At 41.1% G+C, this 288,358-nt stretch overlaps 3 protein-coding genes and 2 pseudogenes across 3 annotated transcripts; 4 read left to right on the forward strand and 1 right to left on the reverse strand.

Moving 5' to 3' along the window:
- Positions 1-716: 716 nt before the first annotated feature.
- On the forward strand, positions 717-6,211 carry LOC117028844 (protein dpy-30 homolog; annotated as a pseudogene).
- A 1,202-nt stretch (positions 6,212-7,413) lies between these two features.
- LOC117028916 (ras association domain-containing protein 3) lies at positions 7,414-75,521 on the forward strand. Its single transcript, XM_033117752.1, has 5 exons — positions 7,414-7,672; positions 65,549-65,656; positions 67,715-67,952; positions 70,067-70,176; positions 73,237-75,521. The coding sequence occupies exons 1-5, from the start codon at positions 7,562-7,564 to the stop codon at positions 73,384-73,386; spliced, it is 717 nt and encodes a 238-aa protein (XP_032973643.1). The 5' UTR covers positions 7,414-7,561; the 3' UTR covers positions 73,387-75,521.
- Positions 75,522-83,888: 8,367 nt separating this feature from the next.
- Positions 83,889-123,475, reverse strand: GNS (glucosamine (N-acetyl)-6-sulfatase). The gene is made up of 14 exons (XM_033117080.1): positions 123,121-123,475; positions 117,716-117,775; positions 113,977-114,183; positions 112,175-112,240; positions 111,637-111,735; positions 109,909-110,076; positions 108,188-108,270; positions 106,880-106,998; positions 105,023-105,126; positions 97,231-97,332; positions 92,820-92,927; positions 91,722-91,832; positions 90,228-90,388; positions 83,889-86,469 (listed from the first exon to the last, which is right to left on the reverse strand). Exons 1-14 carry the CDS (start codon positions 123,310-123,312, stop codon positions 86,394-86,396), a joined length of 1,656 nt encoding a protein of 551 aa, XP_032972971.1. The 5' UTR covers positions 123,313-123,475; the 3' UTR covers positions 83,889-86,393.
- A 14,626-nt stretch (positions 123,476-138,101) lies between these two features.
- Positions 138,102-208,186, forward strand: TBC1D30 (TBC1 domain family member 30). The gene is given in 17 exon segments (XM_033116935.1): positions 138,102-139,308; positions 143,678-143,842; positions 173,070-173,131; positions 173,745-173,810; positions 175,720-175,845; positions 177,525-177,710; positions 181,678-181,846; positions 183,764-183,932; positions 187,804-187,909; positions 197,026-197,138; positions 198,763-198,782; positions 198,785-198,901; positions 201,150-201,181; positions 201,183-201,275; positions 201,277-201,358; positions 204,628-205,053; positions 205,056-208,186. Coding segments are annotated over 17 exon segments (3,012 nt in total). The 5' UTR covers positions 138,102-138,581; the 3' UTR covers positions 205,409-208,186.
- Positions 208,187-272,146: 63,960 nt separating this feature from the next.
- Positions 272,147-272,990, forward strand: LOC117028845 (ATPase family AAA domain-containing protein 1-like; annotated as a pseudogene).
- Positions 272,991-288,358: the final 15,368 nt, after the last annotated feature.

Consider the following 288,358-nt stretch of genomic DNA (forward strand, 5'->3'; position numbering starts at 1 on the left):
CTTAAATACAAGTTTTATTGTTATTATATTTGGTTTTTCAATCTAAAACTGATTTTTGATCATTGTCTGTTTAGATTTCCATGAAAAACAAATTTTTAGACATAGAAGTGCTAAGTTTTTTTCCTCCTGTCTTCACAATCTTCTTTTAATACCATTGCAACCCCCCATAGTGCCTAAAGGATCACATTAGATTTTTATCCATCTCGATCTTATTAAAACTATTCTAGAAGTTATTGCTATTGTAAAATACAACATTTAAAAAAATTGTTAGTGAGAGAGTCTGTTTTACTATCACAACTTAGGTTTCAAATGTTTTAGGGTTGCGGCTTCCTATTCTTATTCCATAATCTATGAAGTTCATTGTGGTGTTAAGATCGAATTGTTAAAAAAAAAAAAAAAACTGCAGTTATTATGTGTCCTTTTGTTTCCTTTTAATTTTATAAAATTAAGAAACATTCTTGGCATACAAAAAATACAGAAATTACAATTTAAAAATTCTGCAACACCCAGATAAAATACACATTAACATTTTGCCATATTGGCTTTCATCTTTTTAATAAAATGCCATTCTTCGTCTACCCTTCACTCTCCCACATTTGGGGTGTAGCCTTCCCATCTCTTTTATTTCTTTATCTTTTAAAGGAGATAAGTAATTACTGTGTGATGAGAGTTAATGCTAATGTCAAGGGCTTTGAGGGTCTGAGATAGAAGGCGACATGATTAAGTATCATAATGACGAAGAACTTTTTCATCAGATTATGTGCTTTCTGTTGGCCAGTTCTCATCAGAGTAATGAGGACATGCAGAAGCTTAAGATGAAATCTACTTGGACACAGACACGAAACTATGGGGTTCGTGTAATTCTCACACCAGGTAGCATCCCCTGCCTGAACTATTTCGGCTCATTCCAGTAGGTCCTAGATATGTTGGATCGAGAAATCTAGTGATGGGAAAGACCATTTGTTTTTCTCCTCCACCTTATCCTATACACCTGGGTAACCTCCGGGCTCATAAGTAGCATATGACTGAGGATGTGCTCCAACATGGAAATATTATCCTTATATGTAATCATATCATTTTATTTGATTTAATCCCTGTAAGCACCCTTCAAAGTAAGCACTATTATCCCCCATTTTTTCCAGATGTGAAACTGAGACTTAACTAGATGAGACAATTTGCTATGGGTCACACCATTTTACCTGCATTTCAACACCGGCAGTCTGATTTCCAAGCCCACCTACCTAACCACCAAATACACTGCCTCTAGTGATATTGTTTATTTCTGTTGTTATCATGAACGAAATGACCAGAGTGATGAACGAAGTGACCAGAGTCAATGCCACAGGCACTGTTTCTGTCAAAACAGAAAAGGCAGATTGTACCAGTGTAGCATCCTCTAAGTACAGTTCCGAAGTGACCAACTTTTATCATCTCTGAGTCAAAATTTTTCAGAGAAATTTTAGCACATCTTTTTTCTTTTCTAAAGTCGTTTTAAAGACCAACCCTTTGGGATAGGTTCTGTTTGTTTAAATGTGAGAGAATGCCCTTTCTAAATTATTTTCAGGGGAAACAATTCAGTTATTTTGAAAATCTTATTTCTGATTTTCTCTGTGTCTTTGTTGATTCTACCCGATGTTGATGGAGGAGAAGAGAACATGGCAGAAATATGAGGAGAGGGAGTTTTCCAGCAGAAAAATGAATGAATGAATGAAGAATGAATGAATGGAATATATCAGTTAGGATGATATGGGCTGACTGAACTGGCTTAAACAATAAAGAAAATACGTCACATGACAAGGAGTCCTAGTTAGGGCTGCTCCAAAGTTGGTTAATTCAAGGACCCAGGCCTGTTCTTTGTTTGCATTATCATGCTTTGCCATCTTTAGCCTGTTAGTTTTGTCCATAAAATGGCTACAGAATTCCCAGGTACCACATTCAGGCATGACAAGGTCCAGTGGAAAAGAAAAGTTTTTTTTTGTGAGTCTCTTCAAGGTGAGGAAATTTTCCCCAAAAGCCACGCAGCAGACTCTCCCTTAGGTCTCACTGTCTCAGCAGCCAGGTCTGTGACACCTCTTCACGCCGAAAGCAATGCCGGGCAAAGGTCATGGGACCGCTGCAACCTACTGAAAATCAGGCCTTACTGCCGGGATTGGACTCCTTCCCCGAGAGGGGGGATTCCCGAACAATGTCCTTGTTTGGTTAACAAGGAAGTGGGTGATGGATGTTGAGTATGCAACACAGTCTAATATTTTGGGCAATAAAACCTAATATTTCCTTGGTCCTAATTTACACTAAGGGCTTTACATGGACTCTCTTCCTTAATTCTTGAAATAATGAGGGTAAAATGGGACATTATTATTTCCATCTTACTCATGATGAACCTGAGGCACAGAGAAGCTGATTAAATTGTTAAAGGTCACAAAAAAAATAAGTGACAGTGTTATCATTCAAACTCAGGTCTGCCTCACTTCCAAAGCCATTTTTTTCCCATATGACATAGATATTAAAGTAACAGTTGCTGTTAATGTGACCTTTTTTAAAAAGTAAATCTCCCTGATAAATTGTCTTATTTCCTAGCACATCTTAAGACTATTACCTATGATTATAGTTACACAAATGTAATCATAGTATGCATGTTGTTTTATGACGTGCTTTAAAAAATACTTGCCAATCTCATGAGTGAAAAATGTACCTTGTTTTCACTTGCTACAGTTTTCATAAGCCTTAATAGTCTATTCTCTACTGAGCAACCAAGGAGGTCCTTTAAAAATGTAAGTCAAATCATGTCATTCCTCTGCTCAAAATTTCCAGTGGTTTCTCATCTCAGAGTAAAAACCAAAATCAAAGCCCCTATAATTGCTTTTGAGGCATTGTAAGAACAGTAACCTCTCTGTCCCTGTTACCTTTCTGATAACTCCTACTACTCTCTTTTCCACTTATCTACTTCAGACACGCTGGCTTCTTTGTTCTTATTTTAATGTAATAGCACACTCCTGCCTCAGGGCCTTTGCACTTGCTATTCTCTCTGCCTGAAATGCTTTTCCCAAGGATATCTGTGTGGTCAGCACCCTTACTTTCTACACATCTTTGCTGAAAAGTGACCTTCTCAGTGAGAGCTTCAATAACCAATCTATATAAAAGCTTTTTATCTTTCTCCCATGATTTATGTGAGAGTATTTATTACCTTCTAACATACTATATAATTAATTCTTTTATTCATTTTGCCTGTCTCCCTCCAACCCACACTAATATGTATGCTCTACTAGAACAAGGATTTTTGCCTGTTTTGTCCAGTTGATGTATCCTTTGTGCTAAGATCAGCGTCTGACAGATAGTATATGCTCATTTTGTTGACTGCGTGAATGTTTTAATATATAAACGACTGCTAAGTTATTTATATTTCTCCTTTTATGAACTGATTGTCATAACCTTTGGTTACCTTTCTATCAGGTGTTCAAAGTTGTTATTGATTTGTAAGAACTTTTTACATTTTAAGGATATCGATTATATGGCAAATGTTTCCCCCAGCTTTCCCCCCATCTTTTATTATTGTGTGTAGGTGTGTGAGTGTGTTAAAAATATTTAAACTTTTGCAGTCAAATCTAGAAATATTTTCCTTTGTCATATTGTGTTTTATTAGGACAAATTAACAAAAGGAAAATTTTACTTCTAAATATATTTAGTCAAAGGGTGAGCAGTACCAATTTTTTTTCTACATTTATTAGAGTTTCTACTACTTGTGGACACATATAGTACTTAAAGAATACGACTAATGATTTAACTTTTTGATATATAATCGCATTTATACAATTATTTTTCTCCTGAGTGGTTTCTCTGGTGAGCAAGAAGGGTAATCTGTTACTACAGCCTCTCCTTCTACATTAATTTAAGGGAAACGATTTGATGTACAGGATGATTAATTAAACTTACAAAACATTAGTGTTTATAATATTTGCATATATTTATTAAGTTTTAAATATTTCCCCATTTAAATAAAAAGTTACTAGGCTGTAAATCTAAATCATTAGGCTCTCGTGTCATTGGAACATTTATGATAATAGAGCCACTTCTAAATTCTATTCTGTATTTGACAATAAGTCCTTTCAAAGCTGAACTTGGTTGCATACATTTATTTATTCCACCCCCTTCCCTGAATTTTAAATGTTAAAAATGTTTAGTTGCTGAATGTGACATTTTGAATTTTTACAGACAAATACTAATTTCATGAACCAAATTTTAAATTCATATTTTAAAATCAAGAATACTATCATAAAAATATAGAAATATGATTATGATCCTTCTTTTAGAAAACAGAATGCCAATTCTTCCTTTCTTCAGTTTTTGTTTTTTGTTGTTTAACGGCAGTGCTTCTTCTTCATTATTCAATTATGCCTTTTTGTTATAAACAATTCTGATGGTGTGCTGATAGATATGAAAATTAATTCTGCCTTTGGAACCTAAAAATAATACCATGAAAAATACTTTTTGTGGTATGGTGGATCATAAAGCACTTTAATGTATTTTTCTTTCTAATATTTTTCTTCAGAGTATTCAGAAACTGTTCGAAATAATTCTACATGTACAATAAAACAAGTTACTTAAATTCTTTAACCTATGCATGGCTCTTAAATTGGAGTCTTTAATAAGGATTATGTTAATTAATGACAACCAAATAACAAAACTCTGTCATGAAGTAAATAAATTGTCTTATACCCTTACATTAGGTTATGTGCATGGCACACATAGCAATTTGACTGGGCAATTATTCAGTAGCTCTGTGGCTAGTGTGGGGGAGGGAAAATAATTTTCCTTTACCCTTCTAAATTCTTCTGGCTGGACTAATAATCAAATTAACATGAGACAGATTAACAGGAGTGTATGACCAAATTTATTACATAGGTACATACGGAGGTTCCATGAGAATATGGGAACCCAGAACAGACTGGGCAGTTTATATGTCATCTTGAGCTAAGGAGAAGGGGGAATTGTGGTTTGGGACTTCAAAGGGGAGGAAGGCACTTCACATGGAGATGGAAAAGCAAATGTTTGGTAAAATAGTGTTTACTGGGGCATCTTTAACAATGGGACACAGAGAAGACCTTGCTCAAAGGGGCCTTGAATATTTTTAGGCAGTTGGGGGGAAGGTCGAAAGTTTTTCCCAGTCATTTTTTAAAATTACCAGCTTAAAATAGTATCTAAAAAAGAGCTATTTTGGGGTGGCAAACCTTGCTTCCCCTCACTAGGAAGAAGGCTTTAATTTTGCAGGATCTTTAAAATGGGCTGCAATTGCCATGCCTGCCTCATGGAGTTGTGAATCACTTGTGATTAAGAGAAGTTTACAAACTGGACGTGTGAGTAAGCCTGAAGGAAGGGAGAGCAGGTTTGCAAGCCTTCTTTCTGCTGGGGATCGGATGACTTCTGAGTCAATTCCCTCCTTCCCATCATCTCCGGTCCAGCTCTCCCTCCCACTAGTCCACAAAGAACCATGTGACCAGGGACGAAGCAGAGGACCTAGAAGGGTATCTGAAGAACTTTATGTAAGAATGGGCCCAGGCCTGCCACCTCCAGCTACCAATGAGCACCAAATAGTACTATCTACCTATCTACCAGAGTTGTTTTGAGGATTAGAGATAATGCAAGAAACTTTAGGTTATAAAGGATGAAAATTCTGTTTCCTAATCCCTCTTCCCTTCCTAATGAAACCTCTCCTGAAGTCTGCTTACCATAGCAGTGCTGAAGCTTCAAAACAACCACCCTTCCACGGCGGACGCGGTTTGTGTGGGAGTTGGTGATGCGGGGCGAAAGCTCTTAGGAATGGACGGCTGGGGAGTGGACTGGTATCCAGAAACTGTGACTAGCAGGGTCTGCCGTGGAGCCAGAGCAGATGCAAGCAGGACAGACGCAGGTTGTAGAAAGTCCTCATTCTGAGGACCGTCTCAGGCCTCACAGATAATGTCGAGAGAATAGTAGAAAATGAGATCAATGCAGAAAAGTTATCAAAACAGAAAGTGTATCTCCAGTCTGCCAACTCGTGCCTACCTGGATCACAGTTGTGCCTATCTTATTACAGGGACTTGCTGTGCTTGCGAAGGAAAGACCACCAAATCCCATTGAATTCCTAGCAGCATACCGTTTGAAACACAAGACACAGTTTGACTTATTGGGAAGAACAGAAACATTTGGTTTCTACATGATTAAGTGGCAGCTTTAATTGCCGCGATTCCTCCCTCCCGTCCCCCCTTGAAGTACAAAAACCTTCAGGACAAGAACTCATTACTGGAGTTGCAGAAGAAAACAAATTTCCTTATTTTGATTTAATCACCATATTTATTTAATTAGTGCATTCTGTGCAATTTTTTTCTCATATTGTCTTTAACTTTGTTTTTAAAATGAACTTCAAAATAAAGTTAAAACGTCCAAAAAACAAAAACACAACCTCCTTTCAGTCAGGATCTCCGCAAGGAAATTAGTGTGATTTAAATAAATTGAATAACAGCAAGGTATAAATGACTGGTACCCATAGGTGGCTTGGAGGAAAAATTTGCCTTCTTTATTTATTTTTTTTGGTAGGCGATAAAAAGAATTCCCTGAACCCTTCACCCCGTCACTGAAACCTTGCCTTGTCGGTTTAAAGCAGATTGTGGAAGAGGGCATTTAAAAAGCACGTTTAATAAGTACTCGAATTATAGATCTAGTTCACCCCCGCCCCCTCTTTGAACCAAGTGGCCTCTACGATCATAATGACCTTGGCTGTCCTTATCTGGGAATGAAGCCTCGCTAGAGAGAAGGGCGATAGCGAAAGACCGAAGCGCAACAGAATTAACAGGATGTTTTCATTTGAATAAACTCAACACAGTTGTTACCTCCCCAATCGTCTCCGCTAACTTTTAACCCTCCTGGAGGGGCGAGCTGCCGGGGTTCTGTACGCGGCGATACCGCTGCAGGACGCCGGAGGATCTGGGGACCCCTTGGCCAGGCGTTCTCCATAGCCACCCGCTGGATCCCGGGAAGGGGCGAGCAGTGTGGTGACAACGGAGAAAGTTCCCTGCTGTACTCCGGCCCTCCCCCAAACCCGAGCTATCAGAACAGGGGGCGGGTGGACTAATCACAGAAGAATTGGCAGTTTCCGGGAGGTTGGGGAAGCCACCCCCGGTGAACACAAGCCCCACCAGACGCAGTCATTGAACCCGGCTTTCCCGGTTCGACCAGCGCTGTAACCCAAGAGCAGCGCGCCAGGAGCGGCGGGTGGCCCGCCCCCACCTGCGGCCGCGCGGGGGCGTGTCCGGAGCCCCACCAGGAGGGGCGGGGGCGGGGCGGGGGCGGGGCCCGGGAGGCGGGGTCGCTAGCTTCTCCGAGGCTCCAGACGCGCCCGGAGCCCGACGGGGAGGCGGCGGGAGGGGTCGGGATCGCTGGATTGACCGGCGGTCGCAGCTGCAGCAGGACGGCCCGCAGGCGGCTCGGGGCCGCGCGCCGGGAACCTCGCGGGGCTGGCGGGCGTGGCACCCCCTGCCTGGCCGCCTGCGCCCCGGGGAGGCGGCCCGCGCGTGACGGGACCAGCAGCATGAGCAGCGGCTACAGCAGCCTGGAGGAGGACTCTGAGGACTTCTTCTTCACCGCCAGGACCTCCTTCTTTAGGAGAGCGCCCCAGGGCAAGCCCCGTGCCGGCCAGCAAGTGAGTGGTGCGCGCGGCAGGACCCCCGACGCCACGTGTCTCGGTGGGGAGAGGATGCTCGCCGGGAAGAAGTGGCTTCTCTGCCTTTGTGGATCCCAGGGTCGTGCCTTGAGCTTGTGCCTCTGGGCGTGCAGGAGTGCAGTGGGGGCGTCCCGGGCGAGGGAAGGAGAAGGAAGGGCGGGGAGGCTGAGGGCTGGCTCCTGCCTTCCGCGCCAGATGGCCTCTGCGGCTCCGCCTCGGGCAGCCGACTGCGGGGGAGCTGTTCTGGGCGAGGAGGCGTCCCCGGGCCACTCCCGGCGTTTCCCCTGCGCCCCGGAACGCCCTTCATGCCCCCGCAGAGTCAACGGTTGGGTGCTCGCGCTGGCTGTCTCTTGGCCTCAGTGGCCTGTGGCCCTCTTAGCGGCTTGGTGGGCTGTGTGATAGCCAGGGGTGGCGGTGGTGACCCGGCCTCTCCTACCTTCCTGGTCCAGGCACCGGGTGTGTGTGTGTGTGTGTGTGTGTGTGCGCGCGCGCGCGTATGTGTATGTGTGTGTGGCGCCGAGAGAAACTCGGGGCCTGACAATAGTAGGCGCTCACTAAAGTCTTTGTTGAGGGAGTCCAAGTTGTGCGTTTCCTGTAAAGTCAAGTTTATAGGTACCTCTAAGGTTTTGCAAACAAGTTCCGGTACTAGGTAAATACTAGCAGGCGAGAACCGAGCCTTAGGCCGGTTTTTTTCCTTTTTTGGAGGAAGCATGCCGTGAGAAGCGTGACTTTGGAAAAGATGGGAAGGGAAGTTGGGCCAGTTTCACCGGCCATAACCGTGTTTTTCTGAGAGGCTTTCCCCAAACGGGGCACTTGGGCTGGCGGCCTCCTGATCCTGGAGCCACACCAGGAAGTCCTGCCAACCCAGCCAGGCTCACATCAGATTAGAGGAGGCTGTAATGGAACACATTGGTTGCTCTTAAAAAAAAGAAAAAGAAAAAACCGAGGCGTGCACCAAACATTACTGTCAGACTTAGTGCTGGAGACTCGAAGCAAGGAAAATCGTTCATGGCCGGATGATGAGTTATGGGCGGGAACGGGACAGAGTAATGTGCTAGGGTTTCCTTGCCAGACCTCTTAAGTTTCTTTAACCACTTTCTGAGGTCAAATTTCTTTTTATGATTCGGAAGTTCTAGTTTTTTAAATCTCCTAACTCCCAAACCAGAAGAAGGGGGAGGGGCTGGTAAAGGGCAAGAGTGAAGTCAGGTACCCTTAATCAGTAGCAGGTGATCCTGAGTGAAGTCGTTCCTCTCTTTATTGTTTCCAAGTTTTAAGACCACGCTGTTTACTAGTCACTTTGAGTGATGTCCTTAGTCGTCTGGGGCTGCTGTAATAAATACCATGGATTAGGTGACTTAAATATTTATCTCTCACAGTTCTGGAGAATGGCAGTGGGAGATCTGGGTGCCTTCATGGTTGGGTTCTGGTGAGGACCCCTTCCTGGACTTCTTGGCCTGTCGAAAGCTGACTTCTTGCAGTTCCCTCACATGGAGTGAGGGCTGCCTCTCTTCCTCTTATGATAACACTAATCCCATCATGGGGGCCACCCTCATGACCTAATTACCTCCCAAAGTTCTCCTCTCCAAATACTATCACATTAGAAATTCACCATATGAATTTTGAGGGGTCACAAGCATTCAGTCTGTAGCAAGTGAGCTCTTATTATTTTCAGTAGAGGGCATTCTAATGGTCAGAGTTTGCTGTGAAGTTTGGAAATCAGAGATACCCACCTTCTCCCATCCGTTATGGAAGAAGTGCATTTCCCTATGCTTTTTTCACTTTGCTTTTCTCTTTCTTTCTTGGCCCCTCCTTTTTTCCCCTTCTCTACTTTGTATTTTCTCCTTCCACTTACGTTTGCTCTCACCATTTGACACTTTACTAGAGGTTGTTAGAGACGGTTGTGCTGGTTTGAAGTCTATTCCAGAGGTGGCTAGTAATCTCCAGAAAACTTGTTGGTTCTTGGATTCTCTAGGTGTGAAATGCTCCATGAAAAGGACCAAGTATCCAGGTTGGAATGGTAGGAGAATGCTTTAGTGCTTTAAAACGTAAAAACATCCTTTTTTTTTTTTTGGGTTTATACACATACAGTGTTTGTGTTATACTCATGAATTTATGTAACATTTATCTAGAATATATATTATACTCATAATGTTACTTATTTAACATTTAGAATTCCTCCAACATTAATATGGGTATGTGCTGAAAATCAGGATAGTAAGACCTAGTTCTTTGCTTGAAGAGCTTAATAGGTGTCTTCTGAAGTTTTATTGCCTCTGTATTTCCTTTTCTAACATAACACATGCAGAGTGCTGAGTTATAGGATTTATTTGCCAGGTGGAGAGAATGTTCTAAACTCTGAATTTTAGTGGGTATTTTAGTTTGTTTAAAAGAATTGATTGAATCTATTAAATTCCTGATAAGATTTGTGAGTTAAGTAAAATTTATAAATATAAAGCAAGACACTCTTAATATAGAACATTTTCAACCTAAGGTTATATAAACCTTTTTCATTTTAGTATGCTGGTGATTATAAGAATAAGGTAAGCTCTCTGACATAAAGTGTAGTAGTGAAATTTAGCTTTAGAGCGGTGGAAAGAGAGGTGTTGCCATAAGGATCTATTATTGATAATAGTGATTTTTTTTTTTTTTTTTTTTGCTGCTGAACCACCTGGTGGAAAAGCCAGGAAAATGTAGTTTCTAGAACTCTTGAAAATACCCAGAGAAAGCTAGATGTTTGTGGTAAATGCAGGATGGGGACAAAGGGGAAAGGGGAGAGCAATGTCTTTTCTTCTCTTGCCAGGCAAAGGAACGTATGTAGCCCAACCTTTTCTATCTCCAACAATAACAAAAATTTTACAGATATAAAGCAACTTGTTATCGTGTTGTTATTTTATGTTAGTACCCTCTTTTTTTAAGAAACAAAAAGGGTTAAAAACTTGTGTGGAGGTTACAAAGGGAATGAACACATGGCCTGTTTGTGGCAGTTTGAATGTCTTGTTCATTGCTATATCCGAAGGGCTCAGGTCAGTATTACCAGTCAGTCACACAGGGGTTGGTCCTTGAATAAATACAGTATTAGTTGAATGAATGAATGAATGAACGCTTTCCTTGTTTGATGCTAGTTGGCTCTTTACAGGGTATTAAATTGTACCCTATCTTATGATTCTCCCAAGAACCCTCTGGAGCATTAACCTAATGAAAGGTTAAGTGATGCGACTTGGGCCACACTTGGGAAAGGCTGGAACTCCAGTTTTCTGACACAAATTCTACTTTCCTTTTTGTTACTTCTTGGCTATAACATAATTTAAAAATTTGATTTTCCATTCGCAAATGTGGACATCTATAATTTAGGAGATTCTTAAAATGTTGATCCTCCCCTTTTCTGCATATGTCTTCATCACAGTGTTCATAATTTCATATTTATGGGTTCACTATATTGTTATTTCAAGCAGAACCAAGAATGTGGGCAGTTCTGTGACTCATAATTCTCCTTTACTGATTTTCCAACAAAATCAAACTACCTGTAAATACAGGACACACCATTTAGATTTCCAAGAGTAGAAATTGGCTCAAATTATTAATCTGTCGGAGCACATCTTGTCCCACATCTAAAGTGATCACTTTTTTCCCTGAGCCTTAGGTAGTTAATAGGAATTAGGAAATGAGACACTTGTTTTTGCTTTAGAAGTAGAATAGTCAAGAGGTCTTGAAAAACCTGAAATTGTCTTCTGAACCACTCATACTTTTTGAAAACTTATACTGAAGAATTGTTCAATAAGGCAAGTCTGTGTGAGACTCCACATAATAGGCCTGAAGTTTGCCCTGTGAGTTCTCTCCTTATTATAATTTAAATATTTTTATGACTCTTTATTTGGTACTGTCTTATTGCTAGAATCAACAGCAGTAATGAGTTACACTACTCTATTCATTGTTTCCATTAGAAGTTTTGGTGATAGAGCCCTGGGGGCAAAAGAATAACAGTTTACAACATCAAAAGCATTTTGCCTATACTAACATTTTACACTAACTTTTTAATCCCTATATTGTTATTATCATTTTTAAATTTCTGATTTTATTTTTTTGGGTCCTCTCTCTTTTTTCTTACTGAGTCTGGTTAAAGGTTTATCAATTTTGTTTATCTTTTCGAAGAACCAGCTCTTGGTTTCATTGATCTTTTGTGTTGTTTTTGAAACTTGTTTATTTCCACTCTGATATTTATTATTTACTTCCATCTACTCATTGTGGGCTCTGTTTGTTCTTTTTCTAGTTCCTTTAGATGTAACGATAGATTGTTTGAGATTTTTCTTGTTTCTTGTTTCTTTCGTTGTTTCTTGTATTGCTATAAATTTCCCTCCTAGAGTTGCTTTGGCTGTGTCCCATAGATTTTGGGTCATTGTGTTTTCATTTTCATGTGTCTCAAGGTATCTTTTGATTTCTTCCTTAATCTCATTGTTAACCCATTCATCGTTAACCCATTCATGTTATTTAGCCTCCATGTGTTTGTGTGTTTTTCAGTTTTCTTCTTGTAATTGATTTCTAGTTTTCACACCACTGTGATTAGAGAAGATGCTTGATATGATTTCAGTCTTCTTAAATTTGATGAGACTTGTTTTGTGGACTAACATGTGGTCTATCCAGGAAAAAGTTCCATGTGCACTTGAGAAGAATGTATATTCTGCTGTTTTGGGGGTGAAATGTTCTAAAAATATCAATTAAGTCCATCTGGTTTAATGTGTCATTTATTTATTTATTTATTTATTTATTTATTTATTTATTTATTACTTTTTTTTTAAATGAAAATTTATTGGGGTGAAAATTGTTAGTAAAGTTACATAGATTTCAGGTGTACAATTCTGTAATACATCATCTATATTTCACATTATGTGTTCACCACCCAGAGTCAGTTCTCCTTCCATCACCATATATATTTGACCCCATTTATCCTCTTTTAGATAATGTGTCATTTAAGGCCACTGTTTCCTTGTTCATCTTCTGTCTGGATGATCTATCCATTGATGTCAATGGGGTGTTAAAGTCCCCTGCTATTACTGTATTACTGTTGCTCTCTCCCTTTATGTCCGTCAGTATTTGCTTTATATATTTAGGTCCTCCTATGTTGGGTGCATAAATGTTTACAAGGTTTATATCCTCTTGTTGGGTTGATTCCTTTATTATTATGAAATGTCTTTCTTTGTGTTTTGTTACAGCCTTTGTTTTAAAGTCTATTTTGTCTGATTTAAGTATTGCTACGCCAGCTTTTTTTGTTTGCATGAAATATCTTTTGCATGAAATATCTGTGCGTGTCTTTCAGCCTGAAGTGGGTTAATCCCTATATTATTGAACGTAAACATTCCCCCCCAGTCCTTTTGCCTGATGCACGGTGATTTGCACATCTCGTCTCCGTGTCTGATATATTTTGCTCTTACACAGTATTAATCCATTGGAATTTTGTGTTTGTGTGAGCAGGACTCACAAAGACTCATTCCATTAACTGAATTTCAAAAGAAAATTAGTCACCAGTGTCATATATGCTCCTGTATGAACAATATACTCTTTACTCCATTTTTTCTTCTGGGTAACTTGGAAGATTTGAAATTATTTGGAAAGCAGTGACAGAAAGCATTTATGAAAAGAAAAGCTAAAAATATCCAGTAATGTGGTTATTCTTTTTAGACTTCCTTTGGCGGTCAGTGCATGTCATAACTGTAAACATTCATTTTCTGGAAGAAAAAAACGAGGCTGACCAAATGCTTTGTACTGTGACGGGATCATCAACTCTTAGCCTTGAGCAGCAGCTCGTGCTTACCCCCAACTTCCCACATAAGTGGCTGTCATTTGATAAAGTCCCCAGTTTGAGGCTTGCTTTTCACTTCGAATTTGTCCCAGGGCCATTAGCTGGTCAGCCCCTCTTCGGAAGGGATGGTGAAGAGACCTTATAGGATATATGGTAAATACATGCAGAGGAGCTGCTCTTATGTGACATGTCTTAGCTAACTTAGCCTGTTGTGTCCTTGTCTCATTGAAGAGCTAACATACATTGCCTAGTACTAGGTTTTATTCTGGCTAAGCCAACATTGCCTGTATTAACAAGGCCCAGCTCTCTGATGCAACTACTTTTAAATAACAGTATGTAATTAGGTCTCTAGTCAGCCTTCTCTTGGTTCCTTTCAAGATCCAAATTATTCCTTGTTTTAAAACCTGGGCCTGAAATTGCTTCCCTCAGTCACATGTCAACTTCCATGACACCTTCTCAGAGAAGTCTTCCAAAGTAGGTACCCCTTGCCTCTGAATGCCCTCTGCTCTTTTCCTTCATAGCAATAATTACAGTTTGTTGTTATATTTTCTTTAATGAGGATTGAGACTAGCATGTTTACCAACACATAAAATAAATGCTTTCACTTAGTAGGCAAATGAAAGACTACTTTTTATGGATGGCTATCTCAGTACTCTTTAATTTCCCTTTATAGTGCACAAGTGTACATAATTTTTTGCCCTCTCCCAACTAGACCGTAAACTACACTATCGTAAAAGTGGACAATATTGGTGATGTCTATTATTACTAGTTAGATATAAGTCACTTTACATATTTTCCCCTTATTTTAAGAAAGCTCGTCATTCATTAATGCATTCAATAATTTATCGAGTGCTTACTATGTGCTGCTCACATGTAGGCTTGGCTCTGGGATAGAGCAGTGAACAAAATTAAGTTCGTAGCCTCATTTAGTAATATGGTTTAAAAGGTTATCAAATAGACAAATTAAAACCTCTCTCCAATTTTCCTGTAAAGAGCTGTTCCTTTAGTATAAAGGAAGCTTTTAACCATTCACAGTTTTTCAGGAGCACGTCTGTTGTGTAAAGTGTGGTATGGAAATGTTGACTGAGAAGTGTATCCCTGAAAAACTAGTCACGTTTCCCTGTTGATACTTGTCCTGAAATTGTGGGTGACGGTGTTCCAACAGAAACATAATCGTGTTCAGGATATAAAATGCATTACACAGAGTTAATGACTCTAACCAGAGTTCGCCAACTTCTTGAATGAGGTTAATTTTCCAGGTTTCTCTTAATAGTTCAGTTGCTTCTGGTTTGGCTATCAGTGGCTAGTTAAATGGTTGTTGTTTATGTGTTAATTTTTTTTCTTTTCTCATTTCTAAATGGAGAAGGCTAGAGATGCACTAAGAAGTATGTCAAATCTCATAAAACATGATTAAAATGTGAAATACATGTAAAAATGTTACAGGTGACTCTGAAATAGAAGTGAGTATCATTCTAAAACTGTACTGTCCAGTACGGTACCGTGTTTCCCCGAGAATACGACCTAGCTGGACCATCAGCTCTAATGTGTCTTTTGGAGCAAAAATTAATATAATACCGATATTATGTTGTGTTATGTTATGTTATACCCGGTCTTATATTAATTTTGCTCCAAAAGACGCATTAGAGCTGATGGTCCAGCTAGGTCTTATTTTGGGGGAAGCACAGTAGCCACCAGCCACACACGGTGACCGCACACTTGAGGTGTGACCCGCCAGAATGGACTAGTGTGCTGTTAGTCTGAAATGCACACTGGATTTCCAAGACAAAGGAAAGAGAATATACAATGTATCATGGTGATTTTTAATATTATATGTTGAAATGGTAATATTTTGAATATATTGTGTTAAATAAAACTAATTTTTACCTGTTTATTTTTTAACATGGCTATTGGAAAGTTTTAAATTACATATGAGGCTCATATTCTATTTCTGTTGGACAATGCTGTTTGCTAAAGCAGAACTACCAGCTCTTGCTGGAGGTTTGAATCTCCAGTAGCTGGATGGCTGTAGGTAGATGGGTGGCTGGGTGGGTGGATGGATGGATGGATGGATGGATGGATGGATTGCCAGCCTGGAGTGCTGGGGAGGTTTTTCTTTGTGAATGGGGAACTTGCCCTTTATGTTGGAAATAGCTTCTCTTGGGTCAAACATACCAGCATTTTGGGGTTGTGAAACCTTTGTGTGGGGAACTTCCCTTTTTTTCACAGTGAGCAGATAGGATAAAACTGTCCTACATTCAAACTGCAACTTCGCCCTCAGTTTATAGAGACTAGGGCTCATTATGTCATAGAGTATTAGAACAGAAAGAATAATATGCATTTTATGGAGTGTAATTGCTTACTGCTGCTACATGATTGAGTCGGCTAAGAATAATTTACTGATTATATATTGCAGCACTCAGTTCTTTTTCCAGATGCTAAACAAAGTGAGATAATTAGAGGAGGAAAAAGGATGAATTTGGAAATTGGAGACCAGAAGAATAGATTTAGAAGATCTTGGATTTAAGAGATTTAGAATGTAATCAGCAAAGTGTTTTCATGAAATTAATGCAGGTTGGGCAGTGTGTGTGTGTGTGTGTGTGTGTGTGTGTGTGTGTGTGTGTGTTGTGTTAAGATTGTGAAGGTAATTTTCTAAATTTATTTCCCAAGTGTCTAGTGAATATTCACAATGTGCTAGACTGGTTCTAGGGATTCAGTGAACAAAACAGATTGAAACCTTCTCTCGTGGAGTGTAGTTAGTAGTCTATATAGATCATCTCTCATCTGTTGTAACGAGTAAGATCTTAGTTAAAAATACGGCTCCATCTTTTTTGTATATGCTAAAAAAAACTGAGTAATTTCTCATAAGCATGCTATTTTTTTCCCCTGGAAGGTCATTAAGCTTTTGGTTTTTATGGGTAGGTCGAACAATATGTTCTTAAATTCTTTTTAATAATGAGTACTATAAAAATCACATCATAGAGTTTGGGGGGAAATGGTCCATTATCTTGCTATCCTAATCCAGGTATGTCCCTAAATTGTTTCCGAGTTTTTTTCATTTGTCTGTTTTACATATGTATAATCGTACTGTACTGACATTTTAAAAAGTTATGGTTTATACATGACAAAATTTGCCATCCTAACCATTTTTAAGGATACAGTTCATTAGTTTAAGTATACTTACATTGTTGTATGTCCAATATCCAGAACTTTTTCATCTTGGAAGACCAAAAGCCCATTAAACAATTCCCCATTTCTCTTCCCCCAGCTCCTGGCAACCAACATTCTACCGTTTCTATGAGTTTGACTATTCTAGATAATCATATAAGTTGAAATCATACAGTATTGGTCTTTTTGTGCTTGGTTTATTTTACTCCGTGTTCATCCATGGTGTAGTATATGCAGAATTGCCTTCCTTTAAGTCTGAATAATATTCCGTCGTATGTGTATAACGCATTTTATTTATCCATTTGTCAACCCATGGGCATTTGTGTGGCTTCCACCTTTTGGCTACTGTGAATAATGCTGCTTTGAGCATGGGTTTACAGATATCTTTCAGAGTCTCTGCCTTCAATTCTTTCAGACGTATGCCCAGAAGTGGCATTGGCCAGTCATATGGTAATGCTATTAATAGTTTTTGAGGAATACTGTACTGACAAATTTGAATCCTGCTACTTAGAATGATGAGGTGTTGCTGCATGATTTCAGCTGTCGTTTTGAGGTCTACATTGTATTTTCTTGAATAGGCGTTATTCCCCAAATATTGGAAAACTTGGATAACGCTATAGTGAACATCTTGAGCAAGAAACCTTTTCCATTATGGATTCGTTTTTTTAGGATACAAGTACAAAATGGAATTTTACTGAGCACTGAGTATATGACCCTTTTTATGGCTCTAGTTATATATTGCCACTTTAAGGCTAGATTTTTGACTAGTTTTCTGCACCCTTAGCTCCACTGGATATAGTCATTAAAACAGAGGGGAAAACCTTGTAAAGCCACCTCCTTGTTATTTAATTTGTGTTCCTTTAATTAACATTGAAGTTAATATTTTTCGGTACTTCTGAGTGGCTCTTCCTCTTGGCGTGAGCGTTGTTCATGCATGGCTGTGACCATGAGTCTGATAGGTAGGCGGAAATCTTGAGAGAGCACTGCCCCTGAGTTCTGTGCGGACGTATTTAGCTTAGTAGATGCTTCCCCTTTTTTTTTTTTTGCGGTCAGCTGAACTTCAGGTTATTTTTTTGACCTACCCTGTTTGTACCAAAGGAACATTACATATTCTGGCATTTTGAAATACCTCAGAGTGTGTTTCAGGCTGACATCACTGAATCAGGGAGCAAAATAGTTGTTATTCCTATAATTATGACACAGGAATGGCATTCCTAAGAAAGCATCAGCGTCCTGTGAATACACCAGAGGGTGGGGAACTGGATGATGCATCTCTTACTAAGCATGTAAAAAAGAGTGACTGGAAGTGCCTGTTTATCTTTGCATTTCAATACATTTAGTGCCAGTTTTCCAACCACCGTGGTAAAATGAAGAGGAACCTAAGTTATCTTATAAAATAGACGAGAATGGTAGGACAGAGGACTAAAAACCCCACCTACTGAAGAGGGTTTTTATACTGTTTACTTATAAGCTTATTGGTTGTTTTTTTTGAAAATTGAAAGTAGATAGAATCTGGCATCGCTGTCTACTTTATGGCCAGCCTCTGACGAAAATTATTGCTTAATCTCTCATACTCTGATTAACTCCTAGTTTGCCCTGATTTACTTTGTTCCTTCTCGCAGAGTAGTTTAATGAAGTGCATCTTTTCAAAAGATGTGAAGAGTTATTTCTGACTTTAGTTGATTGTGAACCCTCCTCAGTTCTCCTATTCTCAGATAACTCAAGCTGACTCTGAATATTTCCCACAAATGCTTGTTGCGAGGAATATTTTTTGATATTTTGTCAGTTGTCATAGAAATTTAAGTGTCTATGGTATAGTTCTCACACAGCAAAACAAACAGAAACCAAAAATCTTCTTTGAAATCAGAAAACAACATAGCAGCGTGTATCACGTAGGAGGAAAAATACCAACACTAAATGGAGTTCACTTCCCTAGTTCTGTTGTACAGTTCATAGAGCGTTCCAAGGGAATTAAAATTCGCCTGGCTTCTTGGACTCGGATTTCAGTGGAACGTTGAGATGGGCAATTAAACTAACAGAATTTTTACCGGTTTAGGCCCTAAGCAGATCCTTAAGGTGAATTCAGGGGTACACTTGACTGTAGTCAGTGCTTTCCCAGCTCTGGGAAAGTATAAATATTATGTAGGTAGTGTAAAGAAACAATAATATTACGTTTGTCCGTTTAAGGTCTGTTTCTGTTTGTTTAAACAGGCTTGTGGATTGCTTTTTCTTGCCAGGTTTCCTTTGAGGGGAAGATGCTACCCTTTCAGCTCTTTGTGAAGTTTAAAAGTTGCTTCCTTGCTTTGCCTGAGGACTAGCGGTGGTGATGGTGACAGCTTGGGGGCACCGTGGTGCGGTGGGTTGGAAGGAATGTGGTAGTGTGAGGTGGGGTTTGATCTATGGCTGTCCCGTTGGTCCCCCAAAGCACAATTATTCCTGCCATTTGGTGGAGAGGATCTGGAGGTAGGTCATGTAGGAAGCGTACCTTTCAAAACAAGGCAAACCCAGCACCAATATCAGCAAATCAACTTAAAATCCATCCCCACCCCTGTAATTTCAGTACAGTTTCGAAATTAACATTACATTGGATCTTTATCTTTTGAAGTGAGGGTGAAAAACTCTCTTACTATTGAGAAAAGGAAAGGGGGACTGGATTTTGTTACGGGCTAAAAGGATGTGCATTCTTAAATAATTGATGATTGATTGCAAGTAGCTGTATCAGGCAGCTTGAGTTAAATCAGTGCTGTGCTATCTTGGGCAAGTTACTGCCGCTCAATGTCCTCATCTGTAAAGTAACAGCATGGCTGGCAAATAATAAGCAGTAATATACATCAGCAATTGTTATTTTTAAAAGGTTCTACTAGATATGATCTTGTACCTCTCATCTGAGGGTGCTAGGCTGCATAGAGAATTGACAATGGTTGAGAGAATTGAAGTGAACGAATAATCCAGCCAGAGACTAAAAGATGGCAGGAAATTAGGTTTTATCTCTTTGGCTTAATTGACCAAAATGAATTGGAAATCTGTGTAATGGATCAGGAAGGAATTTCAGTCTTTCCTGGATGCTTCATTTCTTTTTTCCTTTCTTTTTTCAAATCTCTTTCAGTATCTCTGTGGTGCCTTTGTTTTCTGGTGAAGGGGCTGTTTCCTCCTGAGAAGCCTAGGCCACCTATGAAAGTCGTCACCAACTTCTTTGTCCTTTAAAAAGCAAGCCACCCCAGTACAAAGAGAGTGAGCAGGCACATGAGAGGGTGGTTCTTTTGCCCAGTAGTTTCTGTATAAGTTTACACATTGTATGAAAGTTTTTTGTTTTTTTTTCCTTCTGTTCAGCTTCTATTTTCCCTCACTTATTTGCCTCTGGCTGCAGTTTTGCTCCAGGCTGTTGTCTTGACCCGTGACAAATTCTGCTGCTTCCTGGAGGCTTTCCTCTTTCCTCCATAAAGAAGGTCTAGATTGCCTTGTGCTCATTGTTTCTGGTTTTCATAAGATGAAATCAAATGAGGTAATTTCTGTGAACTGTGTAACGCACTGCAAGCGGACATGCTGCGGCTGTCATCAGAGTTGAGTTCCCCACGCCACCCACATCTCAGCATCCTGGACATAGACACAGTTCACAAACAAGCTTGCTTGTGCAAAATTTGAATGCAGGCATTAGAGACGCTCAGTGAGTCATGTGATCTGTTTGGCTGACTCTTCAGAGTTCATTTATGCTCTGTAAAGCTGGTATGAGTGTTGGAATCTGGTGGGAAACCTCTTCCTTTGGGCCATATGAGCCCCCTGGGGTTTGCTATTCCCTTTCTACTCCCAGCCTCCTTTTCTTTGCTTGTGTGTCTCCCAGTAAATTGGTTGCCTAAAACTGGCTGTATATTCCGAATGCCAGTGTGAATATTTTTAGTCACTTAAAATTATTTTTTAATTTGACTGAGTTGTATTACTGATGTACTCTTATGTAAATGGTTATCATTAATTCATATAAAGGACTTGGAACATTATCTAGCATATGAGTAAATGTTCAGTAAAGGTTAACTATTATTTCTAGTGGTATTAGCATTATTCATTAAAACAGTTTGGTAGGAGCTTTGACTAAGGCTGTCGTTGAGTAGAAAAGTCTAGGGACCTAGGATTGGGAGACTGTCTTGGTTTTGGGTCTGTCATTTACCAGTTTTGGGAGTTTGAGCAGGTTCCTTCTTTGAGTATCCATTTGTGAGTCTTTAAAACAGATATAGGGGATTAAATGAGATAATGAATGTGGAAAGTATTCGTAGGTTATAAATTGTTACACAGTTGCATGTGTGACAGCATAACAGGTGTGTTTACAGACTATACTATCAAATTATTTTCTCTGACTTTTAACATGTATCTCATCTTTTGTAAATTGATTATAGATTCTCAGCCTCCAGTCGTATTGGAGGTGACACTTATTTGATAATTAGTTGTTGAAAAATGAATTTATTATCCCATCTCATTCATGTTTTTCTATTTTTATCTGCATTAGTGGTGATTTGTGTTTGGGGACCTGAACAGTTAGTTATACCTAAGCAGCAAGTTTAAATTACTTTATGAATCGATTCTGGTGTTTATGAAGCACCAGATGCTTTGGAGAAAGAGGACAGTGTACTTCATTGTTGGACGGGTCAGGGGCCTCGAGCAAATTTAGTTTTAAGCCCAGATTATCCTGTCTGTGAGTGTCACGAGGGCAGACCATGTCTGTGTTGTGCACCGCTCTCTTCATTGTCAGCGTGGGGCCTGGTGCCGGGCACAGAGGCAGCTGTCAATGTTTGTCAATTGACAACCTGATTTCCATTTGCTCAGACTTGGGTCGCAATTATAATCAAGATAAAGAAATTGGGTGAGGGCAGTGAAGCAGCTTTCTTTTGGTTTCGGGGGGAGTAATAATAAAACAAACAATGGTAGTAGATTCTGTATCATGTGAAAGTGAGACATTTTGGTGAAATGATCAGGTACATTGGGCTGGCGACGTGGAGTGTTGGGTTCCTAGGCCTGGCCCTTCATTCACTAGCAGAGGTAATGTTGAGAGAGCTAACCGCTTTGGGCTTCAGATTCTCCCTCAAATGCTTTGTCCAGTTCTGTGACAAGCAAATAATGCATTCTAGAGCTGAATTCCTGATTGGAGGAAAAGGAACAGCGATAAGGTTTAAAAGGGATCCCATGAAATGTATTGCAATGCCAAGTGAAATAGTTTGGAAACAGCTATCTTAGGTTATATCTGTTTGGGTGAGGTTGAACTTAATTGAGTTGATCAGTCGTCGGTGTTTGAGAAATGAGTAGAACATATGGAATTATTTCTTTTCCTAAAGTGGGAATGTCTTGGGAAAGAAATTGGGGCGGGGTGTGTGTCTCATAAGTGGTGTGTTTAATTCATCCACATATAGTGCCAATAAGAATGGCTTTTATGCAAGCCAGAGGGGGACTTATTAATAGTGTCAGGAAGTGTGTAAGAAAGAGCCCACCAGCATTGCCACCATTACCCAGACTCAGGGCAGGATGAACGAGAGTCATCTGCTGACTGAAAATTCTAAGACAGTGGGGGGTAGTTTAGTCACTGTGCTTCCTGGAAGGATAAGTGCTTGTGCCTTGGTGTGCAGCATTTGGGAGGGAGGAACTAAATATTCATTTTGGGGGGGAAGATTTAATTTGTTGTTTTTAGTGTCTCCTTTATTTCAGCCGGTCTGTACATACCCTTGCCAGGCAAATGTTCCTAGAAAACTTCCTTTAGCAAGTTAAATCCTATTGTAAAACATCAGAGGCTATTGTCTAATACAGTATATCCAAATGTGCCGCTTACTTAGTTTTAAATCAAACTACCCGCCTTGCCCATACTCTGCAAGTGCCTTGCTCAGCCTCTCCATCCTAGAATACCCAGTTCAAGGCTCATTTCTGATAATGTCTTGTCCTCTGATTGCTACAGGTATGTTTAAGTATTGCGTTCCTGACAAGAATGAACATCTTAAGGGCTTGGGACCTTTGATTTACAGAGGCCATGTTGAATGAGTCATGAGTGTGATAATTGATCTGATTCATTATTGAGACATTGTCTTTCCCAAGAAGGATTAATTTTAATCTGAGCCATTCATTTAGAATTTTCATCTGTTTTGAATTTCATGTATACTTCAGGGGTTATTTCAGTAAGACCCTGTGGGGAAAGATATTTCTTTAAAATTGGACTCTGAAATATTTGAGGGATTATTGATAATTCAGAATGACATAAGTGAAAGTCCAGACATATGGACTAGTTGAAATAGTTCCTTTTCACCTGAAGAGTCGGAGGTTTTCTGCTATTCTGTTAGCTAGATGGAACATGCTTAAATGCATAATTGTACAAAATTTTGTTTTCAGCCATGGGAATCATAAAAAATCATTCTTTTCATTAAGTACTTCTTAGTAGCCCTGTGATCTGTGGTGCATTTTAGATTTGGGAAATGTGTGATGTGATGATATAGAGACGCCTGATTTAGCTAGCTTATTAGATTTTGTGTTCATCTGAATTTGAAATGTTGGCCATATGAAAATGAGTGTCGTGTCAAAATGGTTTATGTGAACTAAAGTGTCGTGTTAGTTTTTTTGTGGCAAGTAAAGCACTGAGTCTCCAGATCCTAAATGTCACAGTTATTAAACAGTGTTTGAATTATCTCTGAAGGTACCCATAGGCATTCCATTCATTTAGGCACTTACTGATTTTAACAATTTTAGTGATCAGAAGGGAAAATGTGGGCTGAACCTTAAACTAACAGATTCCCCCAGATGTATAATTTGTCACTAAAAAAAGATAGAAATATAAAGTTAAAAACCTGCTTGGAAATTTTGAATCATTCTTTGTGGCTGTCAGAACATGTTATATCCAGTCATGTCCACCTCAGGAGTAAGTTCTAGCCAGGATTCAGTTGCTTTTGAGTTACTGAGATGGGGAATGAAGGCAGCGACCGCGGGGACAGAGTGGGAGAGAGGCCAGGTTGCAGATATTGGTGAATTGGGAGGGTTTGGTAGTGTTGAATGTGGGTGTTGGGGTGGTGAGAGAGAGGAGTCAGGGATGAACTGTGGGTTTCTGGCTTGGATGACAGGAAGGATGATGCTGTCACCACGAAAGGGAATGTAGAAGGAGGAGCAGATTTGGGAGGGAGGGTAAGTTCAGACAGTGTGTTGATTTCAAGCAGTCAATAAATACTGAATGAAGGAATCTGGCTGTGTGTATTATTTGAGATGTCTGTAGGGTATCAAAGTTGCCCGGGCTTGTCGCTCAGAAGGTAGAGAAGGTAGACCTGATCCGGGGAGAGAGCTGTGGGATTTGTTGAAGCCATGCTTCAGACAGAAGCATAGAGGATCGCAGCATTGAAGGCGTAGGCAAAGAAGAAGGCTGTGTCCCTGGGGATAACCAAGAGACGGAGAAGGCTGTCGTCCCGTGAAAGGGATGGTATTTGGACCACAAGTGGAAGAGGACTGCCTAGAAAGAAGATGACTTCTTCTTGGAGAATGTGGGCGGGGAGGGTTAAATCTGGAAACACGTATAGGATATGGGGGTGAGTTAGTTAAAGTTAGTGGCAGGTGGACATTGATGGGGGAGGTGGCTATGCGTGTGTGTGTGTGTGTGTGTGTGTGTGTGTGTGGAGAGAAACCCGCAGAGGCAGACGAGGGAGGGCTGGCATATCTGCAGGGCCAGCTGGTGGTGTGGGTGGATGGAGCCAATGGTGTCACCCTGTGGGTGGGGTCTGGGTAGGGAGGAGTCATTCAGGGAGAGGTGATGTGCTAAGAGCTATGGTTTGGAAACCGAGAGCTGTTTGTGGCAGAGTTTAGAGAGAGAGAGACAGGCAGGGATATTGTTTGGGAGGCTATTGCTGTAACCTGGGTGAAGGTCATTTTGGCTAGAAATGGAGCAGTTTCCGTGGGAGAGATGAGGATTCCAGAAGTTGAGTGGGCAGATTGGCACCCGATTGACCAGCGGGCGTAGTGAGAGGAAGGAGAGGAGGGAAAGGAAGGAGAAGGAGGTGTGGAAGTTGCCAGAGAGGACTTTATTGCGGAAATATAGAGAAAACAGGAGAAAGACAAGCAGGTCTAGTGAGGTGGTGCGGCAGTTAGTTTTAGGCCCATTTCAGAATATTTATGTAGCATTCATTTGGCAACCAGAACCTGGCTGAAGCTCAGGAGAGGGGGCATGGCAAGAGACAAAGCATGTGAGATCATCACCCATGAATTGAAAGTAGTTAAAATTTATTTGAAGGAACCAGAGAAAAATAAATCTACGGACTGGAAAAGTAAACCTCTCAGACCATGTCAGTATATTCTTAATTTTCTTAGAAGAAAGCCTTTGATGACCACAATAGGGACATGCCCCCCAAATAGCTGAAAATTAATGTGACAAGAAGATGTTAGGGGATACATTCGAAAAGTTTCAATAGAAATGCTGTCATCATAATAGTTTTTTCCTCTGGGGTTAAATTCTGTTTCTTCAGTCCTTTTGTTTATTATTTTTGATAAGCGACTTCAGAAGACTGGTGGGGACGAACTAGCTGGTTGTGTTTTTCAGAAGTCTTTGAAGATGATATATACCGTGTTGACAGTGATAGCATTGCATTTTATTCCCTGACTTTGGCACCAGTGGTTACCTAATAATCAGATGCACTACTGAATGTCCAGAGATGAATTAAAAATCCACAGTGGTTTGTATCTCTTTTTGGGAAATAGGTTGATTACAATTTATATTTAGCTAAATACTGATTTGTAGAACCTTGCTTTGGAATTTCCCATAAAATCTGCAGTTCTTTCCTTCCTAAAATGTGTAAGCAGGTAATAGTTTTGTTCTGTGGAAATGTTAATTAGAACAGAAGTGAATTCGTTAAATCTGTGGGATTTCCAGCAGTTTGGTGGGTGTTGTAGTTTGTGTAGGGTTTTGTGTGTTTCTGAGTGTCCTTTCCGACCCCCATTACTCTCTGTTGAACTGTCTGTGCTACCATTTTTATTTAAGGCTGTAGAAGAGAGATTACTATTCCTGCTTTTCAACAAACGTTTATTGAGTACCTGCTGTATACCCAGTGTTTGGCTCTGGGGATTCAAAGAATACTAAGCCAGTATCCCTGCCCTCAAGAGCACGCTGTCTAGTGGAAAGTCATAAAGTCGCTGTGATACCAAGATTTATAAGAAGACATGTATTTGTTCCTGGTACAAAACCCCTCAAACCTCTGGAATTTCCTAAGTGGTTAGGGCTATAAAAGTTGAAAGCATGTCTTTTGTTATTCATAACAAGCCCCTTTCAGACACACTTGAGTTTATGTTAATGAGGTGACTTGAAAACCCCTAAGGATTGGGAGGCTGTTTGCCAGGGGAACCAACCATTGATTGAAGGGTCTGGGAAAAGGATAGGGACCAGAGATTGGATTGGCCAATGATTTAATCGATCATGCGTGCATAAAGAAGCCTCCATAAAGATCCTTACTGACGGGGTTTGGAGAGCTTCCTGATTGGTTAACATGTGGAGGGGCCAGGAGGTGGCACCATGGAGAGGGCCCGAACCTCGGAGCCCTTTCCCGTGTGCCTTACCTTATGCAGCCTTCCTTTGGCTCTTTCTGAGTTGTGTCCTTTTTATAATAAGCAGGTAATAGAAAGTAAAGCACTTTCCTGAATTCTGTGGGCTGTTGTACCATGTTTCCCCGAAAATAAGACCTAGCTGGACAATCAGCTCTAATGCGTCTTTTGGAGCAAAAATTAATATAAGACCCGGTCTTATTTTACTATAAGTAAACTTATCTAACATAACATAAGACTGGGTCTTATATTTTATATTATGTGTTATATTATAATATAAGACCCGGTCTTATATTGTAGTAAAATAAGACCAGGTCTTATATTAATTTTTGATCCAAAAGACACATTAGAGCTGATGATCCAGCTAGGTCTTATTTTCAGGGAAACCTGGTAGCAAATTGTAGAACCCGAATTGGGGGTCTTGGGAACAGTCAGAAGCACAGGTGATAAGCTGAGCTTGCCATTGGCATCTGAAGTGGGATGGCAGTCTTGTGGGACTGAGCCCTTAACCTTTGGGGTTTGCGCTAACCCCAGATAGATAGTGCCAGAACTGAATTAAATTGTAAGAACCACCCAGGTGGTGTCTGCAGAAATTACTTGGTGTGGGGGAAAACCCCACATACCTGGTGTCAGAGGTGAGTTGTAGAGCAGAGTACAGAAAAAGAGGCTTTTGTGTTTTTTTTTGTTTTTTTTTTTTTAAGCTATAAAGAAACCATTGTCAACACACGTGGAAGAGCCGTACTGATTGTTGATAACAATGACGGCTCCCGGTAATGGTGCACAAACAATGCATTTTACCTTTATAGGCTCAGTTTATCCTCGTTCCAACTCAGTGAAGTAGTTAGGCAAGGTTTTATTCTCTTTGCACAGAAGAGGCACAGAGGGATTAAATAGTAGCTGGTAAATAGAGGAACCAGGATTAGAAACTGAGCGGTCTGGTGTGAGAGCCCACACTTTGAAAGAGGGGGGGAAGTAGCAGTCTAGTCAGGGTGATTGCCACGTTAGCAAAAATCGGATGAGGACTGAATTACTGAGTGCGCGGAGCTTGGGCTGAGAGTTGGGGGACAGTGGGAGGGGAAATCACAGGGTTAAGGTTACATTAAGCCTGGGTGGACTAGTCTGAAAACAAGTGGTGGAGGGTGATGAGGGAGACCAGATTATGAAATAGGCAGTGTCTCCTTTTATAGCAAGGTTTACCATGATATCCCTAAAAATATAGTTTTGCATCTATTGCACATTTACTGTGGATGTTCAGTAGAAGCCTGGGACCTTTTAGTTTCTACCATTCATTTTCATACCGGTTACATTCATTGTCATCTAAAAAAATGTATCACATGGGTGGAAATGATGATTATAATAGGAGTGGTTCACAGTTTGGAAAAAGTTGGGGATTTCTGCATGGCTTATTGTAATTTAAAGAGCGGTCTGTAATTAGTAGGCTTTGGAAATTTGTTTCAAGGAGTGCTAAATGAAGGAGTTCTAGAAGCTGATTGTATATTGCTGCATTTTTGTTTTCTTCTCAGATCAGAAAGAAAATTTAAGGGACCTGGGTGTTTTCCAAAAATTAAAGTAAGTCACTCACACCCTTATTAGCACCCCAAGATTGCGCAGATGTTTGCAGTAAGTATTACTGAGCAGAGACCATGTGCAGAGCTTAGTACTACATACAGTTGGGTTTATTACAAGAGTCCTACTCCTTCCATATAAGGAACTCTCCGGGATTATATGGGGAGACCAACATAATATGATGCCACTTATGAACAGTGACAGCTGTGGAAATGAGCATAGAGCAACTCAGAAGGGATTAAGATGGATACATGTAGGAGACCCATAAAAATACCCTTGAGTTATTCATTTGGGTTATTCATTTGTGCAACTGCTGACCATTGGGCACATTGAGACAGAGGCAGACCTAATTAGGAACACCTCCCGAAGGTGGTAGCTCAAACAGTAACTGGGTGAGTGTATTTTTTTTTATTGGGGAATATTGGGGAAGAGTATGTTTCTCCAGGGCCCATCAGCTCCAAGTTGTTGTCCTTCAATCTGGTTGTGGAGGGCGCAGCTAGTTGTAGGGGACGCAGCCCACCATCCCATGCGGGAATTGAACCGGCAACCTTGTTGTTGAGAGCTCGCGCTCTAACCAGCTGAAATATCCGGCCGTCCCTCCAGCAGCTCAGCGGCAGCTCGTTGTCTGCAGTCTCCTTGTGAAGGGTGCAGCTCACTGGCCCATATGGGAATCGAACCGGCAACCCTCTTGTTCAGAGCTTGCGCTGTAACCAACTGAGCCAACCGGCTGCCCGGAGTGAGTGGCATCTCTTATTTTTCTGTAGAAAAAGCACTAGTGTGTGTTTTGAAAAGGTATAGCTTGCCTCAAAAACATAGTGAGTTTTATGTAAAGACTTAGTTTCAGAAACGCCACATGCGTCTCTAATAGGGATTATCTCCATGGAAAGGTAGGTGGTGTGAGTAGTTACTTTCTAGAAACACTGCAAAACATATCTATGAAATTGGGACGGCTCTTAACTTAGGATGATTCCTTCCATTCTTTCTCCGTTGTTACCAAATCAGATATTTCTGTGAGAGAGTCCAAGATTGTACTAGAAAGGAAATTAAAGGAAATGATTTTTTGAACTATTATTATATTGTCAAAGTAAATATGAATTTCTTGAAGCAGGTCAAAATGTTAGGAAAGAATATTTTTTCTTTTTACTATTATAAAGTAATTCAGAATATAGTAATTACATAAAAGTAGTATGAATACTTCTTTTGTTGCCATCTGATTTAAAACAAAACATTGCAGGTAGCTCTTGAAGTCCCTGGAATCACTTCCTGGCCCCATTTTCTCTCTCCTTCCCTTTCTTCGTAGTTCTGTTTTTATTATTGTCGTCCATTTAATACTTTTGCTACAGTGTGTATAAATATTCATCGTCGATAATTAGTGTTATTCTACTGCTGTTTAAAACTTGTAGGAGTGGTAGATTGCATGTTTTCTTCTGTAGGTCACTTCTGTTGCTCAACCTTGTTTTTGACATTGATCCTTGTTGCTCTAGTTCATTCTTTTTAACTGCTGAACACACTATAGCGTATTGATTTTCCTGTTGTTAAACGTTTAATTGTTTTTTCCTCCCATTTTTCTCTGTAACAAATGCTTTGCAGTAAACGTCTTTATGTGTCTCCTTTTGCGAGCGTGTGAGACTTCCTGTAGGTTATGATCCCAGGAGTGGAATTGCTTAGTCACAGGGAAGGAAGGGAATGTATCTTCGTGTTCATTGGCCTTAGTAGCACTTGTCTTAGGTAGGTGCTTCAGCTCCATCTTTAAAATGGAAAGCTTGAGGATTAAGAAATTATTTCTTTTTAAATTGTGTGCTACTATTTTCTTGAACCTATAATGGAACTATGAAAACTCATGGTTTGGGGAAAAATGCGATACAGAATAATTATAATGTGTTAATGGTTTGTGATGTCAAACGATGGTTGGTGGTTGGCACCAATTTAACGCCGACAAGAATCCCCAAGTTGGTGTGCAGTGAAGAAGGAAACTTTATTTAGTGTAAACAGCTCAATTGTGATATATCATGGCCATGGAACAGCTCAAGTATGGAACAGCATGGCTGTGAGGTGGCCCTGGGGTGAGGGGGCCCTGGGGTGAGGGGCCCTGGGGTGAGGGGGCCCTGGGGTGAGGGGCCCTGGGGTGAGGGGGCCCTGGGGTGAGGGGGGGCCCTGGGGTGAGGGGGCCCTGGGGTGAGGGGGCCCTGGGGTGAGGGGCCCTGGGGTGAGGGGGCCCTCGGGCGAGGCCTTACTCCGCTATGGCTGCTAGGCTCTGGTTTTTAAAAATTGAGCCCAGTTAGCCACCAGAAGCCCTTCTTGCTAGTTATCTTCTTTCTCAGGGCCCACAGTAACTTATGTGATTTATGTGAACTTCTATTTAATTGAAAAATATATGGTTGCATATCTTCTCTTAGAACCACAATGAAAAATTGGATAAAAAAGAAAATTTTAAATTATATTTCTTGGGTTCTCAGTGCTCAGTTGAGTGAGGGCGGCTTAGTGGGGCAGGGGAGACTCGTGAATAGATAACATTTTTGTGGCGTTTAAATTTTTCTGTAATTTATTTGAAAATCTCTTTAAACTCTCATTATGTCTCATGGTGATCAAGTAGAAGGGAATAGGTAGGTGTCTGAATTATGAAGAATGACATATCCCAGCAGGATCTTTTTGAAAGAATCTGGTGTGTCCCCTTTGAGTGAAAGAGGGTTCTGGACCTTACTGTAGTCTTCCTGCTCAAGCTGCCCAGGTGTAGTTTGCGGTTTCCAAGACACCCGTTGGACTGGCTTTAGGCTGACCGTATCAGCGCCTTCATATTTCTTCCACATCTTTTTTTTTTTAGAACTTTTATGTGACTCTCTTCAATAAGTTCCTAAAACCATTTGCTAGTAGGGTTTTAGTTGCTTTTCCAAACATTTATTTCCTTCTGGCAGGAATTATTAAGAGAGAGCTACTTCTCATGGGTCCTGGCCTCAAGTTCTGTGATGTGTTATTGCAGAGACCTTTTGAGGGAATGCGACGTGAACGATCTCCTTGCCATCTATGATGAAGAAATGAGGGGTGAACTTTGCATTTATGTGGATTGAATGTCACTGACTGGTTCATCTGAGGCTTCTCAAGAGCCTTTTTATATTCTCCGCCATTCATCCTTCCACTAGTTTGGACGTAGAATTTTAAAGCAGGGGATCGTTAAAGTTGAGGAGAAATGGGAAATCCTGTGGATGTGGATTCCTGTGCATCTATACAGTTGTCGAGACTGGGTTTGAGACGTAACTGACATTTAAGCCGTTAATCTGTTGGTGAATACCAGCATTTCTTCAGTCATGTGTAGCCAGCCTCCTTTGTGACTCTGTAGTACCTAGTGATTTTTTTCTCCCCCTACTTGAAGCCATCTAATTACAATTATTTGTTGCAAATTATCTTTTCTACTGCATTAGGCTTCCTTGTAAAGTGACCATAATGAGCTCTGGTTGACAGCTTGCCTGGTTGTTTCAATTATTGGCTTTCTCCTCAGATCTAGCAATTCTGTTTCTAAAAATGTACCCTAAACCCAACTAGGATGCACAAAAAGGTCTTTTACAGGAAGATGCACCAAAGCATTGTTTTTAAACGAAAGTGGGAAATTTGGAAACAGTTTAAAGGCTCAACATTAAACCTGTCAGATATATACATGTAGAACTACTTAAAATTATTCGGAGAATGGTTAAAAGTACAGTTTCAGAGGCAGCCTGTTGGCTCAGTTGGTTAGAGCACAGTGCTCATAACATCCAGGTCGCAGGTTCGATTCCCACATGGGCCAGGGAGCTAGCCCTCCACAACTAGAGTGAAAACAAGGACTTGACTTGGAGCTGATGGGTCCTGGAAAAGCACACTGTTCCCCAATATTCCCTAATAAAAATTAAAAAAAAAAAAATACAGGTCTGGATCTGGGCTATGAATTTTAATTCTGGTGCTGCTACTTAGAGCTGTGTGACCTTGGGCAAGTTTCTTTTTTTAATTTTTTAATGTGGTAAAATATGCATAAGGTAAAATTCATCATTTTTACCCCTTTAAGTATATAATTAAGTGGTATTAAATGCATTCATATTGTATGGGCAAGTTCCTTAATAAAGTTGATAATTATAACTAACAGCCATCTTTGGGTTATTTTGGATATCAAAGAAGTTACTACATGTAAAAAGCTTAGAATGTGCCTGGTCTATAGTAAATACTCAAACATTAGCAATATTTTATATATATAATATAATATAATATAATACATAATATATATAATATATATAGACACACACACACTTAAAAAAATAAAAATCATGTATATTTAAGATACACAACATGATGATTTGATATACGTATACATTGTGAAATGATTACTAGTCAAGCTAATTAACACGACATCTAACATAGTTACCATTTTTCTTGTGATGGTAGTCCGTGGATTCTACTCGTTCAGCATATTTCCAGTATTTAGTACAGTATTACTTATAGTCATAATGCTATACAGTGGATCTCTAGACTTATCCTACATAACTGCAGCTTTTTACCCTTGGCCAACAAACATTAGCTATTGTTAAAGTATTCAATACAGATAGATATTCATGAAATTTTTAAAGGAAAAGATTTAAAAGCAGGGATAGTTTATCATTAAATGTAAAAATAGAAAAAAAAACCTGGAAGGATCTATCTCTGGTTGATAATTTCTTTTTGCGTCTGTGTTCTTTTTCTTTCCTATAATTGTCCTGTTTTACTTTTGCAATTGAAAAAAAATTTTTTTTGGCATACAAATATTATTCTGGGGTCTTTGGGTAAAAACACCCAGAGGTTACTGGCAGGTTAATCCTAAAAAGAACAATTTGATTTTTCACTTTATCTCAGAGTTCCATTTGCTCTCTGTGACTAATTATTTAAATAAAATTAAGATTCATGGTGGCATGCATGCAGCTGTGTCAAAAATACACTTTCATACAAATGCAGCTTCCTAAGGGTATCCTTAAAATTGTATATAGTTTGTTCATCTTATTGTGGTATTTTGTTTTTCTTAACTATAGTTTCCTGTTCATTCAATTTTGCATGTTAACATTGCTGAAAATAAATATTTTGCTCGGCAGGGTTAGTAAGCCAGATGGAGTAGTGTTTATAATTCAAGGAAATAGCCTAAACTGTCATCAGTTAAAATTGCATAGAAAGCCAGCAGTACTTTGATTAGAGTTTTATAAGGTAGAGAGACAGGAAGTCTACATTTCCTGTGCACATACTGTTAAAACTGTTCCTGAAATAAAGGTGGAGGGGGTTGGGGGTGGGGTAAGAGGGAGGGACCGTGAGTGAAGCTTGACGTGACTGGCAGATGACAGCTCAAGATGTCTCAGTGGCATCACGTGTTAGCAAATATTGTTTTCTTAGTATCTGTTTAAATATAAATATATTTTCTTCTAAATTTTCAGTAAGATTGCCTCAGGTATATGTGCCATATTTATCCCGACCTCTAGTATAACCTTGGAGTGCCCAGAGGTTTGTGAATATGCTGGTGTAAGAAACAAGGCCTAGACAGCTTGGTGTTATGACTTCAGGTGGGAATTGTTTATGGTTCGCATGCTTTGAGAGAGTGTCTGAGTTTATTCAACAAATACTGAATGTCTGTTGGGTTGAGAATTTTTGTGGATTGGGCTGAAAGGGAGTGAGGAAATGGACAGATAAGTCAAACAATTATTAAGTGATGAATAGGGACTGGAGTGCTTAATTATCTTAGTTAATTATCATCACGGCAACCCTATGAGATAGGCACGTATTATTACGTACTATTATTACCCTCATTTACAGGAGACAGTACATTAGAGGTGAATTTATCCTTTCTTAAAAATTTTCATTTTGAAAGTCTTTGTATGCTTTATAGGTGGGTATTGTTTTATTAAGTGAAACTTTTTATCACTAGGCTTCTATCTTGCCATCTCTTACCAAAAAAAAAAAAAAAAATTTTATTCCTGAGGTTAAGAATGGAGCATGTTGTACCTTCAGACACAAAATCTTCATTTTTATTTGTATAGATATTTACATTTTGAAAATTTACACTAGTGTAAACTAAAATGAACAAATTTTAATTGTACAGCTTAATGCTTGTATCTCTCCTCTTCTAACTGCCACCGAGATCAAAATACAGTATGTTCTGTTACCTCAGAAGGTTGCTTTGTGTCCATTCCTAATCAGTAATCTCCTCACCCCTTGGCTAGAACCACCATTCTGACTTATTAACCATAAATTAACCAATCTCTTCTTGAACGTTATATAAGTGAAATCATGCACATGTAGTTTTTTTGCCGCTGACGTCTTATGCCCTCTGATTCATACACATTATTGCATGTGTCAGTAATTCTTTATTGTGTGGTATTCCATTGTATGAATATGCCAGAATTGATCCATTTTCTTGATGAACATTTGGATTGTTTTTAGCTGATTGGAACATTCTTGTAGTACATGCCTTTTGGTGGACATATGCCCTTATTTCTTTTGAGTATATCCTCGTATCTTGGAGTGGCTTGCTGCATCGTAGGGTGGGCATATGCTTGGCTTTAGTAGATACAGTAGTCTCCCTTTATCTGTGGTTTTGCTTTCCAAACTTTTAGTTACCCATGGTCAACCGTGGTCCAAAAATAATAAAAAATTAGAGAAATAAACAATTCATAAGTTTGCAATTGTGCACCATTCTGTGAACCTCACTTCATTTCATCGTGGAGGTATTGTATCATCTCACAACACAAGAAGGGTGAGAACAGTACAATAAGATATTTTGAGAGAGAGACCACATTCACATAACTTGTGTTGTAGTATATTGTTACAATTTTTTAGTTTATTATTAATAATTGTCAATCTCTTTGCTGTCAATCTCTAAACTTAATTTATAAGTTTAACTTACAAATTAAACTTTATCATAGGTATGTATGTATGCATAGGAAAAAGCAAAGTATATATATGGTTCAGTCCTATCTGTAGTTTCAGGCATCCACTGAGGGTCTTGGATGTATCCCCCCCATAAGGGGCACAACTGTATTATATTTTCCAACCTGGTTAGACCAGCGTGCATGCCCACCAGCAATGTATGAGTTCATTTGCTCCCCATCCTTGCCAACAGTATTTTTCAGGTGTTTGAATTTTAATTGCATCTTCAAATAGGGAGCTTGGGAGGTTGTTGGTTGGCGTGACTTGGATGCGATGAATTACCGGTACACAACTGGCCGGAAGGCTTTGCTCGGTGACTTACTCAGATGTAGCGGTTGTTTCATTGACAACCCAAAACAATGGAATGGACCCTGCCCATGCACTTTTACTTTCAGCCTACTGTGTCAAAGTTCTATTCCAGTTATATTTGTATTTTTCCAGGATAAGAAACTCATCATTTTCATGTTAAAATATTTTTTAAAGAATCACTTCAGATTCCTATAGGAAACCTCATACTGCAGAAGAAATCAGTGTTTGCGTTCTCCTCTTCATTTCCTTTTGTGTTGAAATGGAGTAAAAAATGCCTGTGATCCAGTAACAATTTGACGATCCAGTAATACTTATTACAGCGTTAGTTAGGGGCCTTTTCTTGATCAGGCTCTGTGATAAGCGATTTGTATTCCTTAGCTCATGTACTCTCCATCACAACCCAATGAGGAATAGTTACTGTTATTATTCCCATTTTACAGATAAGGAAACCAAAGCCCTGGTTAAAAATCTGCCCAAGTTTATCCAGTAGGAAGTGCAGAGGCTGGAATTTTAATTTAAGTCTATCTAATTACAAAGGAAAAAATTAGACTCCCTCCTTATGATCACTAGTTTGTCAATAATTAGCTAAATGATAGATCTCTATATAGTTATGATTTACTAACACCATTTCTCTTTTACTGAGCTTTCCCTTCCTTCACCCCCATCCTGCCAAAAGATAAATGAAGCCCATATTTGTTTCATTCCCAAGGTTAATTGTTTTCAGTCCCTTCGAGGAGTATCAAACAGAATGAACGGGAAATAGGTACAGTCTTTAAGCCTGCTGTCTGGAATACCTAAAATTAGAAAGGCAAATGGGGACCATGAATAAACAGTGCCGAGGAAAGATCCTGATGGAGTGCTGTGGCTGTCGAGGTGTACCAGGCTTTTTTGGTAGGAGGTGTTTGACCTGTGCCTTGAAAAGTGGCTGGACCTCAGTCAGACATGTGGGCACTGGAGGTTGGGCCTCAGGTTAGGGGGTGGAATCTGTGCCCCAAATTTCAGGTACTTGTATTGGATGGGGGCGTGAAAAGTGTGACAGGCATGAACTTGGTGGGTAGGTACCTCCCAGCTCCCAGCCAGGTCACAGGCTCACTCTTGAATGTGGCCACGCAGCCTTTGGGACAATTAGGTGCGCAGTAGTGTGGCGTTGCAATAGGGTATCTGCCACGTGGGACTAAAGGTTAGGAGGGAATCTGGGGCTGGGGAAGTAGACAGAAAACTGGTTGTAGGAGCAGTGGGAGTGGATGGAGGCTCCGGCTAGAGCTCTTGAGTAATTGGGGTTGGGGGGTGTTGCTAATCAAGGATGGTGTCAGAACGCTCAGAAAACTCCTGAAAATAACACTGACCTGGGCCAGCCTCAGAGCTTCCGATTGGTGGTCCTGGTGGTTCTGGGGTCGCAGCCACTATCTGGATTTTAAAAATTGCCTCGGTTTATTCTAATGTGCTTCCCGTCCCTGCCCTGCAGGAGAGAGTCAGGCTAAAATGGGTCTAGGGTACCCATTTTAGGGTACTCTCAGGACACAGTCACATCTCTGGGGCAGGAGAATCAGAAGACAGATTCCGTCTGGATAGCCAAGGGAGGGGGCAGTGTTAAATGTCCCCAAAAGGTCTTGTTTCCAAAGTGGTCATGCTGTCCCTGCTTAAACCCTGCCAGAACCAAGAGCTTGCCAACTTCCCAGGCAGACATTTTTGAACAGTTTTGAGGATCCGAGAAGCTTGTTGGTGAAATAAGCCAACGGTCTTCTTGTATAGCTTTCAAAGAGTGGGCCTTGCCGGGAGCAAAAGGCGAGTCCCCCTTATGTAATACTCTCTATGGTAACAAAGACAGTTCTCACACCTCCCAGTGGTCCTTTTCCCCACACTACACACCCTCCCTGTACTCCGTGTAATTTTCAGAGCCTTCATTCTGATCCCCTTTAAACTGTTCCTCCTTGCCACTATTGCTCTTCAAAGAAGGAATCCCCAAATTTAGGCATTTGATCAGCACAAAATAGAGTGGGACCATTTAGTCCTCGTTAGGTAGATAATACACTTCTACATTTTTATTTTATTTTATTTTTTTTGAGGGAAAGTGGAGGGATCCCAAGTATAGATCTTAAGTATATCTTTAGTTCATCTTGGATTTTTCCTACTCTTTCAGCCTGTGGATCTTAACTGTGTTAGCTGGCCCACCTGCCCAGGTGTCTGTCGTTTTGCCAAGTCGCTAAGCAAATTTTATCCTCTCCAAGAAGGGGAAGCAGTGCCTGAAAGCCAGGCTGAGGCAGCTCTATCTCCTGACTCCCATAATGTGTTCAGTTATGAGCTGACAGATAAGACCAGATTCTAACATTTACTCAGTGCCTGGCTAATGAGCTGTCCTTGGCGTGCTAAACAACAACAACAACAACAACAACAACAACAACAACAACAACAAAAATTGCCTTTTCACTCCAGGAGATGTTTACTAGGAAAGGAAATTTTCCTGGGAAAGGGGTCTTGCCTTATCCTGCACCTCACAGAAGCAGTTGCACTAAAATGATTTGTTGTGTTGGGTGTTTCGTATTGCTTCTTACACGTTTTTGCTTAGAATACATCACAGTCATTGGAAAGTCCCGGTACTGAGTATTTACTTTTAGTCATACTGTTCTGTAAAGCTTAGGATTGGGTAGGTAAGACTGTTTGCATGGCTGGTGCCTTGCCTTTTGCCTCTACTGCCGCTCACACTTGCGTATCAAGTAGCTTCCAAGAGGTATTTGCTATATGTGCTTTGCTGCATTTGATATAAATAGATCTGGCGTTGGTGTTTGAAAGTGCCATATAACCATATACAGAGCTAACTTCTTAAGGACATGTTACTGCATTTCAGACACTGAAGTCTAATAATAGAACAAGCAGTCTCTCACAGGCTGTGCCTCTCTGGTGCCCCCTCTTTTTTTTTTTTTTTTTGAAGGGCTGACTAAATGTTAGGAACTTGGGAAGCTTACCTGATTTAAGGCCCAGGATATTTGGAGAGGCAATAGAAAAGATAATGACCAAGGTGCCTTGAGATGAATATATTAAGAAGCTATTTTTAAGGAAGGTACCATTTTGTAGACTTGGTGATAGGTATAAATTGTTAGAACATTCTTATTTTGAATTATTGGAAGTGCTAAGGCAGTACTTTTAAAATTGACAGCAGCAGACCTGGGGGTTAGATACTAGATGACACTGCTTTCCCACATATCAGCAATCTCCTTTACTTATGAACAGGGATGAGGAAGGTGGTATCTTAGCTATAAAATAGAGGGCGGAGGTTCTAAGGGCAGAATAAACATTGCAACTTCTGGTTTCTTGAATGATGTCATTTTCTGAACAGATGATGTATTTTTATTTCCCTTTATAGTACCAGATCTGTGATTTCTTTAAAGACACTGTCCAGTTTTAAACTTTCTGTATCTTTCGGTGTGTGCTGTATGCCACAGTGCTTTCTTCATGGCAGGAACTCAGACGTCTTTAAAACACATCCTTGGACCACGGTTTTACAGGCATTATGTCCATTTTATAGAGGAGACAGCTTATTTTCGCGGCTGGTATCTGAGCATCCCTCCAACTGAGGGAGCATCCGATATTGAGATGAACGAGGACTTCTTACTCTTCACTTAGTGTTGTCTTTGCTTCTTCTGACCTCTAAGAGAGTTCCTTGAACATATGATGGAATTATGTCAGGGTTACCACAGTAATCACGTACTTGTATTTCCTGATTGTGTGGTATTGGGAAAACTGACTCAGTATACAATTCTCAGTGTAATTATCTTGCTATCTTCGGCAACCAGCTGGTAGCATATCTACAGAATGGTGTCTGAGGATGGTAACCGTGGACCCCAGCTCAGGTTCGACCTCAAGGATCTCTAGGTTGCCTTCTCTGGATCACGAGCAAGTTTATTTTGGAAAAGGATATTGTTGCCCTAGTGTCAAATTGTCAGTTCTCCCGACTTCAGTCCCATTGAAATCAGTTCAGTAGCATCGGGAGGAGTCATTTCTACCCTGGCACAACAATCTTGTCAATAGTCTAATTTCTAATGAAAATTCTATATTCCTCCTGGAATTAATTCACTTGTTTCCAAGTGAACAATTTCAGTCATGTTTTCCCTTGCTATTGCATTGACTTCTGTGAGTATTATTTAAAAAACTACTTATGCTATGATTTACTGTCAAGAACTAATGACACCAGTACCTGTCCCAGGGAAAATCCACTCCAAGGTGAAATGAGAGCAAGGCAAGATCTTTAATTCAAAACTGGTTTATGAATGAAGCACATGTTTTTCTCTCAGCAACACTCGTCTAGATCTGTAGAGGCTTCCAAATCTACATAATGCTCAAAGTTTTCCATTTAGTATTTAGCTCTCTGTGGTAAGTAAGTAAGTTATGGCCCCCCTTTTTTTAGAAAAAGCTTGTGATATTCTTTCTTTGCGATTGCTTCATTTAAGAGGACTCAGCATTAGAATTAAAACAAAACACACACACACACACACACACACACACACACAGAGCCTGTACATGTCGTGTTGATGTGAGAGAGGCAGGAATCACTACAGAACAGGTGGGCAGATCTTGTCCCCATGGGGGTGGGGAGGCTGGGGACAGAGAAGAGCCCTGGACATTCTGGAGAGGAGTCCCCTCCTGAAATGCATATCTTAGCCACTGTTACTTTAAAAACTTTCAATTGTAAACAGAACAAAAACAAAACAAAACAAATGTTGCTGTTTTAGGAACATGCAACTACTTTTGGAAAAAACCCATAAATTATTTTAATCTGAATCGGAATCTCAAGTTATTGGAGGAGAAAAAGTCTTGGGATATGCCTAGTAACAAAATTTCTGAACACACGTTTACTGGAAAGAATTATTTTCGAGGTTATTTTGTGGTACATGTATATCTGGGGTGCCATTTGGGGGTGCCAAAAATGTATACAAGTGGACATTTTGGTCAGTGCTGCTCAAGCTGTAGTTCACTGTAATCAGAAGTGTCTGGACGCTGATGGTAACCACTTTGAGCACCTCTTGTAATTGCAGAAGTCAAACGTGACGTATTCATCTTTTGGTATCGGTATATATTGAGTATTACAATTTTAATAGTTTTTTTCTTAATTAAAATGTGTATACGCTTTTTTGGCACCCTCTGTATATGCGTTCGATGGTACTGGACAAGTAATTATCAGACTTTTAAGTACTTACTAAGCACTTTGGGAGATATAGAAAGAGTATACGACTATTTATCAATTAGATATAAACGTTAAGATTGAAATTAATGGGAAGGAGAGGGGTGTAACACTAACGGGTATGCAGGGTTTCTTTGTGGGTTGATGAAAATGTAAACTTACCTAGATGGTAGTGATGGTTGTACAACTTGCTGAAACACGAAAACCATTGAATTATAAACTTCAAATGGGTGAGTTTTATGGTATGTGAGTTACATCTCAATAATGATGTTTAAAAAAGAGATCTTACTAATAAAATTTGCGTTGCAGAGAAGATTCCATAATTGTGATTCCTGTGTTCCTTTTTCCATTCTCCAGATCTCCCAAAGTAGTTGAAATGAAAGATAAGGAATGCCAAACACTCTTATCTCCCGGTGGTGGGGAAATGCTGAGTGGTCCCGAATTTGTGGGGTGAAAGTTGTGTCTAAAAGCCTGAGTCTGTAAGCCCAGAGATAAGAAAAATCACGCTAAAGGCCCACTCAGGCAAAACTGACCAGAAAGGGGCCTGTCTGCCTGCCTGATGGAAAGTGTGGGATTTCCTGATAGTGGACCATTCTAGGCTGTGGTCCATTAGTAGCTTACTACCCTGTTGACATTCTAGGCTGTCAACAGAGTAGTAAGCTAAATAAAATAAAAAAGTAAAATTCTGACACATGCTACAAATGGATGAACCTTGAAGACATTATGTTAAGTGAAATAAGCCAGCTACAAAAGGACAAATATTGTATGATTCCACTTATGTGACCTACCTAGAGGAGTCAGACTCATTGACAGGGTAGAATGGTGGTTGCCAGGGGCTGGGGTGGGGGGTGCGGTGTGAGCAGGGAAATGGAGTCTCATTCTTTTTTTTTTTTTTTAACTTTTATTTATTTTAAGTGTGTTTTTCCAGGACCCATCAGCTCCAAATCAAATAGTTGTTTCAATCTAGTTGTGGAGGGCGCAGCTCACAGTGGCCCATGTGGGGATCGAACTGGTGACCTGTTGTTAAGAGCACCGCGCTCTAACCAGCTGAGCTAGCCGGCCGCCCAAGCCATTCTTTAATGAACACAGAGTTTTAGTAAGGGAAGATGAAAAAGTTCTGGAGATAGATGGTGGTGATGGTTGCATAACTATGTGAACCTACTTAATACCACTGAACTGGACCCTTAAACATGGTTTGAATGGTAAATACTATGTTATGTATGATTAACCACAATTAAAGTAAAATCGCTTAGAGGAAAAGAGGATGGGGCAGACAGAATAGTTGGTTTCTCTACCAGACTGGGCACCTTTTTTGATGGCCTCACCCCTGCTGCTGTCCTGAGTGTGTGGGAAGGATACAGGATGCTTACTGAGGCCCCTACCTGCCCACCCTTGTTCTAGGCCAGCAGTCACTCAGGGTGAATTTCCTGTGGAGCTTGCCACTGAGAGAGGATGCAAGTGTGCCCTCAGGGCATTTATAATTCAGAGGGAGGTTGGGAGAGATGCATTTGCTTAAAAAAAAAAGGGTCACATTGCATTGTGCTTATCTATGGTAGGAAGTGTGGGTGGCATTATTTAGGTAGTATTTGGTGGGCGACAGTGACATGTCTGGAAACCTAATTCAAAGTAGTAAAATCAACATGTGGCTGAAATTTGATACCCGCAGACGTACTCTTGAAAAAGGGAATGTCACTAGAAGAAGATGACTTGTTATAGCCTAAAAATTCTTCGTGGACAAAAGGAATCCTGGTGGTGCCAGCAGAGCTGTGCGCTCTTGGTGAGGAGTCCGCAGGAGGAGGGGTGGTACACTGATGGCTACCGGTTCCTGAGGCAGCAGAAGAAAGCCACGTCTAGTTCCTTAAGGAGCTGATGGCTATCAGTGGTCGAATCTATAATACAAGCCTGTGTTTTGTCTGTAAACAAAACATGTTTACAGCCTCAGTCCGTAGGGGCTGCCATAACATGCTGCTGTAGACTGAGTGGCATGGAAACCACAGAAAGGTATTTCTCACAGTTCTGGAGGTTTGGAAGCCCAAGAGAAATGGTGCTGGCAGATTCGGTGTCTGGTGGGGTCCCCCTTCTTTGTTCATAACAGCGTTGTGCTGTGTCCTCACATGGCAGAAGGTCTCTGGGCCCTCTTTCCTGAGGGCACGAAACTCTCATGACCTAATCACTTCCCAAAGGCCACACCTCCTAATGCCATCACATGGGGGTTAGGACTTCCACATACGAATTTTGGGAGGACACAAATGTCTATAATAGAGCAGTACGTAAATAAGTGAGAATTAGTTTATTAAAAACAAATGGTGGAAAAGAAGCATTGAACGTCATGTCAGTGAGTGACCGTGAGCTTGGAGACCCCATTTTCAAAACACATGTCATACGTAGTCCTGTTAATGTTTTTACAGCGAGATCGTTCTCAGAGACATCTTCATCTGTTCAGTAAATTCTTTACTGGGGAGGCGGAGGCGAGAGAGGTGGAGGAGAGGTGAAGTGTGGGCAAGGATGTGGTATTTTTGGAACCGTTTGAAACATAAAAATAATTTCCTGGTAAGATTAGTTTTCTCCAAAATTAAACCTGAACCATGGACATTCTCTTACTAATGAAAAAGGCAGAAAGCAAACTGGACAAGCTTGGAAGAACTGGGTTTCTAGCTCTCGTGCAGAATTCCCAGTTGTGTCCTGAGCACATTCAAAAAAGTTGGCTTTGATCGGTTTTTGTGGAGTAACTTTTTTGATGTGAGGTTTGTGAATTTCAGAATAGAAGTAGATCAGTCTTTCTTATTTTTCTTCCCCAGAAAAGGAAAACTAGAAAATGTAATTACACGAAAAGTGACATTTCTTTCTTTCTCCACTTATTCACATTATCATTAACCAGTTTCGTTTAGAAGCCAGTGTAATTGGCATTTTAAAGGAAACTATTAAAGAGCTATCATTGCGTTGAAGGATTTTGAATACTGAGGAATTTGTGTTGGTCAGTATTGTGAGAAAACTGCTGTCTTCACCTGGCTTGGGATATTAGGGGCAAATACAACTTCACGTTTCGTAAGTAAGGTTAATACTTTGTCCATTCATCTAATTTCTCGACTTTTAAAGAGTAGGTCATGAATCAGAATTTTCTTTTTCTTTTTTAAATAAGTGGTGACACTGTCATTTGTTTTTTTTTCTTGTAAAAGCAGGGAAATTTCTTTTTAAGATGTATTTTTCTCAGTGACTAAATTAATACTCAATTCTGAAATCTTGGCAATTAGAAGAAATGGAGACGTTTTTGGAAAACCTTCCTTTCAGGCAGTCTTTCTCAGGATAGCTGTTGGTTTTGTTCCAAGCAAACTTTGTCCCTGTGACTTGCCTTCAGCCATCATACTGAGTCCTTTCTGGTCTGGGGACGTGTTTGTGGAGGGCTTTTCTGCGCCAGTTGGGGCAGACCTTTCCCTGCCTTCTCTCTAGTATTTTGAATTTACAGGATTTGGGAGGCCTTTCTCAGCCCATATACTTCCTGTCTTTCACAGGGAGATCAAGGAGCTTTGCTTTGAGTTTGTTAAACATTAAATGCCATAGTTCTGGTTAACTGAACATACTGCAGCAGCCCTTACTTGTGAAGGTGTGTTTTCCAGGTTTGTTTCTCAGGCAGGGGCTTGACAATCAGAACACTTTGGAGCCCTTGTGTGGGAGGCATTGGGTTCAGATTCTTGCACCTCTCACTACTCAGTGGAATTGCAGCCGTGACAAGTTTAACTCGGTTTACGCGTGTGTACTTGGTAATAACATTTCTTAGATGAAGTGGTTTGATTTACCTGGTTCATAGTAGCCTCTCAGAAAGAGTTCTCTCTATAGATACTATGCACACAAACACCTGTTTGTTTCCTTCATTCAGAAGTGTGCTTGAGCACCACCTGTGTGGCAGGCCTTGCTCTAGGTACTGGAACCAAAACAGAAAAATCCCGGCCCTCGGAGTTCAGATTCTTGTGGCGGAGACAGTAATAAAAAAGATAAATGCCCAAATATATGATATCATAAATAGTGGTTACGTACTAAAGGGGAAAGAAGTAAAACATGGAAGGTAGGATGTGTGTGTGTGTGTGTGTGTGTGTGTTGGGGAAGAGGGAACATAGAGTTATTCAACCTGCTTTGTAGCTGTATGTTGTTGCCATGTGTGACGGGTCTTTACTGCTGCACCCGGAGGCCAGAATTCACCCTCTGCTGATGTGGGATGTCCTTGCTGTCCCTGGCATGGGTTTCCAGGATGAGGTGGGTGCCTGGGAATAAGGGCTCCAGCAACACAGTTTAGGGTTTGAGAGAGGGCTGTGAGTGTGAGTGAGTGAGTGAGTGATTGTGTGTGTGTGTGTGTGTGTGTGTGTGTGTGGTCTTTGGCTTATACAAGGAGAGTGTTTAGAATAACGTCAAAATTCAATAAATTTTAGCTATTATATATTAACACTTTAGCTGTTATTTATATCTTCTGTTATAAAACTTAAAGCTTTAAATAGAAACTGGAGGGGCCACTTTCTTGGAAAAAGTGCCCAGGGCTAGAAGCATTAATTACATAAACGCTAGATTCTGAGCACAGACTTAAAGTTGCCCACTCTTTCCCCAGTCTTTCCCAGACTGGCACTTCTTTCTTCAAATTTCCCATTCTCTCCTCCTCCCCTTTCATCTTCTGGGGCCATTTTGGAGGAATAGGTTTTAAGGCAGGAACCAAAGTAATGTGCGTAAGAAAGGCTGTCTTGTGTTATTAACTAGTAGTAACTCAGGCAAAAGGAAGAAACACATTCTCAGAGCATAGTCAGATTTCTAAAAAATGCACATGGGTAAAGGGAAGAGGGTGAGAAGTCTAATAAAGGTGTGGTATATGTTGTGTGTGATTAATAGGGGGAAAATGCAGTGTTTTCCTAAATTCTAGCCATATCTTGTTTAGTGACTAAATATGGGTTTTGGAAAATCCACAGGTTCATTCAGGGATGCATGCAAACTTATTCTATGTGGCTGACACCTGCAATTTCTCATTACTTCCTCGTGATGCTTTTTAGTTTAAGGATTATGGATTTAATTGCTGGTATCAAAAATTAGACTTCAGAAACTTTACTGACGCTACTGCTAATTATTTAATTTCCCTATGTAGTGTGTATACCTCAGTTTAACAGTGGTCACTAAGTCATTTTAATAGGAGGTTTCCATTGAAAATATTAGAATTTTCTCCCCTCCCTAAAAAAAAGTCAGAAGACCAGAATTAAAAGGTACATGGTTCCCTCTTGGTTATGGTATTTTGTGAGCTAAATCATCTAAAATCAGAAAAGCAATGAAGTCTAGTGGAAAGTTTTAGCATGGATCTGGGCTAGAATGTCAGCCTCTCTGTCAATCAGTTGTATAAAATTTGGGCAGATTAGTCTCTCCATCTCAGTTTTCTCACATGTGAAATAATTGTTATCTCATAAGGTTGTGATGGTTAAATGAATTAATATATGTGTATCTGGCAGAAGGTAGATGCTAAAATTAAATCTGATTTGGCTTCTGTCAGAAATAGTTTGTACACTCCTAATACTGATTTTGAGCCCACAGTCAGATTGCCCAATTGATAAACATTAATTTTTAATTTAATGTTATTACTAAACAACTTTATTTACTATTAACTACTATTACTAGTAGTAAGAATGATGATGGTAGCCAGCCAGACATTGTAAAGTGCTTTATGCGTGTTATTTTTGTTACTGTTAGGAGGGGAGAATTCCCCCTTCTTCCCTTCTGAGTTTTGTGGCTGGATTAATAATAAAATTGACACAAAACAGATTAACAGGAGAAAAACCAATTTAATACAGATGCACGTGAGACCATAAAATAATGTTCAGAGAGCGCCCCAAAGCAGGAAGCTTTTACATCTTTTACAGAAAGAAACAATAAATTTGTGAAGAATTGACAGAACAAAGAAATTTAGGTTTGGGTGCTCACGAGTGAGGAATCTAAGCCAAGTTTGGGCTTGAGTATTAAATTAGTAAAAGGGACACAAGTTTTCTTTATATAAGCTTCACGGCCCGGAATTCCCTAACTCTGCTGAAAAGGATGTGTCTCTCGTTAGCTTCCAGGTACGAGGAGGGCACCTTTCACATGGGAGATTTATGTCCCGCTTTCAGGTGGACAGAGAGAGGTCAGAGTGTTCTTACACTGGCAGTTTCTGAAGTAACTTGAATTAAAAAGAATATGTCATTGTAGAATGTTTTGGGGTGGTCTGCCCTGGGCCCCGTCATTGCTCTGAACAAGGACCGTCTGAGGGCATGTGTTTTTTTAATGTTCATTTTGCTGACAAGAAACTGAATCTTAAGTGAGATGAAGAGATTTAGAAAGTAATGAAAGAAAAATGTTATGTTAAAAGATCACTTTCTGTTGGTCAAGATAACCTGATTTGAAAGGTCATGGGAGGTTGCTTATAAAAGATAGCAGTAAGAGCTTGCATTTTGAACCAATCCAACATTTTGCAGGACAGAAGCCAAGTCTCTTGTTGACCTTAAACAAAGGGACAACCAGATATTTCTCCAGCCAAATGGGTTTATTTGAGAACAATGAAGAATTGCAGTTGGGCACATCCAGTCTAATGGCAAACCATGCCAAGTCCAGAGAACAAAGGAGAGGAATTTTCTTTTATAGAGGGAAGGGGAAGCTCAGAGGGGCTGTTGCAAACAAAGAGTCCATTGGAGGAAACTGGGAGTTTGAAGTGTAGTGGCTCTTCATTGGCTGAGTTGAAATAGTCTTTCATTGGCTGAATGGTTGCCGGGTGAGGAGAAGATCTCCTTTTTCCTGCTGCTGTAGTAGAAAAACATCTTCCTATTGGAGATGGAAAGTACATGTCTTCCTGTTTGGGGTAATTGACATTGAGGGGTAGGGTGTGAGAGCTTCCCCTATAGGCCCTCTCAACTCGAATTTGAATGAGGTTTCTGTATTACTCTTCACACTCATCCTCCAGTCATTACAGCACCTTAACCATGTTTCATGCATACAGTAATGGACCCTTTGAATCCTGATTGATGGACTCCTAATGGTCTGGTGTAGAGCCATGCACCGCATAATGACATTTCGGCCAAGGACCACATATATGAAGGTTGTCGTCCTATAAGATTATAGAAGGTAATGTAGAGAAACGCATCACTCATGTGTTTTTGGCGATGCTGCTATAAACAAAACCTACTGCACTGCCAGTCGTATAAAAGTATAGCACATATAATTATGTACACAGAATAATTGATAATAAACAACTGTTACTGGCTTATGTATTTACTATACTTTTTGTCATTGTTTTAGAGTGTACTGTTTCTACTTATTAAAAAAAAAGTTTGCTGTAAAACATTATGCCCTGGTATGCCAGCAGTCTCATACATCTTGTGTTTACGTGTTTCTTGATTGCATCATGTATGTTTTCTTGTACTTGATTTAATCTTGTGTTGTTTTGTACAGTAACATGCTATATAGGTTGGTAGCCTAGGAACAGTAGACTATACCATCTAGTCTAGGTGTAACAGGCTGTACCACCGAGTCTAGGTGTGTAACAGGCTGTACCACTGAGTCAAGGTGTGTAACAGGCTGTACCATCGAGTCTAGGTGTGTAACAGGCTGTACCACCGAGTCTAGGTGTGTAACAGGCTGTACCACTGAGTCAAGGTGTGTAATAGCCTGTACCATCGAGTCTAGTGTGTAACAGGCTGTACCAATAGGTTTGTGTAAGTGCACTCTGTCATGTTCGCTCAAGGACGAATTTGCCTAACAACGCATTTCTCAGAACACATCCCGTTGTTAAATGGCACATGACTGTGTTTGCATAGTCTTCTTGAAAAGTCCTGGAAGTTTCTAACTTTGCGTTCTTCTAAGTTGATCTGTTCACCTGGCTTATTGCTGATTGATTATTCTTAGTTCCCGTAGGAATGAGAGTCCAGCCTCTAAGCTCTTTTGCAGGGAACGAAATAGGCTGGAAAACCCTAACAGATAGTTTGGTCATCGACTCCCTGGGGAGGCAAAGACTTTTGTGATTTGTATCACATTCACCTTCCCTTCCCCTTCCCCTTCCCCTTCCCCTTCCCCTTCCCCTTCCCTTCCCTTTTCCTGATTTTGAGTTTCTCCAGGCAGCTGGGAACTTGTGGTGAATCAGTAATTGACCACCTTTGCACTTAGCACTTTAGAACTTTTGATACTCCCACTAAATACTCCAGTTACCTGGAAATGAAATCTTTAAGTTCTAGAATATATTACTTCCCCATCCTTATATTTATGCTTATTTCCTATCTTTGAATATTGACATTTTAGTGAATATGGAGTGAAGTTATGTTGATTTCAGTGTTTTAAAATAAGACCAAAGAGACAGAGCAAACCAACATGAGAACATTGGTTGACTCAAAAACGAGAGATATTTTTGGGCCAGATACGGAACTCAGAATATGGGATGGATATTGGATGTTGTTAAGAAATTGTTATTGATTTTATTAGGTATGATAAGGGTGTTTTGATTATGTAGGAGACAGTCCTCATTGTTCAGAGATTAATGCCCAAGGATGGAGGGGTAGAGTGTTATGTCTGCAATTTAGAAATGGTTCTGCAAAAATAAATGAAGCTCACTTCCTCCACAGGGATGGGATTAAACCCACGGCGGCCAGGAACCAGGTCTGCACTAGTGCCTGACACATAGTAACAGACACACAGTAAGTGTTTGCTGAGTGGAGCTCATGCCAAAGGAATCGGCCAGCACTGTTATCCTCTGTTCTGAGCTCCTTAACCAGGGTCTGTGTTTGCATCTTCCTGGAGCACCTTGCACAGAGCCAGGCGCTCATTGGTTTCTATTGAACGAATGGGGAAAAGGTGAACGCACAAGTGTGATAGCAAGGAGCATTTCAAAGTGGGTTTGGTTTTCTTGCAGATTTGCCGACTGTCAGAAATCCAGGAATCGAAGGATGAGAGGAATCTGGTTCCTTGTGGGCGTTTTCAGGAAAATGAGGCACATCTTAATCTAAATTAGGCACATCTTAAAAAGGAGTGGCAGGGCATTGGGTGTTGCAGTCAAGATCTCCAAGACTGACCTATTTTTGCAGAAAATAAGCAGGTGCCATTGTGCATAGTGAAAGCTGAGCTCTTTGGAACTTCCCACCACAAACTTTGGCATTTGATTTGGTCTTAGGCTGGGCCAGTCAGAGGGTTTTTAGGAGGCTAAGGTAGGCTTGGGTTGCTCTTGGGCTAGGCAGTGTTGGAGCCCATTCTTGAGTGGTGTTGGAAAAGGAAGGAAGCTTATCATTTTGTGCTAATTCACTGCCTACTGCTCATATATACTTTACATTGTTCAATGTTTTATAATGTTTTCTCGAGAAACATGAAAAAACAGCTGCAGGCAACTTTCTTCCCCAAGTACTAAGCAAAAGTGATGTTTAGGCATAGAATGGAATTAGTTACAGAATGTCAGTTTATTTTTTGTTTTAGGATGAAAGAAATGAGGCAAAATGTAGGAAAACTATTTTTTCTCCTGTAATAAATTTCAAATAGTTTCCTTCTTGCCTGCCTTCCTCCCTCCCTCCCTCCCTTCTTTCCTACTGAGAAGTTCAGAGTGGTTAACTGAAACACTCTAAAAATACCCTTTAGCAGCATGCTACAGTATTTTCTCTTTGTCTAAAATTAGCTGATTTGAGCCGTGTACTCTGGTTTTTTAAAGCCTTCCATTAGGTGCTCTAGCTACTTCTGTCTATGGTTTTTTGAGCTCCAGATAAAATGTTTGATGGGGAAGCAAAGTAGGCATGACTTGATCTTTTTAAGGAGAATTTGCAACTATCTGAGGCAGTTCCAGCTTGGACCTCACCTCCTCTAGGGCGCCTTCCTGAGGGTTTTCTCTGCTGCTCCCTCGGGACCACCTGTCACTGTATCCTTCGTTGTTGACTGTATCCTTTGTTAGCATTGCTTTTTGTGTCCCACTGCTGTCGCGAAGGGTGGAACCTGCGCTCTGTCCATCGTTCTAGGGCCTCACACAGCTATTTGCTAAATATTTAAGTGCTTGACAAATGCTTGTCACATGCCAAAATGGGTCCATATACTAGGCAGAAACCAAAGCAAATATTGTTTGTTGGGGGTGTACGCAAAGAGACTTATCTTTTCATGTGAAAATCAAGGAAGTCTGGGACAGGAAAGAAAGTGGGAGAGAAACTGGTTGAGCTGGGAGTGGCTGGAGGGAAGTGTTGACAAGGTCAGGGTGTGGTGGTATAAGCCCTTTGCCAGAGGTGACTGGGGGGGGGGCGGGGGGGCGAAGGGCAACCACTGCCATCCTTCCCCTGCTTGAGCCCTAGCTGGCATTGGACATGTCGACGGCCTGTTGATGTTTTTAAAACAGTATCTGTGCTTTCAGAAATGTGGTGTGTCTGCCTCAGTTGAGGAACAATGATTTTATCTGTTATTATGGGGTGTGTGTGTGTTCTATTACAAGTTCTTGTGAGAAGGGAGTCATTGCTTCTGTTTTAGACTATAGAATTTGCCTTAGAAATGTTCCCATTTTACAGGTACTGGGTTTTCAAGGAGGACCAAATTGCGTCTTTTTCCCTGAGTTCTGAATCAGTTGAGGTGGAAGACAGGAATGAGGAAGGTAGAGACCAAAGTTTCCCTTTATTGCTGATAACAGGTAAAGCTGATATGGAGAATGGGGCTCATTCCTGTGGGCCAGTGGCCTTCCTGAGGCCAATCTCCAGTGCTGTCCTAGGCACAGCCCCTCCTGCAGGGTCAGGGCAGAATGTTGCCCCCCACCCTACCCCCCAAGTGAGGACAGAAGGAGGGGCTGGCTGTGCATACTGTCCTTGAAGCGGAGGGAGATTCATAGGGTGGAGAGAGGAAGCCTTCCTTCCTTATTAAGAAGTAAAAAAATGAAAAATGAAAAAACAGAAAGATACCAGGAGAGGATATATGCTTTCCTGAGATCCCGAGTTCAACAGCTAGTTGACAACAGATTTTTCTCCTAAGCTTTGGAGGCCATTCAGTATGACTAGAAAGGGCATGGTTTTGCAGGTAGCCAGCCCTTGTGTTCACTACTTCGTGAACTTGATATCAGTATATGCATCAGTAGAGTAGTTTTGAAAGTTCTACCTGGAGGGCTCTTGGGAAGGTTACATTAAATCTAACTGTTGTTGAATAACCTGGGCCAGTACTTGGCGTCTACTTCCTCATCTTCAGTAATGCCGACAGCACTGCGGCCTGGGGCCTTTACCCATCCCTTTGCTCTTCTTTCTTCCTTCCTTCCTTCCTTCCTCTCCCTCCCTCCCTCTCTTTCTTTCTTTCTCTCTCTTTCTCTCTCACTCTCCCTCCCTCTCTCCCTTCTTTTCTTTCTTATTAAAGTTTATTGGGGTGACAATGGTTAGTTAAGTTACATAGATTTCAGGTGTACAATTCTGTACTACATCATCTATATGTCACATTGTGTGTTCACCACCCAGAGTCAGTTCTCCTTCCATCACCATATATTTGATCCTGTCTACCCTCATCTACCACCTCCTTCCCCCCTTACCCTGGTAACCCCTAAACTATTGTCTGTGTCTATGAGTTTTTGTTTCTTCATTTGTTCTTTCTTTTTAATCTAGGCTTGGAGCCTCAGAAAACTTGGGGATTAGGGGTCAGTTCTCAGCAGAGTGAGACTTGGAAGTGGACTATTTTAACTTTGATCTTTTGGGAAGATAAAAAGAAAAAATTGTTCCCAAGGAAGTGAAGTCCTAAACTGAAAGAATTTTAAACGTCACACGCACCCCAGAAAACCTTGTGTTTTACCTGGAATTGATCTTGGAATTAGGAGTCAACCATGGGGCCTGTGTCACCTTGGGGAACAAATACCTTTCAATTCGAAACATTCTCAATTCTTTCCTAGGACATTCTTTCAGCGGCTGTTTTAAAAGTTGTTTTGTTATACATGTTAGAGGACTTGATGCAAAAGTTCCTGGGCGTGGGGAAGTGGTGGTCTAAGTGAAGGGGTGCAAAAGGTGCTGTGGCCACATCCTTGTGTGAGGGGTCTGGACCAGAACGTGTCGCGTGTGCTGCGGTCCTGCTCTTCCTTATGTTACGGGAAGGTGGGCCCTCCTCTGCCTGGTGTCCAGGTTCTCGGCGTCTCGAGCAAAGAATTGAACGAAATGTCCAGGTAAAGTAGTGAAAAAGCAGTTTATTAGAAGAGATCAAAGAAATAGGAGTGGGCCCAAGCAGAAAGCAGTAGCTCAAGGGCCGCTATGAAAAGGGATGGTACACTCCAAAAGAGTTTGCAGCGGGCTGAAGAGGCTCAAAAGTCAAAAAGGCCCAAAGGGCCAATGGCCTGGCTGGCGAGGACTTGGGAGTTTTTATCCTTTTTTCTCTAGAATGGGCTGTTCCTTTCCGGGCAGGACCACTTGATTGACACCTGGATTGACAAGAGGCTATTACCTCATCTTTTTAAACTGTAGGTATGAGTGGCCGGTTTAATCTAGTTGGATATTTTGAAGTTTTGGACAGAGAGGGGAGGTCTTTTAGGCAGTTGAATACTACGGGTTATGCAGGAATGCAGAGACCCGGCGCCTATCTCTAACTGCCTGCCTTGTTTTCCCCTTGAGAGAGCGATCCCCATAAAATCTCTATGGGAAGTTGAGGGACAGAAGGTCTGTTTTTCTGTATCTGCTTCCTGCTGGACAGGGGCATAGAGCCGTCCCTACCTATTGGGGGATTCATGAACTCTCGCCCTGTCTGATCTCAGACGACAGGGAGGGGTCTCGGGATCCGCCTGGAGGAATGCATTGGCCTCCTTGGTTGTGACTGGCAATCTTGCTGGGGTATCCTCTGTATCCCCAAAGCCCCTGAATGAGGAAAAGTATATTTTAATTAATAAATCCACTAGTTCTATAGAGCCTGTGGCCATTCAACCAAGTCATTTAAGTGGTGTCAGTTGTCGGGGAGCTGGGCCCAGAATGGGTTGGAAAGAACATTGGGCTTCAATGATTCCAATCAACAAGTAGACTGGCCTGGGGGGGTCGGAATGGCTTGGGGGATGTTGGGAAGTCACAGGCTTTTAAGTAGTTATCTGAGAGGCATTCAGTGATGCAGGCTAGGAGCAATCTTTAGGATTCAGAAACTGATGGGAAGAGTAATCAAAGCCAGGGGCTAAGGAGCTAAGAAACTAGGGAAAAGGAGACTTAAAGTTTCCATAGTGAGGGAGCTCCCACATGCCTTAGAAGCCCTGGATGCTGCCACTCCCCGTGCCCTCAGGGACACTGGTTTCGGGGGCTGAGGACGCAGCCCTAAGCCGGCGCACATCCTGTGTGTCACCCCTGTGACCCTCCTCTTCCATGGCCTGCTACTGGCTTCCTGTCCAGAGCGTTAGTGAGGTACAGCTGGGAAGCCGTGTCCCCGCAGCGGGGATCCGCACGTGTCTGTCTGTCAGACCCCTGATGCTAATTCGTTCATTAATGAAATTCAGTTCGTCTTCTTTCTCGGCAAATCAAATTTTACTTTTAGCAGGTTTTCCGTCCACACTTCCCCGCTGAGCTGCCCCTCTCCGTGTCCCCCCACCCCCACCTGGGCCGGGTTGTGGGGGTAGTGCTGGCCGGGTCGGTGACCCCCAGCACTGAGGAAAGGTGGGGCGGGAGGGCACTTCCTCTGGGCCTTGGACTTCCTGTGCACACCAGGAGGAAAACAGAGCTGCAGGGTGTGTGAACCCACTTCTGCAAGCCACACAAACACTTCTGCACAACCACAAAAAAAAGGTAAATTGCAGTAAATTACCAAAAAAAAAAAAAAAAAAAAAATTCCTGGCAGGTCAACTTCCAGGGCAAGTGGAGGGGTAGCTTTTATCTATAAATTGGTGAACTGATAGGGTGATGTTAAAAAAAAACAACCTACCTTTTCTCTCGGCACTTGTTGGCAATAGCAGTCTGTTTTCTTTTTTTAATAGCTAGAGAAGCTGTTTTTAGGATCTCCGGGTTTGCTCTGTAGCAACCTCCACGCGTTGATCCCTGTAAGCGCTGTTGGCTGTCAGCCGTAAGGACAATGGATGGCTTCGCCACACTGGTGCTTCTGTTCTTAGGGTTGTTTATCTGAGGGTGGCTCCCCCCACGAGGCCCCGAGGGCCCTGTAGACACATCAAAGGGGGTTCTGGCCAAGTGTTGAATTGCTTTGTGTTTACTGTTGTTTCCAAGGCTGTTTTTAAATTTTATTTATTTTTTATATATGAAAGTTTTTTTTCCCCCCTCCCTAGATTTTACTCTCCCCACTCCACCTCCCGCCCAACTAAGTTATACAGACTTTGGAGAAGATCTTGAGAATTTTATGAAAGTTTTGTACAGAAAGAAAAACACTGTCTCAAACCTCACCCGTCAGGAGTAAACACTTAACATTTTGGAATATTTCCTTGTAGTCTTTAGGCACATAGTTTGTCATACTTGTTACAGTTTTTCCTCAGATTTTTTTTTTTTTTCCAGTTAAACTTTTCTCTAGGTTTCATGTTAACAGCTCCTGGTTCCTCTTAAGATCTGAAGGTATTTATTTAGCTATCTTGTTAATGCTGGGCATATATTTTCTAATTTTTAAATTAAGTCTCTGTGGTCCTGGTGAGATTAGTAATTCTCTAACAAATTGCTATTTGTATTCACCCTCCAAAATTCAGGTTGAATACTGTTTATCAAAACAACTAAGTTTCCAGAAGCCAATGATGTGCAAGCCTGAGGGTCCCAGCCTGCGTTCACTGTCCCCCACTGCAGTGTGTTTCCCTTCTTTCTTGGTTGAATCGGCTTGGAATCAGACAGACCTGAGTGCGAGCCTTGCTCAGCCCCTGCACTAACTAACCGCTGCCTCGGGGGCACATTAACCCACGTAAGCCTCTGCTTTCCTATTAGCAAAATATAGATAATAACGATAATAGCAGTACCCAAACACGGGGTTATTGTGAGAATTCTGAGTCAGGCTGTGTGGGCTGTGGCTCTGTGCCCGGACCTGGGTAAAGGTGAGATTCAGTGCGGGCAGCTGCCACCACGCTGCGCTCTCCTCCATCGTCCCAGGGATTTGGGCTGGCTAGTTCTGCTGGTCCGGGGGTTTGGACGAGGGACCAGAAAGGGAAGGGAAGCAGAATCGGGGAGGAGGGGTGTCTAGACACCCTCCGTCTCCCCACCCCTCACCCCCACACACAAATATAAAGTTCAAGTGTTTGTTTTGGGCACTGCCTGAACCCTCAGGTCTGGGCTGGGAGTGAGCCCCTGGCTGGGTGAAGTGTGGTGGGAGTGGTGGGCCAGGGGTTCCAGGTCCTGGGCATTCTTCTTGCAGGAGGTCTGCCTTCCTGGGCTCTCCCCTGCTGGTCTTTTTTTGGGTGTTGCCTGACTCACCCCAAGCCTCTGACTAACGAACCTTGTGTCCCTGACATTCTCCCCGGGACTTTTGTGTTTCTCGCCCCATCTACCTACCACTCAGGTGGAGCTCTGGAGAGGGGTTCTGTAGAAACAGTAACTTCAGAAATTGTTGCTGTGGAAGCTCTTCAGGGTACTAAACCACCTGATTTTTATTTGAATTGCTCTAACATATCTTTTGATGACTCCAGAGTACTTTGACCTCTTTGGTAGGAAGGAGGAAGGTGATTCCTCAGATAAAACCAACACCTTGGGCTGCACTTGTGATAGAAATAGCTGCTGAGGTGGAGCTGGGTATGTAAGTGTGCTTCACGCGCCTGTTTGCTGCACGTATCATTGTCCTGAGAATGGACCACAGCAGACAGGGGTCTTTCTTTGTTCTTCATCACACATTGCCTGTGGCAGAAGAGCCAGTCCTTGTACGCTTGGTACTTCAGCCATGCCTTTTAAGGGCTAGGAACAGACTTAATCAAAAGAGCTATTTTGGAGGAGTGTAAGATGGAGGGGAGGAAAATTCAGGAAGACGGAGTGGACTGAATTAATGGGACAAGAGTGATTTAAAACAGTTTAACTTGTTGTGGTCCCCTCAGACTTTCAAGTTTCTCTATTTAAAAAAAAAAAAAAAAGAAAGAAAAGAAATTCATGGTCTGGACATCTGGCTTAGAAGGACTGCCTGTTCTCTCCTTACTTCTGTGGTGCTGTCCCTGTACCTCAGGTGGTACGAGAGAGAGAGCGCTACAGATGTGTTTGGACTAGTGCATCAGGGAGGCTTCATGGAGTTAAGAACTGAGGACTTACAAATCCAGGCTTTCAAGGAGTTAATGTGATTGTCACCCTGGACATTGTCACCCGGAACAAGTCAGTTGTTGTCATCTACACTCTAACTCTGTGTTGCCTGCAAACATAGAACCTAAGTTGCTTTTAAATCTCCTTTTATTAGATGGTGGCAACTCAGACTCCATATTATAATTTGCAAGGAAGGAGTTACCACGTAGTATTTGGATACGCTTGCTTCTGATCGTTTTTTCTTGGAGTGCTGGTCTACAGACATTTTTAATTTTCTTGAGACTCTCTGTCCTCAGTTCAAATTAGATTTCAGCTGGCAAGGCAACAGCTCCATTTATTTACAAGACCCTTGATTTTCAGATTCCTGCCGTGGGTGGAGCCGGAGCAACCCGGAGCAACCCGGAGCTGCTGACTTGCCCAGATGGGTTCCACCTGACTCCTCCTTGGTTGCTGCAGAATTCCTTTATGCTTCCTGTGCCTGGCTCACCTCCAGATGAGCCTGCCCATTTCCCTTTTCTGAAGCCGCCCCATATCGCCAAGGTTCAAAGGTCCCCGTAAAGCGTAGAGTGGTCGTGACGCCTGACCTCCAAACTCTAAACTCTGACATTCGTAAGAGCCTCTAATCTCCCTGGCCTAATCTGAATTAGTGGGCTGTGGCTCCAGAGCCACGATTGTAATTGCTGTTAGCCGAAGGAAATGGATGGCTGCTGGATGACCCTTAGAGCCTTGCGCACCCAGATGTTTTAATGTAGAATTTAGGGTGGGCATTGTGTCAACCACGTGGCCTTGTAGTGTCAGTCTTATTTCTCTCCTAGGTTCTGTGCGGTTGCTTATATTTATTTTTCCAGTTAATTTTCATAATACCCAGTGGACTTATTTTGTAGGACTTGGTCAGGGTAGTGTTGTAGCTGGTATAGAGTGTTAGAAAAATTACTGCTGCAAGGGACCATAGTGCAATGCTCTTTTAATAATCAGGGAAACCCAGTCCCTTGAGGACATGCCCTCCTTGGAAAACAGAAGCACCCTCTGCTTCTTGCATTCCGATGGAGACCTCAAAAGAGGTGGGCCAGGCAAGAGTGCTGACTCACCTCCAGCCATTCTTTTTCTAATGATCAAAGCTGATTGGCTGGATGTGAATGTACTTGGCGCTGAGGCCTCTAATAATCTCTCCTTTCTTTGTTACCTAGCTCACCTAGAATTTGAAGAAAGTTAAGCCAGTTGTGAAATGTATCACCTTTCAGAAATGAATAGCATCTTAATTGAGTCCCTTTGAAAACATGTCAAACTGGGATTTCTAAGTCTGAGTGTAACCTGGTATGCCTTGAGGTTGGGACCTCAAGCTGGGGCGCTCCGGGGAGACTGGTCCACCTCCAAGTTTGTTTTCTGGCTCCACACAAATGAGTGGCTGTTTGACTATTGGCACGCGACCCGGTTTTCAAAGTACAACCATATAGGGTATGGCGGATTGGTATCCAGGGGGTTTGAAAAGTGAGGTCATGGAAGGCCCAGATGAAACTCTTTGAATGTGTATCACAACTGCAATTAATCTTATTAACATGCTGGGCCTGTGCCTGTTCTCCCTGCCCCGGGTGTGCGAGGGTATTTAAGGGGCATGCTTTGAAGGACTCTCTTCTTTGATGGTGCAGATGGATAACAGAAGCGTATAAAACTTTGTGTCTGGTATTATAAAGGCCTTTTGTGTGCCCTTGCAGATTCATTCAGTTTTGAGAAGCAAGCAGAAAGCCTCATGCAGATTGATAAGATGTACAGAAGGGGATTGATTGTAAAGGCAGGCTTGTAGCCCCGCTCTGGGACCTGGTAGCATCGGTTCCGAAGGGATGGAGCCCCTCCTCTGGGCCCAGCGTCAGGCTAGTTCCGGGGTTCAGGAACGAGAGAGTTAAAACAGTGTTGATTTGTTGGGAGGCAAGAGTAAACAGCAAACCCTAGAAGGTGCTGTGGAGGCTACCCCTGCATTGATGTGGTAGCATAGGGGTTCCTAAGACAGAGAGGTGAGGGCTGTTGAGGTTAGCTTCCTGGGTGGGGTGGGCCTTGGGTAGGAGGATGGGGGGGCGGGGGGGCGGGGTGTGCTCTTAGGGGAGAGTTAAGCAGGCTGAGTGGTAGGGGCTAAGCCTGGAAGAATTTAAAGGTAATAGATGGCACACTTTGATCTCTCTCTCTCTCTCTCTCTCTCTCTCTCTCTCTCTCTCTCTCTCTCGCATTTGAGAGAAGGCTAGTACAGTGTTGCATCCTTATAAGGTTGCTGCCTAGTTCTATTTTTGAAGCCCTTTTTTTTTTTTTTTTTAGAAGTTATCTAAAATACCCACCTAGACTCCTTTCTGCTGTTCTCTTTGTTTAACAAGTAGCCTTGGGAACAAAGAGGTTGTTTAAAATTGTCAAGTTCAACCGATATGGTTCGGGTGTGCGAATATCCCCTAATGAATACAGCATCCACTCACTAAGTGAATAATTAATAAGAGAAAAGAAATACCTTTTCTTGTGTAATGTCCCCATTTGCTCATAATTAATGAATGCCACACTTACAACCTTATTAAGCCTGTTCTCTTATTAAAGTTTCCTTGCTGTGTGCTTACACAGGTTTCTTACCTGCAGGACTTCTCAGAGCCTTTAGCATGCTAAAGCACTTTGGGAATCTCCAAGGGGGGTGGGAGAGGAGGAGGAGGAGTGCCCTTTCTGTCTGCAGAACATCTTGGAGCATTAGTATGGGAGGTGGGAGTCTTGGGGAACCTGGTGCCCAGTGTTCGGCAGCCGCTCTCCGTTTTCCCATTTACTTTCCTACCCGGCGATAAGTGATGCATCTCTTGATACAGGAGCATGAGGGGCTGTTACATCCCTTCCTTCCTTTTTATTTGCTTTTGGAAACATGAGCAGCAAACATCGTATGTGGCCGCAGAGGACCGTTGCCCGCAAGCTGAACTGGGACAAGATGTGTTCCTGAATCCTCATAAATGGAAAAGGGGCTCCAAGTCTGTATCCTGTGATTTAGAGAAACTCTTCCCATCTGGCAGGGGGACAAAACCCCGGACTGGCCAGCATGAGTCAGCATGCCATGGCCAGACACCAAGATAAGCGTGGGTCTCTGGACGTGGCACCCGGCCGATGGCCAGTACTGATGGTGCCGTGAGAACACAGCAGCAAGCAGCGCGCTGTGCTTTTAAGGTCAAGAGCAGCAGCGCCACGCACCTCAGAAGCAACTGTTCTGATTCTTTCCTCCAGGAAGAGACTCCTGTTGGCTCTTGAACAGTTAGCTGTCCTTTTACTTTAACGTATTATTTCTATGTTGCTTTCTTCTGGTCTTTTCCTTCCTCGTTCTTCCTTTACACCTGTGCACGTTACCGTCTCGGTTCCCACTGTCCAGTAGGGCACCCGAGCCACCTGTGGCTCTTGACATTTATGTTATTGAACATTAACATTTGAAAATTCAGCTCCACATGTCAAATGCTGCACTGCCACGCGTGGCTGGTGGCTCCTCTTTGGACAGCACAGATACGGGACGTTTCCATCACTGGATGCAGTAATGCTGTCGGATGCACTGATGTGTAGCAGCGATGCTGATCCTTATTTGGGAAAACTTTCTGGGCCCCCTCAGAACCTCTACCTACTCTAGCCTCTTATGGTACCGAAAGTGAAGGATGTCTGACAAAGATCATTGACTATAAATGCTGTCCCCCATGGTCCTTCTCATACACAGTCACGAAGGTCAAGCAGGACAAGCTCCCAAAAGGCTCTGTGTGACAGCCCTTCCTGTGTTATCACAGGGCTTCCACTTCACACGCCTAACAGACATCTCAGGACAGTTTTTTTCTGCTAATCATACTTTAAAATCGAGTGCCGGAGTACCTAACTTGACTTGTTGAAAGTTTCTGTTCAGCCCCTAAACAGTTTGTTCTCTAGCTCCTGGAAATCACTTGTCAGCACCGTGCTATGGTGCAAATCTGGGTTGGTTTGCTTACAGGGCCCTCCCTTGACTGCAATGGAAAGATCTCTCCCAGAGAAGATTTTCTGTTTTGGTTTGGTCCATGATACTTCATTTGATGTCTTTGTTGGAACAAAGAGCCTGGAAGGAAGATGTCTAAATGACTTCGTTCTGCTTGAACTATCCCTGAATTCCATTTGCAATGAGGGGGTCCCCCTGCTCCAAGGAAGTGTGGTCTTAGAATGAAAGGTGCTTGATGTTTTATTCTGTACACAATGCAAGACTGGCACGTGTTCTGTCTGTATTGCGCTGGGTACCCCATTCTGTTTGGGACATTTCCACACTTGGAAATGAGATGAAAAGTAGGAATCCATGAGTTTGGAATCCAGCCTCAGTTAGAGAAAGCACCTGTTGGCCTAGTAAGTTTACCCTTCTCTCCTGACACAGGCTGGACCCCAAACCTGGCCAGGAGTCAGAGCAGCTTCACATGAGAGCTGTGGGACCACCCGTGGAGAGAATGATGACACCTCTACTGAGTGTGTGCCATGCCCCTGTCATGGAACACTGTGTGTGTATTGTTCCCATTCAGAGAATCTGTGCTATTTGCATTTTTTTTTAAAAAAAGGGTCAGTAGTTTTATTTCTTAAGTCTGTGATGCAAAAAAAAAAAAACCACAAAAAAACAAAAAAGCACTCCCGAACCAAAGAAAAAGGAAAAAAGAACAAAAACTCAAGAAGCAAGGGGCTGGGGTGAGGGGAGTCAGACAAACTTGAGCAGGCTGTTAGCCAAGAAAAGGCAGAAAGGCAGGAACCACAACTGTTTTTCCCAGCTTTAAGTGCTTGGCACGGAGCCGGGCACCAGTTGGCAGTCAATAAGTAGTTGTTGAATAGTGGGTTGTATTGTGTTTTCAGAACAGTCCTATAAAGTATGTATTGCTTTGCACATTTTAATGAGATGAGACAGCTGAGACTCAGAGAGGTTAAATAACTTGCCTTTGGTCACACAGCCAGAATATGGCCGAGCTGTCATTCAGACCTAAGTGTGTGTAAACTGTGGCCTGCAGGCCTTCCTTCACTAGGCTAAAACAGAGGAAGTGGTAGGGATGTGTCCACCCTCTCGTTCGCTCTCTTGAATGTAGCTTTATATTTGTTTAGGGTTTTTTGTTCTTATATTTTTAACTTTGGAATAATTTCTTAGGTGTTGACATCATTTCACAATGACAGAAAAGTTAGCAAGAAGAGTATAAATAATTCTCAGACCCTTTGCCCATGTCTGTAGAGGTATATTCTTGGGAGGCCTTGATTTGTGCGCCGTTGTAAGCTGAGATCGGCTCCGTTCCTGCAGCTCAGTCTGGGCCGCGCTGCCCGAGGAGTCCTGTGTGGCTGTGGGGTTGGGCGTGTCCCTTACATGAGAAAGTTCACCAGTGAGAAAACAGCGATGTGACCCCACCCAGGAACTGCAGCGAACCCAACAACAGCCCGCAGGGTTTGCTGGATGAAAACGTGAGACAGGAGGAGCCCAGGGTTTGTCATTTTGTGTGGAAGAACTCTCTCCTTCCAAGGAACTGGAGGGTTTGGGGGAATGTAAAAGAGAAGGGGCTTATGAAAAAAGAGGACGTGGCACTTCCCAAACGGACGCTCAGCCGTGGCATCATACCCTTCCCGCTGCCAAGAACAATCACGATGTGTTCTCAGACGGCTGCACCCTCTGAGGCCATTTCCTCTCCTCACCATCCAAATGAAAGATGCCTGTTTATCTTCTGTTTTATCTGTTCCACGCCTGCCACATGGCTTTCTTTTTTAACCCTCTCCTTGCTTTCACCCTCTGTCCCCATGGTACCTACTTCTCCTGGCTTCCATCTTTTCCTCCTCTTTCCTGCTAAGACAGCTGTATTCCCAAGGGCACTGTATTTGAAGGAAGGGTAGGAGGGTTCTTCCCTATGCGAGAGGAGAGGGGGTCGGTCTCTGTTAAAGGGGTAAACAGTTTGGAAGTTTTCCAAATCTGGAGACTTTCTCCAATTCTGACACTAAAAGAAACCAGTGTCATTTGCTCTGGGTCCTGAGCAAATGACTCCTGTCATTGCCCTGCAGCCGGACCCCTCCACTTGGAGAAACCAGGCTCAGTTACCATTTGGGAAGCCTTTTTTCTTTGACATTTCTCCCTCTTACTTGACTTGTCCATGAGGCTGGAGGTGACCTCCCCACCCCCAGGGAAGTGCCTGGTGCACAGCAGGAGCTCAGCAAGGACTTGGTCCGTGGCCTTGGTGTACAAATGCTACATCAGCTGACTTAAAAATACAGGATCGCATAAGAGAGTAGATCTTAAAGTTGCTTATCACCAGAAAAAAAGTTGTAACTGTGAGGTGATGGATGTTATTAACTAGAGTTATTGTGGTGATCATTTTGTAATATATGTGTGTATCAAATCCTTATGTTGTACACCGAAAATGAATACAATGTTATAGGTCATTTATATCTCACAGAAACCAGAAAATCAGTAAAACACAGAAACCAGAAAACCCAACACAGGAGCACAGCCTTTTAGATGTTAGCTGCTTCTCTGGGATTTACTTTCTTTCAGTACTGAGGGTTCAGCCTTGGAAGGATTCTTGGAGACCGTTGGGTCCAACTCTTTTCTGTTATTGCTTCCTACAGTGTCCTGGGTTTTTAATGTCTGAGAAGGCAGGGGAGTTGTTACACAAGCATGTCTCAGCTGTCCCTGTGTGGGTGATCCAGGGAAAGCTGCTCTTCCCAGACTGGCTTGCTCCTTTGGTTTTCCTCCGGCTTCTGGGAATGCAGGTGTGAGGGGTCTAAGGACAGGTGGTAAGTTCAGTAAGCATCAGCCAAACCTATAATTAAGAACTGACCAAGTGAAATAACAAGGGGAAGGGACAAGAACTGTATGATTTCATTCCTATGTGGGATATAGAACGCAATGAACAAACTCATAGATACACACGACAGAATAATGGTTATGAGAGGGCAGGGGGGTAGGGGGAGGAAGAAGAGGGTAAAGGGCGTCAAATATGTGGTGATGGAGGAAGCCTAGACTTTGGGTGGTGGCACACAATAGAGTATACAGATGTTGTAGTATACAGGGTACACTTGGAATTTATATAATGTTATTAACCAATGTCCCCCCAATACATTTAATAAAAGAAAACACAGAACTCACCAAACTGACTCAACTGCTCTTTGCTCTTAATCACTCCCCTCACCCCATCTCCTCTTCATGTGTAGACTTCTGCTGCTTACTTGAGCGGGAAGCTGCTAGGGTGTGCGCATGCTACAGTATTCATGCAGTCAGCTGTTTCGTAAGGTTTTAATAGTGAGCCTTTGGTTTCCTTGATTCATTCCTCAAATGGACACATCTTGCCAGTTGGTTACACCCAGTGAGAACAGCATTAGATCTTTTCAAAATGATCCCAGTAGGCCAGGAAGTGCCTTGGAGATGATCTGCTTTTGGTCCTTTTTTTTTTGCTAGGAAATGAGGCAGCAGGCTAAGAAAAGTTAAAAAACCTCAGGCATGGGATTCGTTGGCGCCTGACTCAGGATTAGAGCCCAGGTCGTACCCTCTGCCCTCCCAGTGTTGCATCCCACACCCATGAAGTGAATTGCAAGCGGAGAGATGCAATACGTGTTTTAAATATCCTTGGAAATAGTCATCGAAGCTTCTGAAAAGTTACTTTACAGTTTTGTGGGTTTTTTTCAACTAACCAGTGACACTAAAAATAGGATTGCTTTGGGATTTTACATTGGCAGACAGAGTGCTCCCAAGGGAGTGGAGGCTGGCTCCTGCTCAGGAAGGACCGTACCACCTTGAGCTGGTAGTTCTCCAGTCTGATCCAATGCTGACCTGCCCGACTTCATCAGGGCGGTGCTGAAATTGAAAAGTTACCGAGATAATTATAGTGAGCACACCCCTCTCGTGGTCTTAAGACCAAAGAACTTGAGACCTGAATGGATCAAGAGCCATTTTATACTCTTCAAGTGTTCATGCACGTTCTGCAGTAGCCATTCTGTGTAACACTAGCTTGCAGTGAGTAGATGGGAACAAATGCTTGCTTGGATAATCTCCAGCTGTGAGGATGGTGCGACGTATCTGGCTGGGAAAGTGGCACCTGTTCAGAGGTTTTATTTGGGGGATAAATCAATATAACTGTTCTTCCTCTCTTTGTCTTAAAGATCGTTAGGTCCCGCCATCTTTTCTGAGTTGCTACTCAGGTTCGAATCTCATTATGCAGTCTTTCTTTCTTTAAGTTTTCACACACCCACACAGGAACGGTGGCCACCTATTCGATTTAGTGGACACAAATGAGGACACACAGCCATGTGGCAGTACTTAGTGGTTTCAGTCAACGGTTGGAGTTCCTTTGGGATCTGGCTTCAGATAAGTTCCATCACTTCTACAGAGCAGTTAAGTTCCTATTGGCCGGTTAATTTACTTCGTAGCGCTTGATCTCATCTGGAAACTGGAGTCATAGTGCCTACTTGGTTAAGTTGTTGGGAGAATGAAATGCGATACAAGTCAGGCGCCTGACATACCTGGCTTCATGCGGTCACATACAGTAGCGTGGCCGTCTGTGATCACATATTAGCCATTGCATGTTGTCATACGCCGGTGGAGCTCTTTTAGACCATGAGTGAATTCTTCATAGTGTTAAGAGCTTAAGATTACTTAACTCATATTGGAGAGGCAGGGGTGAGGTGAGACCTGAGGGATGAGGAGTAAGAGGGGGTGGGTGGGGGAAGTCTGGCTACTTGTATCTTGACATGAGGATGTGTTTGGTCGTTGGGTATAATTTGACAGGTCAGTGATTCGTGCCAGTGAACATTTATTAACTACTGTACGGTATTTTAAAGCTATAATCATAAAGGTTGTAAGATTTGCTAACGAGAAGCTTTTGGTATATGTCTTTAAATATTGTTTACAATGGAAATAGCCAATCTAGCAGGTACTCTTAGGGAATGGTGTTTTTGCAGAAGGGAAAGTGAGCAAAGAAAATTTTGCAAAATAATAGTTAATGAAGTATTGCTTTACGCCACTGACAAATTAGTTTTATTTGATATATTTCTCAGGAACACTGTAGTCTGAAGGAATGAAAATCAGAATTGGTGGATGTGACTGGAGAATTTGAAAGTGAGGGGGTGAATTTGTTACTCTGTGTGTGTGTGTGTGTGTGTGTGTGTGTGTGTGTGTGTGTGAGAGAGAGAGAGAGAGAGAATGTTTCAAGGTAAAGTGCTCCATAGTTGGGCATAGTGGTCTTGGGTGTCAAGAATTCTGCATTATCTGCATTTTTCCTATGATTGCTTACATGTGGCATGGCTTGTTTTTCTTCTAGGATGTGGAGAAAGAGAAGGAAACCCACAATTACCTCAGCAAAGAGGAAATCAAAGAGAAAGTTCATAAATATAATTTAGCAGTCACAGACAAGTTGAAGATGACCTTGGTAAGCACCCATAACACTCTTTAAGTTGACAGATGTCAAAAGAAAAATATAAGTTGTTGGTACTACACTCTATCTGTATGTTTTAAAAATCTCTGAATCACACTTTTAGAAGTTTAATGAACAAGACATGTAGGACAGGAAAATGGCATGTTTCTGCATCTTTCAGATTAAAGCTGTATTTTGAACTAGCTTTATCTCAACATCAGTTAAATGAAGTTAAATTTTATTTTAAACGGATATTTTGTGGAACCCTGGCCTCCCACAAAGGATTTTTAGCATTGAGGGTAATCATTGCTGGTTTAACATATAAGCGGTACCTCAGATTCTAGCAAGGCCTCAGATACGTTTTATCTTGTGTAACTAATTTCGAAGTGTCAGGAAGGGGATTTTGTGCCAATGGATGGGAATAGAACTGAGCTAGGACTTTTGTCAGAGTCGGACAAGTACATACTATTCAGCTTCCTACACATTGTTGATTCAGGCTTCTGCAGCGCTGTACCAACACTGTGTGCAGCTCAGTGGGGAGTGAAGGGTACAAAAGGAGAGCTGACAACAAAGCTAGAGGATTCATGTTCCTTTAAACTGGGCTGGCATCTGCCTCGCCCACCCATTTGGTGACTTTCCTCCAGGCACCTGCCATCCCTTGGTGCCACTTTTCAGGGCCCTTGGACCCCTGCCTCTCCGTCTATTGACTGTGAACTGACAGAGTTCAGCAAAGGACAGGGTGACCTGTTTAGAACAGGCCCTGCTGAATTCTGTGACCCTGGAGGAGGAGCTTTTAAATATAAACCCTTGTGATAAAGGATCCCTCCTTAGCGGGACTGCCAAAAAGGGGAGAGGGGCAGATGAATGCCAAGATTATTCTTCGTTATTCCAGCAGTGATATTTCTCCTTTTTAAGCAGTTTTCATCAAAGAAAAATGCCACTCCCGCCCCCCCCCCCACAACCGTGGAGATGAAAACAGATGCAAGTTTCCATGTTTCAAAGATAAAACATTTGAAGTGTTCCACAAGACTGAACAAGTGAATTAGTGTTGTAAACTGATCTTGTGGAAAGGAAGAAATATAAGGGACCATAAAGGAGGTTTCGAATGTCCCACTTTAACTGTGTCATTTATATATAACACCTTAGGATTTATTGAAATAAAGCGTTGCAATAATTTTCTTTCGAAATATACTACTGAATGTAGAAAGAAAAATTGAAGACAGGACCATTGTTACTGTTTTTGGCAACTAAGAAGTAGTAATTCTACCATACATTAAGTGCTAAAATTCATCAAATGGTGTCTATTAAATATGTGCGGGGTTTTTTTTTGTATAAAAATTATACCTCACTAAAGCTGGTAAAAATATATGTATATATAGAAGGAGACATAAATACCATGTTAAAACAAAAGGACAGGAAGTGCTTATAATATCTGTACTTCACACTGTAGCTTGAATTTGTTTTGAAAATACTGCATTGCTGTTTGAGGTGGCTGAAATGCATTGTCACGTGTCCCGTGCTGTATGGGATTTGTGTTTTATAAAGGAATTTTGTAAAGCAAAATTGGTCATCTGCGACATATCATAATAGGCAGCAGGATCGAAAATAGCTTGTTTTCTTTCCACTGCTTGTTGACTTAGGTATTTCAAAGTCCTAATTGTGACCTTTTTTGTGTGCGGGGAGTAGCTGGTCATCGGTTGCAGATGTCATTTCCTTTGAGCAGTGAGCCTAGACCCACCCCCGAGCTTTAATAAGCTGCAAGTTGGCCTAGCATCGGCTCCAGTGGGCCCTGACCTTTCACGTGCAGCTTCAGAGGCAGGAGTCGGGGACTTCAGTCACCCACAGTTTCTGTGGCCACATCTGCCCTACAGACTTGGCCTCTGGAAGCACTTTGCTGCGGTACGTTGACCTCCCTCTGAGGTCATTCCCTTGGGGGCCATCTCGAGTGAAGTTGAGCCACAGAGCTGTAAAAGGCACGAACAAGACAAAGAGGGTCTCCCTTCCTTGGTTTGTTTTGCTGTGCTGCCCCCGCTCCATCGCCCCAGCTAAGTGTGCGCTTTCTTCCCGCTCCAGAATTCCAATGGGATTTACACTGGCTTCATTAAAGTACAGATGGAACTCTGCAGGTCTCCACAGACGTCCCTGAACTCCGGGAAACTTGCTCCCAGTAGCAGTGGCTGTATGAACACTCTTCACATCAGTAGCACCAACACTGTCGGGGAGGTGATCGAGGCCCTGCTCAAAAAGTTCCTCGTGACCGAGAGCCCTGCCAAGTTTGCACTTTACAAGCGTTGTTACAGGGAAGATCAAGGTACACTGCCATGCTAAGACTGAGAACGAGCTCTGCTCTTACTAAGGGTTTTTTTTGTCCTCATTAGCAGAAGGAAGACTACTGCGTGTATCTGTTAGTTACGTCAGAGCAGGGACAGATGCTGGAAACCAGGGTGACCATGGCATGCACTTCATGCGTCCTGGCTGCCCTTATTTTCGAGTCGAGCAATTGTGCACCTGGGGGCATCCACGTGTGAGGGGGATTTACAGAGCATTTTGTGATGTGTGTGCACAAAATGCTTTGACTTTTTTTTTTTTTTTTGGTATCTTTGACGTTAATGTTCTTTAAAACAAAAAAGAATGCCTCTGTGCTTGAAGTTTTCAGTAGTACCATGTTTCCCCGAAAATAAGACCTAGCCAGACCATCGGCTCTAATGTGTCTTTTGGAGCAAACATTACTATAAGACCCGGTCTTATTTTACTATAATATAATATATATAACATAACATAATATAATATAGTATAGTATAATATTATATAATAATAATATAATATAATACTATACTATAATACTGGGTATAATATAATGTAATATAATATAAGACTAGGTATAATATAATATAGTGTAGCATAATAATATAATATATAATAATATATAATACCGGGTCTTATATTAATTTTTGCTCCAAAAAACGCATTAGAGCTGATGGTCCGGCTGGGTCTTATTTTTGGGGAAACACGGTACAGCCCACGTTTGATGTACATCTGAACTAGGAGTGGCCTGGTGGACGTGTGTTCTCTGCAGCCTTGAGGGTGGAGAGGCCCGTGTGTTAGCACACACTTCAGACTTAGTGATGTAAATGGCCCAGCTCCAGGCTGTTCTGGTTCCTTAGCTTGTCTCACCGGCCGTTACACGGGGGCATTTTGGCACCGAGCACCCCCCCCCACCCCAGGCACATACAGTGGGTGAATAATGTTGTGATCTGGGGGCTCCCTATCTGAACTTAATACCCATATTCAGCTGACAGGAAGAGAATATTAAATGACTGCGTGAAACAGAGTGAGATACTTCAGGTTAGGTACTCGAGCAGAAATTGAGACCAGTGGTAGACCACAGTGATTCACTAAGCGCTAAGTTGAAAGTGGGGTGTGTGTGTGTGTGTGTGTGTGTGTCTGTGTGTGTGTGAACAATCAACGATTTAGACTTCTCTCTGGTTTTTATGAGTAAAGCCTTCAAGCAGCTCTAGAAGAGCACAGACTAACCTGACACGATAGGAACGCCCTCGGTTGTGTGCGGAGGAAACCCAGCTCCTTGCTGAGTACGTACATGGTCTAGCACATGCCGTGGGCTGGGCCCTGCAGAATGCAGAGGTGAGCAGGCTGAGGGTTCCTACCGTTGAGGCCACCAGCTCAGCAATGGAGGCCACTTTATAGCTGTAGGGAAATGAGCACCTTTAATGCAGCTGTACCCAGAAGTGCCAAAATAATGCAGATAAGCTCCGGCGGCATTTTTATCTTATCAGCTTCTTTGCCTGCTCACCTGGACTTCAGCTGTACAATCTGACAGTAATAGCATCCTATCGAAATAGTGCCCTCACGGCTGGCAGATCTTTCAACACGACAGGCAATGGCAGTACCGTGTGTGTGTGTGTGTGTGTGTGTGGCACGAGACACATAGAGCTGTGCTTGTAGCACCAGAACTTGTACTCTGATGGCTGAGTTTGTCTGTGGCTGCTAATTCTAAATTAACCTGCAGAGAGGTTTGCTCCTAGAGCTCTGATTTCGTGTTCTTTGGATGGTGTATTTTTATTGTTTTTAAGGGGGTTGCAGATCCTTTTTGAAGTTTGTAATCTTGCTTTCTAAAAGGAGGCGCAGAATTAATTATAAGCCCATTTGGGGACTAATACCCATTTCAGTTACTTCCTGGAAGCTATTTCCTTTTGGATCAAGGCACAGTTGATATTCTGCAGCTAGAATGAGGATAGTATAGACTTTATGCCCCTCTGGGCTACTGGTAATAAGATGAGGAGGGTGGTGACCCGTGGGCTGGCCTAACATGGACTGTTGGCTGATCTGAAGGAGGACGGAAAGGGGGGAGTGTGGCCCGGGAGAGGCGCAGTCCTCTGTCTGATGTGCTCCTTGTTCCTTTCCCAGTCTACGCCTGCAAGCTCTCTGACCGGGAACATCCACTCTACCTGCGTTTGGTAGCAGGGCCTAGAACAGACACGCTGAGTTTTGTTCTCCGGGAACATGAAATTGGAGAGGTAAGTGATGGTACATCATTGCTTTAAACTATACAGAGCAGCTGGCCCTGTTTTATTGCTCTAATCTAGTGACTTTACCACTGGAAAGGAAGGGGCGGGGAGAGTCTCTCTCCCTCTCTCTCTCTCTCTCTCTCTCTCTCTCTCTCTCTCTCTCTCCCTCCCTCTTCCTCCTTCCCTCCCTCCCTCCCTCTCCCTCCCTCCCTCTCCCTCCTGCTTCCCCCCCACCCCCACCCCCATCATGGAAGGAGGAGAGGTGGGCCTGTGGAGGGCGCTTTATGCGTGTTTTTGAATTGTTAGAAATGAACCCAAAGTTAGTCTACAATATAATTATTTTACAGCACTCATTATATTGGTCTTTAATTTTCATAGGGGGAGGAAATAAATTTTTTTACTTGATCTCCACGCAGAGAGTCATTTTCATCCCTTCTACCTCCAAATTCCTCTAATCCAGCTGAACTTTGAAAGTTGACACTCTCCATATGTTTGCTACTAACAAGTCTCCAGGCTAATTCGCTCTAAAGTGGAATAAAAGGGAATTCAGTCTCTTTACCAGGAGAGACGTTTAACTTTGTAGAATCTTTTTTCTTGTTTCCCAGATGATTAAGAAATTGTGTTTATGTATGTAGTATCATTTGCTACTTTCTCTGCAGGGAGCATTGTATTTAGGCCAGTTCAGGTGAAGGAGAAAGCACTTTATTTAGACTGTCCTCCTAGATCAAGTATCAACTTTAAAAGACACTTAAGTAAACTTCTCAAACTCTGGGTCTCAGTCTTTTGTCTGGAACAGGAAAAGGTATGAATTGTCCATTTTGTGATGTAGTGAGAATAGGGTTTCTAGGTTAAAAATGAGGAAACCGGGACTCTGCTTCCTACTTATCCTCTTGTTGGATTAGGAGTGTGACCTTGGGTAAATCCAATGTTTGCAGTCCTCAGTTTTAAAATCTGTGAAGTGGGACTAAGGATTTTAAAAGGTGGTTTTAAGTCACAAATTAGAAATGTATATGTAAACGTGCTTTGTATTAATGTTCCAAATGGCTTTATTAGACCTCTGTATGGTGTTCTTGTTTCTCAGTTTTTTAAGGTTAACTGAATGGAAGGAAGAAACTTTCCATAGATGTCAGGGAGTGGGAGGAACTTACTTTATTTTGGGGAATATATGTGAAAAGTAAAATGTTAATTTTTGAAAATTAACAGAATATCCTAATGTAGAAAGTTTTGCTCTCCTATTCCATATTTCTCATTTTCTTTAATAACGAGCTCAAAATTCACCTCTGGAAGCTTTCTTCTGTCCCTGAGCCCACTTGGTGGTTTTACTCCGTCGCTTGTCTCTTCACTTATATTAGATTATCTCCAAGTTTTCCCCGACCCGACCCCTGGGAATTCTCCATCAGACTAGTTCCCGGCGGTGGCAGTAATTCTCAGCCAGGACCCAGGGCTCCCTTTTGGGAGGAGAGGACATATAGGCAGAGTGATGCCAAATACCCTTCTTGACATCTACTGCTCTTATATTAAAAAAAAAAAAACCCAAGCCCCAAACAAACAAGCCCCCCCAACCCAAAAAAAACCCAACACCAACGAAAACCCACACACATTTATTTTGTGCCTGCTAAGTACCAGGTGCTTTTAGGGAAACAGAACTCAGTCTCAAGGGCAAGAGACAAAGCTCAAATAGTGAGAAGTATGCAGTGTAGGTAAGGTGGAGGCAGGAGAGAGAGCAAATCCTTAGAAAAATTTTGATACCTTTTGTGCTCAGGGTTACCAGTGCCCAGTGAGGGCTTTCCAACAGACTTAACCCTTCCTAACAGGCTTACCTGGGAAGGGAGGGGAGGAAGTCACAAAAGCCTTCTTAAGTTGAGACTTGAAGCTGGAGGAGTTCGCCAGGCCAAGTGGAGGAGGGGGAACGTGTGCATGGCCGCTTGAGGTTGTCCGTGAGGGGAAGACGGGGCTGGGAGAGACGAGAGGGTCTTTCACACTTGGCAGAAACAGCCAAGGGAAGCCATTGAAGGGACCGAAGCAGGGGAGGGGCATGACCAGATTTGCATTTTACGAAGAGTACAGCAGTCCCTCCTGATCCGTGGGGGATACGTTCTAAGATCCCCAGTGGGTGCCTGAAACCATGGATGGTACTGAACCCTACGTATACTGTTTCTTCCTATACATACGTACCTTTTCACTGAAAGGATGCACTTTGCAGGTGCTTCGGCGCCATTATGAAGTAAAATAAGAATGACTTGAACACAAGCATGTGATACAGGGAGAGTCATTCTGAAAATCGAGATGTCTACTAAGTGACCAATGGGCGGGGAGCCTCTGCAGCAGGGAGACCTGGGCAAAGTGGGCGACTCCTGTCCTGGGCAGGGTAGAGTGGACGGCTCAAGACTGCACCTTACTCAAAATGGTGCACCGTTTAAAACTTAGGAATTGTTTATCTCTGGAATTTTCCATTTAATGTTTTTGGACCACGGTTGACAGTGGGTACCTGAAACCCTGGAGAGTGCAATCGTGGCTAGCGGGAGGGGCATCTGTGTTCAGGGTGGCTGTTTGGGGAATAGCTTGGGGAGCATAAGAGTGGAGCAAGGAGGCCATCCCAGGGGAGGAGATGATGGTGGCTGGCACTAGGGGCAGGAGAGATGGAGAAAAGCAGGCAGACTGGAGAACTATTTAGGATGTGATGAAATTTATAGTGGGAAGTGAGAAAGAAAACGAGCGATAATGAGGACTCCAAGGAAAGGGAAGAGAGTGTTTTAAGATGGAGTGTTTCTAATGCTTCTGGGGGTCAGTCAGCAGTGAATGTGTCTACTTGGAAGGCCTTGACCTTCGTGAGGGCCAGTGCGAGGACAGGAGCCGAAGGGCAATTGGAGGGAGCCGCGGTCGGAGTGGGAGTGAAGGGGGTGGTAGAGCTGGTAACACAGCTCAGCTCTTACACACCATGGCTTCTGAGGCACTGGGCTGCCAGTGCCCCAGGGGAGGGCAGCCACACCTCCACGTGCTCATGGCTGGCATTCCTGAGTCTTGAGGGCATTAAACACCTGGCATTCTTCTTCCTGCATCCTCTCACAGTGGGAAGCCTTCAGCCTTCCAGAACTCCAGAATTTCTTGCGTATCTTGGACAAAGAAGAAGATGAGCAGCTGCAGAACCTGAAGGAGCGTTACGCGGCCTACAAGAAGAAGCTGGAAGAAGCCCTCAGCGAGGTGTGGAAACCGGATTAAAGCGGGGCTCCCTGTCACTGAGGGACGGTGCAGGACCTGTGTACAGACCAGCAGCAAGGGTCACTTCCCGGAGGGCTGTTCTCTGGCCCTGTGATGCGAGGGTCTTCCCCTTTTTGTCTCTAGATTTAGTTCCCCAAACGTGGTCACGCAGCATCCTGTACCTTTGACACCCTCTGTAAGGGGTGGTGCAAGCTTGTTCTGTTACAGCACCGCGGTGTTACCTCCCAGCAAGCTGTGAATCTGTCGTCGCATCGCGAGCATTGGAGAGGGCTTTGAAGCATGGACTCTGGGTTTTTACAAATTTCCTTTGGTTATTTTAATTATGTGATGATGTTAAGCTTTAGGGATGTGCAAATTACTTTTTGTTTTTTACAGTTTAACAAGGAATCTATCTGAATATTTGTCCTATGTTGAAACTACCTGTTTTTTATGTCTTTTTTTTTATATATATATCAGAGGAAACATCCATGTAAATTGAAAGGCACAGGAAGCTAGGAACTCTGAGGAATTTGTGAAGGATTTTGGAGGAGCTTGACAAAGAAAGTACAGAGCAAGTTTGGAAGAAGGCTTGAGTGGGGGTAGGAGCTGAGGGAGGGTGGTTTGGGCCAAGAGTTGATAACTGAAAGAGAAAGGTGTATTAGCTTGTAAAGGAGTTAAAAGCATTCAGTTTTGAGATGTTAAAACCATTGTAGGATTGTTTATTTTCTTGGTGAGTCAAGTATGGGAACAGAGCCAAAGAAAGTAGGAGCTAGACCAAAAAGGGGGACTTGTAACTGCAGCTGACCTGAAATCAGCACTCAGGCAGGTGGGTCTTCCAGACCTCGGCAGAGAGCTGGAGCTGCCTTGCGTGGATCAGCCCCCGGATCTCTTCTTCCCACAGTGGAAGGTCAATTAGTGCAGCTTCTCTGGTGGAGCAGTGACCATTTGCTAACTCCTGTTAAATTACAGCTTTACCCCAGGTTGTTTTCAAAGCTGAAAAGGAGCTTGTGTCGGGGAGCTGTTTCCCCGATTGTTAGCTGGGAGATTGGTCAAGTAAAGCGCACACAGTACACCTTTGTGACAATCACTCCCTCCTTTTCCCTCCTTTTTCCTTCCATTTCCCTCCCTTCTTCCTGCTTCCCTCTCCCTTCACTTTTAAATTGAAGTCTGTTCTTACATAATGGAGAACAGGAGTATCGATTAAAGACCTAATACTGTCAGGTCCTCAGTTCCAAAGAGGACGCGACTGAGAGGCAAAGGGCAGCAAGAAAGGGAGGGAAGCCTGCCCCCGAGCTGACCGCCTTCAAGGGGCTCTTTATGGAAATAGTTTAACAAAAGTGCATCTTCTACCAACCAAAGAAATGCAGGTGCAATAGAAAGCCTTAAAGCAGGTGGAAGAACCTCATTTTATGCAGCAATTAATCTGGAAACAGTGGGAAAGGTGTGCTGTGGTTCTAGAGGGGGATTTACAGTCTATTTTTAGTCTAGGTATGGTTTCTTTTTGGTTTTGTTTAAATTCCCAAAGAATTGTTAACACTTTGGTGACACCTAATGGATTCTTTGTGAAATTCTAAGGTGCTTCAGTTCTTTGCCTTTTAAGTGAACTGTGCCTTTTATTGCATTTATTTCTCTTGATGGCTCTTCTGACTTGTCAGAGAACACCCATCTTGCTGGAGGCAGACGTAGTGTTGGTTGTGCTGTGCCACACACGTGACTGAGACAATCCTATCTTCCTGAGCTTTTTAAGGAAAGTTGGAAAAAAAAAAAAGTAAAACTAGCTATAAAATATGTATGGCACATCTTGTTTAATTTTGCATGTAACTTCTTTTTAGTGCATTGATGAGGTTTTAGTGTCATTGTCATTCAACACTTTACCTTTATTGTTCAGGGAATGCCTTCATGGTTTTTATACTGGTTTTACTATTCATACTATGGCTTGGGTTTGAGTAGACTGTTTATCAACCACCTGGTGTTTTCATTACCCATCCCAGTGAGCTTACATTTTGTGAAGCGTTTGTTTCTCAGATTAAGACACTGTTAGAACCTAAAGTAGTAGCTGATGGGTATCTGTGAATTTTTTTTTTTTTTTTTTACTTGAAATAGATTGTCTGAAATAGGCATGCTCACCTGTGTTATTCAGAACCTTGCTCAGTGTCGTGCGCACTACAAGTTGCAATTTGGAAAACTTACTGTACTGAAATTCTGTCAGCTCGTGGTTCTTGAAGACTGATGTTCTCTCCCAAACACTGGTTACTGCAGCAGCATTGTTAATGTATAAAAGAAGAAGGGCCACTCAGGCTGCAGATTTTTAAAAATCATTGTACAAATTGTTATGTTAAATTAAACTATCTAAGCTTTGCTGTAATACTGTTTTCTCTTCAATATATGATGGTACAGGAACGATGTTAAATGAAGGGGTAAGTAAGTATTGCAGGGGAGCATTTTGAATCGCAGGCATAAAAAGTTATAATATTTATAATTTTGATGAATTTAAGTTTATTTTTATAGGGAAGATTTTCCTCCCTAAAATTGTTTTTGGAATGGCAATTTGTTTCCATTATTAAAAGTTAATGTTGTTAGTTGATGTTTGTGTGTTTTTATTTGTGATAATATGCCATATCACAGGAGTGGGGTAAGCTTTTGCAGATACATGGGGACACACGCCAGAATGTGACAACTTTTACAAGGTTCAAGTGGGCCCATTTTTTTCCTACTAAATGTCATTTTTCCTTTGCCTTATCCTCTGGGGAAAATAACCCTAGCTGAATGTCTGCCCAATCAATACATTCCTAAATCAATCGTTTTAATTGTGAAATATGCAGACATTCAGAAGTGTATAAAGCATGTGAACAGTTTAAAGAATTATTACATAGTGGACGCCCTGTGGCTACCACCAAGATAGAACGTTGTAGGTTCCTTAGAAATCCTCTCCCTCCACCCCCATTCTTGCCCCTGAGGTCTCCCATCCTTAGAACAGACCACTTTCAACATCAAAGTATTTGTAGTTTTTGGTCAGTGTGCCTGTCTCACTTGGCTGGGGAATGTTGGGTGGGCAGCAGTGGTGTCGGTTCACCTGCTGTGTGTGCACCACCTTCATCACTTAGGCCTCAGAACCTGCTTTAGGCAAATGTTTTTACGCTGCACTGCCCCCTAGAGGCGCTGATGAACTAGGAGCAAGGCTGTGTCCATTGGGGGAAGCATTTCAAGTACAGTAGCTGCTCACAAGTGAAAACATGAAAGAAAATGATGGCTCTCTCTCTCTCTGTGGAGCTCCTTTCTCACTGAAATAGTCAGAGGTTCTAATTTGGGAGTTCAACCTGGGTTATTATCACCCAAGGTGCAGGGGGATGTTTTGGAATTTTTATTCCTTAAAGGGAATTAGTTTCCTGCCCTAGGCTTCAGAATGTGTCACACATTGATAACTCATTTAGATGAATATTCTTATGTTGCAAAATGAGTTCTTAAGAATTGTACACTGTGCTTGGGACTCTTGTCAGATGATCCCATTTAGGAGTTTTGTTCTTTTTGAAAGAAGAGGGAAAGTCTATATGATAGCAAATTCATACAAAGTGCTTACCGTGTGACAGGCATTACTCTAAAAAGCTTAATATATGTTAACTCATTTCTTCCCCCTCATCCCCGTTTTGCTGGGGAGAAAACAGACATGCACTGAGGTCCAGCAGCTTGGCCCATGGCCACCCCCCCGCCCCCCCCCCCCCCCGCCAGTTCCTCTCCCTCCCCACCCCCGCCATGAGGGAGTGGCAGAGCCAGTCCCAGCAGCCAAGCTGCCCTGCCTCTCCAGTCTTTTCCTGTGAGTGCTACCCAATTTTTCAGTTAAATGGCTTATTCAAAGCCTGTTAGGTGGCCTCTAACAGGCAGTTCGAAATCAGGTCTCTTTTGGTGCAGTTGGGATTTGTGGGAAATCAAATTCTTGATGTCAGAATGCTTTATCATCCATTATTTTTGTTTGTTGCTGCTGTTCATTTAGCATTCCTGTTAAGTGATTATACTAAGTTACGTACGCGTAGAGTGAAACACCTACCTGTGTTTTTGTTTGCAGTTTCTGTTGCATGGGAGAAACTGACAGGGCAGGTAACTGAACCCGGTGTTCTCACCGCAATTAGCCAGGTGATTCCTTGGAACCACCAGAATAGCTTCAGAGTTCAAAGTTCCAGAGGAGCCACCACATACTTGCAGGCAGGAGTTTTACTCTCCTATCAAGGGTGATCCGCTCCAAAGTCACACAGGAAACTAAGTCTTTAAGGTCTTTAAAGTGTACACTTGTCTGGTGTGAATCAGTACTTGCATAAGTAAGTGCAAGAAAGCAGCTTTGTGTAAGGACTGGGGGAGGACGGGGCAGCGGAGTGGGCAGCGATCATTAACAACTGCAGAGTTTTGGGTTTTGTTGTCTTTGGTTAGGGGTTTTGTTTAGTTTTGTTTTCTGGCAAATCTTTCCCTTGAATTGTACAAGGTAAGAATGGCAGGGTGTAGAAGACAGACCCTTTTGATCTTATAGTTTCCAAAGATAGTTGTGATCCTTGGGATTGGCTGAGGTCGTACTTGGCAGCAGCTGAACTCCAAAAGCTCCTCTCTTCCCATTTCTAAGAAAAGTATCAGAATTTCTATTAGGTTGATGCAAAAAATAATTGCAGTTTAAGAGGTTAAAAATAATTGCAAAAACTGCAATTACTTTTGCACCAACCTAATAAATGTTTACACACAAACAGCAAAATATCAGCGCTTTTTCAAAAGAAGTTGGGGTTTCTGTCCCGTGTCACCCTCGTGCTCCCCTCTTCCAGTTTGCTTTTTAAAATTTTGTTCTTTTGCAAGTAAGGCAATAGAGCCAGACGCACAGTAGGTCTTGGGAAAAGTTGTTAGGAAACCGGTAGTTGGGAAACGGCAGTGTTTAAGATCTATTGGAAGAGATTTCAAGACAAAACAAGGTCTTTGAATGGAAATGTTTTAAAAATGAATTAATTTGTGTTGAAAAAGGGATGAGTGTTACATATTCCTAGTTTTGCCTAGTTTCTGAAAAGCTTGCCAGAGGATAAGCACTGATGTTGCTGCTGCTGCTACCGACTTCTTGGTTCCCTCAGCAATTCACAGTTTACAGTTATCTGCAGTGTGTGGCTTTCTGTGTGTGGTTAGTAATACTCGAACAACATTTAAGCTTACTTTCATATTATTGGAAAAACAGTGGAGTTTATGCTTATTAAAACGAGAATTATTGTTATATCTCTATTCTTATAACCATTCCTTTTTAAAAAACCTTTCACTTTAGTTTGTTCTGTTCTGTGCACAAAAAGAAACTTGAGTACAACACCAAGTTCTTTCATTCATCAAATATTTCTAAATCGCCCTGAGGATGTCATTAGGTTCTGGGTAAGTGAACGTTGAGAAAGAATATCATGCCCTGGTCTTTATGGAAACCGGTGTCCACATGTTAACACAAACTGGCAAGTGTCATGAAGATAAAGGACAGTGTTATGAGAGTTTATTTAGGAGGTGAGAAAAGTCTTCCTGGAGGAAGTGATTTAGAGCTGAGCTCTTAAGGACGAGTAGGAGTTCCCAAGCAGAATTCATAACTTAACATGAACATTTCTTACAGGGTGGGGACAGGCTTCTGAGGTCTTTCTTTTGGCCGCATGTTACATCAGTGTCACTCTTGCTGTTTTCCCTCTATTACGAGAAAAGGACTAACTAGGGCTCAGTAATTCTCCCTAGGATGAGTTCATCTCTGGCAAGGGCAGAGGTAAAAATGTATAAAGGCAGTTCCTGTGGATCCTCCAGTTTTTCCCCCCTGTAAAGTGTTTGCTTACCTCAAGGGCTGATGTGAGGACCAAATGAGATGGTAAATGTGAAGGTACTTTGTACACTATAAAGCTTGACGTTGTTAGTGCAAGGTGGTATTTTTCAAGTTGTTTTTCCTACAATGGTGTTAATGGCTGCTCTACCTTGGGCCAAGATGCTTACCTATCACTAAAATGCATCTGGAAGCATCACCTAGGATGCAATATCCAAGAGGGACATTTTTCCAAGCAGAAACTTTTTTGTTTTTTAAACTCATGCTTAATGCAGTTATAAGCACAACACTCAAGATTCTAGAGCAATTGGTAGGTGAAGAAATCCGTATTCAGTGCCTTCCCTTGGGCTCCCCATAAGTACAGTGGCAGAGTGTTACCTTGTCTGACAAGTTACAGCCAAAATGCTCAGCCGCTGGGAGTGGGGACGCCCATTCTGTCATGGTCACCGTAAAGCGAGAGTGATGCTGAGACACTCAGACGAGAGGGCCGCGCGTGTCGGTGCGTCTGGGGGTGCCGTCTGGGGGCCTTCACCCGTTTCTAGTCAGTGTTACGCATGTGAATTCTGCACCCAGGTAGTAATCTCCTGGGGGATGGGACCATGTCTTCAGCTCACTTTGTACCTCTCCCAGCTGCAGGCACAATGTCTGTGGGACTAACAGTTCAGAGAGGTGACTGGAAACAGCCACCTGGGCCGCTGTGAGATGGGAAGCCTGACCTGCACGCCGTCAGTGCCCACCCCTGGCTGAACTCTTAACTGGGCCCTTCCGAGGCATTACAGGAGGGAGAAGGGGGCACGATGACCGAGGACCCCGGTGTTTTTCCTGCTGTGTAGGGACCGGAGTTGGCACCGGACTTCGTTGTCTGGGGGAGCCTCTGGAAAAGCACAGTCAGAAGCTGAAGGCTGCCCTGAGAGCGGACTCCTTGCAGACTGCTGAAAGAATCCAGGTCGTCAGATTGATCTCAGACCTAATGCAGTTGCTGCTCACCTACTCTGGGAGGTGCTGGGAGACAGGCACTGGGGAAGAAAAGGACACAAAGCAGCCGTTTTCTCAGGGACTTCCGCAGAACAGAATCAACTGCGCTTCTGAGCGACTTGCTGAGCTTTGGGACGAGGCAAGGGAGTGGTGACTGATGTTCTTGATTTGGATGACAGGTGCCTCTGCCACCCAGCCAGAATCCTGGCAGGCTGCAGCTGCTCAGGGCTGCTCCACCCCTGTTCCCTGCTCTCCCACAGCGCTTCTGTGAGCTACGGAGACACATGGAGAGAAGGCTTGGATTGTGACTGGAGCCTGCCAGCCAAGAGAGTCCATTAAAATATTTTCCGGCATGTGCTGAGAACTGCATTTTAGCAACCATTTCAACAAAGCAGCTTCTACTTGGTTTTAGTAGTGTTTATTTATATTCTTAAAGTATGTCGTGAACATAAGCCTTTTTTTCCCCTTTGGAGAGAAGTTGCGTCTTTCACTAGACGGCTCTGCCCTGTACCTACAATTGGATAGGTTTTGACAAAAGGCTTGCCCCAGCTTTTCTCTTGGTAAACCAGCTTCAGTCGTATTAGACACCTACTGGTGCATACGTTTACTTCCAAATCAGCAGCTGAAAACAGCATTAAACATTGTTTCACGTGGTTTCTGTGGGTCAGGAGTTTGGAAGTTTAGCTGGATGGTTCTGGCTTGGGGAGGGTGGTGGTCTCATGAGGTTGCAGTTCAGATGTTGTCTGGGGCTGGATGTAGTCACATGAACTTGACCGGGGCTGGAGGATCTTCTTTTGAGATGGCTGGCAAATTGGGGCTGGTCATTTGCAAGGGACCTCAGAGCCTCACCACAGGGCTGCGTGGGTGTCTTCATGCTGTGATGGCAGGTTTTCCCCCAGAGTAATCTAAGAGACAGCAAGGTGGAAGTGTCCATGTCTTCTAGGATCTAGCCTCAGAAGTCACACCATTAACTATGCATTACATGCGACAGATCACATATACAGCCGTGTCATTGGTCGCATGGACCAGTGCTGATGCATTGTGGGAGGTGACTACACAAGATTATTAGGAGCCATGCTGGACACTGGCTTTCCACAGCCATGCTGGAAATAGTTCAATGAGGTGTGAAGAGATGAGCTCTGTGTTGACTTCTTTTCCAATAGCTGTGCTGTGGAGTGGGACAAACAGCAACCTGAATGGTAGTGGCAGCTCCCCTATAGTCTGCAACTATAGTTTCCCTGTAAATACAGGTGTCAGGGACAAATTCTACTTTCTTTTTTCCCCAGTCTGTTAATATTTGCTTTATATATTTAGATGGTCCTATTTTGGGTGTATGAATATTTACAAATGTTAATACCCATTTGTTGGGCTGATCCCATTATGTAATGCACTTGTCTCTGATTAGTCTGTTTAACATTTATGTTGTCTGATATAAGCATAGCTACTGCCACTTTCGATTTCATTTGCCTGAAGTATCTTTTGCTATTCCTTCACTTTCATTCTGTGCGTTTCCTTACATCTGAAGTGTCTTACAGGCAGCATATAAATGGGGGTTGGTTTTTTTAGCTCATGCAGCCATTCTGTCTTTTGATTGGAGAATTTAGTACATTTACATTTAATTATTGATAGGTATGTATTATTGCCATTCTGTTCATTGTTTTATGACTGTCTTGTAGTTCCTGTTTCTTCTCTCTCCCTGTTCCTTTGTGGCTTGATATCTCTTTAGTGGTATGCTTCTTTTTTTTGTGTACATACTGTAGGATTTTCTTTGTGGGAGGCTTACACATAACATATTTCTAAGTTTATGTCGATAACAACTTAAGTTTGAATGTATTCTAAACCTCTACATTTTTTACTCCCCCGACTTTTGTTTTTGATGTCACATTTTACATCTTTTATCTTGTGTATCCCTTAATTATTGTAGTTAGTTATTTTACTATTTTTGTCTTTAAACCTTCATACTAACTTTGATTAATTTACTACTGTTAGTAAATTAATTTACTAATTTACTGTTACTATTAGGTTGGTGCAAAAGTAATCACAGTTCAGAAGGTTAAAAACAATTGCAAAAACCACAGTTACTTTTGCACCAACCTAATATATATTTACGTTTACTAGTGGGAGTTATACTTTCATGTCTTGTTACTAATTGATGTCCTTTCTTTTCAGCTAAGTCCCTTTAACATTTCTTGTAAGGCTAATCTAGTGGTGATGCTAAGGCTGATTTTCTTGCCTGGAAAACTCTTTCTCTCTCCTTTAATTCTGAGTAACTTTGCAAATAAGAGTATTTTTGGTTAGACATGTTTTTCCTCAAGTTCTCTTTTTAATCTATTCCTGGAGGTCAGGAATACAATTCCTGTTCGTAACTAAGCTCACTACCAGGTAGAGTAGGCACTCAGAGATGTATGATGGAGGGGAAAATCCTTAGATCAGAGACAGCAGTTTAACAAAAAGATGGCTTGGAAGCCAGCTCTTCCTTGAAATTCTGACTCTAATGAGCTGGGTGAGCTTTGATAAATTAAGCTGAGGAAAAAAACCTATCCTACAGAGCTATTTTGATCATATTTGTATCTTTTTACCCTTTGAGGACATATCCGCATCGGTCAGAGCTGCAGGTTAAGAGGACATCTGTGGATCTCAGTCAGTATTCTGGGCAGAGATGGTCATGCAAGCTTTCTCTCAAAGCACAAGCTTTAGAACTCTTCTTGAATCTACTCTGCAGGACTGTAGGAAATTTCCCATGTCCCACGTTTGAATCTTGTCTTACATCATAATTCCTAGGCCAGCAGTAGTGGTCTCAGCACAGTGCTTCCAGCTGGAGGGCTTTGAGTTCTCTGGTTGGCAGTTCTTGCCTCAACAAGGTATGCATATGACTGGCCCTTTAAACCCCTTACTTGTAGAGAAAGAAAATGAAACAGAGACTAATTCTGCAGGGAATTTGCTTCAGCAGTGCTGGGTAGAGTCTCAGTGGGAACAGATGGGATAAATTAGAAAATTGGATCTGGTAGAGCCTGTACTTAGTCACACTTTGTGAGTCTATGCAAATAAATATTCTTTTTCTTGCTGATGGCTTGACATCGTGATATACTCAAATTACCTGTTTTTTCTGACTGTAATCTGTCAACTTTGTGGGAGTCCTCTGACATCTTGTTTCTCTACTTGGCCTTCACAATTTGTAAGATATGTGGGAACCTACTAGGTCTGGGGTTGGCAAGTCATGGCATACCTGTTTTGGAAATAAAAGTTTTGTTGGAATATAGCCACTCACTGGCTAAGTATCGACTAGGGCTACTTTTGTGCTACAAACAGCAGAGTTAAATAGTTGTAACAGAGATCACATGGTCTGCAAGCCTAAAATATTAACTATTCCTTTTAAAAAGGTTTTTCAACTCCCACGTGAAGTCATTCCTCACTGGGGGCAATGGATCACACGGCTGGACTTCAAGGCAAAGCAACTTCGAAGGTGAGCTTAGTTTATCTAATGTAAAGCTGCCCAAGGTAAGATGATTTTTCTCCAAAGCTGTAAGTATATAAAGAGGTATCAGGAAGGACTTTTTCTATGTGGTACTCATTCAGGGATCTGTCAGCGGGACCACGTATAGAAGAGCTTGCCAAGTTGAGATCACAGCACCTACTGTGGAAACGGCCCGTCCTCCAGCACCAGGTGAGTGATTAAAATATTAAACAGTATCAAGAAAGAACATCTTGTCAAAATTACGACTTGTGGACTAAAACAAAAGACACATTTCCACTAGAACAGAAATAAATTTTAATTTGTTGAAAAGTGCAGCAGTGAACAGGGTCCTTTGAAGGGCACTTTCTAAGTCAAATGATTGAAGTGACAGAGCCAGGGCAAAACAACTTCAGGAACAGATGATGCAAACATAGGAATTCACAAAATTCAGGGGGACCTAAGTGGTAGTGAAACTAAAGAACCCAAATATTCCCATCTAATTCCGCTGGTGGATCAGTTGAAATACTCTTTGCTTTCTCATAATAAGGATCCTGGGACAATTCATCTTTTTTTGTTAAAAAAGTACTAATCTTTAATTTAGGCATTTAAAAATAAATTTAAGAACATCTCACAGATTAAGGTATAACTTCCATGGCTATCATTAATTACTATTTTGTACAAAACCCCAAGTGTTGTCAATTTGTATTGACAAAAAAAGTATTGACCAAAAAAAAGACAAAAAAAAATGTATTTTGCAACAGCAGCACCATTGGTCGAATTCAAAGATGTTCAAAAGGTGTTTCCTACTTTGTATTTGAGGAAGAGCTTTGTAATAGGAAATGTTAAAAGGCAAAATCTATTGATTCCTATGGCCTTTGTTCATTACTAACGGGGTATACAGTTGTCTACTCTGAAGGGCATGGATATGGACCTGGCCTTCTTAAAAGGGAAAATAATCAAAATTTAAATCAGTATAGAAACACGGCAGGCCTTTTGCAGTGGGTCCCTTGTACATAGCCATTCTGAAAAGTTCAGTGCGTTTTGTAGTCTGCTAGGCTATCTAAACTGACGCCTCTTAGTGAAAGATGATTTTAGCACAGATCCAGAATGATGCCAGTCCCAAAGAAAGTTTTTCATCAAATTAGAGGCAATTCAAAAGTTATGTAGGAAATGTACCAAATGTAGTGGAAGTACAGAGAGGGCCTCACCGCATCCCACCACCCAAACAGAAGTCGGCCGAGCGAAAGGGCAGAGTGGCATGGATGTTATGAAAGCAGCCGATCTGACATGCTTTCAGGAACCAGGATCATAAAATGAATTAATTGAATAATATGACATCACAGTACAAGACCTAGTAAGAGTTGGTTTCTTTTTATTCGGGAATAACTACGGTCAACTTGTATTAATGTGGAAGTTGACTGATTAATGTTAATCAAAGTGTAGAATAAAGCTGATACCCATATTCAACATTGCATTTTGCTTTTAGTTACAAAACTTTAAGAATTCTTTCCCTAAAACATTCACAGCAGAGGTGTTCATTTCATTTGCCTATTTCGTCTCTAAATACCACCCCAGTTAATGGGATTGCATGAGGTAAAGGAATAAACCCAACGGCTGTCAACCCACCACAGCTCTCTGGCATTCTGATAGAAAGTTCTTTACGGCCATGTCACACCTGTGCTTAAAGCTCCACCTAAGACCTTGGAGCTAACATCACTGCTGCCTGGGCTGAACACGTTACACACCACAGCTCCTCCTCCCCTGCTGTCCGACCACTGATTAGCCTTGTGAAGAAAATGGTGGAAACGGGACTGGTCTGAGCCAAGAAACATAAAAATGTAGGCGTTCTAAACCACGAGGAAACCTCAACAAGATCTGGTTTTGACCAGGGAATTAGTCAATGGGGCTCAAATTACACAAGCCTCCAAAATCTCAGGCAGAACTTATCTGAAAGGGAAGTCAAGTAGTTGGTACATTGCATCAACTTTTATCTTAACAAATGAACAGAATGTCAGCAAAATGCAGAGTCCAACAACTTCACCGGTGGGACTGAAACCCAGACTCCCTGCTGGACAGGCACTTATCCCATCACAGGCCTTCAGAAAACACAACCTTCACCAAGCCCGGGAACTTCTTTTTCTCTGCTGAGATACCTAAGCTAAGCCACTTTATTTTTCAGAGCTCAGGGGGGAAAGTATTGGGCAGGGACATTTCCTCAGTTCCGTTTTGAATTTGCAACCTCATCACATTGTGACGGATGTTATAAACAATGTATTTCTACTAATCTAAAACCAATGGTACTCGTTCTTAATCGGATGATTCAGCGCTAATGGTTATTCTTTAAGCCATGTGATGTTAGTATTTTTTGATCGTGAAGTGCTCAATCTGAAATGCTATGCAGGTTCTTTGATTTTTATGTCAAAGCTGTATACCAAAAACATTTCCCCCCCCAAAGTATTGCTATTTATCCGAATAGATTTACAGGTTTGGACGCTGACCACCCGGGGAATCATCGGGAACTGCAGCCCCACAACAGAAAGGGCACAGAGAGAACAGAGACCTCAGGAGCACTCCTCACCAGGTGAGTGAAGGGGCCGGGACAGCCACTCCTGACATATGGGCGGAGTTCACAGTTTAACACATTGCACGAGGAAGTCAGCCGATTGGGTTGCTTTTAAAAACAGGACTTAAAGCCAGTCCAGAAACTCTTCCAGCTGTGGTCTTGAAGACGAGCTACAGACACTTAGTATAATCACTTCATCAGAAAGGCGTGCAGGGGTCCAACAGCAGAGGTCGCTACAGATGTTTCGAAAACCTTCTAGTCCGGACACTGCCGTGATTGTTGAACATGAGACGAGGGTCAAACCTGTACCTGGGGAAGCAAAATGCAAGGATGGCACATGAACTGTTGTTAGCCATTGCGTACTTCATCCCGAATGTTGAGTGGAAAGGATGGCAGGAAGAAATAGATATAAAGGGGACAATTAAATCGCCAGAAGGGAATCTAGTGGCAAAGTTCGGAGTACAAAATGGGAGTTCTCAATGGGGCATTTCCGACACAAGTCGGCACGCAGAAAACAATGTAGTAGAAGTAGAGAGGAGAAAAGACACGGAGGGAGGTTAATCCTGAAAGGCACTATAGGAGGAGCCAGATTTGAGCTGTTTTTCTTTGAGGGGAAAAAGGCTGATCTCTAAGATACAAAGCAGTCTGATGGAAGAAGAATCGAGCCCTTGCTGAAAGCCCTACCAGCAGTTTCAAACCCTTTCTGTTTTTTAAGACCCAGATAGTTACGACCCAGATTGTGGCGGGTAAGAGTACAGGTGTGCAGCTCAGGCATGAGTTTGAATCTCACTCATTAGGAATTCAGGTAAGTCATTGATTCCTTTGGCCACCAATAAAACAGTAAGGCAATTCAAGTACAATGTCTGGCACATAAAAGAACTTATTTTACCACCCAAGGGAAAGTTAGAGTAAATGCTGAATGGTAACTTGAGTTGAGACTTAGCAGATGGAAAGAATACAGATTGGGTGGAAAGAGATTTTACACATGCAGCTAGAAATATATTTTGCTTTTATCTCCTATCTCTTGGGACAAACTCTTAGTATTACTTTAGAGCAAGGGCTGGCCAATTTTTGTGTGTGTAAAGGGCCAGATATTTTAGGGTTTGTGGGCCATACCATCTGTCCCAACTACTCAACTTTGTTGCAAGTGTAAAAGCAGCCACACACAGTATGTAAATGAATGTGTGTGGCTGTGTTCCAATAGTGGGTGGCTGGATTGGCTGGGTGTTGGGATTCTGTAGGCCTAAATATTTGGGAGGAAAGAATAAGCTATAGCTAAGGAATTTAAAAGAAAAAAATCAGTTCTAAAACTCTAATCCAGCTTCTTTACTCATTCACATACATTCTTCTCTAATTTGGACTGAGGACATTATTTCACAGGAAGATGGCCAAGTAAGTTATTACTTTCCATTAGTTTAGGGCATCACTTCTTCTATAATCTGACTTCAAACAGCTCAGGCTAACACCAGCAGAGGCAGCATCTAGAATCCTAGTTATAAGCTTCTAGAATGTATGCGACGCAATTATATAGTTTAAAGAAACCAAACAAAGTTTGCCTGGGAGTCAGGAGGTCTTCCTCTATCAGTTCCTAACAGAGTGAGCCTTGGGAAAAATCACAATTCCAAGCTCGGCTTCTGCATTTGAAACTTACCGTATTTTGCTGTGTATAATGTGCACGCTTTTGTCCAAATTTGTGAGGGAAAAATAAGGATGCACATGATACATGTGTAGTACCAATTCCGTATCTATATAAATGCTTTTATTCTTTTATTTATGCTTATGAGTTAAAAGTGTAAGTCTAGAAATCAATAACGGTATCTGTATACAAAATAGTACCCTGGGACGATAATTGGTTTTGCTGAACTTAGCACGAGTTTGCTTACAAAGAGTTCTTGGCCTTCTATGATGAGTAAATATCATAAATTTGTTACTGGTACATAAAATTTCTTGTACCCTAATATGTTAAAAAAGAAATGCTAAAATTCCTTTATAACACAAAAAATAAGCAGCTAAATGTAAACAAATAAAAATTTGAATTAAAAAATGAAAACAAAAGATTTTTTCCTCCTGAAAGTTTGGGCCAAACACGTGGGAGTGCATTATACACAACAAAATCTGGGATGTGTTTAGGCTCTAAGGGCGGTATGGAAGTTCTGGGGTTGAGTCCTAACACTTAAGGCCAGAAGCTCAGAAGAAACACGGCAGCTGCTGCCCTGCCCCGGCCCCATGGATGCCTGTGCGGCAGGTTCATGCTGTCACAGCAGCTGCTCGGGGCTCAGGGTCCACATAACATAATGCAAGGGGTGCGAGGCCCCTGACCCTTTAGGACTTAATCAGATGTGGGCCTTGAGTCCCGAGTCAGCCAGAGACTGCTGCAGACGTCTAATTGATTTGGGTTGATAAAACATTCCGAGCAAAAGGAGCTGTTGGAAACTGCGCAGTCAGCATGTGTCCACTAGGAGTCTTGTTTTTCACCTTAGAGACTGAGCCAAGCGAGGACCCACTTCTCACTAACATGGAGGAACGACCAAAGCTGGGTGGTCAGAATGCCTGATCAATTAGTTCACTAACACGATCATCCATGTAAAAAGGTTTAGATTAAACGATAGAAAATTATGGGAACTACTGTCTTTTTATACTGTTACCTAGTTTTAGTTTACTGGCGTCTATGGCTCTGGCTCTGTATACACTCCAGTTGACTCTTGAACCACATGTGGGTTGGGGGTGCCAAGCCCCACACAGCTGAAAACCGAGTGTAACTTTTGACTTTACAGTCGGCCTTTCGCACCCACAGATTCAATCAACCACATATTGAAAACAGGACATATTTTCTTTTTTTAATTTTCATTGGGGAATATTGGGGAACAGTGTGTTTTTCCAGGATTCATCAGCTCCAAGTCAAGTCGTTTTCAATCTAGTTGTGGAGGGCGCAGCTCCCTGGCCCATGTGGGAATCGAACTGGCGACCTTGGTGTTAGGAGCACTGCGCTCTAACCAAGTGAGCCAACCGGCCACCCCCCAAAATACAGTACATATTTTTGATCAGTGATTGGGAATGCAAAAATACTTTTTGATTTGTGGTTGGTTGAATCTGCTGATACGAAACCAACAGATACGAAGGGCCAACAGTATTTATTGAAAAAAAATCCACATATAAGTAGACCCATGCAGTTCAAATCCATGTTGTTCAAGGGTCGACTGTATTTAAAAGTATTACATTTCTTTATGAAGTAGTCTCTACTCCAGTTTCTCTGCTCATTCACCTACTACCTCTCTGATTTGGACTGAAGATATCACTTACGAAGGTGGCTAATCAAGTTACTGCTTTCCATCAGTTTAGGACATCATTCTTCCCTCTCCCCTACGGAGTATAAGAACTGACATAATCCTTTCCCAAGGCAAGTTTGATGTTTAATTCCGTAATTTTCAAGGCAAAAGATGACTGGCTTCTTGCCATAGGCAGCTCAACTGCATGGTGTGCTGAGCCGTGTTACTGGTGAAAAGTTACTGTGTAAGAGAAATGAGATTGGAAGGAACAGAGCTGCCTTAGTAGGTCTGATAAACATCTTTTCTACCTTCATATATTGAAGTGGGCTTATATATTTCAACATTCAAGTGTTTATACCTTCTATTCCATTGTCTGTGTTTAACAAATGTACTGGCAAGCATTCACGTTTTTATAATTGGGGTTTCTGGGTAATGAAAGCATATGCTCTCAGAAGTGCTAGGGGACAGGGTAGCCCTTCGTCAGTTACTTTTCAAAAGCCCCAGGTGGCAGCAGTACAATCAAATGGTACCAGGACAAGAATGCCAGCCAGGCGGGGAGGCACAAGAGCCCAGTGGTGAAGGGTTATGCCTCTACTGGCACCAAAACGCGGAAGTTTCTCACAGTACTGCTCCCAGCACCGCAGGCTGAGGCACTAAGTCCCAGTACCCCACTCTAAAGCCAAGGAAGGAGAAACAGCTCCACTCCAGGCGAAAAGGACCCGTCAGGCCCCCTCTGCCTTCAAGAACAGCATGACTGCTAGAGACACCTTGGCAAAGGCAGTGAAGAAAATGGAAACTTACCCGGGGTCAAACACCCCTGGAGTACGGCAGGTCGCTCCGGAGCAGGACTGTAACATCATCAGCCGATAGTTCATCTTCCCTAAAAGCTCTGGGTCTATACTTTTCGCAATGTTTGTGATTTGGTGTGGGTCTGCAGTCAGATTATAGACTTCTACAAACACCTACAGGAAATGAAAGGATGGGCGAGAGAAAAGAGCAAGGGTTACACTGAACGAAATACTCCTCGTGATTTCTAAATGGAGAGGGAGGAGGGAGACCACAACGAGGGCCCAGGACAGTATCATCTGGTCTCAAGCTCCTCCCAGAGCTCCAGGGTTTATAATATGAGACAATGGAGCATCTGTTCTGGGGTTCAGTTACTTTGGGTCTCTGGCCTACGTGCTAGAATGGGGCCTGTTCCAGGCAGAGTCAGGAGGGGATTTATTACTTTCTGAAATTAGAGCAGAGAGCAGAAGGCAGGACCCTCATATAGCAAGGTCTCAGAAACTAGACATAGCAATAAAGTTACTGAGTGAGAGTTGACATTTGAAGGTTTGTTTTTGTCTTAGAATTGTGAAGATTCACATGAGAATAAACATGGAAGTATTCTAGCTTATGTTATACAAATGTTAAATTCTCCTATTATAAAAAAACCGTTTTGGACATAGTTGACCGAAGGATACAATACTATTATTTCTATATACTGTTTCCCCCCCGTCTGTACTTTGTCCTCCAAAGTGGAGTCAACGGACAGGCTAGGAGGATGGGAGGTACATTTGGCCTGTAATGGCTTCAAGCGGCTACCCTCAGACCACCACTTAGTGACCAGACTGATAAAAACATTATGGGGAAAGGGGAACAGGAGTTGAGTTTGAGGGGAGCTCTCCTGCCTGTTGTTCAAAGTGCTTATAAGCTACAAGAGAATGGCGAGTGAGCCGATGTCTGAGAAACACGGCGGGCGTCGGCTGCAGAGGGCAAGGTGTGGATTGCTGGATGGGGCAGCTCAGCACCGGCTGATACACAGTATGAAACCACAAGGGACTGGGTCCCTGTGATCCTTCAGATAATCCACACTGATCTGCACTGGCTAAAAGCCACCTTCTTCCAAGGATGGAGCTCCTAGTCCTGCCTCTGACCCCCACTTCTAATCTATTTGAGCAGCACTGGACTCGGCTGTGCACAGAAGTTTCTGAACAACTTGAGGTGTCTTACTCGCAACCCAAACTAGCAGGGAAGCAATCAGACTAGTCTGCAGCATTCGGAAAAAGTGACCCGTGCATTTAAAGCGGTTGTTTGGGTGGTGGTGGGAGTGGAGAAAGCCCCATCCAGAAAGGGCCCAGAGAAGTGAAGGATGGCCTTTCCTTTTCTTAAGGGAACCTAAGTGGAAATACAGATGAGAAACACAGCTTCCCTAGAGAGTATTCTTGGAATTGCTCTTCTGCCACCAAGTCCAGCCAACAAAGCAGTGGCCACAGACACAGACGCCTGGGTGGGGGAGGCAGCAGGGCCTCTTACCTCCTGGTCATCAAACTCGCAGTACTGTAAGTCCCACAGTGCTGACACGGTCCTCACACAAGCATAGGTGTTGTTATAAGAGTCTTCACACACACAGTCTGGGAAACATTGCTGTAGGGATATTGAAAACGTTAAACAAAGACACTTCTTCTATAGTAACAAGTACTACCTGCCTACAGGGGCAACCAAGGTGGCTCAAACCAGACTTACAGTATGGAGAGAAATTAGAAAGCCTTCCAGAGAATCAAAAATAGATGCGAGGCTTTGTTCCTTACTGACAGCAAACTTGACTAAGGACCACGTGGCTGTGGTGTGTGTTTGTGGACAGCTGCCATCCCTGTCAATCTCTTGACAAGAATTAGTTGTAATGGGCATCTGTAAAATGTATGGCTGGGAAGGAGAAGGAATCAATACGCGAATGAGTCACTTCTAAAGTATGTGAGGAACTGCCATCCTAAAGCGTTGGAGAAAAAGGCGAAAACGAGCTTTGTGCAATCATCTGTGGTTACTAATGAGTGTTCTTATCACTAAATAGGACCTCACTCTTATTTCTTCATGTCTTCCATACCAACTGATGGTTGGTTTTTAACAATATCATAACACTGTCCAAATGGAAGCCCGTTTTCCATTCTCCAAAGCGAGGCCAATGTCGCTGCTACCACCTCCGTGACCAGCCTGGCTGCCACCAACGTAAGACACTCGCGAAGGCGCAGCTCCAGGTGGGAGCCCCATCTCTCTACTGGATCCCACAGATAACATCCCTGATAAAAACAAGGTACCACTATCGGGAAGGGTAGAAAAACGTGACGGGGTACTGATAAGGAGAGAAGATGGACAGATACATGCACTTGTCAGAAAAACTGGAAGAATGCAAAGGGTACATTCTGACAATAGGTCAGCAGCATCATTTCCAGGATTATTATTATTTTTATTTTCAGGATTATTGAATTTAACCTTTGTGCATCGACTAATCTCCCATAGTCAAGTGACAGAGGAGTAGCACTCAGAGTAAAGGTTTCAATACTTGCCACACCTATACTAATGTCTTACTGTGCAGCAGTGAGGACGCTGTCTAAGCCAACTCAAGCTACTACTCACAGATACTCCAGGACTCAGGGACGGACACGTCGGGTCGGTGACGTTACGACCTTCTCCTTGATATTCCACCAGGACATCTGATCGCCAAGTCACATTACTGGCACCTTTCTAGAAAGAAGAGCAAAGATGGTTTCTGTGAGGCATACAGACTGTGAAAAGGATCACAAAGTTATTTATTGTGCTAAAGGGGAGTCACAACTAATGGGAGTCACAACTAATTAGACTGTTCATTTAGTAACTAAAGGGAATGACTCAAATCGATGCATGTGAAAGCTTCTGAGAATCATGATTGGTATTTAGAGCCCTTACAAGTGATGGTCAAATGCTTTGAGCATTGAATCGTTACTCCCCAAGACGACTTCTGTGAGGCTGGTCAGGAAGGTAAACCGACAAGGTAACCGAGCAAGAATCAGTCACAGTGCCAGGTGCCAGAAATCCAGATTACAGTAACAATACTGTCCGTAAACTCTGGGGAAGAGCTGTTCTAAGCGCATACTAAGATACTTATAGCTTAATACACACAGGGACAAGAACTAACAAATATTAAACAGGGCCGGTGTGCTAAGGACTAGGTTCAAAGTACTAAGTAATAGGTTCAAAATACTCCTTGAAGGTCAGAATGAAGACACCATATACATACATGAACTTGTTGGGGAGGGGGAGAATTTCCCCCGCCACCCTCCTTTAGTGCTTATGGCTGGACTAGTAAAATAGTAAAACTGACACAAGACTAAGTTAAGAGAAAAACCAACTTAATACGTGCGCACGGGAGAATCACAATATGATGCTCAGATCATAAAATGAGGCTCAAAGTAATGATGGAACCAGGCACCCTTTTATACTTTTTAGACAAAGAAACAATCAATTTGCGAGAAACTCACAGGACAAATAAAATTCGTGGTCACTATAAAGGAATGGAAGCCAGGTTGGAATATTCATCAGTGAGGAATCTAAAAGTTTGGGCTAGGAAATTACTAAAGGAAATTTGGGTAGGAAAATACTAAAGGTGGTAGGAGGCTTGTTTATACAAACTTTTGACTCTGGAACCTTTTAGCTCTGTGATAAGGTCGTCTTTCAACCCTCAGAAGCAGGGAGGGCATGTCTTACATGGGAGATTCATCTGCTTTTAAGGGGATAGAAAGGTCAGGATTTTCTTCTTGCACGGGCAGTTTCTTAAGTAACTTTAATTCAAAATAATCAATGTGCCACTGTGGGATATCTTGGGGCGGCTTGCCCATGCCCTGACAGTATGCAGTATAAGACTTGTAGAGAGAAAGCTAAAAGATACAACTTTTCAATTCCAACCAAAAGCCCAACATGATTTTTCAGGTAATCTGAAAAGCTGTTTTTAAAGTTTATATAAAAGAGGTAGCTAGGATCCTCATAAGAACAATGAGAGAGGGGTGTCTATACAGAGATTTAATTATACAGCTTTATAACAAGATGAGATACTGGTACAGAGATAGATCTATGGAATGGAAAAGACAATTGAATATTTATAGAGAAAAAATTGAAATTGGATCCCTGACTCATACCGTACAAGAAAATCAATGGTAGATATATTGAGGACTTGACTGTAAGCAAAAACTTTTAGAAGATAATTTGGAGAATTGTTTTCTGACCTCAAGGTTCAGAAGCATTTTTGTAAACAAGACACAAAGAACACTAACCATAAAAGAGACGATTTATATATTCAACTCCTGTGTTCTCATATCTTAGCATAAGGAAAAGACAAGTCACAAATAGGAAGAATATGATGGTCAAAAGAGGCATTTCACAGGGAAGAAACACAAAAGGCATAAATAAAACATGATTCACTGATCAAAAACCCAGTTAGAAATGGGCAAAGAATCTGAACAGACATTTCTTCAAAGATATACAAATAAGCACACGCTAAGATGTTCAACATCATTAGTCACTAGGGAAATGCAAATCAAAACCGCAATGAGATGCCACTTCATATCCCCTATAATTAAAAGGTAACAGCAAGTGTTGGCAAGGATGTGGAGAAACTGGAACCCCAGTATACCGCTGGTGGGAATATATAAAATGGTGTAGTTGCTTTAGAAACTATATAGCAGTTCCTCAAAAGGTTAAACATAAAGTCACCACCTAACCCAGTAATTCTATTCCTAGGTATGTATCCAGGACAACAGAAAACATCTGTCCACCAAAAACTTATACACAAATGTTCATAGCAGCATTAATAACAGCCAAAAAGGGCGAACAACCCAAATGTCTATCAAGTGACAAATGAATATATAAATGTGGTATATCCGTAAAATGGAATAGTGTTCAGCAACAAAAAGGAATGAAGTACCGATGTACATGTTACAATGTGGGTGACTCTTGAAAACATTATGCTCAGTGAAAGAAGCCAGTCACAAGAGGCCACATATCGTATGATTCTATTTATACGAAATGTCCACAACAGACAAATCTAGAGACAGAAGGTAGATTAGTGCTGAGAGAGGGGGCAATGGGAGAGTGACTGCTAATGTTTTGGGGGTGATGAAAATGTTCTAAAATTAGATTAAGGTGTGGTTACACAACCCTGAGTATACAAAAACTAGTGAATTACAAACTTTACATTAGTGAAATGATTTAAATTAGTGTAAACTTTAAATTAGTGAAATTAAACTAATAAGTGATTAAGCTATTAAAAAATTCATCTCATAAAGAAAGAAATGCACAGTAGGACCAAATATAATTTTGGCCATTTTCACCCATTAGATTTAAGTTGTCTGCCAGCCTCATACAGAGCAAAGGGAATTCACAGGCATTGCTGGTGAGAATATAAACTGATGACCATTTTGTAAACTAACTCGGTATTATTTGTAGAAATGAATGCGTGCACTTCCTATAACCTGGGTATACACACACACACACACACACACACACACACACACACACACACACACACACACACACATTCACTGCGAGACATGTGTAAGAATGCTAGAGCAGCACTGTTCCTAAAACAAAATGAGAACACAAATGCCACGCTGACAAGAACACAGGTAGTGAGTTGTGATGCATTTGTACAATGGCATATTAAGCATCTGTGACCAACATGGATCAATTTGGAAACAATGTTGCATTGAAAAAAGTCCCAGATGGCATCCAGTAGGATGTCATTTTTTAGAGTGCAAAGCAAGATCAAAGTTGTTTAGGGATATGTACATGATAATGACTGAAAAATAAAAGCCAGAGAATGATAAGCATGAAATTCAGGCAAGTGGTCAGTCCCATGGGGCAGTGCGGGGCAGGAAGGGGAGGGGCACACAGGAAGGGGCACCAGTACGCGGGTATCTGAGTTCTTAAATTGGAAGATGGACTCATGGGTGTTTCTTATGTTTCATAACTAATGTGAATTACTTGGGTTCTCTTGTATGAATCATAGACTCCCTAATATTAATAAACTGTAATAGATTCAGACAAATCAGTGAGTAAGATCCCTTTAGTACCGATACTTCCAAACTTCTCTATGCTTAAACGTACTCAAATACATTTTTAATGGAGAAGAGATGCCGCTGCAAAACCTTTTTCTCCCCATAGTGTGTACCAGGCATTTTCCTACGTCAGTGTATACAGATCTGTATCACTGAATGTTGGTTTAATATTCTATTGTTTAATTGAGCAACAATTTAACCAATTCCCTATTGGATATTTAGGTTTTCCATTTTCTTCTATTAATGCTACATGTACATTTTTTATAATGAGCTCTCTGCAGTGCCACGCACATAGTGGGTACTCAGATACTTCTTGAGTGAATATTGTTTTCTTAGAATAAATTCCCAGATGGAACTGCTTGATGTGTGTGTTCTGAAGTGATATGCCTTGTCAAAGTAGCCTCCTGACAGCATATACTGATTATACTTTTAGGAACGGAGTCCAAGCAGTTTCCATTTTCTCAAGACTTCTGCAAATACTGGGTATTAATCTTTTTAACCTTTGCCAGTTCTGCAGGCGATAAAGGCCTCGTTCAGTTAAGCATTTCTTTGATCAGTACTCATGCAATCTTTGCACTTACTCTGGCCATTTTTAATTCCTCTGTGAGTTGAAAAGTTACTTCTTTTGCCCATTTTTCTACTGGGATATTAATCGTTGCTAAGAACTCATCTATTAGAGGATTTATTACCCTTTTTCACATATGTAGCAAATATTTGCCCAGTTTGTCACCTGTCTTAACTCTGTGATGATTTTTTGCGGGGGAGAGGGGATGAAAGGAGGATAATAGAACTCTGTTCATATGTGGTTCAATCTTTTTTAAAAGAAAACTCCTTTCCACCCCAGATAAGAGAAAAATTCTATTCTCTGCTCCCCAAATTTAATCGTTTTAAGATTTAAATTCTTATACAACCTGGAATTTATTTCAGTGTTGGCTCAGGCCTGAGAGCCTTATACTCACCAAAATGGGCAGTAAAGACATCCCATCCATCTGCGTCTTATTCAGGTCATAGCCAGCAATGTCCAGAATCGTGGGGCCCAAGTCAATGTTGGACACGAGCATCTGTGAGAAAGAGAAAAAGATAAGCAATCTACAAAAGTTGGTTCCCTGTTCCTTTTTGATCTGTGCTCTTCCCCTCACCCCACCCGCGAGACAAACAGCATTTACTATTATCTTTTGCACAGCCCACACTTAGGTCTTACTAATTTATATATTCAAATATAACTATAACAATTAAAAAAACAAAAGAATACAACATTTGTAATATATGCCCCTGGGATATTCTCCCCACACTCTTATTGATCAAAACATTTTTTTTTTTAAACTCCTTTGGGATTGCCTGCAGTCTGCTATGAATCATGGAAAAAATGTTGGTCTAATTATTTTATACCAAGTGTTTTCCAACTTGATTATTCTTATTCAAGAATAATCTGACTTCAAGTGGGCTGACATTTTTTGAATGCCTCAAAGGTTGAATGCTTACTACCAAGGAGATTAGCCCTTTCCATAGTTTTTCAAAGGAACAACATTGCTAAAAAACAAATGTTTGCAGAAGGCTTTGAAGTCTGCAGAAAACTTATTCCAACAGTGCATCAATAAAAGTTTCCTTAAAGAGCACAAAACTTAGAAATTTTAAACAGACATTCTAGAAATTAAAGATAACTGTCTTGCATTTATACCTTGCCTTATTTCCTTGGTTTATTAGACTATTTTCCTTCTGTATGCAATGCCTCTTCAGGACCTAAACCAGCACACAGTCAAACAGAAACATAATAGGACCACAGACGCATATGTAACTTAAAATTATCTCGTGACCACTTTAAAGGAAAAAGGAAAAGGGGAAATCCATTGTATATATGTAACCTGATATATAAACATATTACTATTTCAACATGTAGGCAATACAAAAAACTTACTGAGATTTTTACTTTTCTATTTTTAAACGAAGTCTTTGAAATCTGGTATTTTACAACTACAACACATCTCGATGTGGACTATCTCATACCGTGTTTCCCTGAAAATAAGACCTAGCTGGACAATCAGCTTTAATGCGTCTTTTGGAGCAAAAATTAATATAAGACCCGGTCTTATTTTACTATAATTTAAGACTGGGACGATATGATATATGATATGATATAATATTGGGTCTTAAATTAATTTTTGCTCCAAAAGACGCATTAGAGCGCATGGTCCAGCTAGGTTGTAGTTTTGGGGAAACACAGTGTATGTTTTGGCTCAACAGCAACATGTGGCCAGTGGCTATTGGAGTAGAACGTGCAGGCCTACACACAACTTAAGCGTACACCTAGAAGTCACTTTGGTCATAGGTGAGGGAAAACTTCAGAGCGGTGAAGACAACCCACCGGGGAAACAAGCGGGACTAATGTTTACCGAGCAGCTACTCTGCACCAGTTCTTAGCATTTATCCTCATTCAATCCTCACCACAATCCTATGATGCAGTATTTCCCCCATTTTACAGATGAGGAAATGAAAGAGGTAAACTGAAACAAAATCAACAGCTTGTAACTGGAAAAGCTAGTCTTTACTCAAAGGAAATGACAGCCTTCAAAACTGTTAAGAAAACGTGGATCATTTTAGGAGAGGCCAAATGTGGATTAAAAAAAAAAAAAAAAGCCCCACGGCCAGAAAACATCTTCAGATCTTCCTGGTAGCTAGGAAGGCAGAGTGATACACATATCGTGGCTCTCAATTAGTGTAACTCGGCAGCTGTCAGAAATGACCACTCAGTGACAGGCAGCTCCGGGGAAAGGCAATCCATATGTTACTGAGGAAACATCCCCCCCCCAATGTCTCTAGGGATTATATGAGAGCCGGGTTAGATACCTTGCCTAGTTCCAAGCCCCCAGGCAAGCTGAGCAGCTTGGTGGGTATGAATACCGAAGAGATCATGTTGGGAAAGAAGAGACAAGCAGAAATATGACCTCCAGAATCAGATCAAGGCAACAAGACCCTGACATGTGACTAACAGAGCTTCATGATGTCCAGAACGTGAACAAAATGAAGCCAAGTCCACAGGTATTACTAACATATCAAGGCAGTTTTATAAGAAAAGAAAAAGAGTAAATACTAACATAATAAAGCCCAGAGAGATATAAAATGTCGATTGCCAGTCTCACCAGGAATTAAGAGCCGTCAGCTGCATGATGGATGGGAGGCTCTCCTGAATAGTGGTTTGCTCTCTGGGGAGAAAGGTCTGCAAGTTCTGGTATAAATCAAGAGGCACTAAGATTCTGCACAAGTACCATAAACACCATCCCAGGACTCTTTCTTCCCAGATAGCTACATGATCACACCTTCCGCAAGCAATGGACAAATTCTCTTGCCTTCTAGGGTACTGACTAAGAAGTAGAATCTCAAAATTAGCATACTACATCAGGAGATGGGAGACTTCAAGTGGATACTGAGTATGAAGTATTCAACAGAGAATTACACCTATCTCTGGTTTTTATACAACCAAACATTAGAATAGATACTATAGGTCCATCACCATAATGACCTCTAGAAACATTACCATTTAAGTTTCTAAAGTGGTACAGACACTCCTTGACTTAACGATGCGCTTACATCCTATCCTGATAAACCCCTCGTAAGTTGAAAATATCAAACGTTGGAAATGCGTTTAATGGGCCTAACCTACCACGCATCACAGCCCAGCCTAGATGGTTTCTATTGACTGTGTGTCGCTTCTGCACCATCATGAAGTCGAAAAATGGTTAAGCCAGAACATTGTCAGAACATGATACCGCTTTTATCACTAACCATAAACTCAAAGATTCACCTATGGATTGGAACCGAAAAAGCTTTGACAAGACCAAAACTAGGTTAGTTCGTAAGTCATAGCCTCACAGTTGGTTTAGGAATGTTCTTGGGATTTAAACATATTGACGTTCTGATCAAATGAAAGCTCCTAGAAAACTCTGGGGCATGAAATCAAGGGATATTATGCGTTGAACCTGCTTATTTCTCCCCCCACCCCCGGAAGAAAAACAGTCCTGCAGAATTACTGAAAAGAACAAGAGGGATCTCAGGAGGATACATCAGGTTTCCAAACAGACTTTGAAGCCCTCATGTTAAAGAATTCATGTAAGGCTATCAAAGAAAAGACACAAAGCACATCAGAGAGCACCAGATCCACTTAGCGGAAAGCACTGGAACTGCGTAAGAAAGCAGAGAGCCACCGCATCTTGGGCTGCTTCATCTAGATTTGCTCCTCAGCCCCAGCTTCTCGAACGGGAAGAAGCAGGGCACCCCCGAGTCACACCTGAGAATCTGTATTTAACACCCTCCCAACTTCATACAGGCAAACCGATGCTTATTTTGTTCCAAGTCTGAAAGCGAATAATGTGATCGTCTGTCTCCTCTGGATCATGCTGTGCCGTTTTAGTTTTCCTACTAACTTTTTCCTTTCTTAAAGCCCTTCTGAAGAACTTCTACCACCAAATCTAAAGCTAGATTAATTTCTAGCCAGAGGAGAAAACCTCGACAGCCAATCTTTGGCAAGCACACATCCCACCTGCCCCTGTGCTCTCCCGAACAGCCGACACAAAGTTAAATCCACTGGTCAAATGTGCCCTGTTTTTGCCATCAGGCTGTTGACAGCTCAGCTCATTATGCTCAACTCATAACCCTGTGCCACTCATGGGGAACTGGCACTGAGACAACTGTGCTGCCAACAGATGATGAATCACCCCCAGCTCTGACATTCTTTGTGCTAGATGAAAGCCAGGGCTTTTCATACTTCTCAAACTACATCTGTCAGCACAGCAGTGTAAAAAAGTCATGGATTCTGAGAACACACATAATTCATTTTCAGTCCTGTTTCTGCCACGTAACTCTGTGACCTTGGTACTATCCATTCAACGAACGTGGCTGTCCCCAGTGCATGTTCAGGGCCGGGTACTCTAAATTTAGACAGCACCTCTCTTCTCAGAGCTCCTACAGCAAAACAGACAAACTCAGTGGGGAGTGATCAGTATGAGGCAAACAGGGAACATGGGAAGGGCACCCACCCCGGGTAGGGGAGGGGTCTGCAGTGACTTCCCAGAGGTGACCTCGAAGACGAAGCTCTAGAGGACAATTAACATAGCCTGCTGAAAGGGGCATCAGATAGCATTCCAGACAGAAGGAACAGTCGGTCACAGACAGGTAAGGAGGTGAGACAGGTGTCTCACTTAGGAAATGAAGGTAGTTTGGTACAAATGCCACCTTCCATCCCTTGAATAAGCCAAGCTCATTCTCACGTTTGTGCCATCACATTTACTGTTCTGCTCAGAACACCCGCCCACAGATCTCTATGACTAAATTCTTAACACCCAGGTCTCTGCTCAAATGCCTGAGGCTTTCACTGACAATTGTAGCGAAAGTATCTGTCTCTCCCTGACACAGTGGGTTAAGAACTGATCTTCCCGGAATGCTCACTGCTATGTAGCCAAGGCTCCTGGCATATTGTGCCGGAGCAAGTATATTTAATGAATACTTGTTGTTTGAGCTACAGTGTAATGGTTAAGTGTATAGACTCTGGAGCCAGACTGACCAAGTTCAAATACAGGGCTCTGATACTTTTCAGCTACACGATCTTGGGCAAAACATTTAATTTCTGTACTTCATTCTGTATCTGTTTCCTCACATGTAAAATGGAGCTAATAGTATCTATATCTGATAAGGCTGTGAAGGTTAAATGAGTTGATATAGGTAATACATTTAGCAGTTGTCACATACAAAGCATTCAATAAACATTAATTATTGCTGGAATGGCTTCCTAGGAACCAGGCTTCACTTAAGATTGCTTACAGAAGGTGAAGTTTCTAATTTTAACATTTACATATCACTGTTAACTTGATTACAAAAAGGGCCAGTTTGTCCCACTGGTATCTGGCTGACACACACACTGCACTGTTCTCACTCAGCCTCCTTCCTCTCTGGTTAGAAGTGGCCCTGGCAGCCCTGAGCCTCAGAAATGCACACAGCTGCTGGCAGTCTCCTCAATCAGCTTCCAGCACCAAGATCAATAAACTGCTTTTAAGATGCAGTGGTCTTCCAAACTTGCCTATCTCCTTTGCAGGGAGAAGCCCGTTTAGAGGGTACTGAATTTGTAGTGGAAAGTGATTGACTTTAGGAATGCAGGTATTAAGAGAAAAAAAAAAAGAGAGAGAGAGAAAAAGAACACTCAAAGGCAATTATAAAGGCCATTGAATCTTTCTGAGAAAATTTTAACAGAATTCCATCAAGAGTATTGTAAAAGAACATAAGCGAATGGCAGAAATTTAAACAAAGTAAACATTAAATCCCAAAATTAAACTAACCCACAGTGACATCATACTCAATGATGAAAAGCTGAAAGCTTTTTCTCTAAGATCAGAAACAAGACAAGGATACCCACTCACACAACTTTTTTTTCAATATGGTATTGAAGTCCTAGCCGCAACCAAACAAGAAATGAAAGGCATCCAAATTGAAAAGGAAGTAGTAAAACTATCGCTATTTGTTGATGACATGATACTCTATATAGAAAAGTCTAAAGATTCCACCAAAAAACTATTAGAACTAATGAATTAATTCAGTAAAGTTGCAGATACAAAATTAATATTCAGAAATCTGTTGTGTTTTTATACACTAATAATGAACTATCAGAAAGAGAAATTAAGAAAACAATCTCATTTACAATTGTATCACAAAGAATAAAATATCTAGGAATAAATTTGACCACAGAGGTAAAAGACTTGTACTCTGAAAACTATAAGACATTGATGAAAGAAATTAAAGATGACATAAATAAATGGAAGGATATACCATTCTCATGGATTGAAAGAATATCATTACAATGTCCATATCACCCAAAGCAATGTACAGATTCAGTGCAATCCCTATCAAAATACCAATGGCATTTTTCACTGAACTAGAACGAATAATCCTAAAATTTGCATGGAACCACAAAAGACCCCGAATAGCCAAAGCAATCTGGAGAAAGAAGAATAGAGTTGGAGGTGTCATGCTACCTGATATCGAACTATACTACAAGGTTATTGTAATCAAAACAGTTTGGCACTGGCACAAATACAGACATATAGATCAATGGAACAGAATAGAGGGCCCAGAAATAAACCCACACTCATGGCCAATTAGTGTATGACAATGGAGGCAAGACTATACAATGAGGTAAAGACAGTTTCTTCAGTAAGTGATGCTGGGAAAACTGAACAGAAACATGCAAAACTAGACCATTTTCTTACACCATATAAAAAAATAAACTCAAAATGGATTGAAATCTTGTATCTAAGATCTAAAACCATAAAACTCCTCAAGAGAATATAGACAATAAACTCTCTGACACTGATTTTAGCTTTATCTTTTTGGATACGTGTCCTAGGCAAATGGCAACAAAAGCAAAAAATAAACAAATGGGACTACATCAAACTAAAAAGCTTTTTCACACAGTGAAGGAAACCATCAACAAAACAAAAAGGCAACCTTCTGAGTGGGAAAAAAAACTTGCAAATGATATAGCTGATAAAGGGTTATCATCCAAAATATATAAAGAACTCATAGAACTCAGCATCAAAAAAACAAACAATCCAATTAAAAAAGGGCAGAGGACCTGAATAGACATTTCTCCAAAGAGGACATACAGATGAGTAACAGACACATGTAAAGATGCTCAACATAACTAATCCTCAGGGACATACAAATTACAAATTAAAACTACAGTGAGATATCACTTCATATTTTTTAGAAAGGCTATTATCAGTAAATCAACAAACAAGTGTTGGCGAGGATGTGGAGAAAAGAGAACCTTCATACACTGCTGGTGAGATAGTAAACTGGAGCAGCCACTATGGAAAACAGTATGGAGGTTCCTCAAAAAATTAAAAATAGAGCTACCATGTGACCCAGGAATCCCACTTCTGGGTATTTATCCAAAGAAATCCAAAACACTAATTCAGGAAGATATATGCACCTGTATATTCACTGCAGCATTATTTATCATAGCCTAGATATGGAAGCAACCTAAGTGTCCACTGATACATGAATAAAGAAGAGGTGGTACATACATACAATGGAATATTACTCAGCCATAAAAAAAAAAAAGAATTGCAACAACATGGATGGACCTACAGGGCATTAGGATAAGTGAAATAAATCAAAGACAAATATTGTGTGATTTCAGTTATATATGGAATCTAAAAAACAAAATAAATGAACAAAAAAACCAAAGCAGAAACAAATTCATAAATATGGAGAACCAACTGATGGTAAAGGGAGGGGCAAAAAAGGTGAAGGGGATTAAGAAATACAAACTGCCACTTGCAAACTTGGTCACCAGGATATAAACTATAGCAAGGAACATAGTCAGTAAGACCGTAACTATGTACAGTGTCAGAGGGGTACTAGACGTATTGTGGTGATCACTTCATAAGGTTCATAAATGGCTAATCACTATGTTGCACATCTGAAACTAATACATATTATATGTCAACTATAATTTAAAATAAAGACAAACGAAAGCTATTCGTTTTTATATGATACACATACACAGAAGAAGGGGTACAGTTAATAGGGGGTAGCCAGGAATTTTTAAAAGTCACTGTTTCCAAGGCTTCTAAATGACTTACATGATCTTATGCCAATCAGCCTTCATCCTATGGAAGAAATGTAATCGGCCTCCTCTTGGGAGGAACAGCCTTCCCAGGCCAGTGCTCACCTATAAACAGTATTATCTTGTCAGGCACCTACCTTGCTTGTCTGATTTGGTTTGATCCCGGGCCCTCGAATCAACAGTGGAACTTTGATATCAAACTCATACAGCTGCCTTTTGTCTATTGGCAAAGAAAACTGTCCTGGAAACAAAATGCATAGGGTGAAGATGGAGCCAAGATGGAAGTGTCACTCAGACGCATTCATTTCATCAACAGTAAAAACAAAACAACTTTGTTCTACTAATTATGGCGTTTTAACAGGAAGCTTAAAAATTTGTTGGGGTGTCTTATTACTAACAAGGCAGGAAACAATGGCTTCATCTTCTTTAAATAAATGCCTAGGTGGACTCCCTGGTCTAAGCACAAATTCAGCAAAAAGAATGAGAGAAAGTACTGAAATACAAATGTATAATTTATGTATGATCTTCAATCTGATCATAATTGAATGAGGTTATTCTAAAAACTGCTAAATAAAGGGACAAAAATATTTATCCAGCCTTTCCCGAATAAACTGCATTTTAAGATAACCAAAAAGTTGATGAGGGGAAGTTCTTCTCTAAGGAATTCCAGCTAATTAATGCAAAAGGAAAGACAGGGTTATGAAGTCAACATTTTGCAATTTCTGAGGGAATAATGGATTTTTAAGCAACAATCACCAATGGAACCTTTAGCCACAGAAGGTTCACAGGATGGGCTCAGGCTGATACCACACACGCCATCAATCAACATCCCGAAAGTGAGGCGACCCGACCCCATGAAGTGATGCAACACGAGGTACACAGCAGCATCACCACGAAAGCATTCTTGCTGAAAACATACATTTCTATTACGCCTCTAGACCTAACCACCAACCTATAGGCAATGCTGAGTATAAATAAACACATTAAGACATCACGAGGCAGCAATGAGCCAAATCCAGAATGTGAGATATTCTAAAGGACAAAAGACCATTTCCCCCCCCCCAATAAATCAGTGGCGAATGACAACTTTAGGACCCATAAAAACTAAGGCCGTGTGTGGACGTCGTCTAGATCACCATACAAAATAAACTAATGAAGATGCCCAATCAAGTATGGATGTGTGGAATCACAATGTCTGGAGTTTCTTCAAAACGTTCTTGCTAAAAAACAAAACAAAACACGGGGAGGTAGGAAAAATTCAAAAGACCGGCCACATGCAGCTGAAAAATTGAAGCTGGATAATGGAGGTTATTTAACTAGTCTCTACCTTGAGTGCCTTAAAATATTCACGAAAATACATTAAATGCCCATTCAATCTGCTCTGATGTAAGCAAGCCTCAGGTTACTTCCACTGAAGTTTATGAAACTTATAGGTGGGGAATGAAGAAAACACTGGAGTATAACTACAGAAGGTTCAAGGAGAAAAGATGACAGTCAAGGACATGGGGCTGACTCATACTGCAGTTTGAAAACCACAAAAAAGAAAACAAGGACACCCCCCACCCCACATACACATCAAAAAAAAACACAATTTCACAAGAAAAGAGTTTTTTTTTACCCAAGACCACCTACTTTTGGTCTTCCTGTGTAAAAGGGCTTCCCCTATTGTCTATGGTCTACTTGTCCTTGAAATCTAGTTCAATTTCTTACCTCCTTCATAAATCCTGCCTCCAATCCATCAAGCTCACGCCCTATTCCTGACTCCTACAATACCATGTAGTTTAGCATGTGATATAGCAAATAATAAAACGTGGTCTCTCCATGTGGGCATGAGTTGGCCCTCCAAACAGAGGGGTCCTTAGGGCAAGGCCCTTCCCCTGACCTCTCCGCTGCTATAAAAGGACTAGAGCTCCCTGCCAGTGCTACTGGATGGGTGAAAAAGGAAAAGCACCTCATCAAGGTCACAGGAACACCTAACCGGCAGTGCCCCTTACCTGTGTGATAGCCATTGTCTGAGGTGTAAAAGATGTAAGTGTTGTTGAGCTCTCCATTGAACTCCAATCTCTTGACCAATTTCTCCACAAGGTCATCAACTGAGAGTAGAGTTTGCCACCTGGATGTGAACAGAGGGTGGCAATGGGACCTCAGAGACAACAGCAGAGGGAAACCCGCAAAACCTCAAAACCACTCTCCCCGAAAGCTCAAATCCCAAATTTACTTTCCTCAGACCACTCACTGCAAACAGACAAATTAGAAAAATTTAGAACATAGCTCATTCCAAATTTAACTATTTCCAAAAAATAAATAAGGCTTTTTATAACCAGTTAACTTTATTTCTTTTTATCACTGTGATGAGAGTAGAGACAATTGGAAGGTTAAAGTTGGCAATTCAGTACTGATTAATACAGATTAATTCAGATAGACTTGTGCCACAACAGTGTTTAATGGTCTAATCTAGGGAGCGGCAAACTATAGCCACGGGCCAAAGCTTGCTTACTGCCTTTTTGTTTCTAAATTGTGGTAAAAAACCACATAACAGAAAATTTGCCATCTTAATTTTTAAGCACACAGGTCAGTAGTATTAAGTATATTCACATAGTGAAACAGATTTGCAGAACTTTTGCAAATCTGAAACTCTGTACCCATTAAATGACAACTCACTGTCTGTTTTTACATACACATAAAGTTTTACTGGAACAGAGCCATGCTCATTCATTCACGTATTGCCTAGAGCTGCTTTTGCGTTCCAATAGCAGAGCTGAGCAGCTGCAACAGACCGTATGGTCTGGAAACCTGCAATTATTTACTATCTGGCCTTTTACAGAAAAAGTTTGCCAACACTTGGTCTAAACTATATACACCTTAAGAGAAAGTAATGGATTTTAAAAAGTTGTCTTAAAAGAATTTCTTGAAAAATCCAATCAGCAGAGGTAAATATTTTGCTCTAGTCTAAGCCTTTGAGTCTTATGCACATATGGGAAGTACAATCTCCAACAAAGCCACCTTTTCTTTAGCTATAGGAAATTTATTTTTAATCAAATGGCTCCAGTTTGCAATATGTTTTAACAAGTCATACAAATGGATTGTTTAATTAGTCCTGGGGCCCAATCCACTTCATACACCTTCATTCAAGGAATCTGTCGGCTCCTGAGGCAGCAGACCCACCATGAAAGAGTCTCTCTCATCAACTTGCAACCCTCCAATTTTGTCTCGAGAATAACTACATGGTACAGTTCCCTGTTCACAGGCTGACGTGGAGGGTCCTCAAAGACCACCCAAACTGAGAAAGTAGCAGCTCTTACCTTTTCCTAAATGCATTATCTAAAAACTGTATTGAAGAATTAGTCATTGGGGTCTTGGCTTGCCTAATTAACCAGTGCTTGTTCTAAAATTTAAAAGAAAAAAAATGTTAACACCAAGTCACTCAAGTCAAATAAACTACCAGAATAAATAATGAAAAGGATCATTTTATACTTTAGTAAAAGGAAACTAACCGGAACTTGTTTAAGCAACTTCAGACTTTCCCTCCTCCCTATTTCCCTCCCATGTTTCCCAAAAAAACTTCCTGTAGGTTATCACTCGTTCTTTAGTCTTCCTACCACCTCCCTAATGGCAAAAGGCCTGGGCTCCTTTAACAGCAGCATTAATAAGCATTAGATTTAGTGAAAGATACTGGGACACTAGTGAGTAAAAGGAGATTAGATTTATAACTGAGTCTATGCTTTGGGTCTACCACCCAAGCTACAAGAGAGTAAATATTAACTTTACTTTCCTATAAGTTTTGCCTAATAACATTTTATTGCCCTCTATTTTCTTCCCCAAGATATTGATCATCCTAAACCGTGGGAAAAAAATCTCATAGCAATTTCCTAAAACTTCAAGTCCAAATCTGGAGGGTTCTTCTCATTTAAATAAAAAAGTCACAGTTTAAAAAAAGAGAATTTCCATGCAGCAGTAATTTTCTCCTTCTTCTCTATTCTTAAAACCCTTAAGCTGCTCTCTCCCAAACTCTGACCCTTAAAGTGTTCTTTAGTTAGTATGTTTGAGAAATGCTATATAGCATATCCTCCCACTGGAAATTCATGTTAGAACATGAATAATTCTGAGAAATCCTGTAGCATCACTAACCTAAAGTTCGTAAGGTTACTTGGTTCACCTGAACTTCTTTCAATATCTTTAGGAACACAATTTGAGATGGCCCTCTAGTTTAAAACTCAGTTCACTCAGCTTTAAAATCATGCTTAACAAGCACATGCTTACAATATTCCAGGCAATACGCTAGATGTTTCTATGTACTTTAATTCTTACAGCAGTTGCATGGGGGATTAGAATCTCCACTTTATATAGAAAAATGGAAGTTATCATCTTGCTCATGGTTGAGTCACTTAGCTAGAAAGTGGTAGTGGTGAATCTAACTCCAAAATTCATTCTTTCCACCGCCTCATAAGCAATTAAGATTTCTGGGTAACAGGCCTGAGGCAGTAGAGGCCTTCTGCATTTGGACCAGTGAACCGCCAGCCCCCTGTGCCAAGGGAAGGAAAAGTAACTGGCATGTGAGACAAATATTCAGGTTGTGGCCCTTAATTATATGTCCTCATTTCTCCATTCAACATCCCTTCCCAGTCATCTCGCACTGCATCACCCCTCTTCTTATGCCTCAGGCCTGATGAAGGCCACCCAGAGGCGGCTGCTGCAGGCCCAGTTCAGGCCCAGGGGACACGTGTCAGGCACTGCCAGGCAGAGGTGAGCCAGCACGGAGGTTATCAGGAGAGCCTGTAGTCAAGAAAGATGGCATCTCTTTGACATTCCCTGTGGACTCTCCAGCTGCTCACTGGCTATGTGGTAGGAACCTTATCTGTACTTCTGAAGCAAGTTTACACCATTTATTGTACCAGAGACAGGTGTAATTACCTTTAAAAGATCTGGAAGGAAAACCAACCACATGGCTCAACGGCTCCCTGACAAGAATATTACATAGTTCACTATATTGAGTATGGCTTAATTCAAGCATTAGGGAAGCTACCGTTCCATGAATGTTGAAGTTCTTGTTCCTTGGTGCAAAGACGTTCTGGAAGGTCTTCTGGTACTGAGGTGCAGCTATCCAAGGTGAATGAGGCGCTGGAGTGGAGATCATCATGAAGAACGGTTCAGAGTTGGACTTGTAATCCAGGAAGTCCAAGGAGACATTGGCCTGACACATACAAAGATTTGTCATCTCCTACCCTACCCAATAGTTGAGGACTTGATACATACATGTTTTCTGGTGAACAGAAGGTACAGGGTCACATTAGCTTTTAACCAATCTTAGCATGCAAACGTGCTGTTGGGACAAATATTTAGCTTTTAGGCAATACTTGCGATAAAAAAATTGAAAAGCACACCATCTTAAGAAAGCAATTAAGATTGTGATGATTTTACACGATCTAAAAAGTGTTATGCCTCCCATAGGAAAGAAATAGTAACTTGGCCAAGTTACATTAATGCAACTTAGAGTACATACATTTGATGCTTTAAAAATATAAAAAGAGTCAATCTAATTCATAACGGGAAAGATGGATTCAGTTATCTTAACCTTACAAAAATATGTAGAGAGTAGGTATCATAAGTTATGCCAGCTAAAGAGGCTAAGCTAAATCAGTAACACTAAATCTAAATAAATCACACCAGGGCTTTAATTTATATGGATTTATATCTTTCATTTGCTTGTCTGCAGATACTATCTGAAAATAGTATCTGCAGATAAGCAGACACATGTAATGTTTTTAACTGTTCTAGTTGATTTAGTATATGTGCTGCCAAAACGAACACTGTTCTAGTTGATTGATATCTTCAGTTATTGAAGATATATGAAAGATATTGACTGTATCCGTTTCCTGTCACCACCCTGCCCACCAATTTCCTTTAGCCTTGTCAGAAACCTGTGGCTTCTCCAACGTGCCAGGACACTCCTGTCTCAGTGCCCTCACACCTTCCGTTCCCTCTGTCTGTGGCACTCTTTCCCCTGATCTGTACAGCTAACTTGCACCTCCTTCAGGAGTTTGCTTAAATGTTACCTAAATAAACCCCCAGCCTGCCTCATTTCTCTAATTGATCACCATCTAGTAAGACAACAAATGAATGTGTAGGTACATACACACATATGTGTAAATAAAACCAGCCACTAAAAAAAGTTACCTCCCACAGAATCAAAGACTTTGCTTCATTTACTGCTGAACACTTGCTATAATGAGTGCTGAAACATTTGGTGAATAAATGCTCTAAGGAGGGCTGTCATTAGAAACACCTTAGACAGAAAGGGAAGTCCCAAATTGACCGAATTTCAGTATTTTTATATATAAACGTATATATATGTATGTTTTATATATACAATGCCTGCGGAACTCCCACATCCCTGCGCCCCCTCCCCCATGATGAAGCTGCCCCCTTGTAGCTTGTGAGTAAAACTGGGGTCAAGAATAGGAACACTTACAAAGTAAAACCTCTTCAAAGTAATATCCATAGTCTTAGAGATTAGTCTTTGGAAATGGATTTGTTGCTGGAATTTCAAAAACATTAGATCTGAGCCTGGCTTATCTACAAAGAAAAATACTCTCAGGAGTTTTTAATCAGTTGGAAATATTCTTTGTCAGTTAGGTCAAGTTATTATTCATTCACATTACCCAACATGAACAAATACAACTAAAGGATTCCTGGGCAGAGTCTTTAATCCAATGTGAGCCAAACCTGCAAGGACAGAGCTTCAGTAACTCACCAAAACATCTGTCAGGTAATCCACACTGTAGTTTTCACCATGTTTCCGTGCCTTCCCATTGATAGACAGGGTATAATTATAGTATTTAGAATTCTTTTCCTATTAAAGAGAGGAAAGTAAAATCTGTTACGAGGTCAGCACACAAAATGAAAGTCAGAAACCATATTAGGCTAACCTATACTCTGTTTAAATAATGATAAGAATGGTAACTACTCAAGTCAATATTGAATTAGATTTTTGACAAGGGTTTTATTAACTACTAACATAGTTTCAATAATATGTCCCCCTTGTTTAAAAAAAAACAAAACAGAAGTGGACCGGGTAGAATAGAAAAATGTTGCTAAACCTTGTGTAATGCAGGAAAAACATCCCCCAACGAAGTGACTCATAACCCAAAAGACCCTTGAAGGAGACAGAGATAAACAACCAATCTTAAAAGCAAACAAGTTATGTCAGTGTCAGAGCTAAATGAGAACGTAAACATACGTTGCTTCTTCAAGACCAGGTATACCTGTCACTGACTTCAACCATCACTCACCAAGGCGTACCAGTAACTCCACCCCAGAGGAATGTGCTCCAGTCCTCCTGCGTCTGGTGCTCCATACTGAAAAGCAAGACACGCAGAGCGTCAGAAGTCCTTCAACACGACCGGACCACAAAGAAACAGGAGACTTTTAGGATCTTTTTAGATCAGTCTGTGAAACATGGTAGCTGCTCACTTTTTCTAAACACATAAACCGGCAAAAAGTAAAGAACACTATAATCTTAGAAACTTCTGAAGCAGGAGTCGGCAAACTATAGCCAGTGGGCCAAATCTAGCCGGCCAACTGTTTTGTATGGCCAGCATGCTAAGAACTTTTTTCCATTACAAAAAGATAAACACCAATTAAAGGGAGACTATTTTGTGACACGTGACAGTCACATACAATTGAAATTTCTGGAATGATAAAGTTTTAATGGAACACAGCCACCTCATTAGTTTGTTTATGTCATGGCTATGGCTGCTTTCATGCTACAATGGCAGAGTCGAATAGCAAAGACATATGGTCTGCAAAGCCTAAACTATTTCCTTCTGGCCCTTTAAAGTCCACATGCCTTAGGCCACAGGGCTCATTTACTGAGCTACTGATGGCATAGACTGAACTGTCCAACTGACTTGTGGTTAACAATAGCGAAAACAATCCAACTATGAGCTTTCAGCCTATAACTTCAGTTGTCCTGCTGATAAAATCTACTTTTGGAGCTCAAATTACCTGATGAGATGAATAAGTGGAGAGACCACAGCATCATCCCATTTTATCTCGACAAGGTTTAATACTGAGTATTTAAGGCAGAATTTAATCCCTGAGAACTAAATCTTTGGTAGTTTAAAGAATTTCTCCTAATTTTGTATACACGTTAGATGATCTTTAATATGCAAAATAGTATCAGTTCTTTTTATGACCCATAGCCTTAACTCAGTAACCTAGTGTCCCCACTTACTTCTCATGATTCTTTTCAAATGGACTCATTTAAACCCACAAGATTGTAAATTCCCCTAATTATTGTGGAGAGAGGGAGAAGAGAAAAAGAAATTTCAGATCAGAGGAATTAAGAACTCTAGCAGCCACAGATAAAGTATAAGAAAATGTACATCTTCTCTTTGTTCTGCATCCCCAGTTTTACTATGAGAGATAACCCCAAACACCCTCAAATATGCTATTTCCTTTAAGATCGAAATCTGACTAAGAGCTAAGGCCAATGTGGTTAACGTGAGGCCAGGAAATCTGGCCATAGCAGGTGACAGTGAGGTATCTCTCCATGAAGGCTCGCACTCCAGCCACTCGGCCATATGCTGTAACTGCCCGAATGGCCAGTGCTCTGTGTGTTTTCTCTTTATCACTGATCTCTCCACATTCTGTTCCCACTTTTCAGATTAGAAAATGGGTTAAGCATTACTTGTTATAATTCAGGAACGATACAAAGAGGAAAAAATTCTTCACTCTGATCCTAATAAAGGGGAAATGGAAACAAAGATACCGTGACAGTCACATGACAAGCAGAATTCTTGAGGAAAAGGGGAAGATGCATCAGACAGCAGCAGTCCTAAGATAGTTTTTAAATAAATACTCCCAAGACCATTTACAAGAAGAATAACTACAGTACCCGAATCATGTAAATACGTTTATGTAAGTAAGTCCTTATTTAACAGGCCGATTAGGAGAAAAAACATACCAAAAACCCTTAAACATGGCTTCATGGATACTAACTAAAAAACAATTAACGTGAATTATATTAATTCACATTTTAAAAGCTGTTATTTATTTTTTTTTAAAGGAATAATCAGACCATTCAACATACCTCATTTAAGTATTTCCCTGCAAAAAAGGTTTGATAACCACACATTGATCTGAGGATTGCTGGGAAAGTATTTGGTTCTTGGATCTTCTGCCAAGACTTACTACTGCAGTTCCCCTCTAAAGTGTTGTTAACAACGTGATGATTATGTGGGTACTTCCCTGTCAGGATACTGGCTCGGCTTGGGCAGCAAAGAGCGCTTGGCACATACTACAAAGGAAACAGAAGCAAAAAGGACAAAGTTACACAAGAAAGATGGATTTCTCATCATTTCTAATGAGAATAAAGAAAGCTGCTCAATACTCTTAACTTCAAATTTCTAGTTTCCCATGGAATAAATTTTCTTTACACACAACACACTTCTGAGCTGCTTTAACTCCCCCAGTGGAGATAGTAAAGCAGATAAAACAAATCAAGAGAACAGATTTCTTTTTCAGGTGGTTTCTTTCTGCAGGATAACATAACAGTTACTCCAATCTCACCTGCCAAAGAAATATTTACAGGCAAGGAGCACAGCGTGGTGGGAGCTAGGTCTTACCCAAAGCTAAAGACTACTACTTGAATGTAATGTAGCTGAGAAGTAGAGGGTCATTTTCAGACTGATCTGTGACTTTATACATTTCCTATATCACCTTCTACATGGGACACAAATTTTTTTTTCTACTCTAATTATGTTTCCATTAGCTACTGTCATTAATAGATTTACCCCATTCTACCCAACAGTATTTGTATAACCCTTAATACACATCGCCACATCCCTTTACAGAAGGGTAGGACTAGTTTATACCTGCACCACCAAGGAAGGAATGCTCACTTGAGCACACCCTTGCCAAAATTACATATCATCCCTTATAAATACTGAGCATTTTTTTGGCCTTTCAAATTGGAGTTGACATGTTTAAACACTGGGGATGATGAACCTCCTCCATAAGCATACCGACCAACTGTGTCTATGTGAGTGGTTTGTTCATGTGCTTTGCACATTTTTTCCTCCCGGGCTGTTGGCCTCTTATTACATAAAATTTGAGTTAAGGAAGGATTCAGTCATGTTACAAATAATTCCCATTTTTTACGTTGGCCCTTTAATTTTGTTAGATGTTTGACTTTTATAATTTTTACATTGGCAATTCTTTTAATTCTTTCTCTTTTTTGTTTCCTGAACTATTTTTTGGCCAATACCACACTGTTTACTGTACTTCCATGTTACAGTTTAGTATCCAGGAGAGCAATTTCTTCCCAATTTTTTTAACCTACTTATTATTCCAGAAAACTCTGGAATCACTTAATTAGGCATAAAAAAATCTTACTGGGGTGCTGATGAAACATTTTATAATCATTTTCTGTCGTCCCACAGAAAATGATGTGTATATCTTCATATTAAGTATTTTTATTATATCACTAAGTTCTGTAACTTTATTTACATAGGTCTTAAATAACCATTACTGGCCACACCAGCTAGTCTTAGTCTGTATTTTCTCGCTATACGAATGGGATCTTTTCTCCCCCCATATTTCTCTAACTGGTTATACGGAAGCAAGTTTTATTTTTTCATTTCTACCTTACTAAATTCTATTCAAATTTTTTCCAACAACTCTCCTATGTTTTCTAGGTAGAAAATCCAAACAAGAAGAAATAATAATTTTGTTTTTTTCCAATAGTTTTACCTCTTAATTTCGTATGACTTATGCCAACAACTAGACAGTTGAGAACAACATTGACAAGTATTATGCCCTTGTTTTGTCCCTAACAGCAGTGACCCAAATCTTTCACCTTAACTATAAGGTGTGCTATTTGTTTGAAGTCTTCATTATTAGGATGTATTCTTCCAACCATTTACGTTTCCCCAAAAATAAGACCTAGCCGGACCATCAGCTCTAATGCGTCTTTTGGAGCAAAAACTAATATAAGACTCGGTTATATTATATTATTATTATAATATAGTGTAGTATACTATACAATACCCAGTAAGACTGGGTCTTATATTAATTTTTGCTCCAAAAGACACATTAGAGCTCATGGTCCGGCTAGGTCTTGTTTTCAGGGAAACACGGTAATAAACTGCCAGGAAAGGATGCTAATTTCAGAGGACTTTCAAGCCTCTATTGAGATGAATATATAATTAGCTTTCTTTCTTTCTGTTTTTTAAATTTTATTGGGGAACAGTGTGTTTCTCCAGGGCCCAGCAGCTCCAAGTCGTTGTCCTTCAGTCTAGTTGTGGAGGGCGCAGCTCAGCTCCAAGTCTAGTCGCTATTTTCAATCTTTAGTTGCAGAGGGTGCAGCCCACCATCCCATGCGGGAACTGAACCAGCAACCCTGTTGTTCAGAGCTCACGCTCTAACCAACTGAGCCATCTGGCCGCCTCCATAATTATCTTTCTTTCAACTACTCATACCATGTTGGTGGACAACGTAACCACCATTATGTAGTACAGTCGGCCCTCTGTATCTGTGGGTTCCATATCCATAGATTAACAACCATGAATTGAAAATATTCGGAAAAAAGGTTACATTGTGGCTAATATGAACTACAGAGTTAAGTCTAGGATATGGCTGCCTCTGTAGTGAACATGTAGAAACTTTTTTTCTTGTCATTATTTCCTAAACAATACAGTGTAACAACTGCTTCCACAGCATTTATACTGTATTAGGTATTATAAGTAACCTGGAGATGATTTAAAGTATACAGGAGGACGTGCATAGGTTACATGCAAATACTGTGCCATTTTATTGAAGAGACTTGAGTGTCCACGGACTTCGTATCTGCGGGGATGGAGGTGGTCCTGGAACCAATCCCTCACAGATACCAAGGGATGACTGTACTTACTGTAAGTAGGGCACCGATGTAAGTGCTTGCTTTACATGTATCAATTCACTTAACCTCACTCACCAAAACCCTGAGATAGGTTTTAGTAGACCCACTGACAAATGTGGAAAAGAAGGGCCAGAAAGGTTAATAACTTGCCCAAGGTCACACAGCTAGAAAAGAGGCAGAGAGCACTCAAAACTAGGCGATCCAGCTTCAGTCAGCGCTCATAAGCATAATACTATGCTGCTGTTAAGTGATTTCCTCATATTAAGCTAGGCTTATCACTGACTTGGGTATGTGCATGGTTCTTGGATTTGGTAGTATTCTCTTTGCATTTGCTTCATATATACATACACCGGGGGTGCCAAATAAAATGTACACACAACTTGTATTCATTTTTTGCTATCGGTATATAGTATTACAATTTTAATAGTTTTCCTTTTCTTAAAATGCGTATACTGTTTCTGGCACCCTCTGTATACGCATACACACATATACACACACATATATACAGTTATTGTTAGTTTTGTTTCGTTGCTATTATCTTTGTCAGGTTTGGCTATCAGGGTTAATGGGGCTTTGTAAAGTGGCCTGCAAGCTTTTACCATGGAACAGTTTACATAGCATGAATGTTATTTGGTTCTTACAACCCATTTGCAAACCTCGAAGAGTCAGGTTTGAAATAAAATTCTCTTGTTCTGAGTTGTAGATCAGACTGGCTTAGAAAATACTTGCAGTTAATCTTCAATTGATACGGAGTAATATTTCAATTAATAGAATTTATATCACATTAAATAAAGACCTTCCTTCAGATCAGGCGTTTAACTAGGGAAAAAAAAGCACACAAATAACACTAGACTACCCCAAAGAGAGTGTTTCTTCTTAGGACATAAACACAACTGAAGTCTGATAAAATTGCATTAGCTTCAAAACTTACAGCACTGGAGAAAGTCATCCCCATCTCTCCGATGAGAGCCTTGGTTTTCTTCAGTGGTGTCTGCAAAATAAGTAATTATCTGTTAAACAATTTCTTCCAATAAACTATATAACACACAGACCAAATCCATGGTTTTTGCATCTTATCTCAATCTTTTATTCCCAACTGATCAGCTCCATCTGACACTAAGAAACAGCCAAGAAAGTGATCCTGGAGATGAAGCAAACAGGTTTTGCTAGTCAGTTCTTTCTTATGCAAAAGTTCAAGGGATTGTAATGTTTGCAGGAAGGTAAAGTTCACAGCTGATGGCATTGTTCTAGCAATGCTGATTTCAACGTAATGAAATTTTGTGCCACTTTCTCATTTATCGCCAGCTGCTTATGAGATAAGGCAGAAAGAACTACCTCCATTAATTCATCTCTAGAAGCAGGATGTGGGAAATCATATAAAAGGGGCTGAACTTTATCATGAAAAAGAGAACTGATTCAAATATCAGACATGCAGTGGTAGAGCCCAGATGCACACTTTTCCACTATCAGTTCACAGCCCTCTACACTAGACAAATCAGCTTAGGTAAGGACTTGAACCAGGTGGCAAACAGCTGTACATACAACCCTGTCAAGCAAAAGACTAGTCAGAAATTACTTTGTTATATCCTCGCTTTTTCTCCTTTGTTTAAAATCCAAGGCCATGACAAATATAGGGAACAATTAATATCAAATCCTAGAGTGAGGACAAAAGCATGAAGATGTTCATTTACATACAAATAAAAGGAACATTAATAATCTTTATTCAGATGCCAGACAGCAAGAAAGAACCACTGAAGAGGCTCATTTTAGTTGTATTGAGTGTTTGTGATGGTTATCAAGTACCTGTGAAATCTAAGACCACACTGAATGAAGCTTTAAGTGTATTTTGTTGTATAATAATCCTTAAAGATAATCCAAATATATACCGTGTTTCCCGAAAATAAGACCTAGCTGGACAATCAGCTCTAATGCGTCTTTTGGAGCAAAAATTAATATAAGACCCGGTCTTATTTTACTACAAGACTGGGTATAATATAATACCAGGTATAATATAATATAATATGATATGATATGATATGATATGATATAATAAATATAATACCGAGTATAATAAAATATAAATACTAGGTCTTATATTAATTTTTGCTCCAAAAGACGCATTAGAGCTGATTGTCAGGCTAGGTCTTATTTTTGGGGAAACACGGTATTTATATTAACAAGAGCCTCATTTACAGTAATTTAGATGACTTTACCCCATTGTTTTATTTAGATCACAGAAAACCTAAGGAACCCATAAGCTCAAAAGGACAAGAATTCTAACTTACGAAGAGCTTTGATAAATTTCATGAGTAGGTCCGTAACAGGTTCCCAGGAAATGCTAGAGATACATTAGGTCTTTGCTTCAGAAGCAATATGACCAGCCATGACCTCCCACAAAACATCACTGGCTGCTATCCACAGGTAAAGAACAGTGGGCTGAATAAAACTTTGGTTGAAGAATCTGAGTTACAGTGAAGACAGGGAGGGGAAGTGAGGGAAAGGACCACGTGAGTTGATTGTAAGAGACTTAATCTTTAAATGGTGGGGTAAATATGCAAAACTCCTGAAGAGTACCTAATTTACAGAAGACTATACTTGCAATTATAACACATTTGTTAAACACTTAATTTGTGCCACGCACTGATCTAGGCAATGGTGGACAAAAGAAGGTCTTTGACATGATGATCCTTGTCCTCTTTGGACTTAAACAACTAACAGGTTAAATACAATCATTTTGAGCAGCGAGAATCGCTACGAATGGAATAAACCAGGACAATATGGTGGGAGAAAAGGGGGAAATGACTTTAAAAAGGTGGTCAGGAATGGTCTCTTTCAAGTCACTTCAGTACTGAGAGTCACATGATGAGGAGTCAGCCATGCAAAGGTCCAGCAGAAGATGCTTAGAGGCTGAGTGAGTAACAAGTACAAAGGCTGCCAGAGAAGGGAAGAGGCACGTGTGAGGGGCAGAAAGGCAGCCAGTGCGGCAGAAGCAGTGCAGTAATAAAGGGGAAAGTCGGATAAGACAAGGTCAGTGGGTTAGGCGGAAACCAGAGGATGACGCAGGACTGCACAGGAAGCTAGATTTTTAGTGTAAGAAATTTATATTAAGAACCATAATCTCTAGACTGCTAATAGTACAAGTGATAACCATAATCTGTGCTTAATCAAACAAGTCCCAAACAAGAAACCACACTGTACTGAAAATGTGTACATGGGTCCACACTAATCTGAATGCTAACGTGGATCCTTAAGATCTAAGCAAAAATGGTGGCTGGCGAGGTTAAGGCCATACAACATTCTTTAAGAAGCAGCCAATCTTATACTTATATAGGGGTAAATACGTTACTATTCAAAGCCAAATTCCTTCCATAAAAATCCTAAGGAGTCATTTATTATACTTTCCTGGATCTCATGTATAGCTGCTCTGAAAAAAAGTTTTGACAATTCTGATAATTCTATAGTTAACTTTTCTTTTAACAATGGAAAATCATTTTGCTTTAAACAAAGTAAAGACATGATGTATTTATTCATCCCCTACATTTCAGTATGGTTTCTTCCCTGACTTCCTTAAAATGTTGACCACATGTCACTTTTTCTGGAATGAACGATTTTAAAAAGAGCAACCTGTGCTTCTGTGAAGAACTGTGTGTCTGTCTGTCCATCACACCATAATGACATTCAAGTAAAATCAAGAAATAGATAGGAACAGTGTCATGAGCAAAAAAAATGAAAAACGGAATATCACAGATGATATCTACAACAAATATACTGAAATGTTACAGACTAAAAACATAAAAGACTGTTTCAAAGAGGAAAGATTCCACATTAAACCACAATCATACAAATGCTATAATCCTTTCACCTGAGTTAGTCTGGGGGATGGACTACTGCTTATTTTGCCAACTACGGCAGCAATTAATCATGTTTTGGGGGTGGGGGTCAGAGACCTCCCTCTTTCCACAAAAATGAAGATAATATATGCAAAACATTACATGTAAATTAAGGAGTTCCATGACCCCACTGGTGCCCCTGAATGTCCCCTGGAGACTTCTGATCTATAAGTAACTATGCTCAGGTGGGTACGTGGAATGACACCTGGTAAGTCAGTATGATCAGTCTTCTCGAATGGGAGAAAAAGAGCCTGGGGTTCTGAGACCATAAGACACCAGTCTTTGGCCCTCATTAGCTCGCTGAACCTTGGCCAAGTCTTTAAAGCCCTCTAAATTTTTACTTTTCTCTTATTTAAGACAAGGACAATACCTACAGCAGAGGACTCTGTGATCACGGAAGCACACGTATAAAACACCTCACACTCTGGTTCCAAGTAGAATCTCAAATACTGTTATTGTCTTAGCATTTCCCCTTCAAGTCAGCTGACAACTAGTCATAGAATATTCTCAAAAAGGCTACGAGCGAGTTGGGAGCACTGAATTTGACGTATTCCCTCCATTCAACGTGAGCTCTCTAGTAAAAACAACTATAAAAAAGACTGTTATGGTCTAAGAAGCAAATAGGATTAACATGCTAAGGGGAAGAGACCTCAAATATGTATACACAGACCACACCTGGAGTCTACAAGAACTGAAGAAACTGAATTCTGAACACCACACCTTCTATTTAAGTGATGAATTCTGTTTTCAACAGAGATGTGAAAGCTTTACCTTTTAATTACGCTTGTGTCACTAAACAATTATTAATTTTTGATAGAGCTTGCTTTTCTGGGTAAAATACTTTTCAAGGACACAAAAGATATTTTCTTTTTTATAAAAACGAGTTTTGTGAAGGAGTGTAGCTGTTGGAATGCTGGAAAAGACAAAAGTAAAATCCAGGAAGCCAAAGAAGTCAAGACTCTTCAATGTCAATGTGGCTGAGTAGAAACTAAAAGGCAATGAGGCAGATGTGGCAGAAGTGTGGAGTCAAAACACAAGCATTTTAAACATCAGCTAGAAAAGACTCCTATTCTGAACACAGCCCCGAGTAAGAAATACATTTTAATTCACACCCCAGAAATATATATGTGTGGATATGCTTACCTTTATACCACATGTACCACACAGACAATTTCTGTTCTAGTCTATTCCACATGAAAGTGAAAATCCTGGTCGCTACTCACTAAAGCAACTTCACAACTCACGGTGGAAATCAGCAGGATAAAGGACGCTGAGATAGGGCGTTAGTTACCACCCAGTATAAGCTAGGCGCCGCTTGCCTGAAGTGTTTTCATAATCTCAGCATTTAGCTGAAAGCAAAAAGAGAACTGAAAGGAAGAAAGCAACAAAACACTCGCTCTTAAAAAAAAAAAAAAAGGAGTATCATACCCAAGATCAGAGCACCAGTCCAGATTTTGTCCTGACTGCCTCAACTATTCATGTGCCCTGGGTAAGCCAGCCACTGTCTCGCCCTCCACGAATAAGGGGGTTGACTGATATTCCTGAGGGTCATGAATTTCAAAACTCTAAGATACGATTAACTCTGGGAAAGAAGGAAGTCTCATGACAACACCCACTCGATATAAAATGGAACGATAGTAGCGAATGCATCGGCCAGGTGTTCGATTAAGCTAATTGGGTTTTCTTTTTTTTTTTAATTTTATTGGGGAATAGTGGGGAACGGTGTGTTTCTGCAGGGCCCATCAGCTCCAAGTCATGGTCCTTCAATCTAGTAGTGGAGGGCGCAGCTCAGCTCCAAGTCCAGCCGTTTCTTATCTTTAGTTGCAGGGGGCGCAGCCCACCATCCCCTGCGGGAATTGAACCAGCGACCTTGTTGTTGAGAGCTCACTCTAACCAACTGAGACATCTGGCCACCGCCCCCCCAACTGGATTTTCTTGATTCTTTTAAAGCAAAGCACAGTCGGAATAGTTGGACAACCTACCTACCAGATTAGTTCATTTCTGCACTTATTGTCTATATATCAGCCACAGGCATTGTACCAAGGACAAAGGCAGAGGTGGCCTAGGTCCTTACAGAAGGGGCTTGACAACCAAGCCTGGCCTGTTAGCCAGCACCGGCTCCGTGTTAGGTTAACCCGTCCCTAACTGGCGTCCACCTGTTTATCTCGAGATAGGAACGCAAACTCCACAGCAGTAAGGTCCAGACTAGAAGCTCTGTGTGGTGCGTGTACGTGTGTCAATCCTGAAGAGCAGCGAAGAAACAAGAGGAAACCGGCTCCGGCGCCCCGCGGACCTGCGTGCAGGGCGTGGCTGGGTAAAAGCAACGCTGCCCGGGGTCAAGGCAGCCAGTTCAGGGAGTCCGTGTGGGGACAGGAAGAGAGGACAAGACGCCAGGGAGTCAGCCCGAGAGATGGAGGGGCGGGGCAGAAAGAGAGAGAAGAGTTACCATGCCGCCGAGCACTTCGTCCTGGTCGTCGGTGAGGAGCAGCACCACATTGGGCCTCCGAGAGCCCGCCGCCACCGGGGAGACCCCCAGGCAGCAGCCCAGCGGAAGCAGCAGCAGCGCCAGGCTGCAGGAGGGCAGGTGGCGGGGGCCGCGCCGCCGGGGCCCATCAGGGGCCAGACGCAGGAGCCGCATGGTGGACAGGGCTCCGGGGGGGACCCCGGGACTGTGTGGAGGGACGCGCAAGTGGCTGAAGGTCGAGAAGCCGACGAGCCGCAGGAAGAAATGGCTGTACCGTGAAGGCCGGGGGCTGGGGTCAGGCGTTTTTCTCCCCAGGCGCGATCACATGAGCCGGGGACGGGGGCGGAGCACGCCGCGCGGACACGTGACGGGCGGCCGCGGCGGGTGGGGCTGCGGACCACAAGGGAGGGCGGCCGGCCGGGAAACCCGGAAGTGGCCCCCACAGGGCGGTGTGGCCGGCGGAAAGCGGAGCCGCGGGTACCTCGGGCTCGGGCTCCGGCTGGGTTGTGGGGAGACCTGTGCCTGAGCACTTGGTGCAAAAATTAAAATGGAGGGAACATAAGATGAAAAGGAGGAGAGAATCTGGCCACAGGACGCGATTAAGGGAAAGGAGGACTATACCTAGCAGGTAGTGAGATCAGCTGCTGGCCAAAGTCTGGGCTCTGCCGTGTTTAATTCCCCCGAGTCAACGAACGCTAATTGAGGGCCCTTACATGTAATCGTTTTAAAATTTCTCTACAATTTAGCAATTAAATCGGGAGCTGGATTACCAGTCAGGTCTCCACTCCAACCCTGGTTATGTTGTTCCTCAGCCGTGACAATGGTTTCCAGCAAACCAACAACTTCGGGATATCCTGACAGCCTAATATTCCCTGGGGAAGCCTTGAAAGCCCTCTTGGAAGATATTGGACTATGTGCACATTGAACGAAAACAAAGCCCCTGAAACAGGGTCACCCAACCGCATTATTAAGTAATCTCTAGGGGAAAAATTACATGAAACTAGGCCTCCAAAAATTTGTGGTAGTGCTAGCGCAGCTCTACCATGCCCCTCCGCTGAAGTCTATGAAAACAAATATCCTTGGCAAGGTGAACTGTCAAGCCTTATTTCCAACTCGGAACGACAGGCTGTACCTCCTGGCTCCTAACAAAGTGTGTTTTCTCTAAGCTGGCCCATCCAACACAAAAACACTTGCGAAAGCACGATACTATAAGGTAAAAGTAATTGTGGAAGTACTTCGAAATGCCATGTAAGAAAGGTCGGACGATCAAGTTCCCGAATTTTCCACCGTGTAAGTGCACTCTAAGTCACACACAATTCCAAGCCTCAGGCAAAAGGATGTGTTGCTCCAGTTCTCTACCTGGAGGTACATTCTGAACGAGGGAGCCCATGTAGAAAAAAGTTGAGTTGAGGGGACAGAAATGAAGTTTAGGGGAGGCTAAGGCAGCTGGAAGTTGTGGGGCAAACTTCCAAAGAGGAGACAGCGATGGAGATGAAAAGCTCCATGGATCTGCATAGATGATCCTTTTCAGACTTTGTTGATCACTAAGGTGTGCGTGCATAGGGTGAAGGCACCGTAAGGTAAGACAATGAATCAGATGCAATAATTCTCAGGGAGTTGGAGATGTTTGACAACAGTCAGAAGGGAAAGTCTTTCTTAATCACAAGGCATTCAGTCAAGACCCCAGAAAGATTATACCTTAGTAGTAGAGCTAAACTACAAGTGAAAAGTGCTGTACATCTGTGATAACAACGTTTAAATACAAATCTCAAAATATCAAACGGAGCTGCAAGAAACATAACTTGTCTGCCAAAACAAGGCCCCCACTCTCTATGAAAGACTACAAAATCTAAATATTCACAATATGAAATTCACAATGTCCTGCATCCAATAAAAACAACTACACAGGCCCCCAAACAGGAAAATCTGACCAATAACCAGGAGAGAATCAGTCAATAGAAACATAATAAATGACAGAGATGAAATAATTAACAAATTAGTGTGTTAAAACACCCACTGTAATTACCGTGTTTCCCTGAAAATAAAACCTAGTCAGACAATCAGCTCTAATGCGTCTTTTGGAGCAAAATTAATATAAGACCGGGTCTTATTTTACTGTAATGTAAGACCAGGTCTTTAATATAAAACCCGGTTTTATATTACTATAATGTTAGACCGGGTCTTATATTAATGTTTGCTTCGAAAGACACATTAGAGCTGATTGTCTGGCCAGGTCTTGTTTTCAGGGAAACATGGTATGTGTCGTAATGTAGGTTCAACAAATCTAAACTGGGCATCCCACAGAGCATCATATCCATTCGTTACATTGATGACATAATACTGATCAGGCAGGATGAACAAGAGGCAGCTGACATGCTGGAATCTGATCTGACATGTGCTCCGGACGGTGGGAGATAGACCTTATGAAAATTCAGGGACTTGAGACTTTAGTAAAGGATTTTAGGGGTTTAGGGACCTGCCAGGACTTTGCCTTCAGAGTCAAAACAAACTGTTGCATCTTGCATTTTTTATTGCAAGGAAATAAGCACAGTGCTTGATAGACATTTTTGTATTCTGTATGCAACCCATTCTGCCTAGGAATACAGCCCCAACCCATACAGAGTGTTACCTCTTTTCCACGGTTTCACTTTCTGGAGTTTCAGTTACCCATAGTCAACCACGGTCAGAAAATATTAAATGGAGAATTCCAGAAATAAACAGTTCATAAGTTTTAAATTGCGTGCCATTATGAGTAGCTTGATGAAATCTTGCACCAGACCCCCTCCGGCCCAAACGGGGTGTGAACCATCCCTTTGTCCAGCATATCCATGCTGTATACGCTCTCTGCCTGTTAGTGACTTAGTGGATATTTTGGTTATCAGATCGACTGTCGAGATTTTGTAGTGCTTGTGTTCAAGTCACCCTTATTTTACTTAATAACAGCCCCAAAGTACAAGAGTAAGGGTGCTGGCAGTTCGGATATGCCAAAGAGAAGCTGTAAAGTGCGTCATTTAAGTGAAAAGGTGTGTATGTATAGGGAAAAAACCCAGTATATATAGGGTTTGGTACTATTCTCGGTTTCAGGCATCCACTGGGCGTCTCGAAACATCTCTACCCCACAGATAAGGAGGGACTACTGGACTGAGTAACATGAAAGGCTGCCAACTTTGAGTGGGGCTTGGCGCTGAAAAGCACTTTGTAGCAGACAGGGCTGGCTACATAATCTGTGGGGCCTAGTGTGAAATAAAACTGCAGGGCCCTTTGTTTCAAAGAAACAGGAAAAAAGTGCCACTGAAGGTACTAAAATATAAAGCCTTTTCTTTTAAAAATATAATATTACTTACAAAATGCAGTAGGGTTATAGTTAGACATAAGTAACACCATCATTTTACAAACTGCAAAAAATAAAAAATATTTTTGGTGTTAAAATTTATATAATACAATAAATAATAATACCTTATTAATGTGATACCTTGGTTAATTGTATGATTTTTCTGGCTTGCTTTCCTGCAAATCTATTTTTTAGACCATCTAAATGTATACTTTTAGCAACTTCATTTTTAATTGATATAATTGAAAGCAATGTCAGTTGCTCTTCACAAATGCATGATCGCCAATAATTTTTGATAATATTTAATTTTGAGAAGGCTCATTCTTCTAATGTAATTGTTACTAGAGCCGTTAATTGTTACTAGGCTGTATCACAATGTATAACAAAATTTTGACAGATTATTTCAAAATAAAGATTTTAACACATGTATAACTGGTAATTCTTGTGGAACAATTTTTCATTTAAAAAAATTTTTTTTATTGGGGAACATTGGGGAACAGTGTGTTTTTCCAGGGCCCATCAGCTCCAAGTAATTGTCCTTCGATCTAGTTGTGAAGGGTGTAGCTCAGCTCCAAGTGCAGTCGCCATTTGCGGGAAATTGAACCCGGCAACCTTGTTAATAATGTTAAGGGCTCATGATCCAACCAACTGAGCCATCCGGCCGCCCTCTTCAGGATCAATTTTTCTAAAAATAATTCTTCCTACAGATCAGTGTTATTTAGATACGAATTTAATTTTAAATGTAAATCATAAATTATTTTAATTTTGCAATGATAAAATTATAACTGGTGTAACAGTTACATTGTAATATTTCCTCTGACATTTGCTGTACTTTGTGAAAGGTGTATAAGAAACTTCAAGTGGCTTCAAGCTTTTGTATAATTCAAAGTGCCTGTTTATGCATTCTGTCACTGTATCTTCAATTATAGGGAAACATTCATTTTAAATTGCTTTCATCCTTAATGATTGGTTCATCTGGAGCTTCAGATGAAAATAGTGTTCTTTTTCATCAAATGCGACAATCTTTAATGTCCATTTCTAAGCTTGTGGATATTTGATGTGCCAAGTTGCAGAAGCTTTTAAAAACCAGAGACTCAACTCTTTGAAGAATTCTAATAATTCTCTGATATGCTTTATTACAATGCCCATATGTGTATTTTTATTTTGTAATAATTTACTGACAAAGTGTATTGCCTAAAAACTGGCAGTTGGCAGTTCCTGTTCCAGCTCTCAAAAATTTGTGCAAACTTAGCAAAGGTGGGATTTGGGGAACAGACAATCTAGACCACTCCAGAGGTCCCAGCCCTGGCCTTATGTAGAGACCCTTTTCTTTCCTAATGCTGTTGCCATCACTGCTGCTGCTTCACTGCTCCCGCTTCACTGCTCCCTCCGCTGTTGCTGCCTTTGACCTGGGCTCTGGTCTTTGCCTTGGGGCCCTGAGGCATGTGCATGTGACAGTTGCTTGGTGTCTGGCTGCTGCCCGCTGTATCCCCTGGCCTGGCTTATCTCCTCTGCTCATGCATATGTTCCATGCCATTGGACTGCACTCACAAAACACAAGTTCAAAGACAAAATTGTTAGTAAGTTCAAGGGCATAATTTTAAGTCAAATGTGGGGAACTTCTGAGAGTGAGGCTCTGAGCGACTGCAGAGCTTAATTCTTGAAGTCCATCCAGGGGGCAGATCTGACCTGTGACACAAGTAACTCTCCTGCATGGGCCATACACTCTGGCAGACCCTATGGTATTCTAGATGTCAGTGTTGGGAAAAGATGCAATGGGGAGCAAACAACAGGAAAATCACAATGCAAGCCCCTGCGGTTTTGGAACAGGGTCATGCTATCTACAGCAGGAATCACACATTTTTGGAAAAACAGCTCCTAGTGTACAGATCCCTGTAGAGATGGAACTCTTGTTCATGAAGTACCAAATAACTATGCTTATCCATCATGAGTTGGGCCCTCTTGAATTCACCAAGTCATAAAGTTGGTCAGGATCAGCAGTAATCCTACATAAGATGAAACTGTATATCCAGAATGAAGCATGAGCAAGACCAGAGGGCACAAACAAGTGCATGAAGAGGTAGCCCAGACTTCTGTATTGCTCACCATGGTTACCCCCGTACGCCCTCTCTCAGCTCACACCTAGGATAGGAATCACCAGCTGAAGGAAGAGGAGCAAGTCTGAGACGGGTTTATGCCTGGAGAGCTTGGTATATGGGTGCAAGGAGGAAGTGGACAGTAGTTGCATTACAGCCTCACTCAGGGTTGGTCTTGAACAACAGTGATGAGAGAAAGGCATTCTGATGGGCACAGCTTTGCTCATCGGGGGGTGCGTCTGACTATTCAGTTTGTGTAGAAAGAGAGGTGGTCTGAGGTTAGAATACATGTGGACTCATTGGCGGTGGTGAATGGCCTTGGAATGACTGGTCATGAGCCAGGAAGGTAAACAACTGGCAGACTGGAACTAGGCAAGTGTGGGGTAGAGGCACAGGAATGGACGTATAGGCACAAAGTGTGAAGATCTTTATACCCACCAGAAAGCACCATGGAAGAGGCACTAAACAACAAACTAGACAAAATAGCTTAGTCAATTGTTAGCCAGCCTTTGTCAGTGGCTACCTAGGTGCTGGCACGGCAGGCACCTCACTTTCTCTCAAAAAAATGTCACTTGAGTTCAGGTAAGAGATCAGCATTTTATTTCCCTGTTGATATACATTGAGCAATCACAACTTTTCTTTTTACTATTGTCACTTTGAAATCTAGCGTAAAATTAATGATTAATTAAGCAGCAGTCAGATTACAAGATCTCCTAAGTTCCTCTGAGCACTCAAATTAAATGACTTAAATGTCGTTCAACATTAATAACTCTTATTTATTGGCTGTCTGCTATGTATTACTATGCATTTCCTAAGGTCTGTCTAGGCTTGATAGCTTTTACAAGTCCTAAAATCCCATTTTTACCTCTCATCCCAACTTTTTGGATTGAAAAAAATGAGAATCTTTTCCATGTATAGTTTAAACTGAAAATACGTATTTCCATGTATTAAACTGAAAATAGAGATTGCATTTATTCCAAGCATGCAAATAAATTGTAATCAGCAAAATTAAAGAGCAAAAGGGAGATACCATAAAGAGAAGCTGAAACCCAATAATGACCTTTTGCATTTCTCTTGTGATTTGGGAATGAGTAATCCCTGGAGGATTAAAGTATAAAGTTAACTGCCAAATTTTACAAATCAGCCATTCCAAGAATAATTAAAGCTTTCATCATAGCAATTCAGTCTTTACATGTGTCTCTGCACATGCTGAAAAAAAAATCAAATTATCAAAAATGTTGAGACTCCTGTTAAGGTAGTTTTCTTTTTTTTTTAGATTTCATCCATAAATGTATTGAATTTCATGATGTATTGATACTAAGCCTCTAATGATCAACTGTGATATTTAAATCACTTTATATTACATTGAATTTATTTAGACTCCCTAAAGTTAAGACATGAAATAACAATTTACATTCCTTTTACATTTACATCCTTAGCTGGTAAATTTAGATGAAGTTCTCTTTGGGCTTTTTCCAATATTTCCCTTTTTAACATTACACTCTATTTTTTATTCATAGGATTGTGTGAGTATCCATCTAAATCTCAAAACACCATTACATACTATTTACTTTATGGTCTTTTGTCCCCAAAATGCTCATATTTGTTAAGGTAGTTTTAAATAATGGGTGTCAGAAGGTTATTGGCAAGATCCTGATACAATTTTGGAAATAATTTAAATGTTCACAGTCTGGAGCATAGTACTCAACTTCAAGATAGGCACATCTTACTTCCTGGTAAATATAATGAAGAATCGGACCTTATATCTGGTATAAAATAATTAGTATAATTATTTAAATATTAAAATTAAAGTTCCAAACAAATTAAAATACTGATTATTATTAGTAGCATAATTAACCATAGTAATGTAATAAGGCTGTTGCAGGTAGTGGGCATACATACATCAGTGAACAAAAGAGACAAAAATTCCTGCCTTTAGGAGCTTACATCTTATTGGTGTGACAGTCCACCTAGTTGTGGTAAGTCCTAGACCCTATCTGTCTGCCTTGGTTGAGACTTGGGCTCTGTTTGGATGTCCTCTTTTGCCAGCTTTTTGTCTGTGAGATTTAGAAAACCTGTCTGGTGAATAATTATTCCTTTGAAAAATGGGAAGTTCACTTTCTAAGGGAACAGCTGTTGAAGAACCATCTTCTAGAACTCCTGCTGTGTTTATAAACTAAAATTATGAGCACCCTTCCTGCAAATTTCTATCTTGCTGGACCATAATTATCCAGAACATTTTAAACTGGCCAACTTGGGGCTCTTTTGAAATCCCCAGTTTAGTCTATCTGCACAGTCAATTAGAAAAAGACTATAAAACCAAGCAATGACCTAACCTCAGCCCTAATGGAAGCACCTATGCAAATGGCTGAAGCAATTGGAGATTTAAAAGATAACGTCATGGAAGCATAACATTTAGCTGTTCAACAAAATAGAAAGAAAAAGGTTATAACAAGGCTGTGAATTTGACCCTAAAATAAACGTATGAGTAGGTCCAAATGACTGACTCCTCCTCCTGATTGCATACAACATCGTATATTACAATATGTACTTGACTTAATTCACTGGAATGCTGACAAAATGGGAAAACAACGTTACTGGAAACCACCTCCAAAGATAGCTTCCTAAGTAGACCCAAATGCCCAATCTGACCACAGAACAACACTGGAAAGCCCATTCATACATTTATGGAGCATTTCCCCTTGGCTTTAGGACCCTCTGAAGTCTGGTAAATGGACTTGATTCAATCGCCCCCTTCTCGAGGATACAAACATGCATGTTTTCTCATTGGGTGAAAGCATTCCCATATCGCAGAGCCACAGTCTCAGCAGTAAATAAAATGCTCCTAGAAAAGATCTTCCCCACTTGGTGAATCCCTTGAGAGCTCCATAGAAACCAGGGAACACATTTCACAGGACAAATTATGGACAAATTATACAATCTGTTTGGGGACAGAGCCCCAAAAAGCAGTTTCCAGGCTCTCGGCCTCACATAGAAAGGTTCTGGCTCAGGTAGTAAATGGCCATCAACTGTGATCAAATGGCCATCAACTGTGGCTAGTTGGCCGTCAGCTGTAACCAGTGAGCCATTGGCCATGAATATAACTGCCGTGGCTAGGCTAGTAGCAAAAAAGAAAAAAGGGGGGAGCTAGCAAGAAGATGGTGGCTGAGCCTGCAAGTGGCACAGTGAGGGTTGAGAATTGTGTGGCTCCTGCTTCCTGTGTCTCCAACCCAGCCGCCAGCAAGAGTATAGAGATATGACTCCCCTACTTATGGCTCCGTGGGTGTTCCTTTTTGGCCTAGCCATATCCTGCGTTTTTGTGTGGGGAGCAGGACCAGAGACCCCGCCTGACACCCCGCACAACACTTGGCGTAGTCGGCTGGATGCCCTGCATGACACATGGCGCAGCGAGCAGGGTACGGTGTCGGCCAAAGCTCTCCGAAGGGCGGTGGAGCAGTTTGTGCATATGAACACTCAGTTGCAGGAAGACTAGGAGGAGCAGCTGCCTGAGAGCTGGACCCCGTGGAGGGGTGGGAAGACATGGACGGTTCCCCAAACAGCAGAGGCCAGAGAAAGCGAAGGTCCTTGCGGCCCTGTGAGCTGGGAAGTGCTTGCTGAGGCAGCCCGGATGCAGGACTTGTAGTCCCAGGAGGAATGGCTTGCTGAGTCCTCCGTGGGAGCTGAGGGTGAGGTCAAGGTCATCCCTCACCCCCAGGACAGCCCTGGCAAATGACTATGGACTATGGGCAATTGCCTTCCATCCTTAATTTAATGGACAGCTTGACTGTTTGGGAACATACCACCATGTAGTGGAACTGGGGGATGTTTGCTTTTGTGTCTTGACCGGCCACCATTGAGAATATGTAAGCACCTTGAATGTGAGTCACTATTGTTCCAGCATGGTACCCTGAGAGGCCCAGAGAGAGTGGCAGTGCCCTGAGAGCACTGGCTGAGCCCAGGAAGTCTGGCTGAGCCCAGAGAGAGTGGCAGTGCCCTGAGAGCCCTGGCTGTGTCCAGGAAGTCTGGCTGTGCCCAGAGAGAGTGGCAGTGCCCTGAGAGCCCTGGCTGAGTCCAGGAAGTCTGGCTGAGCCCAGAGAGAGTGGCAGTGCCCTGAGAGCCCTGGCTGAGTCCAGGAAGTCTGGCTGTGTCCAGAGAGAGTGGCAGTGCCCTGAGAGGTCCTCGTGTGCCCGGGGAGACAAGTGGTACCCTAGGAAGTCCAGGAAGTCTGGCTGTGCCCAGAAGTACGGGTGGTGCCCTGAGAAACCCTGTCTGTGCCCGGGGAGACTAGTGGTACCCTAAGAAGTCCAGGAAGTCTGGCTGTGTCCAGAAGTACTGGTGGTGCCCTGAGAAATGCTGGCTGTGTCCAGGGAGAATGGTGGTACCCTAAGAAGCCCAGGAAGTCTGGCTGTGCCCAGAAGTACTGGTGGTGCCCTGAGAAGCCCTGGCTGTGACCAGAGAGCTTGGCTGTGTCCAGGAAATAGCCTTCACCTCCAGGGTCTTTGGCACCGTCTTTGGCAAACGTAGATGGTCTCCTTTTGAAAGTATTACAGGCAGACCCATGAGATTAGATCAAGGAATGCATGGACCTGCACTACTGAAAGGAGACCTCCTGTTTACTGTAAAGAACTTATATGGGCCCTTACGACTAACTCACCGCTTTAGAGGAATCTTTCTGTGGTGTGTTCCCGGGAGACAAAGATCTATGACATCATGATCTCCAATCTGGAGAGTATATCTATTGGAAATGCCATCTCCATAAAGATGCCTTCAGCCCAACTAACCCTTGTGCTGCTAAACTTAAAGGTGTTGACTCATGAATTCATGTTTCTCGTTTAAAAAGGACACCTATACCTGAGTGGTCATCTCAGCCTATTGGAGATCTTAAGCTGAAAATCTCTAAACAACCAGAGACCACCACTAGAATTTTTATTCCAGTGTTGAAGCAGATAATCCCTGATGTAGACGGCTCTCCTAAGACCCGGGACCAGGCCAGTCATACATGATTCCACCCAGCAACCCTAGCACTTACGCTTCTCTTTGAGCACCTTTGTTTCATTTACTGATTGTATTGCTATCATAACCTAGCTTTTTTTCTGAAACAAAAATCTTGAGAAAGCATTCTCCTTTTTCTTCGCTCTTTAGTCTGATTTCAAGATTAACATACTCAAATTTTTAAGTCTGCTCACTGTAATGTACTGCAAAGTGACTACCCTATTTGTCTTTCAAAATACCCTTTTGCTCCTGCTACCCAGGGACTATCCAACCAATTTAGCTGACTATTGGATACACACCTGAGCTAACCATACTTAGGATGAGCCAGAATTAGTGGCTTGATCCTTAAGCCTTGCGAGAGTACAAAACCTCATTGGACATATGCCAGATTTAAGTCCTTCTTTATTTGCAAAACTCAAAATATGCTGATGGAACACATTACCTTCCTGTTGCCAGATCCATCGAGAAGTTCCTCCCAACCCACAAGGGAACACCCATAAATACAGTCTGGACTCTTACTGATAACTTGTCTATGTGTGTTGAAAATATAAACAGTTCAGGCAGAATCTTGGGTTTTGTGCCTTTAAAAATGTGTAGCTACACTCTTGTGTGTGATTCAAATGACCACAGGTTCACACCTTCATGTGTAGTTGCTTTAAGCACTACAATGTTACTTCTTATGATGTCTCTTTAATATGGAAAAATTCAGGGAATAATATCATTCTATCCTGGAAAGCAGATGTCCTTCCACTCCTGAATCTACTTGGGGACTAGATTGGGGGGAAAAAAAGGTATTTGTTGGAAAACAGATAAATCAATCTCTTAGAGAATCCCAGCCCCAAAACTTGGAACAATCAAACCCATGCTCATCTTTCAATGGTGACCCAAATACAGAGTAAACTCAAGTGCTCTTTTAATGATTCTCACAATAAATCACATGATAACTTTTAATGCTTTATATGTTGACAACTATTATGATCATCCTACATATGGAAGATATGAAGTCCCTGCTTCACAAATAGGACTTCATACTTCTCCCCAAGTATGGGTTGAAGGACCTAATTATGGAACGCTCATTTGAGGACACTGGGTGTTTCTTCTTGTATGGGGCCCAGATATGTCACCTTGCCAACCTGATATTAAGGCAGATGTGGTATTATGTTAGTACCTAATGCTGTCACCAAAAAGACTCTTCTTCTGCCACCAACTCCCATCTAGGCTCCTTTGTCTATAAACTTTGACCAAAACAGACCAAATGGAATTGGGATTTGGAGCATGGTCTGTTTGGTCCTTGCTCCATCTCATACCCCATAATAGATAAGTGAGGCCTTGGGTGTGTCTTTTCTGGAACTTTCTTTCCTTGGTATGGAGTAGCTGAATTAGAAAAGTCTATCAGAAATCTTTCTATTCTTGTAGTACAAATATTAAATGCTACTACAAGTGCTTTTGAAGAACGAGGAATGACTGACAGTCTGTCTGAAATAGTACTACAAAACTGTGGGGATCTGGATGTGTTAGCTGCCCAGCAAGGTGGTACTTACACCTTATTGGAAGAAGAATGTTTTCTATGTTAACAAATTAGGTAAAGTGGTACACCAGCTTGAGGTTCTGAAACAAAATATTAAATATCCCGAAGAGACAGAACATTACCCCATAAATTGGGACTGGCTGCCTAAAGGAATAGGACTTCCTTCTATATTACAAGCCTTAATCATATTAGCTTTTGTGATTATATAGTTCATTACCTTAATTAGGTGTATTATCAGGTGCATCAAACAACAATTAAGAGCCACTACCAGAATAATGGTAGCCCAATGCATACAGGTGTTACAACAAATAAACCTGAGACCACCTCTACAAAGGTACTTTAAATCTGAAGAACATATGACTTAACTGCTTCCAACAAGCCTCCTCATTGCTCAGGTGTGGCCACATGCTCTCTTACTGTACACTCAGGAGATTGCTTTCCCTTTTGCATGGGACATCATATATCAGGCATGAGGGTTCCTGGTGATGAGGCATCAATGTTGCTTTTCCAATGACAGACCAGTGATATTTTCTAATGATTGATCATCGATATTTTCTAAGGAAAGATCTCAGTCAAAAAGAGGAAATGTGAAAAACAGCAAGAAACGTGAAAAACAGCAAGATGGAGTTGATATTGTCAAGAGAGCACTCTAAAATGGAGTCAGGGAGCTTGCTGAGCTAACTCACCCCTTTCCACGTGAGGCTGAACTTTTGAACTGGGCTAAACCAAATGGCTATATCCTGATATCGTTTCTGGAACTGACTTTGCATCACTGAACTCTCTATTAAAAAGTAAATTTTTCACCAAACAATGGACATAAGCCATTGTGGGGACGGAGTCAGGAGTGCAGTTTCCAGGCTCTTGCCCTCACATGGAAAGGTGCTCACTCAGGTAGTAAATGGCCATTGACTGTGATTGGATGGCCATCAGCTGTGGCTAGTTGGCTGTCAGCTGTAACCAGTGAGCCTTGGCCACTAATGTAACTGCCGTGGCTCCACTAGCAGCGGATGGTGGCTGAGCTAGCAAGCGTGGATTGCGGTTAGCAAGGAGGCTGGTTGGCAGAGAAGCGGGCGGTGGGTTGTGGATTGTGTGGCTCCTGCTTCCTGTGTCTCCAACCCAGCTGCCACCGAGAATATAGTGGTATGACTCCCCTGTCTATGGCTCCGTTCGTGTTCCTTTTTGGACTCACCATGTCCTGCATTCTTATGTGGGGAGCTGGAGCTGAGACCCCGCATGACGCCCTGCATGACAGCCATTAATCATGTCTAGCATAGTGTTAAGTCTGTTTGCCAGCACCAATCACAGCTCTTTCAAAGCAATTTATGTCATCCTTTTGAAAGCCTCCCTTTCTCTGTCTTTATAAACTCTGTCTCTTACCCCCTCAGAACACATTGAGTTTCTTCCCAAATCTGTGACTTTTCAATTTGCAATTTCTAAGACCCTCAAATAAAGCTTTTGTTTGCCTTGCAGTTCTTGGTCAAAATTGATTGACATTGGCAGAAGACAATAATAAAATAAATCAGTAGATGAAACAGTATGTTGGGAAGTGGTATTATGGGGGAAAAAAGAACAAGGAGGGGAAAGAACAGAATACTGGGAGGGAATATAGGGAGCTGCAATTTCAAATAGAGTGGTTAGGAAAATCTACTGAGAAGATATTTAAATAGAGACCTGACCCTGGTAAAAGAAGAGTTATGTGGATATTTGGGGGAAGATAATTCTAACAAGTGCAAGAACCTTGAATTTGTTTCCTTTATTGGGGGAATGGGAAATAATTTTCAAGTTCTGATTAATTTAAAAATGTTGTCTGTCAATGATAAATTATTTTTGCAACCTCTTTCACCATCCCCTTTAGCTCACGTTGGGTTTCTTTATCCCTAGGTCCCGATAGAGATACCCTAAATGAGAACAGTGCTGAAGACTAGTAGTTATCACATCTTATTGAGGAGAGATAGAGAGAAAGAGCTGGGAGGTCAACTAAGAAAAAAGATCCAAAAGAAAAATTTCAGTGTTTCCCTTTATGAAAGTGCTGCTTGTTGCAAAGTTTGGCATATGAAGGAAGGCTCTCAAGACTCTGCTTGATGCCAGAGGCAATAGAAAAACAAAACAAAACCAAAAACCCAACAAAATACTACATAATCCCATTTCATATATTTTAAAATTAATGGATGCAGTAGTAAATACAGTTACAAAATCATAAAATAATATTTCTAGTGTAATTTGAAGTTACAGATACCTAAGCAAAAAGTTACAAAACTTCCACTCTCCTCATATTAACTCTAATTTCAAAAAGGGTCCTGTTGTTCTCACTCTAGGTATGGAGGTGGTGGTGCCAAGTGACACCAGGCTTCCACCTGTTGGATGAGGCTCTATTATGAAAGTGCCTTGAAAGTTAAAGTGTGCTGAACAAACATCAAGCACCACCATTGTTTACTAGGTACACTGTTGCTTCTTTTAGAAATCTGGCATGTATTTAATAGCACTAGGAGATAGACAAATACATAGTCATCCATAACGAAATATGTATTTATCCATAATGAAAGCCAGATTTTAAGCTTTACGAAAAGTTCACTTTATTCTTTGTGCACGGGCAGTTGTTTAGCTTCTCCGCCTCAGCTCCATCATCTGAAAAATGAGGATAAAATAGTACTTACCTTTGTAACTATGCATAATGACTGATATTAACTTACTGCAGTGATCATTTCGCAATATATACAAATGTTGAGTCATTATGTTGTACACCTGAAACTAATATAGTGGTATATATCAATTATACCTCAATTAAAAAATAGTACTTGCCTGCTTTATAGGGTTAAAGTGAGAATTAAATGGGATAATTCATGCAAAGAAGAGTGCCTGGCACAAAAAACAACACTCAAAAATACTGGCAATTATTAAATTCACAAAAATATCTACAGTGGAGGGATATCTCAGAGTTCTTCCATCGAGGTCTACTGTAACCATACATCTATCTCTCAGGACATCATGTAAACTTTTGAATTTGCTGTCAGAATCAGCTACATCAATTTATTAGTTTGGTCATCTCATTTATTAAGCCCTCAGTCTCTGTTAGATCTTGTGCTAGGGAATTAGTTGATCTTAAATCCAGTACTTTATTTTTCACCGAAGGAAAAAGTTCACAGCTTTATTAAATCTCAGGTATATGCCAGCGCTTCAGAAAGGTAATTCTCAGAAACTGAACTAAAAATCGCCTTGAAAGGAACCCAGATTAGGTGGGAAGGTGAGAAGGGCTGGGCATTGTGTCCCTAGGGTGTGAAGAAGCGAGCTCCTGGCCTCTGCCTATTGATTGGCGTTTAGAACTCTCCCAGGGATTATTGCTAGCTGGTGGCTAAATAGGACGCAGGAATTACCACCCTCTTTTTGAGTTAAATGACGTGCTGAAAAGCGGCCAGAGCTCCCTTCCCCCTCCGGGCCGAAGGCTTCATCCTGATGTGTTCTGGCTACATCCTGCGCCTTGACGCTCTTCAGGGCACTCATGGCCGAAGTAGGGCCTCACCTGCTGCAGGTGTCCCCAGGTAGTCCAGCGGTGTGGCTGCCCCACTCTCTTCCCGGCCCACAGACCAGGGCCGGCGACTCGGACATTGGCCCCGGGGAGATTAGGCGCCTTGGTGAGCCGGAGCCCACTGGCGCTGCGCCAGGGCGAGGGCAACCTGCGGGAGAGAGGCCGCGCCTCCTCCCGGAACTGGCGGGTGCGGCCGGGCGCGGGGAGCGGCGGGAGCCTGGCCGCCGAGCGACTGGGGCCATGGAAGTCCTTCCCGCTGGCGGGGGCCGGACCGGACGCCAGGAGCCTGAGCCCAGGCCGGAGGAGGTGGCGGAAGAAGCGGTTCCTGAAGTGGCGGGAGCCCCTTCCCTGAGCGGGGCGCCCCCGGAGGGGCAGCCGCAGGGCTCCCGGGAGCCCTGGGAGGGCGAGGAAGACTCGGAGCCGGGCGATCCGCGGGGCGGCAGGACGAGCCGCACGGCGTCCCTGGTGAGCGGGCTGCTCACCGAGCTGTACAGCTGCACCGAGGAAGACGAGGCGGCCGGCGGGGGCCGCTGGCCCGAGGACCGCCAGCAACGTCGCGACAGCCTCGACAGCTCCACGGAGGCCTCTGGCTCCGACGTGGTCCTGGGCGGCCGCGGGGGCGCGGGCGACTCCCGAGTACTGCTGGAGCTGCAGGAGCGGCCGAGCCAGCAGCACCAAAGGCAGTACCTGCTGCAGAAAGGTGAGAGGGATCTCGGAGGAGGGCCCCCGCCGGGTCTGCCGGCGCTGCAGCGCTCACCTGTGCGCACCTGAACTGAACAGCCAAGCGCTCAGATATTAAGTTTGGGGCATCTCCTTTGATCTGTCGCTGGTGCCCATAGTGCCACGGGTTCATGGCCAGGCTTAGTTCTTATTTCCTCCTCCCCACTCCCCTCTCGAGTTGCCGAGTGGAGCATCAGTACTTGGAGTGGTAGCAGCGGGTCTCCATCCTCCACCCCAGGTATTTGTGGAGGCTCAGGGGAGAGGCAGCCTAGGTTCTCATTTCGCCAGAACAGCTGTTAGGACAGGTTTGGAGCTTCCGATAAGTATATCTGAAGTTACCTAGAAGACGCCGGGAGAAGAGAGGCGACTCCTGGGGCTGTTTTTTTTTTTTTTTTTGGTTTGTTTTTTAAATAATCCGTTCCCTGGCGCACCACTTGGATAGTGTTTAACTAGTGAGGCAGAATAATTCGATAATGCGGTTTCTAAGCAGGTCGTGTGAATTCCATTTCTGCCAGAACGTCTGGTTTCAAGAAGCTCACTAGGTGGATTCACACACACCCCACCCCCAACCCCCATTAGTGGAGGGCTCTAAAGCGTTGACGTTATCACAGAATTTAACTGCTTGGTATCTCTTCAGTTGGAGAGGTCATCTGAAAATGGCCTTGGCTTTCAGGAAGAGAGGCTAATTTGGTGTTCCTTTTGCTATCAGACTGTGATGCTCGAGTCCTAACTGAGATTTTTTTTTTCTCAACTGTTCATAATATTTGGCTTTCAGGCACTAATTCAGTTATTACAGGTGTCTCTTTTTTATAGATATATCAAGACCTCAATTTACAAAATGAAATGAGGTGTGGAAAATGCATGCTAAGCCACCATAACATTTCATGGATTAATGTCCTTGTGATAAATTAACAGGGGAGAGAGGAAAGAGAGAATGCCTGCTATAGAATGATTTCCTGTCTCCTAATTGAAAAATCAGACTAGTTGGTGCCAGGGAAGAAAAATAAAAAAAAAACACAACTGACCAGAAAAGGAATATATCTGTCTGCTTTCTCAAATCTGTGTAAACAGCTTTCAGCTTCCTCTTTTGGCTTCCTAGTGAAGATTTTTTTCCCCAGCTGATTGTTACAAATGGCTTCCACCTTCCTCCCCCTGCCTGGGACTTTAGCTGGAGTTATGCCATTTCATTATACACAATTATTTGGCTGTTCTCAGAGTGTCTGTTTATGCCAAGAGTTCCGCACGGCAACAGTTCTTTCAGAATCCAACAAAATCAATTTTGAAGAGTTCTGATTTGTCTTTCTGTTTTTACAAGGCTGTTCACTTTTCATTACTGAGGGAATTTTGAGGATTAGTAATTTCCTTTTGGAAATTTGGCAAGCTAAAGTTTAGAGAAGCAATAGTTAGTTCAGCTTTGCAAGTGGATTTCAAACGAGTGACCACTCTAGAAATCATTCATAAGACCTGTAAGAGTCTGTTTTGCACAAGTCTCAATCTTACTGCTTGGTTAGTTCCCTGCTAATCTTTTCTTGTAGTCAACCCTATGAGGATGAACAACGTGCCATGTTATAAGCCGCACACACACACACACACACATGCCTGCCTTATCAATAAATATCATTAGAATATCATTAGAGTACTAAGAATAAAGAACCAGTTGTTGTCCATTTAAATAATTTTGATTTATTCGGTTACTTGATTTTTTTCAGGGTCAAAAAATATCCCTCCTAACGTAATACTTAGTAAGAGTATCATATAATGCAGAAAACTTGTATATTAATTCTCTCCTCTTTCTGTTAGGGATTTTGCTGTAGCATTGATGTAGCACCTATTTACATATTTAGCATGTGTGGGTCCTTTATTTACCGTGTTTCCCTGAAAATAAGACCTAGCTGGACCATCAACTCTAATGCATCTTTTGGAGGAGAAATTAATATAAGACTTGGTCTTTTATTATATAAGACCTGGTCTTATATTAAATTACATAAGACCTGGTATTATATTATATTATATTATATTAGACTCAGTCTTATATTAAAATAAGACCGGGTCTTATATTAATTTTTGCTCCAAAAAACACATTAGAGCTGATGGTCCAGCTAGGTCTTATTTTCGGGGAAACACGGTATATGAGGCACCAAAATAGTTTATCAGGAAATCTAGGCTCTCTTCTCAGTGTTTTCATTAAAGGGTGAACTTTGGAGTCAGAATGCTTGACCTGATATCCTGCTTCTGTTCCTTATTAGGTGTATGACGTCAGGCAAGCATTTAACCTGTCTCTCATTTTCCTCCTTTATAAATAGGGATAATAATAATAACTACCTCAGAGGGCTGTAGTGAGAATTATACAAGCTAATATATGTAAAGTGCTCAATAAATGTTAGATATTATTTGTATTATTATTATATCCACTGGGATTCCTTAGAGAGGAAATTGTCCACTGTCCGTTGACGATCTCCTCATTTTTTCCTATTTATTTAACACTGTGTTAGGAGCTTTGGCTGATGCTGTGGGGTACACTAAGATAAAGAAGACCTTATCCTGTCTCCCGGATGCTTATATACCAGCAGATATTGCTGTAGATTTCCAAACTCAACTCTGAAGATTTTTCCCATATTGGACAATACATAGTATTCAGAGATTCACAGAACTGTAGGTACCTTAAGAGTCACTGAACGTGACTCTTTTGTGGAAGAAAGTATAATTTAAATGCACAATGATGATATTCTTACCCCTTTTGTTTCTAGAAGGAAACATTTTAGACATTCACAGAAAGGACATTTGTTCTCTCTGTAGGAATCTAGGAATGAAGAGCCTGTGATCTCTTCTGGTGGCTTGTTCTCATATTTAATCATCCTTAGAACACAAATAGTTTTATTTAACCTAAGTGAGCTCTTACTTCCCATTATATCCCACTGTGTTTGAACTCAAGGTGAGAGAAATAGCTGGTTTGTGTTCTCTTCTTCATAGAAATTCCTTATTCTGATTTTAGTGCTATTCATATTAATATTTATAAAGACTATTCACATTTGTTTCTCAGAATAACCTTGTATGCTAAGCATAACTTGAGACTTGGAGCAATACCTTGCCTAAGATCACACAGATGGTTGATTCAAAAGCAATTCTTCTTAGCTCAAGGTCAAATGGCATTTTCCTCACTGTAGTCAGGTTTGACAGCTGTTAAAGCACCACCCTGCACTTCTCTTATACCCAAAGTTCGCTTGCTTTGACCTCTGGAGGGATTTTTCTTACTTTTGAACATTTCTTTTGTTCTTTTCTGATCCTCTTCGGTTTTTCCAAAGCCCTTTCAAAATGAATAGATTCAAACCCCACACAAAGACCTCTAATGAGGGCCTAGCTAATGCCAAGCTGAGCGGAAGGCTTTGCCTGCCTGGCAGTCACATTACCGTCAGTAATGATATCAAGTGTCACAAACAAAACTCCCAGATTGTAATGATTATTCATATAAAGATTGTTGACATTTCTGATTCCCAAGTCTGTTTTTAATTGTAGAAAAACTGCTGTTGAGAATATTAACTTTATGAATGTAGAATTCTTTTTTTTTTTTTTAATTAAAGTTTCCTGGGGTGACAATTGTCAGCAAAGCTACACAGGTTTCAGGTGTACAACTCTGCAATACATCATCTACATATCACATTGCGTGTTCACCACCCAGAGTCAGTTCTTCTTCCATCACTATCTATTTTATCAAGAATTATTCTTAATTTATCTGTTTAAAGGAAATGTATTATATTTTCTACCATATTTGAAAAATTACTAAGTCTCTAAGATAAGCTATTGTACCTAATAGTCAAGCTATTGGAAGATTGTATGTTTAAAATAAAACCAGTATTGCCACATTTATCTACATCAGAAAATGTGGTAATATTATTTACGTTTAAACTATTTACAAAGGTGAGTGGTTTTAAAAACATTTTTTTATTGGCTGTTAGGTTTATCATTGATGTAACAGATTCAAAAATATTATTTTCTTGCAAATGTACCATCTGAACACATTAATGATACAAAATGTACATGCCAATTTTCAAGCAATGAAAGGCAAAATTGTAACCAGAGCTAGATACAGTAAAAGTAAGAATCTTGCTTACATATTACAGATAGCTTTAAAGATAAAATTTATCTTACAGTACATATGTCATGTACAGGACAGGAAATGGTTGAGTGACATTTGATAGGAATATCTTGGCTGAATAGATACATGTAGTCCTGGGTAAGAATGCAGAAGTACTTGGTTTAATGGATGTTCTAGATAATTATCTTACAATTAGTATCATATTGTATTCCTTTCGGGTATTCCTTGTTCTATTTTAAATTTTCTTTCCTCATAGACACTAATGAACTGAAGACGATCCTTCGAGAGCTGAAGTACAGAATCGGCATTCAGTCCGCGAAGTTACTTCGGCAGCTGAAGCAGAAAGATAGGCTTCTGCATAAAGTGCAGAAGAACTGCGATGTTGTGACTGCATGCTTGCAGGCCGTGTCACAGAAGAGAAGTAAGTGCTGGAGTGGGGTGAGGTCTTCTGTCACATGCGATTGGGATGTTTGTGAAGCTGAGTCAATAGTCATTGTGTTTTTGAATATATTGAAAAGTTTTAAATGGAGGTTTATACCCTCGGAACTAAGAACTAGTGTTAACAAACTCCGACAGTTTCCTACCTTTTCAGTTAAAATATGTATTATACATCTGATGTGGCAAATTTAGTTTTGTTAGTCTAGATTTGTAGTAGTACTTAACTTTGACAATGGTTATTTTCACCTGATGCTAAATGGTGACTAAAATCTTTATTTTTAAAACAGCACCAAGTAGACACAACCTGAAAAGCATGTCTTTGCTTTCTTATTCAATGTGTGCTTAACAAATGAATTAACAATTGATTTAAAAGAGGGAGACTCTTGAAACAGGATCTTAATAGCTTGCTCTGAAACCTGACAAGGAATATTTTACAAATTAAACCTGTCTAATGGGTAATCCATTCATAACTAAGAGATGCATAGTTTGGTAACTGAGTTAAAAAGTAGTTAACTTACTAATGTATGTCAAATACCAGATATAAAAACTTGTGAAGTAATTTTATAAGTCTCCATGCGATAGTTTTATGTTTTTCTAACATTTCCCTATTTTTGTTTTGTATTTTTTATTAACATGCAGCATGGCAGAACAGTTTGTTCAGGTATGGTAAATATAGGCACCAGTGATGTTTTGGTAAATGGCTGTGGCAGCTTTTTAGGTGCATGTGCAAGTTGCCTTTTCTGGTTCCTTTACCCTGTCACATTTTATATGTAAAGTGACACCTCCGAGGGTTTTTTTTTTTTTAATCCAAATTAAGATGTGTTTGTCTTCATAAAACAATTTTCAGGGCTTGATTAGTTTCAGATAATAACATTAATGGCTTAAATTCTATTCTGTTTATAATTAAAAAGAAATAATATGTTTTTTTCCTTCTCTTTTATTATATCACTGTTTGTTATCTCCAGATTATGCTTGCTGTTTACTAAGGAAGGTTTCAACCTAGTGTGTATTAAATAGAATGCTGCTTGATTATTGTAATGATGTAATGGTCCATACGAGAAACAGAAATGTAATTGAGTAGACTGGATTTGACTAGTGTGTTCTCCAGAGCCAGGCATTTGTCTGAAATAGCTAGAGAGGAAGGAGATATATATATATATTTGGATATATATATATATATATATCTCCAGAGGTTGGCATGTGCTATATTTGATATTTTTCCATGGATTCTGGTTGATTCACAAGTGCCCAGTAAAAATGTTATTTTCCTGTTTTATCTTAAGATACCTAGATTTTGATTTTTCTCTTTTCAACTGTGTTTTCACCTATCCATTATTATCTAAGGGTAACTATGGTATAACCAATTTAATATTAATAAAATAACATCAATAATAATAAGAATGGCAGCAACTAGTATAACCATTCATTACGTGCATGTTTTGTGCCAAAATGTTGGTTTTCTTTCTCATAGCCATTCCAAAAAGGTATGTATCTTTAGGCACATTTTAATTAGGAAACTGAGATTCAGTCAGTTTAATTTGAAGATAGATGTCTCAAAAGACCACTCCTTCCACCATAAACTGGAACATAAGAGGGCTCTACTTTTTCTTAGCAATTATATTGATAATTTTGTAATATTATTGGAGTGCGGTGGAACAAAAAGATATTTGTAACATGCAAAGGACATATGTAATACAGAGTTTCAGGTCTATGTATTATTCTGAATATGAGTCTTTGTCAGATATACGCATGGCAATACTGTCTCTATTTTTTTGGCTTGCATTTTCTCTCTCTTAAGAGTGACATTGAATGAACAAGTGTTCTTAGTTTTTAGGTAGTCCAGTTTTTAGTCTTTTAGCTTTTTTGCAGGGATGGCTTCATGGGCAGGTGACCCATGTGTCACATAGAGCCTCATGCTCAGTGGGGCCCACACCTGGTTTAATGTTCTGCTGTTGCTGTCTTGAAGTTTCTAATAATTTTTGAATAAGGGGCTCCTACAAATTATGTAAGCAGTCCTACCTTTATGGCTGGTGCTTTTTCTATCCTGTTCAAGGAATCTTTTTTTAAAATACCAAGCTCATGAATGTATTCTCCCATATTATTTTCTAGCAGCTTTAATATTTTGTTTTTCTATCTAGATCCACCCGGAATTGATTTGGTTTGTTTGTGTGATCAATGAGAAGGAGTCAGATTTCATTTTTGTCTATATGGATATCTAATCGACCCAAGCTTGTTTATTTATTATAGAGACCATCCTTTTACCAGTGCTCTGTGGTACTATTTTTGTGTAAGATCATTAGTGTGTGGGTTTCTTTTGGGGCTCTTATTCTGTTTTGTTCTTTTATTTATCCTTGAGCCAATACAATACTGTCTTAGTTATTGCACTTTATAATAACTCTTAATATCTTATAGCATAGGTTCTGACATCTTGTTCTTTTTTGAGATTGTTTTGGTTGTTATTGGCTTGTTAGGGGAGAATTGACATCTTTATCAAGTTGGGTCTTCCAATCCATAAATATGGTGTTTTAAGATTTATTTGAATAATATTTTACAATCGTCCATGTAGAGGTCTTGCATAGCTTTTACTAGATTTATTCTTAGGTGGTTGAGATTTCTTGATGCTAGTTTAAATTGTTACCTTTTAAAAATTTAATTTTCTATTTATTTCTAGTACATAGAAATATAGTTGTTTTCTGCATGTTGACCTTATATCCAGTAACCTTACTTTGTCTTATTTTGATTCTAATAATTTATCTTTAAATTCTTTGGTATGTTTCTAAGTATGTAATCTTTATCTTCTGTGAGTACTGTCAGTTTTATGGATATCTTTACCATTCTTTCATTTCTTTTTCTTGTTTTGTGCACTAGCTAAGACCTGCAGTATAATGTTGAATAGAAGTAGTGATAAGGGCATGGAAATTTTGTTTCATGTGCAACCTAAGAGGGGAAGTTTTCTTTTCATTGTTTCACCATTAAATGCAATGCTTGCTGAAAGTTTTTTGTAGAAATCCTTTATCAAATTAAGGAAATTCTCTTGTCCAATTTGCTAAGATGATGAATTTTATCATATACTTTATATCTGTATTGAGATAATACGTTAAATTTTATGTATTTTGTTGAATGTTAAACTAACATTGCTTTCCTGCAAAAATCCTAAATATATAATTTGGATTTGGTTTGCTAATGTTTTGTTTATGATTTTTATGTTCATGAAGGAGATTAGACTATAATTTTCCTTTCTTGTAATGCTCTTGTCAGGTTTTGGGAGCCTCAAAGAAGTTACAGAGTGTACCCGCTTTTTCATTCTTTGGAAGAGATTGTGTAAGACTGGAATATTATTTCTTTCATGTTTAGTAGAATTCACTGGTAAAATATTTGGGTCTGATGCTTTCTTTGTGGGAAAGTTTTAAATTGTGGATTTTACTTTTAAAAAATATAATTATAGGATTATTTGTATTTACTATTACTTCTTGTATCAGCTTTGGTAAATTATATGGAATTTGCCCATTTGACATAACTTTTCACATTTATAAGCATACAATTTTAAGGAATATTTTTTGGGTTCTTTTAGTGTTTCAAGGTATTAAAACAATGTCACTGATTTCAACAGGCCTTCACTTACTACTTAAAATATCCTTTATTATAGGATGTATCATCATAAAGAAGAGTATTCTAATCTATTTATGTATATTTTAAAAAATAATTACACAACGGTCTATGTATGTGGATACTACCTATCAAGACTGAGTAATAAATATTACTGGCACATGCAAAGTCCCTGTGTGAGCCTCCCTGGTTTAAATTTCTCCTCTCCCCCACATTTAGGATAATTGTTCCTTTGCCTTTCTGTGTAGTTTTTCATCTCCTGTATATATTCCTAAGCAATGTATAGATTTGAAAAACTGAGCAGCTAGCCCAAGCCTAGTTGTGTAGGGAAAGGGTAATGTTGCCTCTGTTAGATATGAGTAAAAGCTCTCAACAGATAACCAGTCTCTGGGTCATAGTCTGAGGTTGGGTTCCCCTGAAAATGACCCGCTTCTGGAGGAGCCGGGGCAAGGTTATAAACGAGTCCTGTGGCATCTGCCAGAGCTGTGGTTATGGCTAGTTGCTGAATGATCTGCTAGGTTGCAGGAGTGGCCTGCTTTTTATTTTTGATTCAAAGTTCCCCATGGCCGTGCTTTTGCTCTCAGAAGAAGGTCAAAGCAGAACTCTTTTGTGGGCATGGAGGGGCGGGCAGAGCAGGCACTTCCTCAGCAGCACATTGTGAGGTAAGTGTGGATGAGAATCTGGACCAGTTCTGGACATTCTGTCCTTGCGTTAGAAAGATGGTCCAATAGCAGGAAGCATCTAGTGTTGACTGCCATCAATACAAGTGTCACAGAGCCACACTGGTCCAGTGTGGACTGGCTGTGCTCTAGCTGGTGCACAGCTGTCATCTTGGGATCTCCCTTCCCTCTCATCCCAGAGGCTCTCTTTGTTCTCTCCTGTGTTGGATCTCTTGTTTCCTGTTGTCTGGTGTTTTCTTCTTTCTTGATCATTCTTTTTATGTTGTTGTTCATAACTCCTTGCCTGTGAGGTAAATTTTTGGAACTTGTGCAGGAATGAAAATATCTTTATTACATCCTCACTTTGACTGAAAAGTGTATAATTGCTCTATTGACTTCTCGCTTCCATTCTTACTCTTGAGGAGTCAGAAGCCTTTCTGATTCCTCAGCCTTTATACTGGGCTGTTTGTTTATCTTTCTTGAAAGATTGCGGAATCTTTGTACTTGGTGTTCTAAAATTCACCATTATCTTTCTTGGTGTGGCTCTGTTTTCGCCCATTGTTCTGGGCCTAGACAGGCTCTTTTAATCAGTCAACTAACATCCTTCAGTTTTGCAAAATTTATGTGAATTATTTCTTTGATGCTTTTCCTCCCTCTTTCTTCCTGCTCCGCCTTCTTTGATTCTATTGTTTGACTGTCAGAATTTCTGGACTAGTTCTGCAATATTCTTCTCTTATTTTCTATTTCTCTGTTTTCTTTGCTTTACTTTCTCAGAGATTATCTCAATTTTATTTTCCAACCCTGTTATTGAGACCTCTTTCTTTGGGATGCTATTTGGATGTTTCTTTTACACAATGGTATCCTGTTCTTATTTCATAGATGCAGTATATTTTCTTATTGCTCTAAGGGTATATGAATGATAGAGACTAAAACAGACAAACAGAAAACAACAATTTAGAAGATACAGATTATACAGGGAGGAAAGAAACTTTCAAAACTGTTATTCTATTTAAAGTCTTTCCTCAGATATCTGGTAATCCTTGGCTGTCTGCTCATAATTAAGTGTGGGAGTCTAAAAAAATGACTTGAACTCTGAGCTCCCTAGTAGGGCTTATTGACTTTGAGCTTCACTGAAGGGTCATCTGGATGGGTCCTTTATCATAGAGTCCCCAGGTCTGTATCTTCAGGTCTTTCTTCTGCGGCTAGTCAGATTCCTCAGGGAAGGATCTTCTGACCTCCTGCTTGGATGGTGTAGGTCTGTTGGGGGTAAGACCTGGCGTCTCTGAATTCAGTAAGCATATGGTCACTGAATCCCTCTGTTTTAGATAAGATACTCACCCTCAGCTGGTTATCCAGTGACTCTCTGTTTTAACCCTCTTCAGAAATGAAACCATCAGACTTCTGCAGGGATGGGAAAGGAGTAAATAATCCAACCTCATGAAGTAGAAGAGAGGCTCTAGGGATCCAACTGCTTCTCAACAGCTTTCCCCCAGTTCTCCTTATTAAGCCCCCTCTGAGTCTTTTGGGGACAACATGGTATAACAGAGGTTGGATTTCAGCTTTCCCACGCCAATTTGGGATTTGGCTTTCTAGGATCTGCTAAGTCGATTTCTACTTGTCTGTACACTTGTTCAACTTCAAAATTCTATTGCTGGTGTCTACTTTTTTTTGTCTTGGTCTTTGTAGGCGATGATAAACAAAAATCTCTGTAAAGAGATTGTATTTTTTAGTGTGGTTTTGGTGGGGACCAAAATTAGAGGCAATTTTCCCCCCCAATCTTCCTTTTTAACCCAGATGTGTGTATTCCTTTTTCATAAGCTCCTTTGTTTTGATAGGTGAAAAGAAGTTAGGATTTTTTCCCAGCTTTATTGAGATATACTTGACATATAAAGAAGTTAGCATTTAGATTAAGGTAGATTTGCCTTAGATTTGAATCTTGGTTGCAGAATTGTGAATTTTGGCACAAATTTGTTAATATTAATAACACGTTTAGGTATGTTTTTAATATATAATTAGCAGCTTGGTGTGCCCTGAGGTAACTTAGTAAGAATATGACCAGATGAAAGAAACTGGATTATAATTGCTTACAATATATTTTAGCAACAGTTCCTCTTGTTTTCTTTAAACTCTTTAGTGTCTTGCTGCTAAGAGTTATTTTTCCATTTTGTCATAATTTACTTATTCTTATACATACTGTAAATTTGTGTACTATTTGAAAGTACAGTAAGAGCTTTTGAATCTCCAACCTCTGAGAGATTGTTGTGGCTTTGCAAAAAACAGTAACCAGAGGGTAAGGGGGGTAGATGAGGGTAAAGGGGATCCAATATATGGAGATGGAAGGAGAACTGACTCTGGGTGGTGAACACACAATGTGATTTATAGATGATGTAATACAGAATTGTACACCTGAAGTCTATGTAACTTTACTAACCATTGTCACCCCAATAAACTTTAATTAAAAAAAAAAAAGAAAAGAAAAAAGCAGTAGATGCTTCTTGTCACCTCATGGCAAAGAGAGCTGGCTTTTTTGGGGAAAAATCTGAATCTCAAAGTCATAATAATTTAGAGCTAGAAGAGAGTTTAACCTTGATTTCTATTTACTCCCAACCTTATGGCTGAGCAAAGTGAGACTTGGAAGAGTTAAGAGCGTGGCTGAAACTCCCTCAGCTGATTGGTGACTCAGTGAAGATTCCGCTGGTCGGTGCCTTTGCTGTCAGTTATGACAAAAGAAAACTGTATCTACCGCCAGCAGAGGGCGCTCTCTTTCTCTTTTAAGCTTTCCTAAGAACAGTGTTAAATTTAACTTCTCTATATTCTCAGGGCTAGAATCCTGGTTCTGCCACTTCCTGGATGTGCGATCTTGTGCAAGTTCCTTAACACCCCTGCGTTTCAGTTTTTTCTCATCAGTAAAAAGGGGGTGATGATAATATCCACTTCATAAGGTCGTTTGAGATTTCAGTGAGTTCAAGTGTAGAAAATGCTTAGAACAGTGTCTGGCTGTCTTAGTTACTGTTATTGCCGTTATTCCTGCTATGGGGAGGTTTAGCGGCTGCCTTTTCTACCAGCACTTGCATACTTGCCTTTTTAAGGCAATTGTGAAGGTTGCTGGGGCTCCTCACATTAAAAGAAATCAATGGGATGGGATTATTTGAGGAGGAGATACTGAATAATTATGAGGGATTTTTATCATCTCTTGGGATCGCTTACCCTTCTTCAATAATATGCAAGGAGATTGCTCCTCCTTTCTGTGTTTCAGTTGAGAAGATGATATATAAACATGTGTTCTTGGACACACGTTATGTATGAACGTAGGGAACTGCTTCTGTGTACAAAGGGAAACAGGAGCCAAGGTGAGAACCACCAAAATCCTCTTTGAAGCACCAGGTAGCATTTCAAAGAAAAAGGCAGATTAGAAGAATGATTGAAATGTGCCATGTGAACAAGGGTAGAAGAGGTGAGGAGACATTCCAGACAGAGATAACCGTGCAGACGCTGTGAGAGCATCAGGTTTGGGGGGATACTTTTAGTAATCTGGTGTTACTGGGTAGAAAACTGGAGGCCAGAGGGAAGTGGCTGAAGTTGAGGCTGGAGGTTACTGTAGCACCGCCTCTGAGCACAAGAGTGACATGATTGGATTTGAATGTTTCAAAGGTCATACTGGTAGCAGTGAGGAGGACAGGCGGGCAACGGGGGAAGAGGGTGAGTGGACGTGAGGAGTATCAGAAAGAGGCTGATGCAATAAGCCAGTGGAGGGGATGGGCCCTGAGGCAAGGAGCCCTGGGAATGGAGAGAAGGCAATGAGATACTTAGGAGGGAGACTGGGTAGGACTGGGAGTGGTGCCTGAGAGGAGGAGGAAGCTGAGGCGAGCTGAGGGCTTGGGTGAGGCGTGGGAGACATCAGAAGTGCTACAGCCGAGCTCCCCTCTCAGGGGACCCACTCAGGCCTGCTGGGAAGAATGAGGAGCTGCTGGGGACAGAATCCTAGGAGACCGGAGAGCAGGGTCGAAGGAGCTGCTGGAGGACAGAGGCAGATTTTCAAGGAGATGCAGTGTTGGCTTCTAGAGAACAATTCTCGAGAACTCTATGTGTGTGCATATATCATTACTATAGAGAAGGCAAGGAGGAAAAGGATTGAAAAGGACATTGGGTTTTTTCCTCTTTCAAAATGATGGAGAGGATTTTCTGTTTCATTCGAGCGGTGGAGACAGCAGCCACATCACACTTGGTCTATATAACAAGGGTGTGATACTCTTTCCAGAGTTTTTTGGAGACGAGGTGAGATGGGATGAGAACTAGGCTTGTCCTGCCTTCCTTGTATAGAGCCTTTGCTGCCTGTCCCAGGGGTTAGTGCTGATGAACTTTTTCTTCCTTGGAACCCCACCATTCCCTATCCTGACTTCTATAAGAGCACCAATAGTATTTTATTATATTTGTTTCATTTTTTATTATGTTAATTTGTCTCTTTCTACCACTAGACATAGATCTTCTGGAGGAAGGGCTAATTCACTCATCTTTTTATTCTCAGTATCTATTGCAATGTTTGGCATTACCGTGGGCCTCAATGAATGTCAGGTGGACGGATGGATAGCTGGGCAGGTGGATAAATTGAGGTTGGATCCAAGTGACTGTGTGTGTGCACATGTGAGGCAGGTCACTGGTGAGGAAAGTAAGAGAGGCCAGAGTAGGCTGAGAGCTTGCACACAGCAGAACGGTATCTATTTGGAATCGTCATGTTGATAAACGGGACTCAGTAGGAAGGAGCGAGCAGCATTAGGCCTGCTGAGGTCGAAACTTTTTAGTTAGTAAATGTGCAGGAATTTTGTGAAGTTATAGTATCTTAGAATTTTGGAGCTAGAGGGAACCTCAATTAATTGAGTGTAAACGGCCTATTGAACACAGGAAAGCAGTGTAAGTGTACTGGCTGCTTAGCTAGATTGAAAGTCACACAAGAGTTTGGCTATTTGGCAAACACACATTTATTAATTGATAATGTTACCATAATCTTACCTCTATATGAGGGTGGAGCGAGTGGAGAAAATTAGGTATATCATTTCTAGTTAGGAAATAACATCTGAAAAATAATTTGAAAATTTATGTATCCAGCAGCAGGAGAATAGCCAAGATAGATAATTCAGCTGTATTGTCTTTACAGAATATCTCCTTAACAGCATAGTAAAATTTTACCTGCCCAATTCTAAATATACATCTGACCCTTTCTTTCTTTCCAAACTGCAGGAGGTTTTTTCTTACCTGTTTTTTGGCATTTTTGTCATGAGTTTTTTCTTTCGATGGATTATATACCATTGAAAATAATGTAACATAATTTTTCTTCTGGTGAGGGCATGAGCAAGTAGGTATTTGTAAAAAACTCTGTGTAGAAATATATTTCAATATCTTATGTTGTAAAAGAATAATTTTTAATGAATGCACATCATCGCCCATTAGACAGCTCTTTTTGGAGTCTGTTCAGTATTGCCTTTTCAATATTATTTGTAAAAAGGAATGTTCCAGGATATGATCACTAAGGCAACATCAAAATTTGTCATTGGGCCTGCGATCTCTCCCATAAGGGTTCTGATATGCATGAAAGTTACTGTAACTGGGTGCCGTGGTTTTGTGGGTTTTTTTTTTTTTTTTTTTTTTGCATGTGTAGGTCCTCAGACTCAAGGTGGAAGACAGAAAGAGTTTCTTTCTCACATTTTGCTGCCACTACCCAGGATGGCTAGTAGAGAACATGCTTACTCCTTTCTCTGATGTGGGAACTGCACTTCCTTCTTCTTGCCCATTGTACCCAGCAGTTTTCTGATCCGTCAGATCACACAGGTTCTAGAATCAGTTATGAAATACATTTAAAAAAATAGTAGAAAAGGGCCACAAGGAAATTTCCCTGTTTTCTCCATACATCTTGACTGTTGGGGCAGGTCTCTTTCAGCCCACATTGACGGCCCTCTTTGCGCTTTTTCTGCCCTAATTCTCCTAAGATCACCCACAAGAGGTATATGTGACTCAGCGCTAGTAATGTGGGGAGGTTTGTGGTCTTCAGGTGGTGGATAACGATTTTTTTGAGAATAATTAACATGTTACATTATATTAGTTTCAGGTGATATTTGTTTGTATACATTGCCAAATGATCACCACCATAAATCTAGTTAATAATGTTCATCACCACCCACAGTTCCAGGTGATTCTTAGTAGCACATGAAAGGGGCTTTTCTTGTCTGATTCCCATATAACGGTCTACAAGGCTCCAGCACTCCTGCAAAAGACATGGACTTCCATGGAGCTAACCAGTCTTTGCACATCCACATTAATACATGTTTTTGTTGTTGTTCTTGGAAAGACGTGATCATAGTAATCCTCTCTTTTAGAGGAGGAGCTAAATTTGCCAACAGTGTTGGTCTGTGAATTTACGAGTCCTGGATTCTGTTTTTGATATTACCGCTGTTTCTGCAAATCAACCCTCTTGCCTTTGTTTACCTGTTTATAAACACAGTAGTCTTTCCAGGGACTTGCTGGGACACTTCTTCAGGGTGTCTCATTGAGAAAATACGTTTCTTTCCCCAAAGTTTGAGTCCCTGTATGAGTGTGTAGGATTCAGCCCAAATCAGAAAACAACAGATTTCCTGTGGAATGACTGCTTCTTTCTGCCATCCCACCTGACCACTTTTTAATTTAGTCGTAATTTTATCTCTTTATATGAGTGAAAGTTGAACAATGAGGAGGTGTCTCTGTTATAGTCATTGCTAACAGTCAAGCCCACCAGTGAGGGTGGTTTGGAATGTAAACTTTGTTCCACTTGTGTGGACCAGTCACCTTCAGCATCCAGTGGTATTCATGTCCTGTCCATGGATGGCGGGACCAGGCTCTCTTAAACTTTCCCATTAAGTTAATGCTCCTTGCACTTGAATTTCAGTCTGTGTTTTACTTGAAACCGTATCTAGAGTATGTGTCAGTGCTGTGAATATAGTTAGGGAATGTGAGCCTCAGGGTGATTAAAATGACCTGAGTTTTTCCCAGTAAATCAACCTAATTCTCCTCTCAATTCATAGAATAATGAAAGTTGAGATCCGTGGGGCTCATCTAGTCCAAACCACTCAGTTTACAGATGAAGAAATTGAAGGCTCAGAGGGTGAAATAAGATGTTTACAGTCATCTCACACCCATTAAGATAAAATAAGTGTTGACCAGAATGTGAAAAAAATGGAAGCCTTTGCACACTGTTGGTGGGAAAGTACAATGGTGCTTCTGCTGTGGAAAATTAAAAATAATAATTTTTTCCCTCATAAAATTAAAAATTAAAATTGCCGTATGACCGAGCAATTCTATTTCTGGGTATCTACCCAAAAGAATTAAAAGCAGGGTCTTGAAGAGACATCTGTACATAAGTGTTCATAGCAGTATTATTTACAATAGCCAAAGGGTGGAAGCCACTCAAGTGTCCATTTATGGAAGGATGGATAAACAAAATGGTGTGTAGACATACAGTGGAATATTTTTCAGCCTTAAAAAGGAAGGAAATTTTGACACTTGTTACAACATGGATGAACCTTGAGGGAATTATTCTAAGTGAAATAATCCAGTCATCAAAATATAAATACTGTATGATTCCGCTTACATGAGGTGCTGAGAGTAGTCAAATTCATAGAGACAGAAAGTAGAATGGTGGTTGCCAGGGACTGGGGGAGGGTGGAATAGGGGATTATTGTTTAATGGATACAGAGTTTTAGTTTGGGAAAATGTAAATTCTGGAGATGGTTGCACAACAGTTTGAGTGTACTTAATACGATTGAACTGTACACTTAAAATGGTTTATATGGCAAGTTTCACGCTATATGTATTTACCCCCTGCCCCAAGATGCTTATGGTCACATGGGTAGCTGGTGTTGCATTTCCTGTCAACTCCCTATTCTGTGCTTGCCCTAATATGCCATTCATGGCATTATTTCCACAAAATTAATCATGAAGTAAAAGCCAAAGCATCCTCCCCTCAATTAGTTTATCATCATTCAAAAAAATAGTTTTCATTGTGGATGCTTAGATGTTGTTTGACTCCCACCTTCCTCTCTTCTTCATGTTGCTTCTTCCCACTTCATCCCACTTCCCACTCCGTGCTCCAGGCAGGAGGAGTTACACGTGGTACTTAAAACTCACCACATTGTCTCTTGCGACATGCTGTTTCCTCTGTCTGGCCCTGTTTTCTCTACTACCTCTGTATGGTAGCTTCTACTTTTAGGATCCAGCTGAGGCATCATCTCTTCTGGAAAGTACTTTTGACCACATAGTCTGAATTAGATGCTTACTCTTTTCAGGGTCATCCTGGCCACAGGGAATAGTCATAGTCTGTTTCCTGGTCTGCATCTCACTGGACTGTGCCTTGCCAGTCTCAATGTCCCCAATGCCTAGCACATTGCCTGCACAGGGGAGGTGCTCAAAAATGTTTGCCAAAGGACAAAATGTATCTCGTAAGATACTGCTATAAGACAGACATTTAAAAATTGACACCAATTGCTGATCAGCGACTCTCTGGCTTTTTTTTTTTTTTTAAGGGTATCTCTTATATTTTTGTCGTAAACTACACATAACATAAACTTTGCCATACTAATCATTTTTAAGTGTATAATTCAGTGGTATTAAGTACATTGATGTTGTGTATCACCACCATCCATCTTTAGAGCTCTTTTCATCTTGTGAAACTGAAACTCTACACCCAATAAACAATGACTCCCTCTCCCTATTTCTCCCTCTCCTCAGCTCCTGGCAACCACCATTCAATATCGTCCTTTCATGACTGGCTTATTTCACTTAACATGTAATGTCTTAAAGTTCATCCATGTTGTAGCATGTGTCAGAATGCCCTTCATTTTTTCAGGCTGAATAATATTCCACTGTGTGTATGTTCCACATTTTGTTTATCCATTCACCCGTTGTGGACACTTGGGTTGCTTCCACCCCTTGGCTGTTGTGAATATGCTGCTGTGAACATGGGGTAGCTCTGACTTTTTAAACTTGGCAAGCCTGCCTTGTGCCTTCCATACAGAGCTGCATAAAAACACGCCTTTAATACTCTGAACCCTTTACAGCTTCCATCCTGAACCATCTTTCTCCACCTGCTTTCTGTCCTATTCCAGTCTCCCCAGCTTTGATCTTCTGACGTGTTTTCCTCACTTAAACCTGCTTCTCTGGCTTCTCTCTGCACCTGTGACGCCTCCCCACCCCCTTTTTTGTGGTTTCGGATCAGTAATGCTGCAGGTCCTGTCTGAAAACTTGCTTCTATACCTCATGGAGTTTGGGATCTCTCAGTAGTATGTTTTCCCTTCCCTCTTCCTTCTTCCCTTTCTCCTCCAATCCAGGTCTTTCCCTTCCAATTTTCCAGCTATTCCCATCAGAGAAAGGAAGATTCACTGGCAGCATCACTCCCAGGCTGTTCATCATGACGCCCCCACCCCCTTATCCTTCATCATCCTGCTCCTCTTTCCTCACCCCCTTGGAGAAGTGAAAAGTGCCCTCCTATACTTGTGACAACCAAGAGCACAATATAGCCCCCACTCCCAACAGTGGATCTGGGTGGGGGGAGAGCAGTATGTTTTATATCTGTTCTGATTGGGGCCATCCTGCATGTCCACTGTCACATGCTCTCTTTTCCAGAAGCACCATCTTGTCTCCTCATCCCTTCACTTCACTGTAAACCTGTTCCTTCTCTGCCACTTCTCCAAGTACCACTGGCATGAAGCTGGTTGTAACACACACTTTGCTGGAGGCTTCAGGGTGATGTGGAGGAAAGCCGTGGCATGCCAGGAAACAAGAAATGGCTAACTACTGAGTCTTAGACAATATTGTTCTTAAGCGTTCTTTGGCCTTCTTCCCCTGGGGATTTCTCCCTGACAGTCTTTTTCTTTAGGCTTTAGTGATCTATTTTAGAGCTCAACTGTCCTTCCTGTTAGGAAGCCAGAAGGCTGACGAGCTACAGGGTAAACCTGCGCCACTGGCCTACCCTAACTTTCCCTCATGGAAGAGTTAGTTACAGATAATTTTGCTGCCTGTAGCATCCCTCTGTGTTGTTCCAACTCACCTGAATGGATGAGGTCAGAAAGGATGCTGGAAGCATTCCAAACATTTCTCTTTGACTAAAAGCTCATTTTGAATCAAATCGTACACCAAATTTTGTAACGCAAGTGTTGGACATACAGCAAGAGAGCAGCATCTGAAGCGTTGACTCACTGCATCAAAGTGTCCACATCAGTTAGTGGTTAATGAGATTTTTCTACTGCGTGTGATATTGTGCAAGAGTTTTCAAACTTGTTTTTAAAAGTCTTTGGGCAATTTGATTGGAATCGTCTCAAACATTATCCTAGCTCTGAGATGGTGATTACAACAGCTGCTCCCTGCACAAAAGGGAACACAACAATGGCACAAAAATGATTCAAGATGGATTATCCCCAGAGTCCGTATCATTTAACATTTTTCTCTTTAGGGAGAGGGATCTTCGGCTTGTTGCTTTCTCAGCTAATTGACCAGTTTCCCCTTTCCCATTTGGCAAAATACATTTAGAGATCAATCATGTTGGCAGTTTCTTGGGGAACTTCAAGGTGGCCCAGATTTTTCCTGGATAGGGTGGGATGATGTAGAAAGGCATGTCCCATGAGGCTGCCACCGAGCGTCATCTCTCTGTGAACCCCAATGAACTCCTGCAGCCCCTCCCCCCACCAAGTGTCATACAAGGATACGCTACAGCTGGTCTTGTGCAGTCCTCACCTAAGAACTTCACACCATTTGCTCTGGCATCATGGAATTTATTTGTTAATTGGCCATGCTAAGCTTACCTTGTTGAAGCCATTTGTCATCTCTGCTAGTATTGTGTTTGTTTTAGTAGATAAATAATATAAAGAGAGTTTGAGGAAATGATGGGCATTTCATTCACTGGGTAATATAAGTGGGGCTGTGGACAAATCTCCTTTTATAGGTTGGTGCAAAAGTAATCACGGTTTTTGCAATTATTTTTAACCTTTTAAACCGCAATTACTTTTGCACTAACCTAATAGAACTTCCAAAATGTTTTTGATCCTGCTTAGATAAAAGCATCTGGTTAAATATTATCGATTTAGTGGATTGAATGTGGCTTTAGAGGGAGACAGACTTGGGTTCAAATCCCAACTCGACTATTTATTTGTTGTATGAAATTAGGAAAGTTACTTAATCTCTTGGTTTGTTCGTTCATTTGTTTGTTCCTTTTTTCTTTCCTTCCTTTGTCCCTTTGGGAATAAAAAAAAGATCAGAAAAGTACAAGGAAAAATACAATAAATTCCCATGTTCCCACCACCCAGCATTAACTATTTATATTTGACTGTATTTTCTTTTAATCATTTTTTATATGCCTGTAAAAAATTACCCTGACAATATATGTGTACACTCTCCTTTTGCTCTCCATTGCTTGGAAAATAATACTTACCTGTTGGGTTAAAACGAAATAAGATAATTAAAGCACCTGACCTAATGCCTGATCCACAGTAGACAACTGGTACATAGTCGTTTTAACTAGTTATTGTTCTCCTATTTTTGCTTCTTTCATTGTGCATTTCCATTAGAAAATACAGTCCTGGCAAATTGACAGACTTATAAAAATGATTTCTTTTTTCACAAGCTATTTATCCTTCTAGGAAGTATTTGCAACCTCCGATTCAAGGAATTGGTGTTAATACATGTAGGAATGTAAACTACACCATAAAACTTATTTATATCACAAACAATGAAAATGTATTACAAGATAATAAATGATGGGTTACATTTGGGAAACCCTTAAAATGATTGAACCAAATTTTAGAAAATTGCATGCATTATTTAAAAAGCTATAATATTGGAGGGATAGAAAGATTGAGAAGAAAATTGCTTACTTAAACTCTGCTGTAAAAGATTGATTTCATGCTTTTGGTGATTTTGCAAAGCCAGGGGCTGTCAGGTAATTAATGCTGGGGCGTTATTAATGTATGAAGAGCAGGGAAGGACGAACTTGTCTGCATCTATGCAAATTCTCTCCAAGTAATATGTTAAAAAAAAATCAAGATGATGAAAAATGTGAGCAATTTGTCAATTTAAATGAATGTCTTATGGGCTTCCTAGACTGGTTTTGCACTAAAATCTTTATGTCAGAATGGATGGTAGCATAATTAAACAGCAAAAATCTAGAGTGACCTGGTGACATCATTTGTAATCTGTGACAGTGTTTAAAATGTCTTTCCTTTAAAAAATAGTCTAAGTGCCTTTAATACTATATATTAATGATACACTAGGTAAGCTTATACAGGCGTACCTTGGAGATATTCCAGACCACTGCAATAAAGCAAGTATTGCAATGAAGTGAGTCGTAATCTTTTTGCTTGGTGAGGGTCTTGTAGAAAATGCAACATCTGTGAAGCGCAATAAAGTGAAGCGCAATAAAATGGGGTATACCTGGGCCACACAATGTGGTAAGTGCTTTACCTGTAACATTCGATCCTTGGAATAAACCCTCTGAAGTAGGTAGTTTGATTGTCCCATTTGTGGATGAGGAAACAGATAATTAACTTACCCAAGTTTACAGAGCTACTGAGTGGTAGAGCTAGGTTTCAAATCCAGGCAGCTAGTTCTAGAATTTGTGCTTTGTAGCTACTGTACCATACTGACTGCCATTATAGCTAGAATTTCAAGAGCGTCTTTTACCTGATAAGTAGAGCAAATATGTGAAATTTGAGCATCATATATTTTGGGAACTTGCCAGGGAAACTAAGAGTGGTGTTTATGGATTTTTTGGTACATTGCACAAATGTCAGTCAAAATAACTGTTCATAAACACATGTGCTCATTTCTCTTGTAGTTGAATAAAAAGTCCCCCCACCCCCCCCTTTTTTTTTAAAGTGGAAAGGTATGGCTTTCTTCTTGGCAGGATGAATTTACGATGTTATTTATTTTTTATTTATTTTTCTTTTTCATAATACCGTTTTTATTTATTTAATTAATTTATTTATTTTTTCTTTTTTTATTTTTTAATTTATTGGGGTGACAATTGTTAGACGATGTTATTTATTTTTAACGTTCAAGTGTTGAGTGTCCAATGTGTTAGCTGCAGGCAGGAGAGGGGAGAGATACAACAATGTATAAACCGTAGTCCCTGCGCTCAAAGGAGTTTATCATCTATTGAAAGGAAAAGGTCTGCCTATAAATAATTCAAGGGCATAGATGAATCCGGTGTGGGAGTAGAATATGGCATATGGAATACAGGTGTTAAGGCAGGTATCATTTTTAAATATCTAGTCAGCAGGATCCCAATCTGATATTCTTTGTGTGTCATAGATGCAATTAAAAAAACACTTACTGAGTGCTTCCTCTATATCAGGTCTTGCGTTAGAAAATTATTTTGAATGTTCCTAAAATATACTGTGGGACTTGGTTTTCAAGTATTAGGAAGGTTTAAAATTTAGAGAAACCAGAAGTAACTCTTTTGAGATATAATCTTTCCCTCTCTAAGAACTGGCCTATCTGATTGTTGCTGGCACTAGGCCAGATTGATGTACTGCCTGTGACACTTGGAGGTAAGCTAGGACTAAAGACAGTGGTAATTAAAGGTGCCAGCACTGCTATGTTAAGTTCACAAGTACAATAGGCCACACTTATATTGCTTCTAAAAGAGAAGGAATACATAGAAAGTGTGTTTATTAAGAGCTGTCTGCTTCCTTAGGAGTTAGTCTTTATTACCAAAACTTTAGGTTGATTTTTAAAGAGTAGAACACATACGAGGTGTGACAATTAAGTTTGTGAACGTTTTGCAGCGACCTTGCTAACCTGTTTTATATCAGAGGGATTATTCATTATGAATTTGTACCAACTGGACACACAGTTAACCAAGTTGACTATTTGGAAGTGCTGAAAAGGCTGCGTGAAAAAGTTAGCCGACCTGAACTTTTTGCCAACAATGCATGACTCTTGCATCACGGCAATGCACCAGCTCACATGCACTGCCTGTGAGGGAGTTTTTAGCCAGTAAACAAATAACTGTATTGGAACACCCTTCCTACTCTGGCCCCCAATGACTTCTTTCTTTACCCAAAGATAAAAAATATTGAAAGGAAGACATTTTGATGACATTCGGACATCAAAGGTAATACGATGACAGCTCTGATGGCCATTCGAGAAAAAGAGTTCCAAAATTGCTTTGAAGGGTGGACTAGGCATTGGTGTTGGTACATAGATTCCCAAGGGGAGTACTTTGAAGGTGACCATAGTGATATTCAGCAATGATGTATGTAGCACTTTGTCTAGGATGAGTTCATGAACTTAATTGTCCAACCTTGTATATGACCATTTCCAAGGATACACTGGCTACTCCTGTATCTTTATGTAGGTAAAGGTAAAGATGAGTGTAAATCACCAGATATGGTACCCTTTAAAAAGCTGAGGCCTGTATTGACTGACATGCTGTATAATTCCTCTTACCACCAAATATCTGTCACCTGTATAACTCAGAAGACATGCATTTTCCTTTTAATTTTATTCCTAACATGATTTGAAATTGCTTTCTAATGCTTGTCTTGGAGTCTTATACAATGAGAATAATGATCTGAAAAAATGTAGGATTCTTAATAAATATATAAACATTCAATCGGTTCAGAATACTCTTAAAAGCCAAGAAAGTTTAATAATACATTTAAAAAATTCTTGATAAGGACTGAAACCAAAAGGATCTTTTTTGCTTAAACTTCAGTTTACCTGAAAATATAACAACTCAAACTGTATTCTCCAAATATTACAGTTGGTCAACATTTACTTTGGACTGAGGAATTCCTATAGCATAATAGACTGAATATCATTAAAATTGATCTCAGAATCATAGTGTTGGAAGCTATTTTATTGGTATTAATAGTTGAACTTCACCTCATTTCAAATGTCCTTTACAGCACTCCTGACTGTTGGACTAGCCGCCTTCTCTTGAGAAGTCCAAAGGACAGGACATTTAAGATCTTCAGAGGTTACATGCTTTATTATATTGAGTGCATTCTTAAAGTTCGCTGCTACCTGCCTCTCTATAATTCCTATTTACTATGTTTCCCTGAAAATAAGACCTAGCCAGACCATCAGCTCTAATGTGTCTTTTGGAGCAAACATTAATATAAGACCTGGTATATTATATTATTACATTATATTATATTATACCCGGTCTTATATTAAAATAAGACTGGGTCTTATATTAATGTTTGCTTCAAAACATGCATTAGAGCTGATGGTCCAGCTAGGTCTTACTTTTGGGGAAACACGGTAGTAGTTCTGATTTAGCTCTTTGGAGTAGACATGGAAGCTAAACTCAATATTCCTCCCAGTGACCGAAGGTGCCAGGGTAAGAACGTGAAGGAGGAGTGTCTGCTGAGGAACTCAGTCGGGTTCGGACTACTCATGCTCTCTGTGGGTCAGGTCCTGGGTCCTCTGCTGCACAGACTTTTGGGTAAACTGGTAGGGCCATCTTAACCTTTATCTTGTATAGTAACAACAAACACTTGGAAAAGGAGGGCACCCAAATGTAAATGAATTGAGTGTGTGGTTTGTATAATACCACTACTGTGCTAGTCCTGACTCTCATTATGCCGTTTATTTCTCAAATAACTCAAAAAAGTATCATTTATTCTAAAGGTGAGGAATTTGCAACCCAGAAAATAAGTGACTTGCCCAAGGACATAGGGCTAGTAAGTATGGGTGTTAGAAGTCTCCCCCCGTCTGCCTGTCTCCGTAGCTGGCACTATTCTGACACACACACTGCCTCCTGGAGGGCCCGTGTGCTTTCACACACTCACTCCCTTAGCAGTTCACATATGCTATGTCTTCTCTTCCGAATGAGCCCAGCTGGGGGATCTAAGGCTGCCAGGCTGCTGAAGCCAACATTAAGATTGATTCTAATCTCTCTCCTCTTCCTAATACTTCTCTCTTCTCACCATCAAAATTAAGCGTGTTCTTTTCAAAGGCATCGCCCTTCTCCTCTCTGGGAACATATATGTCTAAGCCGAACTAATCGGCATCAATAGGTCAGAGAAACCTCTCCTTTCCTATCCCTTGACTGGGTCAGAAGAATCTTAGAAGGCCTGGGTGTAAAAGATTGGGAAATTGAAGCTAAATAGTTAAATTGTGAACACCGCAATTATAAGATGAACACAGATGACCTTTGCCCTTGGCCTGCTTCCAGGTGAAAATGGATAGTTCAATGACCTAAAGCTCTGGGAAAACACTGGAATATACAATACTTAGGAGGAGGTAGAGATAATGGTATCCCTCCAAGTCCTCACAGAGTAAGTACACGAATCTTTCGCGCTGTCCTATCACTATCCGTTTGTTTCGCCTTCAGTAAGCTGTAAGCTTCTTGCAGGTAGAGAATGTACTGAATTCACACTTTTATTTCTCGTAGGCCATACATAGCACAATACCTTTTCCAGAACAGTTAATAAATAAATGTTTACTTCATTCGTGAATGAATGAAGAAATAAAAGAAATATACAGATGTCTTAATGTGGTCACCATAAACCTACCTCAAGTGGTATTGAATCAATTTCAGTTATTTTGAGGCAAGAAAATACTTCACAGAAAATAACAGGCCAAGAAGACTTATATGACGATTTCTAAAATCTTGGGTTAGCTATGAATTTCAGGTTACATGGACCTGGCCGCAGGGTTTTAAGTACATTTCAAGTATGGTACAGTGAAAGGGGACTTCCACTCCAGCTGTGAATTGAATTATGATATTAGCTAAGTTTTTAACTTAAAAGTTTCTGGTCTGTAAGTAAAAGTGGTTATTCTTAAAATACGTCATCCAAACTATTTGATGTATTTGGAGGGAGTGTTAGGGGTGGTTTTGCTTTTGAAAATATGTGATTAAAGGGGATGGTCCTGCGGAAGCATAAATGGGACTATCAGGAAGTAGAAGATGGTGCCGAGTGGGATTTGGTCTTGGAATTTCAAGGCCTCTCTGTTCCGTGCTTGACAGAATCCTTTCTTTGAAATAAAATATAAAAGACACACCCGATTGTCTTCAAGGATGCCTGTACTTAAATAGAGAAATAGATTTTTATGACTAAGAGGAGAAAATCACATACAAAAAATGTCCTGTGTACATAATGGGATGTGTCAGCTAGTTGTAAGGTTTTCCTCCCCCTCAATTTCTTTCTGCTGCCCTGACTCTATGTCTCTTTTATGAGGGGAAAATGGTTATGATGCTTGTCACCATGAGCTCATAGTATGTAGGCTCCATCCTGGATAATGAATTGAAGGAACTACTTATTCAGGCCCGACTTAGGTCTGAGGAGAGTGTTAACTTCTTATGGTGCTGGCCACAATTACTGTCCTTTTAGGAGATACTACTTTTATTATTCAAGAGTTGCTCACAGACCTTCAAAAATTGCAGGGAGAGCAGAGAGGAGAATCAGACTCCCGCTCCTTCTACTAGCACGAGTGCAATGATGTACCCATCTCCTGCCCAGTGGGAGATAGCACTAGACCTGGTATCTGGTAAGATCTCTTCTGACTCTCAGAGACTCAAGTGCACGTGGACGACTGCCAGGGAGCTGCCGCTGTGAGGATGAGTTCCAGGTCCACTTCTTCAGAGCAGATCAGCTCCCTGTGCTTGTTCTCTCTTCTCACAGCCCGCTGCCAGGGCTTTTTCTCTTGGTAATTGTCACCACTAGTTCTGTTCAGTCCCTGAAGGTAAGCACGTAGGCCCTTTTTATTTTAAGATTTTACTATTACACAAAAATAGCAGCATCAGGAAATCACAGAAGTCCCAGACCTGAATCCCTTCTGGAAGCCACTGGGGCATAGCTTTTATTACTTATGTGGGGCTTTCTCTTTCTTCTTGCTTCTTCCCCCTTCTCCCATTAAAGGAATAGTTTGCTCTCAAGGAAGCCTCACTCCCAGACCATAGGCCTGAAGATCCCTACCTCCTTGTTTCCACCTGGGATCTTGCATCTCTGGGGATGTTCCGTGGGTATTAGACTCTCTAGGACATTCGGGGTGTTTTCTCAAAGCACTCATTTTCTTTAGCATTCTGAGTAACAGATTCTCATCCAATGTGAAGTTTTCACTGAACCTTCCTTTTCCCAAATTCAGCTTAAAACATAATTGTCTTGGACCACGCCAAGGTACGATTTGCTTAAACATGAACTTACAGATATCAGTTATAACGTAAAGCGTGATGGTAAGTTGGCCTGGCTAGAAATCTCACCAGCTGAGATCCTGAAACAACTTGCATTATTTCCTCTGCAAGTTGACTTCAGATGACATCTTTGGCTTTTTTGAAAACAATATTCCAGAAATGAATAAAAAACTATTGAGTCATATAATAAATATAACAGTAGGCTTGTGCCATGCTGCTTTTAGAGCATTGTATTTTAGTGCTCGTTTAATTATGTTAGCTATAAAAGTTGGCAGTCTTGGTTTTCCTCTCCATTGTACATGAAACAATATTATTTAATTTCCTCACTATTTATTGCTATAATAGTAGAAACTCTTCAGATAATTTTTTTTTCTTTCACTGGTTTCAACTTCTATGTAGTTTAGAATGGAAAGTTTTCAAGGAGGCTTTTTTTGTCTCTTAACAAAGTCAGTTTTTCCCTGTAATAAATCTGAGAGGTGAAATAGAATTTTCGTCTTGAAAGTAAACCAGCCCTGTCACTACTAGTAACAAAATAAAAAAGGTATTATAACCGAAGAAGAGCTTCAGAGAGAGGCCTTGTGGGTTGGCAGTCTAGGATCGAAGGCTTCAGGTTTGCCAGTCCAGGAATTTGATTTCTTCAGCTCACTGAGAGTTGGGTGAACTCAATGGTATGGATGATGTTAACTGGTCAGTACGTTCTCTCTGTGGCAAAGTCTCTATGGGAAGCGAAATGACAATCACAAGTTTACATGGTGATCGTGGAGTCAGAGCCAAAGGGAGCCGGATGGATGTCCTTCTCTGCACTCCACAGGCGGTATTCTAGATTAGAGCTCATTTCTCCTCCTCTTGGCTGCTGGGGCTGTCTTTCCTGCTGACCCAGTCAGTGCTGGCAACTGAGCGTGAATAGCCTCGCTTGTTAAAACAGAACACAAAACCCTCTCAGGTTTGAGCAGATGAGAACTCCGGACGACAAGACTGTACATGCAGTTACCAGCTTGCTCTCCTGGCTTTCCCCTGTCCTTCTAGTTCTCTGCCTTTGATTCTGGGTATTCATCAACTGTTTTACCCCCAAGGGCCTGTTGTGCCCTCTAAAGGAATGGTCAAACATCAGACCTCTTTCTGTTATACTCAGCACAGCTGGGATGGGCTGGAACAGTGAGTGGTCATCTTATTAAAATTAAGAGAAAGCTAAAGGAAAACAAACATGTACCGAAACTATACAAGCATCAGGCTGATGAAAGGTAGATTTCTGTCCGTGAGCTTGGTGTAAAACCTAAGCCAAACAGTTAATCATGACCAGGTTAAATGACATCATCTTCTGCAGTGATGAGGCAGATTACTGCCTTTTTCAAAGCATCTTTACCTAAGTCAGGCAGGCAAAACTGGATAGTTTACATATCCCTTATCAGCCTGGTTTATGTTTGCGGAGTGACTAATCTCATTTTAACAGATTCTTATATATGAAATGTATATTTCAAGCGTAGAGTTGTATCATTTCTAACATTGTCCTCCAATTCTGGAGGCACTTCACAAAGCCCAGAATATATTGATTACAAAATAAGTGTGCCAGAGTCATAAGGGTGACTTCTTTTGTTAGCTTTTTCAGAATATCATTAGGAATGCATTTAAAAATTATTCAGTAGTTTTCAATCAGTAACAGCCACTGTTTTCGATGCTCAAATTGTTTTGTCTTTGGCCAGTAGAAGCCTATTCATGTGGCTCCTGTGTCCTTTTGAGATGACCCTGTTGGTTTTGGAGCATTTCCTTCCTTCCTGAGCTCATGAAGATGTTTCGGGCTCATCTTGTACTTTTTCTGGCCCAGATCTGGAATCCGTTACACCTCAAAGGGGCCCTTGCTTCTTTTAGTGGGAAATGGTTTTTAGAGACCACAGTCTGGAGGCTGGGGGATGTACATTGCTGTTGGGTTGTCCTTACTTTTAAACTTCTTCCGTGGATATGTATGTATTTCTAAAGGAAAAAAGATGAGTTCACACTAGCATTTCCAACTTAAATATACTATTGCAGAATTGAAGAAAAACTTAATTTCTTTGACTGTACATGTGTATTTCTGTTCCGCTGAATACATCTTAGTTCCTTTTGACATTAGCATAATGATTTGCTTATGGTATAAGAATTTAAAAAACAATGCCAATATTAGTAATGACAATAATGCTACTGAATGAATTCTAAGATTTTGTTGCAGCTCTCCTTGCCTTTGGAATATATTCCACCATTCATATACGGTCATAACGTTGTATTCTCAAGCAACTTACTGTTTCCGTGTTCTTTTGCCATCAAAGAGATACTCCGTTAGGTTCATTTGTTTCCATTCAGTACCAATTTTTTAGGATTTTTAAAATTTAATTTATTAATGTTATTAATATAACATGTTATTCCATAGTCAAAACTATGTAAGGCACATCCGAGAAGTCTGTTTTCTGTTCCTGCCTCTTCCACACTATTCTCTCCCACATAAATACTCTTATTAGTTTTTGGTTTATGCATCTAGTGTTCCTTTCTAAATGTTAGCAAACACAAATATCTTCATACGTCTCCCCCCACACATCCTTTCCTTCTTTATTCCGCATTCATTTTTATGATTAATATTTTAATATTCCATTGGTGAATATCGTAGTTTAAGAGTGACCTTTTTTTTTTTTTTAACAGTAATTCTAGCTACTAGTTCTGAACTACTGAGTCAGGTGTCTGCCTGGAGAGATGAGGAAGCACTTTTTTAAATTAAAAAACTGCTTTTAAATGGGAACACTTCTTTTTTCTTGAAGCCCATTCTTCCAAGAGAAACAACCATTATTATTACTTTTCTTTTTTTTTTTTTTTTTTTACATGCTCGCCATGCTTCTCTAAGCTGCCAGGGAAGAGTTTAACACAATTTGGGATGAAGCTTCGCCATCTGCCAGCTTCTCTGCTGTGTTGCCAGATTCGTCCTGCGGTCGGCTGACCGTCCCTTTGGAGGTTGCTCAGATGAAGTGGGCGCTTGCATCTCTCGAGGGTGTTCTGCATTTGAGACTTGCTCCCTTTGGTGCCCCCTCCAACCCCTCCAGGTGTTGCGAGAAGCGCGCAAATCTCTGTCGCAGCTTCTGGTCCCTAGTGCAGTTGCTCACCCGTCGGCTCACGGGTTTCCCCGGCTCTCCAGCTCCACGACTCCCGGGCACAGGTGCCGGGAGCCAGCCCCGCGCAGGGCTAAGCCGCCCCGCCTGCGCACGGTGATGCCGGGATTGGGGGCGGGAGCGCCGCCTTCCTCTCCCGCGCTCACTTGCTCCCGCCCTCCTCCCCGCCCCAAGCACTCTACTGCCTTAGCTGTGCAGGCTCCGCACTGCAGATGCCCGCCGGCCGCCCTGGGATCGGCGGCTCCCGCGCTGCCCCCAGGTCCCCTCTACCCCCGAGCGCCAGTCGCACTCTCGCTGCTCCGGAGGGACCCTCGACTGACCCGACTCGCGGAGCCACTCGCACGAAGCCAGTGGGGCAGGGGGTGACCCGGGCGGACGGTGGCTGCACTGGAGCTCCGGGAGCTCTCGGATGCGACAGGACAAGCTGACCGGCTCCCTGCGGCGCGGAGGGAGATGCCTGAAGCGGCAGGGTGGCGGTGGCGGCGGCAGCGGCGGCGGTGTGGGCACCATCCTGAGCAATGTTCTCAAGAAGCGAAGCTGCATTTCCCGGACCGCGCCCCGGCTGCTGTGCACTCTGGAGCCGGGTGAGGACCCGAGGCTGCAGATAGGGCACTGGAAAGTAGCGTGGCGCCCAGGGAACTGGTACTGCTCGCGCCTCTGCTTGAGCTGGACTCCGCCTAGGTCGCGGAGCGTCCACTGGCCTCCCGGTGTAGGGCACCGGGCTTGGCGCAGGCGGGTCTGGGTCGGCCTGGGAGGGCAGAGCGCAGACCAGGGCCTGGGCGGGGTCAGCGGCCTCCGAGGCGGGGAGGACCCACTGCTCCGTCGGCTGCTCGAGGGCCCCCTCCCCGCGGCCTCTGCGTGGTCCAGCCCTGTTTGTGCCTGGAGCTGGGGAAGTGCTGGCGCCTGCCGGGGCTGTCTTAGGCCGCGCAACCAATTGTGCTTCGGCTTCACATGAAGCCAGACCTTGAAAGAGGTGTGTGAGGCGGAGAAAGGCAGAGGTTTGATACTTGGGGTCTCAGGGGAAGGCAGCAGCTGCTAAGGAAAAATCGGGTACATTTTGCTGACGGCTTCTGCTGCATGAATGCCTGGGGTCAGCTCGCCTGGAGCCTCTAATTCGTGTGTCCGGGTGGGTAGCAGGCAGGAAACACTTCTGCAGCCTAGAGATCCTTTCTTATAGGTAAAGTACGGGAGTGCGCTTGGATGTCCTAGGCTAGGCCCCTTTTGCTTTCAGCATGTGTTTACACATTTCTGCTTCTCCAGGCTGCATAACTCTGCGTCTATTCCACCCCCGGCATCCCTCCCCGGGGTTTTATGGGCTCAGAGCTTTCTGGCGAGGGTGGCCACAGAGGGAACCGGCTGTACTCACACTGGTGCTTAGCGCTCACCTGTCCCTGGAGTGGCATCCTCTGGGTTCCAGGCAGGTTCGTCCTCCCCCCGCCCCCGCCTCCTAGCGCCTTCGGGGACCTGCTATCCTGAGGCTGGAGGGGAGAATCTGCCGAGACACTGAGCCCCAAAGGATGGAACGCGTGGCTGCCTTTCCGAACCTCGTGGTTCCTTTGTTTTTCTCCCCAAGGAAGTGTCTAGTTGCAGAGACTGTAGTATTTATTCACCACCTTCCTTCACCCTTAAAAAAACCTCCTTTCCACGTTAAAAGTGGTTTGTATTTCTGAATCCGGAACAGCTGTGATTATCAGATGAAACATAAACCTTCTCCCCTCCCTTATTCAGTTAGAAGAAAAGAGGTGAAAGTGACCTGATTTCAGCTTCTGCATGCAGGCAGCGAATGATCAATTCCAGTTAAATCCTGTGACTCATTTTTGATCAGGAGAAAATAGTTGTGGTTTTGACTAACCCAGCCAGGTTTCAGCACAGCAGCGCAATCGGCAGGATGCCCAGCAGGTGCTCTGGAAAAGTCAAGGGAGCATATTCGGTTATATATACAGGGAATCCGGGGCTTTTAGGTCGGTAGAAATAATTCAGCGCGGGACCGAATTTCCTGGTCTTTGTTGTAATAAAGCAAACGTCACGACCTGCGCTCCTCCATTCAGCACCCCGGGACTGGACAGCACCCTCACAACGCGAGCGGTTTCTTCCTGCCTTAAATCCTGCGCTCCAGCTGGAGGCACTCTTGGGACCATCGCATCGTTGCATTGAGGCCGGGCTTCATTTAAACCAACTCATAGTGATGAGAATCCGTGGGGGTACTTAACAGATCTTCGGGAAGAAAACCGTCTCTATCTAGGCAGAGTATGGTTTCGGCCCTGAAGCTTTGAAAAGAAATATCTTGGGATTCTCTGCCACAGCTTGACTTCAGAAATCTGGGACCCAACTCCTGTATACTCACAGGACTTGAGAAGGGCATCTGCATACTCTGACGGGCTTGGGCAAATCAGACACATCTCGTTCCAGCTTCTTGATTCCATATACATGTTTCTTAAATGACAAGTCTACTTTATTATTATTATTTTACAAGTTCTGAAGATTGTTTCTATTCCACATACTAGCCCCTAAGTAGTGGAAGTTGTGGAGAGGTTTCAAGTGTGCTTAATCTGCAGTCAACATCTTAGAAGCAAAAATGTTATCATAAATGACAATCATAAATTGTAAAACTGAATGTTATTGATAATGTTTGGTATATATTGGCCCTTGAACTTTTAAGTGATAAGTCTTTCTTTTAGAAAGTGATTTAAAATGTCACTTCATTGAGTTTGAAATTGTAAGAAAAGGATATGTTGCATTTTTAGATTTGATTACGTTATTTTAAAAATAGAATTTAAGTGGGAATAAAAATTGTCATTTGATTTCACCTGAGTAACAACAGCACATACTTCTACAGTGGAATTCTGTATAAATGCCCACTATAAGTATTAAGCATGTAGTCTTTATGCATTCTCCTATTTATTTACTTCTATAGATTTGGGATTTGAAACAAGAAGTTTTTCTAAAGTCATAGGTAACTTAAGATTAGAGATCAGTTATATTTATAGCTTGTAGTCCATAATTAAACATACAAACTTTTATCTTCAGTAACTAAGTCTGTCAAGAAGAATGTAAAAATATATGAAAATTTCCAAATAGGATTGTTAAGGATTCCATAAGTGGGAAGGCATAACATTATTTTTATAGCTGTTGATATGCCACTGAAGTTTCCTTAGTAGATTTAATCCATACAAGAGTCCTAGAAAACAAATTCTATAACTAGAGAATTATCCTCCTTAGTTTCATAAATATTAATTACACTGTGCTAAGTGATTTACAGTTAATCATCAAGACACTACTGAGATAGATGTTATTCTCCTGATTTTAAAGATAAAGAATTGAAACTGAGACAGGTTGAACCATTTGTTTGACTCTAGGAACCAAAGTTGAGCGGAGGTCTGTATGACTCCAAGCGAATGGTGTCATTTTTTGTTTTTGTTTGTGCACTACTCCAGACAGCTGTGGAAGCCACCATTCTATGTAAAAAGCTCTATTCTGTTGCCATAGGATATTTTTCTATTTTAACAATCAGTATTCTTTTAACAAAGTTGACTAAAATTTAGTAAAAATGAATGCTTTAAAAATTTCATGATGATTCAGTAGAGTCAGGTTAAGTTTTACTTTTGATAGAACTTATTTTATCCCAAAATAACAGTTACCTATGTGTTTTTTTTTTTTTAGGAGTTGACACAAAGTTGAAGTTCACTCTTGAGCCATCTTTAGGTCAAAATGGTTTTCAGCAGGTAACTTTATTTTTGGTTTTGAAAATACTCTTACTTTGGGGTATTTATAGGGTACACTGAGATTCAGTCTCAAAGTGGGAAAATTAGCATATACTTTGATACGTGTAAGAAGACAGTCAATTTTTAAAATTATAGGTAAAATAGCTTATGAAGCTACAAATGGCCTGGGTTTATACTTGCGATGAAAAATGTTGTACTTTCTACTAATGGTGCACATGTGAGAATTTACGGAAACCAAACATCTTCTTTTTTTTTTTTTTAATTTATTGGGGTGACAATTGTTAGTGAAATTACATAGATTTCAGGTGTACAATTCTGTATTATATCATCTGTTATTCCGAATCTACAGCACATGTTTTGATTTCTGAACCAGTGCTTCCCAATGCTGTGAGTACGGCAAGTGGATCACAGATGTGTTAAGGCTACGTAAGGGGGCCTTGGGACAGGCACAGTCTTTAGACCAGTCATATCTGGCCGAAAGAAGCTTTGACTGTTTACCCCACTGCTGTACAAATTTTGTCATAGTCTACAGATATCAAGATGGAGAAAAGGTTGAAAAGTGCTTATCCAGCTCAGTATTATCACTCTGCCAATATTTCTTCTTTGTTCCCAGTGGTATGATGCTCTTAAGGCAGTTGCCAGACTATCAACGGGAATACCAAAGGAATGGAGGAGAAAGGTAAGGAGGATTCGTAGGGCTCAAATATAAAAGGATCATGACTCTGTCCTTCTTTAAAGTCTCTGGAATGTCAAAAAGAATATTCTAGATGTAATAATTTTAAACCTGTGTCTCTTTATTATTCATTCATTCAATAAGTATTTATTGATTATCTATTCTGTGCCAGATGCTATCTTAGGTACTGGGGATACAGCAATGGAAAAACAGAACAGACCAAAGTTTTTGTCCTTATGGAGTTTACAAAGAAAAAAATATAAAGTATGTCAGATGGTGATAAGTACCATGGATAAAAATACAGCAGAGAAATAAATTAAGAAAATGCGGAGGAATGGGGATAAGGAGGTGGAATTTGAAATAGCAAAGTGACATTTGAATAGGGCCCTGCAGGAGGTGAGCAGTAGGCCATGCAGCTACCTGGGGGTGAGTACTCCAAACAGAACTCTCTGGTGGGAGCATCTCAGGAATATACCAGCGAAGGCAAGACGACAGGGTGGCCGAAACACAGTGAGCAAAGGGGAAAGCCAGGGAGAGAGGGTCATAGAGGTAATGTGATGAGGTCGGGGGGATGGCAGGTCATGTAGGACCTTGTAGGCCGTGCTAGGACTTTGTCCAGTGTGAAATGGGAAGCACTGGGGACTAACATGATACAACTAACATTTTAAACGGACTACTCTGGCTACTAACTGGAGAATATGAGCGACAAGGGCAGAAGCTGGGAGACCAGTAGACTTGCAATAATTTAAGCAAGAGATGGGCCAGAGATGTGGTAGTGGAGATGGAGAGAAGGGGTCAGATTCAGATTCTAGGCATATTCTGAAGGCTGCGTTGATGTGAATGCCTGTCGGATTGAAATAAGACGTAAGAGGGATGTCAACGATAACTTCTCGATTTTTACCTCAGCTGCTGGAAGGGGAGAGGTATTATTCACGCAGACGGGAGGAGCAGATGTGTGTGTATGTATGTATGTATAGGTGAGGTGGCAGTGAATTAGATGGTTGCCTTTGGCTCTGTTAAGGGTGAGATGTCTATTAGATGTCTAAGTTCAAGATTTCAAGAGGGCATTTGGACATAAGATTCTGATGCTTAGGAGAGAAGTCTGGCTGGACATATTAATCAGTATTATTTCTGCTAAACTATGTTCAGTACCAAAACTTGAAATGTTTTCTTATTGTATTCATTTATAAACCTCATCTAATACTCCTAGAATTTGAGCATTGGGAGTTCCTCAAAATATACCTTAAAAATGGCATTCTGGAATACATATTTCAGAAACAGCTTTTCAGGATAAGAGGATCAGAGGAGTAAAAATACCCAATGACTCTTTTTAAAAAGTTATTTGTTATGAGAGCTCATCTGTCAGGCTTTTTTTTTTTTCGTGCATATGCGTGTGTGTGTGTGTGTGTGTGTGAGAGAGAGAGAGAGAGAGAGAGAGAGAGAGAGAGAGAGAGAGAGAGAGAATGAGAATGAGAGAGGGAGGATTTAAAGGCAGAGGCCACTTCATGGTGAAAAAAGGCCCATTCTCACGAATGACCAGGTGGCTCTTGCCCAAGCATAGACAGCAATTAGGAGCCAAGTGTAACAAGCTCATAACATCATGGAGCTAATTCAATGAACTGAAATAAAATTTGAAAAATATTTTTTTTGTTTTCTTAGCAGTTTCCCTAATGGCTAGATCGTTGCTTGGTACATAGTTGGAATTCAACAAATATGAATTGAAAGAATAAATGAAAGGCCCCGATTGGTGCATTTCAGTACGGCAAACATTTCAATGAGGCCCTTGTGGCTTTCTACATGTGGGCTATATCTGGTCTAGGAACACCTCCCATTTTATTGTTGGATGTAATAACTGTTTCTAATAAAGGTGAAATTATGTGTCTTACGGTAGCATTTTTCTTTATGAATATTTTAGGTTTGGTTGACCTTGGCAGATCATTATTTGCACAGTATAGCCATTGATTGGGACAAAACCATGCGCTTCACTTTCAATGAAAGGAGTAATCCTGACGATGACTCGATGGGAATTCAGATAGTTAAGGTAATGCCACTGAGCTTGGCCTATTGTTCTAACTTAGAAGGCAGATTCTAGGAGCCAGATGTTTCCTGGACAGAGAGAGGATCAAGCCTGGACAGAGGTCTGGATGTCTATATATTTCTATTTTAATAGTTAATGGGGGATCTTTGACTATGCCTTGTCTTCATAAATTTGGATGTTGCCAGTAAGAATAAAATGTTTCCACTGACAGTTGACTTACCTTGCTCACATGATAAAAGATGGAAATTCCTTTTTTTTCTTTAGCGTGAGTCAGTGCTGTTAACTGGATTTTTTTTACATAAGTCACGGAGAAATTTAAAATTAAGTATATTTCATGTTAGAATAATTGGGCTGTTATTAGGGTCTTCGATAATGTCTTAACTGTCAGTTTGTGAAGATAGACTGATTGGTGGGTATACTTTAAACCAGACTGTCAAGGGCTCAAGCCATCTGTGGAGGCAGCTGTGGTTTGCCTACCTGGATTATTACAGTTGATTAGATCCTGGTGCCAAAAGCCAAGGATGCTGATTCAATCTGATCCCACTGTTATTCTCTTACATAAGCCTCTAGTTTTTTATTTTATATGAGTACATTATAGTGGAAAGCTAAGCTGAGGTTTTAAAAAGAAAGATGTTTTATCTATATTTTGGCCACCATGAGATGGCTAATGTTTTGGCAGATTTGAAGATTTTATTTTTTTCAGGAGGAAGTACTAACTAAAAGGAGCTACTTTCTGATCTAACTTGGTCTGTTTCAGACAAATGCTAAAAATATATTATGGAGTTATATCTTGCTGCTTGAAAAGCCTTTGCATTATCTACATTTCAGCTGTTTATTTGGAATTTCAGAATGTGTTTCTCAGAGCTGAAGTATTTCATATTTGAAATATTTTCTTTCTGCTTAAATTGTGAATTAAGGAATTAAGTAATACACATTTTATAACAATCATGTTATTAAGAGGATCTTTTATTTTCTCTTTGGAACAAATGCTATGTCAGTAAAATGACTTCAGCGCCTGAAAGTCGTAGTCTCTGCTTGGAAATAAAATGACAAATATTGTCCTGATTAAATATTAATGTTTCTGTCCGTTTCACAGAAATTTATACAACAATTTGGATAGAATGATTTTGCTGTTTTGGACAGAATGATTTTTTCTGTCTGTCTATAGTACAGTTTGCATTTTTTGCTATTTTGATTTTTCTCCTTAATACTATTTAGAGTTTTGATAGCTAAATAAGTATTATATCATTTTTTTTGTAGAAAGAAATAATGTTGGCATCTATCATACGTGTGTTGAAATGATTTGTTCTGAGACATATTATTAAAATGAACTATCAATTTATATGGAATTATTATGTAATTTTTGTTAATTATGAGTGCCTATTTGTGTTAATTCTGGAAACATCTTAAGTGGAAAATTTGCCTGACTGTAATTCCTCTTGAAGATGTCTTGGCACATTAGAAAACATCAGGAAGAAGAAAACTAAAAAAAATTTGTTTTGGTCTGCATGTATAAGTTGCGTATGCATTTTTAAAAACTAAAATACATGTTGATAATCTGACTCTCATGCTGAGGCAAATAAATACCTACAGGTTTTTTTTTGTTTGTTTTGTTTGGTTTTTTTTTTTTGAGAGAGAATTAAGAAGTCATTTAAAAAAATCTTGTTTTTCTGTCATTTTAGGATCTTCACCGCACAGGCTGCAGTTCTTACTGTGGCCAGGAGGCTGAGCAGGACAGGGTTGTGCTGAAGCGGGTCCTTTTGGCCTATGCCCGATGGAACAAGAATGTTGGGTACTGCCAAGGCTTTAACATCCTGGCTGCACTAATTCTGGAAGTGGTGGAAGGCAACGAAGGGGATGCACTGAAAGTGAGTATCAGGCTCCGAGGAAGGCAGCTGAAATTCTTCAGAGAGTGAAATGTTCCACGTCTAATTTGTCTTCCCGATACCCAGTCCTCCCAAGGAGTTTGCTACATCTTCGTAGTCACCCATGATATCATTTCTCCCAGGTTAAGGCCAGGTCAAGTGACCAATTCATGTAGCCGCCAGAAGTGAAGAGAGTGATTATGTTTTTAGTTTCACTTACAAGACATCATATTTTAAAGCAAGTTAAGTACTAATTGTATTAATTGATATTAATATTAATTATCCATTGCTGCATAATAAATTAGCCACTTACAATAGCAAACGTGTATTACCTTGCAGTTTTGTTGAGATGAATCTGGGCGTGGCTTCACTGGCTCAAAGTCATATCATTGTGGCATTCAAACTGTTGGCTGGGGCTGTGGTCTCATCTGAAGGCTCAATGAGAGCATTCACTCCAGGTGGGAGCATTCATTTCCAAGTTCATTCAGGTGGTTGTTAGCAAGATTTAATTCCTCACAGGTCGTTGGACTGAGGGCCTTAGTTCCTTACTGGCTATTGGTCAGAGGCCTTTTTTAGGTTCCTTGCCATGTGAGGCTCTCCATCTCACAACATGGTGGCTGGCATCCCTCAAAGTGAGTGAGAGAGTAAAAGAGAGTGATCAAGGCAGAAGAGATTAAGTTACAGATTTGTAGCCTAGTATCAGAAGTAACATTTCACCACTTTTGCCATATTCTATTCATTAGAAACCAGTCACTAGGTCCAGCTCATACTCCAGGCAATGGGCTCATACAAGGGTGTGACTGTTAGGAGGTGGGGATCCCAGGGGTGATGCCTATTCCACCGGTGATGCTTCATTCTGATTGGATCTTATTAGGCTGCTTTATTCTTTCATGTCTGAGATGAGGTATGGAGGAGATAGGCTGAAAGTGAATATCTATGATGGAAGATGTTTGCATAGAGAAAGGTTATGGAAGGGAATTATATTTATTATCTTTTCATCTTTGATGCCTAGGGCCTTTATTAGTAAAAAAAAAAAATTTCTGGAAACTTTTTGAGATGGGACACTAGCAATTTAAGCGTATAGGTTTATACATCTGAATGTGACTCACTGAGTCACCAGAAATTGTCTTTATGAGAAATGAAGCATTTCAAATGTGGAGGATGGCCACTGCCTTATTTGCTCGGGGCAAGGTGGGATTGCTCATTCATACTTGAGCTCTCACACTGCTATTGGTGCCATACTTTGTGATGGATGTGGATACTTAGTCTTTGTATTCAAGAGCACCTCCTTCCACCCCAATTCTGTGTTTGACTATGGTGAATAACTTCGTGATATTCTCAATCACTGACTAATGTGATATGGAAAAATAAGCAAATGTTCTTCCTGGTTTTATACACGTCATGGTGGAATTAATTATAAATCCGGCCTGACGTGATCTAAGTCTGTATTCACCCTCTCTCTCTTTCCATTCATGTATTAAAGGAAACAGCTTTGCAGCTATTTGTTCATCAAATAGGCGGGGGTGGAGGGGGGTGTCAGTGACACATCAAATACATGAGGTTAAAACTTTTTTTTATTAAAAAGCACTTTTGTTTACTCAGTCTATCCAGTTTTAGTCAAATTTTTTCCACGTGTAATTTATATGACTATAAAATGGGAACTGTTCTGTTGAGAAGCTGGAATAAACAATGTAGGTTAGGGGGTGGGGTGGTGGAAAGGTTTGGAGAAGGGGATATAATGGCAATCATATCATGAAAGGGCTCAATGATACTTGAGAAAACAAAAATTCACATGAAAAGGTGGATTAGATAAAACTGAGAAACTGAATATTTGTATTTCTGTCTCTAAGAAAATGAACTTGGTGGAATGAAATGACATCATCATGGTTTAGGAATTTGGCTAGGCATTTAATATGCAAAGGAACGTTGGATTCATGAAGAAACACTTCTGACGCAAAGGAAAATATTAGGTGTTGGTGTTTTTCTAATAGCTATTTTGGCCTTTGCAAGTTGTAAAAATATATAGTATATTAGATGTAGGTAAACCATTTTCCTTGCTTTTTTGCACTTACTGTTTTGTCTTAGTAACTGTTTTTCTGAAGCTCCCTCATTATTTATTTGTCTCTTAAATGCTTCTTCTTCTTCTTCTTCTTCTTCTTCTTCTTCTTTTTTTTTAGAGCAGTTTTAGGTTCATGGCAAACCTGAAAGGAAGGTACAGAGATTTTCTGTAATCTCCGGCCCCAACTCCCCACATGCACGTCCTCCATCATTATCAACAGCGTTCATCATTCATCAGAGGGGTACATTTGTTACAATCCATGAACCCACATCAACACGTCAATAATTTCCTAAAGTCCATAGTTTACATTAGGGTTCACTCTTGGACTTGTACATTATATGGATTTGGACAAATGTATAATGACATGTATTTATCATTATAACATCATACAGAGTATTTTCTCTGGGCTAAACATCCTCTGTGCTCCACCTTTTTCATTCCCCCCACAACCACTGATCCTTTTACTACATCCATAGTTTTGCCTTTTCGAGAATGTCATAATTGGAATAATAGTATGTAGACTTTTCAGATTGGCTTATTTCACTTAGTAATATGATTTAAGGCCCTTCCATGTCTTTTCATGGCTTGATAGCTTCATTCTTTTTAGTGCTGAATAACATTCCATTGTCTGGACCTGGAGATTGTGTGGATATAAGTTGTCATCTCCTTTGGGTAAATACCAGGACTGCAATTGCTGGATTGCATGGTCAGAGTAAACTGGCAAACTAGGTTTAGTTTTGTAAGAAACCTCCCAACTGTCTTGCAAAGTGGCTGTACCATTTTGCATTCAGACCAGCAATATCTGCGAGTTCCCGTTGCTCCCATCCTTGCTAGCATTTGGTGTTGTCAGCATTCCAGATTTTGACAATTCTAATAGGTGTGTAGTGGTATCGCGCTGTTTTAATTTGAGTTTCCCTGATGACTATGTGGAGTATCTTTTTCGTATGCTTATTTGCCATCTGTATATCTCCTTTGGTGAAGTGTCTGTTAAGGTCTTTGGTCCATTTCTTAAATCGGGTTGTTTGTTTTCTTATTGTTGCGTTTTAAGAGTTCTTTTTATATTCTGGGTGATAGTCCTTTATCAGATGTGTGTTTTGCACATATTTTCTCCCAGTCTGTGGCTCGTCTTCTAATTCACTTGACATCGTCTTTCCTAGAGCAGAAGTTTTTAATTTTAATGAAGTCTGCTTATCAAGTATTTCTTTCGTGGATCATGGCTTTGGTGTTGTATTTAGAAAGTCATTCCTATCCCCAAGGTCATCTATGCTCTTATCGTCTAGGAATTTCATATATTGCTTTTTACACTTAGGTCTCTTTTGAGCCAATGTTTGTGAAGGGTGTAAGGTTTATGTCTAGATTCATGTTTTTGCATTTGGATGTCCTGGTGTTCCAGCACCATTTATTGAAGAGACTATCTTTGCTCTATTGCCATTATTTATTGTAATTTTTAAAGATCTAATGTTTGGTCTTTGAAATACAGTAGTTGGTGGAGTGACATAGCTGATATAAGACATAGCTGGCTCTTGTGACGCCTTTAGACAGAGAATTTCATTGTGTCACAGGAATTCCTATGATAATTTGTAATTTTTTTTTTCTATAATTTTGAGGGATCATAATTTCTTCATAAAAACACAAGTATCTTTCTTGGTATTATACAACTTACCCTAGGTGAAAAGTGCAATAATAGACTGTTACCTTTAAATTTTGCCTTCGTAATCCCCACAAATCTCCCTTTTCCTTACCCAGGTTGGAGATGAGCCTTGAAAATCCAGAACATTTTGGTACTGACACATTTAAAGGATAGCGTGCTTTGGCTAACTATATTTTATCCATTCGAATGTTTTTTCTATTTAGGACACATTAGGATACTGGTTTTTATGAAGCAGTCTTGTTCTTTATCTTTTTCTTCAGATTATGATTTACCTTATTGATAAGGTACTTCCTGAAAGCTATTTTGTCAATAATCTCCGGGCATTGTCTGTGGATATGGCCGTCTTCAGAGACCTCTTGAGACTGAAACTTCCTGAATTATCTCAGCACCTGGATATTCTTCAGAGAACAGCAAACAAGGAGAGTGGAGGTAGTGATGATTCAATGCTATTATACCTTTGAAAACATTTTACTTCTCTGATTCCACTGTACATATGAGCCTAAACCTTGAATGAAAATACATGTTTTTAGGTATTTCTATTGATGCGAGTTTGATACAATGAAATAGATTTCTAGAGAACAAACTCAAAACTGAAAATCAAAACATATTGAATCTCTAACGGGTCATGGTTAGGAAGTCATTCAAACACCTGATACTTCACTAGTACCAGATCAATAACTAAAGTGACATATTGTCCTCTAGATGAAGAATGGTATACATGTTTTGCTGTTTAGTTACACTGTTCTAAGCTGGCACCGAACCTATAGGCAGTCTTCAAAATGGAGCTACAAGTATAATTGAGCACAGACTGTGGTTTTTTCCTGAACCATTGAGGTTATGGGAGAGTGGAATATGTATTTTCATAAAATTGTAGGAGATAAAAGCAGTCCTTTGGATTGAAATGTTTAATGTCCCTTTTATTTACTCATGCTAAGGATATATAGATTTGCTTGAGATGAATGGGCCAGTTCTTGCTGGAGAAGGGCTCTTCTGAACCTCCAGGTAGAATCTGAACCCTGTAGGAAGGGTTAAGTAGGGCAGCAGTGGAGACAGCTCTGCAAGCAGCTCTGAGAATTGCTACTACCTAGCAGGCATCATCTGGCTTTCTGAAGGACCTGAGCTAGTGCTGTAACTATACCCACTGCTTGCACTTACCTGGCTGTTCAGCGTACCAGAAAGAAGACTCAGAAGTTTGTTGTGTTTCCTGTAAATGGTTGCCAGTTACTGACCCACACATTTAAATCTGAGAAAATATTAAGGGATTTTGAGGACCTAATCTGTGATTAAAATATATTGGAAATTTTAGCGACACCTGGTATCTCTAACCATTTCTTACTAAGTCATTTGAATCATCTTTTCATTTAGTTTGTGCAGTATAATTGTGCACTTGTGGATTTCATAAAGCTTCCAGATAGACCAACCTTGCCGGTCCCACAGTCAGTCACACTTTATCGGCTCCATGTTTTTTCCCCAAATGCCCTGGATTTGCCTATAAGGGTTGACCTCAGATTCTAGTCTCTGAACAAAGATAATCCCTTTGTTCATAGGTAAGAAGGATGAAAATAAGTGCAGGAGAACAGATCTCTTTTTGCTTATACTTGGGCAAATGCACATTCTCACTGTAATTTGGAGGAAGGATCAATCCACATATCTAGATTTTTATATTTCATTAAAATACATACGTATGCCATCACCGGAAATGGGAGAGAATGCTATGTTTTTGTGAGTTCTGATACTTCAAAGTGAGCTGGATCCCAGATCTTTAAAAGTGTGTATAGTTTAGTTCAAAATATTTTACAATTTTACAATTTCATGTTGTTTAATCTCTAAATATTTTGGGCTTTTCTAGCTATCTTTCTGTAATTGATTTCTAGTTTAACTCCATTGTAAGGTGTCTGAACTATGTATAATTTAAGAAGTAGACAAGTAATTCCTAATGAGAAATTTTATTTTTATCAGCAGCATTTGAATAAAAATGGGCTTAATAAGATTTTGAAAATTGGCTTTTGCTTTCAAGAGACAAAAATCCTTTCCTTTCATCCTGTTTTGGTGAGGAAAACATTCTCCTTAATTTTCAGCACCTCACAAATAGTAGAACTAAATTCAATTTTAGGTTAAGATTTTTGAAATATCATAAACAATTCGTAAAATTCATATTATTGAGATTTCTATTAAACACACCTATGTTCTTTTAGAAAAAGGGAGGAAAAAGAAAGAACCAGAATTTAGTGATATAAACAAATCAATCAATAAATGGATAACATTTGAGTGGACATGAAAGACAGAGTATTTTTATAACTTGAAATTTGTCAATTCTGAAGAAATGTAGTGTTTGTTTTATTTCAGGTGGATATGAGCCCCCACTTACGAATGTCTTCACGATGCAGTGGTTTCTGACACTCTTCGCTACGTGCCTCCCTAACCATACTGTTTTAAAGATTTGGGATTCGGTCTTCTTTGAAGGTTCGGAAATCATCCTAAGGGTGTCGCTGGCTATCTGGGCAAAATTAGGAGAGTAAGTGATTTCCCCCTTCCGTTCTGTTCTGTTGTGTTGGGGCCTTGAGCAATTTGTGTGCTCTAACATGGAAAGCATCGATATTTAAGTGTGAAGAAAAGAGAAAATTGTGAACTTTGTGCAATTGCTTTCGCCTTCTGAAATCTCAGCTGGCTCATTCTTGATTGTTGGGGGCAGACGGAATCTAGTATTTTAGAGGAGGGGTAGGCTTTTTCAGGCCTCTAATTCTCCCCCTCCTTCTCAGTGCTAGTGTCCTGGCTGGTTTACTTTTTGTCCACATCTCTCTGGACACTCATTGGGAAGAGGGAGAGGGACTTAAATGAAAGAGGAACTAGAAAGTCTGGAAAGGAGTAGGTGGATTTTGGTGGCTAATATCACAATTTGGATTATGTTTGAATCTTTAGTATTTATTTTGTTCTCCCTTTCAGGGCTATGATCAAATTTGTGAGATACTATGTATAAGGTACCTAGCATGGTGCTTGGTACATAGGCAATAGAATATATGGAGCTTCTTTCCTTTCATCAAGAATGAATTTTATGTGGAAATATATTAAAACCGAATACATTACCAAATAGATTTTACTTTTTTATTTTTTTTAATGTATTGCTTTTAAAAAAAATTTTTGGGGAACATTGTGTTTTTCCAGGACCCATCAGCTCCAAGTCAGGTCGTTGTTTTCAATCTAGTTGTGGAGGGTGCAGCTCACTGGCCCATGTGGGAATCGAACTGGCAACCTTGGTGTTATGAGCACTGTGCTCTCACCAACTGAGCCAAGGGGCCGCCCCAGGTTTTACTTACATTCTTTACTAGTAGCAGGGATGAATAAACTAGGGTATTTTCACCTATCACAAATATACAAGTATTATGAGTGTTACATTAAAATTCTACGCTTTGGGAAATGTTAGGATAAAATTGTCATAGTTAACTTAAGATATAGAGACGTTTTTAATGGTTTCTTTCCTAGAGCTATAAATGACTTGAATACATACCCATGATAGACAACGTGTCAGAAAACTAATAAATTACTGCCAGTGTTTTGTTTTAAAAACCTTTTAAATAGCCTTTTTGTTTATGGTAAGTTGTTTCCTAGGAGACTTGCAGCATTTTTTGTGTTTTGCAAGAGAGATCCATCAACTACCAATTCAGGGATTAAAACAAAATCATTATTGTGTGCAAGTATTTTAAAAGATCACCTAGCTCCTTTGCCTTTGTTTTATGATACATTGCTTTTCAGTTAGGCAAACGAATTCATCTGCGGGGGATTTTGTGTGCTATTTACTTATCTTTTTCATTTTTTCCCAATGTTGACCTCTTTTTGTAGTCATGTGTTTCTAACCATCTCTACATCTTGTAAGCTTTTTGAGCTTTGATAGTTTCTGTGTGTGTGATAGTCCAGTTATTGATTAACTAGTTTATAGGATTAAATTAGTAAAGCACTTTCCTGTATGCTGACTCAATTATAGTCATCTTTGTGTTACTTCTTAATTATGTGGCAGGAAGAAAAGGGGCAATTCTGGTTTTATTCCCATCTACCCATTATCTGTAGAATCAGAATTTATTTGTATGGTCCTCCAAGGATGTCACACTGTTGAAATAATAAGAACTATGCTTAAAATCCAATATTCATTGAGTGCTTGCAATGGACAGGCATTACTCTAAGCACTTCAGACGTAAAATTAACACATTTACTACTCACCATCATCCTATGAGGCAGGTCCTGTTATCATCCCCATTTTATAGGTGTGAGAACTGAGGTACAGAGAAGTAAGTAAATTGTTCAAAATAACCCTATTAAAAAGTAGAAGGGCCTGAATTTGAACCCAGTTATTCTGCCTCTAAAATTTGTGTTTTTAATCATGTGAATCTACTAATAATAAATGACTACTGTTTATGCAATTCAGGGATATATGAATCAGGCCGGTAGAATTTTAAATGTTTCAGAGTCTTTGGTCATTATAATTCTACATGTTTTGAGTATGCAACTTGTCCAATGAAAGGGAAGGCAACCAACATACACCATTAAGTGCCTATAGTCTGTCATTATTTTAGGTAGTTTAAACATATTATCTCATTCCAGTCTCCCTATAAACCTGTGGAGTAGGTAGGGTTATTCTCCATGTCTTTTCAAGTGAGAAAACTACCCCAGGAAGATTAATTAACAAGTTCAAGGTCACACAGATAATGAGTGGCAGAGCTGGGACTTAATCCTGGATCTCTCTGACTCTGGTGCCTATAATCTTCCCCACAAACTTTCCACTGGAAAAATCATAAATAGCTTATAGGGAATCTCCGGTTTATGTATATCTGAGTAACATATGAGCCTTCCACATGGTTACCCATGGCACCTCTTCTTTCACCTTGCTTCTGCAACTTGGAATTTCTTCCTCTCACTCACACCAAAGGTCCTTTTAGAATATGTAGGTTGTAGACCATCATCTCACCTTCACTGGCATCTCTTTCGTGTCCTTTCTCCTCTGACCCTACTGCTTTGGCTCGCTCCCTCATTATCTCATGCCTGGCTCGTCTTGGTGTAGTTTCCTTGGTCTCCCCGTCATACCCACACTTGCCATGCCACCGCCAGTCCAACCTTGCCAAGGGCAAATCTGTTCCCACACTCCTTATTAAGAGCCTTTCCATGACTCTTGCCCTAAAGGGGCTCCGCTGGCAGGTGAGGCCTTTGTGGTCCTCTCTCAGCAGCTTTCCACCCTTAGTTCTCACTGACTCCCTCTGGCCGTGCTGTCTCCCCGCTCTGGTCATGTGGAGCTACTTGCAGATCCCTGGGTAGGTCCTGCTGTCCCCTGCAGCCACGCCTTTGGAATGCATTTTCCTCCTTATCAACCTGGAGAATATTTTTCAAAACTCATCTGAAGCATTATTTCTCTTACCCACCCACCCTCCAGGGTAAACTTAATCACTTTTCTGTTTATGCCCACATGCTGCTCTGTATTTTTGTAATAACATTTCAACAATTTATTTCGTTTATTTAGTTACATGATTGTGGTAATTGGATTTCAGTAGCACTCCAAAGCCTGAAGTTTCTCCATCATCATGGTTTTTGGGGGATGGCTCTATTGAAATCTCCCAATATTAGTATATGTCAAAGTATATCTCTTGTGGTTGGTGGGCAAATAGACTCATCCTACTACACAAAGGACGTCATAGTAGATAAAACAAATACACAGAGGTCTTTGCTTTGGACAACTCCTTTTTCCTCTTCTACAAGAAGGATTAAAGTGTATCCTACCTCACAGGTTGCCAGGTGGCAGAGTCTTTATTTACATGTAGAACCAAATGCAAGAAGCAGGGTGTAATCTCCAAGTAGCAGCAGTGTCTTGAAAAGAACTGAAAAAAATTCTGCCTGTGAAAACATCCTGTGGACTGATGAAATATGCAGATAATGTTCTTGTATTTCTCATCTTTTACTTCTACTGGGGTTTGGTTTCAGTCTATCAGTGATACCACAGTTTGTAGATTAAAAGCAACAGATTCCCTACTGGGGATAATCGTTCTTCATATCCAATTTCATGGTTGTGATTTCTGATCAGTGGTGGGTATTCTGGTGTGTAAAATGTGTCATGTAGAAGCAATAAAGCTTCCACCGGTGGGACTGTCAGGTTGGGGAGCAGTGTGGGGAAGATGGGAACTCATCCTGTAATAAGCTCCTCTAAGGTGCCATTGGTATTTTTTATCTTTTCTCCACATACAGCAGGCTGTGCTGTGAGTGTGTCCTAGGAGTTTGATTTTTGTTGATTGCTAACTTGATTGATTTGATGGCAAGAAGCAACATATCTGGTTGTACCTGCAGCACGTACCCAATCCACACTATGAGCATCCAATACGAATTCCTCGTTCTGTCCTTTCTTCATCCAGGCATATAGAATGTTGTGAAACAGCAGACGAGTTCTACAGCACCATGGGGCGCCTTACCCAGGAGATGCTGCAGGACGATCTTCTGGAAAGCCATGAACTCATGCAGGTGCGTGGACAGCACAGCCCTGCCTGGCTCCGGGCACCCCGGGTACCGTGGGAACAAGCCGTGCCGGAGTAGCGGTCTTGGGAAAAGTATTTGGCCAGCCCTCAGATTGAGTTTTTCAATTGACCGAGAGTCTATAGATAATTTGATAAGAATCTTAACTATGTCACAAGAGGAAGGAAGAAATGAATAATGGAGATTTGTTGTGACTTTCATTCAAATTGTGTTGCTTAAGAATCATGAGGTCCATCCATGTTGTTGCAAATGGTAATATTTCCTTCTTTATGGCTGCGTAATCCTCCATTGTGTAAATGTACCATAGTTTCTTAATCCATTCGTCTACTGATGGGCATTTCAGTTGCATCTGAAACTAATAAAAAAAAAAGAAAAAAAAAGTATCATGAGGTGCAATACAAAAGGAAATTTAAAAAAAAACTGAAAAAAAACTCCAAATCACCATATGCTTATTCTGAATCTGATTCTTAGCTTTCTTAAGGGGAGACTTGTGGGGTGAAATAATTATTTTGGGGGAGGAATTATTGAGGATAAAAGGGCGAATCTAATCAGCATTTTGATTTGTTTCGCCCACATTTCCAACTCATGTTATATATGAATCATAAATTTCAATATGAATGGCTTGAAGGCTTTTGTTATTTTCTAGCATGTTACTCTATCTCAATATTATATTTACCAAGTCACTGAACTCTACAGTGAGTACAGAAAAGAGCAGATATGTTAACACTGTCTCTTCCATTAGGTTCTATAACGTAATTGTCTTCATTCTCCTCTCATGCTTCTGACTTCTCTTCTTGGTTCTTCTTCTTCCTGCCCACTGACCAACTGTGGGTGTTTCCAAGGTTGTCCTTGGGCCTTCGTTCATTCCTTCTCTGTCATTTCCCTCTTCTTTTTCTTGGTTTCAGCATTTACCTTTATGTTGGATTCCATGCCTGAGGTCAGTTTTGTGGGCTGGTGCCCAGTCAGCAGGTTAGAAAACAAACACTCAGCCCCAAATTTCGGGCTTAAGAAGTGTGGGGCTTCCATTCCTCTGCTCATTTCCCCACACCCGCGGCTCCTTCTCAGAATCCCTTACACTAAGCAGGCGGTTACTCAATTTATTGAGAATGTCGACCACTTGAGGTAACGTCCCTGAACATTCATATCTTTTATTTCAACTTGTCTTTGTATCCTCATCTCATCTCTTCCTTTTTTTTTTTTTTTTTTAAAGATTTCATTGGGGAAGGGGAACAGGACTTTATTGGGGAACAGTGTGTACTTCCAGGACTTTTTTCCAAGTCAAGTTGTTGTCCTTTCAGTCTTAGTTGTGGAGGGTGCCGTTCAGCTTCAAGTTGTTGTCCTTTCAGTCTTAGTTGTGGAGGGCGCAGCTCAGCTCCAGGTCCAGTTGCCATTGCTAGTTGCAGGGGGCACAGCCCAGGAGTCGAACTGGCAACCTTGTGGTTGAGAACCTTCTGGCCCATATGGGAATCGAACCAGCAGCCTTCAGAGTTAGGAGCACGGAGCTCCAAGCGCCTGAGCCACCGGGCTGGTCCCTCATCTCTTCTTTATTCCTTCCTGTGTACCTCAGAGGAGGACATGTTCTATCTGATCCCGACATCTGTGCTCGATTTCACCTCCTCTCACATTGCTGTTGCTTCATCACTCATTCTCTCTCTTGGAGGGGAGTGTCTTTTATTGCGCTGCTCTGTGTGCCAGGTCCATACTTGGCATTTTCCATAGATGCGGTCCTTTCAACCCTACAGAACTGTCCGCTTCATATGCCTAAAGCAGGACTCTGACAGATCATCCCTTCTCCCTCACTCTTGAAACTTCAATGGCTCCTCACTGCCTACAGAGCAGAGCATGGATTTCTCTGCTTACCACCCAGTGCTCTTGACTCTCTGTGTTAACTTGTAAACTTATCTTTGCAGCCGTACTTCCTCTTCCTCCCTTTTGTATCCTTGACCTCTTCTAGTCACGTCAAACTATCTTCCACGTTCTCAGAGATGCCTGGGGAGATGCCTCCTCTGTACCTTTGCTCTTTCTGCTCAGTCTTTCTCTTCTGCCCTCACATGTTTAAGACCTGCCTCCTTATGGAAGTTCTAGTTCAGCTGTCATTTCCTTTATGAAACATTCTCTGATAGTCTCAACTAAAATAAACTCCCATTTCTTTGAATCACCACAATGTTTTCTTTGTACCTCTCTGGTGAGCATTCGTCTCTACCGTGTGCTGAGACTCTTATTTCCTCGGTGGTATTTTAAGTTCCTTGAGCACAGGGATTATGATTTGCTTGTAACATGTAGCACTTGGCCTGTTTCTAGAGGTGCTCAATCCATGTATCAGTTCATTGAGCAAACATCTATTGAGTCTGTGATTCGTTTTCTGCCTTCTCTTTTTCAATAAACGACTGCGGAATTAAACAACATTCATAGATAATGGCCCTCTGCTCTAATACAGTCAGCATTTTGCTGCCAGGGTAACAGTCTACACTTACTGTTTGGCCATTTCACTGTTTTTCATGAAACCTTCAGTGCTTCCTTGTTATTAACTAGAGTAAATAAAATGCTTCAGTCTAGTTTCCTAGGCCCTGTATTAACTTCTACAAATATTTATTTAATATCTCTATATGTCAGAAGCCTTCCTTGAGGGAATTAATGTCTGATTTTACCTTTGAAGACAGATAGTAGTTGGTCAGGCTCTGTGTGTGTGTGTACATGTGTGTGCACACGCGTGTTCACATAGAACAGGTGCACACACATGCCAGCGTGTTTGTGTGTATGTGTTGGAGGCAGTGGTACAGAGCAGAGAGGGAATTCCTGGTTGAAAGGGCAGCATGAGCAAAGCCATGGCAGTGGAAACCTTTATGGTGTGTGAAGGAAACTACAAGGAATTTGGTATTCCAGGATGGGTTATGGAAGACCACAACCCACGGCAAAGAACTTGGATGTGATCTTTTAGGTCAGTTGTGAAATATGCTTGCTGGAGTTGTAGGGCTTCTGTGGAGCCTTTGGAAAGGGAAAAAAAGACCATGTGTGGAGCTGTGGACCTGAAAGCTTTGTTTTAAAACATTTCGGAAGGATTTTTTTTTTAATCATTTTTTTCTTTTAATTTTATTGGCGAATATTAGGGAGGAGTGTGTTTCTCCAGAGCCCCTCAGATCCAAGTCGTTGTCCTTCAATCTCGTGGAGGACGCAGCTCAGCTCCAAGTCCAGTTGCTGTTTTCAATCCTTAGTTGCAGGGGGCGCAGCCCACCATCCTATGTGGGAATCGAACCGGAAACCTTATTCTTGAGAGCTCGTGCTCTAATCAATTGAGCCATCCGGCTGCCTCTCCAGAAGCTCAGGGCAGCTTGTTATCTTCAATCTAGTTGTGGAGGCCGCAGCTCACTGGCCCATGTGGGAATTGAACTGGCAACCCTGTTGTTCAGAGCTCACACTCTAACCAACTGAGCCATCTGGCAGCCCCCAACCTGAAAGCTTTTAAAGAGAGGAGGTAAATGGTCTGAGTTGTTTCTTATATCGACTACATGGGCAGGTCTGTAATAGGTGGACTTGAAGTGGTCAGGTCTGAGAGTGGTGAGGAAGCAGTGAGGGGTAGAAACAAGAATGGAACAGAGACAATCCTTAGAAGGTGAATTTGGCAGGACTTGGTCACAGAAAATGGATATGGCGTCAGGGAGAAAGAACTGGAGGAGACAAGGGCAACCTGAATGTTTCTGGCTTAGGAAGAAGAGGGTGAGTTTGTGGGGAAGGTTAAATTTATTTTCAGACAGGTTGCATTGGTGGTTCGCTTTGGCCACCCTGTTTCTTACCTGTCCAAAGGTATTTCTCATTACGTCACGACCAGAACCTACTGCACTGGTCATAGTAGCTCGGTTCCCGCCCTCCTCTTAGTCTATGTGCATTCCTGGGAGAGGGCTTGACGTTCCCTCTGACACTGTCTGTGAACGTCCTATCCACCCATCTGGCTCCTACTCAATCTGTTTTCTTTGCCATCCCCACACAGCTTCTGTTATCTCAGCCCTCACTGATGACATCTCTGGTACTCCTCCAGTACTTAAAAATTTTCAACAATTGATTAAATGCTAATTACAGATTATTTTATATTGTTGGTATTTTTTTCAAATATGTTAATCTTATTTCTCTACTGACGTAGCAAGTTCCTTAATGATACCGTGTTTCACCGAAAAGAAGACCTACCCTGAAAATAAGCCCCAGTTAAAATCGTCAGTTAGATGGACGCATTTAGTATGTTATGGCGATGTTCCAGAAGAAGATGACGTGACTGTATTTGAATAAATGTAGGTTGTTGTACATGAAAAAATAAGACATCCCCTGAAAATACGCTCTGATGTGTCTTTTGGAGCAAAAATTAATATGAGCCAGGTTTTATTTTTGGGGAAACATGGGAGGAGCCTCTTATTATTCTGTATCTTCATAACACCCAATGTAGTGCTAAGAATACATCTGGTTGCTCGATGAATGCATAGAATCATGGAACATTAGAACTTGAGGCAGTGGTTTTTAAACTTGACTGTGTAGAAGAAACATCTCAGGAGTGCATTAAAATGCAGGCGTTTGGTCCATCGGTGGTTCTGAGGCAGACGGCTTTTTTTTTTTTTTTTTTTTTTTTTTTTTATCAGAGATGTAAAGTTTTATTGATCTGCTTCTTGCATAGCCATGAGTCAAAATTGTCCTGGGTTTTACCTTACACCATTTACAAAAATTAATTCAAATTGGATCATAGACCTAAGTGTAAAACCTAAAACTTTAAAACCTCCAGAAAAAAATGTAGGAGAAAACCTTTGTAGCCTTTGGAAGATGATTTCTTAGATATGATACAAAAACAAGCAACCAAACAAAATCATGCTCCATAAAAGAGAAAGTTGGTGTCTTGGACTTCATCAAAATGAAAAGCTTCCGTTCTTTGAAAGACACTTAAGAAAATGAAAAGACAAATCAAAGACGGAGGAAGTATTTGCAAAATGCATATCTGATAAAAGAATCATATCTAGAATATACAAAGAACTTTTAAACAACACTTAGAGAAACTCTGGTTTAAAAAAAGCTTAAAGATCAACTAACCTATGTAATGCTGTCACTTTACAGAGAAGAAACTAAGACTTTAAGAGCAAGCATCTTGCCAGTTTCTTAGGTGGTCTAGTGGCAGATCGAGGACTGGAACCCAAGTCCCCAACTCCTGGCCTCGTGATTTTTTCCCCACCACCCAACACACTGCTTTCACCTTATTCAAAACATATCTTTCTAAAAGCCGAAATCCTCTCTAGAAGAATAAGGCAACATTTTATTTCATTTAAAGTTCAAACATTGCCAGAATGAATGAGAGATATGTTGAGATACACCTGCCATCATTATCCTCTAGGAATTTCCAACATTAGGTATTAGGAGAAAAGAGAACCACCTCATTACTCTGCTGTAAGAGAATCCTAGAGGGAAAAATGTGGGCTATGGCTTGATTGATTAGATTCCATCTTTGTAGCATTTCTCCTGCCAAAGAAAACATCTGGCTGAAGATAAACTGAGCTTAATTTTATACAACTTATGTTTTCATATTTCTCATAAAAGCATGTCAATAATGAAAAGAATATATAATTCCTTTTCAGCAGTATCTAAATATAAATGTCTATGTGAGTGTGTGTTGGTAGTTAGAATAGTAAATAGATGTGTTGGTTTTCCCCTGGCATCACAGAATATTAAGGAGAGAAATACTGAATGCCATTTCAAGCCACTCTCTTTTCTGTATTCACTCTTTTAAAAAAAATTCATGTAATGGCTGTGATCCAATTATGGTGGACCTTAAATCTGTCAGCAAACCTGAAATGGCTCCAGATGAAAAATGTGGACTGCATGTCAAGTTTTTTATTTTTGAGCTAAAGAGATGAAAGGATTCTCCCTGTTTGGTCTTCCCCATTTCTTTCAATTCTGAGTACCAGACACAAAATAATCTGTTTTTCTCCCCCTTGTAAATCACATCACTTTTTTTTTTATTATTAACAATGGCTATTTTTTAAAATGATAGTGTTAGAGAAAGATTGTATACATAGATTTCAGTCAGACTTTTCACAGTCTCTCATAATTCTTTGACAGCAATATAAAAAAAATTTAGTTACGTGTGATTCTTAGAAAGGTTCCTAGGTGCTTAGAAAAACTGAACCCAAGGTGCTTGTCAGTAATTTACTGTTTCCTGGTGGAGCTCTCAAGTGTCACAAGGCGGGACCTGCCCTTGGACTGTTCACTCTTTTCCATCTGTGATGGGGTGGAAATTATAAGGATGTGGATGCTTGTTCAATAGAAGGATAATGTTTGATTAATTAGTGCTGTCAAAAATCGAAACCATCTGCCCTGCAAAATAGAACGTGCTGGAAGTGTTTAAGTAGCACCTTTATGACCATCTGTTGGAGATGGTTTCGAGGGAACTCCTGCTTGGGAAGAAGGTTGAACTAAATTATGTTTAAATTCTTTCCTAACCCTAAGATTCTATTAGTGTACCATATTTTGGCTTTAAGATGATGAGTAACATTTCTTTCTTGGAGTAGGTTGCAAATCCCTAACTTACAAAGTTGAAAACGAGCTTAGGTACCCTGGCGCTGTGGTGATATGCCAGGGAGACTTAATGTTCATGGGATAAACGTACCTTCAGATACGTGAGACCTTCAAATAAGTGCATGATGCGAAGAAGTATCGTAACATTTGTTTCAGGAACACTGATTTCTTCTTTGAAGGACTAAGATAGAGAAAGGAAGAGCAGAAATAAGAAATGAAAGCTCAATGAAGACAATTTTCTTTTTGGTCAGAAGTCTTTAGCCGAGTGGACCTTGAAGGAGTTTGCTAAGTACCCAGTCTATCTACCCTGAGGCAGGATGGGAGAAGTAGAAGCGAGATGTGCTTCCCATTCTTTTCTTGTAAACTTGCTTCATGAGGGTGGACAAGGGAATTTTTTGATAACTTTCTATAAAGCTGACAAAAATAAAACACAAGTGAATCTTCAGCTAGTTACCCATTAATTGTCTTCAGTGAGACATCTTACTTCATTTGGAAGGAATTTTGAAATTCCTAGCGTTAATAATTTCATCTTTTAAGCTTGAATCCAAATGGCATGGGTTTCCTAAGTGTCTGAACCATGTGTCTAAATTGTTAAGTAAGAAAGGTCCCAGGAGTGAGAGGCAGGCTGACTCTTGGCCCAGCAGTGGGACCACATTTGGTGAGAGGCTAAGCTGCTCCCCCGAGGCCCAAGCAGAGGTTTGTGCTCTGGACCTAAAGCTGGGGTGCTGAGGAGAGGATTTCACATCTCTCCGTTTCCCTCAAAAGGGCATATAGAGATAAGACAGATCATAAAAGCAAGGAGGAAAGAATTCTGTGCTGGCAGTGAGGCAGCTCCTCGCATAATGAGCTGTTGGCAACCTTTGTTGGATTGAAGAATTTGACAGTTCATTCTGATGATGTTATTAATGAAATTATATGAAATGTTTCAGGCATTCAGAATGTATTAAAAACGATATAATGAAACTCACACACCCATCACACCCAACTTAATAAATAAAACATTACCAACACAATTGAACACCCTCATATGCTTCTCTGTGATCTCATCACCTCCTCTCCTCTCCTTTCCTCTCCCCTCCCCTCTCCTCCCCCCTCCCCTCCCCTCACTTCCCCCTCTCCCCCTCTCCCTTCCTCTCATCTCCTCCTCTCCTCTCTGAGGTAATGACAGTCCTGAGTTTCATGCCGTTCACTTTTCAGGTGAGGAAAAGGAGGCCCAGAGAGGTTGAGAACCGGCCAATCTCACACACTAGACTAGTGGAAACCACAAATGCCTCCTGCTTCTTTCCATGGGGGAACAGTTCACTATTAATACATTTGGACTGCTTCTCGCCTTTTGGGTATAATTAAGTATGTAGCGTATGAGATAAGACAGTCTAGAGGTGACTTTTGTGGTCCCTATGAGGTATGTAGCTTTACATGATAAGCAATGGAGAATCAAAGGGAAGGAATTTTAGCCAACACTTACGTGTTTGGAATCCTGGGATGGTACAGTAAGATATAAGTGGATACCATGAGGTTCGGGGACAGTCAGATATACATGCTGATTAGAATAAAAATGGTGGTGGGCTGTCACAATGGTGGCTCTGAGCTATGAAGTGAAATAGCAGCACAATTAAGCACCTTTCAGAGCCCTCTTCCTACCAAGGCAAATATTAGATATCTCCTCTAAGCCTTCAGAAAAAGTTCTGCTGAAATGAAAGATACCACTTTAAAATATTTTCCTAGAAAATTTCAGGATATTTGAACAGCTTCCTGGAGAAATGGAAAGTTAGTGTGATTAACATACATTTTCTGGTGAATAAGAGCCTTAAGGGTTGAAGAAATAATATAATTATTTAAAATAATTATATTATTTTAAATAATATATTAAAAAATAATTAAATTTTTGGAGCAATTAAATTTTAATAAAATCAAGAAAGCAAATAAGATTACTTTCCGCCTGCTAATAGAATGATATATAACTTTGAAAGTCTGGAGGAAGCACAGGTGCTTTTCTCATTTTTATTTATAGATTTTTAACAGCCTATGCTTTACACCATCACTTTTTCTTTTTCCTTTAAAAATAACAGCTAACAATTTTCACCTAGAACTCATTTACAGATATTTGAAAAGGTGATCGCAAGATCATCCACTAGACTTAATTTTATCCAACAGACTGACATTAAATGTCTATAAAATTCATCAAAGAAAGCTTTGAACAACTAGCACTACATATGAAGAACACTGATGGGTTCCTTATTAAAGATGTAAGGACGCTGTGGATTGCTGAATTAACACATCCTGGAAACAAGCAGAAGGAAGTCAGACTGCCCTACCTGTTCACTGTGTTCACCAGCTGGAATACCCAGTTGCAGCTGGGTTGATTTGAGAATTCCCTGTGGTATTTATCAGTATTCGTTTGTCTTTCTCTAAAGCGGATATTGAAATAGGACCTTTCCACTTCCTGTGTAAGAAACAGTATTTACCTTATCACACTCAAATCATAATGTCTTTTTCAGGATTGATAAGAGTTATTTAATGTCCCCATTTCAGGCTTGGTATGTTGTGCTTTTGTTTTTCAGACTGTCTATTCTATGGCTCCATTTCCCTTCCCACAATTGGCAGAGTTGAGGGAAAAATACACATACAACATAACACCATTCCCAGCTACAGTGAAACCCACCTCGGTTTCTGGGTAAGGTCTTTTTTTTTTTAATCTTGTTGTTTTCATAATAGAAGACTTAATACCTTAATTTATTATTTTAACTTAATAGCTGTTAAGCACTAGGAATATTTTCAAGGTAGTTTGGTACTTAAAATCTGAATGACTTTTCCCCAAAGGTTTTGATGTAAATTCAAGAGAGAGATTTTTAAAAAGTGTGCTTTCCAAGGAAGATTGAAACATAAACTGAAGGGATATTTAGCAATCCCACAACTTATTTAAAAATATCAAATATTAAAAAATCCCCAATAAATTAAAATAGTATAAAAATGGTGCATGAAGAGACAAACGAGCTAATTTAAAATACTGTAAAGACCAGAAACTGACAAATGTATATACAGGAACTTAGTATATGAAAACTTGGCAAATCAAATCAGTAGTGAAAAGGTAATACTATTTAGTAAATGGTGCTGGGCCAATGAGACCTAATCTGGAAAGAAAGAAAGTTAGAATCATGCTTCATATCATACACCAGGATAAATTCCATATAGATGAAAGAGTTAATAGAAAAAATGAAATAATAAAATTCACAAAAGAAAATATGGAAGAATGGTTTTAGTTTTTTGGAATTGGGAAGACCTTAGTAACTGACTCAAAATGAAAAAATAAATAAAATAAAAAAAGGAAAAAATTAAGTACTTTAAAAATAATTTTATGCACAACTAAAAACAAAACAGAATCTCCATAAGCAGACAAAAAATATTTGTGGAAAAATATTTATTTGTTACTGATATCTCTCATGTATAAAGTTCCTAGAAATTAATAAAAAAATGACCACCCGACTGAAAAATGATGAAAGGATGGGAAACAGCTAATTTACATAAAAGGCAGCATCACTTATACTAAGAGAAATTTAGCTTGTAATTAGATTGAGATTCTTTTTTTTTAACCTATCAGATGGACAAAAAATTCAAAAGGTTGATGTATATTCTCGATAAGGCGATAGAGTAACAGACACAGATTGCTGGTGAGAGATTAATTACTACAGGATTTGTGGTAGGCAAGTTGGCAGTATTTGCTAAAATTACCAATGCATATATCCTTTGACCCAGCAATTGTACCTTTATGAATTACCCCACAAATATATTTGTACACATATGAAACACAGTATATATAAGGTTACTTATTGCAGCTTTGTTTATCATATAGTGTAATATTGCAAACCACTCAAATGTACATCGTTAGCACCTGGTTCTATAATATGAGTTACATACATACAGCACAATGCAGCTGTTAAAAAAGGATGAGGAAGCTCTTTGTATGAATATGGAAAGATTTCTTAGTTGAATAAAAGCAGGATGCAGAAGAGTATATATATTGTATGTTAATATTTATGCAAAAAACAGGAGAAAAGTGAGACTATACCGTCATATTTGCTTATCCATCATAAAGAAACTGAAGAATACATAAGCTAGTGACAGTGGTCACCTGTGGACATTAGATGGGATAAGACCGGGCAGAAGTTGGACAGGGATGGGAGAGACTTTTTATGTACATAAATAAAATACATATCACATTAAACCATGTGACTGTATTACTTTTTAAAAATGCACTATTTCCTTTGAATATTTCATTTTCTTCTTTTATGTTTTCCAAGACGACATGGTAAGGTCAGAGACGTGATGAAGAAAATGACCCAGATGACGAAGACGCTATTGCTAATGCAGTGGGGTGTCTTGGACCTTTCAGTGGGCTCCTGGCGCCTGAACTGCAGAAGCACCAAAAGCAAATTAAAGGTAACAATGTGGTTCTTTATTTAGATTATAACAGTGTACTGGTTTATGATACAGGGGCATTATTATTGGTCCTAGCAATGCCTGTTGTTTCCTGAACTAGTTACCACCATTAAAGGTCTTTATTAAAAGTATCTTCTCTGTTACTTTAATAGGATCTCTCCCTGATATGTGTTGCATGCATTATATACATATAATTTTTTTATAGTAACTTTTTGCCTCCCACTCATCTGATTCAACTTTGGATGCTCAGTTTCTGAGCACAGACATAGAGCCTAGAATATAGTACATGCTTACTCTATTCTTTTGGAGTTTAATGGAATTCATTCTAGATGGCTTCTCTTCCACTATAGAAATACCCTCTGAAGCTAAAACCCTATGGTAATCTCTACTGAATTTGAGAGATAAGAAACTCATTGTCACATCGCTCCACTTAGATGCCTCCACTTAGCCCATGGTTTTGTAGTTGCAAGAGATAACATCCACCTACCAGTTCTGTTAATAGTTCTTCTTTTTGGAGCAAAACAAAACAAGTCCATTTCCTCTTCTACTGGATGTCTCTCTCAAATGTTTCAGGACAACCATCATGTTCTCCAAAGCTTTCTCTAGGGCACAAGTTCAGAATTTCTTCAAGCATTTCTTATAACATAGGACTTTCAGAACTTTTAATATCCTACAAATTCACTTCTCCATTTGCTTTTTTTCCTTGTGCAGAATAGACTTCCTGTGGTTTAGACATTATCGATAATAAACTCCTCTGAGGTAGCTCGTGGTTCTCTCACTATGTTCTTTCCAACCTTGAGTGGCAGCTCTTCCTTTACGATATTTATTCTACTTCTAGTGTGAAGACCATTCTCCTGCTAAAAGGGGATAGAAACAATAGATGTTAGGTACATTTGCGTTCTTTTAGTCGTCTGCTAACTTTATACCATCTTCTCAAAGTTGTGGGACTATCTTCTCGTTTTCGTCTTGCTTAGAAATCATCATCATCTTTTTTTTTTTTTTTTTTTTTTGGTCATTTTTGGTAGTGGTGGTTTTGAGTATTTTCCCCAAGCCTTAGCTTGTTTTGAATTTTAACCTGCTTAATGATTTGGGTTCACACTGTTTTGTGGGTATGTCCTTGGTATGTACTCTCCTCTCATTCTTTCAAAAGGCTTTTAAAATGTAAACTCAACAAGAGCCCTGTGAGTTCATAATGCCTTCTGCCTTCTCTTTTGTTGCCTGGATTTCAGCTTTGGTTCTAACCAGGGGATCAATATGTATTTTAACTCTAAAATTTTTGAATCTGCATTTCTATAGTTGGGTCTATGTTCATGTTTTCCCTGTTTTCCTTTCTGTTCAATTATGTGCTCAAAAAGACATGATCACTTTCTCCTAAGTTTTATCTTGTTGGTTTTAAGTTCAGATTAACAGGTGCCCTTTTAATTTCCTTCTCCTTACAGAACTGTGTTTTCAGTAAACAAGGAAGTAAATGTATCAGATGTTCAGCCTTCATCTGAAGAACACTTTTAGCAAATATTAGGATAGCTGAAATGCCCCATTAATCTTTATCTTTTAGCTGATCCACATGGTGCTAGAGACGTAGATCTGTCCCCTGTGCCTTGTGGTCCTCTTCTACACTACTTGTTTCTCTCTCTCTTAGATGTCCCTCAGTTTTATTTAAGGACAAATCTGAGCGTTGTAGGTGTCACAGGAACAGAAATCACATCAGACATAATACACATAATAGATGATTAGGAATTGGTTGCTAAATGAAGAAAAACCAATATGAAGTCTTGATTATTTTATAGAAAACATTGCTATTTTAACTTAAAAACTCACTTTTAATGACTGATTAAACTCTACCAACTATCATTCCCCTATAAATCCTCAGGCAGTTATACGGAATCTCTGCAAAGACTTTAGACATCTGGGCTTATATTTTTCTAAGGGAGTTTTAGAAAATAACAATGACTTTTATCTGGAAACAATTGATCTTAAGTCTATGTAATGAACAAAGTAGTAATAAAATCAAACAACGAACCCACACAGCTCACTTTACACCCACAGTTCGGCTAATAAGAAACTGCAGAAATATTTTCAGGACCAAACTGAAACAAGCACTGTGCAAATTCTAGTTGTACGTTTTTTGTGGTTTAGAATATTCTGGAGGTGAAGATACTTCACCGGTTATAGTGTTATCAGTTCCCCTTTAGCTTTTTTCTCCTCCACTGGCACCACCATCTTCTTGTGTCTCTTCCCTCGAGTACAGGACCAAACGAGGAGCAGAGCCTGAGATCAAGTAAACATTGCAGAGCTGAGTCCAGGAGCCATCAATTCGTGTCGAAGTGAGTACCCACGCCGCGTTAACAGTATGATGATGGAACGCATGACCACAAGATATCAACGCGCTGAAGCGGCAGTATTCTCGGATTAAAAAGAAGCAGCAGCAGCAGGTTCATCAGGTGTACATCAGAGCAGGTAATGGGATTCTTTGTTTCAATCAGTTTCAGCTCTCTGTCAGCTTGTGAAAGGAAGAACAAATATTCTTAGGATGGCCTCAGAATTACTCCTCACTGTAGCTCAGCATCCACCCACACAGCTGGCAGGATGGGTAAAGGTCAAGCATATTTAGCACCTTATTTTTTAAATTTTATTTTATCAGGCTCTAAAGAAGAAAACGACCACGGGTTCTTTCTAGGTCTCAAGGACCAGGCAACTGATGGTATTAAACACATCTTTCCTTTGTGTGCTTGTGGAGAGGGGTTTGCAAATGATTCGAATGTTGCAAAGCCAAGCAATCCTTGGACTTGAGACATTTTGCAGCTATTGCCTCCTAAATTTCAGGCGTTTGAAAATAGAAGTTAGTGATGTATGCACTAGTAAATTACACTATCCACTAGTCGTTTCGGTAGCAATATGACAGATGTGATCAGAGAAAAAGGAAAAAGCTACGAGTACGCCTCGCTGACGGGTTAGCAGTGTCTTGGCAATCTGCTGAGGAGGCAGTTGTTAAGGATTGTTAAGCTTCTGTCTTCTTTTCCAAGGATTGTTAAGCTTCTGTCTTCTTTTCCAAGGAGTGTTAAGCTTCTGTCTTCTTTTTCCAAGGATTGTTAAACTCTTTCTTCTTTTTCCTTTTTTAATTCCAAAATCCCAGTGAACAATCTGCTTTACTGTCATTATATGCTGATTTGGGAATCGGTTTTTTGTCTCGTTCTAAGGGAAATCCGAAAGAAAATGATGCCTATCCGGAATTAACTAAAACACCAATCTGACGTGTTTTTAAGAGACTTGTGAGCATGTGACTGATCTTGCACAAAAAACTGAATTTACCTCCCACTTATCAGGAGGAGTAAGCAACTTCTTGAAGATTCTTCCTTTATCCAGAATCATGAAGAAAGCAATCACACAAGCACTACAACTAACAACGACAGCACTTTAATTTTTCAAACCATTGGCACATGCATGTCCTCATTTTGTCCTTAGAACAAATCCGTGAGGAAGTCAAGGACAGATATTCCAATATCTTTTTAAAGATGAGGAAGTGATGATTCAGGAAGGCTTAGCAATTGTCCCCGATTACATAGCTATAGTGAGTGATCCATCAGGTGAGGGCTAGAATACCTGTATTCCAATTCTTTGTATATTTCTTTTTTTTAACTGTACCGTACAAACCTTTGGGTGGATGGTGAACAATCGCCACTGGGTACTAAATAAGCCCAGTGCCTTACATTCTAGTCGGGGTCAGCAAACAATGTTCTTTGGGCCAAATCCTGTTTGCTGCCTGTTTTTGTAAAAATAAAGTTTTATTGGCATACAGGCATGACCGTTGTTTACATATTGTCTAGGACCGATTGGCGTTACAATGGCGAAAATATTTATAATCTGGCCCTTGACAGGAAAAGTTGCCAACTCCTACTCTAGATCGTGGTTTTATTTGGTTCTTTTTAGGGAGAGATTGTCGCTCAGAGGCGAAGTTCCAGAGCATTGCTTCTCAAACTTGAGTGTGCCGAGGGATCACTTGGGGATCTGTTAAAATGAAGGCTCTGTTTGAGTAGGTTTGGGGTGGGGCTGAGAGTCTGCATTTCCAACAAGCTGTTAGGAGATGCTGTGCTGCTGGGTGGGGACCACTGAGTAGAAAGCTTCGAGAGGGTATGGTATAGGACAGGATTAGCAGCACCGGTGGAGAGATTGAACTTCAGCTAGAGGCCAAAGACCTTGGCTTCTGAGACTTAAAGGGAGGGTGGTAGGGATTGTGGTTGAGGGACCAACTTCCTAGGTTAGGGAGGACAGAATAGCCTCTGTTTTCATGGAGGAATTGGAGGAAAGGCTGTTTGCTTGAGAGTAACTTGGGGGTTGGGTGGGAGCTTAAAGAGAGTAATAAAGATTTGGAGAGGCTGTTGACAGGAGTGGGAGAGTGAAAGGAAAGATTGTTCACAGCAGTGAGGACCCTACACAATAGGAAGTTATGAATTCGAAGAGCTACCAATCCACATGGTTGTGTGATTCTTTTTTTCCCCATAGGAGCCTTTAGCTGCGAGGTCCCTTTTGGAAAAGAGAATGTGAATTGTGGATGGGGGGTTGGGTTTTGCCAGGCATGTGTGACAAAGGGAGAGGGAGGCCTGGAAGGTATTGGCGAGACAGGGGTCCAAGTGATCCGCCGTGCATCTGGCAGGTGGGGGTGTCACTGGGCCAAAGAGAGGCAGGAAGTGAGGAGAAGACTGAGTGATCAGGAACCGAAGTCTCTATGGCTCAGCGCCAGGTAGAGTTCAATAGAAAGACTGAGAGCGAGAAGAGTCAAAGGGGAGACTATCAGAGTTAAATATTTTCCTTGTCAGGGCGACCTGGGTGATAAAGTTTAGGGTGGACCTGGGGAGGTTGGGAACTATGCGGAGGGGTCAGTCAGACAGTAAAGTCACTGAAGGAGGTGGTAAGGTACAGGGTGAAGGGCAGACAGTTGTTAAAGCTTTTGTTGAAGATTGGGGTGTGACCAGAAGCAGGTGACAGTAGCAGAGGAGCATAGAAGGAAGGGTGGCAGGACCTTCTCCTCACTCCTGCTGGCTGCTGTCAGCCCTGGGGCCATGTGTGTCTAAAATTCATCAGAAACGGGGGCCCAGTCAGAGCCACAGGAGGACGACAACAATACCATCAGCTGCCTCCCAGGAGAACAGAGCTTTGGAGGATTTCCAGTTTTCAGCTTGCTTTCACAGTCTATTGAGGACACTATGGTTTTTCATACCAAGGACCAGGCATTGAATAGCTGTGATCTCACCGCATTTTTACCACCTTTTTATCACTTCTCTCATTCTGCTGTCTCTCACTCCATAATGTGCAATGTGTTCTTTCCTTATCTCTCAGAAACTGGCAGCTAATAATCCATATGGTCCTGGTGTTTGACTTATTAGTTGAAAATATCTTCAAAGATTTTCTGGATAGAAGATCTCTGAGGTTGCTGGTCAGAGACAAAAGCTCTGCATGAAAAACATTAGGACTCTAATTAGTCACTTGGGGTCAGCGTCTCCGTTCCTTTTTCCATCCTTAGCCTCTTGTGTCCATTTTGAAGAGGAGGGAATAGGTAGCCCAAGCTCTCTGGTTGAATTCAGTTTCTGCTGCCTTCAGTCACATGACTCTGTCAGTACATGGGGCACATGTGGGAAGGGGTATGGGGACAACCGCTACGTGACTCCTGTTCCACGGTGGATGCGTTTCTCTGTGGTACGTTTCACACAACCTTGCAATGTTTCTTTCAGACAAAGGGCCAGTGACCAGCATTCTGCCATCTCAGATAAACAACTCTCCAGTTATAAACCACCTTCTTTTAGGAAAGAAGATGAAAATGTCAAACAGAGCTGCCAAAAATGCCGTCATCCACATCCCTGGTCACACAGGAGGCAAAATATCTCCCGTCCCCTATGAAGACCTTAAGACGAAGCTCAACTCTCCGTGGCGAACTCACATCCGAGTCCACAAAAAGAACATGACGAGGACCAAGAGTCAGCTGGCCTGTGGGGACACCATTGGGCTGATAGAGGAGCAGAACGAGGGCTGCAAGACTAACAACCTGGGGGCGGCAGAGGCCTTTTCTTCCAGTTGTGTAGCCACAGCTCAAAGAGAAGGTGGCAGCTGCCAAGGCAGCATGGGGAGGACAATCGAAGGGCAGTCTCCGGAGCCGGTGTTTGGGACACCGATGTGTCTACAGTCCAGGTGAAGTTAGAAACCTTGGAACTGGACCGAAAGGGTACTGCTGCTGAAACTGAGCCCAATGTGCACCCGCCCTGTCAGCGGTACTTCCGGGAGCCGCTTGAAGCACCTGGAGAAAACAAAACCACCAGCAAACCGCCTCCAGGGGGCCACCTGAAAACTCCCATCTTTAGCCCCTTTCCCAGCGTCAAGCCACTGCGGAAGTCAGCCACTGCCAGGAATTTGGGGTTATATGGTCCTACAGAAAGAACCCCAACCGTGCACTTTCCTCACATGAGCAGGAGCTTCAGCAAATCCGGCGGTGGAAACAGCAGCACTAAGAAACGATGACATCTCCCAGCACCTGTGTGTCTGCATTCACCTCTCCGTGGTGGTATAAGGGTTCTGGCTGAATGGCTCCAGAAAGAGTTTCAGTTGTCCAGTGAGAACTGATGGATAGGCTCAGAGATGAGCCACAGTCCGTAAAAATTGGAACTGACAGTTTTATAATGGGAGCTAGATTAGGGACGTTTTCCCAACCACTGATAACTGATACAGTGGATTCTTGTGGCAAAATAAATATTGTGGTTTTAAAGTGTGAAGTTTTTCCAGTTTTTCCTTTGTGAGCTGTTTAGAAAAGATTATGTATCTAGACTGTTAACCTCCTCCTGTTCTGAGGGCCTTCAGGGTCCCTGTGACACCCCCCCCTCCCTCAATTCTTCTAGTCCTCTGGGTGTTATTAATACTCAAGCATGCACACACTAGCTTGCTAGAACAGAAACTGTAAAAAGAATAGGTTTCTTAGTTGCAAAAAACTCCCTGATGTCCCTCTTTATGCCCTATCCGGGAATGTGTGTGTGTGAGTTTTCCTTCAGTAGTTTCTTTCAGCCAGTCTCAAAATTGTTTTTTAGTCTCATGCTAAAGTGCAGGAGAAAATCTAGGTAGCCTTTCCTTCCCTATTCTATTTCTACCCGCGAAATGAAGAAAACCTTTGTCTGTTGAAATTTAGGTTGATCACCAACTTGAAGATCTTGCGCAGGGAACACAAATGGGATATGCATTCAGCAACTGCTCTGAACAGCTTGCTAATTCCAGTAAGCTTCCCCAAGGTTCCTTTTCTCCTCTCACTGGATGTTTTGGTTCTCAGTGGTGGGATGGCTCGACGGGCTGGACATGCAGCTCATTTACCTCCCAAGCTCTCTATGGCAGAAGTGGCGAGGCCTGTGCTCAAAAGCGAGAACACAGCACCTGCAACTCTGTTACTTGAAGTTGTGCTTTTTTTGATTGAATACGTTGTTACCTGAACACTGCCTTTTTCTGGAGAAGGTCCCAGTGCTTTCTAGCTCTCGCTCACTCACTTCTCACCCCCTCTGCCCCCCCATCCCAGCAGGTCAGACAGAGACAGACCTGTTATCTCCACTATGCAGATGGGAACTCAGCCACAGAGAGGGGAAGTAGCACTTCAGATACTCAAGGTAAATGCTGCCAGCAATCAACTTAGCCATGTTTCCTCCCCTGCAATAGGCGAGTTTAATGCTCCTTGTACAAAGATGCATTGGCTACGTCGGTTCTAGAAACCAAGACTGGGAAGCCATTCACTGCAGTCCCTCCTGGCTCAAAGGACCTGTCTCCAGACCTTACAGAGTCCTGTGATGGTGTTTCACAGAACCAACTCTAGCCTTTTTACCAAAAGGCAGTTCATTGTAAAAATGCTGCATGCAGCTGTCATTTGGCTAAGCAAAAGTCTCACTCCTTAATCCCCTTCTCCCACTGTCATGAGAAGAACAGGCTCAGCATCTTCATCCTTGTGTGGAAGACCTTGGCTGGGCTTGCGGGCACGTGGTTAATGTGGCCAACATTAATTTGAGCTAATCAGATTGTTAATTCTGAAACCAAAGCTGTAGTTTTAGACAGGGCCTTTACTATGAGAGGCATTCATTTTTATTATAAAATAATGAGGTTGTGTGTGGGCTTTTTGAAATAGAAAGCACAAGAATGACATGTACAGTGAGAAAAGTCGTTTTATCCCTCTTGTGATATTTTTACATCCAAAGGAACTAAAAATGGAAAACATGACTAATAAGATATTGCAGTTTCAGTCTTGAATTCTGTTCCGTTGGACGTTAGCATGTAGCTTCTTAAAAAGCAACCACACCCACAGCCTATGTCTTGGGAAGGGTGGAGGTGGAGAGTTGGGCTTACTCGGCAGACCTGGGGACTGAGACCCACTGCTTTTCCTAAAGTTAAGCAAATGACACGATTTTCTTCCATCCGCTAAACTTTATAGGTAAGAAGGATTCCACCTCATATTCTTCTCTCCTCCCCCTTCCCAAATGAGTCACAGATAGTCTTGTTCCCCTGGAGGGATGTCTGACTTGAATAGAGAATTGTTCTTTCCTCTCTTGAGTCAGCTCCCAGCTCCCGACTGTCTGAGTCCGAGTCTGGGGGTGGGTAAGAGGTGGAGGCCACTGATGGCAGTCCTTAGGACGGCGCCACTGCTGTCAACCAACTTTCTCGGTGTTCGCAGCACTTGCCATACCTAGTTCCCGTGCTGGTCTTCTTGAGAAAGGGATGGATGAGATGGCACATGGATTGGGAGGACTATTTGTTGAATGAATAACTGAAAGGATAATAGTCTTTTGAGGTAAAAATGACCTTGTCAGGACTTTACAAACCAACAGATTCCTGTTAAAGCCCTCTCTGTACCAATAATGTGCATGCATCGTACCATGTAATCACTTCCGGTTTTGAATTGGTCAATATTATATAAGCCTTGCCCTACTTTAGAAAATGAAGAAATCTGCAGGAGCCTCTACCACACAGCATGTACAAAGACCAGTACGAAACTCATTATCTTCCCTATGTATTGGACACTTGTCTGCAAGCACCAGAAGTACTTACCAAGTAGCGGTTTTCTTTCTCTTAGATATGTCTGTACTCTGTCAGCACTTGTAGCGGGAATCGACTCCTTCTGTTGTCTGTGCCCCTCCGTCCTCTCACAGAAGCCTCCGATGATCTAAACCTCGTTTGTAATATCGACCTATGGGCTGTAACTGTTTGGAATACTGTATTCCCTTTTTTGTCTCTCTTGTTCTGAAGAACTGTATTGATCACAAAGATATATGCATAAAGATTCTCATTGTTGTAGTTGTTGTGCCGTTTTCTATCTGGACACTGTTGTGAGACTCCCCTTCCCTTTCTCTTTCCTCTTCAACTTCCCCCACCCCCCACTTTGGTCACGTGAACCAGGGAAACAGCCAGTAAGTTTCATGGCCCCTGATCTAATCACTGGGTTGGGTGGTGGCCTATGCCCTGCTGAGAACTTGGCAGAATAGTGGGTTCCTGAATATGAGTGAGCTAAGAGATTACTTACGAGTGTGTGTGTTTAAAATTAACCTTGAGGCTTTCCTTTGTTTCACTAAAACGACTATAAGAAAGCAACTTAGCTTTCTGGTTTATGGATTCTAGATTAGTAGAGAGCTGTGATCAAGTGGACAGATGCTACCATCTCCCTTCGTAAAGCCTCTCCTTCTACTCTTTCTGAGCCACTGGCTTCGCTGCCTACAGCCATCATCTGAGGCAGCATTTAAATATATATGTTTCCTAGGAAAGTGACATATGTCTTAAGAGAATTTGGAAAACAGAAAGAATACAAGGAATTGTCTGTATTGTGGTATGGATCTTCCCAACATGGCATTATATGTGTATGGGTGTGTATACACACCGTTATCTACGAGAAGGTGTGTTGAGCGTACTAGTTTAAGCCGTCTTTCCAGTAAATGCTCTTATACGACATCATTTTCAGTGACCAGTATTCCATCATGTGTTCATGCCAGAATTCACATAACCGCTACCTGTCGTGCAGGTTGTTTCTGACTGTAGATCGTGCTGGAGCAAACAAGCATTGGGACACTTACATCTTTGTGCACAGCCTTAAGTGTTTTCTTCAGGCACGTTCGTAGAGGTGGAGCTGCAGAGTCAGAAAAGTATGTGCGTTTTTAAGATTTACATATATTGCCAAACTGCCATCCTTAAAAGTTGAACTTATTGTACAAGCAATGAACGTGAATGCCTGTTTCCCTGTACCTCTGCGAGGGGCAGCGACTGTTTTTTTCTTTTTCGAGGACCTCCAGTATTGACAGAAGTAGTGATAATGGGCATTCATGTCTCACTCCTGCCCCTTAAGGGAACCATTAGTGAGATGTTGCTAAGATTTCTGGTAGGTATCTTTTATCAGGATGAGGAAATCACCTTTATTCTTTGCTCGTTATGAATTTTTTTATTTTTATTGGGGGTGGCAATTGTTAGTAAAATTACATAGATTTCAGGTGTACAATTCTGTATTACATCATCTATAAATCCCCTTGTGTGTTCACCACCCAGAGTCAGTTCTCCTTCCCACACCATATATTTGATCCCCCTTACCCTCATCTCCCACCCCCCAACCCCTTACCCTCTGGTAACCACTAAACTATTGTCTGTGTCTATGAGTTCTTGTTTCTCATTTGTTTGTCTTGTTCTGAATTTTTTTTTTTAAATCGTCAACAAGTATTGAACTTTATCAAATGATCCCTAGTTGTATCCTTTGAGACGGAAGTAATGCTTGAGACTGGGTATCTTGAACTTGAGAAAATAACCATTACCAGGTTTCATCAAAGAATAGGAACTATTTTAGCGTTGGAAGGGATAGCAGTAAAAGTTTTATGTGCAGATTTTTATTGCAGTATTTAATTTACTTGTCAAAAAGTGGAAACAACGTCAACAGCTGAGAACAGGGGAAATGGTTAGGTAAGCTATGGTTCATCCACAGGATGGAAATGCAATGTCCCGTGAGTGTTTGGTCCATTGAAATGGCGGTTATCTGTTACCCACACGAGGCAGTTCAGATTCAAGTTGGCAAAGTCTGGAGTCACAGTCACCGGATACAGCTGTGGCTCGGGGGCCCTTCCTGGATGGGGGCTAAAAGCAGAACTGTGCAGGTGGTTCTTCCACAGATGCAGCCTGTGCTCTATCAAACGGGGACCGAAAGGGACCTGTAGACTTTGCAGGTTGGGTCAGCTCCCACTAGGGTCCCTGCCAGCCCACTCCTGAAGCTAAGTCTACTTCTTCCCTGGTGCTCAGCTCCGGTGAAAGCCACTGACCTCCTGCAAAGTCACGCTCCCTGCCACTCTCTTCCTTTCAGCACAGGGAAGCAGCATCTGTCTGCTCCACCCTGTGCCCCCAACGGCCTCCAGAGTCTTTTCTTAAAGTTAAAAACCCAGAAAGTCGACTGATTCTAATATTTGCATTCCCTAGCACAGTCCTAGTTTTCCTAGTCGACGCTGATCCCTGGGAAGGTGGTGGATGCATTTCCTTTAAGGGCAACAGCTGTCTGGGAGGTCACTGTAATATCTGATACCTCAACCCAGGTGTCTCTCCACCCCTGGAGAGTCCAGCAATCTGTATTAAAACAAAATGAAGCAGCAACAAGACAAGCTCTCCTAGAAATTTTGACAATTAACTATATTTGGAACCATTGGTAAATCTAACTATTTTAAGGGTCTCTTAACTAGTCGCCCCTACCCTGCCCCACCTGTTTCTCTTGCTGTGGCTACACATTGTTGCCAGAGTGATCCTTCTAAAACGAAAAACGGATCAAACCACTCCTTCAATCGCTGCCCATTTTCTGGAGGAGAAAAGTTAAAATCTTTATCTTAGCTTGATCTGGCCCAGGGTTATTTCTCCAGCTTATTTTCCCACCATCTTTCCCATTCATCGCCTTCTGTGATTTATCATCAACAGCACAATAACCCCAACCCTGTGTTGAGACCCTGTGTGCTAGGCACCCTATTAGCTGTTTTACACATGTCATCTTGCTTATTTCTTCCAAGCACCCCAGGAAGCCTATTATCCCTGTATTAGAGATGATAAAAGTGGGGTGAGCGGTTGTGTCCTTGACCACGGTCACCTGGCTGGTAAAGAGCAGAGTTCTGATTTGTTTGACACCAGAGCCTGAACTCTTTCCTTTGCTACAGTGTCTGACAACAACAAATTTCCCTGAAAGCTCCTTGCTCTCCCAACACCCTCGTAAACCAATGCTGAGAGCACCCTGCTTGCTCCAGTCTGCGTGGGAAACACCCAACCATCCTTTTAGTCTTACCACACACATTATTGGGGGAATCCAATCCACGATCCTTTCCAATAGTATGATTTTGGTCAAGTTACTTAACATCCGGGACTTTCGATTTCCACATCTGTACTATGAGAAGAATAATCTCAATCTCGTAAGGTTTGGTGTGGACATTTGATATTTTGCTGTGTAGAATTAGCTACCTTCCTTTGGCAACCATGTCATGAATTTCCTTGGGGATCCAGTCCTCCTCCACCTCTGTCCCCGTCTGTCTGGTGAGGCTGATGGAGAACAGAGCCTGAGCTAAGCCTCTCAGCACTCTCGCTCTTCCTGGCTATGGTGTCTGACCCACGGTGAAACACAGGCAAAGAATCTCAGTTCCTGGGCTCTTGTTTTGAACTCTTGGGGAAGCCGACATGCTCACTTCTACTGGATTTGAACCTGGAAGGACAAAGCCCAGGAGTTGTTCGTCATGAGGAGAGCTTGTTGGAGAAGTGAGTCAACACTGAGCAAGCAGAGACGAGAAACAGAAACCAGGCTCTCTCCATACCAGGGGACCCTGGATCAGGTCATACCCACAACTAAATTCATCTCTCGACATGATTTATGACAGCAGCCTACATTCTAGCTTTTGGGTTTAGCCAGTTTGGTCAGGGGTTCTATCATTCGTATTAAAAACTTGTCAATTGGAACGCGGATGATATGAAGATTACCAGTTACAAAGGCTAAATTGTGGCTGTATAGTCAGTGAAAGGTAGCTAATGCTTTTACTCTACAGTGTTTCAGATCTCTCCCAAGCTTTCTCTACTATTTTTTAAAAAATTAATTTCAGGTGTACAAAACAATGCTATAGTTAGACATTTCACCCCACACAAAGTGATAACCTCCGTCCCCCAATCTATTGCCCCTATGACATCATATAACTCTATTAGAATTCCATTGACTCTATTCCCTATGCTGTACTCCACATCCTGTGACTATATATATATATATTAAATTATACTTGACATTCAATATGATTCAGCTCCAGCTTCAGCTGTACAGTGCAGTGGTCAGGCATCTACACCATCCATGAAGTGGTCTCCCTAATAAGACGTGTCCATCTGACACCTACAAAATCTTTACAACATTATTGATTATATTCCCCAAACTGCCTTTCATATCCCCGTGGCAATATTGTAGTTACCAATTTATGCTGTCTAATCCCTTCCCCTTCTCCTTCTCCTTCATTCCCACCTCCCTCCCTCCCTTCTAGCAACCCTCAGTTTTTCCTCTATATCTCTGAGACTATTTCTGTTTACTTTGCTCATTTATTCAGTTCTTTAGATTCCACATATAAGGGAGATCATATGGTATTTGTCTTTCTCCGACTGACTTATTTCACTTCGCATAATGTTCTCTAGGTCCATTCTTATTGTTGCAAGTGGTAAGATTTCATTCTTCTTTATAGCCAAGTAAGATTCCATTGTATAAATGTACCACAGTTTCTTAATCCAGTCGTCTACCAATGGGCGTTTTGGTTGTTTCCAAGTTTTGGCTATTGTGAATAGCGCTGCAATAAACATAGAGGTGCGTATATTTTTTCGAATTAGCATCTTGGATTTCTCTGGATAGACCTAAGAGTGGAATTGCTGGGTCGTAAGGTAGCTCCATTGCCAGTTTTTTGACATACCTCCATATGGATTTCCATAGTGGTTTCTCTACTATTTTTGACTCTTGTGCCCATTGTAATAATAGATAGTGTAGAGAGGTGACAGTCGGGAAGCATGGTTCTTGTTTTATGAAGAGGGTTCTTTCCTTAGGCCTTGGAGTCTCCTTTGGCCTTGTATTTCCCCATCACAGAGAAGAAGAGGTAATTCTGAGTATGAAATGTTTTCTGGCTGGTTTCACCTGCCATTCCAGTCCCATCAGCATTCACAGCTGAGTCCTATGGAGAGCAGAGTGTAAGCAACACATGAAAGAGTTGTTTTAATCAAATTCCACAAAATTCGGGAGGCCAAGCAGCATATTTATGGAACTCCCATCACAGAGGGTAATGGAAACCGAGGGTGGCCATCTGCCTTCTGCAGCGGCCATGCAGCTTTCTCACAGAGAAGGTTCTAGCACATTTTTGGTGGTGTCTGCTGGGAAACAGCAGGGCTGGGTGGGGGAGTGGGAGCCCTGGGAGCCTGCAGAACCAGGGTAGCACCTGCTGATAGCATGTCTGTTTGGGGACACATGACAGGCACCCCCGGAGGATTTCAAGAAAACCTTGCCCAGTGATAAGGGGATAGGAAGACTTTATGAACGCTGTTTCAAAATATGTCTGTGAGAACAGTGATTTGAGTTATTGCTATTACAGGGACCCCAACTGGACCAAAAAGTTGCTGAGGCTGGGAAAAGTCAGGATACATATAACTTATGTGATGAACACCACAGATGTATATGCAATAGAACCTAGCAGATGGTGAAAAGCTTAAGGATTTTTGTTGCATGTGGAGTTATGGATCAGAATTTCAAGTGCATTTTTCAAGCGGGAAACAAATCACACAACAGAGTCATGGAATTGTTTAATAAAAGTATTTGTATTAGGATAATGGAATCACTAAACGTCAGAGCTAACAATTACATAGATCAGTGGTTTTCAATATTTTTAAGCAACGGAATGTTTGCAAAATTATTGTTTAAATTGCACTTCAAAAAGGTAATATTTCCACAGGTGAAAATTCCAAACATAGAAAAGAGCACACAGTGAACACTAGGCCTCCTTCCACACCTCATTTCTTAGCCACTTAGTTTCTCTACCTGCAGGAAATCACTGTTACCACTCCCTTGAATAGCTTTCCAAAGATATTTTATGCTTATTCAAGCATATTCACACACACATACATTTTCATAAGTAGTAGCATAATCATCTTCTGAATCTTTTGTCACTTAATATATCATGGAGATCATTCCATAACAGTGCACATAGGGCACCCTCATTCTTTTGTACTGTTTTATCAATTTCCATTGTATTCTCTTGTGCATTGTTAGATAATTTGCTTCCAATTCCATACCTACGGAATATGCATATACTTGTACCATGGTGGTTCTATTGCAAATGAGCAAGTTTAGCTATAGGCTAAATTCCTAGATATGGAATTTTGTCAACAATGTGCATTTTAGATTTTTATAAGTGTTGCCAAAGTACTATCCACAAGTGTTGCATAAATTTTTTATTTCGATTGGTGATGTACGAAAGTGCCCAATTTTTTTCTACCCTCACATTACTTAGTATCTTATCAAACTTTTTGATCAGGTATTGAACGTGCATTTTACAAATATGCACAGGGTTAACATTTATTTAAAAGTCATTTACATGTCCTTAGTTCATAGCTTTTACTCAGTTTTGGTCTTTTTGTTTCTTACTGATGCAAGTTCTTTATGCATTAGGAAAAATGTTCTTGTCAGTAATATGAGTTGCAGTATTTTTCTCATTTTGCCAATTATCTTTTGACTTTGTTTATGTTAATTTATTGATGTGTATAGATTTAAAAACATTCTTATTTAGTCATATTCATCAGCCTTTGCTTTTATAGCGTCTGGGTTTTGTGTGATATTTAGAAAGGCCTTCCTACATCTTTATAATTATTTGAAAATTCTCTCATTTTTTTTCTTCTACTACTTTTATGGGTTTCATTTTTCATGCTTAAATCTTTGATCCACCTGGAATTTGCTTTTGTGTAAGATGTGCACTAAGGTTCTATCTTAACATTTTTTCCAAATAGTCACCTGGTGTTCCGAACACCATTTATTAAATAATGCATCTTCCCTTTATTGATTTGACATGCCCCCTTTATCCCATACCAAATTTCTGTATGTTTCAGGGAGTATTTCTGGACTTTCAGATCTACAACAGAACACTGTATTCAAACCAAATCTCCTGAGAAATTTCAGAGTTACCCTGGTTGAGGGGGGCTAGAGAGGCCAAAACCCTTTCTCCCTGGTTCCCTCTCATTGCCTGAGGTCACTCCCAAGCTGCTCTCTGGAGGTCTTGGGGTTCTGGGGAGCAGAGTTTGAAAACCATTGCTCTGTTCCACTCCCTCTTTTTCACTAACAACTGTAGCTCAGAGTAATTGACATATAATGACATTCTGGTAAGGACACGGTGGATATCACTTTCTGGTAAGAATGCCCTGTATGTCCCTTCCCTCCCTGTGTGTATGGCGTGTGCCATTGACATAGAAGGGAGTCACAGGAAGCGGGCTAGAGAGCACAGAGCCCATGTCAGTAACCACGACAGCGTCGTAGGTCCTCACTCAGGTATTTGGGGGCAGATGATCAGGCAGAGGGGACAGCAAGTACAAAGTTCCTGGGACACATATGTACAGATGGACGCATTGGTATAGATATAGAAATAGGACTAAGCATAGTATAGATAATATAGTGACAGAAATGGAAACAAATGTAGAGATTAGAATGTGCTTCACCTAAGAGGAGGAACTCAGTCACTTGGCATCCTGTTTATATTAATAAAAATAAGTTCCTGTGTTATGATTTTCACAGCCAACAACCTACACGTCATATTTATTTATATTTTTGGAGCACTCCTGTACTGGGTGGAATCATTGCAAGGTATTTCCAATAAATGAGCATTTCCTTCCCAAATCCCTCTCCACTACAGCTTCTTCTATTTGGGTTTTAGTGCCAGCAGCCCAGGGTTTTGACAGATGGTGTAACTTCTCAGGTTCCTAGAACTAGCAGGGTGGTGGCGGTGGTGGTGGTGGTGAGATAAGCTGTGTTGTAGAGCCTTGTGGAGAGGACAACACAAGCTCTGCACCAAAGCAGGCAGCCCCAAGAGCCCGGTTCTAGCCTTGTTTTGAAAACTCTCTTAGAGATATCTCTGGAGCCCCCTCAGAGAGGAAGCGGCTCCACCGGGTGCAGAGAATGAACCACTGCTTGAATTTGCTTTGTCAGTGGTTTTGAGAGTCATGGAGGGACTTAGTGACTATGGTGTCACTGAATAGATTACCTTTAATTAGCTTGAAAGGTCACTAAAGTAAAGAATAAACAAAACATTTTTAAGAGGATCTCAGTCAGCAATAAAATTTGTATAAAAGCTTGCCCAAGAACAACTATCATCCAACTTAAAATGATGTAAAAATACCAATGATTAAGTCACATACAACCACTGGTTTTTCAGAGTTTAAAAAGATCATTTCTAAAGAAGAAATTATATTTTTATTTTCCTTGAATTGGCTCTCTTTCAAAACAAATTTAAAAATTAGAGCACACAAGAAAAACACTAACAAAAGACATTTGTGTACCACCACCCCAAAGAAATGGATGGATTCTAGTACTAAATTATTAGTCACAACCAAGCTTCATCCATGTAGCAGAGAACTGGGGATCTGGCCTTCTGCATGTTTGGAGTTTGCATTTCTGATCCACAGGATATATGGTAGGCTTGGGATAAAGGGTTTTCCTGCCTCCTTTACCAGCAATTGTGCTTTCAGGTCCAGTTCCATTGGCCTCCGAGTCTGTGAAATTCCTCCCAGATTGTGATAATGAGCTGACTCTGCCATACTGCTTTTGACTAGAAAATCCAGCCTGGTGCTATAGCTGCAACCTCAAAGTGTGTTCTGAGAACCCTTGTGGGTCCCTGAGGTTCTTTTATGGAGTCCATGAGGTCAAAACTATTTTCAAAGCAATACTAACACATTATTTGCCTTTTTCACTCTCACTTTCTCAAGAACGTACAAGGAGTTTTTCAGAGGCTACCTGATGTGTGATATTAGAACAGACTGAATGCAGAAGCAGCTATGAGAAGCCAGCTGTCTTCTTAATAACCAGACATGAAAGAGATCTGCAAAGTATAAAGCAATGCCATTCTTTTACCAAATATATCTGTTTTGGGAAGTGTAGTTATTTTTCATAAAATTTTATTTATGTTAATGAATTTATTATTGTCATTTAAACAGAATTAGAATATTTTGATTTGATTTGTAAAACAGTAACTATCAAAAGATATAACGTAGGTAAATTTAAGCCCTTCAGGTTCCTAATAATTTTTTTAAGAATTTATGTAAAGGGGTCCTAAGACCAAAAAGTTTGAGAACTGCGAGTCTATGGGATAATGAGAGAAGATAAACCCGAGGTAATAATAATAATTTATTGAGTGCTTCCTGTTTGACAGACTCTGTGCTAAGGGCCTTTCTTTCACAGACCTCATTTAATTCTCATACCCACCCTAATTATGGTACTAGTGTTCCTTCTTATGTTACAGATGAGGAACCTGGGCTTAGAGGAGATAAGTAACTTTCTCAAGGTCATAGACTTTGAAAATGGCAGAGGGTGAATTCGACCCAGGGAGTGTAACTCCGGCTCTCACACTCGAAACCCCCTGGTGGTTGTGCTTCTAGAAGCCTGCACCTTCACCTGCCTTTGTGTGGCCTCCTCCTCCCCCCAGTTAAAAATCTGATATGATGAAAGAGGCAGAACTGGGAGGTGACTGGGAAAGTGTACTATGAACAGTCCCAAGAGCTCTCATCTCTAAGTCAGGGCTGGCCTGGGACCAACTGCTGGCCTCCCATGGTGAGGTGGATACCTCATGGGCAACCAGATCCCCCAATACTGAAACCCACACTGGTGTCTCTCCCCTTTTAAGTTAGTCTTGGAGCCAAGGGGCCATGATTATTAAAAAGCAAGGCGATGATAACAGAAAGAAAAAAAAAACACCAACCCATAAAAATTAGTGGAGAGAATCTTGTTTCACAAATGTCTTAAGATTCTCATCTGTTTAAATAAACAAACACTGGACATTGTAGATGACGTACACTGGTTTGATTCACGCAGCGAACACCGGCAACAATTCAGCAGACCTGCACTCGGGAAAGAAGCCCTGGCTGTACATCAACGGTTGAATGAAAGCATAGTTAGATTGTAAGTGTTTAGTGAGCTCTACATGCTTTATTTGAGTGATTCCCTGTTTTACTGACTTTTTCTGTTTCTCACCAATTTCCCATCAGGTCTGGTTGGATAAGAGGTACAAAGGGAGGGAAAGATTGAGTTTTTACTAGTTTTCCTTCGGCGAACTGAGGAGGGGGTGTAATCAACTTATATCACCACTAGATGCCACTGTTGCTTCATGCAAACATCCACAGACTCTGGTTGGATCACTGCGCTGGGACTTGAATACACGCAGCGTGTCCGTGAGGAAGGGAGCCGGGAAGCTCCCAGTGTTGCTCCCCACCCTGTCCCAGTACTCCCATCTTATAAATTTTAAAGGCATGTAGAATTGACTATTGGATAAGGTACAAAGTTCCCAGCCAAAGATCATTATTCCTTGGAGAATGATTTCAAAAACAGTTTCCTTTTACAAGTATTGAGTAAAGCGTGGTAATGGAAAGCAAATGCTTTGTCTGATTTTGGGCACAGGCACTACCCCGTGTCCAGTGTGGGTCACTCTGCCACAACAAATGCCCTTGGGTGACTGTTCTGGGCTGTGCACAGGGTAAACGTACAGACCGAGCCCAACAGAATCTGCCTTCGAAGAATAGGATGCACTGTGGGGCTCACGTGGGGGAGGGGAGTAGGACCAGCCAGACTGAGTCCTAAACCAGCCATGGAGATGTCCTCAGTAGCAGGAGAGCTAGAAGAGCTCTTGGAGGTCTCCCGTTTCGGTCTTCCGCTGAGTGTAAGCCACTCTTTGGGAAGGTCCCTGCTAGATGAGCGTTTGCCTGCTGGAATACTCTCCGCACGAAGACTCCTGCGTTGGGCATCCCATTTTGTGGTGCGGCAGCTCTGTTAGAAAGTACAATCCATGTTAAGCTAAAACCCACCTCCCTTTGACCTCCCTGAATCATTTCTCATATAATTTCCAGGCTCTTCAGTATCAGTTCCGGGTAATTCGGTACTTATTTATTGAACAGCTTTAGGTCCCTGTGCTAAGCAATCTGGGCTCCTCTGGAGACCATCGGGTTTGCCAATGTCCTTCTTCCGATGTCTTTCCTGGAATGAGACAGCACATTCCAGGTGAGGTCCAATTCATGCCAAATATAAGGGCAGTTACTGCACTTGATCTGGAGCCTTCTAGCTGATAAGATTGCATTAACTTTTTATATATTATAACAATGCTTGTTCATTTGAGTTTGAGCTGGATCTCGATTCCTAGGGCTCTTTTCTCAAGCCCTTTCCATCCTGTTTTTGTTTTCTTTTTTTTTCTTTTATTAATGGAAATTTTCACTGACTACAAACCCAGGTCTTTATTTTTACTCATCCATTCATTCAATTAGTGGTTACTGCGCATCTCGCAGTCCCACGTGTCACTTAGCTGGGAGACATGACAATTATTCTACCTTTTCTTTCATTTAGTGTAACCGCAACTTCCAGGGCTGTGTCATTCACAGATTCGAAACGTATGCCGGCTCCGATTTCATCCTAATTGATAAAACATGACAGCTTGTGCTTGTTTGTTCTACAGGAACTTTAGAAGGACCTGACTAATTCTTATGGAATCTGATTCCCCAGGAACATGAATGAAATGTAGCTTGGGTTTGGGATTCTATTTATCATTGTGTTGTAAAAATGGTGTTTTAAAAAAATTTCAAGTGGTTACTTCATGCTGTCCTCCTACCCACGTGAAGCGCTGCTGATATTTAGTTTCTGGAGCTCAATAATTGTTTTGGGGAAATGGAAGCTTGAAGGCTCTTTTTAGTAGAACTGTCATGAGCTTCTGATTTCGGAGGGTGAGCAGCAGCAAAGGCCAGCAGCCTCAGCTTTATGGGGGAGTAAATGTTTCTAAGAAGCCGTCTGTTAGGAACGGGAAATACAGCAGGCATATCTTTTCGTACAAACATGTTGACCTGAGTTCCAATTCTGGTTTCGTTTGTGCTTTGCTACAGTAACCCATGAATGTCACACTGGTCAGACCAATACTCCTCTGTATCACTAGAAGAATAACCACGTCAAGTGGTTCCAAGTACTCAGTAAGTGTTGGACTCAACTCTTGAAATGACTTTATTGATGTATTGTCTGCATAAATACTAGATGGGTTATTAAATACTAGCAATTTTGTGTTTCAAGGATTTTGTGATGATGAAGTTTGGGAATAGCTTTCCCGCATCCAGTTTGGGTACCTAGTTACTCATTTGGGTAAATGACAAGATTAATAATTAGATAATGTTGCAATGATTACGTTTCAGATATTCACCGTATGTGTTGATTTGGTATTTCTACATACATATTCCTATAATACCTAAGCTTTCAGTTTTAATTAAATTGTTTCATTAAACTGTGATGACATCATAAATAGGAAAACAGATGAAAATTAACTGGACACAAGACTCTGAATCCCAAGAACTGTATGTGGTACATTAGTGGGCAATTAAGCAGAGTGATGAAAGAAATATGTACATTGGGTGCTACATTTTGTTATGCAAATAGAATATACATTTCCTAGAGAAGTCCCTAAAATGAATCTGGATTTAGAGAGACACCTTTGACTCACAGATTTTAATTGATTGATAGATTGTTTTTCCTAAGCTTGTAGGACACACACTCTCTTTGTTTCCCTCCTGCCTCACCGATTGCTGCTTTTTTAATCTCTTTTGCTGGTTCCTCCTTTACTTTCCACTCATTTAATTTTGGAGTTCCCTGGGCCTCCACTCTTGGTCCTCTTTATCTATATCCACTCCCTTGGTGACCTGTTCCAAGCTCATGTCTTTACATACCATCTGTGTGCTAACAACTCCCAAATTTATACCTCCAGTCCAGAATATCTCTGATTTCCAGACCTACAGATCCAACACTACACATCTTTGCATAAAAACCTCCAAACATGGTCCTCACCATCCCTTCCAAACCTGCTTCCCTCAGCTTTCTCATCTCCGTTAATGATAACTGGGAGTAGCAGTTTATAAGTTCAGAGTAACAAGGGGCCAGATCACAGAAAGACCTGTAAGGATGTTGAGTTTCCTCTGAGTAAGATGAGAAGTCATTGGGGGGTTTTGAACAAAGAATGAAATATTCAAACTTATATTTTTCAAAGGCGCATTCTGGCTGTTTTGCTGAGAACAAACAGTAGGGGCCCAAGAATATAACTGAGACCAGTTAGGAGGCTATTGCAATAACCCAGGTGTGAGAGCTTGGTGGCTTGGATCGGTGTAATAGTGGAGAGGATGAGAAGTGGTTAGGTGCTGGATGTATTTTGAAGGCAGGATGCAGTATGTGGGGAAAAAAAAGAGAGAAGTCAAGGATGGCTCCAAGACATATAGTGTGGGCAACTGGAAGGATGGAGTTACCTTCAACTGAGATGGGAAAGACAACATGTTGAATTTGGGATAACTATTAGATATAGAAACGAAATATTTCAATGGGAAGTTGAATATTCTAGTCTGGCTTTCAGGAAGGAGGTCTGGACTGGATATATATAAATTTGGGAATCATTGGCATATAGATAGTATTTAAATCCTAAAGGCTAGAAGAGATCGCTGAAGTCTAAAATATTTCAAAGAAAATTTCCTATAGAACTAGAGTAGAGGTTCTCAGCCCAAGGTGATTCCCTACTCCACCCAGGGGATATTTGGCAATGTCTGGAAGTATTTTTGATTGTTACAGTTGGGGGAAGGGTTGCTACTGATGTTTAGTCGTTAGAGGCCAAAGATGCTGCTATATATCCTACAATGTGTAGGATAGTCCCCTACACCCAGAATTTTCTGGCCCCAAATGTCAATAGTGCCAAAGTTGAGAAACTGCTGTGTGGATGGAGAAGACCAAAGGGCGAGTCTGGGATACCCCACAACATTTAAGACGTAAGGTAGAAGAAGGGGAAGCAGCAAAGGAGACTGAGAAGGAGCAACCAGGCAAGTCGGACCAAATCAAAAGTTGTGGATCGTGGAAGCCAAGTTAAGAAAGTTTATCAAGAAGGAGGTGGGTCAAATACTTCTGGTTAGTTAAATAAGGCGAGAACTGAAAATTAATCACTGTGTTTAGCAACATGCACACCTTTGGCAATCTTTTCATTTTTTTTAAACTTATTTTTATTTTTTTATTATTATTTTTTTTACCTTTGGCGATCTTGACAGAAACAGTTTTAGTGTATGTGGTGGGTGGATTTGAGATGGAATGGAAGGAAAGGTATTGGACAATTAGTTCTGAAAAGTCTTTGGAGAGTTTTGCTGCTAAGGGAACAAAGAAATGGGGCAGTGGCTGACCAGAGAGAAGTACCAGAGGACTGGTCACGAGTTTTGTGTGCTGACTCTAGGACCACAACCAGGAAATGAGACAAAGGCCCTAAAACCAAGGACAAGGTAGGTTGAGGTTGAAAAAATTCAGGACACATGTCAAGAATGAGGCAAAGGTCTAGGGATGAATTATTTTGGGGTGTTGGCTTCATGGGTCAGGTTCAGGCCTGATGGCTTAAGACAAGCTGGGCTAGACAGTTTTAAGACATTCTATTCTTTATAAGCTATCTTTCAAATAACGGACTGGAGTCGGCTACATGACTTCCTCACAGTTACTCAACACAAGATCCTGTTATCTCTAACTTCTAGCAGCAGTCTTATTTTGTGTTGCTTTGAAGGTGCAGGTAAATTTCAGGGCAGTGGATGTCTAGACTATTGCAGTAGCCATTTATCTGACTCCAGCTTTCTCCCCTACAGTCCTCTACTACCAGAATGATCTTTCTAAATGCGAATCTGACTGTATCATCCCCCTAAAAACTGTTTATAAATTCCCATTGTAGCTGAGCTATTCAGTTGGTGCAAAAGTAATTGCAGTTTAAAAGGTTAAAAATAATTGCAAAGACCTCAATTACTCTTACCAACCTAATAACAAATGAGGCTACCTAGTGTGACATACAGTGTTACCCTGGTCTTGGTTCCCACCTATGGTTTCCAGCCTCATGTCCTGCTTCTCTCTGCCTTGCAGTGTGTCCTGGACTTCCCCACAGCTGAGGATCCACATACACACCACCCAGTTTCACACCTCCGTACCTGTGCTCGTGCTGTTTATCTTTCTGCGGTTGGCCAACCCCTGATCATTGTTTAGGATTCATTTCCTTTAGGAAGCTATATCAATTAGAATTACATTTGGTTGTAAGTGATTTAAAATAGCACTGGCTTTGCTGCTGTTCTGAAGTGGGAAACATGAGGGAGACAGGGCTCTTTAGAGGACCATAGAGAGGAAGATCAGATGCTTCCACCATCTTTTCTTGGAACAACTATCGCCTAATTGAGACTGGCAGATCTCAGACTGGTCTTTCTTAGATCCTGACGCTATGCTGTTGTTGCTGTTACCTGCCTGCAGCCCTATAGGGTCAAATAGTCCGCCAGTTTTGTTTTGTGTTGTTTCAAAACTTGTACTGGGCCATGTTTTAGACGAATTTTTCAGTTCATGTATTCAGTCGACGGCTGTTTGATTCATGTGCCAGCTCTCTGTAACCTAGTGTATAAAAAGCCGGTTTCTTCTGGTGTAATCATCAAGGTTGCGGAGGTGTAGACTACAAGACCATCACCCCTCTGGAAACTTTCACATTCGTGAGAAGAGTTACCCAGAAGCTTCATGCTTCTCTGCTCATTTCATGCAATTATGTGTTTTAAAAAAATTATCGAGCACTTGCCACTTGCCAGACACAGTGCTTGGTGCTCAGAAGGCTGGATGAAAGAGCTTCCTTGTCCTATAGGAGCTGGAGCCTAGCGTAAGGGTAGCAAACAAGGCGACAATGTGCAGTATGGTAGGTGTTTAGATTAAGGTGTACGTGAGGTGTTATTTGAGTCCAGAAGAAGGGTACGTGATCGAGATGAGGGTGTCAGAGAAGAGGCTCAAGAAAGCGATGCTTGAATTCAGCGATGAGGGACTGAGTGATGAAGAGTAAGCAGGAAGCTAAAGTGGGGTAAACCAGGGGTGGTTTGATGGAAATAGAACTCCCCATAATTTCCGTCAACCCTAACTTACATCACCCCAAATGAATACACAATCAAAGAAAAAACAACAACGATGTGCGTGGTGGGCAAACATTATTTTGATGCAATTCCCTTAATCTCCATCACCCTCACCCCAAGTTATCCCAAATAAATATATAACACGAATCCCCTAATTTTGACTAGATTCCTACCTGAATCCTCTCCTATAGAGACTTCTGGAGGTGTTACTGCCTTGTGTCCCTCCCCCCACCCCACCCTCAAACTCATCCTCGTCAATCATACCTCTAAATCAGCAATATCCTTGGGCTCAGCCAGAGGGAAGGAAGAGAAGAGATGGGTGGAGTTGAAGGACGAGGGCAGGCTCAGGGGCGGGATGCTTTGGGAGGTGTAAGGACCAGGACTAGGGTGGAGGTGACTACTGCACGTGTTATATGGCGTTACGGGGCACATCTCCTCTGCCTGATACGTCCACAGAACCCTTGCTCTGTCTGGTGGTGGTGGAGAGGGTCTTATCCACCAGTCAGGGAGTGTTATGGAAATAGTCTGTGTGAAACATGACTAAGGGGCTCTTGCTAAGGGCTATAGTGAGGAAGGGGCAGATTTGAGCAGGGTTATTTATGTATTTATTTTTTACCGCATTCTTCCGATTGTAAAATAAATACGTGCTCATTGTACACAATGTGGAAAATATAGGAAATTAAATTTTACAAAATTACCATAAATTTCAACATCTAGTGGAAAGATCTGTTTATATTGCAGAATATTTTTCCAGTATATTTTCTATACATATTCGGATGAATTGTATATGTTATCTATCTATTTTATATCATTGGGATCCACCTTTTGTACAGTTTTTCCTGGTACTTCTTTTTCATTATTATGGTAAAATATACATTATATAAAATTTTGTTGTGTTAACTGTTTTTTTTAAAAAGATTTTTGTTAAAAAATATAGCTAACATACACCATTGTATCAGTTTCAAGTGTATACCATAGTTGTTTAACAGTTTTATAACTCAAGTGATCACCATCAGTCCAGCATCCATCTGACACTGTACCACGCTATCACAATATTATTGACTATATTCTCTATGCTGTACATTACATCCCCATGACTTACTTGTTTTATACCTGGAAACTTGGACCTCTGATTCCCCTTCACCTTTCCCCTCCCTTTTTAATTTTTCAATTACAGTTAACACTCAATATTATTTTGTGTTAACTTCAGGAGTACAGCATAGTGGTTAGACATTTGTATACTTTAAGAAGTGATCCCCCTGACTAGTCTAGTACCCACCTGGCATTTTAACTGTTTTTAAGTGTACAGTTCTGTGACATTAAGAACATTCACGTTGTTGTGATTCCTGGTACTTCTTGAGCATGTTCTACCTGTAGACATTGGTCCTCCTTTAATTCAAAAAAATTCCCTTCCAGCATATCTTGATTATTTCTTTGGTTCCATTTGGTGTGTGTGTGTGTGTGTGTGTGTGTGTGTGTGTGTGTGTGTGTGTGTGTGTAACAACACAACATACCCTGAATCTACATTTGGAGGAGAGTGCAACCAGGGTTTCAGTGGTTTCTCTATTCTTACCCTCGTGGGCTGCTTCAGAATTTCGGTGTTTGCTTTGATAAGGATGAGACAGGCCAAAAAAGTGCTGTGCAGGTAAAGCCAGGATTTAGAATGCAAAGGGCTTGTGGTAGCCTTCCGAAGAACCAGGGCCCCAGGTGTTAGGCGTGAATGCCCATAAGCAAGAATGGCCTTACTTTCCCAGGTCACCTGCAGAGAGAAATAATCTCTCAACAGAGAATTGTTCCTCTGTCGGATGATGCGTGCATCTTGGCATCTGGAGTTCAATTGACTGTTCTCTGTCTTAGAGCCAAGAATCTGGAAAGTGGGTGGGAACAACAGATGTGATTCAGTCTTTCACAATAGCACTGAAGAGAACTTATCAACACTCAGTTAACAGGCAGAAACTTAGTGGGGATGATGATGAAGGCTTGGCATACGTGAGGGTGTGAGTGAGGAAGAGGGCTGGGCTCTGGGGTTGTAGGATGCGGTTTCAGTACCGAGCTAGGGGCTGAGCTCGGTATTGCTAACGCTAAGCAGGACATTTCCTTCCTCAGGGAGGGTCTGCTTAAACCTGATTTCAAATGAACTGTTTGTTTTGGTTTTCTAATTTTCTTAGTTTTTAATAGATTGTGAGCAAAAGCAACGAAACGCTAGTCACAGAGATTGACTAACTGCTTCATTGATCATAAAACACCAAAATTAAATACTTGTGTGCTCCAGAGATACTCAATTCTTGTAACAAAAGTTATACTGAAGGGATAGTTCCAGACCAACAACATGCTGGGAAGGAAATTTTTCTAAATTAAAAAGTAAATTTGCTACTCAGGAGTCAGTGTGTTGTGAGAGAGGGCTAAAGCTCCAGATTTGGAAAATTTAAAATGATAAATGTGGGTTGAATTAGGTAATTTAGAAGAGCGCGTCTTTCTCTAAAATTCTTGACAGCCTCCTTTTCTTTTCCTTGTTTGGGTCAATAGGAGCACCATGCCTCTAGTTGCCTAACTAGTCCCCATGTCGCCTCCCTTCCTAGTCCCCATGTATCTCAGCAGCTATAGAGGAAAGAACCAGGTCTGGCCTTCCCTTTGTCACATCACATAGGTCTCCAAGTCCGTTTCCTCGTCTGTTATAGGCAGCAGGTTTAAACCTCTTGCCATCGAGGGTAGAGATGATGCGTGTAAAGCACAGAGCTTAGCACCAGGCACACAGCAGGGCCTCAGTACACGTTAGTTAGTATCGAGTTAAGAGCTAAAGCTTAACAATAGCTCCACACTAGCTCTTCCTCTATGCTAGGCACCATTCTACAAGCACTTCACATATATTTACCAATTTAAGTTTCGCAACAATCTTTTGAGGTGGATAGTAGTATGACCCATGTATCTTTTTCAGATGAGAAAACTAAGGCAGAGAGAGGTTTCATAACTGGCCCAAGATCACATAGTCAGTAAGTGGTAAAACAGGATTTGAACCTTGGACTTTCAGACTTCAAAGTCTGTGTTCAGCCACCAAAGTCTTTTGATTCTGGCTTTGGAAAACTGTCTCTTATTTTGGTCCATCCCTTTCCACTCAATGCTCTGAAGTTATAGTCACAGCCTTCAGACTGGCCTTGTTTCCAGCCTTTCCCTCACTCCAGTCAAGTCTCCTCTCTGCCCCGAAGGTGTCTTGCTAAAATACATATCTGTTCACAAGTCACCCCAACTTAGAAAGCGATGGCTTCTATCTGCTTACAAGATCAAGTGGATGGTCCTGAGTGTGGCAGTCGGTGCCCTGCTGATGTGGCCCCTGCTTACCTTTCCAGCCTCATTTTCTGCTGGCCGTTTTCCTGTACTGGCCACACCAGCCGAAGCAGACCATTTGCTGCCCTCTGTGTGCTTGTGTGTGCTTTAGCTCATTCTATTCCCTGGACTTGGAATTCTCCTCCCTACTATGTCTGAGCATCTTTCAGGGTCTGATTGAAATATTAGCTCCTCTCTAACGCCTCTCCCAGTCCTCTCAGATCCCATCGTGGTTCCTTCCTCAGTGTGGCCAGACTTTCACATGCCCTAATTACACTGCACATAGCTACACATTTATTTGAGGCAGGGAAAGAGACCCTCCTTTATTTTTGTGCCCTAGCACAAAGTGGAGACTCACTAAACCCTGATTAGGTTATGATGTAAATTGAAAAAGGTAAAGGAAAAAAAGTGCTTTATTGTTTTGCTAATTTTACAAGTAACCAAGCTCCTTAAGATGGAATTAGACAATAAAATCAAGAGTCAAATCACCCCTCAGCCGGCTACTTAGAGACAATCACTATGAACATTGTAGTATATTTATCTCTAGACCTTTTTCTCGGTATATATGAACATAGAGGTAGAGATTTTTCTATAAATAAAAATGGGATCACACTATGACTCCTTTTTAAGGTGTTCTTTTGGCTCAATGTGCTATAGGCATCTTTCTGTGTGAAAAATATGGAGCTGGACTTGTTTAAACAATCACCCTATGTTAGGATTTTAGGTTATTCCAATATTTTCCCACTATTATAAATAATACTGGACTAAGTATCCTTGTACACACATCTTTGTCCCCTTTTCAATTATTTTTTTAGGATAACTTCCTAGAAGTAACCGCTTCGGTTACCCGTTGGTCAAAGGGCATGCACTTTATGAAGATTTTGGTTACATATTACCAATTTACCCCACAGAAAGATTGTGTCAATTTGCACAAACATTCCCAGCGAGTGAGGTTTCCCCTTTCACCTCTCTCTCTCTCTCTCTCTCTCTCTCTCTCTCTCTCTCTCTCTCTCTCTTTCTCTCTCTCGCCCACGTTGAGGTTTATGAATGTTTCAAAACTTGTTTAGGTATATTTTGTGGACTGGTGTCAGGCCTTAGTCACAAACAGCACCGTTTCTTAGGGAAGAAACTACCTAAATGGCCAATTTAGAAATAACCTTCCTCCACAAGTGGGGATGACCGGTGCAAAATATCCTGGAATCTGTCTTTAACACCATTCATTAGAAAATGTACCGAGGTGTGAGGTGGATCCCTCCAAGTTGGCCTAACTGTTGTGTACCAAAGGACCCCAAAGAAAAATAAGTTCTCCTTTAAGGAAGTCTTGCGACATGCAGTCTCATGACCACATTATCATGTTGTTCTAGAGGATATTCATTATGCCATAATGGGGTAAACAGGTCAGTGTATTTAGAATTATATCCAAGGCCCTTTGAAAGGATTCAGGACAGGAGATTAATTGGTGAGGTCCCTCCAAATACAGCTTTTAGTCCAGCAAATTATATTTAGCACCCGGCAGTAGAAATATGTAGACAAATTGGAGAGAGTTCAGAGAAAAGCAATAAAAATGATGAAGGGAAGGGAGGGACTGATTTATGAGGAGAGATTAAAGAAACCAAAAACACAGAGCCGAGACCCAGAAATGACTTCAGGGAACATGATAACAGATAGCAAATATTTGAAAGGTGTAACCCACCCAAGTGAGGACTTATTTAGCGTGGTACCCAAAAACATAAAGCAATGGCAGTGAGGTGAACTGAAAGAGAAGAGTCGGACTCTATAATTTATTCAGAGTGTCTTGAAAGAGAGGTTTGAAGTTCTCTGACTGGAAACATTTAGCACCAGACAGCACTCAGCCCCCCAAAGCAGAGGATTCTAGACCAGAAAACAAGCAAACAGGCTCACAGGTTAGATCATGCCAAACTTTGGAGCCCTTCCATGTTGTTACCTCATGGTGACCTTAGAAATATACTATCTGGGGTCCCGAAGGTAAAGTAATATGGCTCATCTTTTTTTCATTTCCTGCCTTTAATGCCTCTTTAAGTTAGCAAGTTTAATCATGTCTGAACACATGCTTCTTCAATCAAGGCTCTCCGCCTGCTATCTTAGGGATCGAGGTGGGGTGCTGAAGCTATTGTTCAGGAAGACAATTGAGATACCCTGGGTGTCCTTCAATGCCTGTTTGAAATCGTGAAGGAAGCAGGGAAAGAGCTGAACGGTCAGGCTTAGAGCACACCCGCCCCAAACGTGAGAGGATATCTCTCACCAGTCAGGCTTCCTAATTTTCGTCCCAACGTTTTCCCCAATCTCAGAAATGTTGGGGCTTTGTCTCTTCAAGAATTCACACAGACAAGCAGGTCCCAGGGGAGGTGGAGCATGCATGTGAGGGCCTGTTTGGGGCATATGGTCCTGATTTTGGTCTCCTTGTTCTGCTGTCAATAATAGAAAGTTAATTTGCTTGGATTTGTTCCAGCCAGTACTCAATTATCATAAAATGGGGAAGAGAACAACGAGGATCATTGAAACGAACAATAACACACACACACACACACACACGCCCATTGTTGAAAGCATTGTGCCCCTCCGTGACAAGCCGACAAGTATCTAATAAGCAGTTATCGCGTGCTCCGTGCTGGCACTGGTGCTGTGAGTAACGCCAAAGCTGGCCCTTTGTGTAATATCCAGAATCAGTGCCGCGGCAACCAGAGGTGGCAACAGAAAGCGGGAAGGACAAAGGCAGATGATGCTGCCATCTTTCATTAGGGGTGTGTGTGTGTGTGTGTGAGAGAGAGAGAGAGAGAGAGACAGAGAGAGAGAGAGAGACAGAGAGAGACAGAGAGAGACGTTCTTTGTAACTTTGACCGTAGACAAGGGCTTCTCTGCCTACTGTGTGACCATAGTCAAATGGTTTGACCTCTCGAAGTCTCAGCTGCCTCATTAGTAAAAGCGGAGATAAGAGCAGTACCCAGCTCACACAAGTTTCAGGTTAACTAAATAAAACATACAATATGCTTAATCATTCTTATACAAAGTCATCACTCAAAGAATGTGTATCTAATAAGCTGCAATATCCCCTTGTTTTTTCTGTGGACACATAGCAACGCCTGTCTAAAAGTCCACGGGTTCCACCTGCGCCCATCTGTGAGAAAGGGAAAGGAATCTCATCTTTAAAGGTATCTCTTAAGCTGCTGGCCATGTATTCTCAGATCTGTGAGTTCAGTGAGAGAGGTTTTAATTTTTTAATTTTTTGTTATTATTTTAATATTGAATATATTGAATGTTTCCATGTAAAAAAAAAACCCAACCAATCGAATCTGATTTTGGACCCTATCAGGAATCACCTGATAACCAAGTATTGCCATTTAATTTTAGTGCCTAGGTTTGCTTTTAGGTTCAGAACTGATGATCAAAGAAAGTGACAGCTTTTGCCTTTCTCTTAAAGTGGAGTAGAAGTTCACCCCCACCTCCCATTTCTTCTGTATATTTCCCAAGTTTGAGAAAGACTGGGCTATAATGAACATCAGGGCAGGCAGCGGTGGGTAAGATGGGCGGGCAGATGAGGTACAGTCACCACGATACCTGCAAGGAGGAAAGCCTACACATAGGAAGCAGCATCAGGAAACAGTTAAGTGTGAGGGGGAAGCCAGGATGATTAGGGTTCAAAAGTCAGCTGACTGTTACCTGGAGCCTAGAGGCCATCAAGGATGTGTGAGTATTAGAGAATCATTGATGTGAAATCTCTTGTCCTGTCCAACTGTAGACACCGACTCGTCTCAAACACCAACATCCTTTCACTCATCTAGCACAACTATGTGTGAAAGGAGTGGGTTTGCAGCCCCATGTGGAAGATTCTGGCCAACGCACTAACGGGGGGCAGCCGAAGTGCTCCCTGGGTTACACGGCCATGAAGACGTTACTCACTCTGCCACCACCAAGCAAAGAAATTGTGAAGAGGACAACTTCTGCATAATGAACACAGAATCAGCAGGAGCCGGCTGTTCCCCTGGAATGGCAGTGGCAGAAGAGGTTTTTCAGAGAAGGAGATAGGACAATGCCTCATCTGACACTATCATAGGGAGGGGTGAAATTGCTTGTATAAAATACCTAATACTGAAACTTGGAGCTGGAGCTAATGCTCCTGCTGTGACTGGCCATCCTGGTGTACTATAATGCAAGCCTTGATTGCACAAGCATTGTCACCTCTCCTCCACCCCCTGGGGCAGAAAACATACCTGGTGCACTTGGCTCAGCTTCCACCTGCCATCCCACAGGGTCCTGGCAGCTGCTGCTCCACCCTGGAAAGAACACACCGCAGCGCACACTCCTTTTAGTTGACTAAAAGGTAACTAGGAGGGAAGAGGCAGGTTTTGGAGGGGGACCCATGGATTAACCTAGCTGAGTCTCAGTTTTCTCCTCAGAAAAATGGGGACAGCTTTTAGATGTGAGAAAAGCACCTGGTCCAGACCCTGGCACCTAACAAATTATAGCCATCATCATAATTTAAATTCAGTAGGAGGGGGAACAGTGTGAAGAAGCTTCGCTTTCAGTCCAGAGAACACACACTGAAGAAAATTTCAGTTGCTCTGTGATTGGGGCTTTATTTTTGCCTCAACAGGATGCCCTGAGGCTCTCTAGAAAAGACGACGACTGTCTCTTACATCAGGTACATGTAGGCAGCTGAGGATTTTGTTTGCAGGGCCACACGCAGTGTCCCAGGTCTGGCTGTGCCAATTTCTGCTCTCCAGCTTAGTTCTGGGGCTTAGAACATGAACCTATCTGGCTGACCAAAGGATCCCTTTTCATTTTCAGTCTGTAGCTGATTAAGGTGAACTCAAATTTTAAGTGTATGTGTAGGGACCAATATCTATACACAATGAACGTAGCTCATTGCCTCGGGAAGAATCTGGGCATTCAGGGTCTGGCTCATCCTGAGTGTATTAATCTAAGGCAGGCCGGGCCCCTTCACTGTTCTAGGCCTCAATTTCTTCATCAACAAATTCCTCAGGAAACTGGATTCAATGCTATCTACGGAAGGACCGTTCAGCGTTTTCAGTTGATCTGTGAATGCATTACTGGGGCTTCCCCAGTGGTTTCCGATTTTCTTAAAGGTCTCATATCTTAGAAAGGCCGGTAAGTGAACCCTCACTTATAGGGAACAAGTAGTTAATAGGAGAGTCATCACAGCCTTTAAATTCTCTTTTACTGTCTACTTTTGGGCTTACTCTACATTGGTATTTCCATGGTACAAGACAAGGAAAAGGAGGTGAACCCTCTGTCCATAAGGAAAACCTTTGCTGCCTTTGGCTACATCATAGTTCCAGCTCATGAGGAGAATTGAAGCCCACTGAGCTATGTTCAGAGATGGGGCTACAATGACCTAGAGAAGCAATTAGAAGAGAACACATGAGTACAGATTCCTCTTTACAAAGCTGCCTTCCCAAACCAAGGCTCAAGGGCCTTGGGTGAAATTATGTGCCTTGAGGAAAACTAAAACACTTTCAAAGTGGGGTCCACCAGCAGTGCAGACCTCTAGATATTGCTGGGCCTGTTTCCAGGACGGCCAACTCTGAGGGTCAGTGCCCCCCTCCTCTTCAGTCCCACTCCGTCAAACTCAGGATAGGGGAGAAATGGTTTATGATGAGCCCCAAGAGGCATGTGGAAATGTGCTCCTGTAATAACGTCATTGTAGGTCCAGGAAACACGAGTGGAATTTTATTTGGACGCCGCTGGCTCTAACGTCTGAGGCAGAAAGGCGGGAGCTAGATTTTCTGTAACCTGAGTTCTTCTAACTTTTCAGTGTTTCTGTGCAGTGTGAGGGATCACCAGAGCCCGAGGCTAAGGCACTCGGTGGTCTTACTAAGTCCTTCACAGAAGCAGACAGGCACGTTTCCAGGAGGGCCCGATAGCAGGGTGTGGGGGGAAGGGAACCAGTATGTGGTAACTCTGTACTTGCGGAGCAGCTTTTCTGAAAACCTAAAACTGCTCTAAAAAAACGAAAGTCTATTTGCTAAATGAACAATAAGCTAGTTGGTGCTGAGTACTGTACACCGATCCCCCTGATCCATGCATTTTGCTTTCCATGATCTCAGTTACCTGTTGTCAGTTGAATCTAAAAATATCAAATAGAAAACTCCAGAAATAAACAATTTGTAAGTTTTAAATTGCACGCTGTTCCGAGTAGCATGAGGAAGTCTCGCGAGGTCCTGCGCCGCCGTCCTGCCCCGGATGTGAATCATCCCTTTGTAGCCGCTCTCCGCCCATCGGTAGTCACTGGGCGGAGAGCGTCTCCGTTATCCCATTGATTATTGCGGTATCCTAATGATACCTCGAGGTCTGCAGTGCTCCTGGACTCCACTGTGACCGTGTTTTCATTTTTCTCAAGTTCAACTTGCCCTTATTTTGCTTAAAAGTGGCTCCAAAGTGCAAGAGTAGTGATGCTGGCAATTTGGATACGCCGAAGAGAAGCCGTAAAGTACTTCCTTCAAGTGAAAAGGTGCAAGTTCTTCACTCAGCAAGGCATTTTATCATCTCCCATCATCACAGGAAGAAGGGTGAGTACAATACAAGAAGATATTTTGAGAGAGACCACATTCACATAACTTTTATGACAGCATATTGTTATAATTGTTCTAGTTTATTAATAGTTATTGTTAATCTCTTACTGTGCCTAATTTATAAATTAAACTGTATCCTAAGTATGTATATATAGGAAAAAGCATATGGTATATACAGGGTTCAGTACTATCTGTGGTTTCAGGCATGCACTGCGGGTCTTGGAATGTATCCCCTGCAGATAAGGGGGGATGACTGTAGATCACTTTAAAAACTAGCTATTATTTATATGTGTTTGACCCCTTTTTCACTGTTACTGAGTCAAAAATAATTTCATACTACTAATAAAAAAGTTGTATGTCAAAAAAAAAAAAAAGAGTAGAGAGATGAGTTGCTGATCTGGCTCTTGCTGGGGTCACCGAGGGCAGAGAGGAGCTTGGAACACGACACATACTAGATATTCAATAATTATAAAGCAGATGAATGGATAAGGGAATGAATGAGTGTGTCGCTTCTGTTGGGACGAGTGAGTCTTTTTTATGCTGTGCCTTGGGGCAACACTCAGGAGCAGGCAGCTTCTGGGGACCAGCTTTACCCCCTACCCTAGGCACAGAACCTGCCACCACCCACTCAATTCCTGGACTTCTTAAAATTCAATACCATCAGCTTGCCTCTTTCTCATTGTCCCTGAAGAAAAATGATCAGCTTCTTCTTTTTTTTTAGTTTCAGGTGTACAAAACAATGAAATAATTTATGGTCGGGCTTCTTTTTGACTTACCAGTTTTGCTCTCAATTGTAGAATAGAAACAAATGAGAATTTTTCTCTAAGTTGCTAGAATAGTACAAAATTCGTAGTGCCCCGGGCACTTGACTTCTGGCCTTACCCCTGCAGTGACAACTGGATGACCCTTTGGTCTCCAGTGGTTGGCTTCTATTTACTGTCCCATCATCTTCTTACCGTCTAACATTATTTGTCTTCTTGATTATTGTCTGCTTCATTTTCTCCGGATGTAAATTCCTTAAGAGAAGGGTACTGCCTGTTTTATTCACCACTCTATCTGTAAAGCTTAGAAAAGGGACTCTGCTATAGTGGGTGCTCTGGTTGGAGAACGAATGAATAGAGAACCCCAAGAGTTAAAGCCAATTTGAAGAAGAAATTTGAACGTGAGTTGGGAATATTAGCAGAATTCAGACACGTTGGGCAGGCAATTGGAAATATGAATATCTGACTTCTTTACTTCTTCAGAAATTATTACCTAAGCACCTACTATAGGCCAGCTAACATATAGAGGCTTTAAATACAGGTTTGGCTTTCAGCCTCAGATGTCCAAGCCCAAGAATAGAACTTCTAGACCAAGTTCTCAACTTACTCTTGTTGCCAATTTGCTGTGTGGGTTGGATCAAGTTCCTTAACCTCTCTGTGTACTGAGTAGGTTAATTGATATTCCATCGCCTCCTGGGGCAATTGTAAGGATTAATTGGCATTTACAGAGTGCTTTGAGATCTAGAGATGAAAGGTCTATTGCTTCTGCCAAATTGCATGATTACAGTAGTGTGGTGAGGATGAATGATTTAGAGCTTATGAATGACTTTGAAGATGAAAAGAGACTAAGTCCTATTATGGTTTCTTTTAGCTCCCGGGCAATACTGACCGGGAGGTTCATGTGCCCTTCAGCTTTTCCGGCACTGCTGGGATTCTGTCTCTTTTTCTTGTTCTTCTCAAGATATTACATTGGCCCTCAAAGTTTATTTTGCATCGTTTCTGAAAGAAAAATCCAAGGCATCATCCTGCAATGTAGAGACACAACTTCAGTGAGGCTTGAGCTAAGGCAGAAGGAGGAAGGCATGGAGTAGATTTTTCTCTAACATTCTCATCCCTGGATTTATATCCGGTTGCTCACTGAGTGTTGGCACCAATGAATTCTACTGAAGGACAGGGTGACTCTCTCAACGAAATACAGCTACGTGAATATGAACCCAAAAGGCGGCTTGAAGCATCAATTTGTTTGATATTAGGCTGAGAAATACATTCAGAGCTAAAGTCTCGGAGGACACCTTAAAACTGCTTCACATGAAAGGCAAAATATTTACCAATATCTTGTGTCTTTCTGGAGTTTCCTTCCCTCTTGGGGACCCATAAGACTCATTTCTGGAGGTGGAAAGATTCCACCTGCTACTGCATGACCTCCCACGGCCTCCTTCCGGGTTCCCGGGATCCTGGCGGTGCCACCACTGGAATGTGGACTAAAGCAGAGTGGTACCTTGTAGGAGGGTCCTGGGCCCGGGGTAACAAAACCTGCTTAGGGTCCACTGTGGACAACATCACTAGACAGGAGTCCACTCTGTCAGCATTTTTCTAAGCCCACCTGGGACTGAAAATTTGAAATAGATATTAATGGTATTCAGAAAAGAGAATATGGATATAGTGCAGTATGCAAGGCTTCCTGTCTACCTACCCTTTAAATGTGGGGTCCAGGGATAGGCCTACACAGGAGGACGTAGGGTTTAGGTGGTGGGTGCCTTGTGCTTTCCACTGGCCTGAGAGGTTTTGCTGCGGATGCTTATGTGGTGTTTTTGATACAGAAGAACTTGATCCTGGTGCCCCTATACCCATAGGGGACCTGGGTCTTGGTTAAATTCATAACTCTGTCAAAAGAAACCTACACAACTAGAAGGAATGTTTAAATTTTAATTCCAGAAGGAAGATTAAAACTTATCTTAATCAGCTCTTTTCAAAACCTGACGGGAATAGAGATAGTTGACTGGTCTTGATCCTTCCCTATTTCTCCGCATCTCTTAGCACTTAATTTGCTCAAGTCTAAAGGGCTTTTTATTGTATTACTTTTGAATGTACACTAGTTGGTATCAACCAGGAGGTGAGGCATGATTTCATTGGTGCATTGCTCTACTTTCTAGCATACTTACAGGTGAATGAGGGTTTGGCTTTTGAAAAACACAAAATGTGTGCAATTTAAGTCAACAACAAACATTTGAATTCTCCCTGAGACCTATTTCTGGGAATTCTTATCATTGTCCAAAAATCATAATTGTGCTAAGTTTAAAGGAAAAGCTATAATTCTGTGCCATGTCCAAATACACAGGCATTTCTGGGCAGAACAATTTGTGTCTGAAGGACATATATCTGAGTGCCAAGAAGAGAAAGCTCCATATCTGAGTGAGAGTGGATCTGAGAGGAAAGTTTTCATTTATTCTTTCAAAGCCTTTTAGTAAATCACAAACAGTCAGGCCATTCAGTGGATAATTGAGTTTTCCATTTCTAAATAGTGATATAATAACAAAGTAGGTTAATCCAAAATCCTGTCCCAGAATGCCCCATTTCTTGGCAATTATTTTCAATGGCACAACTGAGCTTTATTGGATTTGGGGAATATTTCTCATTCTCTATCCAGTGCTTTCTGAAGTTGTAAGATTGCTTGATGAAAGGTGCTTTGTGAAAACACTGCCTAGTTTTAAGAAAATATTACTCCACTTTTATGCTATAACTTTTTCCACTATTTGTGTTAATGTATTGCCCTAGGTATATCTAGAGTTGCACGACTTTTTCAGCACAGTTTCTATATACACTTATTATTATATTATTTTTTTAGCATCCCTGAAGATTGTCACCAGTAGTCTTCTATATATCTTGTTTTTGTTATGTCTGATTCTAAATTTATCTAGAGACGGCTGTGGTTTGATGAGTTTAAATCACAGAAAGGATATGTGCCAAATTAAAGGCTGTTGGTAATTCTTTTTTGTGATGGTGGGTATTTTTAACGCTCTCCTCTTGCTGAGGAGAAATAGGTTTTTATAAGAATGTATATTTAAAAATAATTTTTGACGCATGACTTTTGAAGAAGTTTGAGAATGTTGCAATGTAGGAAACGGCTGGGATCATTTGCAAGAGAGACATAAAAATGATATATTAATATGATCAGCCACTAGATTCGAGGCGTCTGTTCTCTAGAAAATAAATGCTGCCACATTTCATTTCTTTAAGCCCTCTGTCAAACATAGTTGATATCTCTGTCTTTGTTATTTAATTATAGGCCTAAGGAGTCACTGGAGAGGGAGGGCATCTGGTCTTACAATTGATTTTATTTATTGGTTGCGGTCCGGTTGGAGACCTCTGGGAAGCACGCCGTTTCTGAGAATGGCAGGTTGTAGATGTTATTAATACGTAGTCGGTAGTTTCCCCAGAGTTCAGTAGCTGCCTGACAGACCCCAGGTGTAGCACACTGAATGTCATTATCCCTTACGGGGAGTCCATCAGAAAATTATCTGGGTACTTATGGTAAAAACCTCCCAAGTTAGAACTGGGATGAGAAGTGTGGTTTGACAAGCCAGCTGGGCTCTACATGATTAGAGTTAGAATCTTAGTTTTGAATGGCGTTTGAGTTGAATGATAAGATATAAGGGGTCCTACAACTATGGAGATGATAACCAACATGTTGTGTGGCTGTGCATTTTTCTGGGGAGAGAGTGAATCGGCTTTCCCCCAAGGAGCCACGACCCTGAAAACCTGAGGACTCGGTCCTAAGCAGGTGGTTGCCAGTCTTCTCCACAGTGTGGAGCGGCCCCCCATGGTCTCCAACACCTGGTCCCAGACAGGGAGCCCTGCCAGCCCCTGATGAGCACAATGCTGATGTATTGAGATCTGGCCTGGGATGGGAGAGCAGGGGACACGCTCAGGTCAGATCTCTGATGAAAGTGTTCAGTGAAGCAGGACGGTTCATGTCGGGGAGCCGTGCAGCCAGCCCAGGGCTGCCGGATGTTTCCGTAGCTCCCAGGGTTCCAATGTCAGCAACTAATTCAAAAATTTGAAGCATACTGAAGAAACCCCATAAAAATGCCTACTGGGACAATGTGGCCTCATCTTTCAGGTTGTCACCTTTCTGCCGGAGCAGTAGTTCACACCGAGAGCAAATTCAATGCCCCATTTTTCATAACCTGTATTTGGTGACAACGTCTTTCCTAGTCTAAAATGAAATCCATAGGTAATCTAACTAACACACTAGGTTTAAAAAAATGAATATATTGTCTTAACTGTAATATATATAGGAGAAGTAACAGGAAACTTAAAATAAATATGGGGATTTTAACTTGTAAACACTCGGGTGTGACTGTATTAGAAGTCTGCAAAGCCCCTATAAATTTTTAAAGTGTTCCCTAGGGGACAGGATTGTCACCATTGGAAGCCACAATGCTAGTGGCTTCTATACATATGAATCCTATCTTGCTGAAACTTTTTGCTCGTCAGTCTTAGGTTGGCCTTTATCTAGTGTCACACAGATGACGTTCAATTTTTGTCTTTATGGGATACCTTTTAAAAATATAACACCAGTGCCTATCTCTCCCCTCATACTCTACACCCTTCTTATGCTCCCATCTTTTCTTTTCCGGCCAAACACTTCCAGCTCCTTCAACTATTTCTGATACAGTTCACCTCCCAACGACCGCCTTCCCGAGCCCTGCCTCTGTCGTTTTCATTTTCATGTGTGTGCAGGTCCCTCCCCAGTCCTCAATCTATCCTGTGTAGTAGGACATGTCTGAGAAGTCCTGTTTCCCTCGCCTTCTCCACAACCAGTGGCCACCTGTGCAGAATGCCTTGGACTATTGTATTCTACATGGCAGCCAAGGCCATTGTGGATATCACAGACACTTAGGAAATGAAGATCTGGCTCTGGGCGCTGGGCGGCCCCCTGGACATGATAGTACAGGAAGCATTTAAATTGCCAGATTTGAGTGTGTTGGACCTAGAACGTAGGCTATACCCTAACATTTGTACTAGTGCATTTACCTGCAGCCACATCTGTTTGTTGGTTCATTTCAGCAGGCTCCATGGTTCTTGAGGTCATCGTCTGAGTGTTGACGTTGTCAGTGCAACGAGTCAGCAGTTTATTCGGTGCTCTGCTTTACAGATGAGACCTTTTGAGGAGTTGCGGGAAGCTGATGAAATCACTGCTTTCTGCTTTTTTGTCCTAATGAGCTAGCTCCGTGTCACTCTACGTCCACTCCAATGTGAAACTTGGCCTTGTCTTTAAATCTACCAAATGTTCAAATTACTTACATTAAGAACTCATGAGTTTCGTTTTTCTGTTTCTTTTTAATTTTAGAGTGTCAGTAGGAGTTACCAAGTTGCATAGTATGTAGACTTTCATCAGCTCCCTGACTTATTTCTCTCCTCTCCTCCTTCCTCCTTCTTCCTGGATTGCCTGTGAAACTTCAAAAACGCACTCCTCTTTGACACCGAATAATCTAATCCTCCTTCCTGAAACTTTTGTCCTAGCCAGCATATAGGACCTAACTAAATGTCTTAGTCCATTACAAAGCTGCTATAACAAAATACCATACGTTGGGTGGCCTATAAACAACAGACATTTATTTCTCACAGTTTTGAGGGCTGATAAGCCCAAGATCAAAGCTCCTGCAGATTCACTGTCTGGTAAAGATGAGCTTCCTGGTTCATGGCTAGCTGTCTGATCACTGTGTCCTCATATGGAGGAAGGAACATTGAGCGCTCCGAGGTCACTTTTCTAAGGGCGCTAATCCCTGTCATGGGGGCTCCGCCCTCCTGACCTGATTACCTTCCAAAGGCCCCACCTCCAAATGCCATCATGCTGGGGACTGAGTTTCAACATATGAATTTTGGGGTGGCGGGGTGGGCGGGGTATAAACATTCCGTTTATTGTGCCAGGGGAGAGGCCTGAAACGTGGAGAGAGGAAAGTGTCTCCTTGTGTACTTCCAGTCTTTAGTATACAATGATTTTTCAGACCAAAACATCCCCTATTCCCCTTTCTAAGATACATTCTTATCCTAGCTGTGAAAATTCTAACCTAGTGTCTCTATTCTAATACATTTATACGCTTTGTTCCCTACGTGTATGAGGAAGGAGTGCACACTGACCGTTTCTTTGTGTATTCCTTCCACACCCGTATTGAGGGCACTCCCTGATCTGGAGAATGGACTAAGCACTGGGAGGCACAGGCTCTACCTGAAGGAACTGACATTTCGGTGACAGCCAGAAAAGCACATTTCAAAGAAAATCCATTCTAGCCGTGCTTGAGTGGCCTGTTGGGGATTGTGGCAAGGGATCTTCTTGTGAACGCTGAGTGGCCCTGACTAATTTTGTCCTACAAGTAAAGGTCCATGTAGTTTGCTTGTGGCGTTTGTTCAGCAAAGACTCTACCTCTGTTCTCAAGAGCTTTATTTTTCTCATTTTCCCCATTGAATTGCTATTCCCCCCCTCCTGCTGTCTTGGCAGCACATAAGGAAATAGAGGTATTTGAATAGGCTCCTCTGAGATCTCATCTCTCAGCGAATAAAAAGTCAGGATTCTGGATTGCGGGTTTATTCAAGGTAGAGCTTCTCTATCATTCTCTTTCCTGATGATTTGGAGTTGAGGAGAGCTGGGTTCATATCCCAGTTCCACCATTTCTAGTTGCTCGACCTTGGGCAAATTATTTAATCCCTTTGAGTCTCAGTTTCCTTATTTATAAAATGGAAATAGAATAACATCTGCATTGTAGAGTTATGGTGATATGAGGTAATGTCTGGTGTAGCAAAAGCATTCAACAAATGGTTGCCTTTGTCTTAACCCTCATTAAAAACTTAAAATCCCACTCTATGAAGAGGGAGGTGGTGGCTGTAGAATTTTGTGCCTATGAGAAAAACAAAATAGTTGCGAACTGAGTAAATGTGATCAAGGATGAAGGAAATCCCCTAAGAAAAGCTGGTTTCACCATCTGTCTATGTCACCAAAATAAGAAAATAATGAAGCTAATACAAGGAGGTTGCTGGACTTCAGGGTCCCCCTCTGCAAAATCAGGGTTGGATTAGATGATGTTTTAAGTCCCTTTCAAGCTATAACGCTTCATTCATTTCAGTTTCCAGAATAATTGCTAAATGAGGAATGTCGATTATAAGGTTCAGGTCTTCTAAATGATGGTTACATATTAGAGTCTCTAGGAAGCTTTTAAAACATCGTGATGACCAGGTCCCACCCAGACAGAGGATATCAGCATCATTAGTGGGGTAGTGATTCTATGAGGCAGCCAGGATTGCATTAGTGGTTACAGTGAGAGTCTTGTCTTTGATTTCCAGCTTATAGCATCATTTATATTATGCCACTAAGTCGGAGATTTAGCTGTCAAAAATTAATATCGCAAATTGCTTTTGTTGTTGTTTTAGAATTTTTGTTTTCTCCTCAAAGTGAATAATAAGGCTTCTTAGAGATGTTTGAAATTGCTAGCCTTTGAGTTTCCTGTACCAAAATAGTCACAGCATAAAGACGTATGTTACCAATTATGTTTTTAATTAGAATGGAAATGTGTGTAAAGCTCTTTCATAGAAATACATACTAAATCTGTTTTAGAGAAACTTACTTGTAAGGCTTTTTTTTTTTTTCTTTTGTATTCAATTCCAATTCAGGCTTTGGCCTCCAATCAAGAGAAGCCATGGCAATGAAATATTTTTCTGACACTGTAGAAATAGCTGTCCTTGATGTGTGTCTTATTTATGTCCAGGTTCCTAACAACTCCCATGAATAAAACTTGTTTTTTCAATGAAAAACATATCAAAATGAAAGATGGATATATGTCGAATTGACCCAAAATAGCATAAGCATAATAAGTCCAACATGGAAGAGATTTTAAAGGCCCAAATATTCATGGGAAATACTTGACAATTTTATTTCACTATAATTGGAGGAAAAAACATAATGGTATTTTAGCATGACAGTTTCTTAACATGTACTGATTGAACTTCAGTACGTGTGCTCTGTTAAAAAGAATTTCAAAAGAGAAACTTCATACATTTTATATATATATATATGTATGTATATATTCATATACTTTTAGAGGGATAATAGCTACACACATTGTTTTGTAACTTGCTTTTTCACTTCATATAAGCAGACATTCTTCTTTTTAAAACCTTTGATCTCATCATTATTTTAATGACTGTATAATATTCCTAATGGTCAATACATCAGAATTTATTTATTTATTTATTTATTTTACATCAGAATTTATTTAACCAATCTCATTGTTGGACACTTAGATTGTTTCCAGTTTTCACTGTGCTGTGTGTGAACGTCTTTGTTCATGCATCTTCTTGTCTTTGCACAATGATTTCTTTAGGGTGAATTCACAGAAGTAGAATTCCTGGGTCAAATAGTGTTTACAGTTTTAAGGATTTTGATACATATGGCCAACTTGTATTGAAGGCTGTACCAGTTTATATTCAGCACAGTCATTTCTCATTCAGCAAATTCTTTTCAGCAATATAGTGTGGCCATCTATAGAGTTATTTGAAATCCAAAGTAAAACTGGCCCCTACTAAATCAGCAAGTAACTTCCAACTCCCCAAACTCATTCTGCAAGGTAAAATGCTAGAGAAAGCTGCCCACAGACTGACGCAACAAGAGCGGAGGCCTGGGGAGTGAAGGTGACCAGCAGGCTGTCAACAACGGGTTTAGAAGAAATTAATATTTGTTTCACTTGCTAGTGTCTGACCCAAACTCTGGGACAATGAGCTTCGTCCCAAAGAAAAGTTGAGGTTAGAAAGAAGGGAAACTAGAAATTCCACTTAAAATTCCACTGGGTCTCGTATTTGAGATTGGCAGCGCTGAGGCATTCCAGATGGCTTGTCTATTCTTTTGAACCTGCCTTTTGATCTTATTTAAATTTCCTCCTCATTTCACCTGTTCTGGGTTTATAGCCTGGAAAACAAGCAGGTGAACATATTAGCTCCTCCTTAAGGCACCACTAGACTAGAGGAAATTTATGTTCAGGTCAGGAATCGTATAACATGACTACATGCTTCACATTTATGGGCAAGTTAAGCAACAGGGAATTTTATGCTGGGATTTACGACACAAACGTGTAGCAGGCACATTGTGAGGTGGGAGGGAAATTTAAACACGGGAAAACACTGCCTATAATAGTGATTCAAGTTCTCCAATTGATGGAAAAAACATGTAAGGATTTTATTCTGGAAATTGTCTATGAGTTCGACAAGGGGCAGGAAAACATAAATATTATAAACACATCGCTCCTTCGTCCCCCATGTATTGGTTTTCCTCTTTCAGATGAAGTCATTGCAGTGTTGTAGTCAGTCTATGCACAGAACAGAATTACCCAAAAGCATTTAATTAGATGCTTTTGCAACCTCTAGCCCCATAATTCCAGGCAGGAGGGGAGAAGAAAAGAGAAGCATGTGCTGAGTTGAGAGGGCAAGACTTCTACATTCCTGAAAAAACTGACCTACACCTCATGTATCCGTCCTTACAGCCCATAAAAGCCAGCACAAAGGAGAGTGCCCGCTGGAATCGTTCAGTGGAAGCAATGGCTTTCAAAGACCTGGCTAGCAGCAGGTGGAATGTGCATTAAGGGTCCTTTTATTCTGGAGTACTTATTTGCAGTGGGAAGCCATATGGTTCTTATATAGTCAATAAAGAGCAAATTCAGGGTGTTTGCTCTTTAGCCAGTGGGGCTGATGATTTGTGATGACTCCGGCACCACATCATTACCCGGAGAGCTCAGAAAACACTGGACTGAAATACTGAAAGACGTGGGTCCTGGCTTGGCCCACCTGATTCTTCACATCCAAGCGGAGGCACACAGCTTCATGGCCAGACTGATGGTGAGGTCTTGGGCTTCTGGTACGATGGTTGCTTGGAAAACTGTTTCTCCGCGCTTGACTGGCTCCTTTGCTCATTTGGTCAGCTACACTCCCTTGGGTGGATAGGCTGTGTATGGCCCCGGGCAGTTTTAAGTAAATTGTCTTATTTTTCCTAATAACATCTTTGCTTAGGAGTTATAGTTATTCCTATACTAAATGTAGATGAAGGAGTAGGAACCCCTAATTTGTCCACCTGATTTGGGTGTTCAGGAATTCTAGGAAAGGTCAACGGTGTCCACTGCTGTGAGAAATCCGATCATATGCTCTTTGACGGAGGCTTTGCTGGTTCTTTCCCCTGTTCTCTCAGTGTCTGGCACATTATAGGAGCTTGATAAACAGATCATGGTGCCCAAGACCATGTGGCATGGGTGGGAGGGGGGAGTGGCACCACTATTTGTGACAACAGCAAGGAGAGCTTTAGTGTTCTCCAAGCACTGACGCTCAAGAGGCTTAAGAATATGAAACGGCTCCTGTCATTAAGTTCTACTTTTCTTCCCCATGTGCCGTGTAGGCTGGAATCAGGCAAAAGGTCGCTTGTTTAAGATTACTTGACTCATCCTTGCTGAGGAGTTGGTGTAAACTCAATTTTAGAGCCCAGGGCTTTCTCCCATGCTCTTTGTTAAATACTGAATAAGGAAGTTGGGTCCTAATTAAAGAGGGAACGCAGAGTGCAGAGTGCAGTGGTTCTCAAACTTGAGCGTGCATCAGGGTTACCTGGAACAGATGGCTGGGGCCCACTTCCATCGTTTCTGACTCAGTGGGTTTGGGGAGTGGCTGAGAATGTGCATTTCTCACAAGTTTCCAGGTGATGCTAATCCTGATGATTGGAGATCAAATGTTGAGAGCCAGTGGCCCAGAGGAGGATGCTCTCACATTTGATGGAGTCTCATAAAGCTGGACTCCTGTCTTGCTTGCTGTGTGACCGTCATCAGGTCACATTCTTAGCCTTGGTCTCCTCATTTGCACAATGGTGACAATATCCACTTCGCATGACCATTGTGATGACTAAATGAAATACAGTGAATAAAATGGCTGGTCCATGGTAGTCACTTCAATGATGAGACCTTCTCTAACTCCTTTTGTGGGAGCCTCATACAATGCAAGGCCTGTTTGAGGGTTTATGTTCATGTGAACTGAGCTCCTACTGTATTAATTTCTCATCACTGATTTATAATCCTGAGGTTTTCACTATTACTGACCATTTACTATGTGAATGGCACAGTGTGAGATAATTTTTACATTAGACAGTATATAACAATGGATGTGTTTTTCTTTACTAGACAAAGATAATTAACTTGCACAGAAACCCACAGCTTGTAAGTGGCAGACCTCAGTGTTTACACCGAGGCGTTCTTTACATCAGCCTCTTGACTTCTTTGTTATACTGGTTTCCATGACTCCCTTGGAGCAGAATATGCCAAGATTATTTGGTCCCTTTCTCTAGTTACTCACAGACTGTATCTATCTACATAGATAACACATCTGAGAAAATTAAACAATTGTCTTGAGAATGTAAGTGAAAGGAGTGGGGTTTCTTGTGTATGTCTTACACCAGGCGCTCTGTCTTACTCATCCCACCCTGGGGCCTTGTGCATTGAGGAGCTCAGCAGGTGCTTGTGGAATTAAAAAATGAATTAAAGGTTTAGATCAAATGATAACCTCACTTACCTTAACAATTACTGGGTTTCCTCCTTAAATGATTAACATGATTTGCCTCATTATCATGCATACACACCAATTGGTACTGGTTTCTGAACAATTGGATATTCTTTCAAATCTTGGATCTAGAACCTTTGATGAAATGATAAGGAGTTGTTCTTAACTTCCCTTGCCTGGATACTTTGTACTCATAGGTTGATTTACCAGAATAATTGAAAAAGCAAATCGGGGACCCCTGCCACGACAGCCCCATTTGGAATATTTGCAGGTAAAGTTTCGGTTCCACTCTGCAAAGATAACCTTGAACTCTTCCACACCTGAATTGTGTGCCCCGCCCCCCAGAGGGAGTTCTCAAACATTTTTAAAAATCAGTCACTTATTCCCCGATCCCTTGCTTCTTCCACAACGAAACCAGCAAATCAGAATAGAAATTTGCTCTGAGCAAAGAAGGCCGCAAGGATGGACTATCAGGGTGGCCAGGCTGCAAACAGAAGGCTTAGGGCAGGGCTGTGGTTTGGGAATCCTCCAAAGATGCATGGCAAGATTCCCACTCCTGCTCGTTGGCATTCCTGAGGGCAGTGGTGACTTCCCCCTGGGGATGGCTACAAATAGCCATCAGGGACGTAGAGGGGGCAAGTTTGTGGTGGTCTGAGAAGGTGGGGGGCCTTATGCTATTTTTGTCATATGCACTCTAGGTCGGTACTTCTACCTTGCAGCACACTCAGTCTCACTATTTTGTCAACATAAGCGCTCCAAGGATAAGTTTTAGTTGTGTTACAGGTTTTTGGGAGATAATGAAAAATAATTTTCTAACAAGTAACAATTTCCAATAAGCAACGTTTAGTCAGTATGTACCAGTTACTTACCTGTCGTTAAATGTTTTGAATATCACCCCAGATAACTGTAATAGAAACCACTAATGCAATTTTATTTCTACATTTTGCATGGCTGGTGACATGGCATGATTTCCTAAAATTATGCCAACACTGTATTGCTTGTTTGATATTGAGCAGGTAAGAATGGGTTAAGTGGTGATTATACTTGAGCCACTAGACTCAGAAAATGTCTAATGGTGTGACACAGGCCATGAAATGTGCAGAAAGAAAAGCTGGTTTTAGCTCAGACTCCCAATCAGAAAACTACTCTCCTGCCGTGTACTCTTCCCTTATTCTTCTCTCCCACTTCCAGGTCACAGAAGCAGAGCGAAGAGGGCAGACCCAGAATACTCAGGTTAGAAAGGGAATCCATTCCCTGGCTAATACGTGAGGCAGGCAGTCAGCATAGTATGGGGGATATTAGAGAAAAATCATTTTCTACAGAAATCAGTTGGCAAAGATGATACTTAAAGTGGACTTCAATCAGTTTCCCTGCATATGAAGAGACTAAGAATATTTGAAAATAACCGAAAGAGCCTTGATTCAAGGTCCCACTCATTCCGCATAAATTGTCGTAGGATGAACACATTGTTTGGCACAGCATCAGATTAGCAGAACCTGGGAGAAAAAGAATCCAGTCCAGGCCCACCCAAGCTCTTGTCTCTTGTTTCCATAAACTGCTTTTCTTGACTATGGCAATAAAGCCAGCTCCATGCCTAGTGCATTATGCCAGCCTGGCAGCAATTACAACAGAGACAATTTTTTAGACAGGGTATTTATACTAACTGGAGCAAGCAGAGTAAGATACCTTTTCTCTTTTTAATAGAAATGAATGAAAAGTGGAAATCAGAGCCATTGGCATGTAAATGAAAAGGAAATATACTCCTGTGTCCAAGAGTACAAGAGAAGAAAATGGCATTTTCAAATGCATATGCTCATACCTAAGGTTTGGACTTACATATACAGGGCAACTGATTGCTCATGAATTATTTACTTGGAGGTTCTGTCAAATTATACCATGGCTTCAATTCTTAAGAGATATTTGGAAGCAAAACACAAAATCATAGTGTGTGAAAATTTTTAAGAAAAGTGAAGAGATTTGAAGTCCTCTTAGCTCTGTCACTTTTTTTTCTTGGATAGCTTACACAGTGGAATATTTTTTTTTCATTAATTCAACAGGCGCTTATTGGACTGTTGCATTTCCAAGATATCTTATTAAGGTGTGTGTGTGTACATGTATTCCTTAGTTCTCGCATTAGGTTTTTGTGTGCGCAGAAAAAAAAATTTAAAGAAAGTATCACTGAAGTTCTCTGATTTCAGAAAGTTTATGAAAAAAAACTTCTGAATGACACTGGTGGAATTTTCTTAAAGGATAAATGGTAGTCGCAAAGGGCCTCCCAAACCAATCCCATCCCTGTGCTGTCCCTTTTCATGTGCCCCAGGACACAGCAGTCTCCTTGGGACTCCATGCCTGCCTCTGGCCTAACACAGGCGCTTTTGGGACTTGGAGTCAACCCAGAATCCCACCCCCAACTCGGCCAGTCCCAGCAGGATCCACTCAGCCTCAAGTGAGCCTGGGCTGAGCGTTGTGAGAGTGTGTTCTCTCTTGTTCTTCCTTTCTCTTACCCACCAACCCAAATGAACCACAAAGCAATTTTAAAGGGAAAGAGAGTGAAAATTATCAAATTCTAGAAAAGAAAGAATTATTAAAAGGGAATGAAAAGAAGTACACATTGGAAACTGTACCTATCTGACAAGTACAAACTAGGCAGGAAATAGATAAGAAAACTAAGTCCATCCCCCAGTTTGGTGAGAAATAGCTGTGACTGCCAGGATGAGGCCAGGCCCACAATGTACAGTGGTCTCAGGGTCAGTCAGCACTGTAAGTATAAAAAAGAAATCTGAGTAATGTGGGGGTAAACTGAGTCAACAGAAGACATCCTTTCAGTCTGACAGTTGTTTCATATCCAAACCCCTGTTGGCCACATGGGGGCGGCACAGGAATCCTAGGTCTGAACATTCAGGTATCATCTGGTTTCCTAGTCTCCACAGGTGTGAGAGAGCAACCAGTCCTGGGGGGAGTGTGTGTGTGTGTGTGTGTGTGTGTGTGTATGTGTGTAAGATCTTGCTTTTCTGTTGCCACAACTGAATACACGTTCTACAAGATTTCTCTGGAGTATTTGGGGGTTAATCTTATGCACATTTACCAATAATCCTGGTCTCATCACTCCTGGTTGGAGATAGGGCATCATGACACGATCTGGCTTACAACCTTTGGTGGTCCGATTATGAAATCACAATTCCTCAAAGAAAATTTTTGAGGGCAGAGTGCTAAGCTTGTTGAGAATTACTAGAACTATTAGGAGCTTGAGTTCTGTTCCTAAATTTTCCAAAACCCCACCCTATGACTAGATCAAGAGATTTCAGTGTTCCCAGGTAAACAATCTGTTGGCTTGGAGACTTAAAAATTCCCATGGAGTGCAAAGGAGTGGCTACACACACATCATGACCACCACCATTGCCGAAGAATTCCAAGGGCTGGGCCCCCCGGCAACCTCATCCTAACCTAAACCCCGTCAGAGGACATCTGGAAACCCAGCTATCCTAAAGGTTCTCATTTTGTCATCATGTATTATTATTGAATGCCTACTGGATGCTAGTCCCTCCGTGGGCTCCACGGGGGTTTGGAGGTAGGGATTAAAAAGTAAAAAAATGTAGAAAGGAACAACATAAATCTTGTAATGCTTTAGATCTACAAATGTTCTCAGTACATGGAGCAGGGCTTGGTCCACAGTAGGTGATCAATTAATGTTAAATTGAATGAGATCTGGCTCTCAGTATACACTTAAGTTTGACAACTTTCTTTAAACATTACTGATAATCTCTTGAGTACATAGGGTTTTTTTGTTTTTGTTTTGTGTCTTAAATCCTAGAATTCTTAGAATTCCTGGAATTCTGGGGAACAGAAAAAAGATTGTCGGGCTAGGGAGATTCTGCTCCGTGGCTCTCTGTAGACAGTTTACAAAGTGGATGGCGCTGTGGTTGACCAAACCACAGATGAGTTCCTTAGGGACCAACGTGGAATGCTTATCTAAGGCTTGCTGGTGATTAGGCCTGTTCCAAAGTAATTCACAGTGTTAAGTGCGGTGCCAAAAACATAGCATCCCAGAAATCTATCTCGGAGCCTAGAGTTTCTCCAGAAAAGAACCTCTCTTCATATAATAGACCCTAACGTGCTTTGCAGCAGAGACATGAACATTCCAAATACAGAATCCCTGTGAGTAAGGGTGCCCTTGGAACCATCCTCAGCGAGACCAGCCCAACCCCCCTTCAGTTAGGCACCTTGTCGCAGCCTCGTAGAGTCCATGTTCCTTTCCTCCAGAGCACACACCAGGTATGTAAGTCACAGTCGTCCAGGTGGTCATTGATTACTGTCGACCATCCTCCCCGAGCCTCCATCAATGCAGAGACTCGGTGTGCTTTTACTCACTCAGTCCCCAGCACCTAATATAGCACCTGGCGCAAAGTCAATAACCCGGAACTTCTGTGAATGAACTTAAACTATATTTAAGAGTCATAATATCACTGAGCAGGTAAGGAAGCACACCTGCTGCTACTAGCTCTGTCAACTTGCAGTTCTGCTCATACCCTGACATTATTAAAAAGAAAAATATACGGGGTGGCCATTTAGCTCAGTTGATTAGAGCACGGTTCTCTTAACAAGGTTGCCGGTTTGATCCCCACCAGTGTGGGGCCAGTGTGAGCTGCACCCTCCACAACTAGATTGAAACAACTGCTTGACTTGGAGCTGATGGCTCCTGGAAAAACACTTACAAAAAAAAAATATGTATATATGGTATATATACATGCACACATGTACATATATTATACATATATATCCACATTTTATATGTGTGTATATATTATCACATGGATGATATATACATATGTGTATGTGTATACACATACACGTGTGTATATCTGAAAAAACCATGAAGACAACAAACTGAGACAAATGCATGCAGTACACATGACAATATGGTAATGTCCTTATTGTAGAGTGGCAAATGTCAGTTAAATAAAATAAAATAGAGAGAATCTGGCTATTTCAAAGTTCTAGTAGTGTCTTCGTGTACAATAAGGCTCTACGATGGGGTTCATCTTGGAAGCATGAACAAAGCCTGATGCCTGGGTCTCAGCCACAGAGAGTCTTTCATGAGAAAAGGGGGAATCTGATAATCTGGGCCCAACATGAGGCAATATTTATAGCAGTAATGATAAAAATGTGACAGATTGTTCTATGACTCTTTCACCCAAAATGATTTTGTTGGCCTGGCTCAATGTGTTTGTCTTAAAGCAGGTGGCATACAGCAATTGGCAGCCCCGTCAGGGTGGTGTGGACTGGGAGAGTGTCAGTTCCCTCCTGGAGAGATGCATCGTAGTTTGGCAAAGACCCAGCAGATGTGCGACCTTCTTCTAGCTCGTCTGCAAACTCCTTGAGGTCAAGGACTCTGGGGGCTTCACGGCTCCAACCTTCTTTGAAGGCATTAAGAATGTGGTTCATTATCAGCTCGCTCCACTTTTTTGAGCGGATGCATAGCCTCAGATGCTCCATTTTCTTGTCTCTAAATAATTTTCTTGGACTTGTGAGTGATACCTCATCGCAATCAGGAAAAGTCTTTACACACGAGTACCTTCTATGTGTCGAACGAGAAAGGTTAAGAGGAGCCTCGGCCATGGTGTTCCACCTCTGGCGCCCTTTGAGCATGGGGGCAAGGCTGCTGGCACCACCACTGGAAGACAGAATTCAACCCAAGACTCAACAGTCCTTGAAGCCCTTCACATGCTCTTAGTGAATCTGAGTGAGCATCACTTCAGATGTGGTGAGAAGCTGAAATGGAAACTATTACATCAAAACGTTTCATTTGTTGAGGGGGAACGAACTGTTTGGAAAAATCCTAATTTTTTAAGGAACAAAGAGAAGTTGATGAAAGGATTTGAGGTTATAATGACCAAAGTCTCCATGGCCTCCCTTCCCTCCCCCATCCTTCTTCCAAAATGGAGAAGGAAATGAAGCCAGAGGAAAAAATGTCTTAAGTATTATAAGTCTGGGAGGCCAAGCTTTTAGCTAGGATAGCATGTAGTAGTACAGTAATCCCTTTTAATTACAGTTGTATAATTATAAATAGGAAAGAAATTAAAAGATGAAGACGTGGTTTATAATGAAATTACCATAAATACCATGGCAAGCTTTAAAGTCGTCACAAAAATTCATAATACAAAAACATGAATGTGTCGGTTAACTTCTACCAAGACTAGAAATTAAAATTTTGTGGATCTGTGGCCTTGTCAGCTTGGTATTTCCTCCTCAGTACACAGAAGCACTATTAGTCATGCAGACACAAACAGACCTTTAAAGAGTCAGAGTCCTGGTTGGCCACTCTTACGTTCTCCAAGCCACTTGGGCAAGCTGCATAGAAATGACTTGGGCTCCAAAGATAAAAAAAAAAAAAACATTAAAAAAGAAAAAAATCTAGTCCAACTGCCTGGATGATTTGATTACTCCTCCTTTTGAAAGCAGGCTCGTATTTTATCTATGATGCATGAGTTTATTGCAATATTATTTATAGACCCATCTTACTTCTCACTGAACTGACACACTTTCATGATTGAGAATAGGGGATCATAATTGCAAACTGCTGCATTGGTCCTGGAGCCAGTAATCTAAGCTGTTAGTTTGGAGCACTTAGACAGGTTACATCATCACAGGTTAGTTCCTGTTTGTTAAATTGCTGCTAATGAGAACGACATCGCGAGAGCAATTTCCGTAAGCCCTTTCCATAGCTCCACACTACTAGAACATCTTGAAAACAGAACACCTTGATCAGAAGAGAGATCAAATGATTTTGGTTCACTCTATTGCAAACTGTTAGCCAACATTGTGAAAATGCTTAACACATGTCCTAATGATGGTAGATTGTGAACTCTCTTAGCACATGACAAGAGACTTTTTTGTTTTTCTAAACCAAGGAGAATTATTTTGCCACTTCTTTACTACCGTGTTTCCCCCAAAATAAGACCTAGCCAGACAATCAGCTGTAATGCATATTTTGGAGCAAAAATTAATATAAGACCTGATATTCAATTATATTATATTATAAAGACCCGGTCTTATATTATAGTAAAATAAGACCAGGTCTTATATTACTTTTTGCTCCAAAAGATGCATTAGAGCTGATGGTCTGGCTAGGTCTTATTTTTGGGGAAACACGGTGTCATTAGCTTATGGGCTAGCATAATCAATTAAGAGGTATATTTTTGTGCCTCTGCTATGAATAAGAAGTTGTGCTGTGATGGTTATCGAGGATTAAAGAAAGGTAGGCCAGCAAAGCAAATTTGAAGATGCGAAACAGAGGAAAATACTGAGAAAAAAAATATTGAGGAAAAAAAGGCCTTGTATACTGGCCTTTTTTTATTTCTTTGATCCAGTGGATAATAGAGAGTCATTGAAGGTGTTTGAGGATGGAAGTGACATAATGAAAGTGGTATTTTGGGATAAATTGAAAGGGGAATAAATTGGAAGCTGGTCACTGCTTACTTTAAAGACACTGTGGAACAGGAACAACGTGACAATCACTTTGCCTTAGCTTGAGGATGTGGGAAAGCTAGAGCCCAACTCCTAATATCAAGGGTGGTGGGAAGTGTGGCTCCTGAGAATTACCTCTTCCTTCCTCCCATTTTCCCCATCCAATGGCTTAGGTGACTTCACGTGAGGGATGCAGCCCTCCAAGTATTGCAATGCCCCTAGTAGAAAGAGAGGGAGGTTCTTGGAGGGCAGGGCCACCTGGTTGGGGATGTGTGTGGTAGTGGTGGTGGAGTTTGAAATGGCCAAGAAGAAGTGGTCTCATTCTTCCATTCCCCTTTCTAAGCTCTCAGGAAAGGATCAATCTAAGACCTGGGTAACTGTAATTAGGCCCCCCACTGATACCACATTGCTAGCTAAGATAACTGATATGCTGAATTCATTTGGGGGAAATAAGAGAGCTTAGAGGAGTTCAATAGCTATAATAGAAAGATAAAAAGCTGAACAACCTATAACAAAGGAAGTTAGAATTAATGAATCAGAGAACACAAGAATATAAAATAAACATCATATCTTCAAAGAAAAAAAATACTAGAAATGGAAAAAGGTAATAAGGAGCACTAGACTAGACCCAACCCAAGATATGTGGTAAGAAGAAGGCAATAGGTGAAATGAAAACTCAGTAGAGGGATTGAATAGCAGAATGGAAACCTTGGATGAACTAATCAATGAGCTAGAAGACTAAGCCTTTAGGCATCAGAAAGAGAAGTGCTGGATAAAAGAAAAGTTAAGCTATATGGAATATAAAAAAAAGAGAAGTGCCAATATAATAGGGATCCCAGAATAAGAGAGAAAAAGAAAGTAATGAAGAAATAATTGAAGAATTAATGATTATGCAGATAAAAAGCTTTAGATTGAAAGGGCTTTCAGAGTGTCAGACAGTAGAGATAAGAAAAAAATCAATACCAGCCATATTATAAAGAAACTTAAGAACTTAGAAGACAAAGAAAAAAAATTCTAGAAGATTCTCGATAGAAAGAGAAGATGACCTCAAAAGGAAAATGAATAAATTGTCATCACACTCTCAACAGCAACACTGGATGCAAAGGGATGATGGAGCAACACTCTCCAAGCACGAGACTGTTGCTCCTGAGGTTTTATACCCAGATAAATTATCATTGAAATGCAAAGGGTGACATGAAGATATTCTTAGATGTATGTGTACAAGGTCTGAGAATATTTACCTTGCAAAGACATACTTCGAAATGCTGTTGGAGGACAAATGATCATTCTGGGAGGATAATAAGAATATGGGAAATGTATCAGTCAGTGCCCAGTCAGGAAAACAAATCATTTTAGATCGTTCAAGCTGAGAGGGATTTAATGCAGGGAGTTGATTATAAAAAGTTGGAAAAACCTGGAGGAGCAGAAGGGAAAGAGTGTTCTACCCAGAGTTCAGGTAGCTGCTACTGCACCTGGGCTGGAGCTTGTGAGCCCACACTTGCTGCAGCCACTGCTGGAGCTGCACTGCTAATGCTGCTACAACCATGGGGCTGCAGTCACTGAGGCTGCCGGAACCGTGGGGCTGCCTCGGAGCAGGAGGCACCACTGAAGCGAGGTGCTATCAGAAACAGAATGGCGCCGACCTTCTTTCCATCTGCTAATCAGGTGCAGGTACCCAGGTGGCGTGACGTCCTCTCATTATCAGCCAAAGGGGAGAGAACATCTCCCACTGAACTAACTTGCAGAGTTACAATGATGCCACTCCAGTCACTGGATTACACCTGCCTGAATGTGGGCACCTGCTGTTATCCAGCCCAAGCTCTGCCACCTGCCCTTGGTCATATTACACTCACAGTATTATTAAGTGTTGGTCACTCCTTCTTGAGGAGCAGGGCCACCAAAGGACACCCAGTCCCGCTTTGTCCCAGTCTCCATCCACCTCTCCCATTATTGGGTCGTTGTCTTAAACTCCCATCTTTCCTTGAGGCCAGATCCACACGAGTTATGTCAGTCTGCAACCACATTGTGAATGCTCCCTTGGGAATTATCTCTGAAGCAGGCTGAGCTTTTTAACCTTTATTGTGTGGATTTCTAAAGCTGTCACCTGAGGTTACAGTCAGTCCGCCAGGGGTCTGCAGGGATTAGATAGCAGTGGCCGGAGCCTGCCTAGGTGAACTGTGTGCTGTGCTCTTCTTCCAACACCATCACCGCTTTCCCTTTAGAGTCTGTCCTGACTCTCTGTGTTAGTTATTGACTGCTGGGTAACAAATCATTCCTAAACTCAGCAGCTTAAAACAACAAACATTGATCATCTCATAGCTCTGTGTAGTAGGAATAGCTCTGTGGGTGCGGCTTAGCCGGGTACCGTTTCTTGTAAGGCTACAAGCAAGGTGTTGGCCAGGGCTGGAGTTATCTCAAGGCTCAGCTGGGGTAGGATCCACTTTCAAGTTCACTCACATGGCTGCTGGCAGGCCTCAGGTCCTCCCTGGCTGGCAACATCAGTTCCTTGACCTATGGGCTCAGTAGGGCTGTTTATAGAATGGTAGTTTGTTTCCCCAGAGTGAGATATGAGAGAGAGGGAGGGAGGAAGGGAGGGAGGGAAAGAAAGAGAGAGAGAGAGAGAGAGAGAGAGAGACACACGGCAAGACAGGAGCCATGGTCTTTTATAGCCTAATCTTGGAAGTGACATCCTATCACTTTCTCCCTATTTTATTTCTTAGAAGCAAGCCACTGAATCCAGCCTAGACTCACGTGGGGGAGGGGATTACACAAGGAGTGGGCACCAGGAGGCAGGGATCACTGGAGGCCACCTTAGATACTGCCTAAAACACCCCAAGAGGAATTTAGGGAAACAGAGTTGTACCTCCCAGTAAAGAGTAGGGTGTACACAAGATGAGAAGGGTCACAGGAATTCTTAAGAGAAAATATATTGTAAATATTTACTCATACCTCTACTCAGGTTACTCCCTTTCTCCCTGGCCTCCTCTCTGGGTTCTGATTTATTAACCAAACAGAACGAAAACCAAGAAACTCCCTCCATGCAGATCACTTCTCCAAATTTCAAATTCCTTCTCCCTCCACAACCTGTCTGCTGTTGTTTTACTTTCTGAAATCCTCAGTAGTTATTTTTATATTTTGTCTAGAGGTTATAAGAATTAACAGTGGGAAGGTTGTTCTGTAAGCAACTTATACTCTGTACTAGAAGTGGAACTCTACATTATTTAAAATTGGGTTAGGGTTTGAAAATATGTTACCCTGGTTACAGTGCGAGGCAAAGGGATTGAAAAGCCTAGAAATTTCTGAGTCAAAAACAACTTGTTTGGGCTTCCATAAAAGACGATAAGGACTCTAAAATTCATCCCTGCCCCCCACCCGCCCCCACCGAGTAGAAAGAACATACCGTGTTTCCCCAAAAATAAGGCCGGGTTTCATATTAATTTTTGCCCCAAAAGACGCATTAGGGCGTATTTTCAGGGGATGTCTTATTTTTTCATGTACAACAATCTACATTTATTCAAATACAGTCATGTCATCTTCTTCTGGAACATCGTCATAACATACGTACTAAATGTGTCCGTCTGGCTGACGATCTTAACTGGGGCTTATTTTCAGGGAAACACGGTTGACTATAGAGCTTGATGGGTCTGGTTTAAATTCCTGTTCTACCATTTACTAGCAGACTGATCTCATGCAAGTGAATTAGTCTGTGCTTTAGTTTCCTCATTTGTAAAAATCAGATAACCATATATAACTCTCCGGATTGCACAGGGTTAATAGAAACAATTGCGTACAGTTCACTGCGTGGTACACAGGTGGTCTTCCACAGAGCTTTGTACCCTTTCCTTCCATTCGCTTTATTATCCAGTTATCTGGTAAGTGCATAGTGCGGACATATTTTGGCGTTTGCTGGACTATTCTTCAGAACATCCCAGTGTGAACGGAAAGAAAACAGCTCAGAGAGAATGGCCATCTTTGTAGGGAGAGTGTTGGGGTGTGTGTAGGGCTGGCTCTCCGCCTGGGATGCAGGGGTCAGTGGGGCTGCCGCCAGCTGTCTGCAGTGTTAGCCAGGGAAATCAACTCACAGCCCTGCTGGCACCTACTGCTGGACTTGGGTAAACATAATTACAGCCTTTAAAGAGAGAAGAGGGAAAGAAACCAAGATCCCCACACACCATGTAAACAGGATGTCCACTGAATGGCAGCCTCGGAGATGTTTATGTTCTGTTCAGGGGACAATTGACAAAAGGCCTCTGGGAGCCTTTATTGTTGCCTGGGGCAGTAGTCTGCCAGCTGTGGTGGTGGCTGGGTTCTTCCCAGCAGCTTTGTCTGTACTGTGAATGTGAAGCTTCAGCTGAGAGCTCTGGGGCTGTGCTCTTTGGAGCCAGGATGCAGTCCTTTGTGATGCTGAATCTGGTTATCTGCTCAAGGCCCTTTATACATCGATAAGGGCATTCGGGTGTCTAATGCTCAGTTTCTAGCATGCCCCTTGTGGCCTGAAAGGCTGGCTGGTTGTGGCCTCCAACGAAATAATAACCTTAACAAGAGCTACTGTTTACTCAGAGCCAGGCGGCAGCACACCAAATAGTTCCCACGGATTATCTTATTGAACCCTTATGATAAGGCTTTGCAGTAATTTTATTGTTCTCATTTTACACCTGAGGAGGCTCTGCAAAGATAAGCACCTAGATTTGAAGTTCGATATTTAGATTCTCAAACCTGTGCTTACATAGGAAGCGAGGTAAAGGCAAGGACCATCTGTCAAGTTCAGTATTCTATCTCTATGGCCCAGTATAAGGGCTGAGAAAATGTGTTAAATGAATGATTTTTCAAAAAAAAGAAAAAAAAATTCTACTGAAATGCTGATCTCCACTGATTTCTGAGGAGCACATTTTTCCCCAATGAGAAAAATAGTGGGAGTGTGTTGCATAGTTTATTACACAAGCTCTGGCTTCTGCCCTGGCAACTCAGGGCACGTGTTGGTCAAGGCCGGCTGCAGGTGGTCTTGGGTACGGGCTGAGGCACCAAGGCAGTGACTAGCTGGCCACGCGTCTAACCAAGAAGTCAAATCCTGCTTTGAGTCCAGTCTTCTTTGGTATTCTAGGCAAGGCAAGCCTCTCTTGAGGCCATCCAATCTAGCTTGCTCCTGAAGCACTAGAAACAGTGAAAGCAGATGTTTGTCCCAGCTCGCCTTTGTCTCTGTGCATAATCTCTGAATGGTGGTTTTGCTGTCCCTCTTCCATGTGGGTCTGACAGGAGTTGTGAAGATAGGCTGAGCAGATTTCCCAGGAATGCCAGGAGGTGGTCCCTCTAACTTTATCATTCCTAATGAAATTGGCAGAAACCTAGGGGACCTTTAGTCTTCTAATTCTTGAATAGAAGGGAGAGAACATGCTTGTTCTGCAGGATGGATTAGGACATCAACATGCCTCGTTCCAGAATAAGGATGGCCTTTATCTGATGTATGAACTTTTACACGAGAGGGAGAGGCAATCTTTTCCCTCTCTATTCACGTCTCCTGGGGAGGCACATGTGGCAGGGACGCTCCCTGAAACTGATCACTTGTTTGTCTGGAGCCCAGGCCATAACTGCCTCAATGTTGTCAGCAAGTTATTGTTAGCAAGAATGTGTTCTTTTCTTTGGATCAGCTCTTGTTAGTTTAATAAACAATATCCAAAGGCTATGCAGAGAATGGTCCAAGTTTGGTGAACTCCTCTTTCTCACTCTCAACATTTCTCCCTTTAGTTGCTTTTAGGCACGTATATTCCATCACATTTCAGAGCTGGTTCTTAGTTTCTAGGTGTAGCTTTGACTGAGCTTCTGCTGAATGTCCTGTTGGTCAGGCAGTAGGGATCACAGACGTTCCAGCTGAATTGATAGAATGTGTATAATAGGCCTGTAATTAGGGATGTGGGAAATATCAGTACATATGTTTGGTGCAGGTGGCCTTCCTGCTCTGGAATACGATTTACTAGTATCAAAGTGATTTAGAATCATTTTCGCTCTAGTAACCCTTTTTTTTTTGCCCATATCACATCAGCCACTGTCACACATGAAACCCAACCCCCCACTGGTTTCTATCATTATAACTGGGAATTGTGACCCTACCCAGGGTTGTGACTCTGCACCAGCCCACTTATTGGTCTGTTGCAACCTCACAGTGAGGGCTCCCTCCCTCTGGTCCCTTTCCCATGGTTTCCTCGTGGCTAATGCTGCTGCTGCTTCTACTGAGCTCTGCCTGGCTCTCACCACCTTCCCTAAGAGTGGGGCCCCTGCTTCTGCACGGTTCCTGCTATGCTGGACGAGTCCAGAAAGCACCATGCTCCTCTCACCATCCTTGGTCACGAGTTACTTCTTTTCAAATCAAATTGGAAGGACATTGTTGTCTATCCAAGTGACAGGTGTTTCAGCCAACTTTAGAGCCGAACTATTTATTAGCTTGATAATTCAGCTTTGTAACTAGAGAGACCATGAGGAACACTCCAAACACAGAATAAGTTCAGGTTCAAGAACTGAGGCAGGATCATCCAAGTGTCTGGGGCCTGGGGCTCTGATTGTCAGCCCCGCAGTTTCCTCTCCCTCTCTCAGGGAGCCTGGAGCGCTTATACAGTTGCACGTTTCCTTGATGGTCTTCAGGAACACTCCAAGTGGCCGCACATATATGCAGAACTCCTGTCAGAAGCATTTTCATTCACATGGAGATCTGTTGGGGTCATACAGATTTTTTTTCTAGGCTAGACTGAAAAATAATTGCTTTTTTTTTTTAAAAAAATAAAGATATTAGCCATAGTTATGTTTTCGAGGCAGGAATTGCTGTGTGTTTTTTTTTTTTTTTATGCTTTTCTGCATTTTCCACACTTAAAAAAGACAAAGTACAATTCAAAGAACCTAGCAGATGTTTACTGTTAAACCTGAAAACATGTCTCAGTCCCATTTGAGAGTCAGGTTTTCCAGGTCTCTAAAATGGCTTAAAATTTTTCCTGTTGGTTATTGCTTAGATAAACACCCAGATGTACTATTTTATAAATCATGAGCATATCAAATGTGCCCTTTTATTCTGTATTTCACATGGCTCCTTGGCCCTGGCTTTCAGAGCTGAGCTCAAGTTCTTTGTCAACCTGAGCTATGGCAGACGGAGCTCTCAGCTCAAAGGAGTAAATGAGAGTTGTGGTTCACCTTTGGGAGGTGTTGCCAGAAGAGCTGGACTCTCCCGGGCTTGCTGGGTAATGGGGTAGGAGGGGAGGTAACTGCAGCCATGGCAGCTGGGAAGACCTGGGATTCTGCTGACCTTCACTTGGTCCATAATCAAATGGATGCTCTCAATTGACATGTATTGATAAAGAGCCTTGGTGGAGGCTGTAGGAAGCAAGAGAAAAAGGGTTAAGATCTGAATAGAAAGAGCTTGAAAACAGATTTAAATTCATTAGGGTTGCTGCTGGAGACGTTTAATGATTCAAAGTGTTTGTTTGGATCAGAGACTCATGGGGCTCTTTTAAATTGAGTGTTTCTTTATTAAAAAAAAAAAGCCAGCAGATTCTAAAAAATATATAAATTGGGCTTTGGCAGGAAACCTGCTTCTTCTTGCCATCAGAGAGTCATGCAAATCTCAAGAATGGCAAACATCTGTTTGAAGGGCATCCCAACCTTGGCTTGGCAGAGAACTCAGAAAAAATAGCATTAGGATTTGTAGTTTCCATTCAAGATAGCAAGTGTGGTGGGTAGCAGTGTGGCCAAGTATTAAGAACAGAGCACCTATTCAACAACTATTTACTGAGTGCTCGCTGGGTGCCGATTACTATGTGATGTACTGGGGGTACAAGTTACCAGAACACGCCGAGGACCCAAATAGTTTATTACTTCACGTAGATGCTAAGAAGAAACTTCACAGTGTGTTGTCATGAATATATTATACCTTTACTGCGGTTCTTTGTTGTGCAGCTCAGAATTCAGTGGGAAATTACGATGCATGGAATGTATACCAGTGGCAGAGACTAAGTCTAGTTCATGATCATGCATGGGAACTGGATAGCTAGCCATTTTTTTCTCTTGACCATTTACTCATTAAAATTGTGGCGGGTTGTGTTAAGATTAAAATTATGAAAATAGTCTGAGATTTATAAGTGCAAGTTTGCTCTTGCAAACTTTGTGCCAGATATTTTTTCAGAATTCATAATTTTTCTTACATAAATGAAGTGAATGGTAGATATCTTATGAAAAACCCCCGGTAGTACTCGGGCAATGTCTTTTAATGAAGCATTGTAATATCTCTGCCATTAGATGGCTATGTATGAATAGTGACACTAGTGTGACAAATAAAGACTATACGTAACTTCACATCACTTTAGGTCAGGCTTTGCAGCCAAATGAGTCATGAAGATTTCAAATATTTAAAAAAAGTTTACAATTGCAGATAAGGAATGATGGAATTATAGTATTGATGAAGATCATTCACTATACCCCAAATACTTTATTGCTTCACACAGACCCTGGAATAGAAGTTCACCAAATGTGTTGCCACGAATATACTGTACTTTGGCTGTGATTATTTCATCATTTTTACCTGGAAAAAATTTTGACTTCTTTACAAACAAGTTGAATCAGAGGAAAAAACGATACTACCACCCACTGAAGATCTTTTGCCATTTGTGTTTGGGTTCTTTCCCCAGGCTTTAAGGCTGGCATTCTATTAGAATCACTCTGCTAGTTGGCTTCTTATGAACCATAATGTGAAGTGGGAAATGGAATTCCACCAAAGCCACACCAAAGCTTTTGAATTGGAGCCAGGAAGTATTTTATTTGATGCACTAAACAACATAAAGCCAATATCCTGGCCACAGTCCCAATGGCATCAGCATTAATAGCTGGATGGAAAGCAGGGCGGTTGGGATATAAGGATGGGTGGTGAATATAACCACATTGGCCTTGTTTCTGAATCTTGTGCACTCCAAACTTCTTCTCGGACTAGGACTTTTATACTTCCTATTACCTCTTCCTGGGACATACTTCCCTGTGACTTTTGAAGAACTAGCTCCTTCTCATCATTTAGGCATCCCCTTCAATGGTGCCTCCTGAAGGGGTATTCCTGGACCACCCTATTAAATGTTGTCACCTCCAGTCACTCTCTATAACATTCCCTTATTTTCTTCAAAGCACTTCTAGGAAATTACCCTGTTATTTGTGTACTTATTTACTTGTTCATTATTTTTCTCCTTCACAGAGCAAAGATGTTTTTGACTTGTTGACAGGATCCTTAGTCCCTAGAGCAGTGCCTGGCATATTGAGGGACCTCAGTAAGTATTTGTTGGCTGCATGAACACGCCCGGGAATATCACTAGTTCCCTTATTTTATAATGTCTCTCAGATTTCCCATCCCAACCTCCCAGTGTTCCTTTTGTGACAAATGTCCCAGAAGAAAAAATATTGCAAATGTGGGAAACGTGATAGAGCATGAAGCATGGTAGAACATTAAATTAGCTTCACAAACTGTGAATCATAAATCATGGTTCCATCTGTTCTGTGACAGTGAAAACAGCAAAATTTTCCACAAGATAGAAACTAAAAACAAAGCAAAGCCATGAGTTTCAACTCATGGAGAGCCTGTTACTATTATTTTGGATCATCTTCTCTCTCCCTCTGCTCCTCAGTAACAATTTTGGTCATGCTATGCCTTTCTGGATTAGGCCCAGGAACCTATTCATAATAGATACTGGTTTTCTCCCATCTAAAAGTTTCTGTGCCATACCTGGCACATATGAGCAACTAAACAATATTTGTTGACTTCCACCATGTGCTAAATTCCACTATGGAGATTTATTCTCCAGTCAATTTTTTTTTTTAATGAAAATATCCTTTAGAAGAGATAACCTGCAAAAGGAAGCCCTTTCATGCATAATCTAGTATTAATTGGTGTATCTTATTGAAAGATGAGGTATAGACTTTTTTGAGCATAGGTCATTACTTGGGCAGCTGAGGTCTGGGCGAGGCATGGTGATAGGCAACACGGGGCACTGGTTGTCCTGAGACGTGATGGGACATTAGCAGGGGCCAGAGGAACAAAGAAAAGTTTCTGAGGCAAGTGGTTCACACTGCAATTTTGCCTAAGGCCAACATGGCGGAGGGTCCTGTTTGGGGAGAACTGGTACCCTTAGATTATGCCTACTGGCTGAAAGCATAGTGAACGTGGTAGGTTACCGGGACATGCCAGGGACTATAAAACCAGTTTTATTTAGGAAAATTCTGTTAAAATACACATCAATACACAGATGACATTCCTGACAGGCTTCCCAAGAAACTGATAGCAGTGTCTGCCTCTGGGAAATGGAAATGACGGATGGTAGAGTTTTAAATTTCTAGAGTTTAATTTTTCCCCGTAACAATGTATTGATTTCACAGTTGTAAAAAAAAGTCAATAAAAATCAGTATCTTTTAAAGATTTTACTGTATTAAAATGTTAGCTGAATGAAAATGAGTATAACAGCAATTGTAATAAAATAGTAGGGGGTGTCACAACAAGGTTCAATTGAATATATTAATATAAGAAGAAAAACCTTGGATTTGTAAAACTGTTATTCATATATAGTTTTTGGTCTTCTCTGTAGAACGTTGTTCAACTCTCTTAGAACATAAAAGCAGCCTTAGAAGCAGAACCAGCAATGGTTCCAGAACACAGACCCGTGGACTTACTTCTCTGACATACTGTCCCCTACTCGCCTCATGACTCAGTTTCCTTTATTTCCTATCTTTCATTACCAATTTGGATGGCTACCTCTTCGAGTGTTTTCAATTCAAACCCTGAAAGAGAGGAACTGTCACTGTGCAGTCCTCAGGGTAGAAATAGTTTCCTAGACTTCTTTACTCCTCTTGCATCTTTATGATAAAATGCAGTCACCCAAGGTCATGTGCAAATGAACCTGATCTTTTCAACCTGATAATTTTTTTTTTGGCTTTGGGATGCTGTTTATTTTCTTCCGTATATGTTTTCTATTGTCTAAGTTCTCTACAACAAACATATATCACTTTTAAAAATACGAAAACATAGAACAATTTTTAGAAAGCATTAGTAAACCCTCCCAAACTTAGAAAATAAAAATGTATCCAGTATATTTAAACCATATTGGGAATCTTTTTTTTTTTTAATTTTTTTTTTAATTTTTTTTATTAGTTTCAGGTGCACAAGACAAAGTCATACTTAGACGTTTATCATTTATATCCCTCACACCGTGTGAACCCCCCTCCCCCCATCCACCGTCCCCCTGACATCGCACAGAGCCATTACATTTCAACCTGAAAGTTTTTAACACATAACTCCTGCACTTAAAAAATCCAAATGCTACTTTCTTACATTGATGGCACACTGAATAGATTTTCAAGCTCTCCTCTGCACTCCTAGTTCATGTCTAGCAGGAAGAGAGACTTTTCTGTGGTGATCCCCTCCTATAATAAAGGGACTGTTTAAGTCATAATTAAATGTAGGGAAAGAGGGTTTGCACCCCAGGTATGAGGTTTTTATGATCTATAGCTGTTGGGGAGTAGGAGGTTTTTCCAACTGTTATCTGCTTCTGGAACAGCATACTTTATTTTGTCTAAAAGACACTAAGCGAGCAGGGTACTATGCGTTTACCTAAGCATTAGTCAAGCACTTTGATAATTGTAGTTTGTGTAAGAGCTGCAGTGATATTGGAGTTGCATCAAACAGTTTTGGGGCTTTTCTTTTTCATTTTCTACTCCCGTAATTTAGAAAGGATGGGAGACTCCCATTTGGGAGAACTGTAGGGTGCGACCTTATTTGGAGCCGTGGGGAAGTTCATAGAGATTGTTGAAGCATCTTCTTTTCCAGCTCTGTGATTTTTTTCAGTGTTGACACAAGTTAACACTTGTCTGATTTCCCCATAATTGAAATAAGTTATAGCCCACCCCCTTGGCCTTACAAGAGTAATTTGTTTCTAAAAAATTCCTTGCGGCCAGACCTCTTGAGGTGAAAAATGGAGTGTCCATTGAAATTATTAACGCATAGTTACTTTGAAAATTAACAAAGTATATGTATACAGTTGATCCTTAAACAATGCAAGGGGTTGGGGTGCTAATTCCCTGCATAGTTGAAAATTCGCTTATAACTTTTGACTCCCCCAAAATTTTGCTAATAGCCTGTTGTTGATCAGAAGCCTAACACATATATTGTATATGTATTATATTCTGTATTCTTACAATAATGTAAGATAGAGAAAAGAAAACATTATTTAAAAAATCATAGGAAGAAAAAACATACATTTACAGTATTTATTGAAAAAAAAATCCACATGTAAATGGACCTGTACAGTTCAAACCTGTGTTGTTCAAGGGTTAACTGTATATGTAATTGAAACTTGGCAGAGAAATCTGTCCACCAAACAAAGTTCTTCCCCTTTTACAGGGAAAGCTTGTCCCCTGACATGCAATGTAGAAGGGAGAGTGTCCTGAGAGGTGGTACCCAGCCAGAAGCTATGTTTCCCAGCCTCTTTATCCCATGTGTGACCATGTGACTCCTTCCTGCCAATAAAAGTGGGTCAATATGTATCACTTTGGGGCTGAGGTTTTAAGAAGCAGATGTCCATTTTCTGAGGTACATTTTGCCAGGATTCCACTGGATGCAGAGTACATTGAGGCTTTAGAGGGGCTGGGGGGCCAGCAGAAGTCTAGATCCCTGAATTGCTACATTAAGAGAAGCTCCTGTTACCAGAAACATCTACATTGGACTATTACATAGCCAGAAACAAAACAAAACAAAACAAAACAAAACAGAAATCTGTATTGTGTAAAACCACTGAAATTTGGAGTTTATTTATCCCCTAGCTTGAGAGTCAGGAAACTATTTCTGTAAAGAGCCAGATGGTAAATATATTAGGCTTTGTGTGATGCCTATGGTCTCTTTCTCATTGTTTTGTTTTTGGTCAAAAAATGCTATTTATTTTTTTCGCTTTATTGAGGTATAATTGCCAAATAAAATTTGAGATATTTAAAGTGTACCATGTTATTATTTGATATATTTATAACTTCTTTTTATTTTTTTACAACCCTTTAAATATATAAAAATCATTCTTAGCTCACAGATTATAAAAAAAAATAGCTGCAGGCTTAAATAATACAGGCTTTTAATACAAAACAACACAACCACAAAAAACCCACACAACAAAACAGTGTAAATGGTGCATGAGGTATTACTACTATTAAGTAGGAAACTGTGAAGACTAGGAGAGAAGACCTTTAGGCCACTTGGGCCAACCACTCCACCATGAAGCTACCTGTATGTGGCTCTCATTGTGCACCCAAATGCTCCCAAGGCATGTAAAGACCCAGATTATCAATCATAAATGCAAAGAATGTCTCCAAAGTTGAAGTTGGAGTTGGTGGAATATATCCAACTCCTAGAAAAGTGAAAATCTCATAACTCTAATTGGTGTATATCAGCATGTGATTATATTCTGGCTTCCCTTCTTACCTTCTCTCTCTAAAATCATACAGCACTTTTTATGGTACTCTTTGTAACTGGTCTACTGCTAGATACTACTGGAGTCTTCAACCAGCAGATCTTGACACACCACCTGGTAAGATTCCAAGATGGCATCTCCGTTTCCCTGAACCCCCCACGTCATAGCCCTTCTCATTGTTCCCAGAACTCCTGGTTGGGAGGCTGGTACGGCCAGCCCTGCCTGGCCCCTTCCATTCCAGGCCCTCATCTCAGTCAGCACAGAACCCAAGACCACTCAAAACATCAAGGAAAGTCATCATCCAACAATAGGATGAATAAATACACGATAGACTCTTCTGTAGCAACTACAATGAAGATTTTAAGTGTATAATGGTGTGAAAAAATGCTTGTGAGAGAATATTAGATGCAAAGAGCAGAATTGAAAATTGTATATTCAATGTGATCCTACTTGTTTAAAAACAGAGCTTGAAGGAAATACACCAAAAAGTTAGTGGTGGTATTCCAGAGTGGTGGATTATGGGTGATTAAAAAGAAATCCTGTTCTATGTTTTTGTTTGTTTTTTAAAATATGAACAAATGACCCTATGTTATTACCATTATTTGTAATGACCAAAAAAATTAAGCGTAGTTATTCTCACAGAGACTTTGGAGAGCCCTGCCTGAGTCCTCCCTCTGAGAGTTTCCACTCTGAGAGGTTCTTAGGTGACCCTGAAGCGCATGTTCAGAGCAGGAGCAGGAAAGGAAAGAGGAGAGTGGGTGGCATAGTTCTGAATATGTCAATCTCAGGCTTGAACCAGAGGAAATCTAGAGACCTAGAGCAACCTTTGCTTGGTGAGCTCTGTTTCTTCCCTGCTTGCAAGGATTCAACTAGTTTCAGATCCAGTGTCTTATCTCAAAATATACTCTGTCCACTCTGATTATTCTCCGTCCCCCCTCTCTACTCCCTAAGTACTGGCCTGAGAAGCAAAGGAAGCAGGAAAGGCTTTCAGGCTAATGCTGTGATCTCTCCTCTCGTCCTCACCCTTCCATGTGAGGGTCAGAGCAGAAGCCTCTCCATGCTCTGTTCTTGCACCCAGATTCCTGCAGTCCAGACCCTTCATGCTGCCTCTCATCTTTCTCGAGTGATCGTTGAGGGTCTGTGCTGTGACTACCCCCACACAGGTGATCATTTTGTTTGTTTGTGCACACGCACCGACACATACACCTGTGCTCCCTAGCATATTTATTGGTGTTCTGCTAGGCACATGGTTAATCATAACATTCATTTATTCAGCCAGTCAGCAAATTGCTCTCTACTCTGTGTCAGGCATTACCGTAGGTGCTGAGGTACACGAGAAACCAGATAGAAAAGGTCCCTTCCTTCTTGGGGCAGAAATTCCACTGGGAGATAAACAATAAGCAGATACGTATATACTGTAATGTTGAGTAGTGATAAGTGCTAAAAGGAAAAATAAGGCGTAGGGAGGGGCTACTGACCTGGGATGGAAGGTGCCTTTACATTGGTCAGAGAAGGCTTCTCTGTTGAAGCTCCATTTAAGCAGAGACTTTGGTGAAGTGAGGGAAAGAGCTATGTGGGGTGTGGGGACAAGTGTTCTGGCTGAGGGAACAGTAAGTACAAAGGCCCTGAGTCAGGAATTAGCTTGACTCTCGCCTTCAAGTTGCTCCCATTCTAGTAAAAGAGATAGGTAAACAGGCAATTGCAATATTGTGTGATAGACATTTATCACTTAGTATTTATACATGTCTAACCTTTATGGCATTTAAAAATGTACGTTATCTATTGTCTGTGTCCCCTAATAGAAAATAAGCTCCACGAGGGCAGAAGTTTTTGCATTTTTTTTTGTTGTTGTTCACTATAGTTACTTCCAGCACCTAAAACAGCTGCAGACACATAGTAGCTGCTCAGTACTGTTTAGATGGATGAAAGAATCCCACATTTGTCCCTCTGCTCCTAATTCCTCTCTCCAGATGCAACCACTTTTATTAGGCCCTGAGAAGAGCATGGTATTTAAACAGATCACCATGCCCTCCACCCAGCTTTCATTTGGGGGCTACAGGTGAGTCTCTAGGTCTTCCAGGAGATGGACTATGCCACTCCACCCCCGCTGTCTTGTGGGCTGCAATAGACACTGGTCCTCGGAAGCTCATAAGGTCCTGGGTGCCCTTCTTGATCAGGGAGCAAAGGAGAAATCAGGAAACTCTGGCTACACCTTGGATTCCATGTTCAGGCTTTTGTGGGGACTTGGCACTTAGGAAAGGACATGTCTGCTGCCCCACAGAGTGAGGCCCACTCCTTCAGCTCATGGCTGTATCTTGACACAGGGGATCTGGCAGCAGATATTGCTTCTGTATGTGAATTTAAAGCCAGAGCTGTGTCCAGTTCTCAGTGCCACAAATGTTGGGAACCTTTGCTTTTGCATTGCGTTTGGTATACAACCTTTAAGCAGGACCTTGGCCAGGGACCAAGGTGGGAGGCAGGGACTTAGTTCCCATTTCAAAAGAGACTTCTCAGAAATAGTCAAGAATCAAATCATCCACACAGATTATCTGGGGATTAACAATGAATTTTCCAACATTTCCTTCATTGACAAACAAGGCAGGACTCTCCCTGAATTTTATACTTGGGGTAATTTACAATTTACAAGTATCAGGGAGGGAAGAAATTAATAGTTCCTGAATATCCATTATCCTTAATAGATTAATTAGAAAACTATGGTCCAGAAAATTTAAATGAGCCCAAGACCACACAGCTAGGAAGAGGGTAGTTATTTAATTAGTTTTAGAAAATTAGGGCAGGATTCCTTACCTCAAAGCAAACCTTCTGAAAGGCAGTTTTATTCTGCTGCCTACAAGTCCTCATTGAGGTTTCATTCTGTTTCTTTAAATATCTTGGGTCAAGTCACCACATCCTTGGATTTTTGACCACAACGCCTAGCACATCACAGATGCAATAAATGTCAAGACACAGAAGGAAAAAACTTAGTCACTAGCACTTTGTGTGAATCAGAATTAGTCTATTAATTATTTTTTCTTCAGATGGGAACAGAATGTTCACTAACTGCAACAGTTACAATGACTTACCCATTTCAGTTCATGGCCATGGAATTCTTCCCTTTCTTTGCTCAGTCCAAAAATCCTTGGTGTCATCCTTGACTCTTTTCTTCCTCTCACACCTTGCTTCCAATATGCCATCATATCCTGTTGTTTCTCTCTTCAAGAGATGTCCTGATCTGACTAATTCTCATTACCTCCCCTGCTACGACCCTGAGGCAAGCCACCGTGAGCTTCCTTCTGGACTACTGCACTAGCTTCCTAACTAGCCTTGCTCCCTCCAGTGTATTCCCAAAACAGTGGCCAGAGTGAATCCTATAAAAATATGTCCGATCACGTGACTCCTACATGATCTTTGCCCCACTCCTCACCTTCATCCAGGGACCCTCCCCACCCCCCGATTTTATTGATAGGTAGTTGACATATAGCGTTGTATACATTTAAGGTGAACAACATAATGATTTGATATGTGTATCCATTATTGTGAAGTAATTATCACAATAAGTTTAGTTAATATCCATCACCTCACAGAGTTGAAATTGTTTTCTTGTGTTAAGAACTTTTAAGGTCTACTCTGTTAGCAACTTTGAAATATGTAACAGAGTATTGTTAACTGTAGTCACCATGCTGTACATTATGTTCCCAGAACATACCTTTAAATATACCTTTAAACTGGAAATTTGTACATTTTGACCACCTTCACCCATGTCCCCCGCCCCAACCCCTCCACCTCTGGAAACCACCAATCTATTCTCTGATTCTATGAGTTCTTTTTTTTTTTTTTGGATTCCATAGTATTTGTCTTTCTCTGTCTGACTTATTGCACTTAGCATAGCACCCTCGAAGTCCATCCACGTTCTAAATGGCAGGATTTTTATGGCTGAATGACATTTAATTACATATAAGTCATATTTTTAAATCCATGCACCCATTGATGGACACTTAGGTTGTTTCCATGTCTTGGCTATTGTAAACAATACTGCAATAACTATGGCAGTGCAGTTATCGCTTTGTGATAGTGACAGATACTAGAGATAGTGTTCCAGGAATATTTGATGAGATCATGTTTTTCAGGAGCAGAATGAATTACATTGAAGGAGAGGGATAGTCATTTTTTCCCCTTGAACTGAACTGACCCATAGTATATTTTAGGGCAAACACAAAAAGCTTTCTGTCAAAATTCTGTTTTATAGTAATTGAACCATAAGTCATTTCTAAAACAGCATAAATCTGTGTTTCCTGAGATGAAAGTGTATGCCACAAACCACATCTTGACATTTCATATATTATAATGTGGTTAGCCTCTGCTTTTAAACTTCAGTCATCTTAATGATAGAGATTTTCCATGAAACACAGTGTATATAGGTATGTGAGTGTAGAATGTTTGCATGAAAGAGAGAAAGAGAAAGATTACAGAAAAAAAATGGGAAAGGAATTACATTAAGAATCAAACAGTGTAATATCCAAATACTTTTCCTTATGGGCTGAATGTTTGTGTCCCTGCCCCCCTCACCCCCTAAATTTATATGTCCCTAGACTTCCATGTGGCTGAATTTGGAAATGGAGTCTTTAAGGAAGTAAGTAAGGTTAAATGAAGTTATAAGGGTGGAGTCTTGATCCAGTAGGATTAGTGTCCTTATAAGAAGAGACACTAGAGAACTTGCAGTCTCCCCATGAACACATATGGGGGAAAGGCCATGTGAGGCCGTAGTGAAAAGATGGTCATCTTCAAGTCAGGAAGAGTCCTCAACAGAAATTGTGTCAGCTGGAACCTTGACCTTGGAATTCTAGATTCTAGAACTGAGAGAGAACAAATTTCTGTTGTTTAAACCACTACCTTTGGTATGTAATTATGGCAGCCTTAGCAGACTGAAATGCACCAGTAACATATTTTACAGTCAAATGGATGGTAGATGCAATTGATTCAACCAGAAAGCAAAAAGTTGAAGTTCAGAAACAGGTGGAGAAATGAATGAAGCAAATTGGTGCGAAAAGTATGAAGCTTTCAGAATATGAAATGGGTATTGCTGCTTGTAGCAATCTTGTAGACCCTCTTAATATACATGTTAGTTGTCTTAATATACATGTTAGTTGGAGTGACATAGCTAGTTTAGATGATGTCATTACAGATCTGAAAGACACAGTCATCTTACTTATCAAAAAGAAGAATTTGTTTCAAAATTCTAGGCTTCTGCAGCCTCCAAAAGGTGTTTTTCTCTGTGGTCCTTAAGATTGTGGTAAAACATTGATTTCCAAGGCTACAGCCAAAGAGGCAGGCTGTCGACTTAGTAATCTTCAGCCTTCAACCCTGACCGATAAATGGTATGGAGAATCTCAGAAATTAGCTGTTGCTGTTTTTTCCCTTGACATAAAGCTACAGCCCTCCTTTCTATGAAACTGTCCAAGTTTTAACCATGAAGCTACAGCCATGATGAAACCTCAGTTTGAGTCTCTGGGATGAATTGGATACTGACCACAGCTGTTAGGTTAGAGTGATGGGAGCTACTAATCATCCTCAGGATCTTGATTCAGCTATAATAAGAAGAATGTCTACAAGATTTCATATGAACCAGTCTGCTCTAAAACAAAAAGAAGCAATTCTGAAACTCGTCTTGAAAAATGAAAATGTGGATAAGTGTGTGGACCTGCTAGAAGTTGCATAGGAAACTGATGGGTTTTCAGGAAGTGACCTGAAAGAGGTATGTCAAGATGCTGTCCTTCTCTGTGTCAGGTGAAAATATTGGGTATTTTAAAAGAGATACAGAAAACTCTGGGAAAAAAATTCTAGAACTGAAAAATACAATGTTCTGAATCAAACAGTAATTAGATGGGCTTAACATTAGACTGAACACTGAAGAAGTAAGGACCAGTGAATGTGAAGACAGACCACTAATATATCTATGTTAATATCAGGTAAAATAGACTTTAAGTCAAGAACATTACCAAATTATGAAGGACATTTCATAATGATAAAAGGGAAAATCATCAAGAGGACAATAATGTTGAAAGTGTATGGACCTTAAAATATATGAAGCAAAAATGGATGGGAGAAATATACAAAGTCATAATTACAGCTGAAGATTCTCATACACGCCTTTCTCGGTAATTGACAGAATAAAGTAGACAAATAATTGGAAAGGATGTAGAAAGTCTGAACCACCCTGTCAACTATACTAACTTAATTCACATTTGCATAACACTACATCAAACAACTGCAGAATACTTACTCTTTTCAAGTAGGCTTAGAATATTTACCAAGATAGAACTCATGCTGAACCATAAAGAGAAGTCTCAATAGAATTCAAAAGATAGAACTTGTACAGAGTATGTTCTTGCACCACATTAGGAAACAATAACAAAAAGATATCAAGAAAAATCCCTAAATATTTAGAAATTAAACAACATGCTTTAAAGAAGAAATGACAAGGAAAAGGAGAAAATATTTTAACTGAATTATAACAAAAACACACATTAGAATTTGTGGAATGCAGTAGAGTAGTGCTTAAAGAGAAAGTTATAGTTTTAAAGACTTGCATTTGAAAATAAAGAAGTTTTAAAAATCAATACTCTCATCTTCTAACTTAAGGAGCTACTAAGAGAAAGTGCAAATTAAACACAAAGTAAGTTGAAAGAAGAAAATAAGGAGCAGAAGTCAATGAAATAAAAAAATGAAGAGAGTCAACAAAGTTAACGAACAAAAGTGGTTCGTTAAAACTATTGATAAAACTTATAAACTTTTAATGATACTGATCAAGACAAAAGAGAGAAACACAAATTACGAATGCTAGGGGTAAAAGAGGGGCATTATTAGATATCTTGGAGACATTAAAATAACAGGAAATATTATGGCCAATGTATGCCAATAAATTCAGTGACTTAGATGAAGTGAACAAACTCCTTGAAAAACATGAATTAATAAATCTGACAGAAAAGAAATAGAAAATTTCTAAGCCCTATACCTATTAAAGAAATTATATTCAAAATGAAAAACCTTCCCATAAAGAAAATCTCACGCCCAGATGACTTCAGTGGTGAATTCTCTCAAACATTTGAGGAAAATAATGCCAACTTTATACAAACTTGTTCAACATTTGAGGTTGTTATTATTATCATCAGTATGGTTTTTGTGTCTCCTCCCACAGTTTTCAGCATCTTTCTTAAAACAAAGAGGACAGAACTTTTCATAGTCTGCTAGTAAAAGTCTGAATTCAGTGCGAGGTTACCTTGTAAATCTCACCTTTCTATTTGTGTTCTTTGACTTAGAATGACATGTGGTGTTTGCAAAACACTGCATTGCTTTTGCCTCTGATTTTAATCTTTTCTAACCTTTTTACACAAAACCAGTTGTTCCTCTGAAACTTGAGTAGAAGTTCTGCCAAGCACAAAAATTTTTCAGGATCCTATCATGCCTGGTTTTCTGGTGATCTTTTAATAACAACTAAAACTTTGTTTACTTGTGTCTTTCTTTCTTTTGTGTAAGCCCTTTCTGGAGGATGACACAAAGTTGTTCAGATCAACTGTTTCCTGCCTTAATTTGGCTTTATATAATGGGCCGAGATTAAAATTTGTATAGTAGATGGAAAATTTGTGAGCAATCACAATCATGGTTCGGCGAAGCTTTCCTTTTTTTTCTTTCCTTCCTCAGAAATACTAAGAGCCAGTTAGACTAAATCCTTCAGAAGCGTTCTTTATCACTGTTGTTTGATGTAGTTCCAGCCACATCAAACACAAGAGGCATCCAAATTTCTCTGAGTTGAAATGACTGAGGCTGCATTTTTCAGAGATCCCAGGGAACTGGTAGTATTGACTAAAGAGTAGTCACAATAAGAATGTCTGAGTGACTAAGCATCATAACTAACTCAGTGAGGAGGGCCTGCTGCTCTGGGTACCTCTTCTTCCCTGCCCCTTCTGGTTTCTTTACTCTTCTTCCGCAGCAGCAGAAAACTGAATTTTTTAGACAGCAAGATATCTGGCCTCAGCAAAGGATGGTTTTCTGATGGACCCACTATATTAGAATCCACTATATTAGAATACAGACTAAGCTGCTATGACAGAAAGATTCTAAAATACAGCAGCTTTAATAAAATAGAAATTAATTTTTCTCTTATGTAACAGTCAAGAGGTAAATTGGAAATCCGTGACAAATAGGTGGCTAAACTCCACGAGGTCATCCTTTATCTTTTTCTCCATCACTCCCCAGAGCAAGGTCTTAACTTTAGATCCATGGACGCTTGGGAGTCTCTGGAAAGAATTTAGGGAATCTGTTGAACTGGGATGGAATATGTTAAATCTTTATTTTTATTCACCTCTAAGTAAGATTTAGTATTTCATTCAATTTTGAATATAGGTAATAAACAACCATGACATTAGCAGCGCCTATGACTTTGCCATTGATAGAAGTCACAGAGAATTTTATATCATATTCTTTTGTTATAAGTATCTTAAAATATTACAGTACATCAGTACCAACAGTTAACCAGCCTCTAGAGCTTGCTATTTAATGGGTTAATAAATACATACTTATTGTAGTAAAACTTTTAAACATAATTTTGAGAAGTATATTTAATATACTTTCCTTTTTAACATTATGTATTTTATTTTATGTATTTATAAACATTATTCTAAGAAGGGCTCTGTAGGTTTTATTGGACCACCTAAGAAGTCCACAGCACAAAATAGGTTAAAATCTCTGCTCTGAGATGTTTTCCTGTCCTCATTTTATTTATCTATCTATTTATTTGTTTGTTTATTTATTTATATTTTTTAAAAGATTTTTTATCGGGGAAGGGGAACAGCACTTTATTGGGGAACAGTGTGTATTTCCAGGACTTTATTGGGGAATAGTGTGTTTTTCCCAGGACCCATCAGCTCCAAATCAAGTTGTTGTCCTTTCAATCTTAGTTGTGGAGGGAGCAGTTCAGCTCCAAGTCCAGTCGCCATTGTTCAATCCTAGTTACAGGGGGCACAGCCCACCATCCCTTGAGGGAGTCGAACTGGTAACCTTGTTGTTGAGAGCATGCGCTCTAACCAACTGAGCCATCCGGCTGCACTCCCTTGTCCTCATTTTAGAATCTTGCTTCTCTGCTGCACATCATTCAATTCCAGTCAGAAGGAAGGGAGAAATAGGAAGTGGGGTTAACCTACAAGGAAAATGACCCAGAATTGCATACATACCTTCTGGCTAATATTTTGCTAGTGATAAAATGGTCAAAAGACCACATTTAGTTGCAAGCAAAGCAGGATTATAGTATCTAACTAGAGGCCATGTACTCTGCTAAATGTGGTGGTGGTGGTGGTGGTGTGCTCTAATACTAAAATGGGATAGAGAATATATACAGGGTGACAGCTACTCCCACATAATTCTATTTGGATTTTAAATCTGTTTCATTGATGCTTTAGCAAAATGTATGATTTCTCTTGATCTTGAGGGTCAAAAATGTTTATTGTCATATTTGAGGTTTGTCTGCACTGTCTTGTGCCAAAAAGTTAGATCACATTATGGACACTTTCATAAGAAATTTGTCTGCAAGATTTTTCAGACTTATGTTTGTAAGCTAGAAAAGCATTCTAAATATAGGAAGTGCTTTTCTTGCCCCCAAATGGTTAAATGGGAAGATCATGCAAATTCAGATAATTATATTCAACGTTAGTAACAAAAGCATATTCTAGATCATCCTCTGGTCATGACTGTCCTTTGTATAGAGTTAAAAGCTATATTGAGAATGGGAAAAGATATTTGCCAATGATATATCTGATAAGGGATTAATATCACAAATCTATGAAAAACTCACTCAACTCCAAAAAAACAAACGATCCAATTAAAAAATGGGCAGAGGACTTGAAGAGACATTTTTCTAAAAAGGACATACAGATGGCAAACAGACATATGAAGAAATGCTCAACCTCACTAACCATCAGAGAAATGCAAATAAAAACCACAATGAGATACCACCTCACCCCAGTCAAAATGGCTATCATCAATAAATCAACAAAGTGCTGGCGCGGATGTGGAGAAAAGGGAATGCTTGTGCACTGTTGGTGGGATTGCAGATTGGTCCAGCCACTATGGAAAACAGTATGGAGGTATCTCAAAAATCTGAAAATGGAACTACCCTATGATCCAGTAATTCCACTTTTAGGTATCTATCCGGAGAAACCCAAAACTTCAATTCAAAAATCTTTATGCACTCCTTTGTTTATTGCAGCACTATACACAATAGCTAGGACATGGAAACAACCAAAATGCCCATCGGTAGATGACTGGATTAAGAAACTGCGGTACATTTATACAATGGAGTATTACGCAGCCATAAAGAAGAAAGAAATCTTACCATTTGCAACAACATGGATGGACCTAGAGAACATTATGTTAAGCGAAGTAAGTCAGACAGAGAAAGATAAGTACCATATGATCTCACTTATTTGCGGATTCTAAAGAAAAGAATAAGTGGATGAACTAATCAGAAACAGTTTTGGAGACAAAGAGGAAAAACTGAGGGTTGCTAGATGGGCGGGAAGGGTGGGGGGTGGGGGGGAGGGGGAGGGGATTGGAGGGCAGTTGGTGACCACAGGATGGCCACGGGTTTGAAAATTAATCTGGGGAACGTAATTTGGTGGTTACCAGAGGGTAAGGGGGTTGGGGGGTGGAGGATGAGGGTGAGGGGGATCAAATGTATGGTGATGGAAGGGGAGCTGACTCTGGGTGGTGAACACACAGTGTGATTTATGGATGATGTGATACAGAATTGCACACCTGAAATCTATGTAATTTTACTAACAATTGTCACCCCAATAAATTAAAAAAAAAAGAATCAACTAGAATGAATACTAATTAGCAAAATAAAAAAAAAGCTATATTAAAATTCTGTTTTTTTGTTTTTTACTGTTTTGCTTGTATATTTTTGAGTAAACATACTTTGAATATTTACTCTGTTTCAGGCAGGATATTCGGAACTCAGCACACCAAAATGAAGAAGACAGTTTTTTTATCCTCAAGATGTTCGGAATCATGTTTGGGTGTAGGTGTGCATACATGCATGTGTATGTGTGTGGGGAAGAGAATGGTGCACGTAAATAAATAAATTGTAAGTGTGATTGTTGTTAAAAGGAAGACTAAAGGTGTAGTAGAGATAGAAGATAGACAGAAGGAAATGACTATCAAGTAAGGAATGGAAGATTAATCTTCAAAGAGATGTAAATTATTGTTTTTATTATTACACATGTTACAAGTAAGTCATCTGTCCCTGAGATGTATTTCATTTTTAACCCTCTTCTGACTTGGAGGTAGGTATCAACATTTATTTGCAATCATTTTAAAGAATTTCCTATTATCAAAGCACAAGCCAGCAATATTAATTTTATTGAATATTTTGTAAGGGATGAGGGTAATTAACATTGCACAGTTCAATGTTATTTCACTCCAAATTAGTATTTCACTCCAATATTGTTTCACTTTAGACCTTCCTCTTTTTCAGTCTCTCCAACCCTGAAGTCAAATAGGGGTTCATCTCTGCTCTTTCTCAGGGCATTATCTAGTTTTTCTATTCCAGTTTCCCTTACACCCTCGCCCTGTCCCACAACCAGCCTTTCTTCTGCAGAGCAACTTAGTTCTACTGAGCAACTACAAACCTGTTTACCTATATCCACCGTTCAGTAGTGTGTTTTAAGTACAGGAAAGGTCATTCTTCCACATAGTATTGAGATGATTGATTTAAAAAAATTATTCCACATCCAAAACTGTTTAGAGCATTGTTTGCTTTAGTTAAGTGAGTGAGGCAAGGTGCAGTAACATAGTGTTGAGAGAGTAAGTTTGGGTAATAAGGTGGCTCATTTTAATGATTTTGTTACTTGCGATTGTCTTTAATTGTATACATCAGTGACTTAGGGTGATAGAAGCCTCCAAAGGGGCTCCTGAAGTTCTGTTTCTTCCCTACTTCTTAATGTAGTACAGTATTTAGGTTCATCTTTTTAATTTTCCTGAAGGAATTAAATATTGTGCACAATTTGGAAGTAAAGGAGGGACATGAACAGGGAGGAAGCAGGAAAACATTCTAGGTTAGAAAAAAATGCCAGTAATAATACTGGGACATTGGGGTGGTGGTGAAGGTGGGAACAGAATCCAAGATCTCTTCATCCTACACCATGCTTCTAGCTTCCTAAAGTTAATACAGCCAAACATTAACTCTGCTCATTTCTAGTTCAGAAGGGTAGGAGGAGTATGTCTTCCTAGCTGTCTCTTGAAAGGTGACCTCCTGTAATACATCTGACCCAGCAGTCACCTCCGAGGCTTCATGTCTCCAGGATGTATGCAGAGAGAGGATGGTCAGACCAAAGTGTAGGTAAGCTTTGAGTAGGAGCTATTGGGTCAAAGTGAGACAGTCCTTGGTGGTGGTGGTGGTGGGGGGTTTGCATTTTTAAAAAGATGAATTGGACTGGAATCAAGGAAAGAGAAGGGAGAATGCAAAGAGCACGTTATGAGAGGTAATAGATACTAAATATTTTTCCTAGTGTGGTGAATGGAGGAGAGAAAGAGAGATTGGATGTACCTTTATTAGATCTCCATCAGTTAGTTCACTTCATGTTGTATTAACTAACCTAAATCAAGCTCTCTGAAACAATAAGGTTTTCATTAGAACATGGTTAAGACAGTAGGCTTTGGAATAAAACTACTTGAGTTTGAATTCAGGCTTTGACACTTGTGAATTTGAGTAAGTTGCTTAATCCTGGTGTCTCAGTTTCTTCATTTTAATTAAATACATTCACTTAAATTAAATTTAATTAATAAATGTGAAGCACATAGAAGAGTGTTTGGCTTCTGGCAAGCTTTCAATAAAGGTAACTATATATTGTTATTATGTTAGTTCAACCAACCTCCCCAAACCTATGAAGTCAGTTCACAGAAGTCCACTAGGCAAAAAGGAATAATAAGATTCTTTACTTTGCTGTACTTTGGTATACTTGGTCTTTTAAGTCTTTTAAATTATAGTCACATTGTTAAGTATGCCATTCTCTCCATAACATTATATGTAGGCATATGAATTTCAGGGCCTGAATTTGAAACTCTGAACTAACTGAACGTGTAGTCACTTTAATTGCACAACAAACCTACAAAATATGAAGTGTAAATTACGATGGTGACTAAACACAGAAAAGCTGCAGTTACCAAAACCTCCACCCAAATCGACTGTTCAGGATGAATAATTGAATAGCTTGAAAAGATGCTTGAGAGAACCAGGCTGCTGCTAATTAGATCTACGCTATTGAAATGTTCTCCCAGTTGGAACGTACACAAGGCAGCTGGACATTAGCCTAGTGGCTTGTGGGGATAACTTACAGTTTGTCAGCACAAGGGTGGGGTGAGCACCATGGGACTTCTTCCAGGCTGCTGGTTAACATACTGTCATTTTAATCCCTTAAACCAATAAATGGAGGAGAGAAAAAGAAGCCCTGTGTAACTGGAGGAAAGAGAGTAATCACAGGAAAATGGAAGGAAGAATAATATTCATGAAATGCCTTCTTCAGGCCAGACACTTTCTAGGGACTTTCAAATATTATTCTTTCATCAACCCTGGGGGAAAGATAAACTTATCCCCATTTGTAACAGACATTGTTAGTTGCCCATGTAACAACTATTTCTCTCCTTAATTTTTTCTTGCTGATAGAGCTTGAGTTTTTTTGAGTGTTTAGGTCCCTCGTGTGACTTAGGTCCGTCACATGTGCCCTGTTCCTCAGCAACAGGGCCAATCCTGATAGGTCATTGTTTTCCCATTATCCCTGACAGGGATTTTGTAGCCGTGAGCAAGAGATACAATTCTAGCCAATGAAGGGTGATGAGAAGGCTGCTGGAAAGATTCTGAGGAAAATTTCTTTATTTTTTTAAAGAGATCTCAGAAGGAGACCGGGCTTCCTCTGCTGTTTTCCATGGTTTGTCTGCACAGGATGCATGAAAATCTGGGAGCTATCTTGTGATCATAAGAACTGCTAGCTTGAGGGCAAAGCAGACACACTATCTTTGGATAGTGCCTTCTATCTTTGGACTTTTGGGCATGATTATAAACATTCTCGTTGTTTAATCCTCTTTGGGGGTGGGGTTCTCTTACTTGTCAAGAAAGACATCCTAACTGACATGCTGTTTTCCATATTATGAGAAAACTGAGGTCCCAAAAGGCAAAGAGAATTGCCTCATCGTCACTCAATAAACGTTACTTCCAATTTGCTTGTGTTGAGTGCTACCGGATGACCTAGCACTGTGTCAAATACCCACAAAAGTTTAAGGTACGGACTTTTTCTTTAAGAAGATTTTATATATATTGATGAGATGTTATGGGATAACCTTTTATATTTCTTCTACTGCTATTATGTTGTAGGCAGCAATGCGATTGATATTTTAAATTTAGAAGGAAAAGGACCATCAGTCATCTGCAGTGTTGTCTACACAATCTCAAGCCAACAGCTGAGTTTTTTTGCTGAAATCTTGGGTATTGGAAGGCCGACGAAATACTTTACTTGCTGCCCAGCAACTTGAAGATGGAAAACACATCTTTTGATTAAAAGCAAACCGTTGGAACTACTTACCTTTCCATTCTTTAATTAACAAAGCCCACAGGCCACATGAGGAAGTAATAACACTCATTATGTTGTGATGAAGGACTGTGATGATGAGTGAAGTCAGACGGGACTCCAGGCACGATTCCCTTCAAGGCTTCCCCAAGACGTTGCCCCAGTGTAGACAGATCCTTACTTGTTGAAGAATTCTTGCTCACCAGTCCCGACACATGCTTCTTTGGAGAGTGCATTTCCTTTTGCAAGGGTAAGAAGAGCCCTTGAAACAAAGGGTTATATTTTAATTAAGCCTAGGCATCCTTTCTGGAATTTCCTTTATTGAAAGAACACCTCCTTTGATTTGTATCTGTTTGTGTTAGGCTTTGGAACAAAAAAAAAAAAAAAAAAAGATTGATCCCTTCCAGGCAAAAGTGTCCCATCTGAATGATCAAAAGCCATGTCAGCTGATTTACAAACCAACAAATTATTTTCTTATTGTCCCTTAAATCTCCCAGGAAGCACTTTTTGAAGACAGTCTCTATTTCTCAAGCTTTGCTCATCATCCTTCATGCTTGTGGGTGGTCTCAAGGAATTTGAGGAAATGACAAACACCCATTCTACCTTTAAGTGGAAGCCCCCACTCCACCCTCCAACTTCCTTCAGAGTCCTTGGCTCCAGTGCTTAGAGTCTGGGAGGTTTCCCTTGCCACCAAAGCATCACTGAAACGTTTAGTCAAATGAGTCCTCACCTGCAGGGAAAATGAGCTTTAAAATATACTTAGTGCTCATTCAAATACAGCGCTATCAGTTAAGATGCTGTCTCTGCATGAATATGAAAAGAGAATGAAATAGCGGACTCACTTTCTTTAGTCCACTTTCTGACGGGAATGAGAAATAACTGTTAGTATGGGACTTTGGGTGTCAAGAGTTTTGCACTCATTTCCGATTGTTTTGGGGGATTAAATTCAGCACCTCCATTATCTATAAGAATCAGAGATAATGATGGCTTTTCAAATGGATTTTTTCCCCCAGAAAAAAATAAAGACCTGTATAAAAACTCTTTTTAATAATCTTATAGGAGACCCCAAATTGAGCAGCAATTGTGTTTTCTAGAAGTCCAATACATATACCTTTTTTAAAGTGACTCTGTGATATAAATACCTATAGAAAATCCTTGCTTCTTGACATGAAGATTTTCTTCATTCACCAAGTTTGACTGTATAATAGAAGCCACCATTTTAAGTTAAATGAATTTTAAACTAACTTTTACTTACATTTCCATTTTTGCTTTTTAAGAACTGAGTGGTGGAGTCTTTGTGGGAAATTTAGAAATTTTTTGTGGTTAACTTTGCATGCCATATTTCAGCAAGTTGTAAATTTTATGGCTCTGGAAATGTAATGTTAGCAGTGGAAATGCTGATACCTCTCTGGTTATAGCAGCATAAACAGCAATGCTATAATCTCGATCACTGAAAAATTTCATAATGCTAAAACCTTGACTGTGATCTGAATGGTGGAATATTTTAAAACTAGCTGAAGGAAGCCATCCAAAGTTCCACGGAATCAGTGCCTGTTTTCACCAAGTTGGTTTAGTTACAGGTATAGAAACCCTCCAAATATACTTTCTCCTGTTTTTTAGACCTTGAGATTTTGTAGGATGGGAAAAGCCCATCTCCAGAAATAGGCAAGTGGGATCTGGAACTTGAAGTCCTTCTACTTCTGGTATCTGTCATGTTTTACGTGAACGTGGGCTGACGCCACCCTGCTATAAGAAACCACTAACTTTTGCCTGGCTTATTGATATGATCTCTTATCTGGTTTACCCAGGTCTACTCTGACACTCCTCCAATCCATTCTCACACAGCATCCAGAGTGATCTTTCCAAAATGGCAAGCTGATTATGTCTTTGAGTTGTGTTCGTTTGGGTTTTCTGAGAAGCATATGCAAGACATGATTAGATGGAAAAAGAATTTATTGGGAGAAAAAAGGGAGGGGGCTGAAAAAGTTGGGGAGACCCTTCAAATAGAGGTTGTTTTGGGCTCGGTCTCAGCCTATCAATAGTCATTCTGCTGGCTAGAAATGCCTGGGGTCACTCGTCTGGGCCTGTACTACTTGTGGTGAGCCCCCAGTGACAGTTCCCCAGTGTGGACTGGCTCTTGTGATTCTTACTATGATTGCAAGATACACCTCAGAAACAACCATCAGGGAACTTTGAAAAAACAAAGCTTATTGCTCACAGATCCTGAAGGGTTCATAGCATGGCCAGGGCCACACAGCAAGGTCATGGGTACAGACAGAAGGAGAGAAAGCACAAACCTGGGGTTCTGCCTTTATTGGGGTCATGGGTGGGGTCCAGTGTTTCATGGATTCACTCTTTATTGGTGAACTGAAAATACAAGAGCGGGAATGAAAGTGCAGGAAGGGAAAATCAAGCAGTCACTCAAATGGTCAGTTATCTAAGGTAACTAGAGCTGTCTAAAAGGGTGGCCTGGATTTTTATCTAGTTGTGTGTAGCTAGCTGGCAATGTGTTTATTTGAGATGGATGTCTTTGAAGTAGATGCCTCCCCAAAGCTTAATGTCAGGAACTTACATTCCAATAAAAAAAAACTATCAGGTGCTTATACTAAGAGATGCTGGTCTGATCTTTCTGAAGGAGAGAGGGAAGGAAGGAAGTCGCGTAGGAAGACTCTGAGACTGCAGTGCAGTTCTAAGAAAGTTTCTGCCTAGCTAATGAGGAGTCTGTGAGTCAAAACTGCCATCATCTGCCATGTCTCACTGGAATGGGCCTGCATTAGTATCCCTGGGGTCCTCTGTCATTACTTAGGATCAGCTTTGGGAAGTGAGGCCTCAGTGTGGATGCGGTAATTCAGAGCACAGCACACAGGGCCATCTGTCATTTACTCTCCCCACAGCAGGCAATCTGCGAGTTACATTTTCACAACAGCCGGCAGGTGTGTTCTGGAGACCTCTAGTGCCTTCCTAATACCATCCCCTCAGAACTGTATCAAAGAAACAATCCTAATCAACAGAGTGCGTGCTCAGCAAATCGAACGTAAAAAACCTAGCCTTCCTTTTGAATCCCATTGTCACCACTAAGGACCTCCAAAAACAATTCTGAAACCATTTTTGGTGTCTCCGTCATTGTGATGGTTAATTTTATGTGTCAACTTGACAGCACCACAGGGTGCCCAGGTATTTGGTTAAACATTATTTCTGGGTGTGTCTGTGTGGATGATTCCAGGTGAGGCAGCATTTGGATGAGTGGGCTGAGTAAGGCACATTGCCCTCCCCAGTGTGGGTGGGCCTCATCCAATCCACTGAAGGCCTGAATAGAACAAGAAGCCTGAGTAAGAGAACGTGCTCTCTCGGCCTGAGGCTTATTTGCAACAGCAGTCTTCTCGTACCCTCGAACTGGGACTTAACGCCATTGGCGCTCCAATTCCTGGGCCTTTGGACTCAAACTGGAACTTCACACTGACTTTCCTGAGTCTCCAGCTTGCAGATGGTAGATCGGCACATTATGGGACTTTTCAGCCTCTGTAACTACATGAGCCAGTTCCTTATAATAAATCTCTGTACATGTATGATAAAATATTATATATATGATTATATATAATTATAAATATATATTATATATGTGATTATCTATCTATCTATCTATCTATCTATCTATCTATCTATCTATCTATCTATCTATCTACATCTACCTATCTGCATTCTGTTGGTTCTATTTCTCTGGAGAACTCTAACCAATACACTCATACACTCATGCTTAAAACTATTTAGTGGTTTTCTGTTCTTTTTAAGATAAAGCTTAGCATTCCTTTAAAAACCTATAAGGACTTTATATTCCTACAGCTAGTTTCATCTTGGGTCTCCCCTCACCCTCTGTGTTCCAGCTACAGTGGCAGTCTCTCCAAATTTCCTGTCACCTCAGGATCTTGTTTTCTTTGACGAAATATGTCGCTCTTAACTCTCCAAAGACGAGTAACAGCCAGTCCCTACCTTCAGTGAGCATTCTGTCTATACTGTTGGTCCCAACACTGGCTGCATGTTGGACTCACATGAAGAGTCACAACCCGAATAAATTGAATCAGATACTCTGGGGATGTAGTTTTTAAACCTTAGTAGTTTTTAAAGCTCAACAGGGCTGTTGCAAGGAAACGTATGATTAGGAGACAAATGAATCACACACCCATTAGTTGCTGTAGGAATTTAGAGAATAGAGAGATTGCTTGATGCAAATTATGATTGGAAAGTTTTTCTGAGATCCTGAAACTTAACGTGAAGTACAAGGATCGATAGGTTTGGAATAAGTGAATGAATGACCAGCCCACGTCTTGGATGAAAACACTTTCTCTCTTGAGTCTGTGAAAAATCATTTGACAAAACGTGATGAATAGCAATAATAGCCAGAATATATTCCTTGTTTACCAAGGCACTGTTCTATGCTCTTAACTGGTTTTTCTCATTTAACCCTCACATCAACCCTGTAAGGCGAGGAAACTGAGGGCAAAGTGGTTAGGTAGGTTGCTCAGGTCATCACAGCTGGTAAGAGGGAGAGCCAAGGTTTGGACCAGGAAGCCTGATTTCTGAGCCCAGCTCTATGTGCTGCTGATGAAGGTCAATGCATTGCATCGTCAGGCACATAGTAAGTACTTGAAAATGCTGCCTTCTTCTCCTTCTTCTTCTTCTTCTTCTTCTTCTTCTTCTTCTTCTTCTTCTTCTTCTTCTCCTTCTCCTTCTCCTTCTCCTTCTCCTTCTCCTTCTCCTTCTCCTTTTCTTTCTCCTCCTCCTCCTTCTCTTCGTTTCTCTCCTCTTTTCTTTTTTGACCCCAGTCTCATTCTAACAAGGGCTCCACTCTGCGCCTCATTTCAGGATTCAGTATTCCTGTGGTATAACTCTACTTCTTGCACTTCTGTTGGGAAAGGTGTGTGAGATCTGATATTCTTCTTCCCATTCATTCTGGCTATGTCATGAGCATATGCAAAGGACTGTGTTAAAGTGTCACATGAAACGGGGTGTATTCTAAAGTCCACATTTTAGATCAGACAGAACTAAATGTTTATTATTCCTATCCTAAGTTGAAAGAAAGCATGTTGGTCTCAATTATTCATTGGTCTCCTCCTATTGTTAAGCATTTCCTGTGAACACTAGAGGGACTCCCACCATTAGAGAGCCGCCATCTTTAGCTTGCCAGATGTAAATTTGGGAAGAGAGGAGAGTAAAAATTGAAGGGTGGAGACAGTATAGAAAAGAAATAAAAAGTTTAAATAGGTCACAAAATTTTGATCCAGGAAATTTACAAATCTTAAACAAGTTACAGAAATCAAAAGAAAGGAAACATTGTTTTAGTACATAATGGGTTTATTGAGAGGAAAAGCCAAACCAACTGAATGTCAAAGCATTTTATAAAACTTGTCTTCACTGAGGCCTCTCTAAAGGGAAATTGTATGTCTCTCTCATTCTCCAGGTAGCAAAATTCTGCCAACAAGCAGTCACTCTGTCCAAAGCCCACAGCCCAGTTCAGCCTCCTGACATCTAACAACAGTTGGATTTTACACTGTGTTGGCAATGGAATCTAGAAAGGAGAAACCATAAAATTCTGTATTCTCTAGTGTAATGGCAGTGTTTGAGTCCATAGCAATGAAATCATTGCCTTGGGTTATCTTTTAATTCCTCTGGCTAAACATTAAGCCTGGAAAGTCATCAATTACAAAAGAGAAGGGGCTTGAGTAAGACATAAAACTAAATAGAAAATTTGCAGCTGGACAGGCATGAGGCAAAGCTCTCCAGAGTCCAGGATGCTGGCTTCTATGTATTGGCCAAATCTGGTCTGTAAAATCCAGTAATCAATTGTAGGAGACTTGGAGGAAATGACAGGCCAAGGATTCATAAATGCCATGTGTATATTGCCACGCAACAGTCAATGGTTTGGGGACTGTGTGAGGCTGTTTTCTAGCTGAATTGGTTTGTAGATTTAAAAACTCTTTTTATTCATTGGCATGTCCAAGGAAGAAAAAAACCACCTTTTAGATTTCTCCTTGTGATGATGGACTCAGAGAGCCTGTGAAGTTGGTGGATTTGGTGGATTTGGTGGATTTTGCCCTACATGCCTTTCCAACAGCTACCCTCAAGATAAAGCACTCTGCAATCTGAGCAATAGAACCTGGGAGACACAGAAACTTCCTGGCAGGAACAACTTTCAGGCTTTTTCAAAGTTGCCAAGATCATGGGAAGAAGGGAACATAGTGGTAGAGCCATCCAAGAATGTGTTAAAGGAGCCGCAAAGTTCAGCATGAAAGAAAATAAATATTAGAGATGACAATTAACTAAGGGGGAAATGAGTTCCAGAATCCCTGTGCTGCTCATTGAATAGAAACTGGTTTGCTGTCTTGGAGCTAATGAGTTGAAGGTGAAGGTGATCTAGGAAGTCAGTCCATAATATGATTTTAGATCTGCTGCTGATTGAAATCATTGTATGGAATTTGAGTTTAAATTCTCTTATATCCCATTGCTTTCTATATAGTTAGCTGATGCAGATGTGATAGGGACCAATGAG

This window comes from Rhinolophus ferrumequinum, chromosome 10, assembly GCF_004115265.2.
Source record: "Rhinolophus ferrumequinum isolate MPI-CBG mRhiFer1 chromosome 10, mRhiFer1_v1.p, whole genome shotgun sequence".
NCBI classification, from domain to species: domain Eukaryota; kingdom Metazoa; phylum Chordata; class Mammalia; order Chiroptera; family Rhinolophidae; genus Rhinolophus; species Rhinolophus ferrumequinum.

Excerpts from the sequence above, each read along its gene's own strand:
- LOC117028916 (XM_033117752.1), top strand. The coding sequence starts at position 7,562 with ATGAGCAGCGGCTACAGCAGCCTGGAGGAGGACTCTGAGGACTTCTTC. Across the intron at positions 67,953-70,066 it reads TTGTTACAGGGAAGATCAAG|TCTACGCCTGCAAGCTCTCT; the intron begins GTACACTGCCAT and ends TTCCTTTCCCAG. Across the intron at positions 70,177-73,236 it reads GGGAACATGAAATTGGAGAG|TGGGAAGCCTTCAGCCTTCC; the intron begins GTAAGTGATGGT and ends ATCCTCTCACAG.
- GNS (XM_033117080.1), bottom strand. The coding sequence starts at position 123,312 with ATGCGGCTCCTGCGTCTGGCCCCTGATGGGCCCCGGCGGCGCGGCCCC. Across the intron at positions 105,127-106,879 it reads AGACAATGGCTATCACACAG|GACAGTTTTCTTTGCCAATA; the intron begins GTAAGGGGCACT and ends TTTTGTTTCCAG. Across the intron at positions 92,928-97,230 it reads TGTCTTTACTGCCCATTTTG|AAAGGTGCCAGTAATGTGAC; the intron begins GTGAGTATAAGG and ends TCTTCTTTCTAG.